Here is a 242746-nt window from a genome sequence, read left to right on the forward strand (position 1 = left end):
AAGACATGATCTTAATTGGTATATGCACAGAACCAAACATACAATGTCTGTCACAGTGAAAGGAAAAAAACCTGGAAGAGGTTTAGACCAAATATACTGGCTCAACAACTTGTGCCTGTCAATGTGGGTGTGATTCTGAAATACCTCAAAAATAAATTAACTTACATATATTCATGTATTTTACATTCACCGGCACAAAATACATATTCATATATATAAAAGGCCACTATGAATACACATTTTTGTTACAAAAAAGTACAGTTTAAAATAAAATATGTACTTTGGACGGTTGTACTGAAAATGTGGTGTGATATGAATACCACAAGGAGATTGGAGTAGGGGAGTGCAGACTTGGCATAGACTGCCTGAGATTAATGCTATGGACACTGCCATATTGGATTGTCATGATGGGAACAAAATAGTGGAGCTCCTGCATTTGCAGCAATAGCTCAAAATTGAATAATTTGGCATCTTTTTGTATAAACATAACCAAACTATATGTACATAATAGCCACAACATATGCAAATGCAGATTGCCAACAAGCACAAAGTATATTGGACATTTGCTAGATGGAGGAGAAACAATTTATAAGTTACACATTTCTCTCTCCATGAGGGACAGGAAAACATGGCCGAGTCTGCATTCTCCTACTCTTAACTCTATGGAATGAAATACTGTAGCAAAAAAACTTTGAATAAAACATGCCACCCTAATCTTAAAGATCTTAGAGATATACAGTCAAATAAATAGATTTCAATTGGACATCTTTAGATTAACACCCAACATTATTCCACACCAACAGTTTCACAAGTTTAATTCAAGAAGATAAGTAAACACTATCCAAAACAAAAATTGCCTGTGTATGATGATGGCCCTATGATGGAATAAAACAGACCCCCTGTGGAAGATTTCTCTGCCAACTCAATTCCAGTTGCACCTTATGTTCAGTTCAACTGGAAATGTTGACTAGTTTTATGTGAAATTCCAGCTGAAAATTGTGGAAATTTGTCAAATCCAGTTGAATTTGGCACAATTTGGCCTGGATTTTAAATCCAGGCCAAAAAAACAATTTTGTTTGGAATTCTAAAATCTTCCATTTTGTATGATAGAAAATATAGTTGGATATGGAATAAATTACAATTGGAATGCCAAAGTGTTCTATAGTGGGGGTGTTGTTTTCAAATGGAACAACAAATTGTGACTCTAAGTCTTATGCTAATTCTATTCCTAATGTACAACCTGACACTAATCTAACAAACTTTTGGGTAGTGGTCCTTATACCCGGGGGGGGGCACTCAGTACAAATGACCATACGGGGACGTGCCACAAACATGGGTAGCATTTTCAGCCTTCTGGTATATCAATGACCCCCTTTTCAAAGCCTATTTTGGTATATGAATGGGTCCTTTTTTCGGAAAACAGCCCAATTTTTCCTTAATCTAGCCAAAATTTTCAAAATTTTCCCAAAAAAAACTTGGGAAAATTTGTAAAAACTAAGACAATTTTGGTTAAATTCGGCCGAAAATTTTGACTTTTGGTATATCAATGGGTCCGAATTTCTTGAAAAATTGGTATATTTATGGGTCCACTTCCAAAATCTCAGCGGCACGTCCCTACCAAAACCAAACTTGAGTACCCCCCCGGGTCCTTATAATTATATTAACTTTATTGTCTTGCTTACAATAATTAGGGAACAAACCAAACGTTTGATGATGTCCTATAAACAAAAGTACTTTCATTACGGAGAGGGAGTCAAAAGTCTGATTACATTTGTTAAAAACAAGACTAGTTAAAATATCTGTCAAAGTTGATCTTTTGGGTTTAAATTGTCAACATTTCACACTTTTATTAGAGAGAGGGAGAGAACAGCCTCCTAACAAGAGGACTTTCATTTATTGGTTGTCAAATTTTTGTTTGTTCCCTAAGATAAGGAATTACTTGGTAACTTTGTACCAATCACCACAAGCTTATATTTCTTCATAATAAATAATGAATATCTTCTCATTATAATTACAACATCACAGGTAGTAGTCATTCCAAATTAAAATTGAAATTTGTTGAAATAAACAATTTTAATTATAGCTTACATTTCGACCTTCATAAAATTGAACAGGCTAAAACTTACTTGCCAATTAATGCAGTGTGAAATCACATGATGTGCAAATATGGTAATTGCACACAGGTGAAATGTTCCAGCGCAAAGGATGCATGCAAATGGAAATCATTGTGCCACACAAACCCTCACTACATCACATGCAGATGTGTGCGTATGTCATCTAACAAGTCATTTGATTGGATGCACGTATGGTGTGATACGCGAAGATTATGAATTAAACCTTAAACATGGGACAATCATTATTGCCTCCAAAGTTGGTTAGTTTATTGCTTGGGTATGTGACACAATGCACACGTACAGTATGGCACCTGGTTTATGTTACATTGAAAAAATAATAATTTGGTCCACATCTTTGGCATATTATACAGTACTTAATCTCTTAACCATTCATAAAGTTTAATCTACAACAGACCCTTACTTAAAGGAGGATTTCGTGATCCTAGCACCCTCTTTTTATGACATTTTCAGTAGATATCCACGAAAAAAGCTTATTTCCAAAATTTCAGTTGATTCCGATTTTGCGTTTGCGAGTTATGCATGATTATGTGTATTACACTGCTCCATAGACAATGTGTTGTAATTTCGTTCTGGTGCACCAGAACGCAATTCAAATTTGGCGATATTTTTGCTAAACGAATTAATCTGCAAGAAATATTTGGTACATAAACATTATGTAGCCAGAGGTATCCAGTGGTGTAAAAATCTCAACTTTTTTGGGAAAAGTGGGGGATGAGGCTGTGGATCACGAAATGCCCCTTTAAGCCTAAAAAAGTTTGTATTACCCTTTTTGATTGATCCAAAATTCTGAAAAAATAGGGCAACATCTTCTATGTCAATTAATTTGGTATAAAATTTACAAAATGTTTTGACTTGTAATTACAACTGCACAACCCTGACATAACGATAAACAAGCCTGACAAACCTTATAAATCATTGTTTATCATCATATTTTATGGTGAACTTGCATTTTTAACACTGTATGTGGCAAAAAAAAATACTGGATTGGACAATTCAAGTTGAAATCATACACCCACTATAGACATGACCTTAATCTCCCACACAAAGAGTATGAGTTCCAAATAGGGTTACCTGAATGAGTGATGACTCCATTTAAAGTCTAATTCCCATGTGTGGGAGATTAAGGTCACATCTTCCGTGGTGTAGGGATTTCAACTGCAATAACCCATTGAGACCCTGTCATGAAAGAAATAAGAACTAAATACCAGGCAAGATAAACTGTCTAAAATGCCTTAAATTGGTCCAGCCATATTAAAGCACAGCACACACAGTAGTCCTCTTTCTCTCACTCTCCAGTTTGTTGTACCTGCTGTTTTCTTCTTACAGTTTTCCACTCAAACCTGCTGTGTCATAAGTTTGTGTTGCTATGTCCATGGATTAGACCCATTTTTCGGCCTGCCGTCTGTGCGAATACAAAAAAACCAATAAAATTAAAGATGATACATGAAGTGTCAAAGAGGAGATTGCATCTTACATCAGTAACACGTTATCTAGCAACCCTGTTATTAAAGGCATTTGAAACACAGCAGGAGACAATTTTTATGAAATGCTTGATTTTTATTGCTTTCTGGCAAATTTTTATGCAAATAAGCTCAAAATAAATATAAAAATAACTTGACCTAAAACTATACAGCACATGAGGTTATCATACTCTTTCATCCTACCAAGTTAGAAGTTAATTGGCTATTATGAATTTTCATTAATCTATAGGGACTCACCTGTGGATAGTGAACCACTCTGACTGGCACCGGATCTCCTTAATGATACTTCTGCCTCACTGTACAAAGACAAAATGAAACAATAAAGAGGGTGAAAGGAAATTACAGCACTCTCAACAAAAATGGTGACTGACTTAACACATTTTTTCCACTTCTTTACATATTGGAACAACAGGCCTTTTATGCAAGTTTGTTTGCAGGGCATGCAGAAATTCCAAAATGTGGACTTTTCCGTGAAAAAATTGCCAACATGCAAAGAGTGGACGTCATCGCTCTGAAAATGACCGTTTCTGGGTTATTTTGAACAGTTTAACATGATAAAGTGGACTATTTTGGAGGGGCTTATTTTCTTGGGGACGGGGTGCATATGGGCCTGTGGAACAGTAAATTAATTACATGACTTACAGGGTGAACCACATTTGTCCTGGTTGGGACCCGGTACCCTGGATCCATCAAGATGGCATACAGGGTGATTTAAAATGAACTGTACCCAACTTCAAAAATTAGAATAAAATACTTACCGACATTTAAATACTTTGTGTTTGAAAGCTGTAACAGGATATTATGTTTCCTATTATTGGTGAAAAAATTGTGTCTTTACCTCTAATCGTTTTTAAGAAAAGTACATTCTTATAAAACACACCAAAAACGATGTTGCACACAGATGAGTATTTTATTCATAATAAATGCGTTTATTTAAAAATGAAAATAAGATGAATTGATAAATAAATACGATTAAAATTAAATACTTACTGGTAAGAGGGTAGTAGGCTATGTGTCCTATTATTGGTGAAAATATCAGGTCTCAATTACAAGTGTATAGATTTGCAACAGCACCATTTCTATTTGAATTCAAATTTCCCTCTACAATTTAAGTCAACAGGTCATTTGTTCTACATGTATTATTTAACATGTAATCTTTGCAAAGCTGACATTGTAATTGAATATGAATATTATTGATTTAATAATGCGAAATAACATTAATTTGTCTTGGTTTTGCTGTACATGTACGTAGTCATGGTACTTGCATTTTGTTACTGCGGTAGAACACAGATAAACTTTACTTCCGTGTGTTGGTCTAAAAATGGGATGATAACTTGAAAATGCGATATCTTCTGACTAAAACCACTTATTGTCAAAATTCAAAATTTCTACTACAGAACACTTATCACTGCTTTCTATGATAGTTTTTTGATATGTACAATCTCCGCAAATGTATATAAAGAAATTGGGTGAAGTTGGGTACAGTTCATTTTAAATCACCCTGTAGGAAGCCTCCTTGATTTTGCTTTCTATAATGGAAGACCGAGATAAAAAGACTAGTTTGCATCTGACATCATCTGTCAATGAAACTCAAGCACAGTTTGTTTACAAGTGCACAGTTTGTTTACAAGTGTCGTGAAGATACGCGGCAGTAAAACCGGGCGCCTTATTGTTAATTTTGCACCTTCAAACATACAAACCATCTCAACAGTTAGGTCTTTATAGTAGGAAACTTTCTTTTGCAAAGGCACCATGTCAACAATGCCTAGAAAAGTTGCTTTTTGCCTTGTAAAAGTATGTAATTTACGCCATTTTGTGCTATTCCTTTTCTCTGATCGGCACCAGATAAATCGACCTTCCTTTTACGTGCTATATACCAATCAAGGATCGTAGGGAATTTGATTGACAGTGAATGTCCGACACATGTTTACAAGTGTCGTGAAGATACGCGGCGGTAAAACCGGGCGCCTTATTGTTAATTTTGCACCTTCAAACATACAAACCATCTCAACAGTTAGGTCTTTATAGTAGGAAACTTTCTTTTGCGAAGGCACCATGTCAACAATGCCTAGAAAAGTTGCTTTTTGCCTTGTAAAAGTATGTAATTTTTCGCCATTTTGTGCTATTCCTTTTCTCTGATCGGCACCATCAGATAAATCGACCTTCCTTTTACGTGCTATTAACCAATCAAGGATCGTAGGGAATTTGATTGACAGTGACGTCCGACACATGCGCATATTTTTTGGGGGCTTTGGGGGCGCGAGCCCCCCGGGGTAAAAGCAGGGGGGCAGCCTGCTTTTTTTTTTGCTCTTCACTTTTTCAAACCACCAGAAAAAATTGGGTCAACCTTTTTGGGCTGTTGAGGAAGGGGCGGCAAAATTGAATTTTCTTCAGCCCCCCGGGGTAGGAGCAGCCACGGTACTCTAAATATAGAGTGCTTTTGATGAAAGCTAAATAAATCCAGGCACCCTCCGCCTAGAAAATTATAACATTATGGAGCTTAAGCAAATAAATTACCGATACAATCATACACAAACATTGAAAGACCAATCTATTGTATTGACATATTTACGACTGCTTCGTATTAAATTGGCTTCGTCAAAAAACACTCTATATGCTTTTAGACAAGGTTTTACGGTATACGATAACTAGTGTACACATATAATGGCCAAAATGTTTAGAGGGTCTTCTGCTCCAAAAATTACTTTACAGGGGAATGACATGCATGGGAAAATGTGCAATTTGACACTATTCTGACCCATAATCAATTGGCTTTAAATGGGCATAAAAGAGTCACATTGCAATTTTGATCGCATCTGTCTGGTAGATCCAGTTAGCCACCTTGGCAGAGCTGTCAGGGAAGCACTCTGACATCCCTAAGAGTAATTAAAGAAGCAAGTAGAATCATAGGCTCACCACGACAGGATTTTCGAGACAGTGTAGACTGATCTTTTGTTGTAGAAGCTCACCGATATGATGGAGGACCTCAAACATCCACTCCACCATCGCTTGTCATATCATCATAACTCAAAAACTGGTCGTATGCAACTGCCGCGTGCAAATACAGACAGGTACCTGAACTCATTTGTCCCTCAAGCTATTTTTTATCATAACTCCCAAGTACCGTCGTTAATTTATGTTTCATACCATTTCTAGGGAGTGCCTACGAATTTAATTTTGCTTTAATACCTGTTTTTTGTATTATGGTTTTTCTCTAATGTAGTTTATTTATGATCTCTTGTGCATGTAATTTCCAGAAATGGATTAATAAGTTTAAATTGACTTGACTAATATCCTACGTTGGCCACATACAAAATGTATGCTCCAGTTGTAAGTGATGAGCATCAATTGATTTTGTAGCAACAAGTGAGAATATTTTTGTGATCACTTTGCTATACTGACAGGTGGCTTGGTCGTTATACTATATGATTAGCTTGTAGCAGACAAGAATTATTTGGCTTTTGTTACTGCACATGTCAATAAAGTCGCAACTTACGCCTGCGTAAATTCACAAAAGCACTCATCTGTCAAGGGGGGGGGGCAGGGGGCACAAGCCACCCAGTTTGACCTATCAGTCGGGGGAAATGGTCACTCAAGGGAACTGTTGTGGTCAGTGTTCATGCCAGTTTGAGTTGGAAAATATTTTGATGGATAGTTGATTAGACTTAAATAGCTTTACTACTCAAACCCTTAAAACGATCATACTTTTTTAGACCGAGGGAGGTTTGGTTTCATTTTGGTCTCTAGCGCTTATATTCCCCTTTTTTTGCTCTTCACTTTTTCAAACCATTGAAAAATTGGGTCAACCTTTTTGTGCGCAGTCATTCGGGGGAACAGGATTGTGTGCCCCACCAGTCAAAAAATCCTGCGCACGCCACTGGGCTATATGCCGTGTCACCAGCAACATGGAGATTCTCAGTTAGGTACCTCATACAAAGTGAAAGTCATCCCGTTGGCAAAAATGAAAGCCTGACACATAAATGATTACCTTAATTCTCTGACTTCTCTTCTAGATTTGCGTACTGGTGTTCCGGTGCGAGCGCCCTCATGTCTACTGTCCCCTGAATGACTGGTAATACTGGTTGTACTAGACTGGACTTCATTTCTCTCTGAAATGTTAATAAGAAATCATCACTTTGTTTGTGCATGTGCAGTAATGCTACCAGATTGCAAATTTTGTACATGTATTTGATTATATACTATGTGGGATTTATATGACACATAACATTTCTAATATTCATCAAAGTGAAAAGCAAATCTAAAACTCTAACATTGAATACCTCATTATTTTTGCTTAAAATGCGCAGAAAACCTTAAGTTATTACTAGTATCATTTCATAATTTCAAATGGGAGCTACTTGAATAGGTGACTCCATGTGAAACCTACACCTCCATGTGGGAGATTAAGGTTGTGTCCTCTATTGGGGGGTGTATTCGATTTCAAATGGAATAGCATATTTCCTGAAAATTGACCTTGGCCCTTGGACAGGTAGCCAAATGCTTGTGTGCAGCATTGAACATTTATGGGGGCTTGTCCGGGTAATAGCTATGGGACATATCACATCCCCTGTTTGCTCTTTTTATGCGGAAATACCTTGTCTGTTAGCAAATTTCATCATCCAATTCTGGATAAGTAAATATATGACTCCATTTCCGGAATTCTGGAAGACTTACATCTCTGAAAGAGGCTTGTATGTCCTGAGATACAAAGATGTAATTATATTTATGAATGGAATCCTAAAATTATATAAAAAATCCTACAAAAAACCCAATTTTTTCAATAAATTTGAAAAGGGAAGAAAAAGCACACACACAAAACACCATGAAATCAGGAAAATTCCTGAGAAATCACAGCGATATCATTTTGGTATCTTGGTATTACAGGCATTGTGGGCACAACTTTGTTGCACAAATATGATAAGCTCCTACCTTTTCCGTTGTGTGTAGTTGATGAGGCGCTAGCGGAAACAAACTCTCGTAATTTCTTCTTGAGTTCTCGGCTAGTTTTCTTGTAATAATACAAGTCTTTTTCCAGCTCTTGGATTTTATTCTCATATGCCCTGTTAAATGATATAAATCCAAAAAATATATAAGCACAAAGATGACAAATAAAATTCACAGACAACTAGAACATGAATTGTAAAACCCCTTTGAAAATGTGTTAATGATCTACTGTTCACACAGTTATTTTTGCGAACAAATTCTTTTTTTATGATAGTATATTTGGAAAAATTGTATTTTTTTGTATTTTTTGAAATTTATGTCAAGAAGAGTAACATCATATGATGTAGGCATGATTCAAGCAGAACAGATAGCTGCACTTGCCAAAGATCGCTGTGTATAGAGAAATCTTGTGGTCGCCTGTTCAGCAGCCTATTAAGGGATGATGATTATGATGATGAGGGCATGTCATATAACATTGAGCATGGTGATCAGACTCATGATCATAAGGTTGTGGGTTCAGGTCCCATCATCGCCAATGTGTTGTGTCCTTGGGCAAGACACTTAATCCTGTTTGCTTCATCCCGGTGTAAAGGGGTACCTGTTTATGCTGGGAACAGACTTGTTGTGTGTGAGGAGTGAACATTAAACACAATTGTCGTCTGGCCCCAAATCACTTTGAAATCGAGATGGGCACCGGCCCGTGTACACAAGCATGAATCTTTACCATTTACCATGTAATCTGCAAAAGATTTTGTTTTAGCAAAGGGAGTCATCCACTTGTGACATATGGGGGAAAAGGTCTTAAATTAACTCCCATGCAGACTTACTTGACATCAACATCTCCCATCCCTGTAATGTCCAAGTTACTGCCATCTTTCATCTGTCGGACAAGAAGTTGAACTCGTTGCTCATGTTCCTTCTCTTGGATTGTTAACCTCCGATCCAACTCCATGCGCGCATTCTCCAAAGCGCCCTCAACTTCTCTTGCGAATCGTGATTGTTCATCAATTTTCATCTGAGAGAGAGAAAAATGATGTTGATAGATGTTATTTAAATATTGTTTTACATGTATATTAAACTCCATAAGTCTCATATAGAGTAATGTTTAGGTCATTTTAAAAGAAGACATAGCAACTTGCTGGTGATAGAAATCATTTAAGGTAATTCAGAGGGGAGCATTGTTTGCACTCAAGTATTGAGACAAATAAAGCTGACACACAAGAGGAAAATTATGATTGGTTCTATAAAGGAGATCTCAAGATTGATAAAAGGGTGTCATTTCCACCTCAGGTGCATGATTTTTCTTGGGAGGGGGAATATGCCCAAAACCTTTCTTTTGATATACTATCGGCCTTAAGGTTAGCAACTATTTTAAACTGTTGAGATTTGGTAGTTCACAGCATCTTGCAAATGATTAGTGAGCTTTAGCAAAAATTGCATTGATCATTTCATAGCTAGTGTATAGACAAATTCAAATATCACAAATATAGTTTGTAGGTCCTGTGGTTCTTGAGTTATGTTGTAAAGAGGGCTGAAACAACAACACTTTTGTAAAACGTACATAACTCATTAACAACAATAAATCAAGCAAGTTTTCAAAGTATATGATTTGTAGAATGAACTATTGCAAAATTGCATTTTTCCATAATATATTGATTAAAGATAATGAAAATCGTTTTTGTTTTTGACTGCTTCGACCAACAATACATTGTGTACCCGTAACTCAAGACCACTGAAATATAAATGTGATTATTGGCTTCCTTGACTCATTTCCAATAAGATCAATGTATTAACATTAATATTAAGTATAATGCAGTTTCTAGTTAAGGGCAGAGTAATGGGAGAGAACATGGACCTTTTCAAGTTTCATTATTTCTGAATTGTATGTCCAAAGTATATAAAACTATACATTTTTGGAAAGGAAGTGAGTCAAGGAATCCCATGGTGACGTCAGATTTGTTCAAAAATCTCAAGTTTTTGAAAAAATCACAAAAATTCACTTTTTTACCCCAATTTTTTTGTGATAACTTAGAAAAAAATCCGTTCGAAGTAAAAAAAATTCAGTGAGCTTTTCATGAAGAAGAGACATGAACTTAGGGAAGGTTTTTTATTTTTTGAAATTTGTCTCTTTTTTGAAATATTGAAAAAACATGTGAAAAAAGCCATTTTGTCACTCTATTAAGCTAAAATTGCACATAATGGTGTATATTTTTGTTTAAAACAAATATTTTGAAAAATGAAAAACCTTCCCTAGACTTTGATGTACTCTTATAAAGGATAGTGCAAAAAGTTTACCCTTTGCTTGCATATTTTTCGAGTTATCTTGTCTCAAAAATCGCGCAATATAGTCAAAAGTGAACTCTGAAAAATCGACGTTTTAGTAAAAAAATGTCAAAATTATGCACAAAACGTCCTTAAATTTTAAAACGGTAAGACTTTCACACTTATAAAAGCTGTATCTGGTGCATGGTCTAAATATGCATCTATCCAAGTGGCATTTTGACTGCAAATTTTTGTTTTGTTTACACCACATTTGCTGGCGTTAACAACATACCGAATGCGCCTTGACTGCGTTGGACATACAGCAGAGAGTCTGTGTGCGCGAATCGCTGCAGTAATCACAATATTTTGCATTCAAGCGCATTTCTGACTCATTATTTCCGCCAATTTACTAAGCTGTCTTGAGCCATGTGACTTTTTTCGAGTTGAAAAGAGTGAAATAAATCAAGCAAAAAATACGAATAAATATTAGCAAGTTGTATTTTATCAGTTTCAAGTGAAAGAATACATCTTAGTGTTGATAAATATCAAAAATCTCAAATTCGGTCGTAGGGACGAATGTGTCTTCCATTACTCTGGCCTTAAATGACTAAAACTGGATATATATGTCTCCTATCATCCCACTTTCCTTAGGAAATCTATTTGAAGGGGTAATGTGTTATACTGACATAAATGCATAAATACAATAAATCAGTCAATATTCATCATGTATGAAAAGTTTCTTGGATTGAACACATAAGTTGATAAATGAATTTTTTCAAATAAATATACCATTTCCTATAATGAAAGACAAAGATAAAGAGAATTTATCGCGTCTGACGTCATCCGTCAATCAAACTCGAGCACGGTTTGTTTACAAGTGTCGTGATGATGACTTGCTGAACGCGGATTTATAACCGGGCGCCTTATTGTTAATTTTGCACCTTTTGACATGCAAAACATCTCAAAAGTTAGGTCTTTATAGTAGGAAACTTTCTTAACCGAAGGCACCATGTCCACCATGCCTAGAAAAGCGGCTTTTTGCCTTGTAAAAGTACGTAATTTTTCGCCATTTGCTGCTATTCCTTTTCTCCGATCAGCACCAGATGATAGATCGGTCTTCCTTTTACGCGCTGATTAACCTGTGTAAACCAATCAAGGATCGTAATTGACAGTGACATCAGACGCGATAAATTCTTTTTATCTCTGTCTTTAATTATAATTCAACATTGTTGGCAATGTGTCGGAATTAATATTGCATGAGCATATATTGCATTTATGTCGATCTATTTAAGTTCAACTATTATTTCACAAGGCACATTCACAGAAAGTTTCTTGAACAAAATTGACGTTTACATAATGTCTAAAGTGTTAAATGAGTACATACATATAACCTATGAATAAACAATCCACAAATCGCAGCAAACGTGTATTCGTACAAAGTATTTCAAAATAATACAGAAATTTAATCATCCTAAATACTTTTTATACAATGATATATTCATGTTAAAAACAACCAAGGCTGTTTAAGGGTAGACGAGGTATTGTTGGTCGAAGCAACCTAAAAATCCATTTTCATTATATAGATTAATATATTATTGAAAATTAACACCTTGATGTTTTGCAAAAGTTCATTCTACAAATTGTATACTTTGCAAACTTGCTTAATTTATCGTTGTTAATGAGTTACGTACGTTTTACAAAAGTGTTATTGTTTCAGCCCTCTTTACAACGTAACTCAAGAACCGCAGCACCTATAAAAGTATATTTGTGATATTTTAATTCTTCTACACGCTCGCTATGAATTGAGCAATGCAGTTTTTTTTTTATCTTACTACCATTCGTAAGATGCTGTGAACTACCAAATCACAACAGTTTAAAATAATTAATAACCTTAAGAAATAAACTATATAAAGAGCTGTAAAATGGGGAAAAGTTGTGCAATTATTGTTTATTGCTCTTTATCTTTAAGAACAGGTTTTAGTAATGGACATGCTACATGTATTATAATCATAATACTTTAGTCAATTTTGAATGAGATGAACTATAACAGACAAGAATTTTGTTTATAAACATTTCCCATCCAGTCAGAGCTAATGAGTTGGCAATCTTGGCTATCTGCCCTGTTCATGATGCTTTGACTACGACCTCAAACATGCTCATCTATCAGGTCACAGTTCATCGACCTTGGATGCATTTACACTTGTATAGTGACCTATGAATACTTTTGGGAACAAGAACTCATACTCCCACAACTTGAGGTCAACTGTTTAGATATGATGGTAAAATGGGGTTATTGAACTATGGCACAGGAGATGAGAGTATTTTGACACATAGTATTTCGATGTTAGATATCACTTGATTCTATCATAATAATTTGATCTGAGAGGAACATCTTTGATGCACCTTAAGTTTTGATTTTGCCAAGGAAAGTTTTCTTCATTAACCAACATCGATACCGGCATTGGTAATCAAAACAGCCTGACATCATAGTTTCTATTGGTGAAATTAGTAAGCATAAACTTCAGATTTTCTCATCCAAATTAATTGTATTCACATTGCTCAAGTTGGCAGTTCATTTCAAGGTAAGTAAGGCACCAGAGTCAAATTTGTTCGATCTTTGGATGGACCGTCGATGCTGCTTCGATGCTTGTTATTAATGAACTATCAACTAATTAATCAGAGTTAATGCTAAATTTATATTAGTCAATATCAATACAGGCATACATTACTATTTTATCACAATTAACAATAGTAAATTAATTGATTTCATAAATAATAAGGATCGACCATGCATCGATGGTGGATTGAAAGATCAAACTAATTTGTTTCTATTGCCTAAGTATTCAACTAATGTATTATTGCATATATTTTAGGGATCTGATTTTTTCTTGATTTTTGTGTTTTTTTTCCTTCAATGACTGTTTCAAACAGAGACACATTATATCTAACTGAGTTAATGCATGTGTATATGCCCCGCAGGATAAGGTTAGCACGCACGATTTGATTCTGCCACTACAAAATCCAACATGGCGTTACTTTCAACTTGAGACAAGACACACTATAAGTTTATTTGAGCACCAAGTCCCTTCTCTTACGGGGGAGGGGGGGGGGGACAATATCTGAACTGGAATATGCTATTCCAGTTGAAATCCATATACCCCCTATGGAAGACACAACCTTAATCTCCCACAACGAGGGTGTATATTTCAAATGGAGTCAGCAATTCAGGTAATCCCATTTGAAATTCACACTCCCTGTGTGAGAGATTAAGGTCATGTCTTCCAGGTATACAGGGTGTATGTATTTCAACTGAATTAGCACTATTCATGATCCACTTGAAAAGCTTACAGGTAGTCCCTTCTTTCATTCAGGAAATCTAGACTAAAACATGTTACTTGAACTTGACTAAAAATTTCACTTTAATTATTATTTGCAATGTTTATACAGGCCCATCAACAAGGGGAAGGGCAACAGGAAAGAGGTCCAAGACAGAGAGCATATTAGTCTCTTTTTCAATATATCTTGTGGTGATGATTTTCTGTAAATGCCTTTTATTCATGTACTTCAGGAAAAATCAGGACCCATCTTTTATGTGCCTCAGTTCTCCAGGCTCTAGGTTGGCCAGTGTTCACATAAGCTCTGCTTGAGTAAAGCAGATCAGCCATTTTCATTTTAATATCTTTTAATACTTTTGGGACTGAATATTTAAAAAAACTTTACAGAAACAAATTAAACATGAGGCTAAAGATTTTCAAATCATTATAATAGGTTCCATTAACATTTAGTCTGTTTTTATTGTATACCTTGACATTCAAGATTTCATTATATTCTTCTTCTTTATTTTTTTTCCTATTACAGATTCCACAATGATCCTCTCCATTATATTCCTGACAATTGCCATCATCTCATCTTTGGGATCCACTCAAAGTCAACAAGGACAGAATCAAAATGAAAATAACTGCAATACTTGCTGTCAAGGCCCAGGTGGTATACCAGGCATCCCAGGGACAGCTGGCCTTCCAGGACGGGACGGACGGGACGGGATGAAAGGAGACAGAGGCGAGTCTGGTATGAATATCAAAGGAGACAAAGGAGATTCTGGAGCAGGACAAATCGGTCTTCCTGGACCACAGGGACTGAGAGGAGAGAAAGGAGACCAGGGTTTACAGGGAATAGGCCTTCCTGGAAAGACTGGACCAAGGGGACCAATTGGTCCTGTAGGTATACAAAATTGTCAATGTGGACAAGGCAGAAAATCTGCTTTCACCGCCATCAAAATGAATGATCAGACTGGCAACATTAATGATGTGGTCACATTTCAGGAGACTTCAGTCAACATTGATGGTCATTTCAGTCTTCAATCGAACAAGTTCACCTGTCTGTTCCCTGGAATCTATGTCTTCATGTTTTCTATGGGTGCATACACACCAACAGATCCAGTCATATGGCTTGTCAAGAATGACAATATTGTTGTTAGTGCGCATACACGCACCACTGCCGCTCATGATTTTGACCAAACCAGCAATTCTGCAATCCTTAACCTGGAGACTGGGGACCATGTATGGCTTAAGTTTGCTATTCACAATGGAAGGAAACTTCACAGTAATTCCAATAGATATTCCAGCTTTTCTGGTTTCCTACTTTATGAATTGTAACTTTACATGGCTTGGAAGAACTTGATTTATACATGAGATTTCAAGTCATTGTTTGAAACTTGACATTACCATATCATAAACATATCAAGACTAGACTGCTATATCTTACACTAGCTTCTGGAGAAGATTGGCACTCTTTTGCTCTGATTGATGCGAGTACCCCATTAGTGAGTGACATACGCAGAGCTTTGTATTTCCTTCATGAGCACCGCTCTGCACTGACCAACGCTATGACGCTTACCCAGCCAACCAGATTATTGTTTGTTGTTATGATTGTCCAATGATTGAATCAGGCAATCAGAGCCCCACTTCCATATTTACACTGTTGTGCACTCTCAAAATGTACAAAAGTTATGTTCTTCTGTGCCAGCAAGTGTAGTTTCAAACCTGGACGTTCAACAGTGACACTTGTGATAATTTCAATCTCATTATGGTCAACAAATAAATCTGGAGCAAATTTCACTCCTATTTCACACATGAACATGGACAAATTGGCTTTAAAAACTATGTCAGGTTCTGGAAGTTTCATTTAACTTTTCCAAACAAACTTTATTTACCACTTACAAGGCACATGTTGCAACACTTAAATGACTAATAACTTTAGAACTGTAAAGTCCAGTTCTGATGGAGTCATCATTGAAATAAAGCTGTGAAAATGGCACAAACAATGAAATTTTAAACCAAATTTTGATTTTGCTTTACAAATGACTCATTAACCCCATGGGCACTACTGCCATTCTTATAGTGCCCCTGATTGGTTAATTGCATAATATAATCATAACCAATAGAGCTTATAGAGCTCTTAGCAATTTTAAACTTAACCTCCTTCAGCCTTAGCGACTCTCCTTACTACATCTATGATTGGCACAATACATGATATAGCTCTCTTTCTAACCAATCAAAATAGTTCTTTGAGGCCAATAAATCGGCTAGTAGTGCCCATGGGGTTAAGGATCACATGACATTATAGTCTACAACCAAATGAGCCCATTCTATCAGATTATAAGTTCTCTATGTTTTATTAAATGCATACATGTACGTATATCACAGCAACAGTAATTTCTCATCTGTGTATTGCTTGACATTCAAGCTTAACATACAGATTGACCTTTCAAAGTACATTCTTAATTCACCAGGAAAGTATAGAAGTGCAACATATAGGTAAGTTACAATATAAAAACATTACATCTGTTTTGTAATGTCATTGGGTACAAGGTGTTCCACAAAATGTGCTGTTTCATTCAACTAATGTTTGTTTTCTGGTATACATAGTTTTTCAAATTTTAACTACTATGATAGTACAGTAGTAGATTTAAAAAACATCAGTCACAAAACTTGCTATTTGCAGAGCTGTGGTAGCTACTATGATGTTACAGTTTAATAAATGTTATTTATTATCATTTGTTTTTCAAACATAAAAGAGTAATGCAAACATAACATTGCATTGAACACTTCTAATAAGAGGACTTGGCACCAATACATTATTTAGTTTTGGATCATACTACAGCAATCAGCATCTTGATTTGTTAATTGGCATCCTGGTTGGTCTGAGATAGTCCTATTTCAAGATGTTAAATCACAACAAACTTTTGTCACATCATCCTCCCTTAAGGACCCATTCAGTGATCCCAGCGCAAGTGTAAAAAAATTAAAATTGTTTATAAATTGCTTAAAAGTGAAGGATAAGTCATTCAAATTGTCATTTGATATTTTTGAAATGAAAAATTTGGCAAAAAACAAAAAAAACAGCAGTACTGACGAAGTTGAAGCCCCATTCAAATACACGTAGCTAATTTAGATACTGTCATCAGCATCTAAATTACAGATTCGTGTAAAATGTCTTATTTTGTCTTAAATACACAGCTTTCAGCTGAACCACTCGCAGGCTATAATAGCACATCTATAACAATGACAAAGGTACCAAAATCTGAATTTTGATGATTTTTACAATCGTCCGGATGAGCAAATTACTGAATGGGCCTTTAATTTACATGCATTAGCATCAGTTTGCTGACTGCTTCTGATAACATACACAAGTACACATTTTGTTGAAAAGAAAGATAACGTTATTTGAGGATATCTGCTTTTCTCTAAGCTTTTGTCATTGTCTGGATGTTATAGATTGTAGAAGACTGAATGTGTCTGTTCTGTTATTACCTACTGTACTGGTGGCATTCATTGCACAATTTCTTTTTCTAACTACGGAGAAATATATTTGAGGTGTATAGCATTTATGTCTACTGTCGGCTGACACCTACTGGGAATCTCATTGGCGCTGATTACATTTTGAGCTCTTAAGATATTATTCAACGGGGATACATATAACTGTTGCATCAAAGGTGAGTGATACGAAATGAAAAAATAATAAATTTTACTTTTCAAATTTTTGTACTACTGGTACTCCCTATTCCAGAAAAATACAGTGCTATTGTTTTGTTTTAAATGAAACAACTAAATCCTAATCATTTAATAAGTTCTAACTGGCAATAAAACAAATTTTTATATTTTTGCAATGGGGGGGGAAATGGGTCAAAAACATGCAATTTTGCATATAGGTATAGTTAGATGTCCCAAAAATGTCCAAAAATGTCTCCAAACAATCTCTCCACAATCAAGGTATCGATAATATAGTATTAGATTCCCCAAAATGTTTCCCCAAAACTGGCTTCTAAAATTTAATCGGTACTGCATTTGGTTTTGATAAATGGGGACATTATTTCTCACTCAGCGTAATTTTTTAGTGGGCACACATTTTAATAAAAAAGACCATGAACATGTTTTTGAACCATTTTTGTTGTACTTAGGTTAGGCTAAATTTAAAATTAATATAAAAGGTGTTTTTTTTTGGATGGATCCCAAAAAAAAATTTCATTGGTAAAAATTACGTCAGTCATTATTAAAATAAAATATGCACCTTTTTGCAAAATCTGTTGGACATGATCAGATTTACAATACCAATTAGACAAAAGCTGAAGTAGACTTATTTTTTTCTTCACTGGTAAAACAATACAATAAATAAAATTTGAAAAAGTTTTTCAATTACATCAAATTAGACTGACAACAAAAATAACTTAGGCTAAATTTAAAATTAATATAAAAGGTTTGTTTTTTGATGGATTTCATTGGTTAAAATTATGTCAGTCATTATTAAAATAAAATATGCACCTTTTTGCAAAATCTGTTGGACATAATCAGATTTACAATACCAATATAATCCGGTGGCAGAGCAAGGTTAGATGGTTTTGCCAGTTAAAGTAGTTTTCTTTGCTGATTATTACTCTTTCAGTGGTACAAAATAAGATTTTGGGGGATGTAAAATGGTAACCCTTGGGCAAATAGAAATATTCAAGATGGCCGCTATTGATAATAAAAAAAGTATTTTGTGTAAATTAGTTGCCTTTTGGATGCTTTAGATATAAATTATGTACAGTTTTAAATGTGACACTCTCACAATTCAAGAAATTTAAAATGGCCGCTGTGTAACGTCATAAGCAAAAACTATTAGGTAAAGTTCTTTTGCCAGATTTTGTTTCTTACAATAATTAATGCACACTCTAGAATCAAGCAGATCCAGTTTGACATTTTACTTCTTCACAATCGCAAACAAAATTCCAAGATGGCCACCACCGATATGAAAGGTAGAAATATAACACATTTTGGAAAACATTTTCCAAGGGAGTGTGTTGAGTGACAGAAGTTTACACTACATTATCTCCACAACACCAATGGATCACCAATGTTATTATACCATTGCCAAAGAAACTTAGAAAGGTGACCTTTCTTTGATGACCAACTATAGACGCATATCACTCATGTCCATAGCTGCTATTCAAAAGTCTACAAAACGGTCCTTTTAAAACAAATCCGGCCTCATGTAGACCCCTTGCTGAGAAGCAACCAGGCTGGTTTCAGACGTCCAGGACACAGCTGCGCACAGCAGATTCATATACAGAGAAGAATTATGGGAAGCTCCCCTTGACAGTTACCTTCGTTGACTTCAAGAAGGCCTTCGATTCCAGTAACAGAACAGTAATGTTCTCAATATTGTGTCACTACGGCATTCCAAGCACTTTGGTCAGTGTCATAAAGGTAATATACAGTAACTCCAGCAGTGCAGTTATGGTTGACGGGGGCATCTCTGAACCCTTCGATGTAACAACATGAGTCCTGCAAGGCAATGTATTGGCTCCCTTTCTCTTTATTATCATTGTTGACTATTTGGGAAAAGCGTCAGGACCAGACTCCGGAGCTGTGACCTGTCCTCGTCGATCAAGAAGATATCCTGCCAAAGTGCTAAATGACCTGGACTTTTCTGATGATATCGCTCTCCTTGAGTCTTCCACCCCATGTGCCAAGCCCAGTCTTAGCTCTCCAGGACCGCAAATGCCGCAGCAGACCTTACGACTTATAATCAGCGCACCCAAAGCAGAGTATATGACCATCAACTGTCAACCCCAGCCTCCTCTCCAAGTGTACGGAAATCCCATTAAGCATGTAACCGACTTCAGATACCTAGGCTCCATGATGGGGTCCAGTGCTAGTGACCTAAAGAGACGGAAATATTTTGTTTGGACAGCCTTCTGGATATTAGAGCAACTGTGGAAAAGTCCTACCATCCCAATTTGCACCAAGGTTAAACTGTTTTCACACAACCTACGTCACAGTTTTATTATACGGCTGTGAGTCGTGGGTTATCTCTAAGGATATGGAAAATAAAATCAACTCATTTGGCACATCCTGCTACCATATTATGCTGAATATCAAGAGAGCAGAGTACCAAATTTTACCATCTACAATCTGACAGAGACAGCGCCACTTGTTGAGAAAGCCAGGACTCATCAACTGAAATTTGCAGGGTATATACTCCGCTTGACGATGAGCCAGTAAAAGGGTATGCATTGTATGTCCCAACTCATGGCAAGAGGAAACCCGGACGGCAACGAACCTTGTTCTGGAAATACATCCAGTGTCTTTTGGGGATATGGACAGCATGCTGAGTCAAGGTCAACTATCAGTAATGGCTCAAGACCGATGTAGCTGAAGGAAACTTGTAGTCGCCTGCTCCGCAGCCAAAGGATGATGAAGATAATGATGTATTCTATTGCTAAAATGCTTTGAAAGACAAGTAAAACTTTATGCACATGGTTAAGAATGTAGTTATTATGTTAAATAACAAGAAACATATGTATGAGTATGATATGCTATGCAAACCATTCAATATGTTAAGAAAAATCAGTTACAGTGAGCATACATTTCACGACTCACAGGACGCTATTATGGCAATTTGGGACCACTGAAGCATGTCAGTTCATAATCCACATGCATATATTACATATTGAGTCAAAACTACCAATGGGCTATTCCAGAAATTAACGGCACCTACCCTATAGAAGACTTGGGATTCCCAAAATAAAATTTTTTTGATTTACGAGGTCAGATGTGTCAAATTTGTCTTCTATAGGGTATGTACCTTTTATTTCTGTAATAGCCCATACAGAGCAGGGTCACGTGACACAAAACTTTGGACGCTCTGACAGGTTGCATATCAATCTTCTGTCACAGTTCAATAACAGAGATTCGAGAGTGATGCTAAAGCAGCAGGCAGAGTTGGGGGTATGAGGCTATTATTGAGTTAGTTTCAACATTCTAATAAAGTTTGGTTATTTCTTCATCATATAGGCCTTAATTTAGACAAAATTAGGATTAGGGTTAGGGTTAGGGTTATTAGAAGGATAATGGTTAGGTTTGGGTTCGGATTAGCGTATACGAAATCATTTACGTGGAGTAAGTTATTAAGCATATATAAAGATTTTAAAAAACGAGTTTGAAGAAAATTTATCTTCGAGTCCCAATTTTTTTTCTTGAGAAAAAGGCAGTTTTGTGATTTTTCTTCCATAGATGACAATGTTAAAACTATTTTTGTTTTTATCCGTTTGTCAAAATGGAGACTCGGATGGCTTTCAAAATAGAGTACCACGTGCCCACGGATATGATGATTGATATAAAAAAGTTTGAAATTGACAACCAAAATCAGAAATATTTTTCATTTTATACCAAGAGAGATTTTCCAATTCAGAACAAAATATTTGATGTGCATTTTACGAAAAATGTCAATTTTAAGCTGTTGAAATCCAAAACGGAAACAAATTTCGTTCCTTCAGGTTGCAAGAGATACGATGTGCATAGAAATGGTCAAAGAGTGTGCTTTTCTAGCACTTTGGAGAAAATCATATTTTCAAATTAATGCAGATATCCCGTTTTTTCGGTTGCGTAGGTCTATACATTTTTAAACATTGGATATTGATAAACTAATGATTGATGATCGATAATTGATTATCGATAATCGATAATTGATTATCGATAATCAATTATCGATAATCGATAATTAATTAGCCATAATTAATTCCACGCACAACCCCCCCCCCATACCCCAGAAGGAAATCATCCTTAGCGATTCCCAGTTTTGTCGGTTGCGTAGGCCTATATATTTTTGTTAAATGATTGATTATCGATTATTGATTATCTATAATCAATAATTGATTATCGATAATCAATACCCCCTCACCCCCCCAGTATCCACAAGGATATCATCCTTAGCCATTTGAACATGAGAGTCTGTTTCATCATTTGCGTGTTAGGGTTTAGAATTTAACTGAACGTTGATAACTGATTGATCATTGATTATCGGTTATCGACTATCTATAATTATATCTCCTCCCCCACCCACACCAACTCAAACACTACTTAACTATGGCATCTACTAGCGTGGTCGGAAATGGTTCTGCATTATGAAATTTTTTTGGGGGGGGGGGAATAATGGGCTATTCCAGAAATTAACGGCACCTACCCTATAGAAGACTTGGGATTCCCAAAATAAAATTTTTTTGATTTACGAGGTCAGATGTGTCAAATTTGTCTTCTATAGGGTATGTACCTTTTATTTCTGTAATAGCCCAATAATACGCACTAAAAACACTATAATTATTTGTTTTGTCACTAAAAAAATCATTTGAATGCTATTTCAGAGTAAGTGTCGCAGCCATTTTGAATACCTCGAATTGTCCAAGGGTGATGATTTTACACCCCCTAGAATCTTATTCTACACCACTCAAAGATCATTATCAGCAACAAAAAAACCACCAAATTTTAACTGCCCAAAACACTATGATACCTTTTGTCACTAAAACATCATTTGAATGCTACATGTATTTCAGAGTTTCGTGTCGACCATCTTGAATATCTCGGATTACCCAAGGATGACGATTTGACACCCCCTAGAATCTTATTCAAAACCACTCAAAGATCATTTATCAGCAAAAAAACAAACTTTAACTGTCTAAAACACTATAGTTATTTAGTACCATACCTTTTGTCACTAAAACACCATTTGAATGTTATTTCTGAGTTATGTGGTGGCCATCTTGAATATCTCGGATTGCCCAATGGTGACGATTTTACATCCCACAGAATCTTTTTCTACACCACTCAAAGATCAATAATCAGCAAAAAAACAAACTGCCAAAACCATCTAACCCCCAAAATATGGTGTTTGCAGCCGGACTAATAAGACAAAAGCTGAAGTATACTCATTTTTTGTTCACTGATAAAACAATAAAATAAATACAAATATTTTGCTTAAATAAAATAAAACAATTTAATAATAATAACTAATAACTAATGAAGTAAATAAATAAATTCAATTACATCAAATTAGACTGACAAGCAGTGTTCGAAATAAGCACTTAAATTCTCTTGCCCTCTTGTCCAAAAATCACTGGGGACAACCATATTGAGCTATGTACTTATCCCTTGGACAACCACTATATTTTACATCTAAAATCATGATTTATACAATATAGGCCTAAAACTTGCAATTAAATGTTGACTTTTGACTTCATGTTTGATTGTAATTTGTATCCTTAAGCGAGATCTATAGACCACACTGCTAGCACATAGTATTATAATATGATGTGATGTCCACTTGTTCAGCATGTCCAGTTCTGAATATTTTTAATTAACCATTTCACTGAGTTACCCAATGCATGGCAGTGCTTTAGATCCGCATGATCAGAATGGCAAATTTTGAAGCTTGCACAGGTTTAGCAATTTGTGGCTACGGATTTTCCAGAACAAAAGACATCAAACAAATTTGATTTTTTTTTGCACTCAAAAATAAAAATATGACTAATTTTGGGAACAACTAAAATGTTTTGAGGACAAGCAGAATTTATGCTTTAGTTATCCTCAAGACAACCTCCATATTTTCCTTATTTTGGACACTGCTGACAACAAAAATAATACAATGAATAGCATCAGGATATCCAACTCTCTTCTATGATCGTCTTATGGAAGTTTAACACATAAAAATCACCAATACAGACTTATAAAGGGACTGATATAATAGCATCTGACTACAATAAAAAGAATACTATAGCAAACAAGTTTAAATTAATACCTGTCCCAGAAGGATGAGAAAGGCCAATTTCTTTTTGGGGATATATTATCCTGTCTTTTTTGGACTTATGCTTTATACCATGGGATCCACTGCCAAAATCCTCATGTCTCAGTGCAAGCAACAGCCAAGTTCAAACTTGTGCTTGGAGATGGGAATATGCAAACCCTGGAAAAGTGCAGGATATGATATAAGAAAAAATGTCTACATTATAACTAAAGACTATTAGACTTGTTAAAAGTGCAGTAGTGCAGAAATTGGACTAGGACTAAGGAAACATTTCACTAACATTTACGACTCATCTTAGGTCCTATATATAAACCAATCCCCAAACCATCATAAATCTTCCATGTGGGACTTCACAGACCACTTTCATACTAATTCATGGTGATGAGAAAATGCGGTACCCAAGAATGGTGTATGATAGGATATGTTAATCTATGAAAAACCTTCACATGGTGACATTTTCAAGTTTTGAATTTTGTAGACAAAAAACATTTTAGAACATCTGCTGAAGACGCTAGTCGGACTAGTGAAAACGTTCCAGGTGAGCGAAAAATAGTGTAGTGTTGAAGTTAAAACTTTAATTCATTTTATCTACCACTACGTATGAATATCCACTCGTATATATTTTAGAACTCTTTTTAGAACTCTTCATTTTGTACCTGTGACATCAAAAGTTATGAGCAAAGAAGGATTGAAACAATCATGCATCTTGTTCCCTGAAAGGGAAGAAGGTGCGCATAGGCACAGGATGCAAGGAGAGTTAAAGGGAGGGGGGGGGGAGCGGAGGGGAGTGGATAGGTTGTGAAAGTCCATTCAGCAAATGGCAAAATGACAGATGAGTTACTGTAGAAAATGTCCAGAGTGAGTGAATTGCATAACACAGTAAATAATAATTATGCCCCATAAAATGGTTTACTTAATGCTCTGCGTGCTATCCATGCGCCTCCATGGAAAAAGTTCAAGTTTTGAAATATTTTCGTAAAATATCAAGAGCTATCTTAAGAACAACTGAATCAATACTAGGCTTGTTTGAACTCATTTTAATGCATTTTTCATGCTGATTCCAAATATGGTCATGAAAATTTACAGTTCTGAATTTTTTTAATTTCTAAAACATTTTTGAAACTTGTCGTCTGCAGTCGACACCCGCGTGAAGAGAGTTAAGCACCAAGGGCAGTAATTAGGTTAATACAGAACTCACCTTTCAGAAATTAGCTACATGTATTTGAATGGGAATTCAACTAAATTGTTAATACAGCTGTTTTCCTTGTTTTTTTGCCAAATTTTTCATTCCAAAAATACTAACTTGAAATAAAACTAAACATAACTTATCCTTCCTTTTTTTTCACTTTTGTTGGGATCACTGAATGGGCCTTTAAATAACATTATGTTAGAATGTCTTGCACCAAATTTCCAAGTTATGAAAACACTTTAACCCCTTCTGTGCATGTAGACCCTTTACATAACCCAACATTTTGTCGGGTGCATTACATAGTGACGGATGTTGGACTCTGCCAGAAAAAAGTTTTGAGTTAGACGCGATCAAAGTGTATGCCAATTTGTGATCAACCATAGCAGAACACTAACAAGTAAAATCGTCCAAAAGTTGCTGTATTGTGAAAAACTAGTATCTAAAGTATCTTGAAACATCTATCACATGAAGAATTATTTGCTATTAAATGAGTAAAATAATTGCAAAGTTATATGTCAGTATGTAAAAACGTGAAAAAGTGCCTCCCGAACATCCGTCACTATGTCGTGCGCCGATGTTGTGCACGTTAATCTCGTTTGACATGTTGATCTATGAGGATCCGTCACACATCCGTCAGTATGTCTTGCACATAAAAATTAGATCAAGGAAAGACTTCAAAGCATCCGTCAGTTCTTTACGTTTATTCTAAAACGCTTTTTCATGATAAAACCGACTCGCCACGAGTGCCCACGACAAGCATTACATATTTTATTTGATTATTTACTCCCGATCTTACTAGTTCTCACTCTCATGATATAGCTAGTCACACAAGCTGTAACTTCTTTTTACAAAGCATCATTGATTGTATTTAGTTTTTACCAATTTACACTGTATTATCTGTCAACTTGGAACCGCTTCTAAACATCTTTTGATCATCTTTCAATAACCTACTCATTAAAAATGATCATATTTTTATTTATTATTACTTTACCATCCCTTTTATATTGGAAAGTTATGAATTTGTGTCTGTAAGCAATTGTCGAAGCTACTTGAACCATTAAAAATTTATTAAAATGATATTTTATTAAAATAATGATCCATTGAAATATCACCTCTTCATAAACGTTTTTGTTTTATACCCAGTTATCAATATCAGCCAAGAAGACATACATACATATAAGAATTTATATTGCGCTTTATCATAAAATACCAAAGCGCATTACAAGAGACTTAAGCTACAATAGACTTACGCTACAAAAACATGCAAATGGAATATAAACAAAAACAAAATCACATAGTTTTCAATGGACATTTTGTATACTTAGATTGAAAAATAATGTTTTTACATAGTGACGGATGCTGGAGATCATCATCATCATCATCAGTCGGCTGCGGAGCAGGCGACTACAAGCTTTCTCCAACTAATGCGATCTTGGGCAAGCGAAACAATTTTGTTTGGCTGCAGCATCCCTTCAGTATCTCCCAGGAGGTGCTGGACATACTGTAAGTACAGTGTCTTGTGGTCGTCCCGGTTTCCTCTTCCCATGTGGTGGAATATAAAGCGCATATTCTTTCACAGGCTCGCCATCTTCAAGACGCAGTATATGGCCGAGAAATTTGAGTTGATGAATCTTGACTCTGGCAACCAGTGGAGTGGTGTTGGTCAGGTTGTAGATGGTTTCGTTTGGAATCCGATCCACACGCTTGATGTTTAACATGACTCTGTAGCAAGATGTTGCAAATGCATTGATCTTGTTTTCCATGTCCTTGGTAATTACCCATGACTCTCGCACCGTACAGAAAGACAGTAACACACGTTGTCTGAAACAGCTTGATTTTGGTTTCGATTGGCAGGGACGGGCTTCTCCAAAGGCGTTCCAGTTTCCAGAAAGCTGCCCAGGCTAGTGCTTTTCTTCTTTTTAGGTCTCCAACACTAGAGCCCATCTTGGAACCCAAATACCTGAAGTCTGTGACATGGTTGATGGTACTACCATAGACTTCAAGTGCTGGTTAGGCGTTACAGTTTGCAGTCATATATTCTGTCTTAGGTGCGCTGATTACAAGGCCTAGATCTGCTGCTGCAGTTGCAGTCCTAGTAAGCTGTGACTGGGCCCGGTCTATGGAAGATTCCAGCAGGGCAATATCATCAGCAAAATCCAGGTCATTCAGCATCTTGGCAGGATACCTGGCTGGAGATACGCCAAATAATTTAGTTGTTTATCCGAGTAAATGGTGCTTTACATAGTGATGGATCTTAGATACGTCACTTTGTAAAACGTTGGGTAATGTCAGATATCAACATACGTCAATTGCATAATTAATTAACTAATTAATTATGCAAACTTGAGCTTCAATTCTTGGTAATATTACACTACTCACTATTTAAAATACATTGGCCAATTTTCATAAAAATGACAAAAATCAACATCCGTCACTATGTAACGCACGGTATGCACCTGACGATTTAAACATTTTACATGTTTTGTTTTTGCTGGGATGACATGGTGCAGGTATTGCAAAATTGGAAATGTTGTACTTTTAGAATTCAAAATGGCCTTTGTTCCAATTTTTCTGTTAAAAGGACCTTACTTTCGAAAATAAAGCTGCTTGCGGCCTTTAGAAGTTCACAAGTACATCATTGAACCTTGTCAATGTACCATGGTGAAGCATATTGATTTTTTTGTTTTGCCTCCTTTCTAACAACGGTACCAGTAGAGGACCAAATGATAAAGACACTGATCTGCTACAGACCACAGTAATTTGTTATGCTTCCGAGTTATGGGTATGTGATGATGGTCATCGAGCACTTAGAAGAGGCCAAAGTCTCCACTCCTTACACGCTTGATAACCAATGGGTCCACCATCTTCTTGTCATGGTTGGTGATCAGACAAACAATCATTGTTTAACAGTTCTGTTTTTACGCTTGTACTCCGACTAAATCATGGCTCACTATTTCATGATATTGGAAATAATTTTTTTTATCTTTGCAGACCTACAGCAAGATGATCCTATCAGTTGTATTCCTGGCAATTGCCATCATCTCATCTTTGGGATACACTCAAAGTCAACAAAATCAACCTGAAAATAACTGCAATACTTGCTGTCAAGGCCCAGGGGGTATACCAGGCATCCCAGGGACAGCTGGACATAATGGACTTGCAGGACACGGACGGGACGGGATGAAAGGAGACAGAGGCGAGTCTGGTATGAATATCAAGGGAGATAAAGGAGAGACAGGATTTGGACAAGTGGGTCTTCCTGGACCACAAGGACTGAGAGGAGAGAAAGGAGACCTCGGAGTAGGCCTTCCTGGAAAGACTGGACCAAGGGGACTTCTGGGTCCAGTTGGAATTCAAGGCATACCTGGAGGGCCTGGGGCAGTTGGGCAAAAAGGACAGAAAGGTGACAATGGACAAAGTAGAAAATCTGCATTCACTGCCGTTAAAACCAGCACCCAAACTGGCAATGCAAATGATGTGCTCGAATTTGACACAACTTCTGTAAACATCAATGAACATTTCAGTCTTGCAACCAACAAGTTTACTTGTGTTTTCCCAGGAACCTATGTGTTCATGTATTCCATTCTTATATATCACCCCACTGAAGTACACATAAATCTAGTCAAAAATGGGAACCTTGTTGTGACCGCCCACACCCGTACTGGTGGATTCAGTAATGATGCTGATGCAGCAAGTAATTCTGCAATATTGAATTTGCAGAGTGGAGACCAGGTTTGGCTTAAGTTTCAATATGGTGGCAGGCAAGTTTTAGGTAATAGATACAGCAGCTTCTCTGGTTTCTTACTTTATGAAATCTAATGATGATTTAATAGACCAGACTTCATTCATATTTATATCTCTTTACACTAACATTTGCCACCAAGTAGATCCAATCAGGTGTTGTACACCTTGTAGATGAAAATGCATCTATCATTTGCCAACCAAAAAAAATGTCAGCCCGAATTGTGAGTCAAATTATCAAGCACAAGCATTTTAATTGATGTATTAATTAATGGCATCTAGATTCACTATTGATGAGTGTTAGTATTATCGGATTTCATAGATTACAGGTATGTGTCAGCCTTTATAGGTTAGTGCATATGAGTGCAGGGGTGTGTCGTGGTGTGGGGGTGGGTATAAAAGGCCTAATGTCACTGCCAAAATAATGCAAATCAAATTTTGTACCATTCTAGTAGAATAAGGCAGAATTCAATGCAGTGCAAATTTGATGTTACTTATTAGCACACTTCAGTGTAATTTAACCCAATCTTATATGATTTATCAGAATTTGACACAATTTTCTCACAACATTTGCTGTGATCTAAACAAATTTAGCACATGTACATTAAAACATCCTAACTCATAAACCACATATTTTTCTAATAAAGATACTTCGTGATGTTTTCATACACTCTTAGATAGCGAGAACCAATCAGAGTAAACGTTAGAAAAATGCAAAACATGCATTGATTGTGTATATATGCACGGGCACGCACTCCGCATACTACGCGCAGTGCTTTTGGACGCGTTCATTTTTCTTGTGGGTTGATGCGTTTATATTTGCTTATAATTTCCAACATTTTTAGTGCCAATTTTATTATAAAAATAGCAAAAATCATGTATTTTTTTCTTGTGTATGAAATAGGTTCCCCCCGGGGCTTGTGCATTATTAGACACATCAACATCTCAGTACGCATGCATTATTTTGTACAATTTCACTCCCAACAAGTGATATGCATTTATTAACCTATAAAAGTTTTCTGGAACATTCCTTTAAGGGCAGGATATGGAGATAATCTTTTAAATATTTCCTTCCATATTTTCTTCATTTACAAATCTCTATTTCACTCTTTCCTACTATAAAATCACATGGCTCAGGAGAGTTAAAGCAAATTAGCGGGAAAATATAAGTCCAGCATGCGTGACCGCAAAATTTGTGAAAACGAGTGGGCTTCACATTGTGTGACACAGCCCACACCTGTGCATAGAGCCAATGCAGTCATCCTCTCCCCTTACTCTGCCCTAAGGTGAGTTACGTGAAAACATTTATGTCATCTAAACTCAACATTTACTTATATTAAGATTCCTCGACTTTTGTGAATAATTAAAAAGTTATGGCACTTTTACTAAATGCATTCTTGAGAGTGCACATCCCCCTTAAGAAAAGAAAAATTCCACCTAAATTCCGAAAATGGGTTCAACCAGGAAGCTTTGCTTTAAAATGGCCTTATTTTATTACATAACATTTCCTAGCATACCACTATGACATCATTTTCATGCTTTTGTTTGCTGTGAGAAAAGAAATAAATCTAGTTACCTGTAATTCACTGATTTCCAGATCCTTTCTTTTATCGCCTTCCCTGAGGTCAATGACCTTCTCAAAGTAGCGTGTTAGTAGCGTTCTTGCATCATCTGTTGATAATGAGTTGAATCTTCCTGCTAGCATCACCTCACTCTGAAAATCGAAACAAATCATGGCAATTTCAAAGATTAATGTTGAATAAGTTTTAAAATGTTGAATGTGAACTTTGGAAGTTCTTTGTATGTACAACCATATGAAGTCCCCTTCTCTTCCCTCTCACTGGTGGCCCCATTTTACTTCTACTGTCATCCAATGATCTTCTCAAACAATGTAATAATTTCAGATAACATCTCAGCGACAGATACTGTTTGACAGGATGTCATTATTTCCCCAAAAATTTTTTCCCAAAAATTTCAAGTGATTTAAATCACATGATTGTTTTTTTCAAAACAATCAATGATTTAAATCAATTTTTTAATTTTTTACCATTTTTGATCAATGTAACTTAATTTCTTTCTTAAATTGATCGTTTTACTTCACTCCTAATGCTTTTATTTTACAACTTTTGGATACAATTTAATTACCTCTATGATGTCATTTTACCAATCTTTATTACCATGATTTTACCAAATTTACTCATAAATTTTACCACATTTTGATTTTGATAGGATTGGACATATGTTTAGGATTGGACATATGTCTAGCATTCCACTGGCCTCTTTTGACTTCATCATAGGTTGTAGCAGTTCTCTTGGAATTAAAAAAAATATCGATTTACATAAAAAAAATCTGATTTAAATAAAAAAGATTTTTTTTAAATCAGCAACCCTGTTAAAAAACTAGTCCAATTACACAGCCGTGACAACGTGACTGTGTCTTTTTTCTTACAGGTTCTTTCTTCTTTCTTTCTTTCTTTCTGTCAACCATTACATTTGCTCTAGCACTCACATGCTTACATCGATTTTGACCTAACTTGGTCACAATGATCACTGACCGTGCCCCTACATGTCACATGAAACTTGTGGGGTCAAAGGTCACGCAGGGGTCATAGGGGTCAAAAACGTGATTTCAACTAAAAATGCATCTTCTCCCACATATAACATAGGACAGTGATGTCACTTGCACACGTGCATTGTCATTACCCAGTGTCTATGGGGTGTACACAGATTTGGGGTCAAAGGTCATTAAGGGGTCACTTCCGGTATAAAACGAAAAACCTTCAAATTTTTTTATTAGCTCAGTAAAACATGGGACAGTAACGGTATGTTCACATATGATCTGCAGTCACCTAATGTATATGTGGTATTATTTTTATTTGGGGTCAAAGCTCATTAACGGGTCACTTCCGGTATAAAAAGAAATACCTTTAAAATGCATCTTCCACAGATTATGTAGGACAGTGACGCCACTTGCACACATGCATTGTTATTACCCAGTGTCTATGGGGTGTACACAGATTTGGGGTCAAAAGGTCATTAGGGGTCACTTCGTATAAAACGAAATACCTTCAAAATTTTCTATTAGCTAAGAAAAACGTAGCACAGTAACGGTATGTTCACACATGCATTATGGTTACCCAGTTTATATGTGGTATTATTTTATTTGGGGTCAAAGATCATTAAGACTAATAAGAGGTCATTTCCGGTATAAAACGAAATACCTTTAAAATGCTTCTTCTTCCACAAATTACGTAGGACAATGACGCCACTTGCACACAGGCATTGTTATAACACAGTGTCTATATGGTGTACACACACTTGGGGTCAAAGGTCAGAAAGGGGTCACTTCCGGTATAAAACGATATACCTTCAAAATGCCCCTTCTGCCACATAAAGCATAGCAAAGTGATGCCACGTGGACACATGCATTGACATTAGCCAATGTGTATGGGGTTTTCATATATTTAGGGGTCAAAGGTGATTAAGGAGTCACAACACGGCTGTGTTCGTGGTCTTAGACCACAGCTAAGTCTAGTTCTTTCTTTCTTTCTTTCTTCTTTCTGTCAACCATTACATTTGCTCTAGCACTCACATGCTTACATCGATTTTGACCTAACTTGGTCACAATGATCATTGACCGTGCCCCTACACGTCACATGAAACTTGTGGGGTCGAGAAGGTCACGCAGGGGTCATAGGGGTCAAAACGTGATTTCAACTAAAATGCATCTTCTCCTACAGATTACGTACGACAGTGACACCACTTGCACACATGCATTGTTATTAACCAGTGTCTATATGATGTACACAGATTTGGGGTCAAAGGTCATTAAGGGGTCACTTCCGGTATAAAACGAAAAACCTTCACAAATTTTTATTAGCTAAGTAAAACATAGCGCAGTAACGGTATGTTCACATATGATCTGCAGTTACCCAATGTATATGTGGTATTTTTTAATTGGGGTCAAAGCTCATTAAGGGGTCACTTCCGGTATAAAAGAAATACCTTTAAAATGCATCTTCTTCCACAAATTATGTGGGACAGAGATGCCACTTGCACACATGCATTGTTATTACCCAGTGTCTATGGGGTGTACACAGATTTGGGGTCAAATGTCATTAAGGGGCCACTTCCGGTATAAATTGAAATATCTTCAAAAAAAATTATTAGCTAAGAAAAACATAGGAGAGTAATGGTATGTTCACACATGAATTGTGTTTAACCAATGTATATATGATATTTTTTTATTTGGGGTCAAAGGTCATGAAGGGGTCATTTCGGTATAAAACGAAATACCTTTAAAATGCATCTTCTCCCACAAATTACTCAGGACAGTGATGCCACTTACACACATGCATTGTTATTACCCAGTGTTTATGGGGGTGTACACAGATTTGGGGTCAAAGGTCATTAAGGGGCCACTTCCGGTCTGAGACGAAAAACTTTCAAAATGCCCCTTCTGCCACAAATAACATGGCAAAATAATGCCACGTGCACGCATACATTGACATTAGCCAATGCCTATGGGGTTTTCATATATTTTGGGGTCAAAGGTCATTAAGAGGTCACAACACGGCTGTGTTCGTGGTCTTAGACCACAGCTAAGTCTAGTTTAATTTGTTACTGAATTTAGTAGCTTAAATAGGTCTAGATAGACCAAGTACCTGAGTCAGTTCAGTTGAGCGTAGTTCCTTTTGTCTGTGAACAATGGCATCATTCTTGAATTCAATGGCTGCTTCCAATGCGTCTATCCCTTCATCAAGCTCTATTAACCTGTAATATAACAATGAGAATGATTAGAAAACTAAAAGAAGAGACAACCATTTAAGTTTCAAATAACAGGGAGAATCTGTTCTTGTAAAGATTTAGGTCAAAAAAACAAAAAAAGGCTTGTGTCAATCAAAGATGATTCCTGTCAATTTTCTTGTTCTACTAGCTATAGATAGATGCTTTAAAGGGGCATTTTGTGATCCACAGCCTCATCCTCCCCCACTTTATTCCACTGGAAACCTCTTGTAGATTTATTTGTTAAGCAAAAATGTTGTCAAATTTGAATTATGTTCTGGCGTACCAGAACAAAATTACAACACAGTGGCTTATGGAGCAATGTAATATACATAATCATGCATAACTCGCAAACGCAAAATCGGAATCAACTAACATTTTGGAAGTTAGCTTCTTTTTTTTGCGGATATCTACTGAAAACTGTCATGAAAAGAGGATGTTAGGATCACAAAATGATTCCTACAACTCTTCATTTGCAGGAATTGAGATTTAACCCTGTGCAAGATATACAAAACAAACATTTATTGATGCATATTGATAATTATTATTCTAAAGAGCAGTAAATTAATTTGCAAAAAATAGAGTAAGCCAGTAATGCAGTTCACAGGACAAACACAACCAGTTCGCAAAAGGATATCGATCGATGAATCAGCTTGATGCTCTGATAATGGAATTACATCAACTCTAAAAACCTCATAAAAATGCCCCGCTCTTTGTGACTGCTTACTGGCATTAACATGACTATTTCTATTGTTCAACAAATGACTACTATTGCTTGATCACATTACCTGTTCTGACATTTCTTTATGCCAAGTCATCATTTAAAGGAGGATTTTGTGATCCTTGCATCCTCTCCTCTTTTTATGACATTTGTCAGTAGATATCCACAAAAAAATCTTATTCCCAAAATTTCAGTTGATTCCGATTTTGCATTATGCGAGTTATGCATGACTATGTGTATTACACTGCTCCATAGGCCACTGTTGTAATTTCGTTCTGGTGTACCAGAACGTAATTCAAGCTTTTCATGAAGAAGAGACATGAACTTAGGGAAGGTTTTTTATTTTTTGAAATTGCGTCTCTTTTTTGAAATATTGAAAAAAACATGTGAAAAAAGCCATTTTGTCACTCTATTAAGCTAAAAATTGCACATAATGGTGTATATTTTTGTCTAAAACAAATATTTTGAAAAATTGAAAAAACCTTCCCTAGACTTTGATGTACTCTAAAGTATAGTGCAAAAAGTTTACCCTTTGCTTGCATATTTTTCGAGTTATCTTGTCACAAAAATCGCATAATATTGTCAAAAGTGAACTCAGAGAAATCGATGTTTTAGTAAAAAAATGTCAAAATTATGCACAAAACGTCCCTAAATTTTAAAACGGTAAGACTTTCACACTTTTAAAAGCTGTATCTGGTGCATGGTCTAAATATGCATCTTTTTGCACCAATGAATCTATAATCTCTGCTTTTAGTGCGCCAAAATTCAAAATAATTAAAAATTCTAAGTGGCATTTTGACAGCAAATTTTTGTTTTGTTTACACCACATTTGCTGGCGTTAACAGCATACCGAATGCGCCTTTGACTGCGTTGGACATACGCAGCAGAGTTGTGTCGCGTCACGCGACGCGAATCGCTGCTAGCGTAATCACAATATTTCGCATTCGCAAGCATTTCTGAATCATTATTTCCCGCCAATTTACTAATCTGTCTTGAGCCATGTGACTTTTTAGAGTTGAAAAGAGTGAAATAAATCAAGCAAAAATACGAATAAATATTAGCAAGTTGTATTTTATCAGTTTCAAGTGAAAGAATACATCTTAGTGTTGATAAATATCAAAAAATCTCAAATTCGGTCGTGGACGAATGTGTCTTCCATTACTCTGGCCTTAAGGGCAGAGTAATGGGAGAGAACATGGACCTTTTCGAGCTTCATTATTTCTGAATTGTATGTCCAAAGTATATAAAACTATACATTTTTGGAAAGGAAATGAGTCAAGGAATCACATGGTGACGTCAGATTTGTTCAAAAATCTCAAGTTTTTGAAAAAATCACAAAAATTCACTTTTTACCCCAATTTTTTGTGACAACTTAGAAAAAATCCGTTCGAGTAAAAAAAAAAATCAGTTAGCTTTTCACAAAGAAGAGACATGAACTTAGGGAAGGTTTTTTTTTTTTTTTGAAATTTGTCTCTTTTTGAAATATTGAAAAAACATGTGAAAAAAGCCATTTTGTCACTCTATTAAGCTAAAAATTGCACATAATGGAGTATATTTTTGTTTAAAACAATTATTTTGAAAAAATGAAAAAACCTTCCCTAGACTTTGATGTACTGTAAAGGATAGTGCAAAAAGTTTACCCTTTGCTTGCATATTTTTGAGTTATCTTGTCACAAAAATCGCGCATAATATTGTCAAAAGTGAACTCTGAGAAATCGATGTTTTAGTAAAAAAATGTCAAAATTATGCACAAAACGTCCTTAAATTTTAAAACGGTAAGACTTTCACACTTGTAAAAGCTGTATCTGGCGCATGGTCTAAATATGCATCTTTTTGCACCAATGAATCTATAATCTCTGCTTTTAGTGCGCCAAAATTCAAAATAATTAAAAAATCTAAGTGGCATTTTGACTGCAAATTTTTGTTTTGTTTACACCACATTTGCTAGCGTTAACAACATACCGAATGCGTCTTGACTGCGTTGGACATACGCACAGAGTTGCGCCGCGTCACGCGACGCGAATCGCGCGCGTAATATATAATATTTCGCATTCGCGCATTTCTGACTCATTATTTCCCGCCAATTTACTAAGCTGTCTTGAGCCATGTGACTTTTTAGAGTTGAAAAGAGTGAAATAAATCAAGTAAGTTGTATTTTATCAGTTTCAAGTGAAAGAATACATCTAAGTGTTGATAAATATCAAAAAATCTCAAATTCGGTCGTGGACGAATGTGTCTTCCATTACTCTGGCCTTAAGATGTCATCACTATTAATATTATCGTCATCATTAGCTTTATTCATTGTCATTACTAAACCAACCACCTCACCTTCTATGTTAATGTTATGATAATCATCATCATCCTCACCATCATAAATTAATATCATTATTGTATTCTGTAATAATAAAACAAAAGCCTCACCTTCTTTCTTCTCTTGGAGACAACATATTTCCCTGTTGCAGTTTATCATCCAATATTGCTCTTTGTCTGTGTAAGTGATCTCTGTATAAGATGAAACATTAATCCAGTTACATTAGACAATAGTTTCTAGAAACTACAAATCATTATATGGACAGTGATGCCAACACCATGCCTTGGGCGCACAATTGGGCTACTTGGTGATCACTTGCTGCTCTTCAAAAAAACTATGCCACTCCTTGCCTAAAATTTGGCTATTTTGCAAGTGTCAGGCTACAGCAATAATTTGATTTTTCTTTCAATTTAGTCAAATTATAAAGGATTTCAGCCTCTTGCTAAAGCTCTAAATTGCAATGACATTGGGTGTTGTGACCATTTATTGATCGGTCAATGAACTTCCCATTAAGTACCGGAAGTTTTAGTCAGTGATTTTCCGCCTAATTGGGTGCATGAGTCATATTCTAAATATAGGTAAAAGTGCCCAAATTTTCCGGTATAGGGCACTTTTTTGGAATCCTAAAGACTGGACTACTTGGGAGTCATTCATAATGACCTGGCAACCCAATTCCACACACCTCAGCACTGAAAAGATTCAGCAACACTGTATATGGGTTCAGATCAATGAATGGGGGAAGGTACACTCATAATCAACCATGTCTTTGCATATTCCTATGTAGGAGAATATAGTGGCTCCCTTGATTATTTTGATAGGTCTTTTGAAAACTGCTATATTTTGTGTGTTGGGATGGGTCAGTGCTTGAGTGCAAACAAGGATACACACAAGACTTCTCACATTTAAAGGCCCATTCAGTGATTTGCTCATCCGGACTATCATAAAAATCATAAAATTTTAGATTTTGGTACCTTTGTCATTGTCATAGATGTGCTAGCATAGCCTGCGAGTGGTTCACCCGAAAGTCGTGTATTTAAAACAAAATAAGACATTTTACACAAATCTGTAATTTAGATACTGACAGTATCTAAATTCGCTTGATGTATTTGAATGGGGCTTCAGCTTCGTCAGTACTGCTGTTTTCTTCGTTTATTTGGCAAATTTGTCATTTCAAAAATACCAAATAACAATTTGAATGACTTATCCTTCACTTTTAAGCAATTTATAAACAATTTTAATTTTTTTTACACTTGCGCTGGGATCACTGAATGGGTCTTTAAGTAGTGGCTGTACCTGCACTGTCCTCAGTCTCGCGGAATTCTGCAGTAGGTTGCAACCAAATGCATTTTACAGATACAACCTCTATTACACACAAAAAATCTGCCATTGTGGGGTTTGGTATGCCAGTTAAACGTTGATTCAGATGTCCTTGTTTTGACAGCAATACACAAGGTGCATGATTACCAGGGCAGACAGGTAGGTGGGTGTGGGTGTGTACATAAGGGGTGTTTGTGGGTGTGTGGGGGTGTGTGTGTGAGTATGTATGTCTGTCTTAATGTGTATTCAGTTACTCACCTTTCTTTCTTCAGACCTTTGATTTCTTCTTTTAGAGGTCCTCTTTGAGATTCCATACTAGCCCTCAATACATTAGTTTTAGCTTCTATCTCTCTTTCCACACTCTCTATACGAGATGATAAGCCTGTTATATCCTGTGGAAATATAAAGCAATGTAAAGGAATATATATCTCAATTTTTCTTCGTTCTTTATTTCAACAAATTAAAGCGGACTTAAAGATGGGTGACCTGATCCATAGCCTCATCCCCCCCCCCCACTTTTTCTATCAAAATGAAGATCAGAATGGCATCAGAAGAAAGTTCATATTTTTCTCATAATCCTAGTGAAATTTTAGTTTAGGCCTAAATTATATTCCGTTTGGATGTTATGAATGAAAAAGAGATAGCACCATCCCCAATTGTGGTATACCACAATGGGCCATCATGAAAAATATTTTTACTTGTAATATCAAAACGGCTAGTGCAATTTACCTCAAAACTTAGGAATTGGATTATTTTGGTACAAGCCTCAATGTGAGGTACAAAACACAATACGAAAAAATCTAGCATGAAAATTACGGCCGAAAAATTTGAAGTATGTCTAATCTTGTGTTGAGATCAAAAGTTTAAAATCATAAATTACGAAAAAATGTGACCACCTACCTTTAAGGGGGTACTATACCCGTGGCAAATTTTGTGCCTATTTTTGCATTTTTCTCAAAAATTATAGCGCATTGGTGACAAGTAAGACATGTATATTATAGGGGCAAGGACTACAACTACTGCACTGAAAATTCAGCAACTCAAAGTAGTTATTGATTTATTGATCAAATATTGGTTTTCCCTCATTTTTGACTGTAACTCCACAGCTGTTTACTGTGTTGTAATAAAATTTCCAGCGCAGTAGTTGTAGTCCTTGCCCCTATAATGTACATATCTTACTAGTCACCAATACACTATAATTTTGAGAAAAATGCAAAAATAGGCAAAAAATTGGGTAGGGGTGTAGTACCCCCTTAAGTAAAACTAAATCATGTGGTGGGGAGGTCAAAAAGGGTTCATTATATTCAAACAGTCATTATATTCTAGATGAAATGAATTTGTTTTTGGAGTATCTGAGGAGCCCAAATCGATTTCACTCACCTTACTTAGTACTTGGCTTGACCTTAGTTTCTTAATTTCAATCTGTCCTTTTTGTCGTTGTAGGGCTTCTTTTTTGGCAAGAATTTCTTCACGTTTAGCTAGTTCTTCCTCTAATTCTGTCATTTTTCTTTTCCTAGTTAGCACCTTTTCTACCTCACTGTCCAGCCACCGTCGTTGCTCTTCCATTTTGGATACTTCGTCCCCTTCTGGACCTGTGGATGAGGCACTGCCCTGACGCAGCTTCCGCTTTGCTGATGCCACCTGAGTGATTAAAAACAAAGTTTCAGATCTTAGAACTTACTGGACGAACTTTATAAATGATATCTGTGGGGATTCTATGTTACAATAAAGTTTCTTCCAAGGACATTTGTAAGGTCTTCTGATATAGGCCCTCAGAAAACTAGCATGCTTTCAAGTTTACATCCTCAGATGTACAGTAAAACAAATACAAACACACAAGCACACACCCCCCACACCCCCTAACACACAGGCACATACATGTACATACAAATGAATGAGAGGACTTATTATATTACAACACAGTTAGAGGCACAGACTAACAGAAATAAATGTTATGTCTCAAAGCCCCTGGCAGTTTCAAAAACAAATGTGGAATGGGTTTTGGGTTGTTTTTTTAAAAGATTTCTTTTAACACTTAATTTTAAATTAAGATATCATTTGCGAGTGTTCAAAGTATGCAGCAGAAAATTGTGGTTCATTAGAAGTACATAAAAAAATTATATCAAAAACGAACTTGCGCATGGAATTTGAGACATAACATTTATTTTTTTAGCCTGATGATGTAGAGACACTGACCTCTTCCGTTTTCCTTTTGAGTATCTTCTGCTGATGCTCATTACGAATCTCCAATTCTTTGATACGTTGATGATCTTTCTGCATTTCACGCTGAAACAAGAACACAAGAATTCAAACTAAGTGAATAAAACCTCCTGCTTGTGACAAGGCAAGTCTCTCACAATTTATTCATGACAATGATCCATAACATAAGAGATACACTGGGTCACTTCAATTTTTTTATGATACATAGCAATGTTTTAGCTTGTTTTTTACATTTTGTATCCTCTTGCAGAGATGAGAAATAAAATAAAAGTAGACATAAAAAGCTATTCTCAAATACCACATTGGCATTTATATGGAATTTCTCGAGTGTAACCAGCCCCTTGGTAAACTAAATTACAAAATATTTTGGTATGATGACAGATATATAGTATGATCAGCTCGTAATTGGCGGGTCTTATAACATGGCAGATTAATATCAATATAATTTATTTTGAGAATTGTCTTGTGACATCTCGCCACAAATCACAAATTATCAATTCAAGCCCTATACTTTGTCTACTTTATTTAACATGCACAATATAGACCATACAAGTCATCTATAATAGCACTCTTAATGTGGGTCTACTTTTCGGTGTTGTGGGAAAAGCCTAACAATTCCCACCTGTTACAAGCTGATCAAACTATAGAGATATGCAGCCATTTTGCCAGCAAAATAGATTTCAGTTTTGACTTCCTTAAATGCAAATCAAACCTTAACCCCAACATTGCCAAATCCAATAAAATCTACTAAGGAAAACCAGTGTGCATGCATGTATCCCATGTGATGCCATGACACAATCACCCTAAGTCATATGCTGGCTGGGCCAACGAAACCTCTATGGCTACAGGTCGGTGATCTTGGGGTGTTAGGGTTAAGAGTTTTTCACACCAACAATTTCACAAGTTCAATTCAAGGAGAAAAGTGAACAATATCAAAAAAAAATTACCTGTGTATGAAGGTAGCCCTATATTATTATTATTATTATTATTAAAGCACATTTCTATAGCGCTCTACAAATAACATAGCGCTTTTGTTCCAAAACAAAACAAAATTTGAAAAAAAAAAAAAAAAAAAAAACAACAACAACAACAACAACAAATTACACATTAGGAAAAAGGTATGTCTTCAGAAGCCGCTTAAAAGCAGCCGCAAATTCCGCGTCTCTGACATAAACAGGGAGCTTTTTCCAGTGCTGGGGCCCGAAAACGGTGAAACAGCAATCCCCGGCTCTTTTGTTGGAGCGCACTGTATAGAGCCTTGTTTTGTCAGATGATGAGCGAAGCCTGTGACTGCTTCTAGATGAATCAGGATGATTATAAAGCGTGACAAGATCTTGTAAATATATACTAAACACACAACAGAATACGGAAGTAATAAATGTACCATTTATTTCAGAGTGCTCTATTATTACTTACAGAATGTATTAGGAAAGTTTGGAATCAAATTTAGTAGCAGGGTCAGGTATTTTAATCACAACTTGCATACCCTATCAAAATATTGATAAGTTGTTCTTGGGTGTCAAAATTAAATGACTGTATGTAAATTAAATGACTAAATGACTTTAAGCTGAAAAAAAAACACCTTGTGATTGTGATGGACTATTACTTATACCTCTAGCTTAGCCTTGCGTTCTGCCTCATCTTTAAGTCTTTGTTGTAAGAGTTCTTGATGTTGTTTCATCCTCCCAACTGCAGCCTCCAATTCAGATATCTTTTTCTCACTCTGTCCTTGGGCTTTCATTGTTTTTCCCATTTCCTAAAACATAAGAGAAGATAAAAAATATAAAAATAAATTAAAACTATATCAGCACTGTTGTCCCTTTTCTTACATATACATCAACAATAACTCCGAAACAAACAGTGCAAATTAGAACAACTACATGTAATCCATACACATATTTTTTTATTTTAATGATGGCTACCAATTACACAAATAACTGAATCCAGTCTTGATAAACACTTGGTAAATGCTCGTCACTTCGATCTGGGCAAGTTGCTCCTCCCGCTGGCTCAAAAATACAAGGATAAAATTGACCAACATTGTGCATCTTCCTTACTGTTGGCTGGTTTTGGTCCATATTATCTTAATATTAGGCCAGTTTAGTATTATAAAAATGCAATTTTAACATACTTTTGTCCCAATAAAGTCATTTTGTCGACAAGTCGGCGGGACTTTTTTCTGGCCTGTTACGCCAACTTCAGCTTACCTGTTGTTTTCTTTCTAAAGACTTGACCTTTGACCTAGCAGCGACCATTTTCTTTTTATAGTCTCCTTCCATCTTGGCCTTATCTTGGGCTGACAGTTCATGCAAGGCTTGCTGAGCATCTTTTAACTCACCCCTAGCTTGCTCTGCTTCCTGCAACAACAAACAAAATGACCAAATTTTGATTGTCATACAAAATACTTTCTCTTATATTAATTTCCAGCTGTTGTTACTAATGTAAGCTAAAATGATCAGATCATAGAAGTTTGATAATTGATGATTTGCCCACACCCCATAATTTTGTATTGAAACTATATCAAAATTTATGTCAAACAAGTGCAGAAGTGGCTTTGCAACTCAGTAGATAATAATGATGACTTAATTTCAAGCCTGGTTTGATGTTTCATGGGAAAATGTGCAAATAATCAAACATTTGATTAATTTATAGTGGTCCTAATCGCTATTTTAAAATTGTTGGTTGACCTTTAAAGGGGCTGGTAATGTGTCCTATTAGCTTTTGGAAGTTTTTTTTTATGTTCTTTTCAAAATCAGTGTGAAAAGTGATACATCAAGATTTTTAGAAATGTAAATATTTAACTCTCAGTTTAACAAGTCCTGTGGTTCTTGAGAAATGGATTAAAATATGGGTAAAGACTTGCACTTTTTGACCTGAACTCAAGAAACTTAAAAATCTACAGAAATGAGAGTGCATTATTTGAATTCATTCATATATTTTTTTCTTAACCCCATGAGAACTACCTGCCGATTGGCCAAAATGAATATTGTGTCCAATTTTGAACCAATCAAGGAGGGTATTAATAAAATCATCTGCAATTGCAAGTTTCACCATAAATAGTTTAAAACCTAGTCATAATTGGCAATTGAAATGATTGTCACATATTTTGAAGACTTTACCTTTTCTAATCTTTTGATCCTCTCAGAATATTTCCTATTCATGGCTTCAGATTCTTTGCCAGTCTTCACAAGTTCACGAATCAGCTCTTCCTTCAATCTGAAATCAAATCAATAAACAAATAAATACCACACCTTGTCGACAACCAATTTAGTTTATATACATAATTATGATCATATAACAAGTATTATTTCACGGGTGACTATCTTTGGAATTAAGAGTGCTCAAAACCATTACAGGTGAGCGTAGAAATAAATGTCAAAGTACAGACCTCTGAAAAGACAATCGTAAGTGAGAGTATGCCGTGAAACTATTTCCAGAGGTCTGTACTTTGAAATTTATTAATTATGATCATAAGTATTTCCTGTTGCATCAAGATAGTACCCACAGCAATAATCAAAACCTTGCACAAATTAATGATGTCCTATAATGCTTGAGTTAGTTTTGCACCTTCAAACATCTCAAAAGTTAGTAAAATATTAGGAAATAGGAAATAGGATTTCTTTTCTCAGATGTACTTCTACTTCTTCTGTACTCGGTAGGATCCACATGCGGATGTATAGCCCCCCAGGGTATAGCCGAGGGACTTCTTTGTCCACAAGCTGTGCAAGGGTGAGTGTGCCAGTGCATATAATACAGTGTGGAAGTAAAAAACCAACAGCTGCAGCCACAGCTCCCCTGAAAGTCTCAACAGACGGTGAGACTAGGATAGTGCCGGGAAGTAAGTTCCACCATGTGACTGTACGAGGAAGGAAGGAGTTGGCGTACAATTGAATTCTGGCTGGAAGAAGCTGGTATTTGCTGGGATGGTAGGCTTTGGTGTTAGTTGGAAGAGCTGGAGACAGATATTGATCCGGATCGACTGCAATGATTTTATTTTGCATCTTGTATGTGAGGATGAGGCTTGAGACTTGACGTCCCTTCTGCAAGGTGACCCACTGGAGAGTGTTATGCATGGCAGACACACTTTCTGTTCGATGTTATGTAGGCACTAAATGAATCAACCGGGCCATGGGGAGTTCGATTGACAGGATTGTCAGACGCGAACTAGTTCCTCTATTCCTGACTTTTACTACACTCTGATCAGCTTGTAATCAGCTGGACTTGAACATCATTGATTGATTTAGAATAGCATGCACACAGCTGGGCCACAGAACCTACGTGAACCGCGCTTGGTACAACGCTGCCTCCTCCTTACTAAGAGAGCTCTCCATGCTTCATAATTACCAAATATTGGGCTATTTCAGTCGAAATCCATAACCCCTCAATGGAAGACATGAACTTAATCTCCCACACAGGGGGTGTAGATTTCAAATAGAGTCACCAATTCAGGTCACTCCATTTGAAATTCACACTCCCTGTGTGGATGATTTAGGTCTGAGACAAGATTTTTGTCTCAGATTTAGGTCATGTCTTCCATATGGGGTATATGGATTTCAACTGGAATAGCCATTGTAACCCATAACACACCCAAGTAGTAGTATCAATAGACCCACCTTATATTAAGAGCCAGATCTCTAGTCTTCTGCTGTGCTTTATGAACTCTCATATGTGATTCCCTGACTTGCTGTTGTTTCTCCTCTGCACCTGATCTCAATTTGTCAATTTCTGGTCCAGCTTTTGGCAATTTCTCCCTGTCTCCTATCTTTGTCATCTTTGTGATGGTGTTTTCTGTGGGTTATAAGTCGAGACTCATAATGATTTCTACATGAAGCCCTACATTATGTGATAAATAAACATCTATAGCTCTCATCATGATTTTTCGTGACTGAAGAGTAGTACAAAAGGCTCAGCCTCTGTCTGAAAATAAATCTCAGTCGAAAGGTCCTTAACATTTGGCTTAAAGTTAGAAAACAATATCCTTCAGACAATGGGATACAACCAGAAGGGTGGTGTAAAAGGGATAGATTCCTGTGGAAAAAATATTTGTTTGCAAATGTTTAACAAAATACACTAGAATTCAAGGCAAATGAGAATAGGATCAAATTTGTCAAGGATATTTGTTTTTCGACACCTCAAGACAAAAATGTTGGCTATGTATATGCACAAACACATGCATGAAGACACATTAGCTCACCCCAACCCCAGCCACCCCCACATATACATTATTGCCTCTGGGGAATATGGGTTTATTCTTAAACACTTGAGAACGTTCCTACAATCTTATTGGTTCTTACCCGTGTGATATGACACAATATCACACGGGTCAGCGAAACTCATACTCACACTGTGGAAGATTTAGCTAAATCTTCCACAGGGGTAGTGTGAATTTTAAATGGAACAGCCTAATTGACTGTTCTTTTCAAAGCACAAACAGAAGACATTTTTCAAACATGATTTTAAATGCAGTTTGGGGTTATTTACATCCCAATGCACCTATGTTTAGACTTGGGACAGTCCCCCGTATAAACTTTATGTTCCCATTCGAAATGTGATGTCTCATGTCTCAAGTCGATACCACACTCTTCTACAAGTGCAGGTCTTGTCAAATCATCCTCAAGTTACATGGTTTAGGAATACAGAGAACATTCCTAAACCTTATAACTTGGAATGATTTGAAGTGATCTCCACTTGAGAAGAATCTGGTATAGCTATTAAGTAAAAAGAGACACATGTAGCAGCTGACAGGTGCATACTATTGATTTGGATGTACACATACACTGCCGCCTAGAAGTGAAATCGCACTACACACAATCCTAACAGAAGCTCAACACTACAATATAATGCTATACAACTTGTATCAAATCTGGTTTATAACAGTTCCTTGAACCTTTCACATCAATAAATTCAACTTTCTACGACCTTTTAGTGCATAACCCTTCCAAAATAAACTTTTTTTCCAAGGAGGTGAAATCTACACACAAAAATCCCATTCAGATTTGCTCATTACTTATTCATGACCTCATTATCGGCAACTTCACTCAATGGGAGTTTGCGACATGGGATTTTAAACTGCCAACTCAGTAGATACTGATTGATAAAACACATGCGCAGTTGATTTCCACATGTTCCAGGGACCTCAAAATACTTAGAAAATGACATCATTCTCTTTCTATAAATACAATTTGGCTGATACAAGGTGGTTTTTGGAGTAGTGAAATTTGCCATGCAAGTTGCTACAGGAACACTGAGAACCAGCCAAATTCTGCAGGCCCAGGGCAGTTGCCTTGAAGGGAGTGCGTGTTTAGCTAGGTTAGGTGAAAGTAGGGCAATCATCATCACATTAGTTCTGATAACCATGGCTAAAACACCACGAAAAGAATTGTCTGAGTTTCAGAAAGGCCAAATTTTGGCATTTTCTCAATCTGATCCACCAATATCTAACCGAGAAATTGCTAGGAGACTTGGTATATCAGAATTTGCTGTTCGCTTCAACAAAAAGAAGCAACAAGAGGAGGGTACCATGGCAAATAAAGCAAGAAGTGGAAGACCAAAAGCCATGTCCCCAGCTCAAGAACGCAATTTGGTAGTTCGATGTAAGCGGTCACCTCATAAACCAGCAACACAACTTCGTCATGACATCCTTCATGCTACTGGTGAATGTGCAAGCATTTCCGTGGTGAAACAAAGATTGAAAATGAATGATCTGAGTGCCTATCGAGTCAGAAAAGTTCCTCTTCTTCAGCAAAGACATGTGGATGCCAGAAAAGAATTTGGGCAACGACACCTTAACTGGGATGATGCAGAATGGTCCCGCATACTTTGGTCTGATGAAAGCCGATTTTGCTTCTTCAGGAATGATGGAAAAGCACTCGTCAGACGCCCCAAGGACTCTGCCTTAAACCCAAGGTACACGAAGCCTACAGTAAAACATGGAGGAGGTTCCATAATGGTTTGGGGATGTTTTTCTCGCAATGGAGTTGGGGATCTGTTTCTAGTGCAGGGCAACATGGACCAACATCAATACTTAAAGGTTCTTCAAGAAGCCATGTTGCCATCCGCCCATCGGTTGATTGGAGAAAGGTTCATTTTCCAGCAGGATAATGCTCCTTGTCACAAGGCAAAGACAGTCAAGGAATGGCTAGAGGATCCAACTCCAGAATCTTTAGCAGAGGAAGGGGTTGATTGGAGCTTTGATGTTTTGGACTGGCCAGCACAGTCTCCAGATCTTAGCCCAATAGAGAACTTGTGGGACAGAGTTGAAGCAGACTTGAAGACAAGGGGGGTCCAGCCAAAGTCCAATGCAGAGTTGTTTGAAGAGGTCAAGTCTTCTTGGGAGAGAATTGGTCTAGAAGTTATTCACAACTTGTCAGACAGCATGACAAAACGCTGCCGTTTGGTGATCGCTGCAAAAGGCTACCACATTGCTTATTGAGCACAACAAAGCTGAAAAAACAAAACAAAAACCCAACAGTCTTTTTCAAGACTACCCAATGAATTACAAAGGTAGAATTGTCCACAAATAATGTCCCATTATGTTCATATATTTAAATAAAATAAAGTAAAATAATATTAATAATAATACTAAATAGAATAAATTCAGTAAATAACAAGTTTAATGCCCTATAAAATACCCAGTGCCTATGAAAGGTTACACACATGCTGCATGCATGCTACAGTGCAGTGCTTAATGGGTACCCGGTGTATTCTCCCAGGGTAGTGGGTCAGTGAGTGCGATACCACTTCTAGGCGGCAGTGTATATACACAAATAGCAAACACACTACTTACGTCTCTTAGGAGCCATTCTCTTCTTAGATTTGTCTTTCTTTCCTTTCTGAGCTGATTTATTGCTACCTTGACTGCCATGAATACTCCAGGTTTTACCTAAAGACCTGTAAACATGAAATAACATAGTTATATGTTAAAAGACAGAGATAAAAAGACTGGTTTGCGTCTGACGTCATCTCTCAAACTCGAGCACGGTTTGTTTACAAGTGTCGTGATGATATGAGTTGCTGAACACGGCAAGCAAACCGGGCGTCTTATTGTTAATTTTGCACCTTCAAACATACAAACCATCTCAAAAGTTAGGTCTTAATAGTTGGAAACTTTCTTTTGTGAAGGCACCAAGTCAACAATGCCTAGAAAAGTTGCTTTTTGCCTTGTAAAAGTATGCAATTTTTCGCCATTTACTGCTATTCCTTTTCTCCGATCGGCACCAGATACATCGACCTTCCTTGTACGCACTATTAACCAATCAAAGATCGTAGAGTATTTGATTGACAGTGACGTCAGACGCAAACTAGCCTTTTCATCTCTGTCTTCAATTATAGTTAGCTGATTTATTGCTACCATGACTGCCATGAATACTCTAGATCTTGAAGACCAGTGAACATGAAATATCATGGTAAAAGTTTTAGCTGATGTCACAAATGTTTTATCTTTAATTTTGTGTGTTTTCAATTGATGGGAGCATGGTCACAGCCTTCAACCCAATTCATGGTTTTAACACTTTCTACCCCTCAGCCCACATGGGAATTTCCCTTTCCTGGATATCCAAGATGCTGCTACAGCATGCATGATAATGGTATTAAATTATTCACAATATAATGTAAGTTGTAGGGGATTTTAAAACTGTTTGAGGAATAATCTGTTGAAATGTTTATAAAGTAACTGTATTTTGGTTCACCTAAGTTATTTTTCATGGTTGTGTCACAAGGGTGCCAACCACTGTATGCATGCGTGGCAACATACGCAAAGCATTTGGATTTTTCACAACACTCTAAAAACAACTGCTGCACATGCATCAACACCTTCAAAGTATTAATACTGTGTGATAACAGAAGTATACCAACCTATTTTTATGCAAAACTTCACTCCCATCCTCATCTCCATGGATACCATCATCATCTTCCTCCTCGTCATCTCCGCTGCTACCACTCATATCTTCCTGCATCACCTCATCCTCCTCTTCTATCCTCTTGATGAGTAGCTGACTGCGAGCACGGAAACCTTGCACAATTCTCTCAAGTGAAAACTGTTGGAAAAAATATTACAAAATTAGAAAGAAAACAATAATGCAGATATAGAATCACCAGGTAGTACACTAATACTACATGGTTAGAGGGGAAATAAGGCAAACTATTTTTCCTGAGGTACTGGCTACGGGCCTATCACCTCGAACCCAGAAGGTGAGGCGTGATAGGCCCGTAGCCAGTACCTTGGGAAAATAGTTGTCCTATTTCTCCAAAATAAACCAGTATTTGTTTTATTACACCAAACTTTGGTTATGGGGATGAGGTTGTCATGAAGATAGGGAAAATTATCACATGATGAAATAGGTCATGTCATTTGCAATTGACCAATAAAATGGCATGATTTGCTCATGAATATGTATGAGGTGTAATAATTATAACCAGCCACACTCAACTGATTTCCTTGTGGCTATTGACCACATGTATGGGCAAAGTGAGTGCTCAAAATACTCCTTTTTTATTACTAAGGCTACATTGAAGAAATACTACCAAAACTAACACATGTGTATACTTTTTACCATGGCAAAATATTTGCTCATAGGGTATATTGAATGGAGGGGAGGGGAGGGGAGTCCTCTTGTATTTTGAGCCCTGGGTGACTTGTCAAGGGGTTGGGTGTAGGAGTGTGTCTCCTTGCACACATATCTTCCATATGAAGTATGAAACATTGAAAATGACTCTCTTTTGTATCATTTTAAGCATGAAAACATATACTATTCACAACAAACATGCAAAGGTTATTTCCCACACATAATTGAAAGCAGTCATGTTAGTTCTACATTATATTGCTTCACAAATGAAATATGCAGCCTATGTAATCAACCATTTTTTTAGCCTTATAAACATGGATGGCAATTGTAGGCACACACTGTTCTGACAAAAATCAAATTCTCACTTTTTCCAATTGAGAACACTGTTTAGCTATTGCACTTTTTGTGTAAAAATATCAGTTTATTCCAAATATATACTTAGAAACACTCACTAAAATACTTGGACTTGAGATATAATAACATGCAGGATATATCATCAGATAAGCAGAATATCAGTTTGCAATTGGAATCTCTGGATGTCTCACATAATCCAATTGGTGAATTCAACCTAAGTTCATTCAACTATCTGATTGATGTATGTGTGTTTGAAAGATATTACAACAGATGAGATGGGTTATGGCCATGTAACCCATTGAATACAAACAGTGATAGACTGAGCAAACCACTATCAGCAAATATTTAGCTTTTTCAATGATGTAGTGGAGTAAAATGGGCTCCCATGTAATATAAGAACATAACTATTATGATGGCTCAGATCTAGAGTGTCCGTTCTCGCATACAGGATCCTGCTGTAGATTAAGTTCAACACTTGCAGGGACAAGTCTGTTTCAAACTGGATGTTATTCACAATGCTGTGAAATCTAATTCTTGTAGCAGTTTGCGTAGATAGGGTGCAAGGCCACATACTCTGGGAATTGCCATCATACGGGGCGCCGCATTGTCATCTTTCAGTTGTGGAATTCTTGTAAGTTTCCTATTGCTACAGTCTAATGCTGTCCTGTTGTGTACTTTACATGGTAATCCTTTTGGATAGAAAAATTCACTGGATAATACCAAAGTGGATACCAGAATAGGAAACAGGTGCATCAGTGAGAACATCATGATGAAAACTTGATCTGCAGCTGATATGTGTTCAAACAGACGATCGGTGGAAACAAATTATGGAGACTTGATTTACCAAATGTACAACAAATAGAGTGTTCAAATTGTAAAGGAGAAAAGCCGATCATCAACACATTGTTTGATAATATTGCATACTGTAATGTTGGCCCAGTCACCTCCACATTGTTGAACAAATCACAACCATGATAAGGATTTGTTTCAGTGACAGGAAACTCATCAATGTACAAACCTTCTTTGTTGTTCATCAAGTCAGGGGCGTTGCTAGACCAAAATGATTCGGGGGTTGTACAGCATGTTTTGCCGATGGAAATTTTTTTGTAATTTGTAGACCCAAATTTTTTTAGCCAGGACGGCGCTCAAGAATCTAAAAAGTGGGGGAGGGAGAAAGGGGGGATAGGAGTCAACAAAATTTTTCGACTCATTTTTTTTTATTAGTAACTACTTTAACATTAACAATAGGTCTATTACGTAACAACAGCACAATTTCGTAACACATTAATCTTTTATATGACTCTTGCAATTTGCTGACAATCACCCATACCTTTTGACTACATTTGCAAACAGTCACATGGTTTTGATGACAACGGTCAATTTTTGCCGACAAAATTGTGTATTGGGGAGTGTCACACCCCCCATACCCCCTCTAGCGGTGGCCCTGCGGCAAACATCCTGCTTAATTTACTGATATATGATTTTCTTGCCACATTTTGCAAACTTGTTACAGACACAATCCCAAACCAATTGTATTTGATTCATTTTAGTGGCATAACAATAATAATAATAATAATAATAATAATAATAATAATAATAATAATAATAATAATAATAATAAATAATAATAATTATAACAATAATAATAATAACATAAAAGATAAATTCAATCATAACAATAATATCGTGCTTTGAGTTAGACTGTCATGCATTTACATATTATTGTATGTATATTAATTGATATAAGTTTCCATATTCAAATCAAAAATATTACTTTGCAATATCATTAGTTGCAACATGCATGATCCAGGCACAAATGCCATGATTTATGGTCATGCTAGTGTTCAATTAACTTAGATACTGAGGAAAGAAGCAGAATCATGGATCTCACAAAAGGACATGCTAGGTTTAGTCTTTGTCAAAAACAACTCATGATCCTTGCCGGAGGGAGTGGCTTCGTTCAGAGTGGCGAAGCCGTGATGGAGCGTCGAAGGAGTGACAGGGCAGCAAGTGTGAGTGCTGGCTCCCAGTTGCGGTGGCACTCTTCAAAATTCTGGGTAATTATACTGATACGACATTTTTCATGGGAAAATAACCAACAGGCCTTTCAGAAAGGCTATGCTAAGTTTGTTTTATACTTGTTGCTGCAGTATAAAATAGGAAAGCATGTCAGATCCTCCTAGGATGTAAAATCATTTCAACAAATTTGCCAGATTTCAACACTACAATTAATAAACCTTAAGACAATAGAACACATTAATACAATGTTTGTGAAAGCAAGCATTCATGATCTTGTGTTTGAATGTTTCTATGATCCAACTATGTATTTATAAGCAAAGAACAACTTTTCCCCACAGGAATCAAAAGTAAAGTGTTCACAAATAGATTAAGGTTATGTCTGCTTTTTAGTGCAGTACTAGTGGTAGGCAGTAATGCCAATGCCATGATTTAGGTACCAAATTGGGCTACTTGAAGATCACAAATCAGACAATCTTACCACAAATTGCCTATGATTGGGCTAATTTTGCAAGTGTCAGACCAAATTGTTTTCGAAAGTAATACTGCATTTTACAATCATTTATTGATTGTTCATTTTAAGTACTAAAAGTTCATTCTACTCAATTGGGTTATTTCAAATAGTTTTCTGCTAAAATGCACACAAACCAGTGATGTAACTGAAGCTGACCCAAACTACAATAATGAGGCCCTTGAAGTGTACCATTGAGAGCTCTTGTCGCATCCTTGCCAATGGCATAAACAAACTATTGCTGAGGCCCAACCTTGTGTGTGATTCCTGTGGATGATTATTGGGAATAAGATTAAGAATACTTTGATATACATGCTCCTATATGCTCACTCTATTGTGCCATAGTATGGTGGTGAAAGCTGCCACAGCAATGAAAGCTTGCAAATGTTTTAGTAGCGGGTATGAAAGAATTAACAGGTCCATGAAACCTATCTTGCCTTATAAATGAACTCATGCATGTCACATGCACATGCTGATGGAATCAAAATGAGTAGCAGTATCTTCATCTACACTACAAGACTCGTATTGCGGCCACCTGCAAAGGTTCGTCTACGCCAAGGTACCTGACTGGTACATAGTACCAATGCTGCTACTACAAAGGACCCACCAGCAGTGGTACTGCACAGTACCAGCAAAGTACCTTGGCAACAGTGTACCTGTGCAGGCTGCTGCAAATGGAATCTAGTAGTGTAGGTTTATCAGCAACGAAAAACCTATCTGAAGATAATTGCTAAAAACACAAATGTTGGCAAAATAAGAAAAGAAGTAATCCCATTACCAGATACTGTGGTATGCACACCAGTTGAGGGTGGGAAGACCAAGCCGATGAGACGCTGACACTCAGAGAAGAGACCAATGAGAATGTACTGCTTCCTGCGGAGGAGTCTACAACCCCTGCCTAGCAACAATGCAATGCTTGAATGGTTAAACACTAGAAAGTCATTGATTCCTGTGAAAGAGTCTATACCATATGCCCCACTCAGAATTTACATTTACCAGCAATAAATACCCTGAAGTGGACTATCAGCCTTAAAATTTGCATTTTTATTTCACACAGTTTAGCAACAAGACAATTGTGAAAAAAATTGACAGTATGCATTGGTATTTGGGCAAAACTTTAATGTTTCTTTCATGATCAGGTTAGAGGTAATACAATAAGGACTGGGTTATGGGAAGGGTGCGGATAAAGATCCCATTGATCAATTTATATTCAGAATGTTCACTCTAGCATTTTAAAAGAGATACAAATGTGATTGTGTGCATATACTGGCAAAAAATATGTTTAACCGTTATTTCACAGGGCAAAGAATTACCATATTTAACCTAATTAGTGCCCAAGCGCTTATATAAATTAAGTTATTTCAAGGGCATGCTTATTACTCCTACTAGTTACTACTACTTAAGGGGTACTACACCCCTGCCCAATTTTGCGCCTATTTTTGCATTTTTCTCAAAAACTAAAGCGCATTGGGGACAAGTAAGATATGTATATTATAGGGGACTACAACTACTGCACTGGAAATTTTATTTCAGCACAGACAACAGTTGTGGAGTTACAGTCAAAAATGAGGGAAACGCAATATTTGATCAATAAATCAATAACTACTTGCTTTGAAAAAGTGGGTAATGGTGAATCCAACGGACGAGGACACAAAACACATCAAGGATCAATAAATGATACAAGAGGATACCTTGAATATGAACAACAGAAAAGAAAAGCGAGCAAGGTACACCAACTTGATGTGGGGAAACATGTAAAATACAGACTAGACAATATGCAGGGGGGGGGGGGCAAAACCAGCAAATGTAGGCATAGGAAGTAGGCAAAGTTCGATAGCCAAAATTACCAGTTCCAAGGCTCACAAAAGTGCTAAACCTGCAAAAACACCAAGGATCAATGATGTAAATCACTATGCACACTCGATAAACCAAACAACCAATGTAGGTACCAAAACAGGCAAAGTTCGATGGCCAAAAATTGCCAATTTCAGAGCCCACAGAAGTGTCAGCAAAACAGTATAACCTGGAGCAGACAAACAAAACCAAACAGACAAAAAACAACCGACGTTTCGAGCAGATAAACTGCTCTTCTTCAGGGACAGACAACAAAATATATATATTTTTTGGTGTTGGTGTAATTTTTGGCTATCGAACTTTGCCTACTTCCTATGCCTACATTTGCTGGTTTTGCCCCCCCCTGCATATTGTCTAGTCTGTATTTTACATGTTTCCCCACATCAAGTTGGTGTACCTTGCTCGTTTTGTTTTCTTTACTTGCTTTGAGTTGCTGAATTTTCAGTACAGTATTTGCAGTCCTTGCCCTATAATATACATATCTTACTTGTCACCAATGTGCTATAATTTTTGAGAAAAATACCAAAAATAGGTACAAAATTGGCCATGGGTGTAGTACCCCCTCAAAGTCAAACTGAATATGACCCATGCAAAGCCATTATGTAATTCAAACTGGTATCTGAACATAATAATCTGTTGGGACTGAGTTCATTAACCCCAATATATTTATACATATATGACTTGAGGCCACAGTTTATTGAATTGCGCACACTTAACAAATCCCATAGAGCATATGACCCTGTGCATGTCTAGAAAAATTGTAAATTTTCTGAAAAGATAAACCACATTTTCCACTAAACTAGTATTTCTCAACAATTTCTTATGTATTTCTTAATTTGGAAAAGCAGAATTTCCCTCCAACTGCCAAAATGTCCCTCAAATGTCAAAAATTTCCCCGGAAGACACTTCACAGATTCCACATTTTTTCCAGGCATGCGCCCTCATACAAGGGCGGTTTGTTGGTACGCATGTGGGGCTACCACCTAAAAGCATCGATGTCACTACCAACCTTGAAGTGAAAACCAAGTGAAACAACTGAATTTTTTAGAATCAAGAAGATTAACTATCAAGGAGTTGATTGGAATACACTAGCTCGAGATACTCTAGCTAAAATACAGGTTTACAGCTAGAGCTCCAAACGACAAGCTTCCAGGTTTTTTTGGAGAACAATACTGTTACGTAAGATGAAGAAGAAACCCGCCTCGGAGCCCGCCCTACTCATTATTTCATTGTACTTATTGCAATTTGCCTCACACATTACGTAATCAACACAAAACTTTTGTGAGGATTAGTGAGTGGATAAGAAATTGACAGTGGAGGATACGAAGGACACGCCGATTGTTAGTTGTCAATCATGAATTGCCGCATCGTATTAATATATTACTGCATGGCATTCCGCAAACACCAAGACAAATTATGCCGTATTTTTCCAAAGATCATCTCATATGAAGTAAGCTGAATGCGATCTGTACTTTTGTAACATTCCGATCGCTTTTGATCACCTATTATCGCATTTAATTTGCTTGAAAACACGTGAGTTCATGTTGTGTAAACATAATTAGCATAGACACAAATGAAATTACGATGCAATACAATGCAATTTGAATGCGCAGCAGATCTATAGAAATAATGTTGCCCGGTTTTATGCAGAATTAGACCCTGTCTGGAATACACAAGCATGTTGTCTTACCAGAGGTGGACTGGTGTGTAGTTTCCTAGACTGAGGTCTTGCACTAAGTAACGGTTCACCAGTAGATGTCACTCGCCTTCTGCCCACCATATGAGCTGGTACTGACATAGCACGTCTTGATGTCACTGGTACTTCAATGGTTAAGCTTTCATTCACATCATCCATTCCCTGGGGAGCAAGGTTATTTTATAAGCAAAATTCAATTCAATTTTATTCAAAATAACATCGTGGCCTACCGGCCAAATTGCAGTAATTTTTTACAATAATAAAATATAAAAACATCAATTGCAACCAAATTATTATACATAAATGATTAAAACAGCATTAATTAAGAAAAGAAATAAATATTGCACAAGATAGAATATCAAAATGGCATAAATCAATGTCCACAGCCTACATCATTCACTTTCCCTGCTCACACATACACAACTTCATTCACAAACTAGCACCTACATGAAACACCACACACAGCCACCCCAAACAAATATTGATTCACAAGCTCATTTGCATTCTCTCAATAACCATGTACACCTTACATGCACAAAAATCAATCAGCCTTTAAAATATATTGCAGGAGATTCATTTGTAGTAGTATAAAAATGCAGATTAATGTTTTTAAACTTATACACTACTTTTAGCAAGACCAGGGACAGAATGGGTTATTCCATTTAAAATCCATACTACCCCTGTGGAAGATTTTAGAAATATCTACCACAGGGGAGTATAATTTCAAATGGAATGAACACATAGGTAGCTCCATTTGAATTTCATACACCCTCTGAGAAAGATTCAACCTGAATCTTCCACTGAGGGAGGGTGAGTTTCAAATGGAGTTGCTAATGTGCACATTCAATTTGAAATTCATAATCCCCCTGTGGAAGATATTTCCAAAATCTTCCACAGGGGTAGTGTGGATTTTAAATGGAATAACCCAATACACCAACCTCAGTGAATCACAGATGCCAATACCATAGAATTCCATTCACAAGCATAATTGCCTCTAAATGAGGTTTTTTGATGAAAAGCAGACACCCCTCCACAAAACATTATTTGGAGTTCGAGAAAATGTATTAGTGATACAGGTGGCTGTACAAACATGTATTATTGTAAGACCAATCTAATGAAATATTTTTGTGGAGGGTATTTGCATCTCTTTCTTCAAAAAAACCCTCATTTAGAGGCATATATGCTTGTAGATGGAAATTCTACAGTATTTCATGTGATTCAATTAGCCATCAGAACCCCACTGCTGTGCTGATGCAGTATATGTTCGCCACAATGTGAACAAGGCACATTATATCTGATGATGATCTACTTCTCATCTTTTAAAAATACATCAAAATTATCTAAAAGCAAATAACATGGTAGATATGGCATTAGGCTATTCCAGTTGAAACCCATACACCCTCTATGGAAGACATGCCCTTAATCTCCCGCACAGGGGGTGTAGATTTCAAATGGAGTGGTAACCCCATTTGAAACTCACATTCCCTGTGTGGAATATTAAGGTCATGTCTTCATTATGGGGTGTATGGATTTCAACTGGAATAGCCCATTTAGGAGCAGACGACACTGAATGGGTGACTCCATTTGAAATTCACACTCCATATGTGGGAGATTAAGGTCATGTCTTCCATTGGGGGTGTATGGAATAGCCCATTTTTACTGTATGGGTTGACATTTGCATGTCCATGTGACAGTTGATTGCAGCAACTTAACAAATTACCTTGTCCTTCATTTGGTGTAGTAAATTTTGCAATTCTTGTATTTGCGTTTGCTGTTCCACAAGCTCAGCTTCCTGTTGTCGAATACGTTCTATAGCGTCCTCATAAGCATGTCCTCCTTTCTCACTTGATGACTCCAAATCCTGTACTTTTGCTTTCAATTCTATGCATTCCCGGTTCTTCTCGGCAAAGATTTCTTCATCACTGGCTAGATCATTCATTGCCTGTATATCAAAAATATAGAACAATGTATTTTAAATGATGCAAAATATCTCAAAACCTTTATGTTGAATACTATGGCTAGTATGCAAATCATTAAACAGGTAGATGTAAATGATGATGAGGTAGAAGTAGGTGATCACTAGGGGTGTGATTTTGGGTAATTTTGTGCCCGGTACCGGCGCATTTTTAGGCGGGTAACGGGTACCCGAAATTGCACACAAAAAAAAATAATAAAATTTAAAAAATTTTTTTTTTTTTTTTTTTTTCCTTCGAAGTTTTTTTTTCGGTTTTGTAGTGTCTCTGGATCTAGACCTAAATGCTAGAATCATGGTTGACCTAAAAAAAAAATTAAAAAAATGAATTTTGCACATTGTTTTGTAATTTTAATATGAAAATTGATACATAGTTTTCATGTCATACTCTATTAATGATATCAAAATGCATTCAAATTCAATGCATTTTGATATCATTAATAGAGTATTACATGAAAACTATGTATCAATTTTCATATTAAAATTACAAAACAATGTGCAAAATTCAATTTTTTTTTTTTTTTTTTTCAGGTCAACCATGATCCTAGCATTTAGGTTTATTTTCATAAAATCAAAAAAAACAAAAAAAAATGTTTAAAAAAATTTATTAAAAAAAAAAAAAAAATTTTTTTTAATTTGAGTACCGGGCAGGAAATTCCTGGGCGGGACTCAATTCGAGACTCACTCACACCCTTAGTGATCACACACACACACACATATCTGGCGTTAACATCAGCCTTGATGCAGGAGCAGGAAGTGATCACACATGGAGATCAAGATCTGTATAATGTAGATTCTGGGCTTCTATAACAGAAGTCAGTCTGACCGAAATTCCTTTCTGCAATACAATATACAGGTTCTAACAGCCTGTCCGTTAGCACCCCACACAGCGTAAAGTAAGTGATCCTGTGCAACATACGCTACGGGTTGTTCCAGGATACAGGGTGAGTCTGTGATTCAAATATGTGACTCCTCGCCACAACTGAGCCCGGATGTCGCCAGTGCCACTATTGAGATATGCTCCATCGAACTTAACAATAAACAATAGGAAAGAAAGGATTTATTGACTGTTTTATTGATTTTTCACTACTTAAATGTCAAGTACTATAGACATGATATACATCATTTTAAAGCTAATTTCAAGCAGAATATTTTGGTTGAATATCTCAAAAATGATGATTGGTGACATCCGGGCTCAGTTGTGGCGAGGAGTCACATATGTGATGCGATCAAGCAAAATGAGTCTGATGTCGATCAAAATCAAAATTCAGTTTTCAATCTCATTACATGAGCTATTCTCAGAGCTTTATTTTGCTGAAAACCTCATCATAATTAGACTTAAGGTTCCAGAGATATGGCCATTTTAGTGTTGCTCAGAACAATAAAATACAAAGGAAGTTGCATACTATTATTGATTATATCTCAAAATCAATATTCCCGACATCCGACTCATTTTGCTTGATCGCATCACATATATTGCATGCAAGTTTCACTCGACTCTTCAATGCATTTCAATTGTTTAGTACAAGTGTGCCAACTATTCTTTTCCAGGATTGTATCCAACAGACTTGGTTTCAATCACTATCCTGTCTACCTACCTTCTTCAATTTAGATTCCAAATCTGTCACTTTCCTCTGTGCTTCATGACCTGCCATTGAAGCACTGTATCCAACAGACTTTCAATCACTATCCTGTCTACCTACAGCTTCTCCAGAACAAGTGCGCCAGACTCATTTTCAGAGAACCAAAATATACGCATACTTCTCCTTTGCTTCATAGTCTGCACTGGCTTCCAGTTGCTAAGCGTGTCCAGTTCCGCACTCTCGTCCATGTTTATAAGGTTCTTGCTTCATCTACACCTGAATACCTGTCCTCCATCCTTCACACCCGTCATTCTGGGTACTCTTTGCGCTCTACTGCTGCCACTTGTCTTTCCATTCCAAGATCCCACAAGTTGGCTGGTGACAGAGCATTTTCCATCATTGCCCCTGTTCTATGGAATGGCTTGCCTTCCCACATTTGTGACTCTCCCAATGTCCAAACTTTCAAAAAGAACCTAAAACTCACCTTTTCACCTAATGTTTCCTCCCTCTTGCATTTTTCCTTTTCCATAGCGCTTTGTTTCTTCATTTAAAAAGCGCTCTCTAAATCTGTGTATTATATTATATTATATTATTATACCTACCTTCTTCAGTTTAGATTCCAAATCTGTCACTTTCCTCTGCGCTTCATGACCTGCCATTGAAGCGCTGTTAAGATTAGCAGCATCATTCATTTCATCCACCATATCCATCCAGTTCCTGATAGCAGATATCTGACTTTTACTCAACGTTTCTGAGTCTTGTAAACTGTCGAATATCTTACTGGCTTCCTCCGTACACACCTTGTAATGCGAACATTCGGTCCTTATGCTGCAATTCAAAAATTAAAAATGTATTTGTTGCTAAAATATGCTTGCATAAGCTTCAACCAAATTTAAATTTACATGTTTATTGTAGGCAACATCATACACTGGCCAATTCAGGGAAAATGAATAAGTGATGAGCCACATATATATGCTACTCTGTGTGAGTGGGGGCAGTCACAGAAAATGGGTGACAGGGCTGACCGGTCACATTGACCCCTTTTTTCAACTCACCAAAATGACCACATTTTTGGTTTTACTATCACATAAAGACCCAATTTTCAAGAATTCTGAACAAATTTCTGACAACCTCTCACTGAATAACCCTGTTTTTTCTCTAAAATAGCTTTTCGACAATTTTGTAACAAACATTTGTCTATTACTTTGGCAATATTATAACCCAAATGTTCCCAGTTCCACTCAATAACCCCCTTTGTAGAGCCTTCTCACCCAGATTTGGTGTAGACCTCTCATCAAAAGACCCGTATATTCAAACTGGTGTCTGCACATCCCCGTCACTTCCAAAGTCAAATGCATACTATTTACTACCCTATTTACCAATGCATCGCATACTGCCATTTGATTGCAGTGGGTCCTCTATATATATTACATGTACATAGTGTGGTTATCAGTGAAACAGTGATTCTTTTAAAGTATTTGCCATTTTGCAAAGTGATCTACAACTATTTCATTAAAGTAAGCATGCAAAATGTTTAATGGGGGGATGGGGGCAAAGTGAGTTTCAGAGGGAGACAAAATCAATAAATTTTACGAAAATTCAAACATTTTGCAGCAATTTTACATAAAATTTGTTTATTTTGGCCCCCCTGAAATTTACTTTTCCCCAATGCCCCCACCCAAAAAAACATTCCTGGCGCCACCACTGGAAGTGTGTCTAACGTCCAAGAAGGCCAGTCATTACCAACACCACACAGGAGACTATTGCCAAGATTCATGACATAATCTGACTACTTACTTGATTAATTTACTCTCCATATCCCTCACTTTCTCTTTGTCATCTCCTCCCTGCAAAACAACAGTGACAAATCATCTCATTAGAACAGGAGTAAATTTGTGAGGTTTCTACAAAATTAACAGAAAATAACTCATTATTGGTCCCTGGTATTGGTCACATGTATAAATATCTTGTAACCTCTTTCAATGTATTGCAAATACCTGTAGTTTAAGGAGAGTTAGCAATAGGGGCAAGGAGTATTATCAGATACAATCCAAGCATTTGCCAATCTCTATATACCTTGAAGTGTTCAAATGCAATGATCATATTATGAAACAAAATGTGACTGTTTTTATATCAAGATATTTACTTGCATGTTTTTAATCACTGTTAATTGCTGTTTTTAATCACTGGTTTATGGTTTTTTATGGAGCACGGTGGCCAAGCGGAACGGGCACTGACTCATGATCGAAAGGTTGCGGGTTCGAGCCCGGCGACGCCATCGTGTTGTGCCCTTGAGTAAGGCACTTTATCTTGATTACTCTTCTCCACCCAGGTGTTTAAATGGGTACCGGCATTCTTAAATGCTGGGAAGGTAACAGACTCGCTGTAGAGGAGGTGTAGCGATCCCCCTATAGCAACATTACGTAGAGGAGTCTGGCCCAATCGCCAATGAAAGAGAGATGGGCACTCCGATCACTGTTTATACAGGATCGTCTCCTTTACCTTTTTACTTTTTTTTAATCACTGTTTTAATTGAATCCAACCTTCGCCCTAACATTAACATTTAATGTATTTTTTCATGATGGCACTTGTTGTCCAAATTTAGGGCAGGGTATTTATGAACTAAAGAACTATAGAATACCGTATCAGGGTTAGCTGTTCCAAGCCTATGTCTCTGTAATTCCTCTCTCAATGCTTGTATTTCTGTCTGCATAGCTGCTATGCGTGTAGACTGCACATCACGATTGATGATGGGCTTGTTTTTGATATTCCTTGCCTGTATTTCAAATAAAAATATTGGCAATTAAAAGAAATGATCATTACCATTAATATAGGTCAAACAGGTGTGAAACAAAAATATAGACACTAATATCAAAATCCCTGTATAAATATTACTAATGAATGTGCATGTTGAATCTTACATCAGGATAACTTATGTAGCATCTCTGATCTATTGGAGAGCGAGTTGGTGCAGCGGTTGTTCCCTCCCCTTGCACCACTGAGGTTCCAGGTTCAAGCCCCGGCCGTGCCCAAGGACTGTATGTGCACTTAGTTTATCCCGGTTCCATGCTTGCTCTCGCAGGTTTTCTCCAGGATCTCTGGTTTCCTCCTGCTTTCAAAAATCGGTGATTAGTTGTTTGGCTTCACCCAATGGAATTTGGGGAGCTGCACAGATAATTGGTGTATGTTACAATGGCATAGGAAGATGCAGTTTCATATCATATTCTCTGAATGCAATTCATTTTGAAATCAGCGAGCAGTGAGCATGTGAAATTTTCATGCCTAGTGAAAATTGGCACAATCAAGGGAACTGAATTCAGAACCCATGCTTACAGGAAACAGAGATGTAACACAGGTGTTACATAAACATTGGTCGTGCTCGCAAGATGCTCACAACCGAATCGACCAAAATGGCTGTCCACTCTCTTGTAACATCGAGAATTGACTATTGTAATAGTTTGCTGGTTGGCATAAGTGCTTCGCTCCTGAAACGGCTTGTTAACATCCAACGTACCTCAGCACGTATTGTAACTAGGAAGCGAAAATATGACTCAATTTCCAAAGACCTCGTCGAGTTGCACTGGTTGCCAATTAAGCAACGCGTTGACTTTAAGATACTTGTCATCGTCTACAAATGCCTTCATCAGACAGCACCAGAGTACCTTTCAGATTTGCTTCATGTTTCAACATCTCATCGTTGTCTTCGTTCAACTTCAACTGCCTCTTTCATACTCACTGAGCACAAGACCAAAAATTCAACCTTTGCAGACAGATCATTTTCTTGTTATGGACCAAAACTATGGAATGCATTACCAGAACATATCAAAACCGCCTCTTCAACTGACATTTTCAAGAAACTGCTTAAACACCATCTGTTCAATATTGCTTTCAATCAGTAACTGTATTCATTATGCTTGATTTTGGACTTTATCTGATGTTATGTATTATATTATTCTTGTTTTCATCCATTGTTTATGTTTTCATGCGCCTTAGTGAAAATTGTTTTGGTTTTCGGCGCGGTATAAATGTCAATTAGTAGTAGTAGTAGTAGTAGGTGTTACTTACAAAGACCAAAGAACAATATATATGGTATATTTCCACCCCTACTTTAAATGTCTGACAGTCAAATTCTGAAAGTAACCACTCACCCTATTAGCATATTTCAATGAATTTAGTGTCTCATCAAAGTTGACAGCCGAAGGACTGATGCAGGTCAGCATACATGTCTTCGCGTTGCCACCGAGGGAGTCCTTCAAGATACGGGTGATCTTTGAATCGCGATATGGTATGTGTGTGGTTTTTCTTTTTGGATCACTGAGTGCACTGATCACATTGCCAAGTGAGAGAAGTCCACTGTTTATAAATACTGATTCTGTGGAGAGAGAAAATATTAACAGCAATGAAAATACACTACCCATAAAACAATTAAATTATCAGAAACTGACACTCCTGATTTGCATCTTTTCTGTTCTCATAGTGTTTTCAGTGTCATAGTACTTCAGTACTTGGTAGTACAAGTGCTCTCTTGCCTGAACAGCTCTGAACATTACTGAATGAAATGACACTCATCTGATTTTAGAAAAAATTTTTGAATATACATTGGTTTGCCTCAAGCTCAGTAGTGACGTAGGCGTGTATTTCAGAAGGTGCCGTATCGAATTGTGCATATTAATTGCGCAGAGCGTACATGCATGCATACAAGGGCTGTTTGTTGTTACAATTGCAGTGCAACAGCAAAAAGGCACTGACATCACTACCAAACTTGAGGTGAACCAAAGATAAATGTGTATGTAAGAAAGCAATTTAGACTGAACTTCTCAATAAAGGAAATAGCAATAACAGGAAAATACTGAATATACTGGAAAATTCTATAAAAAAAACCCAGCAAAAGCATTTTGCCAAAATGATCCAAAACAGGTTAAAAACAAATAAAATTGTGAAAATTTGGGCACAAATAACAGGAATTCCTGTTTAAACAAGAAAATTCTCATGCCCAATTGCCAGGTTGTTACTATTATCATCAACTTTCCTGGTTATCAAGTGTTTCATAATCCTTAATACACCCTAGAATACTTGGTTGCAAAGTTACGAGTTCTTTAAATACAAATTTCCATATTTGTTTCATTGCTTTTTGCTCTCAATTACTCATTGACCTTTGACCTACATCAGGTTGCATCACATATTACAAGGTGATATTTATTACATTACCTTTAAACCTTTCGCCAGCATTGCCAGTCCTATTGGCCCTCTCAGATCCAGCCAAGTCTACAAAATGGAATTTGGATGCCATACAGTTTGTTATCCTCTCCTCCTCCTCCCCATCCTCTCCTACTACTTCATCTCTTTCCCTGGTTGAGTTGGGAGGTGCATCTTCATTACCAGCATCCTCCCATCTTTGCTCTAAAATAAATGAAAGAGAGGGGGTGACTTAAAAAAAATGTGCAGTGATTTATAGTGCGCTACGCAGGCACAATGCGTGAGCGTTGATCCACAAGCCTCAGCACACTTTACAGGTTGTCGCTGACCACTACGGCCCCACATCATTCCATAAACCATTTAACAACAATTCAGGGACTTTGCTGCCACAAGAGCGCACACCCTAGACATTCCACAAATAACCTTCGCAACCAGGATCAGCTCATGGTCGTACAGGTTACAACAAGACAATCAGCAGTAAGTTCCTTGTCCAGGGGAATTTCAAGCTAACTCAATTTTTCCACAAGAGCGTACTAGGCACCACCAGGTTTCGAACCCGCAACCTCTAGCACCATAGTCAAACACCTTATCAATTGACCTAACTTGACCGCTGATAGGTAAGCTGATAGGTAAACTGTATCATAGTTCTAAAATAGCTTTCAGATTTACATTGAGGGCATCAGCCAAAAATTTTATTATAATATTTTGCAGTAAACCTTTGACAAGCGCGTACTACTGTGATGTTGCCAAGGTGGAGCTAACAACGCGTACGGCACAAAGTTCATTCATAAATTTCCACTTGGCAACAGCAAATTGCCTCAGCAGCCAATCAGAGAGTTTCAACACAGTAAATACATGACATAAACTCATCAAAGGTTTACTGCAACATATTATAGGACTATTTTACAATTATAAGTAGTATTTGTAAATTAAAAATAAACCTACATACGTTGAATCTCACTATTGCATGTTACTCAAGAAAGTGAAAATAGTGTACCTCCTCATTCTTTGACACTGCACCAAGCAAATAGGCTAATGCAGTTGAAACCCATATATCCCCTCTGGAATACATGCCTTTAATCTCCTACACAGGGGGTGTATATTTCAAAAGGAGTCACCCATTTAGGTAACCCCATTTGAATCACTTTCCCTGTGTCTTCGACATATGCCTGTTATGGACATACCTTTCATAAGGGGTGTATGGATTTCAAATGGAATACCAAATGTTTGTGATACTTTAATGTGATGTTTACAACTGACAGTATATGTACCACAAGCATCAACATATGTTAACCCTAACAGTATCTAGTACTACAAAATACTACTTTACAATGCGCCTACAACCCGAAATCATATAGGCACACAACCATTGGCCGGGTGACGGTCACACCATAGCTTGCTATCGCAAGTCGGATGCTCCGCACCCAAGGGGTCTGCGGTTCAAACCCGGTGAGGAGAAAACATCCTTTCTCTTTATCTTCTATCTTTCGTCCTTCATTCTTCAGCTTTTGACTAAAACTGCTGGTGGTACATTTTCTTTGTCCTCATGAATGCCAACTTAATATGGTGCAATTCCCAAATGTATGAGTAAGTTTATATGGTGCTATCCTTCTCATAATTATTAATTGTGATTAGTTTATGAACTAAGCCTACCCTACACGGGGACCACATACTACTTACCTACATTAATGGTGAATAAGGAATGAGATCGACTGGAATGTTCATTCATATTTGTAGCACCTGTATGTCTGTGAGCTGAGCCTGCTTCTAGGCAGCTCAGGACCTCATCTACACTGGTACAAATGACCTCCTTACAGCCTAGAATAACTGCAAATAATATAATAATAAGAAAATAAGAAAACCAATATAGCACATAAAAATATTAGAACAAATATATTGAATTAAATTCAGCAAAAAATCATCATTAATAAGCCAACATTGTATTCATACTGAATTCATACTTAACTGGGAGTTATTCATCAGTAGTGTGGTCACAATACTCAACAGGTTTCACATTCAAAAATAAATTGACTATTGAATCTTAAAGGAGGATTTCGTGATCCTAGCATCCTCTTTTTATGACATTTTTCAGTAGATATCCACGAAAAAAGCTTATTTCCAAAATTTCAGTTGATTCCGATTTTGCGTTTGCGAGTTATGCATGATTATGTGTATTACACTGCTCCATAGACAATGTGTTGTAATTTCGTTCTGGTGCACCAGATTTCAAATTTGGCGATATTTTTGCTAAACGAATTAATCTGCAAGAAATATTTGGTACATAAACATTATGTAGCCAGAGGTATCCAGTGGTGTAAAAATCTCAACTTTTTTGGGAAAAGTGGGGGATGAGGCTGTGGATCATGAAATGCCCCTTTAATATATTGAATTCATTTTGATAAAAAACAAATTCCCTATGTAAAGAGCAAAATAAACACTAAGTAAAATCAAATCAAATTTATTCCCCCAAAATAGTATCAAGTCTTAAAAAATACAACTGTTCAAAAATACAACTGTTTATAATGCATAAAGAAATCATAATTGAAGAAACATGATTTTTTCCCGAGGAGAAACTTCTAAGGCAATTGAGGAAGGCCACCACCCAAGGCTACTAGATGCCTCCAGACTCACAACAGGGTGTTGCCTCTTACCCCATCATTGTCCCTAAACCCTAACCCTGCCAAGATGGTGTGGGTGCAAGTGCCCCATGTTTTGTCAACCCATTCAAGGGTTCATACCACCAAATCTGCATGTGAAGTGGTTTCCGGCAAAAGAAATTGCATAGAAATTGTGCAAAATCTGTAAAATATTAGCAATTTTAGTGTTGAAAATTGTGTTTTACTAGAACTTGCGAATGTGATCTCTTCACATTTTGACAAAAAATGACAAAATTTGAGTGATGTTTACAATTATGTGCGCATGAACACACAAGGTCAAAAGGAAGTTTTTTAGTCGGATGTAAACACACAGAATTAAATTTTTTTAAATATAATAATAACTTTCTCAAAGTAGGCTTGAAATGAATTTCTAGATATATTTGACACGATCAAGGGAAATGAGTCGGATGTCGCAAATAATTGATTTTGTGATATTGGCAAAGAAAGTGTTAAAATTCTTTTGTTTTATATTGTTTTCAGCGATTGATAAATTGATGTAGCGTTGCAAAGAAAAGTCGTATCAACATGGGGTTTTCAGTTTCAAAAAAATGTCCTCTTTAGAAACATATGTCGACAGGGTCGACAAGTGACTCATTTCCCTTATGTTATGCAGAATTCTATTTTGATTAGGATAATATAAAATTTGTATTTCAAACTTTAAGGTAGCTCGACTTATGGCAGGAAACATGACCCCTATTTTGCACGTAAAGTCTATGGAAAGCTATTTTATTATGAACCCCCAAGAGGAGATTGACTCACCTGTATTGCCCTGCTCATCTTCCCTGATATGCATATCCTTAGTCTCCATATCAAGCAAATCTCGCAATTCTTCTTTGTACACTTCAATATAGGATACTCGCAAGATGTAGTCTACATTATGGTTAGCCTGTGGAAGAGACCAACATAAAATTTAAATCTGGTAAGTCCCTTCTTTGCTTTGTGTTATTTACTATCCTGCTTGCTGGCCTATATCCAGACAAACACCTGTTTTGAAAGTGTTAAAAATTGTTTATTGTACAAATAAATACCGACCCATACTTATTAGTCATGACATTGTGTACTTTCAATTTGCATTTTAAAAAGACAACATCATGTGGTCTTTGGGTAGTATGCTCTACGCAGATATCTGTTGGATAAGTTGGCTCTCATGGTCGAGAATTAGATATTTTGCCTATAATGTATTGGTGACATGGCACTAAAAATTGGAACTGTACAAAAAGAACAATGTTAACAATATTTTGAAAATGTTCTGTTTTGAAAAATCAATGAATATTGACCAATATTTTACATGACTTTAGCAACATTTTAAAAAAATTCTCCCAAAACACATAATCTGGGTCTGTCCGTCCCTTAAAACGTTTTTTTTGGTCACCTTCATTCAAGCATGTAAAAATTAACATACCTTGATGATATCAAACATTTGCTGCACTGCTCTAGCTATAATACCTATTTCATCTTCAGTTAGGTTGATACTGTTATGACCTCCAATGGTGTAGGTTTTACCAGAACCCTAGATACAAAAAAATACCATAATAATAATAATAATAATAATAAAGCAGCATTCAATATAGCACTTCATCAGCCTGCTAAGATAATTGTAAAAGTCATTTTTTGTAATTTTGCATAACAAACGATAATGAGACAAATTCTTATAATTAGAAATCAACAGGATGATTACGTAACTGTTGCATGCGTAAACCATATTTTGTACCTTGTTCTCAAAATTACAAAAATGACTAAGGCAATTATTGTAGCAGGGTGATGACTTGATACCCAAAGGCCCCTAAGCACTTTACTTTATAAATACAAATACAATGCATCATTAGTATTGATTGTTGAATATAACAGAAACTCCAGGCTTAAGGAGCATTAAACACAAGCACATTGGCAACAAACCAATCTGCATGTTGTTATCCTGATAAGGCTTTTACCAGCTCTCAAGATGTACCCAGCTCTTTGCAGGTAAGCCTTTAAAGACCCATTCAGTGATCCCAGCACAAGTGTAAAAAAAAAAATTAAAATTGTTTATAAATTGCTTAAAAGTGAAGGATAAGTCATTCACATTGTCATCAGGGTTGCCAAACCCGCGATTTGGTAGCCCAATTGGGCGACTTTTGAAGATTTTTCCCACGACTTTTGACAATTTCCTGTCACACAGAAACCAATGGTTTAAAAAAATTGGGCGACTTTTCAACATTGGCTCCCGCCATTTCCGATAGTTTCCTGCCCCATAGAAACCAATGGTAAAGAGAAAAAATGGGCAACTTTTCTATTATTTGACCTGCGATTCGGGCTGAAATCTTTTGGCAACCCTAATTGTCATTTGATATTTTTGAATGAAAATGAAATTCAAATACATGTAGCTACATGTAATTTATATACTGTCAGCATATAAATTACAAATGCTATGTAAAATGTCTTATTTTGTCTTAAATACACAGCTTTCAGCTGAACTACTAGCTAGCAGGCTATGTTAGCACATCTATGACAATGACAAAGGTACCAAAATCTGAATTTTGATCATTTTTACAATCGTCCAGATGAGCAAATCACTGAATGGGTCTTTAATAAGATCATGAATTGAAAAAGAATGGCGTACACTTCACCATGTATAACTGGTGCATAAAATCACTAATTTACTCAAGCATAAGTTGGACTTAATTAACCTATGGGACAAAAAGTCTTTGCTTGTAATTTGGAACATGTGAAAGTTACAAAAGTATTTTGTTGTTAATAACATACCGTTTGTCCATATGCAAATACGGTTGCATTGTAGCCTTCAAACAAGCTGCGTACAAGGCCATCAACACAGGTCTGGTATACATTCTCCTGGATATAGAAAATAAAAGTCACATGCAATCATCAGCAACAAATGCAGCGTATTTGTTCCATTAATCGCCCAGGTCGCTTTTAAGTAAGTAATGCTACTGGGCGCTTATCGTTCCCTGACATACTTTCATGACGTATCAGACAATCATAAGCCTTTGATTGTGTCCATTGTTGACATTTAGAGAGAGAAATTTGCCTTGTTGCTGACAATCTTACTTTAATTTACAACATAATCATGTAGCTGTTATTAAATGCCTACTTAGCGATTTACTGTCAAATTTTTTTGTCTGCACCACCAAACAATCCACAATTATAATACAGGTCGTTTTGATCACAATATTGCATAAGACAGGTAACTAACTCTCTCTGACAGTGTAAATGGCTAATGGCTACTGCTAGTGCTGTACAATGCCCAATTTGATACACAAGTATATATTGTCCAATCTTGCCTTTTGCCGATTGCTTTCATGCTTGCCAATTGTCCGCTTCAGTAGCACATCTATGCTTGTGCACAAATCTGAATTTGGATGAATAGGGTGTTTTGATTCAGCAAATTGCTATAGGCCTTTAACACCATATAGGTAACATGACCAACACTACATCACTCAACTGGCTTTAAAAGGCTGGTACTGCAACCTGCCACAGCTTCACAATTATCAGTTATGTGCACAAAGTTATGTGAACAAAGGTAATAGCACATCTGAGATCAAAAGAAGATTAGCTTATGGCAAGGACAACAACTCAGAGTATGTCAAAGATCTGGAAGAGTTGTGGTTTATCAATCAACCTAAAGGTACGGTTGCTTCGTGCAACAGTCTTCTCAGTTGCTACATATGGATGCGAATCCTGGGCAATGGCAAAGAATGACAGGAAAAAGATAGATGCACAGGGCTGTCAACTCTCACGCATTGAGTCACTTTCTCACGGTCTCACGCCAAGGTAGTATAATCTCACGCCTAGGTAGTAAATCTAACGCAAAAAGTCCATCATTGAGAGGAAATTGCGCTACTTTGGCCACATTGTAAGAAAGGATGGTGGAGTTGAGAAGCAGATTCTTCAGGGAGCCGTGGAAGGCCATCGTGGAAGGGGACGTCCATCAACATCTTGGACAAATGATGTGAAGGACGTTTCATCACACGGAATGTTTGTTTGTTTGTTTGTTTTATTTCTTCTTTAACCTGGGACACTCAATCAGTTGAAAACACAATTAATCATCTGTTCTTCCTTGAGGCCCAGTGTATGGTGCAATATGTGTGGCTTTTGATAGAAGTAGATGGCGTACTCTTGTGAAGACCACAGCAGTGCAATCCTGCGCCATCTGACCCAGAGAGCGAGAGAGAGAGAGCCCAGAGCACAAAGTTTTAGATCCATGCTTCAAACAATTCTTGTCGTTTTCACTTACCTGTGATGTTCTTGATGACAACACATGGTCAAATGTGAAGGCCCTGTCCTTGCCTACGATGATCTGGTTTTTGTTAGGAAGCACTTTGACGCACAGCTGATGGTGATGAAGTCGCTCTTGAGGTAGTAGAGGACGCACCTATATGGTAAGGGAAACGAGAGAAACATATATCAGCAACCACATGTAAGGATGTGACTCTTCTTTCGTCGTCTGTATTCCATAGTGGCGTATAGTGGGCGCCCATGAATAAACAACTTTTCGAGAAAATCGGGTTTGAAGAAATGCCAATTTAAAATCGAGTTGTGTAAATCAGACATTCATTATATTTTGTAAATGATGTGAAATTTCTGTAGTAAACTAAATAGATTTTATTGCTATATATTTTTCAAAAGAAATAAATACATACTATTGCTGGCAAACTGAAAATAAAAAGCACAAAACTATACGTCACTATGGAAAACAAACAAAACGCAATACCCTAACCTAATGTTAACCTTACGCCACCTCGGTCGCCGTGTAATCCCTATGGCGTTACTTTTCGTCGTTTGTATTCCATAGTGGCGTATAGGTCCGATACGTGTACGCCACTATGACATACAATGTTTTTGCCGATATTTCATAATTATAAAATGTGTATAAAAAGTGGCGTACATGTATGGTCGATACGCCACTATGGAAAACACAAAATTTCACTTTGTAGCTATACGACACATTTAATTAATTAATTACTTATTTGACTGATGAGACTTAGAAAAATGAAAAAGAACATCATTAAAAACATATGTGCCAATTTTTAAAAAAAATGACCAAAAATCACTATACGCCACTATGGAATACAGCCGACTAACGGCTACAAAACCATGAAGCTTTTAAAAGAAGCCTCATCAAAGTTTGCTGTTCAAGCATTCTAAAACCAGATTTCTATATGAAAATTATAGAATTTACTAATATGAGGTACCATAACCCAGAATACTCACCCTGACTGCAACTCTCACTGGTACCTCTTGCATGTCTGCTGCTGTACACACAGATGAATGGACGGATGAATGATGATCAGACTCCACTGATGAGGAAGAGGATGACATAGAGATGTCAAGTTTACAATTCTGTTGTTAACAGGTGTTTGCCTTGGCTGTGAGCTAGGGACCATCCATTGTCAGATCAAAAATCATTGAACAGCTGGATCTGAAAAAAAAACCATGTAAATTATAGAGAAGTAATTCATTGGTAGATCACCAGCACAGTACCTTCGGAGCCTCTTTGAAGATGTCTCGGGAAGTATTTTTTGAGCTGCATTCCCAGCCTTGTCTTGGGTTTCTAGAGGTTTCTAGTCTTAGGACCAGACTCTGGTGGGTTAAACCAGTTTATGGGATCCCAACCATCCTGCTTCCCTCAGAGATTAAATCATCATTGATTGGGCACTCCATCCTACTTTCAGGCTAGGAACAGCTGATATGAGTGACGTAAACCAGCATGCCAAGTTAATGCCCTTATATTACCCAGCAGACCCTTGAGCTAGAGTCAGCTGAGCAGAGCTTGCACTGCTGGAACTGGGATGTGCAATGTCTTTAAGGACAATGACTGGTCACAGGAACCTATAGTCTCACTATCAGTTGCAATGTCATTTAGTTTGTTTATGTCTGAGTGTCCTGTGCTGGTACAATGTACGTCTTCTTCTCTACTACTGAGTGAAATGTAAGCCTACTAACGTATACAATATTTGTGACCCAAACGAGCCGTAAATTCCCTAAATTGAATTCTGAGATACGGTGTAAAATGTGTACGAAGGTCGTATTCATCGGTAACTTAAGCTGGAGCGACATCTGTCTTATTTTGATAGTCACAACACCAATCAATAATCCTATTATTGAAGTGGATAATAAGCTTCTACCTTAGATGGCTATAGAACTTTTAATAGCTCTGGTCTTTGTTTGCTTTTGCTAAATCCTTTTCAAGTGGTGGGTTACCAGGCATTGTATTTTGTATAGGTATGCATAACCAACAATTAACAATGAGAGAACCTTCTTAAACCTCGTTGACTTGGGGATGATTTGAAATGACCGCCAATTATGACTGTTTGATATTTATTGCCAGCAATGTGGAAATAGAGACACACGTAGAAACGAAAAAAGCTATAATTTTGTTGAAGGAGCAAAGTTGAACAAACCATAACCCCGCTTCTGGATATCGTTTGAAGTCAAATGATATACCATTTTAAGTTTATGATGTTTATTTTTAAACACGAAATAAAACAAAATTGACCGGGGAGGAATTTACGGCTCATTCGCCGTGGACGGTCACATTTTAGTGTGTGATGAATCTGAATTTATACTGGACAAAGATCTCAGGTGGAAGCAAATGACCAAGTGCATTGTGCAGACTTTATTCGGATGCCTGGTGTATTGAAGAGTTGTGGACTTCTTTAGCATAACTTCCCAATTATGGAGTTAGACATGCATGTAAAATGATGTGCTTAGTGACTTCTGGTTTGAACTGAATTGGGTCTGTATTAAATACTTGTTATATCTGTGTGTTTTAAATTGTTCCAATCGTTTACTGTTCTCATCATAAATTAATATGTTAAGGCATCTGCATGTAAAGGTATCTGCAATCACACGCTAAAAATACATCCAAAGCTACACATTTTGCATGCAGGGCCACCAAGCATGGCATTAGCCAGAGGAGTGTCTTTTGGGTGTCCAAAATGGTCAAAAATACCTTATATTCTACAAAATCAGGGTGCCCACTTCCTATTCACTCCATTATTAAAATCAAAATTTTAGGGTGTCCAAATTGAAAACAGGGTGTCCAAATGACACCAGGACACCCCTCTGGCTAATGCCTTGGCACCAATGGCATGGGCACATAAAGGCAATTGCCCTTGGTGTGTCTGCTTATTTTTTTCCTGATATGCTATGTTTATTAAAGTATTCTATACAGGGTTCAATTTACTAGCAATTTTTAGCGAAAACCTTATTTAGGCAATGTTCTTATAATATTAGCATATGTTTACATTGTAAAAAATTACTATACAAGCTGAAATTTGTGTAGCAGGTTGTCCAAAATGGGGAGCATTTTGCTCCACGACACCAGTTAAATCGAACCTTGATTCCATAGTATAATACTGATTACCCCCAGATGAAATGAGGCACATTTTACTCAAAAGTTTTGCTGGCATATCTGTCAGGAGTATCTCCATTTATTTGTAAACCAGAATTGGATTTAACTTCAGCTTATCCAATAAAATACGGACCCAAAGGGTACCGTTATAATACATCAAACTTGGCTTAACTTTTCAAGAGAAAATTTCTCCAGAGAAGTTTACATACATTTATTGAGTCAATCCTTTAATATAAATTCCTTAGAAAAGTGCATATACATTAATCCTACTTTCCTGAAGCCGGAAACATTCAGGAAAGTAATCTGATATTTGACATATTTCGTTCAACTTCTCATGCACTATTTCTCAAATTTATTAGTTACTTAATTATTACTATTTGTAAACACTTATACAATTACCTATGGTGATCCAATTATTTTCATATAATTGGATTCAAGATTAAATTTGTGGCCCTGTCCCTTTTTACCGCATACAATTTCTGACCTGGATAATCTTTACTTTCCCCTAAATACAGAGTCTGTCCCCATCTACACACAGTGTTTGCTCACCCGTAAGATACGGGGCCCTCCCGGGAATTTCCCGAGCCAATTCCTAAATTACTCGCCCGTAGATACGGGGCCATCCCGGTAATTTCCCGAGCTCATGCCTACACTACTTACCCGTAAGGTACGGAGCCTCTCCGAACAAAGTGTGGCCCAACTTCTCGCAGAGAAGTTAACCCAACTTAATTCCTTGTATAAGATCACGGACCCTCCAGGGAATTTTCCGGGCCCTTTTGCACACACACAAGTGTGGCCCAATCTTATCTTATCATAGATAAGTTAACCAAAATTAATTCCTTGTAAGATGCATAAATGAAATGCAATGAAGAATAAATGAATGAATGAAAATGAAGGAATTTAATACGGGGCCAACTTCTCAGAGAGAAGTTAACCCAAGTTAATTCCTTGTACAATACATTTTAAATGCATGAAAGAAATGAATGGATGAAAATGAATTAATGAATATGGGGCCCTCCAGGGTATTACCCCGAGCCCTTTTTGCGCTGCACGCAAGTGTGGCCCCACTTCTTGTCTCGCAAAGAAGTTAACCCAAATTCCTCGTAAGCTACAGGGCCCTCCAGGGAATTTCCTCGGCCCCTTTGCACACATGCAAGTGTGGCCCCACTTCTCTTTTCGCATAAGTTAATCCAAAATAACCTCAAAGATACGGGGCCCTCCGGGAATTTCCCTGGCCCACACACAAGTGTGGCCCAACTCCTCTCCTTGCAGAGAAGTTAACCCAAATTAATTTCATGTAAGATAGAGACGGGCCCTCCAGGGTATTCTCAAGCCCTTTCCACACTCGCCAAGTGTGGTCCAACTTTTAAAAGAAGTTAACAGCAATGTATTAACCAGCAAGCTACAGAACCCTTTTTAAAGTGATTTCCTGAACACCTAGATCTGTATACCCAAATGTGGCCTAACCTCTCCAAGAGAAGTTAAAATGTGCACTTATTGAATCCTCTCCCTTGGTCAGCTTAACCGCCCTCTTCCTGGTAATTTGCCCATGCCCAGAAGCTACCATTAAAACGCAGACTGCAATACCCTTTAGGTCTATGTACCTCTAAACCCCGTACGATATGGATGCCTTCCCAGCCAACTAATGCTCCCAAGTGACTGTCCATAAAGGTATTGAATACTGGGATATGACCTAAATTTTTGGGTGTGGTGGGTGGGAAAATTGTCTTCACATTGGAGATCCAACCTTCTCCTTCCATGACAGATAAAAATGTGCCTAATTCTTGACCCACTGGCAGTGTCAGAGGGTTATTAACCACTTCCCATTGGCTACTTCAAACAATAGACCTTAAACCTCATTGGTCCTTATACACCTGCTTATATAAAGCCATTACTAGGCAACCAATCAATAAATCAATCATATTGATTTGTCCAAGCACAAGCTATGGACCAGGGTTAGACTCTTTCACAGGAGGTAAATTTGTTTATTGTATAGATACAATAAACTTTATAATGGTGTTACATGTAATGTTAATTTCTATTGTGAAAGGTGTGATATTTCACAATCTTGCTTTCACTACAGCTGCTACAGTTCTCAACATTATTGATGTATATGTAATTAGTTTGTGCATAATATCATGCAATGTTTATTTTCAACTCTGGCAAAGACCAAACTTCCACATATTATACTGGAATACATATCATTTCATCTATCAGGGCACAGTTCTTTAACCCCAATAAATTTGTACCTGTTCATTGAATGATCTTAGAAATTTGGGTACAAAAACTCATACTCATACTCTGCAACTTGAGGTCAAATTTTGCACTATGATTGTTTAATTGAGGTTATTGAACTACGCCGCTGGGATTAGGCCATTGTGGTCCATAGTGTACCAATCAGGCGGATATTAAATTAAAGTGATCTCATCAGATAGGTGAGTATATTATAAGTTTTGGATTTTTAAATTCACATTTGAGTATTGCAGTCTTGATTATTCCTATAAGCTCGTCTTGTCCCAAAGGGATTGTGCTGTGCATATATGGTAGAAACCAGGCGGCGAGTGGCATGATAGAGCCGGCAACTTGTGAAATCGCCCGGCCGTATGGCATTTTCCATATACTCGGTTAGTTTTGTGGGGTTCATTATCGAACCCCATGGTTTTAGCTTGTATTTATATTATTTATTAACATAGGTCTATTTGTTTGTAATATTTCAAGCCTTTTAAAATTTCAAAACAATCCCATTCAATTACACGGTTGACGATGAAAATCTGAATTTAGAGGATGCACGGCGACCACCACCTGGTAGAAACAAAGTAAAATCAAAAACCTGAGAAGTAGGATTGGGCATCTGATATTGTTGTATTATAATAGAGTCATTATGATGTACCTGGAATTTGTTCTTGTTGGAGAAATGTCTTAGTGCATTATGATAGTCTGTCTAAACTGGAAATAGAGCAAACACATACAATTTCTATACTTTTCAGCAGAGAACTGTAGCAGTCTGTAAATTTGGCGCAGTTTATGGCGTATACAAAAGTGGTATTCTGATTGGCTAATTGAATCACATCATCATCACATCGGCACCTCATTCACTGGACAAGCTGTGTAGCAATGCGTGACCTAGTTCTTTTTAAGCGATAATCAGAAAAGGCAGACGGACACGCTGAAGTAATTTGCTGAATAGTGTAGCAGTAATGTCAAGCTTCAAGAGTCATGCACAAGCAAAAAAGTTGTGCAGTACACTCATTTTGCCTACATTTTGAACTGTTTGATCACAGTTTTGGAATACATAGGGTCTTGTCTTGATATCCATGGAATTTCATATTTGTTTACAAAATATTGTGTTGTCGATTTAATCATTTTAAAACAAGTTCAAAATGTGTACTACAAATCACGACCAATGCATAACTGTGTGTCCTACAACCTCTGGCTCTGCCTGAATCCAAAATTTACATGTCCGTCTCATACATTATTTTAATTAAAATCGTTCTTGGTCATTTATGCCATTCACATTCCTAGACAATGAGAATAAACAGTTAGTAAAATATGAGGTGTGCATAAATATTGTATAATAATTACATGGGTACCCACTCCACATAGAATGTGCAGAACTTTCGTAAGCGTTCATTTTTTGCTTTGACAATTTTTTTAATAAAAATAACAAAAATCATGGGATTTTTCTTGTGTAGGTAATAATAAATGCGTATCACTTGTTGCTTGAGAAATTGTACAAAATAATGCACTTGTATTGAGACATACATTGTAGATGCATCACATGCACCCCCGGGGCATGTGCATTAGATGCATCAACATCTCAGTAGGCTTGCATTATTTTGTACAATTTCATTCCTAACAAGTGGCAATTATTCATGATAAAAGCTTAAAGGTCCACCGTCGTTGGACAATGATTTGGAGTTAGGAAGTCTTGATTCGTGAAGCCACTGAACCTATCAGACTTGGATCATCTTTAATAGTATTCTGTTGGTCCGTGACACATCACTTCCAGTTGATGATGCGACTCATGGTTGAGTGAATCCTTGGTTCGATTTTTTTGTTGATGATTTCTGTCATTGGTGTTGAGTATATTTCGATCGCAAATAGTCAGTGGAATCAAACAAGTTTCTAAGTCTACAGAGTGGAAGTCAAGTGTTAGTTTTTCCAAAATTGAATTTGGAGTGATCAACATCGATATTTAGCCTCCTTCACAGCCAGTTTCTGTTGTTCACAACACGAACCGTGAGCCACGTGAAGCTTGGCCCCAAGACTAGAAGTAGCCCAGATGCTGTCCCGACAGAATACCTTATTCCTAGAGCTAGCGTCAAATGACGGATGCACACATATAAATATATTCCACACAGAAAGAAGGCAGGATTCCCTCGCTAAGCGGCGCCTCAGGAAAGCTCTGTCATAAAGCGGATGGATTATATGCATCAGTGATACACCCTGCCCAGGATTTTAACAAAGAAGGCTAGCACAGGAAAGCTGCAGGATGGCGCACACCTTCCTGTGTAAGGGAATTTCAATATGAGCCCTTAAGGGGGTACTACACCCCTGCACAATTTTGTGCCTATTTTTGCATTTTTCTAAAAAATTATAGCGCATTTCATACAAGTAAGATATACATTATAAGGGCAATGACTACAACTACTGCACTGAAAATTCAGCAACTCAAGGCAAGTAATTATTGATTTATTGATCAAATACTGGTTTTCCCTCATTTTTGACTGTAACTCTACAACTGTTGTCTGTACTGAAATAAAATTTACAGTGCAGTAGTTGTAGTCCTTGCCCCTATAATATACATATTTTACTTGTCACCAATGCGCTATAATTTTTGAGAAAAATGCAAAAATAGGCACAACATTTGGCAGGGTGTAGTACCCCCTTAAATCATATCATTAATCATCTTCTCTGGCTAGTTGTAGTAACTACAAATTTCGAACGTTTGAGGACTTGTTCTCAAGTTGTAGGTACTCCCGTAGGGTGCTTCCAGGGTTTTATTTTGGAAAGTTTGCATTAGTATATCTAGTAAAATACTCACTTTAGAAACCTGTGTCACTGATGTACATGTATGTCATCTGTGATTGCTCTTCTACGCATCAGCTTTTGTCCAAAGAAATATTTAAGTGATTTTTATGAGCAGCGAAAAGTCCACTCCACGACTATGTACATGTACATGTGAATATGGTGATGAATGCACGCTAAATCGCAGCGACACATACACATAGCTCCTTGGGAAATTGAAAATTATTGGAACTATACTTCTCTGCCTTGTTTATGGAACTCAATCAGACTTATACTGTAGCAGGCTTCCTGTTAGTGTGCGTCATTACGTCCAGACGCGTATTTTACAAATTTGGAAGCAAGTTCACATGGCTAATCAAGTATTTTGCGTCCATGTCACATGCATGTGGACGCAGACAAAACTTCGAAATCTAATCATTAATTGATGATAAAAATACGAAATTTGTATTCTTTTATATTTTTAAAATAATAAAAGCCCCAACATTTTGACCCACCTGCTTAAGAATTGTAGTAAAATCTGTAATATTTGTAAATGCAACGTCAGGAAATCGTGCACTCTTTGACTTTGCGTGGCTGTGCGTATATACCTGATCTCATGTACCAATACCTTGTGTATTGGTACATGATTCGGCGAGTATACTTCAGCAATAGCGAATAAGTGGTAGTTTTTACTCTTGTTCAAAGCGTCACATGTACACCAAATACAGCCCCGAAATGGTCTACTTTTAGCGTGCCTTAACTCCGAAACAGTTTAGTCAAAGTTAAAAATGCGATCCCCAAACCTTTGCTTACCTTGGACGAATTTGTAGTAATTTCCGCTAGCTCCGTGTTGAAAAATGTCCGGTACTTGCCCGGTACAAACATAGAAATGGCCACATTTGCTTCAGTCCTGGTATGAATATTTCTTCCGTAATCCAATGGTTCCAACGTGGGCATCACGAGGGCATCACGATGATAGTCTCCTACACAACCAGATTGTGTCGGCCTGGCGCTTCGTCGATCCTAATCGCTAAAGTGAGGACAGCGTGAGCTCTTACCTGCGTAAAAGTCTGTTCGACAAAGCGATTGTGAATAAGGATGATTGACAGCGCCGTTCATTGGGCGGAGCCATTATATTACGGCATGACAGCAGACAGGTTGCGCTGTCCTCTGACCTTGACTGTTCGTCACGTAGACATACCGTGACCTGGGTACACGTACAAAGCTAGGGGGATGCGACTGCGGGGCTGCGGCCGCCATTTTGACACACGGTATCTACTCTTCAGAAAAATTACTTTTGTTGACGTTTTATATCAAACAATTTTCGATAACGGATTTCTACTAGGATTTCAATTTTTTATTAATGAAGGTGCATGTAGTTTTGAGGAATAATACGGGATGTTTCGAGTTTTATTTCAACTGGTGGTGTAGGAAGGTGAGTGAATTCGTGAATGAGGCGGGATTGAGGTTTTGTTGTTTCAACGATCCGATAGTAGGATACGAAACGTAGGCTAAAAATGTCTAATGACGCCATGTTTACATGAAAACATTAGCTGCTGCGAGGTCAGTGTCGTTGAATACGTTACCTAAATTCCTTTCAGGATATTCTGATTTCACTTATTTATGATGTGTACGAAAATTCACCATATAAACTCAAAAGTATGAATGCAAGCTGTTATTGCTGACAATAGAAACATTGTTGCAAAGTCATTAAAAACAGGTATGTATTACAGACGTATTTGGCCGAAACGAGATACAGGCTAGTTAGGCAGTCTAGCTGTGCGTATATAGTAGTAAGCAGTTGTACGCAGATAGCCTCGCTAATATGGACGCGTAGTCGTAGAGTAGCGTTGTACGCGCATGTAGTTAGCACATAGCATGATTAGTCGCGGAGTAACAATATTTTTTCTATAGTAAAGTATTATCAGACTCAGACATACATTGTATTAAAACTCATGATGAACTGACAAATATGATGAGATTCAAACATAATATCATATGCATGCTAGACATTCATGCATTTATGTACATTAAAGCAACAAAGAATTCCACACAATAGGGTTTCAATAAAGCCTGCTATTTACTTACTTGAAAATTAATACGTAAAGAATAGAACTGCAACAATCGACCTGGAAAAAGCAGATGTTTTTCTGTATGATTCACCACAAAAACATGAAAATAACTTTACATTGTTTACAAGTCAGTAATTCTAGAAAGCCAAATGGAATATTATTTTTCGTTCCAAATATTTCGCATAATTTTTAATTTATTTATCATCATAAACTTGTCTTTATTGTATTTAAATACTTAAATGAGTGAAAATTAACTAATCATCTTAGAATTGATATTACTTTCATTATATCACTTCTAACATAAAATAAAAATTTCTTCATCAAAAAACATGTATACAAACTCTTTAACAAAACTGAAATAATCGCTATATATGACTTTTAAGAACAAGTGTGTATCGTGTACTTGCTAAAGAGTTTGTAAATGAGGTTTATTAGTTAGTTATTTATATAAAAATATTAGTACATAAAATTTATCATTTTATTTGATATAAGAATTAAAATTATACTAGAAATATTTAAAAAAAAAAAAATATATAAATTTATTCGAAAAATTACAAAATAGTATTTTGATAAAAGCAAAATGGCAAATATTTTTAACAATATATTTTTAGATAGAACAGTATCACTACCAATTATTGCAGAACGGAACGAACGTCCGAAGACTGTGAAGTGGGGTCGATTTTCTGCCTAATTTTGGGCTCTCAGAACGTTCAAAACTTAATTGATTATAAAGTATGTATAAATTACATCTATGTTTAACTAGTGGTTAAGTTTCGTAGATTTTACCCTTCTGGATTATGCTCAAAACATGATAGGAAAAGTAGCGTCGTGTAGATTTGGACTTTTTGGTAGACGAATTCAACAGGCATGCCTGCCGCAAGACCAGGGTTCACAGTTTGCTCTCAAATAACCGGGTCCACTTTTTTATGCTGGACCCATTCAGATCCTATTTAGTTGAAATTTGCGGGTCCCAAATTGAATTTTGTGGGTCCATGTACAGAACTTCAGAAACACCCGGAAATGTTTTTTCAGTACTGGCGCACATGAAAAATGTTGAAGTAATGCGAATTCGGCAACCAAAACTTACCAAAGTCGATCCAAATTACTGGGTAAAAGACGACTTACCGCGATCAGCCGCCTTTCTCGTAAAGAACTACAATCAGACCTTCATTTCTAAAAACTGGTGGAGCTCTATTAATTACTCCACTGACTTTATCATGGAGCTCAACAAGGAGCTCAATTTACAATGTTTAGCATTTAAAACATGATATTTTCAAGAAATGAGGAGCTTGATAAATAGCACTCCTGAAATGTTGTCAGGAGCTCTCCGAGGAGCTCCGGAGCTATAGAGCTCCTTAAAAATGAAGGTCTGTACAATTACTACCTAATAACATGCACTACTTTAATCATCTAATTATTTGTTTATTTTGTTGTATTTGCTCGGTTGAAAATACAATTACCGCGAAAACGTGTTTTCGCGAAAACGTGTTTTCGCGATGTCACCAGGAATTGACCATGTTTTGTTGACATTATTATGGTATTGTAACATAATATTTGAACGATCCGAAAAACATCGCCAGTCAACCTCTTCTGCAGTTCCACTCGTATCGCTGATCAAATATCTGTGCATGAAATAGCGATGGGGTATGCATTATGTTGCAGCGGTTTTAGTACAATGTTAGTAATTGAATGTAATTTATGAATGAAAAGTTGTTAAAAACATATTGCTGTGAACTGATTGAGCTGGGTTATCGCATTTGACGATCTATGATGATATTTTCTATTTCTTGGATGGGATTTTTTTCCGGGTCCAAGCAGTCTGCTGGACCCATTCAGGTTACAAAATCTTACTTTTTCTGGGTCCAATGAGTTTAAAAAGCGTCCTGGACGCGAAAACGCGAAAAACTGTGAACCCTGCGCAAGACCCCTTCTAGGGTCTGTGGGTCTGTGTAGTACAAGGAACTTATACGATGTCCTCATTCACAAACTGATACTATCTGTCCATCGTATAAGACTGTTACCGCACGGTAGCTGGTTGAAGGAATATTACACAGTCAAGAATAGGCTCCATCATTTTTTTGTTCTGTCTCCCAAAAGTTCAAAACGACAAAAGCGTTGCACATTTTCATTTACTTACTTACTTAGTTAAGATAGGTATGTGAGCATTCCTTACCTGAGCATGCGCAATATTCAGCCTCTCTCAGCATAGGGAAATCGCGCACCCGGCGCCATTTTGGAAATTCATTACCGGTAGTAAATTTTACGGCGATGTTTTTGAAAAATATTTTTGGGGGAATTAGAATATCGAGTTAGAAACAGTTCCAAAGCTTACAAGGACAGGTCAAGTCAAAAGGTTAAACTTGATCATATTAAGAGGTCAGATGATTCGCACGTGATCGCGACAAATTTTGGCGACTTTCTAGTGGGTTTGAAAGTGACGATTTCGATCTAATTTTTTTCGGAAATTGCTCTCCAAATATCTAAATAACGGAGTTGAGCGGTAAGTTAAATGGAGCATGCGGTAAATAAAGGTAGTTTTTGTATATAAATGTTTGGTTTGATGAGAATGGATGGATGCCTTGAGCAAAAAGTGAGTGAACTGGGGACTTCGTGTAGTACGAATTCTGCGACTTTTGCCAGTGAGTGAACATGTTTAACCCGGCGTGGTTTGCGTATACTAATTGAATGGGCTCTCAGCACTGTGGATGCTGGGATAGATTCTCATTCTGTGCCGACTATGAGTCGAAGAAGCAAATTTGGATCTTTCCTATTCCTATCCCATCGTGCATAGCGCTTTTTTACTATGACAGATGCTGAATGACTGGGGGTAGGCACCAGCCCTCGAATTAAGGATCTGAAGGGGCACGGCAACTTTTTAGGGCAAGTTGATAATTGCTGTGGATTTTCACTGAAAAGGCAAGGCAGCACGGCAATTTGTAATATTTCAAAAGGGCATCAAGGCAACTGTTGAAAATTTGAGAAGGGCATCAAGGCAATTTTTCAAAAGTGAATAGATGCAAATTACCGTCACTGAATTCGACACCAAAGTAAAGTTCGACTCACAACTTTGCACTAAAACTAACCTGATTGCTTAAAAAACCTGCTTTATAATACAGTTTAATTTACTTAAATTTTGCGATCCCTAGTTCTGAGCTGCAACACTGACTCGAAATGTAGCGATGAAACAGCTGTAACTTTGGTAATAATATTGATCAAATTCGCCGGGATAAAAACTATTTCGTGCAAAACATATCTAGAGATGGGCTCACATGTACAAGATAAGACGATACCGGAAGGGTATCGCCATCGGGAAGACAATGTTTGATAATCGAGAGAACAATTGATTTGCCCAGCGCTCAGATTTTGTTCACGACATCGGCGCGAGGTCGAGGAAGCTTTAGTTACTAACAGCGTTTCTGATTGGTCGATAGTACGTTAAGGTATTTCTCTGACCAATCGAGAAAATGAAGTCAGATTTCTAGTAATCAGATGATGTATAAGCCGATGTGATTGGCTGAATATGTAATACATAGGGGTAATGAATATTAATTCACAACAAACTATTGTGTATACTGTGATTGATAGCTGGGTTACGATGCTCAAAATAGCGATCGTGTTCAAGATTTTCGATTTAATTTTCCACAATTTTGCTGGGATTTAACCAGTACATGTTAATGATTTTATAATGAAGGGGCAGGGCTGGCCGGCTAGGGCACCCACGGCAACTTCATTTAGGGGCACGGCAAGTGACTGCCGTCGGTAAAGGACATATTTTGAGGGCATTGCGGCAATGGGGTGGGCACCACGGCAATATGCCGTCGGTGCCGTGGGTTAATTCGAGGGCTGGTAGGCACATCGGGTATGATGGCGGGGGGACACAGGGCTTTTTTGGCCATTTTCCTATTTGATTTTCTAAATGTTCAAATTGATGGGGGGGATGTACTCATATGACGCTACGTCATGGGGGGGGGGTTAACTTGAGCAGGAGTGACCCCATCATGATCAAGTGAACTGGCCCTCGAGTTTCCGCAATGATCTTCGGAATAGGGAGCATGCGCCAGCCAGTGCTCCAAAGGGTGCCTGCTCAAAGACAAAACTTAAGCTGGGGAAGGGGGTTCATACTTGAGCAGGAGTGACCCCATTCTGATGATCAAGTGAACTGGCCCTCGAAAATCGAGTTTCCGCAATGATCTTCGGAATAGGGAGCATGCGCCAGCCAGTGCTCCAAAGGGTGCCTGCTCAAAGACAAAACTTAAGCTGGGGGAAGGGGGCGGGTTCATACTTGAGCAGGAGTGACCCCATTCTGATGATCAAGTGAACTGGCCTTGAGTTTCCGCAATGATCTTGGAATAGGGAGCATCGCCAGCCAGTGCTCCAAAGGGTGCCTGCTCAAAGACAAAACTTAAGCTGGGGGAAGGGGCGGGTTCATACTTGAGCAGGAGTGACCCCATTCTGATGATCAAGTGAACTGGCCCTCGAGTTTCGCAATGATCTTCGGAATAGGGAACATCGCCAGCCAGTGCTCCAAAGGGTGCCTGCTCAAAGACAAAACTTAAGCTGGGGGAAGGGGCAGGGGGTTCATACTTGAGCAGGAGTGACCCCATTATGATGATCAAGTGAACTGGCCCTAGAGTTTCCGCAATGATCTTCGGAATAGGGAGCATCGCCAGCCAGTGCTCCAAAGGGTGCCTGCTCAAAAACATTTTCGGGGGGTGAATGCACCAGCTAGTGCTTAGATAATTAAACATTTTAAAGGGTGCCCCCTCAAACAAATTACCTCCCCCCCCCCATTGTATCAGTGAAAAGGTGTACTCTGGTGGATAGTATCCAAACCGTGAGTTTTTCAATGAAAAAAAAAAAATAAGACAATTGAACACAAATTTCATCTTTTTGAATTAAGTTTTTCTTTATTTTTGCATTTGATGTTGGCCCTCACTGTGGTTTCCCAGGGACTGCCTTTTGAGGAGAGCGAGAGCAATCGCTCTCTACTGCTCTCTTTAAATCGGATATAGGAGAGTGATTTTTAGCTTTCCTTAGTTGACCATTCTCTCATTACATTTTATTGTAAATGTTCTAAACAGCTCTTGAAGGCTCTAGAAGAGCTATTTAATGCTCGATGCTCTCCTACAACTTTCAAAAGACAGTCCCTGGTTTCCATCCTCTGTCAAAGCTGGAATCTGCATCAGAAAACAGAAATTAAACAAAATGTTACTCATACATGTTCATTTGTATATTAGGGGGCTATCATTTTCTGCGGAAGGGGGCTCCCAAATTTACAAAAAGTCAGCATCAATAAAATTGCGACCCCCTCTATTTCGGCAACACAATTTTATGACCCCCTCCTCCACCACCCACTGATACACCTTACATGTACCTCCTGAAGAGGCTAAAATTGTATTCAGTCTTTTTGAATAAGATAAACACACTATCTGTGGTCATCTTGCGACTCCGTACATTTTGGTCATCAAAATTTATGACCCCCCCTATTTTTCTTTCCAAAAATTATGACCCCCTGTATATTTGGGACCCCCCAAAGAAAATGATAGGCCCTTATGTTCACATCAATACAAATTCAATCATTACATTTACAGTTCAGTACTGGTAAATGGCAAGTGCTTGTTTCTTAATATTGTATGCTCACAATTTACAGTATAGGCCTAGTATACATGTAAGCATTTTAATATGTGCATGCACAAAAAGTTTGTACAGGAAATTGGCTGAAAAATTGAGACATTCATATTAGCATATCTCCGCAACCACATGTCGTATGACATTCATTTATGTCTCATCAGTTTTCTTTCATTTAGCTCTTTAATATGAGATTACTTTGATGAGAATCAAAAAAAGTTCAATTTTTTTTTTGTAATATACCTACATGTACTTAAGACTGTCCTTTTTCATATAACGCAGACAAAGTGGACCAAGCTACCTAGAAATTGTCAAATTTTGGCAAGAAATATCTTTGTGTAATCCTATGTAAGTCCCATATCACATCGTTATCGGCGATCGTGATTTTTTTTTTCTGAAGTTTGGCTGGTACCCAGTAGCGTCATGCATGTGACATGACACAGCTAAAATAATCGACCGGAAATCGGGGATCATTAAAACGTCAACAAATTTCAAAACACAGAAAGCAGTAAACTTAATGGCGAGCGGTCTGAAATTTTGAGCCATACAAGTTTACGTGGTGAGTGAACTAGGGTCTGTGTAGACGTTTGCTTTTCGTATCTCTTTCCTTCTTGGAAAAGTATAACGTTGACGAGATAGGAACATGTACCTAACATCCGGGACCTACTCTGCCGTGTTTGGCTGAGTAACGGTACATGAAGTCATGAACACGACTTTTGTGCCTATACTATGTAAATTAGTCATTGTGTAAAGCTGATACCCATGGCACAACGTCATCATCCCTATATCTTCGTGTTAAAAATTGCCGTGATAGTACGATGAATCCTCACGTTTTTCAACAACTACGCATGGTGATTTTATTCGAGATAGGCCGTGCAACTCAGGCTAAGCATACAATTTGAGATTTTGAGCGCCTGCCACACTGTTTCTATTCTATGTTTTACGATTTTCGCATGATCAATATATGGCTGGCCGTAACCGCCACAGCGATGGAGCTGCTACTGCGTAGCTTACTTTTTCGCCATGGAGCTAAATTGACCAATCATGTTAGATCTTTTCATTACGCTGGAGCCAGTGGATGCATCCTCGCTTCAGAGAGAAAACTCTTGCCAAAATTAATGTTTACTATGGGGATTTTAAATGAATCGATTGTAAATAAACCACGACCAGTTGTACAGGATCAATACCATTGTTTGATTAGTGTATAGTCAATGTTACCTTGCATGCATGTGTCATGTGTGTGGCGTGTTTGTTTGTTTGTTTGTCTACTGTGTCAGGCCAGGATCACTGACACCCACGGTACTGATACTCTCATACTATCACGGTGATCATATTGTTGAATGTTGTTGACTTAAAAATAATCATGATGCAGCCATGTCTACAGTAGAACTCACCACGACCTTTGAAGGACTTAAACCCTATTAAAAGCTATTAAACCAAGATAACACTCAATGAAAACGGCTCAACTATGTTACATCAGATCTTCTCTGGTTAAATACACACTGCACTTGTGTCTGTTTTACCTGTGCAATGAGCAATGAGCTGGTATTATAGTTTCAGTTGGGTGAGCGATTATAAAGCGAACGCAAGGTAACAATACTGTGGGCTTTTGTTTACGAAATGAGACAATAGTCTGCTTATTGTTAACCAGCGTTCTTGAAAATGAGAAGCTTAATGACTTAACACGGTTCAGAAATAATTTCTTCATATTTTTTGGTACAAAAGTACCAATATTTCCAAACACCTAAATTAGCTAAAAATTTAGGACATGTTGCAAAACTATAAATAATTTGGATTTGTTTGATACTACATAGCTTTACAGAGCTGTTTCGTAAGGGCCAATAGGCCCTCACTCATCAGAAACTTAATGCAAAACTATATTTTCTAGAATTTCAGAGAATACTTTAAATATTGGCCGGTTATTTTTTACACAGTAGTGACGTCAACTAGGCAATGGCCTATACTTCTAACATACACTATTTGTAGAGGTCACGCGTCAATGGTGAGCGCACTGAGTATTGTGTATAGGAAAACGGACAGTAACTACAGTATGTATGGCCTACTACTAGTATATAAAGTAAATCCGAACTGGTTTGCAGTTTGCTGAAGGTCGAATTCGCAGGGACACCGCGCAAGTTATACAAATTGGCTCCCGGCGATACACTGCAGATCGCAGAACTGTGTGCATAGTTTACCACCACTCTGCCTAGCTATATAGTTATGTACAATACTGTATGAGTTTCTTATGAGTGCATGTCCATCTTAATAATAAGTCAGTTCGTACTTTTCATAAACTACTTTTTGAATCATAACTTTCGTGACCGAGGATATCTTGCAACCACGTGGCGCTCGTCTGGCAAATTCTTAATGGATAATTCGCTTCACGTAATGAGTAAGTCGTACTTAATTAGTCAGTTTTACCTCCGAGTAATAAAAAACTCTAACATGATCATGATTGGTCAATTTGGCTCCACGGAGCAAAAAGTCAGCTACTGGCGTAGCAGCTCCACGCCATGGCGGTTATGCGCCTACCATATCAGTATCCCATATGATATTTCTATTGCAAGAAAATTTTATTTGTTGTCAGGTTTTATCTTAAATACACTAACTGGAAATTAAATACACTAATTAGTGAGGACCGGTATTTTGCTGTGGATATGTTTAACTGCAATTTGCGGGTAAAAATTTGAAATCCTGAGTAAAAATTTTGATCATATTCAACTCTTTGAGAAAAAATTGATATAAAAGAATGCATGTAAAATCCAGCTGCAATACAATGTACATTATTGACACACTATCACTCTCTTTATTTACGGCAATAATAGAATATCGATTTCAATCGAATTGAATACGATGCTCAGTTTTGAGTTTGTAGTTGACTACTAAGCGACCTAAGCGATCGATTGCTAGCCAATCAGATAGAACTCCTTTTCTTGCGTTCGGTGAAATACCAGTCGCCCGTCGCTCACCAACGGAGTATTAAATTTATATTTATCGAATAGGAAGTCGACACTGTGCATGGGTTACTCATCATCAGACTGAATCATTGTTGTTAACTGCACAAGTTATGTGTGCAATTCTAGAGAACGTTGACCAACAGAGGGTGTCAATATAGGCCTACATGTATGTGACGCTTTTGAAAAACAGCGATTCATTTGATACTATCAAGTAATGAAAGCCACATTTCATGAAACAGCGCATTTTTGTAAAATGGCCCTTCGTGCTCAAAAATGATCATGTTAATAGGAAGCCATTATTATTGCTGGGACACACAATTTGGGACATTCAGGCGAGCATACTTTTTCTCATAACATTGCCAATTATAGGCCTACAATGTACATACATGATTGACCCCTCATTTTTTAAAAGTTAAATGATTCTCTTTTTATAATTCAAGCAATTAGGCCATATTTTCTGATAAGACATGTTTACTAGTTCCAATAATTGGAACTCACGGCTCCGACCGTGAGTTCCAAGGAGCTATGTATGTGCAGCCGCGATTTAGCATGCATTCATCACCATATTCACATGTACACAGTCGTGGAGTGGACTTTTCGCTGCTCATAAAAATCACTGAAAAATCATCTTTTAAAATATTTTTTGGACTAAAGCTGATGCGTAGAATAAGTTGAACAATCACAGATGACATACATCAGTGACCCAGGTTTCTAAAGTGAGTATTTTACTAGATATACGGTACTAATGCAAACTTGCCAAAATAAAACCCTGGAGGCACCTTACGGGAGTATCTACAACTTGAGAACAAGTCCTCAAACGTTCGAAATTTGTAGTTACTTCAACTAAAGACTTACCATAGGAGTGCATGGGACTTGATAATTTTTGTGCCCCCCTGTCAATTTTTTGTTTTCATTGTAATTTAACCTAATTTTTGTTGAATATTATGTATATTATCATTTTCAACACATCTGTGAAATTTTGTGTGAAAATTCAAATTTTTCGGCCATTTTGAGCCCATTTTAGCCCAAAACGATGATTTTTACCAAGCGATTACAAAAAAGTGCATTATCCCAGGAAAAAGTAAACTGGAATTGTTATGTGAAAAGGGTGAAAGTTTTTGTCAAACCATGTTTCCCGTTTGTCAGAAGATGAATTTTGGGTCAAAATTGACTTTTTTCCCAAAAATGCCCCTTTTTGACCCATGTTTTGACCAAAATGATGATTTTTCCCAAGGCATATCTTACGGAAAAAAATACTAAAAAGCGAAGCCAATGTTGCATTCTGGTTCCTAAAGCATTGAATCTGTTGTCAATGCAAACTAGCACATCTGAAGAAGATTAATTTTGGTTTTATTCATCATTTTCTCCAAAAATGGTGTTTTCAGTGGCCTTTTTATTATCAAGTAAATAAATAGCGCCCTCGCTCAGATGTGCCTGTTCCCATCGTCGACGTCGAGAAGTCTTACTTCACCGATAGCTTCACATTCTAGGCTAGAGACCATTGCATTCAAAATCTAGTCAGATTCGCTGGAAAGCATGACACTGATCACGACAGGCGATTTCATCAAAAATGTTGCTAAAATTACACTTCAGCAAAAATTTAGACTGTCCAAAAATATCGGCAAATCTTGCTCAAAAGATACAGTTGACTCATCGAAATAACTTTCATCCAAATTTCAACATTAACAACCTGTGCAACGTCCTGTGCAAAAAATTGCACCGCTGTCCGACCGAAAACCATAGCAAAGCACTCTAGCATCGAATGCGTAACTATCGTGTGCAAATTTCGAAGCTTTTTTGTGCCATATAGACGTTCGCCTTTCGTATCTCTTTCCTTGTTGATAAAATTTAATGTTGTGAAGATAGGACATCCGGGCCCTACTCTCATCTCTGCCATGTTTGGCCGAGTAACGGTACGACACGGCCTTTTGTGCCTATGTAAATTAGTCATTGTGTAGGGGTGTGTTTATACTCATGAGTTACTTATCATTAGAATGAATCATTGTCGTTTACAACTGCACAAGTTATGTGTGTAATTTTAGTGAACGTTGACCGACAGAGGGTGTCAAATATAGGGCTACGTGTCGCTTTTGAAAAACAGCGAATCATGCGCATGCTCAGCATGCAAATAAGATGGCGATTTAGCATACTGATCATGCGTGCGATTCAGTTTTCTGCAAAAGCGATTGAGTATAAATGCATCTTTAGAAATGACTGGCAATTGTGTGTTCTTAAGTGGGCTTTATCATGTTTATTAGCAACCTGACACACATTTGTATTGGTTCGATCAAGCATTGAAATGCTTTCAACTTTTGTACTGGATCGTTCAAGCATGCTCAACAAATTTTTCAATGCAAGTGCCTCTGCCTGGCCCTAGTAGAAGTAAAAACATGTTCTAGGGCTAGTGCCGTACGCATATTCACTCGCTCTGACTCCGCAACATCACGGTAGTACGCGCTCGTCAAAGGTTTACTGCAAAATATTATACAACAAGCATGACAAGTTGAACCATGCAAGTACAAAGAATTAGCACAGACTATAAATATGTTCCAAGGTCATGACGTCCCTTTTATGCGTTAATCATTGCGTATATTATGTGTATAGGACCAAAATAATTATACGCCCTGCCGCTCATGCGCTGGACTGGACAGTCAATGCAGTCAACGCCAACGATTAAAAACTAAGGATGTCCAAATTCGGCGGCCAACATCCGTGTCAATTGTTAGAATGCATAACACATCACATGGCACAGTAATTGTAAAGCGTATTTTTAGCTACGTCACGAGATGCGGTTATTGTACTTTTTCAATAACCTGCATTTGTGTCCACAAATTAAATAGGATGGTGTTGTTATTTTTTCGATACCGTATTCTTTTGAACAAACTTATTAACAATATTATTAATGAGTAAATGATATTTTTGTTTTAACTGTGTTCCAGGTTTCATCACCATGTCTCTTCCAAGAGTGGACTCTTCAGCTGCTTTCAGCTCTCTATTGAGTTACGCTGCATCAGACTCTGACTCTGATAATGAAGACAAACCGATGGAGGAGAAACCAGCTGCTGCTGCCGCTACCACAGATATGAAGCCACCATCAAGATTCCGTAAGTCAAACCTTTGGTTGCTATAATCAAAATATCTCATTCTCGATCATATGAACCCACTCGGTATGCAGATATTTACATCTAGCGTACAACACAATGACCATGCAATATGGAGTAAGTGTGACTGTTTGATAACTAACCAATCACAGTCTTCAAATCCGGCCGTTGCTAGGCAAGGTCATGGGTATGTTGCGATGTTATTGCATGAAAAGTGGGTTTGGTGCGGTGTTCACAAATAGGTATGTTCTCCTATGATAAAAAATTTTATATTTTGATTATGGTATATAGTCCAACCAGGGTTGGTTTTTGCTGGCAAAACCTTGTTTTTGCCAACCAATTGTCAGAAAGTGTTTTTGCCGACATGAGTTTTTGCCATTTTTGGAACAAAAACTCAGGTAGCACAGCATTCTATGAAGAGAAAAATGCTACATATCACCATATGTGACAAAATAAAGAATGTTGAAATAAGGGACAAAACAAATGCCAAAGATATCATTGAAAGGATCAAAGAGGCACAGGGGAGATGGGTGAGTCACATAGCTCGTACAGAGGACACTAGATGGACAAAGAAGCTAACTGAATGGCAGCCAAGAACAGGAAAGAGAAGAAGGGGAAGACAAAAACAAAGATGGCATGATGATCTCACATCCTATTTGGGTACAACCTGGGCAAGAGAAGCACAGAACTGAAGTAAATTGAAGCTGCTTGAGGAGGGCTATATATCCAACATTTTTAATGTTCAAAGCTTTTAAAATAGATCAATTGACTGTATTTGATTTGATATTTGCAGCTAATCGACTAGTCTCCTACCCAGGAGATGAAGGTGAAGATGGCCAGTTAGATGACAGCACAGAAATGGAACCAGATGCAGAGTTGCCAGAGGTTAAGGAAGAATTAGATGGTAATTCAGGAGAAGAAAATAGCAACAGTAACATGTCTACTGTACAAGTGAGTCAATTTTTGCATTCTCTTTGTCGTGGACCTTTTCCCTAAAAGTTGGGGAAGCTGATTCTCCAAATTTGTGTCAGATTTTCTGCAACCAGAGTTTTGTGCATTTTTTTGTGTCTATCACTTTTTGATTGCTGACATGTAGCTGGTAGACTACAAAAAGATATAGTGTAAGTTTCACTGTCATATTTACCTTTACTATGTTATGAAGTGAACATTTTCCTTGCCAAACATTGTACAAAATAAGAGCAGCAGAGGTGTAAGTCTTCGGAAATTCCCGAATTCGAAATGGGCCAAAATAAAAAAAAATCCGGAAATGTAAAAAAAATTTTTTAGGGGGTGATACCCTGCAGCCTATTCCCGGACAAGCCCGTGCACTTCGGGAATTTGTGAAAGTGCTTTTCGCCTTCGCTCGCATGTTTTTCAGGGAGTGGATCGTTACCCCGCTTACACCTCTGGAACAGCAAATTGCATTTACATGGTAAAAATGAGGGTGTGCTGAATTGCAAGGATTAAAGTTTTTTTCCGGATGTGTTTTTTTTTCCTTTCCGGATTCCGGTTTTATTAACCCTAACACCCCAGGCCTATTATGGCAAGGGGGAAGGGAAGGAAGAAACAAAGAAGAACAAGAGAAAACTGTTTTCTCGGGTGCCACACGCCTGTTGCCCGCCCACACCTTGCCATGGGGGTTTACCTTGGCTGGCCAAGCTTTCCGTGACCATATGACAGTTCGCATGATGATGCAATCGCATCACATGGAATACACACGCTTGCACATGCTTTGTGAATTGAGGTTTTTTATGTATGGTTAGGCAAATGAATATTTCATCACAAAAGAGCAACAAAAAAAAAACATTTGTAGGGAGGGGGTGATACCCCATAGCCTATTCCTGGGTCAAGCACTTGGCATGATCGCTTTGCTCACACATTTTCAGGGTTTTTTGACAAGAACTACTTACATCACTGGAATTGGTATAATAAAAGCTCAAAAGAGGTTTGCTAATTTAAGGATGAAGGGGCTAATTAGATTGTATATTATACCTGATTCAGAATCCTTTTGTATTTGTATACATACCGTATTCGTTCCATTAACCGCACATACCCCTATAAGCGCCCACCCAGCGACTTTACTACACATGATCCTCTATCATTATGTGCAAGATCCATGCATGCAACTACTCCTGTATTAAACACAGAGCCATCAACACACAAAGTCCATATTCTGGGCCATTTTTTACATGATGTAATTATGTAAACAATATAAAAAATAAGCGCCCACCCAAAATGACTTTGTTAAGCGCCCTGAGTGGTTAATGGAATGAATACGGTATATGTTTTTGTAGCATAATGTTTAGTTTTCGAAGTATAACATGACATGGTGTTTCTATTTCATTTCTCCATGCAGCTAGTGAATTCAGCATATCTAGACGCATCAGTCAATTCAAATTTAGGTTCATCGTTTGCAGAGAGCATAAAAAATAAACCATCTGATGAGGTGACGTTACCACCGGAACCAAAAGGAAGATGCTCCAAACAATTACAGGTAATAAGCTCTTCCAGTGTCCATTGATAATAGACGGCCGTGCCCCTAATTATCTTTGTGAGCTTCTTTCAGCCTATGCTCCCAGAAGAGAAGGATTGAGATCTTAGCCTAGGGCATGTAGAGCAGCTGGTTTGAATACCTTGTCTGTCTCTGGCCCGAGGGAATGGAATAAACTCCCTAAAGCCATTGGGGAGTCTCCCTCAATTGACCTTTTCGGTAAATCCCATAAGCCTTTGCGGGTACACCTGAGAACTCGTCATCTGACGTCACATTGACTTGCAATGCGCAGTAACGATATTCGCTAAACGATCGGCACAGATCGGCTTGACGTCAAATGATGACCTCTCAGGTTCACTCGCAAAGGGTTATGGGATTTAACGAAAAGGTCAATTCCAGTTTTCAGAAAGAAACTAAAAACTCACCTTTTCTGTTCTCTCCTTTTTCAGCACTTTGATAAATTTTAAAGATGCTTTATATAAAATATCTATATGTATGTATGTATTAATGATGTGGAAAGGCAGTTAAGGGGCCTTACATGGGGCCATTGTGCCTGTCCGAGTAAATTTGAGAGCCCTTGATCAATATTCATAAATAGAGATATTACTTTCAGTATGTAGAAAATGCAGTTTTCTTAAAATGTGTGTGTTTAATATTTGTTTTCTCAATATTTCTATAGGAGAAAATCATCAGATGTTATAGGAAATATGATAACATGAATCCAAAAATACAGAACAACAAGGAATTTAGAAATCCTAGGTAAGTAGAGTCAGGATCACAACTCAAATTAACCCCATGAGAACTACCTGTCGATTGGTCAAAATGAATACTATGTCAATTTTGAACCAATCAAAGGGGGTATTAGTAAGATCATATGAAAATGCAAGTTTCACCATAAATAGTGTAAAGCCTTGTCATAATTGACAATTGAAATGAGTATTTCAAGTTATCAACCAATCAGAAATGCTATTATATGACCAGTAGTATCAAAACTTGCCTGTTGCTTGTTTCTGGCTTGTTATGGAATTATGGAATTTTTAGCACAAAGGTTACAAATCAATTACATTTTTTTAAAGTGTTTTTTGTTTTGATGGGTGGCTAGTGGATAGGTGGTGTAGAAATGTTTATGTTTATATGCAGTCTGATTGCTTAATAAACAAAATGAAAGAAAAATACCAAAAACAATACCTATGTCAATTGAAACAAATTTGGCGCTACCCATTTTGCCATATTGACCCTTTGCACGATCCTCTCAAAATGCGGTTCTACCCGCAAAGTGTGTGTTAGGTGTGCGTACGCCTATCAAACGTGTGCTTTTATTACTGCGTATGCTTTGCAAAAACCTTCAGGCAAGTTGCTAGAATAGCGAGAGAAATAAAAATGCACTTTTTGCGCATGTGTTTGCAGGGAGAACCTCGTTTTGGTAGCAAGATGGCGGATCAGTGCAAAGGGTGAATAAGGTTCACTGGAATGCCCAATAATTAAGTACAATAACATTTCAAATATGTATGCATATAATTGTAACAACAAATAAATGTTGTTTTATTTTGGAATTTGGAGTAGTTGTATGCATTTTGAAAAGAACATTACACATCCATTGATCATTTTGTTATGTTTATCTTTCACAGTATATACGAGAAATTGATCTCTTACTTGAGTATAGATCAACTGGGCACCAACTATCCAAAGGAAATGTATGACCCTCATGTATGGGAGGAAAGTTCTTATTATGAAGCACTGTGTAAGTATAAATAAATAGACATGGGCATGGGTAGTGTGGGTACATGCTTGCATACATGCATCACACAAGTAGGTATGGGTGGGTTTCAGTAGACATGGGGATGGGTACATCACACAAGCAGGTGTGGGTAGGATTGGCAGCAACAAAGTCATTGGAATTCAAACACAAAGTTTCCCATGGAATTTTTGGCCCCCACACATGTGTGGGGCTTATGTTATCATCCAGATGGTTGCCTGGTTCTTTGTTTGTTTGGCTGTCCGGGCGGAAGCAAATTCTTTAATCCACTCTGCAGGTTAAACGTAATAACCGATTAACTTCATTATTATGTCTTCAGAATCTTGCCTCCTATACCTTTGTACATAACCCAGCTGTCCGATAAATTTGTGTATCGGTCCCCTGGAGCTACAGGGTTTTTGTGTATCGGTCTGTAACCTCTTCATAGAGTGCACAGTTCATGTACTTTATATATGCAGAAGTCACCATGTATGTCTATTTAGGGGTAATTTTTTTGCCATGCCATGACCAAAAATCACATTTTTGACCAAAAATCACACTTTTGACCAAAAATCACACTTTTGACCAAAAATCACATTTTTGACCAAAAATCACATTTTTGACCAAAAATCACATTTTTGACCCAAAATCAATATTATGTTTTCAGGGTTATTAGGAGTTAAGAGCCAATCTCCCTTATTATGTACCCATCTGTGATACAAAAAAAAATAGAATTTTCTCTAAAAAATAATTTTGGTACATATTAGCACCAACAACTCACATGTAAAATATGGCGTGCACAGCGCCCTCGTTCAGCTTTAAAAAATTCTTGAAATTTCAGCCTCTCTGAGCCTTACTTGCAAATGGTAAACTTTGGAGGTGCATAACATCGTGCGCCATCATCATCCCAACCTGCATTTTGCATTTTTAAAGTACCAAATGGTTACATTGCAAAAACCAAGAAAAAAAATTGGGATCTTGATGGCGCACAAAATCAGCAAAACCAATGATTTGATGAAAAGCGCCCTCGTGCAAACTTCAAAGCATCATAACGGGCTGCGCCATCAAGATCCCAAGTCCGAACAAGTTTGAAATTAAAGACCTCCATGACAAGTTTCATTTTTCAGCAAAATTTTTTGGGATTTCGTTGGCGCACCGAGTTAACAGAGGTCAAAGGTCAAAATTTCCTATTTTCGCACATATTTGCACGCCTGTATTATTGCGCGCCAACGTCACCTGACTCTCCGAATAGCATTTCATCAAAGAAGAAGTAATTCTCTGCAAGAACTGAAAAAAATTAGCTTGGGATCTCCTGATCTTCATATTTTTCTGATTTTTTGAAAATGGACTTAGCCTCATTTTGGAGGTCTATTTGACCTCTTTTTCCCACTCGCTGCACAATGTGGGCGTTTTACTGCATCACAAAAAGATGCGCCAACAAGATCCCAATTTTATTATAGTCATCGTCTAGCTTCTTTGGCGACCAGTAGATAAAACACAAGCAACAGCTAATTGGGATCATGTGGGCGCACTAATATAAAAGAGGTCAAAGGTCAAGCTTTGTGCCAAAGTGATGCATATTTGCCTATGTGCAGCACGAAAGTGGAACTTTGACCCATAATAAAAATAATGCCAACAAGATCCCATCTCACTTTTTGGATGATTGGATAAAGGAGCTTATGTATAACTGATAACAAGTAAAAAAAAAGTGGGATCATGTGGGCGCACTAATTCAATAGAGGTCAAAGTTCATACTTTGTGCCGAATTGGCATTATTTTGCCTATGAGCAGCACAAAAGTGGAACTTTGACCTGCAATATAAATGTGCGCCAACAAGATCCCATCTTACTTTTTTTATGATTGGATAAAGGGGCTTATGTATAACTAATAACAAGTATTAAAAAAGTGGGATCATGTGGGCGCACTAATTCAATAGAGGTCAAAGTTCATACTTTGTGCGAATTTTTTTTCAATGGGGATCACCAGACATGTCTCATAGAAACTTGTGTGAGTGCATTTCAGATGATGCTGATTCCATCATGGTAGTTGGTGAGAGTAAAAAAAAATTTTGTCAAAATACTTAGTCATATTTTGCCAAATTTGAGTGAAAGGTTGCTGAATTCGGCAACTTTAGGCTAAAAATCGTTTTATTTTGTATGAAGTATGAACTTTGACCTCTAATGAATTAGTGCGCCCACATGATCCCACTTTTTTTTTACTTGTTATCAGTTATACATAAGCCCCTTTATCCAATCATCCAAAAAGTAAGATGGGATCTTGTTCGCGCACATTCTTATTGCGGGTCAAAGTTCTACTTTTGTGCTGCACATGGGCAATGTAATGCCAATTCGGCACAAAGTATGAACTTTGACCTCTATTGAATTAGTGCTACATGATCCCACTTTTTTTTTTTTTTTACTTGTTATCAGTTATACATAAGCCCCTTTATCCAATCATCCAAAAAGTAAGATGGGATCTTGTTGGCGCACATCGAAGACCTTATGAATGTAGTGATCACCTTCTTCTCAGAAGCCTCACTTTTAGTCAGAGTGCAAGGCTCTGGTCATTGCAGTTGGATGGATAATATTCTTCCTGGTATAACTAGGACAGTGCTAGATGAAATAGCAATTCCACAAGCCCCCCACAGTCCCTCAGACAGTAGACCTATGTCAACTCCTGCTTCTGTGAACAGATCTACATGTACTACCACTCCCATGAATAACATCTCAACTTCCCACGGACAGTGTCATCTTCAACATGAACTTGTTGCACAACTCATGATTGCCTCCAAGCTTAATGGAAAGCATGAAGCAGAGATTATCACACTTCAAACAAGACTTTTGGAAATGCAACGCAAGAAGGATGAAATAGAGACAAAATTTGCTGCAGAAAGACAGGCGCTGCTCCAGCAAATTCAGGAACTGTCGTCGAAGTCGCATCAACAAGGAAGTACTAGTACTAGTAGTACAGCAACTCCAATGGCCAAAACCCGTGCAAATGCAGCTCGTTTTAGAGACAGTTTGATGAGTAGTCATGAATGGCCACCCCTAACCCCTACCCCTCAACCCTGTCAGCAGAAACGTCAACCTCAACTTGGGACAACTCGGACACCAAGACTCTCATCATACCAAGTCCAGGCCCAAGCCCAAATCCCATTGTCAAACAGATTTAGCATGCTATCTGATGATGCTGAGACTTTGCCCAATGACATTGAATCCACTCCTTCCCCAATCCCCTTTGATGCTCAGACCCCTACTTCTGTGTCGTCTGCGACTAGTAACAGGACAAGGCAGTCATCGTCACCAAAATCCACAGCATCCATGCCCCGATCATCTTCAACTCAATCTTCGTCAACTGAACCACATGTCGTTATTCTTGGTGATTCTATCTCAAGGCGCATTGATAATAAGCGTCTTCTGAAAAAAAGCGATTGTGACTAACTTGAGTAAAGGAGGGCGACGTATTGAACAAGTGCGTGATGACATAAACAGCAATCTCTCTACAATTTCCAGTGCCACCAGTTTGATATGTCATGTTGGAACTAATAACCTGAAGCGTGACTCTACTGATGAGATCAAAACAAAGTTATTGAAACTCAGAGACACGATCAAGACACGCGCTTCCAATAAATGTGAAATCGCTTTCTCATCTCTCATTCATAGGAAAGATATGCAGGACTCGAAAGTGGATGCAGTAAATAAAATTGTATCTGAAATGTGCGAGCAAAACAGATGGACATTCATTGACAATTGTGCTATTAGGAAAGACAATTTAACAGATGATGTACACCCCAACACGAGAGGGATGAGCTACTTGGCACGAAATTTCCAGGATTTTTTAAGATGTGTGCATCCAAATTTATTTCCAAGAACAATTTACCCAAAGTGGGTAACGTATTTAATGACTTGATTGACTGTAATAATACTCAAAGTGACACTTATGCTATCACTAAGGCTAATGCTAAATATGATGTTAATTATGCTTCTGAATGTGTTAACAAATCTGATTGTTCTGTTTCTGATTACAATGTATGTGACCATGATAATCCTGGTATTACCGATCATCTTTGCTTGAATGGTACAGTTTCCATGAATAGTAGATCAGTTGATCCTGATCCCACCACGATTAATGTAAATGATAATATGTGCAATGATAATTCTGTAAATAGTAGTAATCTTAGTTGTAGTAATTCTTCTGTTCGTGACAGTATTTCGGTTTTATATTTTAATGCTCGCAGTGTTAAAAATAAGATTCCTGAAATCCAAACCCGTATTGTTCACGATGATTATGATGTTGTTGCCATTAGTGAATCCTGGCTTGATGATTCTCATTTAGATGGGGAAATTTTCCCTTCTTGTTATAGAGTGTTTCGTAATGACAGAAATTCTCATGGTGGTGGTGTTCTTTTGGCTATTAAGGAAGGTCTTTATCCAGTTGATAAGTGCGAGTTTGACACAAATGATCATGAGATCATTTGGGCTGAGTTCAAAACACGTAAGGGTAGGGTCTTAATTGGCGTTTTTTATAGGCCTCCTGATTACCCAAAAAATTACATGGATTCTCTTGATGACTATCTCCTTAAGATTCATGCTTCCAAAAATAATTTTTCTCTCATTACACTTGTTGGTGATTTTAATATTCATATGGATTGGGTGGATGGTGAACCATCTAACTTAAAAGAGCCCTTCCTAATCTTCTTATTGATTGTATTAATTCTTGTGGGTTCACTCAAGTGCTTAATGAGGCTTCTTATGTCACCCGTAATGGTAATGAGCACTTCCTTGATCTTGTGTTTGTATCTGATCCATTGTATGTTAAGTCATGTGTAACTTCTTTCAATGTAAATGATAAGTGTGATCATAAAGCTATTGTATTGAATCTTAATTTGCATACATTGAAAAGTAAGGCTGTTGATAAACCTGTTTTCTGTTTGAATAGGGCTAATTTTGGTGAAATCGTGATATTATCTCAAGTAGCCCATGGAATGTTTGTAATATGATTAATGATATAAGTAACAAATGGGATTTCATTGAGCATTATATTAATGCTGCTGTTGATAAAACTGTTCCTAAGAAATTTGTTAAGAAGGGTAAGTCTGTTCCTTGGATGACAAAGGATATTAGGAAATTATGTACAAGAAAGAAGCTTATGTACAGGAGGTTTAAGAAATCTGGTAGTCATGTTGCTGAGCAACAATTTAAAAGTGTAGTAGAAATTTGAAAAAAGCTATTCGGACTAGTCATTGTAATTATTCTCTTAGTATTTCCAAACAAGCTAGGAGCAATCCTAAGAAATTTTGGAATTATGTAAGATCTAGTTCTAAGGACTCTTCCCAGCTTTCATTTACTACTGATAGTGGTGATTTGACTGACCCGATGATATTGCTTGCGCTTTTAATAAGCATTTCTCAAGTAACTTTGGGACATCCTCTACCATTGATGTAAATTGTCTTCCTAACTCTCCCCCCTCTCATGGTGGTGCTTGTCTCTCCTTTGACATGTTTTCTGTTGATGAAGTTGTTGACATTCTTAATGGGCTTGATACCAACAAGTCTCCCGGTCCTGATAGTATTCTTCCTGTTTTCTTAAAATCATGTGCAAGTGAATTAGCTCCTGTTTTGTGTACCTTCTTTAATGAATGTATTTCAAAGGGTGAAATTCCATCTGCCTGGAAGTGTGCAAATGTTGTGCCTATTTACAAAGGTTCTGGTAAGCCTAAGAATGCTATTTCGAGTTATAGGCCAGTTTCCTTAACAGCAATCCTTTGTAAGGTCCTGGAAAGATTGGTTTGTAAGCGTCTTCTTGGTTATCTTGATGAGCATGGCATTCTTTCAGATAATCAATTTGGTTTTCGACATGGTAGGAATTGTGAGCAGATGTTGGCTACGTTTTATCATTTTCTCAGTGGTAACCTTGATAACAGCAAATATTGTAATTTGGTGGATGGGATTTTTCTTGATTTTAGTGCTGCTTTTGATAGGGTAGATCATACAATTTTGTTGCAAAAGCTTCATTACTATGGTATCAGGAATAATGTTCTAAACTGGATTAAAAGTTTTCTTTCAGATAGAAAACAGAGAGTTATCTTTGGCGGAGCTAAATCTGATTGGGCTTCAGTTACATCGGGAGTTCCTCAAGGTTCTGTTTTGGGGCCCATCTTGTTTCTGTTATTTGTAAATGACATTAATGAGAACCTGTCCTCTCCCTTATTTCAATTTGCTGATGACCATACACTTGTGCGTTCTATTCGAACTTTTGAGGATCACCTTGCTCTGCAGAAAGATCTTGACAGAATTCACAGGTGGACCATTGAGAATAATCTCCCCCTTAATGCTTCTAAGTGTGCTGTTGTTCATTTTTCGAGGTCTAGGGCTTGCAGTCTTTTTACATACAAGTTAGGTGGTATTCCAATTAAGGTTGTTGATGAGTATAAACTGCTTGGTGTTGTTTTCAACTCTTCCTTATCGTTCACTTCACATGTTGATAATATCTGTAAAAAGGTTTCTCGCCTAACTGGTTTTGTCATCAGAACTTCTCGCCATATGCACTTCAGTGCTCTTCTGCATCTATTTAAAGCATTGATACTCCCTCATCTTACATACTGTGCTGTAATTTGGAATCCTTGTCAGACTGGCCTGCTTGATAGGTTAGATAAGAGTCAGAGAAAGATTTCTAAAGTCTTGATGTATAGGAAGAGGTGTCCTTCTGATCTTTCATATGAGTCTAGATTAGTTGAATTTGGATTACTTAAAACATGTGACTTATTTGATTTGTTAAGGTTGATCTTCTGCTTTAAATTGATTAATGGAATTGGTCCTTCTTCCTTTTGCCAATTTTTCAAGCCTTCTAAGGTTAAAGAGCTTAGATATCTCCACTGTAGTTCTCATACCAATGCCTTTTTCAACTCTGTTTTGTTTCCTTTCCACGTTTGTGGAATGAACTTCCACTGATGTCCGCTCTCGCCTCCCTTACCTTATTTAAGGCAATGTGTAAAGAACATTTTATGATGTAATTATGTTTTTCATATGCATGTATACTTATCTAAAAATGTTTTGGAAACTTACATAGTTCCAATAGTTGTATAATTTGAGTTAGGCCCACTCTAAGGTAATAACTTTGTTCACATGTGTATTAATTTATTTTGCTGACACGGCCTATCTTGTGCACTGTTGATACATCATCTGTGCATAAGTTATGTCTTAAGAGTGTTTCACTCTTTTTTTCTAAAAATGTTTTTTTTTTAATGTGTACATGTATCTTGTATTTATTATTATTTTATATGTACTTATAATCAGGAAAGAAGAACACGTTGTGTTTGGACTGTTTAGTCTATTTCTTCTTTCCTGGATTGTCATTTAAATTGCTTTTAGTATTCTTTTTTTTCATGTTTGTAATTTATGACAATTGAAATAAATATTATTATTATTTTATTGCGGGTCAAAGTTCCACTTTCGTGCTGCACATAGGCAAATATGCATCACTTTGGCACAAAGCGTGACCTTTGACCTCTTTTATATTAGTGCGCCCACATGATCCCAATTAGCTGTTGCTTGTTTTTGTCTACTGGTCGCCAAAGAAGCTATACGATGAAAAATAAAATTGGGATCTTGTTGGCGCATCTTTGTGTGATGCAGTAAAATGCCCACATTGTGCAGCGAGTGGGAAAAAGAGGTCAAATTGACCTCCAAAATGAGGCTAAGTCCATTTTCAAAAAATCAGAAAAATATGAAGATCAAGAGATCCCAAGCTAATTTTTTCAGTTCTTGCAGAGAATTACCTCTTCTTTGATGAAATCCTATTCGGAGAGTCAGGTGGCGTTGGCGCGCAATAATACAGGCGTGTAAAAATGTGCGAAAATAGGAAATTTTGACCTTTGACCTCTGTTAACTCTGTGCATAAACTTGAAATCCCAAAAAATTTTGCTGAAAAATGAAACTTGCCATGGAGGTCTTTAATTTCAAACTTGTTCGGACTTGGGATCTTGATGGCGCAGCCCGTTATGATGCTTTGAAGTTTGCGAGGCGCTTTTCATCAAATCATTGGATTTGCTGATTTTGTCGCCATCAAGATCCCAATTTTTTTCTTGGTTTTTGTAATGTAACCATTTGGTACTTTAAAAAATGCAAAATGCAGGTTGGGATGATGATGGCGCGCGATGTTATGCACCTCCAAAGTTTACAATTTGCAAGTAAGGCTCAGAGAGGCTGAAATTTCAAGAATTTTTTCAAGCTGAACGAGGCGCTGTGCTGCGCTCATATTTTACATGTGAGTTGTTGGTGCTAATATGTACCAAAATTATTTTTTAGAGAAAATTCTATTTTTTTTTGTATCACAACCCCCCTGATTTGGGTACATAATAAGGGAGACTGGCTCTTAAGAAAACCTAATAATGATAATATTGGATGGTTTATTTCGCATGTTGGCTCGTCCGATATTTTTATGACTCATCCGATATGTTATGGTATCATGCTCAGCCATCCAATATTATATCAAACTTGGTTTGGTGATTGGATATGCTGGCCTGATGTGCTGTATAGTTTTGTGTCATGTTATTTGCATATTTATGAATATTAATGAGCTTATTTGCATATTGCATATTATTTTTATTTACAAACCTTTGTTATTTACACACCTTTGTGTGGGGGCCATCTTAATTACGAACCACTTAATTCTAGTTTTTCAAAGTGAGGATGGGTGAGCAGTTAAGACGTTGCGCTGTCGGCCGGGAGAATACGATCGGCGAGGGTTTGAGCCTTGGGCTTGCCTTAGGTGAGAATTCTCTTCCTCTCCCAAAATGTTCCTATAAGGTTGGAAATCCTACAATTGTGTTCAGTTACTTTACAGAATAAAATTGTAGAATTTCTTCTCACTCCCATACACTGCTTAGCACGTGCAGATATAGGTAGTGTGTGTGCGACGTCTTGTGGTTTGGAAGTCACGTAAAGCTGTTGGTCCCATGTACAGGAAGAGTCAAACCCTGTACATGGTAAGTGTCAAATCTATTTAAAAAAATAAGGGGACCATTCCCAGTTCTGATATCTGCAGTCAATCCTAGGTTCCAGGATTGTGCATAGGTAAAACTGCACGTAAAGCCTGTGCCTTGATACTCAAACAATTGAAGTAAGCACGTATAAGGAAGGAAGGATTCATTTTTGTGAAAACTGTAAAAGAACATAACATAATCTCTATAAGATTCTCTGTTCATTGCAAATATAAAAGCTATTCTGTGGACGATAAAGGTAAAATGATTTGAATCCAAAACTTTCATTTTTGTTTATCCCTAACCGCCTAAGGGCTTTTTGGTGACGGGAAGGGAAAGAAGGAAGGAATAAAGAGAGAAAAGAAAGAAAGTAGTTGTTTGCTCTGGGTGGGATTCAAACCCGAGACCCCTTGCATGCCATGCACTGGGTCGGCGACACTTTGCCACGAGTGTTAGTCTTCGCTGGCCAGCGAAACTGTACCTATTTATCACTTTGGGTGATTGCGTCATCACACCATGTGGGATGCACGCACGAACAGCGCATATATCGAGTAGTATTTTGAAGTACCCTGTTCTGTAAGGGTTAATTAAGCCTATACTGAGTTTCGATAGTGGTAACCTAACCCTAACTGCCTAAGGGCTTTTTGGCGATGGGAAGGGAAAGAAGGAAGGAATAAAGAGAGAAAACAAAGAAAGAAGTTGTTTGCTCTGGGTGGGATTCAAACCCGAGACACCTCGCATGCCAAGCACTGGGTTGGTGACACTTTGCCACGGGTGTTGCTGTTAGACTTCGCTGGCCAGCAAAACCGTACCTATACATCACTTAGGGGGATTGTGTCAATGCGTCATCACACCATGTGGGATGCATGCACAAACAGCACATATATCAAGTAGTATTTTGTAGTACCCCGTCCTGAGGGATAAGAAAATTGGTGGAAAAACTTTATTCAAATTAGCTAAAAGGGAATAAAAACAACTTCATAACAGATATGTCCATGATGTAAAATCTGCATTTTCCACAGCCAAAGCACAAAAAGAGGACATGGCCAAACGAGAAAAAGAGAAGAAAGAAAAGACCAAAGTTGAATTTGTGATGGGGATGGCCAAGAAACCACTGCCTGTTGATCAGCAGCTAAAGCAAGTGGCATCGTCATCATCAGCGGGTGCATCAACAGCACAAATCTTAGGTGAGTTTGAGAAGGAAAGGGATCATGGTGCATAATGTATTACTACCTGAAGAGAATTGATCAAAACTTGCATTCCCTCCTGAAGTTGGTATCTGTGAACGAGTTGATCAGATCACCAGGCTGTCATTGTAGCTAGAGGCAGTATATGACACAAATGGGTCAATGAGTTACATAAAAATGACCTTGTGTGGTATTTAGTTCCCAGAAAGTGAGTTTTGCCTGAGGCAATTTGTGGTTAAATGTTGATCCCTCACTACAAGAGTTATTACCGTCGATTTGGTTGAAAAAGGAGGTGAGACATGATCAATTCTGTTCAGGCAATGAAACCTAATGGGTTTAATAACAATGGGCTATTCCAGTTGAAATCCATATGTCTATGGAAGACATGACCTTAATCTCCCACACAAGGAGAGTGAATTTAAATGGGGTTGTCTGAGCTGAATGGTTTACTTCATCGTGTCACCTACAGGGGGTGTATGGATTTCAACTGGAATAGCCCAATATGAGAAGTTGTTTTCCAAAACTGACTCTGGTCAATTTGACTCAATATGAGAAAATCACTCTTTGGACTGAGCGAGTTTTGCAATGTTGATGTAAACCAATATGAGGATTGAGTGAGTTTAAGGAGTAAAGCAGATCCTCTTAAAGCTTTGCATTTGGAAACCTTCATAAATCCGAACTGTACGTTTAGGGGTTACATAGCATTGGGAGCAACATGGCTTTCATTTGTTTGCCTCAAAATCAACAGGGGGCAATGTGATCAGTGAAAACTAACATTTAAATAGGAATCTATTCTTTATGCAAATCACATATTATTGCTTTTAAGGTGGTACTATACCCCCCTGATCAATTTTTTGACTAATTTTGCATTTTTCCTCAAAAAATAACTACACACTGGTAAGTTATGTACGGTATATTATAGGGGCAAGGAATACAATTACTTCACTGAATTTTCAGTGATTCAAGACAAGTGGTTCATTATGTATGTTAAGAAATGAGGTACATTCTAGCGGTACCTCTTTCTTGTAATAAATAACGTACTGCTTGTCTTGAGTCACTGAAATTCCAGTGTAGTAACTGGATTCCTTGCCCATATAATATACATAACTTTCGTTACCAGTGTGTTATTATTGAGAAAAAATTGCAAAAATAGTCACAAATTTATCAAGGGGTGTAAAGTACCACCTTATGTACAGTGGCAACTCATTAAGGGAACAAACCAAAAGATCGATGACGTCCTTTAAACGTAACTGGTTTCGTTTCTCAGCCGACCCTCCCTCCCTGCCAGAAACGTAATAATAAAATTTTGAAAATTTTGACATAATAATAATAATGACACATTTTTTCAGAACACTGTTTTCAGGCATGAGAATTTTCAGTTTAAAACTGAATTCAGTTTTTTTTATAGTCAAAATTTCCGCAACTTTATTTAATTTCAGCCTGTTTTTGGTACTTTTTGCCCAATTTCACGCGCATTTTCAGTTTTTTCAGTTTTTTTTAGGAAAGTGCAGTCTCATGCCTGTGTTTTTTTACAATCGAGTATTTTTACCCCCTCAACCTTTGTCTTAACAGGAATTCGTGTTATCAGTTTATATTATAATGTAGAATATAAGTTTTGGTCTTTAAAAACACTTCATGTTATCAGAAATTGTGTTAACGAGTTGCCACTGTAGTTGATTTACATTTTTTATGAACCACTACAACTTTTGTTTATTATTCTTTTCAGGTGAAGAACCGGAAAGAAAAAGAAAATCCAAATGGGGGATGCAGACCAACCCACAATTACTGGCTGCAACGGCTGCGGCGGCCGCAGTAGGAGCAGTCCCATTAGTCAATAGACCACAGATAACTATCATTACCACTACAGTAACACATCCCACGGTTATATCAACGACAACATCAGCAGCAGGTAACAAGACAACTGTCATATCATCAGTTGGGACGTTAAAAAAGCCCAAACTTGATAAATAACATGATTGTAAGATATGCTGGATGCTGCAGCTGCAGTAGGAACATTCCCTGTAGTTGAACAAGACGTTCAAGACGACCGTCATATCATCAGTTGGAACTTTAAAAGCCTAAACTTGAGAATAAGCGTATACCCTCGAAAAAGTCTCTCCCGGGGGCGTTGCATTTTCCAAAAGAGGACATTGATTAGAGGTCATTTTTAGAATGATAATTCCTGTTAAACTCATTAGGTAAGCTTAAAACTCACGCTTAGGAACGATGAATTCCCATTCACTTCCGGGTTTACAATCAGACTTTCGCCAACTACCGATACCATTTAGCGATCGTGTGTGCACCTTGGTAAGCTTACTACACAATACAGCATGGAAATATCAGCATTTTTGAAACATCTTGGTTGAAAAAAAAGGTGGGAGGCGTGTGATAGAAGGGTGCGACTATTCGAGGATATACAGTAACATGAATGTCTGTCTATTCAAGACAGTGGTGATCTAAATTATGATCTGACTGCCAAGCCGTTTCAGATATTTCTATATTTTTTTAGAGATGGAAAGCAGAATGTGCGACATGATCAAGCCAGATTAGTCATTTGCTGCCAAAATGTATTTTCTGGAAAGAAGTATTGAACTTCTTTTGTTTTTCACCGTTTTGTGCAACATGGATATATTCATACCTTGGAACTTTAAGTCCCATTTCAATGGATTTTACAGGAGAAATGGACATGAAAACAAATGATACCACCTAAGAAATGTGTCATTTAGCTTGAGTCAAGAATGATTCTTTTTAATGACTCCTTTAGCTTGACTGAGTCAAGAATGATTCTTTTCAACAACTCAGCTTGATTGAGTGATGAATGTTTCCTTCCAATGCCTCATTTAGCTTGATTGAGTCAAGAAGGCATCTATCCAATCATAATGCTCACAGGTGTAGGGTATTCATCTTTTTTGTAATTGACCACTTTGCTGCCTTTGGCTCTGCTATCTCCAATTACAGATATGATTGAACCCTCATTTTACTGTACAATGTACTTTCTATTCCTTACAATTTTGGACAAAATTAACCTTTATGATCGTACCTATCCAAGTGACTCAATTTATGTTCTTTTGAAAAGTGTCCTCCATACTGTCCAAGACTGTAGATCCTACAAATAGTTTATGCTAGAAATTCAGGTTACTTCGTTTTCTTCACTTTCTTTTGAACACAAAAAATATGAAGACAACATTTTTCATGGTTCAGTTCATTGTACTTCTAGAAAGAAATATTTATTAAATGTACATCAATGTCATGAACTTTTGTAAGTATGTAAATAAAATCATTTTCAAGAAAACTGAGAAGCTAACTTTGTAATTGTTTGTAATGTGTGATCTTGCATGGAAACAGTAAACACTGATCTTGCATGGAAACAGTAAACACTGATCTTGCATGGAAACAGTACAGACCTCACTAGACAAATCCACAACTGTTTCATTTGAATTGTTCACATAAATAAATATATTTCATACACTCCTAGATTGTAAGAACCAATCAGAGCCTCCGTTAGTTAATTACTAGCCGTGCATAAATGTTGTACAAATGCACAGGCGCATACTATGCGCAGTGCTTTCGGGCGTGTTCATTTTACTTGCGGGTTGTTGCATTTATATTTGCCTGCATTTTCCAAATTTTTAGTGACAATTTTGTTATAAAAATGCTAAAATCACAGGATTTTTTTCTTGTGTATGAAATAGGTTAATAAATGCGTAGCACTCGAGAAATTGTACAAAATAATGCCCTTGTACTGAGATGTTGATGCGTCTAATGCACTCCCCCTTCTGGGCTCGTGCATTAGACGCATCAACATCTCGGTACGTGTGCATTATTTTGTACAATTTCACTCCCAACAAGTGATGCACATGTATTAACCTATAAATATAATCAAAACCTGAAAATAGTCTCAAATTGTTCATCATAGAAAATCCATGCAGAAAAATAATAGTTTGTATTGTGTCTGATGTTTCCTTACGTGGGCAACCATAGTAACATAGCAAAAAATGGTCAGGTCTATACGATTCAATGGGCATCGACCTTTGTCACCTTGTTACCATGGTAACGAAACATCCTGGCAAACTATTCTTTTTTATTCTTTTGTTTATAGAAGATGAAACATTTGAGACTATTTTCATAAAAATCTGAGCATTTTTTCAGGTTTTTACATAAAAAATGTAAAAATGGATGCTAACTGTTCCTCAAGTGATTCAGGAAAAGAATAGTTGTTCCTATATGTGATGTCAAGTTCAGAAGATAAATGATAAATAACTACATAAATCCTATGGAGTTCTACATATCTTTTGACTCTTTGATGTGCAACATGTTAACTAGACATTGCAGATAGTGCAAACTATTCTTTTTATGAAACCTCTAAGCAAGACGAACAATTTGCCTCAACTTTTATGAAGCAATTGAAACAACTTTGACTTTTGACCTATACACACAGCAAATACACAAGCAAATCGACCTGTGACCTTTTGTGCCCCATAACTCTTAAAGGGGCATTTCGTGATCCACAGCCTCATCCCCCACTTTTCTCAAAAAAAGTTGAGATTTTTATATCACTGGAATACTCTGGCTACATAATGTTTATGTACAAAATATTTCTTGCAGATTAATTCGTTTAGCAAAGATATCGCTGAAATTTGAATTTCGTTCTGGTGCACCAGAACGAAATTACAACGTATTGTCTATGGAGCAGTGTAATACACATAATCATGCATAACTCGCAAACGCAAAATCGGAATCAACTGAAATTTTGGGAATATGCTTTTTTCGTGGATATGTACTGAAAAATGTCATAAAAAAGAGGATGCTAGGATCACGAAATACTCCTTTAACGATGGGTCGTACACACACAAATATTACAGTGGGCTCTGTGGGGCCAGACACATAATTTGACATGTTTGAAAGTGTTTTGGGATAAAATTAATTCCTTCCCCCTATACGGTCCTATGGGGTCTTTTTGAGTTCAGCATACCCACATTAGCAAAAATTAGCTGGTTGTCAACTTTTATGCAAACTTGCTGCTAAGAATTTGATTATTCCAAAATAGAACCAGTCTTATAGACGAATCTAAATTCACGCATTCCTACACCTGACTAGCAGCCTTTAGTTGGGTAGCCGTCGGCTACAATGCACTCAAAATGTGAAATGATTCGCCTTGGCGGAAATTTTAAACTGCATTTCATCACCCGTTTTACACCTTCCACGAAAACACACAGCCTGGTCTATTCGCTGTTGAAGTGACATAATAATCGGATTAACTACACGCGGTATCTATGCATTGATGTACTTGCGAACAAAAGCACTATGTAGGGTCTATGAATAGAATGCGACGGGATTACCTGTGGAATTATCTCCTTTATATATATTATTAGCTATTATTCTATTAACCCTCCTCGTCCTTGCATCTTCTCTAGGTGTTAGGCGGCTTTTATTTGCACAATAGGACGCTCAAAGCACCAGGTTGGTGCTGGCGGCTACCCAAAGATGTCCGACCAAATCCTGACCATGACTTGGCTACTTGGATTCGTCTATATGGTTGATGTCCATGTTAGCAGTTTTAAGATCGAGAAGTATCACACATCCTTTATGCATTCAATAACTTAAGACTCATGGTTTAAATCATTTATTTGAAAACATGATCATGTTTTTAAGATATCATGAAAATAGAGTCTTAACATATCGCTAGACCGAACAGGTTTCCGACACACAAATCTGAATTTGATTACATATGTGACCATCCTCCACAACTGAGCCCGGATGTCGCCAGTGCCACTATTGAGATATGCTCCATTGAACTTAACAATAAACAATAGGAAACAAAGGATTTATTGACTGTTTTATTGATTTTCACTACTTAAAATGTCAAGTACTATAGACATGATATACATCATTTTAAAGCTAATTTCAAGCAGAATATTTTGGTTGAATATCTCAAAAATGATGATTGGCGACTTCAGGGCTCAGTTGTGCTGGATGGTCACATATAGCAAAATACTATTTATTTTTGGCCAATTTTCAAAATAAGCTCCACAAGGTCAGGCACTGATTGATGTAGTTTTAGATACGTCGCTGAACCCCATTTTTTACTGTTTTCAAGTTAAAATAGGGTGAAATAGAATAGAAATTACATTAAGAAAGTTGTTCAAGGTGTTGTAGAAAATGTGAAAATATGTCAGGTACAAGGATTTCAAAACATTTTCTTCCATACTTGTTATAAAAGCTAATCCAGATCCTATGACGTCATTCTGTCAATCATATGATGTCATCAGTGAAGGTTATCCCGATCGTGGACAAGATAACATCACAGCATCACCATCTGCTGAAGATGCTAGTCGAACTAGTGAAAATGTTCCAGGTGAGCGAAAAATAGTGTAGTGTTGAAGTTAAACTCTTTAATCATTTTATCTACCACTACGTATGAATATCCACTCGTATAATTTGAAGAAACTTACTAAATTTTTTTCCTCACAGTTTTGTCAGGGAACCACTGACTTTATCGAAACTTAGAGACTAGTGGGAAGTTATGTTACTTTTGGTAGCGATGTTAGTCTTGCTAGTAGTTTCCAAAAGTGGATCATACATGTGACTTAAAATGTAGATGCCCTCGTCTCTATTCATTACTCCTCGCTCTCTCAGCTGTTGGATCATAACAACAACAAGTCGGTGGTTCACTGAAGAAACTGTCAGCAAGAAAAATTAGTAAGTTTCTTCAAATTGCTTTTGGCAAATGAAAAACTGTTTTAATTTGTTAGTTACCAAACCCTGATGAATTTGTTTCAAAAAGCTAATCAGTTTTCAATATAAGACAATAAAAACCATGTAAGTTCTAAAATGAAACACATTGTGGCAACATAAGTCACATTCCTTGCATGTCATTTCTCCCTGTCCAGAATTCTTCCTCTCGAGTCATATCACATTAGTTTGTTTTTTGTTTCTTTGACCCTTGACCTTTGACCTGCCCTGCTTCCTTCTTTTGCTTCTGGAATTCCTCCCGCTGATGTTTTCTTTCCAAGTAGTGCCCCATATTGTCTATTTGTCTCTTGTGCAGTGTGCTGTAAAAACTTTCTTGGTTGTATGAATCTAGAAAAGATGATATGAAATTATTACATTGTTAGTAAAATCTTGCAAGACTGCAAAGACCCATACATACCATCAGGGGTGGTACAATAATTATATATACCCCGGTCTGGTGAATTATAGGGGGGCAAAGATTTTTGGCAGGCCAAAAGGGGGGGCAAGCATTTTTGGCAGGTCGAAAGGGGGTCAAGCGATTTTTGGCAGGTTGAAAGGGGGGGGCAAGCAAATGGGGGACACCATTTCTATATAACGCCCTAAATAGGTGTAGGAAAACGTTAGGAACACATTCAAATATGCAAAATGATAAGACAATTTAAGGTTTTAAATTCGGGTTCCTAAAAATTTTGCATGTGTAAGGAGGGGGGCAAAAAATATTTGGCACGTCAAAAGGGGGGGCAAAGGTTTTTTGGCACGTCAAAAGGGGAGCATTATCAGGTTGTGCAATGCAGCTCTATTGTGGTTTTTGTTTTTGCCATAAAATGTTTTACCTTTAAAATGACAGTATCACAGACCACATACATGTAATGCTGGTAGAAATAAAGATTTTTGTTATTTGAAACACTTTTGCAAGATATCATGAAAGAAGTCTGAGTCTCTTGATATCATGACACCTATTGATTAATACTGAAGGAATTCAAAATTTGAATGAATATATCAACTTTTAAACAGGTGTGGTACGATTTTTCATTTTCTGTTTTCTATCTTAGATTGAGGCCTACTGTTAAAACAAAATGTTACCAAAATTTAAGTTATATTGCTCCAGAAGTTCTGATATAGAAGCGAAAATGTGTATAACAATGACCATAGGCTAATGCATACACTGGTTAATCTTCCACACACAGAGTATTAATTTCAAATGAAGTTACCTGATGAATGGGCGACTCCATTTGAAATCTACACTCCCTGTGTGGGAGATTAAGGTCATGTCTTGCATAGGGGGTGTCTGGATTTCAACTGGATTAGCCCATTCAGAATTTAGGATAAAATTTAATTGAAATGTCCTTTAATTTATCGATGCTGTAAAAATGGAAGAACATGTTAGATCCTAGCATTCAAAAACACTTTTCTTTCATGGTATTCTTGAACAATCAAGCTTCCAATAAAACAATTGAATATATGAATACAAAACCCACCCAAGTCCATACGTTGGCTAAATTGAGTTAAGCATGGGAAATTGTTGCTATACATAGGCCTGTCATATGTATGACAGAACAACTCAAATTCATCCTCTGTATCTATTGAGCATGTGAAAAATAGCATGTATGAAAGAACCACCCAATTCCATGATTTGAGTCTTGTAACACATTGATTGAAATCCAGTATGTATACAAGTCCACTTGTAACACATTCATTGCTAGAGAGTGACTTTTGAAAAAAAAATGGGTTTAATAAAGGAAAGTGTGTGGTTTATATTACATGGCAGAATGCTTATCAACATTATACATACCTGTGTGCTTTATTTTGTATTATCTTACTAGTGGTAATCTCATTCTAACATTGTTGTCTTTGTATATGATTCAAAAAACCACCCAAGTCCAAAATTTAAAATGAACCCAACGAAGTCCCTGAAACGCTAATCGTCATACCTAATACAGGTTAATCCACTCATTTGCACGTAAAACTTACCATATTGACCAGGTAAATCTAACTGAAGGAATTAAAATGATACACAGGTTTTTCTCTCAAAATCACTTCCCATGGACTTGGGTGGGTTTTGTATTCATGTATTCAATTATACTTCGTCGCAATGCTAATTAATGCATAAACAACATGTATTGTTACAAGTGCACGATATTGAAAATATTAAAACTATTTGGTCATAATACATTAACACTACGAATAATTCTTTTATTAATAGAGCATAGTGTTTAAACAAGTTCATCTTGTAAGTTATTATACTTAATACTCTGGGTTGATAGGATGAACAAATTTCAATCTTTCCCCAGAGTAGCCAGCGCACATAAAACCCAGTGCATCTATTCGGATTCGAACCGGCAACCTTCATAATACTAGCACAATCTAGCCAACTGAGAGGCACGCTGGAGAATCTATAGGTATAGGTTCAAATGATGTTCGTCACATTCCTACCAGAAGGCATCAGAACTGCATATTTATTACAAATACACAAAGTCACATAGTCTAAAACCTATAGATTTATATCTTCTGCTCTTTTCCTGCGTGCCCCTGTGGCTCAGTTGGCTAGAGCATTGTACTAGTATTACAGAGGTTGCCGGTCCGAATCCAGCCAGATGCACTGGTTTTTGTTTCAACGTTTATGTGCGCTGGCTGCTCTGGGGAAAGATGTAAAATTTGTTCAAAAGCTCATCATACTTACCTTTAAAGAATTGAGTATTGTCATTTATCTTTGTAATTAATTTGCTGGTATTTGATGTGCTGGTGGTTGGATCAAGCTTTGTGAGCTGAAAAAAAAGGAAGTCAACAATATTAGTATGCCAACTTTATATTCCACAAGCATGCAAGTACTTGTAAGTATGTGTCCCTACAAGAATTGTATCATCGAAAAATTAATTGTTTGGGTATTTCAGCACCACAACTAATTAAACATAACTAAATAACTGGCTGAGGAATAAATCAGCTATCACATGTTTTATGAATTTTGACAATTGGCCACCCCTTTCTTGAAATATAAGAATTTTACCAAACTCCCTCATTTTCAAACTTTACATTGATTCAAATATCAATCGATGATCTGTGCTAATCACTGTGCATTATCAGCGCATGAAGCGTCTTTTGTCGTTGATAGATATTTGTCTCTGTGGAACGGATTGAAAATGCGGTAGTATGGTAAAATTCTTCTCTTGCAAAAAACGGAGCAGTCAATTGTCAAAATGTTAAAGGTATGTGATAGCTAATATATTCCTCAACCACATCGATTATTTAGTTATGTTTGGTTTAGTGTTAAAATACCCAAAGCTCTAACAATACAGTTCTTTCAGAGACACCCTGTAATGGCAAATCTACACCACCACTGAGGGTGTCCCTGAGCACTGGTACACCTCCCAAAAAGTACCACATCATCCACTTATTTCTTTCTCTAATTTACTGTTGGTTTTACATTTTAGGGTTTAAAATTCATTTGTTGATGATTTCCTTCTGATTTCGCACAGAGTACTGTAAAAGGGGAAATTTTTGCGGGGGGTTAATTTTCGCGAATTTTGTAATTGGAGCTCCAACCACGAAAATAACACCTCGTGAATATATGCAACAATGCATTACAATTATAGGGCAGAACATAGCAATCGCGAAAATAACATTCGCAAAAATGTCTCTCTTACTCTAAATCATGAAAATAACTGCTCGCAAAAATATCCCCTTCTACAGTAATCAAAAGTTTGCAATTTCCAGTATATTTGATACGCACCTTTATATTGCCACTCTCTTCACTCAGTGAATACACTACTAATGGTTGTGTTTCCACCGGTCTTAAGATCCACAGCTGATCAGAGTCATCAAAACAAAGACTCCATGGTGATACCTTGCTGTCCAGTGTACAAAGCTGAACACATTCCAGTTCAGAATTGGATTGAGTCACTTGGTATAACAGTACTGATGGATTGCTGAAAGGAATAATTGCAAATGTTACCTAGGTTGAAGGTGTTTTTTTTTAATATTCACAAAGCAGGGAGCAGTGTGGCACACTGGTTAAGGTCTTTGCCTTTGGTGCAAGAGGTCCCGGGTTCAATTCCCCGCATGACCTATAAAAAATCTAATTAATTCTGCTCTCCCAGTGGCTCATCTTGTAAAGGCGGAGCAGATCACCCATGATAATAAAGACCTTGTTACAGCCGATTCCGAACAGGGTAACGCCCGATTGTCGGCTACACTTGCCTGTCCCGAAAAATTCCCAGACCAGCTATATGGCGACCCCCTTCACCAGGTCACTTGTGCCTGGCCAAAGTTTTGTCAGTGTTATCTCATACGGATGCCTAGATATGCTTGACATAAAAAAAATGTAATGGACAAAGAGAAATGTTTGAATATGGGGCTGAACAAATCTCATTATCAAACTGGTATAGTGTTGTTATCAACAGATTTGTACTGTCGCCAAAATTGATGCCAATAAGATATTTCTGACAGTCGATAAGAGAATATGATTGTTGACAAAATATTAATCAATAATATTTTTCAAAAAAGTGCCAATTTTTCATTGTTTTGGCAATTTTTTTTAATAATTTCGGGTCTGTTTTTCGTCAAATTTGGTTTAAAAGTTGAGTAGTTTTTCGGAGTCCCAGTTGCACATCCCTCCACCCAAACCAAAGTTGAGAACCCCCCGGGACCCTCTTTCAAATACTCACTTTAATAACGATACTGCAACAATATTCTGTGTCCTACAACATGCAATACATGTAACGGTTGGTCTGTCTACTTGGTCCTCCACCTTAGCAACACTACTGCTTGCACTGTCCCCATTTTCACCAGTTTCACTATCAACAACTGCACTGTCATCTTTTGACCTCTCTTGATGGGTTGAGTCTAATGAAATACAGTGCAGTTGATGTCCTTCAATGTAATTCCAAAACCTTACTGTTCCATCCTAAGAGAGCAAACAGATGAGTTCTAAAACTCTAAATGCTGTAAAATGTGAAATTATTTTATGCAATTACTGTTGTTTTTATTATGTCAAATGTCTTGAGGAATGATGCTCATAATTTGATTGATTGATAATGCAGTTGCTCATAGTATTTTGACATACTTTTAATTATTTTACTTCATTCTTTTTGAGAGTTTTGCCAGAAATCAGAAGGTCACGGGTTCAAATTCTGAGATGATCGTTGACTTTTGTAATGTGCAAGGAACCATGACAGACTGAGCTAACCATAAATTAAGGATGAATTCAAAAAAATAATACAAACATTTACTTCGATCATCAAGATCGATCGATCGAACATTTATTTTTAACTGATCGATCAACAAGATCGATCGATCGATCGATCAATCAATCAATCAATCAATCAATCAATCAATCAATCAATCAATCAATCAATCAATCAATCAATCAATCAATCAATCAATCAATCAATCAATCAATCAATCAATCAATCAATCAATCAATCATGTACTTACGGAATAAATACTTGTTCATAAAACAATTGTTGTATTGGCATAACCCACCTGACCCTAAAACTATTCCCTCTTGGAAAATATTGGGGCAAAGTCATTTTAATGTGTTTGAGGATCACTTAATTATCCAGTACCTCTATGGATGCGTATGTTGTTTGAATGAGCTTTAAAACATCTTATACTTTTTTGTTCATCCCGTTACACCAATACAATTATTTTTAGGCCTAACATCAAGCAAGACAACTTGGCTTAAATGACTTCTTACCCCACTTCCTGACACCAAGACATTAGGTAGATTTGGTAGAACTGCTAATCTGCTTACAAATCTGAAATGATCCATAATAGCAAAAAATATATTATCTTATGGCATGAACCTGATAAAGGGTTGTAAAAAATCACGATTTGCTTTTACAGGTTCAAAATAGTGAAATATGATCAGGCAAAAACAACTGTTGTGCTGTCCTCAGGAAAAATTTTCAAGATGGGCCATCAATTGGTAAGTTTTTATTTATTTAGTCCATTGTTAATTAAAAGAAAATTCAGTAAAGGGCTTAATAGCTTGCATGTTGACAGTTTCTTGACCAAATGATCTAAAAGAATCAATTCAATCAATATGACTTACTATGTACAATTTTGTACATGTCGATATCTAACATAAATTTACTGTGTATGTCGCAGACAGAATGTTTGAATATGGTATGAGTTAGGTAGGCAGGCAGCTAACATTGACTTACTGTGTATGTCCCAAACAGAATGTTTGAATATGGTATGAGTTGGGTAGACAGCTAACTCGTATCTTCTCGTCTCTGTCTGCCGTCATAATAAACCTGTCATCTTGTGATACAACCTGTAGCAAATAGTGGTGAAATAGATGGTCATAAACAAAGAATTTGAGTAGACTGTCAAGCTGGGAGACAAAAATATATTAATTTTTGTTACAGGCAAATGGACCTGTGACATGAGATCTATACAGAATTTTTTTTAATCTTTAAAACTTTTATTAAAATTATACACTGACAATGCTGAATATGCTCACCACAGTGGTTCACATTCACACAGCATAATTTCAACAGCATTTAATTTTCGCCTAACACAGAGCTAAAAAATCCTTAACATGACATGACCCTGATCACAGGGTTTACTCAGAGGCGGCACCAGGATTTGGGGGGGAATTGGGGCCAAAGTGAATTTCAGGGGGGCAAAATCAACAAATTTTGCACAAAATTGCCGCAAAAAGTGGAAATTTACGTAATTTGGGGAATTTCGCCTCAAAAGTGGGGGGAAAGAAAATATTGGGGGGAGGGGGCTTGCCCCGCTACTGGGTTTACTACTTACTACATCAAGCAGCATGGATATATGGCCAACAAGTAAGACTCCATCTTCTGTTTGGTTATTTAATGAATAGCTGTATACATCCCCAGACTTGTCTCCCACATATATTGTGTCTTCTTTATGGTTGAATGCCAAGGCTATACATCTTCTTGAAACAGTTCTGTTAAGTAAAAATATTCTGCATATTTGAGCTGTTATAGACGAATCCGACGAGCCACATTCCTACACCTCACTGGCGGCCATAGCTGGGGGCCATCCATCCATTTTATGCAATGCCAGTATCATAAGCGTGCAGCGTTTACGGGAGCGTTTACCGCTCCCATGATGCGGTGCAAGTGCTATGCGCTCCAATGCACTCGCGATAGTGGGCATCCAAATGATCTAAGCTAGTTTGGCGCAGATGGCCCCCTGCTATGGCCGACTTAATTCTGACCATCACTTGGCTTGTCGGATCTACAAATAAATGTAATAAACAAGTGAATGGATGGATGGACGAACAAAAAGACAGACAAGACAAACATTGATCATTACTTTCACTGCAACAAAGTACAACTAGTAGAATTACGCGGTATGTAATTTAGGTGGCCCCACCACACTAAGGTGTGTAAATAACAAGGTTTAATAAGGTAAGGTTTGAAAATATAAATAACATGGAATATGCAAATAAGTTCATTAATATTTTAAAATATGCAAATAACATGACACAAAACTATACAGCACATCAGGCCACCATTACCAATCACTGTACCAAGTTTGAAGTTGATCAGTTATTGCGTTTAAGCTGCAGAGTTGATCAGTTATTGCGTTTAAGCTGCAGAGTGGATTAATGAATTTGCTTCCGCCGGGACATCCAAACACACAACCAGGCATGCGAACTGCATAGCCGGACAGACAGCTACATACACACCCCCACACACCCCCTTTGCTCATTATTTTAGTAGTATAGATGTTCCATTCAGCAAAACAGGATATTTTTTAACTCCCCCAAATAAAGTACTGTATTTTTCTGGAATTGGGAGAAGGGTTTAAGATGTCAGTGTACTTAAGTCAAAAAGTGCATATGGTGCATGAAAACATTTCCTGATCTTGCACAAGTTTATGTTATTTGAGTTGGCAAAGCATCCACTCTAAAGCAATAATACCACCACCATCAAAAGTGCAAACATGCACGAAAACAACTTTAAAAGTACAAATGTAAAGGTTAAACCCATAGGGCTCTTTAGATAAAGTTCTATGTTAATGCTGTACATATCTCACCTCCTACATTGGTGTTAGTACTTAACCAAATAAGGAAAGTGACAGACATACAACTACCAATCGGAGCTTTGCTTGCCTTATGCAGTGATAGCTTTTAAGCTAGCGATTAAAAAAAATCACTATACAACATACTTAAAGGCAAAGCTTAGTTGACTTATTTTTTCAGTACTGCAATTTCCAGTATTCTACAAAAATCTGAATGAACTGGACACTATTTAATGCACTACTTCATAATTGAACTTGGAACTTGCATACATAAACTTTTTTTTGATTTTTGTGAACTTTTAACAACATTCTTCAAACTTGCAGCTTTTTTCTTGAGAAGGCAACACATTTATGAGAGCTTGCACTAATAGAGAATCAACACTTTCAACTTGACATCACAGAGGTAAGTGTAAACTTTACTTTCTGCATATTTAAAAAACATTCGGAAATTTTCTGTACAGAAAAATGGTTTGGCTATTGGCTATAATCACTGAACTGATTTTTGGACTAGTTGTATGAAATTACAAATACCAGTTTAACATGAACAGTCCTGATGAACATCTTCAAGAAAGAACTGAACTGATAGTAAATCAATTGACACATAATTCAGACACATGTAGCCTGTATAAGAAAAAATATTATTCTCTAAGCGTGTATGCCTCTATATAATTGGGTTATAAAAGAGACGAAAGGCAGACAACATTGTTTGGAGTTTGAGCGACTATATCACTGATACAGGCGGCTGTACAAACATGTATTATTGTAAAACCAATCTATTGTATTGTTTTTGTGAAGGGTGTCTGCTTTTCGATCAATATGTTTTTAATTCGACTACATTTTCAAATTCCTAAGGCCATTGCCGACCATTGCCAACCAATTAATTCTTCTGTTAATCACCAGCATTGGTCATTATTTTGACTTCACAGACGAGCAGTAACCAATAAATCATAAAATATGTCCCCCACCAAAAGGCAGGCATGAGACTGCACCTTCCTAAAAATAACTGAAAAAAACTGAAAATGTGCGTGAAATTGGGCAAAAAGTACCAAAAACGGGCTGAAATTAAATAAAGTTGCGGAAATTTTAACTATAAAAAAAACTGAATTCAGTTTTTAAACTGAAAATTCTCATGCCTGCAAAAGGGCTGTTCTTGAATCAAAATGCTGAACCAGCTTTTGGGTCCTTATTTTTTTAATCACACCTTTTAACATCACACATGTCAATGTACCCAAAGGTCATTGTGTCCTAGTCCCACTGAAATTCATCAAACCATGTGGAAGAAACAAAAGAAGCCAATTAGGGTTAACATTTTTTTGCCAAGGGTTAACATTTTCTTGCCAAGGGTTAACATTTTTTGCCAAGGGTTAACATTTTTGCACACATCATACAGCCACACACCTACCAGACAGACATTGGAGTTCATATCACAGCCCCCTTTTTAAAAGTTGTTTGGGAACAAGCGGTGACAATTACTAGTCAACTAAACAGATTTCATTTTTCTAAACCCAGTTGCGTATCGTGGCCGCTCCTACCCGGGGGGAGGGGAGTTAAAGAAAATGTAAATTTTGCCGCCCCTTACAGCAACAGCCCAAAAAAAGGTTGATCCAAGTTTTTTCCAGCCAGGATGGCTCTCAAAAATGTCGGTAGGAGTAAAAATTTTCTTAACCAATTTTGTTTTTATTAAAAGAATTAGAGGTGTTACACTCCCTTCCAATTGCCCACCTAGAACTGTATAATGGCCCTGTTAGCCACCAAAAAAGGTCAATTTACATTAGTTTTCCATTATTTGCCGCCCTTTTTCATTCATAATCCTTCTTGCCGCCCATTCTGAACCACCATTTTTCTTTAATAATTCTTCTTGCTACCCCTTCACCTTCTGCTGCCCCTTCTTTTTTGCCACCCCCTGCTTTTACCCCGAGTGCCTTGCGTCCCTAAAGTCCCCCAAAAATATGCATATGAAATCTCACCAGTCATGACATAAACGTATAAAACAGATTGTAGAACTAACCCCTGCATGCAGCAGTTACGAGTTTAAACATACAATGTATACTAACATGTATACAGTATGTGTACGGAATGATTACTAATTATACTATTGTGCCTCTAATGAGCAAGAAATGCATCATGTACCTGAATTATACACTTCCCCATTCATGTGCCTCAATGCACAGCCCATAACCTTAAAGATAGTCAGCATTTTAGTCCATGTGGCATATATCATTATGCAAATTTTGTATGGATATATGGGTATTTTAGAATTGTAGGTTTTATGTTGTTGTTGTGATGAATTACAAGTAATTATTATATGCCAGGATCAGAAATAAATCATGCAAGTACAAGAAATTATGATTTAAATGATGATTTTGTGGCTCGAGCAAACTGGCATATGAAAATTTTGAGAGAGAAAAAAATCAGGACTCAGCAGGGATTGAACCCCGGTCACTGGATTACCGGTCCAGAGTCTTAACCACTGCACTTCTTGACTTCACTCTATCTGAGTTCAACCTTTAGATTTATTTTAAAAAGGGAGAACTTTAGAACTTGTGAACCCTTTAATTACGATTTGAGACTTTTCTAAAAAGAGGAAAGTTACTTTTTGTGATATGTTTATTTGTATGCGATCCAACTATTCTCCCCCAAGGATCTAAGATCTTGTATTTTTTCCTTTGCATCTCCACAGCAGCAACATGTACACATCTCTACCAGCCATCACATCCCTGATCCTTATTACTGTGTCTAGTCTTCTGTTGGGAGTCACATCACAGACCGACCAATCTGGGACCTGTAATTCCTGCTGCCAAGGCCCTGCAGGCATCCCCGGTATACCCGGTAATGGAATTCCAGGTTCCCCTGGCAACAATGGTTCCCCAGGCAACAACGGCTTACCCGGAAGAGATGGATTGAAAGGAGATCGCGGCGACATAGGAAGTGCCGGACCTGCGGTGAAAGGGCTTTCCTGGCCCCTGGGCCCAAGCGGTGAGATGGGAGAGCCCGGGCCTGCTGGCCCGCGTGGAATACCGGGAAAAGTTGGGCCAAACGGAATGAGAGGAAGTCCGGGGCTTGCCGGTCAACCCGGACCAATCGGTGAGAAGGGAAGTAACGGCACAGCACCAGAAATAAAACAATCAGCTTTTACAGTCATAAAAACATCTTCTCAGACGCTAAGTGGATCCGAAGTGTTAACATTTGACAGAGTAGAAACAAACATTGGCAATCATTATGACACGGCAAGTAATAAGTTCATCTGTCACTTCCCAGGTACTTATGTTTTTACATTTACCATTGCAAGTGATAGTGTGAGTCACAACCCATGGATTGCACTGATGAAAGACGGCAGAAAGATTGCCGCCGCGCACGTTCGAGATTCTGCGAATGACTTTCAGCAATCATCGATAACTGTTGTACTGCAGATGGCCACCGGCAATGAGGTGTGGTTACGCAATGCTGACACACGTACCCGTACAGTATATAGTAATAGTAATGGATATACCACATTTGCTGGATTCCTCCTTTATGGTTAATTGAGCTTGGGTTGGACAGTTTATGGATATAATTTTTACATGTACAATACATGTAAATATAAAATTGCGGCTGTAAGGGGATATCATTTTCTTCGGAAGGGGTGGTCCCAAGTATACTGGGGGTCATACATTTTGGAAAGAAAAATAGGGGGGGTCATAAAATTTGTGATGACCAAAATGTAAGGAGTCACAAGATGACCTCAGATAGTGTGTTTATTTTATTCAAAAAGATTGATTTCAAAACAATTTTAGCCTGTTAAGGGGATAAGGTGTATCGTTGGTAGGGGGGTCATAAAATTTTTGTTGCCAAAATAAGGGGGTCGCAATTTTATTGATGCCAACTTTTTGTAAATTTGGGACCCCCTTCCAAAGAAATGACAGCTCCCTAAACTATAGGCCCCCCTACAGGGCAAGTCCAGGATAAAGTACCATATTCATTCCATTTGCCGCTCATGCTCCTATAAGCGCCCACCCAGCAACTTTACTATGCATGATCCTCCGTCATTATGGATCCAACTACACAATGATCCTCAATCAATATGTACACATGTATTAAAGACGGAACCATCTACACATAATATCCATATTTTGGGCCACTTTTTATGTATGCAATTATTAATGTTGGCCGATACCGATCTGTGAATCGGAGATCGGTGCCGATATGGACTGCATCGGCCTTGAATCTGAATCGGCAGATGAGCTATCAGCTGCCGATCTAGCTACCGATCTCTGAACTTGACAGTAATAAAAGTACACAACAATTCTTTAAGCTTACCATTACTTTCTTATGTAACATTACTACTATTTAATGCCAATATATTTCCAAAAAACGTTGTTACCACCACAAGAATCATGTCGTTTCATACTGTATTTTATGTATGTATCCACCCTTTGATAGACCGAATTAAAATGTAAACAAACAATCACGTGTCTCACTGTCTTGTGCTTGCGCTTTTGTCGTCATGACTTGTTGCTGTTTGACATCTGTAACCTTTTGCACATACCGCAAACCTTGCTGTTGTATTTATCAATTGAACTTGCACGCTCATGGCAAAGACTAATATTTTCAAAAATAAAGCCTGCCATCATTCGGCCGAAGGGATCTGTGAATTGCCCAATATACCTACCCCTCCAGTACATACGGGAATTCCATTAGCTCTTAAGTCATAACTGAGCATGCGCGATCATTTATTTATAGCGGTCGCCACATTGTCAATATTAAAACTAGTGGCATAGAACTACGAAACAAATGCGATGGTACATCATTTAATGGATTAATGATTAAACTTCCGACAATCGGAGGCACTGAGTGAGTAACGCTGGGACTTGGGGTGTAAAATGGTATTTTATTTGGGTTGATATTGACATGAAAAACCTCTAAAACGGTCATCATATTACATAGTTACAGGTTTGGGGAATTAAGCTTTGACTGTTAACATTACTGGGGCCCGACTTGAATGAACTTGTACTGGTTGTAAAATAACATTTAAGGAATCTGAGTCGGGATCGGATCGGCCCGATCTGCTAATTTTCAGATCGGAGATCCGATCTTGGGTTGGATCGGCCAACACTAGCAATTATGTAAACAATATAAAAAATAAATGCCCACTCAAAATGACTTTGTTAAGCACCCTGGGTGGTTAATGCAACAAATACGGCACACAAGTTGCCTCCCATACGATATAAGGAATCTGTAGTTTTTAGCACATGAACTTCAACTGAGAAATAATTTGCTCTTAACAATGCAGTAATGGAGTAACAATGCAGTAATTTTATTAAATAATCAGGATTCACTCTGCCATATTATGTCAGCAATATTTTTACATCATTTTTGTAATTAGCAGCAAATTACTATTCCAGAAGTTAAAGCCATGTGATTTGCTCCACAGTGACACCCTCAATTTTTCTAGAATTTCTACTTTTTCCATGATTGTAATGTCCAATTGTGTACTAAAATAATCATTATTTCGGCTTAAATGACAGTTGTTACTACGTATCATTTTTGGTAAATAACAGCAAAATTTGACTGAAATCATACACTGCATTTTGGCTTTAATTAAAGCATACCATGTTAATCATCTTGGTTCAGTTTGTAGTGCTATCAAAAATACAAATAACCTGTTTCATATGGGGCATTCACAGCAATGGTCCCATACATAACAAAGTACATTAATTATAGTCTATATCTACCTCCAATCAGTTTAGTGTGTGTTGTGTTGGCTTAGCATTGTTTCTTGCGTGTACATATGTGACATGACCTGGTCGATGGGGGCCAAAGGCGGCAAATTTGAAACTGATATAAAGGTACAAATATGGAGTAAAAAAACAATAAAATACATAAGAAAATATATATCAAAAATCTTCATAACTTTAGAACCAAGTATGCTAGACCTTTGGTGTTTTCAGTAAATGATAGCGTATTATATGTATAATGTAATAATTATAGTAACTCAAGTTTCAAAAATGCCTCCTTTGGCCCCCATGGACCAGATCGTGTCACATATGTGCCACTTTGATCGCGCACATAAAAGTATGTACATGCACCAAGTAACGCAAGCTAACATAGAATATGCTGAACTTCAAAGCTAGTGCCAGTGACTGGAGGTAGATATGTGGACTATAGTGTTACTTCAACTTAAGTTGTTATAACAAATTGATCCAAACTGATTTTCACAAATATAAATATTTTAACTTTGACCATTTGTCAGTTTACCCTCACATGACCTTCTTTAACCAATTTTATTTGGACAAGCAACAAAATACAATGTTGCCAAACAGACTCCCACTGAGTCTATACTACCCCAACATCCACCTCATTTTCTTTTCTTACATCCATATTCAATTTTACACTGAACTAACCTTGTGCTGCTAGACTCCCACTCAGTCTTTGCCTTCCATACTGTCAACTGTTTATAATCATCACACATACTGAACTAACCTTGTGCTGCTAGACTCCCACTCAGTCTTTGCCTTCCATACTGTCAACTGTTTATAATCATCACACACACTGAACTAACCTTGTGCTGCTAGACTCCCACTCAGTCTTTGCCTTCCATACTGTCAACTGTTTATAATCATCACACACACTGAACTAACCTTGTGCAGCTAGACTCTCACTCAGTCTTTGCCTTCCATACTGTCAACTGTTTATAATCATCACACACACTGAACTAACCTTGTGCTGCTAGACTCCCACTCAGTCTTTGCCTCCCGTACTGTCAACTGTTTATAATCATCACACACACTGAACTAACCTTGTGCTGCTAGACTCCCACTCAGTCTTTGCCTCCCATACTGTCAACTGTTTATAATCATCACACACAGCAAAATATCTTCCACCTGGAGAAAAGTTGCTGGCTAAAATTTGGCCATTAGATAAATGCTGTGGATCACTGTAAGATTAGACACAAAAATATGTAAACAATATTAGACTATGAGAATTTGGATTTTGTAAAGCACAGGTGTAACTCTATGGCAAATCTGCCATATTTGAGGGGGGTCTTCCTCACATTGATTGGTGGTACTGCGTACATGTAGCAATTAGTATGGCCATAACAGCAGGCCTTGAAATATTATGACTGCTAATGGATGGAAAAATGGCATCACAATAGAGGCCGTCATCCTTTCGCCATCTTGTGGGTACAAATGATACGCGTGTTCATGCGTCGGACACTACGCGCAGGGCGCACTTGCCACACAGCTGTTATCACGTATCATCACGCATGGAGTTCGAAAGACCATCGCAGCGTGTACCCACAAGATGGTGGCATATGACGTCACACTGACGGCCTCTATAGTGAGTCATCCATATCCTTCATCGCAGGTGAATAGGATCATAGCCTGAGACAATCACTGCAGGCCCACTGATACAACCTGTTTAATTCAAAACTTAATTTCTGCCACCAAAGCATTATTCTCCTCATCATGTTATTCGTACAACCAGTTGCGTAGACAGGTTTTCAGAACCGGGAGGGGGGGGCACAACTTCATGTTCCAACAGAAATATTTTTTGTCGACTGATGTTGTGAATTGTTGACCCACAATTTTTTTGCACAGTCTGCTCAAGAATCTTAAAAGTGGAGAGGGGGTGTTGCAAATGTTCCAAAAATGTTCAACACACTTTTACGTTTACATTTATATATCAATATGGCAGAGTCAAAAGGCAAAAAGGGAAGGGGCACATGCAAGATTTGTTTATTTCTTCACCCTGTATAAGCAGTGCACACAAAATTGTTTATTGTTGACCCAATTTTTGTGACCCACGCCTGTTGCATACCAACAACCTGAGATGAAACGACGGTAATTACGAGCGGGGGGTCACTAGCCTACCCGGCCCCCACTAGCTATGCCACTGCTTACAACAAAAATCAACCAGCTTACTTGAAAATTCCAACAATTGGATAGAAAAGTTTTAAAAAAAACCATTTTGCTTACCCTTCATTAGCTGTTGGTTGACCCTGTTCTGAACTTTGACCTTCTGCACCATCTGACCCAGAAGTGGTTGGTTTCTTTCTTGAGTGCTCAAATATCTTGTCTACATTACTGAAGAAAAGAAAGAAATATATACAGCATTTGAGTTTTAACTATGATGCGAAATAATGCAGAATATTACAGGTAAATTTAAAGTATTTCTTGGCCAAACTGGAACATGCGTGTTGCGTCCATGTAGCGTACTAAGCATGTACGCAATGTAAGGCATGTGTATGCTTTCTTCAGTACCGCACTATATGTGTGTGTGTTTATCGCAGAGCCACTATCGTTCATAGTGTTCCAGTTTGGCCAAGAAATACTAGTTGTAGTAACTTCAAATTTCGATTGTTTGAGGGCTTGTTCTCAAGTTGTAGTTACTCCCGTAGGGTGCCTCCCCTCCAGGGTTTTATTTTGGCAAATTTGCATTGGTATATCTAGTAAAATACTCACTTTAGAAACCTGTGTCACTGATGTATGTCATCTGTGATTCCTCAACTTATTCTACGCATCAGCTTTTGTCCAAAGAAATATTTAAAAAGATGATTTTTGAGTGATTTTTATGAGCAGCGAAAAGTCCACTCCACGACTATGTACATATGAATATGGTGATGAATGCACGCTAAATCGCTGCAACACATACACATAGCTCCTTGGAACTCACGGTCAGAGCCGTGAGTTCCAATTATTGGAACTACAAGAAATACTTAATTTACCTGTAGGTAAAGCTAGGTAAAATATATGGACCAAACAGAGCTGCAGTAATCAAAGTTTGGCACGCACTAGTGCATCAACAAGCATGATGAGAGTATCTCTTGAAACATAATATTTATCATATCTTACAATACCACAATGTTTTAACAGGAAGACATTATAATCAATATGATCTCATATGGATGTGAGGGGTTGCTAGCACTGACTGCTAAATCCTTACACCCCTACATGTAAAACATGATCTTAAACTTCCACACAGGGAGTGCGAGTTTCAAATGGGGTAACCTGATGAATGGGTGACTCCATTTCAAATCAACACCCCTTGTGTGGGAGATTAAGGTTGTGTCTTCCATTCACTAAAGTATTATTCAGATTTCCTTTTACAAATTAACCATCGCGTATACGTGCGCTACGTCAAGCGTGTGCATTGGACCATGTGCAAAATAATACTCGCTGGACGGCTAGCAGTACGCTTAATTTGTAAAAGGAAATCTGAATAATACTTTTATGGACCACAATGGCCTCATCCCAATGGCATAGTTCAGTTTTTGTACCCAAATTTTCAAAGGTCATAGGTGATAGATGAACATGTTATGTGTATCTTACCTTGTGGAAATCAATGTAAACTTGTTTCTTGAAATACAAACTACTGCTTGTTTGCTGCATAGTAGAGTTGCCATCACTCTGTGTATTGAAGTAAATATGCTGCTGCTGAATGAAGTTATGTGACCACTAGTTCTGCCAATTACAGATCGAACTGAAAATGGTGTAAGTAAATGTGGTGCAAATTAGAATATTATAGTTTTAATACATATTCAACAACTCTTCCTATACCTTTGTACAGGAGCCAAGTGTTGTTAATCGGTGATGAATCCACACTTCAGTAGCATATACGCGAACACAAGGTTACGCGTACGCGTTACGCAGAAGCGCGTAAAATTCGTCATGCCTGGAACGTATGTCTAAACATGAACTCTCTTATGTTGGCGGTAGCAGCTAAATATTACCGCTTTATTCCCTCAGTTTTATTGCCGATATCAACAGAGAAATACCGCGATCTTCTTGTAAGGTTGAGTGGCAATGACAAACGGACATTCCGAATGAAAGAATCATGTGAATTAGACATCTTAATAGCCTGTTTCGTTGTTGAAAGGGATTCAATCATGTTTGACCATTGTTCATCACCGATTAACAACTCGCGTCGGGCGTCTGCGTGGTTTACTTAAGCTCGGGCAGCTAAAGCTGCCCTCATGAAATAAACCACTCAGACGACGCGTTGACGCATCGTTGTTAATCGGTGATGAACAACGGTGAAACATGATTGAATCCCTAAATGTATGATCATAAAATACAAAATAAACCAACACAACCCTTTGTCAAAGTCATTTAAATAGTCTATAGCTAGAGTCATTCAATAATAGTTATCATGATTATTGAGATTGTGGGCCTTTACGAATTATGGCCAATGATTGCAAAATGGATTAATTCAATGCATTTTGAAATCATTAAGAAGTACTACACCCCTGTGGTAAATTTGTGACTATTTTGCATTTTTCTCAAAACTAATAACACACTGGTAACAAATGTTATGTATATTATTGGGGCAAGGTATCCAATTACTGCACTGAAATTTCAGTGACTCAAAACAGGCGGTTCAGTATATATGATAGAAAATGAGGTACATCCTTGCGGTACCTTATTTCTTATCATAAAAAACGAACCGCTTGTCTTAGGTCACTGAAATTCCAGTGTAGTAATTGGATTCCTTGCCCCAATAATATACATAACTTTTGTTACCAGTGTGTTATTAGTTCTTGAGAAAAATACAAAAATAGACACAAATTTATCGAGGGGTGTAGTACCCCCTTAAAGCCAGGGACACTCCAAAACCGAAAAAAGCTTTAAAAAATTCAGACTAGATTTTGAATGCAATGTTCTCTACTTTAGCCTTACTTGAGAACTCTAGCCCAATTTGCACACAACAGTTATAATCAATGCTAGAGTGCTTTGCTATTGTTTTTGGTCGGTGAACCGGAGGTTATTTATTCTGTTAATGTTGAAATTTGGATGAAAGTTATTTTGATGAGTCAACTGTATCTTTTGAGCAAGATTTGCCTATTTTGGGCAGGCTAAAATTTTGCTGAAGTGTAAATTTTAGCAACATTTTTGATGCAATTGCCTGTCCTGATCGGCTGTGTTTACCTCTAATTCAGAGGCTCTGAACTTCCATTGCTTTACAGGGTGTCATGCTTCAGCGAATCCAACCAGATTTTGAATGCAATGGTCTCTAGCCTAGAATGTAAAGATATCGGTGAGCAAATTCTTGGCTAGACTTCCCGCTCAAGTAACTATAGCCCAATCTATACCTGGTCTCATGTACCCATACCTAGTGTATGGGTACATGGTGTAACCATGCACTCAAACAGCCACGGATAGAGCTGTCAAAGAGTGTATAGCATATTTCAAAACATGATAACTACACCAGTTTTAAAAATTCCCACTTTCAAAATGCACTCAAAGTCCTTATTCCATATCTGAAAAATATGATCCCCAATTTGTACTTACTTTATTGATAAAAGGTCATGCACCATGAATTGGGGGCCAAATGTGTTACACACTAAAAAATTGAGCAATTTACATGTTTTTGTACTTAAACTGATCTAATTCATAAACTGTTCATCAAAATCCTATAAAATTATATATCACTGTAAAGCTTAGAGTACCAGGAATACACACATACAAACAATTGGTCAATATACAGGGTGCCACAAATGTCATATAGGGTGGAAAAGTTGAATTTTGGTTCAAAAAGTATAATATTTTGTTTCTCTCTTATTTACTAACATAAACACCTGTTCTGCTAAAACCTTTTTAGATGTGCTAATAACATTGTAGGCTTTCAAAAAAGCAAACTTGTAATGATGAGTTATGTTGCCTACCTGAGATACAGGGTGTTCAAAAGTCGTACATAATTTTTATGATTTTTATTACATTTTCAATCAAAACTTTCCTCATCAAATTTCCATCCAAAAAATGTTAACATTTACAGCAGTGGGGTAATTCTTTCCAAGATATATGACCTTCAGAACATTTCGGAGCATAAATGAATACCGGTACTTAACACAGTAACGTATAGGAAAAGCCTAGAACCCATGACACAGAATGCAGCACACTTGCAACAAATTAACTTAGCTTAGAGTAAAACTGGTCACATTTCAAACTAGACATAAATACCAAAACAATGGTACATTATCCATCTCAATACCTTGCTGGGTTATGAAGTTACAGCAAAAAATATATTTGTGAGGTGCTAAAAATCAACATTCCCTATACTTTAACACATGCCTCAACCATAGGATCCTCAACCGTAGGATCCTCCACCCCTGACTTCACATCGTTTGAATTGCAATATCTCAAGAAGTAAATAAAGTGTGAAGTTCTTTCTTTCCACAAATTGAGCTAGATAAATAAGCAACAAAATGAGACCAACATTAGTTCAGTACCCCTCTCCATTCTTGAGATCTGGGACAAAACGTCCCAAATAAAATGAAAAAATGTAACGCCTCCACCTTTTCCTATACATGCACAAGGCCTTGATAGCTAGCATACATGTGCATTGTGCAGTCAGTAGCCCAATGCATGCTGAACAAGAGACTGGTTGGGAGTCCACATGTTCATTGACCTGCACATGGCTGACATGCTTCATTCTGATGTGGCGTTTTTAGCAATGTCATGATATGACCTCATACTCACAGTCTCTGTTCTGTGGGGTATTGGTAGAATAACACATGTCTCTATGAAAGGTCAAAGTTAAGGGATTGTTTTGTCAGACATTTTGAGAGCCAGATTTGATCAACACCATTTGAAGCATGGTGTAGCTTACAAGCAGGACACACAATTTCAGGATATTGACTACAAATTTGGACCAATAAATTTCCAGAGACATAATACAACCAAGGAAGCTTACTTCAAAGCCCGGGGGGATCACTCGCTTACCAAAGTGGTATGCATGCTCGTCCCAGCACCTCAAAAATGGACCCTAAATGGCTTATATAATCAGTGTAGAAAAATTTCACCCCTTATTGGCGTAAGGCTCTGAAAATCTTACCCCTAAAATATGGCATAATTCGGTGTAAGACTAAGAAACTAAATTGGACCCCTAAATGGCGTAAACTCTAAAACAAACCCATGGAAATTGAAAAAAGATACCCTAAGCGTGAAACTTTACCTGAAAAGCACCCTGTTTTCTAGAACGGGCGACGTAGACACAAGGTCAAAAATCAACCCTTTTTCGACGTTTTGGGGGACGAGCATGCGTACCACTTTGGTAAGCGAGTGACCCCCTCGGACTTCAAAGATGTTTTGGGCAACAGTGACATGGTAAGTGAAATAGTCAGGGAAGAATACCTTGGTGTACATTTGAAATTTAATTTCTGGTCTTTGTACATGGACTTCATGTCTCCCTATTCCACACGCATATAAAGCCCAATCCATGAGTCTAGAATCATGAGAATGTGAAGCTATCGGTGAGTAAATTCTTGGCTAGACTTCTCGAGCAACAGTAGTAAATTATCATCTAGTCAGTGATAAACCAGATTCCAGAAGGGGGGAAACAATTTTTGACAGAGCAGTTTTTTGAAAATTCACCACCCCAGGGGGTACACATATATTGCACAGCCCATCATGACTAAAGTTAATTTGTTCTTACTTCCGTGGTCCGGGTACGCGCTGGTGAATTGCGATCGCGTAGAAGTGACAAGGTCGCCTACTACGCGCCGCGCCGACGACCAATGGGTAGGTAACCTAGGCAAACCTTAGTTAACACATTTACTAGTCAGCGAATTCGCCGAGATTGGGGCCCCAACACAATGCATATTTACATAGAAATTTGAATTTTTTCGAGAATAGGTGGGTGAAGGAAACCTACATAAATATGTTTTCTATACTTCACTTGACCCAAATATATGATTTTTATGGTGATAATCAAGTCGCACATGGAATTTTAGAGGATTTTGATAGCAGTTCCATTAAAAAAAGCTGCTATCGCCATGAGACTAAGATCTAGAAACACCCCGAAATGCCGTTTTGGGGAATTTTGCTAGCTGAATCTTTTGATGAAAGTCAATCTTTGACAAGATGTAACTTTGCTACGGAAAGTGCTATGAAAAAAAGGTTTTCAGTTTTGGCTTAGTTTACTCAAGGGCTTTAATTTGATATATAAAATGATGCAATTTGATGGCAAATTTGAATTCACCTAGGCTACCTACAATGGGTCAACCGGCTTGTTGTCAAGTCCGTTGATCAGCCAATCAGCGTGATTGTTTATTTCTTCTGTGTGTACGTTCGTCTACGCTTGGCGCACAGCTCGGACCACGGAAGTAATAAAGAATTAACTTTATTGAAATTTGAACTTGAAGTGTTGAAGTAAGCTTAAACTATTTGTGTTTGTTGACTCTAAGTTTTACGACCTTTTTAACCACCAATAGTTTCCAACTATCTCATATGCTGTACATAGAAATCTAACGATATATTATAATACATATGTTTCAGCCAAATTACTGGAAACTCACCGTAAAATTCAGTTATTTACGCATACATCACAAATCATGTTCACAAAATTGGTCACGCTGCTGATTGCTAAAGACAGCCCGACTGCCTAAGTAAAGTAAAGGGCGCACACCACTGAACAAAATTAATTCAATTAATTTAATTTAATTAATTGAATTAATTTTTTTAAAGGAGTATTTTGTGATCATAGCATCCTCTTTTTATGACATTTTTCAGTAGATATCCACAAAAAAAACTTATTCCCAAAATCTCAGATGATTCCGATTTTGTGTTCGTGTGAAATTTGAATTTCGTTTATAGCCAGAGGTTTCCAGTGATGTAAAAATCTGAACTTTTTTTGAGAAAAATGGGGGGGGGGTGATGCCGTGAATCAAGAAATGCCCTTTTAAGGGCTCGGATAGCAACGTTTGCACAGTATTTTTTGTGGACATGAGAGCGCATCGGGCATAATGAATTGCATTCTGAATAAGAATTTTGATTTTTTTTTTTTCATGATAAAGGCCTAATACAAATTTTATGTCAAATTTAATATTAAAAATTGATTGACATTCAACAGTCGCGGTCCTCAAAGTAAAATTTATAATTGAACGTAGCTAGCTGGGAGGAAAAGCCGTGGACGATCATTTGAACATTTTGATTTTTCGTATTAATCTTTTTCCCAAAAGACCCGAAATTTAGGTCTTTTTGGGACTAAATGTGTATCTTCAATACTCAAATTTTTCAAATGATCGTCGGCTTTTCCTCCCAGCTACATACACTTTAAGTGCATAGGCATATCACATTTAGATTTATAAATTTCACGTCAAGGATTGTTATTAAAAAATTTTTAATAATATCAATTTTTAATAATTTGTCAAAATGTTTTGGCCCCTATTGTATCGCCAATTTAAAAGAATCAAAATTATCAGAACTTTTTTTTTTATGTCAGAAGGACATTCCTTGTATTCAGAATGCAATTCGATGATATCCTCTCATGTCCCACAAAAAATACTGTGCAAACTTTGCTATCCGATCCCTTAATTCAATCAATTCAATTAATTTAATTATTAGTAATTCAATTAATTCAGTTACTTAAATTGATTTAATGAATTAAATTGATTAAATTAATTAGATGGATTAGATTGATTAAAGTTTCTACATACAGCTCGGCACACATTTTGAATGTCTTTTCTCATTTGAGTTTCCTGCGATTTCTCTTAGGCCCCGGTATAGCATTCATATCTACATACTAACAAAGTATGATGTTTTGCATAACTTTTATTTTGCATAAAGAAACACCGCGCGATGTGTGTTGTAAGGGTGCATACCACCAAATTAATGTCCCTCATCATTTATTAGACATGAGGATAATCATCCCTGAAAACAGAAACATACAGTCATGCAGCGTACACCCCAATGTGAAACATGTTTGAACCTGAGGTAGGCCCTATGATACTACTCCCAGGTTTGACCAAGAACACTAATTTATGCAGGATACACCCCATGCAGCCTACGCGCCTATACGGTAGGTCTGACCAAACACGGAGAAGCTGAAGGTCACTCTGCCCTGTTATTTATCTTCTACCTGACCAGCATGCAAATCCCTCAGAATTTAGACAACCGCAGGTCAAGGCCGTGTAGGCCCTATGTGTTGTTCGGTATCGGCCGCTTTAGGGGCAGAATGGATCCATACGGTCACTGTTCTAATATTCTCTACTTTCAAAGAATAATTTATATTATATGTAGCCTAATACTTAAGGATTGTGGAGACAGATACAGATATTGCTAATTCATTTGTTACATACACAGTCCGCTATTTTTTGCCTTTTAAAATATAAGCTACCAATCATTGTGACATGCGCCCTTATTCACAAACACGAACTGCACGGGGTTTCCCAGCAAAACTTGTATTTTTTCATAGTGACCGTAAAGTATGATATTTTGCATATGCAAAACTACATATTTTGCCGAAGTATGTAGTTTTGCATATGCAAAACTACATACTTTTGGAAAGTATGTAATTTTGCATATGCAAAACTACATACTTTTGGAAAGTATGTAATTTTGCATATGCAAAATATCATATTTTGCAAAGGTATGTGGTTTTGCACGCAGCACCGGTCCCCTGCCCTAGCCATGCTAGCATGAAATGCAACGGGCAGAATAGCCTGAGAATACCAATCATTTCATATATCGCCCTCTGCGCTCCAAACTATTCCAAATTACAATAATTCTAACCATGCTAACTGAACAGAAGAAATTCAAAGTCAGTGACATTTGTTCAAGCTTGTTCACGCAAGTGAACGTTTATACCACTTGCACCCACATCTCATGTGCACAGTTTATTCCTTACATACCCTGTGTCTCGAATAGCTATTGTAACCCACCATCCCTGTGGTTAAGAGGCTATAGGAAAAAATTCCTAATATCTCACACCCTCGTTTCGAGTCGTTCGTATGCCTTTATCTAATCCTGCTCCCCATGACAAGGGCTATCAAGTTAGCCCATTTAAACTGGCAGTGAGTCTGTTCAGTGTAGGAAATTTTTAGCCTTTTTTATTAAACATGTTTGCAATTGGCGATTTACTTCAGAAAAAGTTCATTATAACTACATCAGTGCACAAAATTTTAATTTTAATTTTGACTTAAAAGTCCATTCTCTATAGTGAATTGAATGTTTATTGACTCTTGTAATAACCAAGCAATGTGTGTATAAACATATCCTGATGTATAACATATTTTCAGTTACAAAATAATTGGTGTTCATAAAAGCTGGGATATGAGACAAATATCCCTGATAAAAGCTGACATATGGCCAACATGCAGTGTTCCTGAAACACATGCGATTTGCTTCCAAATAAAACTTCTTTTAAAAAGGAATGAGGCATCCAACAGAAAATAGCATCTGATGGACCGGGCTGATTCAATGTACATTTTGATGTAATTTTCCTCACAGTAATAGCTAAATTTGTTTCCTAGGTGGCTTAAAAACCTAAATACAAAATGAGGTTTTTTGAAAATTATTTTCCAAGTCAAGATGCAAGTAGGCCTATTGTTTATGCCTCATCAAATCACTTATTTATTGTCAAATCAGTGCAGAGTAGGTTAGTATATGAATAATGAAAATATTTAGACATGCTTATTTTGCTCTGAGCTTATCTTGTTTGCTACTGTGTTCTGTTTGAACTTGCCTTCAGTTTTTGACATTTATCAGAGAAAAGTTATATACATACGTTTATATTTGTACTTTTTTTTACTTTTGCTCAGTTTGGTATTATTATCTATTATTTTGGCGAGTCTATTTGACGTTAGTTTTTACTTTTCTGTGACAAAAAAGATTGCCTTGCAAATGGCTATTTTTATAGCTGTATTATGATAATAATTCCGGGAAAAATCAAGTGAACAAGTTATGAAAGTATGCCTGGATTGTAACTATAATGGGCCCCGACGTGATAATGGGAGCATCACTTGATCTACATTACAGCAGAAGACAATGCGTTCTAATATGACAAAGGGACTGCATGGCAAATGGTTATTTTATAGCTGCAATTATTAATATAAGTGAACATTGTTCCTTAAGAAAGTATGATAATGGGAGCGTCACAGAAGAGAACAAATATCATGTTCTATATAATATGTCAAAATGGACTGCCTAGACAAATGGCTATGTTATTGTTGCAATTATATTCCAGAAATATCAAGTAAACAAGTTATGAAAGTATTATTTACTCCCCTGCTCTAACAGAATGTTTTAACCTTCAATTATAGTGTTTGTATAAATTAATTTACTGTAACTAAACTCGCTACTCTCGATCCCTCATCATGCTTATCAAACATGACGGTCTGTGCTTTACCCTGTGTCTTTCGTTTTCCTCTCTCTCTCTGGAATAATTTCTTTAATATTAAAGACCAGTGATCCCAGCGAAACTAGTGTAACAAAAATGAAATTGATTATAAATTGCTTAAACATGTGAAGGATAAGGCATTCAAAGTGTCATTTGGTATTTTTGAAATGAACAATTTGGCAAAAAACAAAGAAAACAGCAGTATTGATGAAGTTGAAGCCACATTTAAATACATGTAGCTAATTTATATACTGTCAGTATATAAATTACAGATTCATGTAAATTCCTTATTTTGTCGCATACGGTTTTTGGCTGAACCAATAGCAGGCTATGTTACACATCTACAAGGTGTCCCAGAATTATTTATACCGTGTTTGAACAAAATATCAAAAATATATATTCAACAGTGTATCTAATCTTAATAAGTGCAATATATGCCACAAATGTCTCCTACTTATTCTGTGACTTTCATGGAACTAGCTTGATTCGTTTTTGCGTGACATTGCTATCACTGAAAATGGACGAAAACTGTATGTGTGTAATTTACAGTGCAAAGGCATCATAACACATAGATCCTTTATCACCATCGTCCAGCCGCACTGTGCAATATAAGGGAGAAATCCTACATTCTTTTATAGGAAATACACCAAATTTGGCACAGATGTAGAGCTTACAATGCTAAATAATTCTTGATATGGGATTAAGTGAAACATTTCAATATGACATCAGATATTTAGGTTGAAAAACATACTTTTTATGTAATGTTTACCCCAATTTTTACCCAAAAATGTCATTATTAGAGAGGATGTAACTTCCATAAGGATCTTCCGTAGTAAATTTTAATCTTCTTCGTCACGTAGCTGTGGGTTTGCCAATATACTGTGGACATAAATGCATGCTGTGACACTAAGGAGTGTCATTTGGTATTTTTGAAATGAACAATTTGGCAAAAAACAAAGAAAACAGCAGTATTGATGAAGTTGAAGCCCCATTCAAATACATGTGCAATATATTGGAGAAATCCTACATTCTGTGATAGGAAATACACCAAATTTGGCACAGATGTAGAGCTTACAATGCTAAATAATTCTTGATATAGGATTAAGTGAAACATTTCAATATGACATCAGATATTTAGGTTGAAAAACATACTTTTTATGTAATGTTTACCCCAATTTTTACCCAAAAATGTCATTATTAGAGAGGATGTAACTTCCATAAGGATCTTCCGTAGTAAATTTTAATCTTCTTCGTCACGTAGCTGTGGGTTTGCCAATATACTGTGGACATAAATGCATGCTGTGACACTAAGGAGTGTCATTTGGTATTTTTGAAATGAACAATTTGGCAAAAAAACAAAGAAAACAGCAGTATTGATGAAGTTGAAGCCCCATTCAAATACATGTGCAATATATTGGAGAAATCCTACATTCTGTGATAGGAAATACACCAAATTTGGCACAGATGTAGAGCTTACAATGCTAAATAATTCTTGATATAGGATTAAGTGAAACATTTCAATATGACATCAGATATTTAGGTTGAAAAACATACTTTTTATGTAATGTTTACCCCAATTTTTACCCAAAAATGTCATTATTAGAGAGGATGTAACTTCCATAAGGATCTTCCGTAGTAAATTTTAATCTTCTTCGTCACGTAGCTGTGGGTTTGCCAATATACTGTGGACATAAATGCATGCTGTGACACTAAGGAGTGTCATTTGGTATTTTTGAAATGAACAATTTGGCAAAAAAACAAAGAAAACAGCAGTATTGATGAAGTTGAAGCCCCATTCAAATACATGTGCAATATATTGGAGAAATCCTACATTCTGTGATAGGAAATACACCAAATTTGGCACAGATGTAGAGCTTACAATGCTAAATAATTCTTGATATGGGATTAAGTGAAACATTTCAATATGACATCAGATATTTAGGTTGAAAAACATACTTTTTATGTAATGTTTACCCCAATTTTTACCCAAAAATGTCATTATTAGAGAGGATGTAACTTCCACAAGGATCCTCCGTAGTAACTTTTAATCTTCTTCGTCACGTAGCTGTGGGTTTGCCAATATACTGTGGACATAAATGCATGCTGTGACACTAAGGACGAACCTTCTCTATACTTTTATGAAAACTGTATCTCTGCCGACATTTCAAATGATGAAACTCACACACCGCAATAATTGGCTTCAAAACTGCCACCAAAGAAAGAATAGTTTAAGGTCACTCAAGCATAGCAAATCATTATTCCATACAAGAATTGCTTCGTAACATCATAAATAAACGATAGATATCGACTATTTAGTAGAAGAACAGGACACAACAAATATACTGCATAACATTTTCCAAATAACTTTGTGCTGAACGGTTTAGTAATTTTACAGATTTTCTAAATAGGTTGCTTAAACTTGCTTTGTCAAAACTTGGAATTCACCATTTTTACGCAATCCTCTCTAACTTCTACTAGAAACGTCCAATTTTTAAAATCTAAAAAATCTGAGAAAGCTAAATATATGTAGAACTTAAAATGCAAAACAATGTGACCAACAAAAATGCCGTTCATACCTAAAGAATTCCATCTTTCCCGGTTTAAATCATTGTGATTCTGGGACACCCTGTATGACAATGACAAAGGTACCAACATCTGAATTTGGATGATTTTTACGATCGTCCGGATAAATCACTGAATGTCTTAAAATTACCAAACGGCCTGCCAAAAATCGCTTACACCCTCTCGGCCCACCACTGCTGAAAATTCTGCCAAATCCTGTTTTGGAAACAGAGTGTGACGGCGTACTTGGGGTTATGAACGGTGACCTGAACGGTGAGGACACTTTTAGCCGTTTATATCATGGGTCCAAAATTGCACACTCCGATCAATGACCCCCCATTTCTTCGGAGCTTCTTACCGTCAATGGCCCCATTGTGCTCATTTTCGGCTTCTCACCCAATCCCTGTTTTTGCGTCAATGTCCTCACTGCTGAAAGACCCCAACGCTGTCCGCATAAGTGCCGCAAACGCAAACATCCAGATTTTAATTTAGATTTTATAGAACACTTTTAATCCGAAAAATAAGATATTGAGATGGGGGTCCAGAACTTTCTTCATCCAGACAAAGTTTGAGGGGCGGGCACTCGGCCTTGCTCTTGGAAGTGACGGCGATGAGCGAACCGCCCCGGAAACCGCCGGACACCAGTTGAACTAATGACAGATTTGACACAAAAAAGGGGTCATTGGATGAGGTGGCCCCAAAAGGCGGGGTCTCTAATGACAGATTTGACACAAAAAAGGGGTCATTGGATGAGGTGGCCCCAAAAGGCGGGGTCTTTTCCCAGGGTGTGGTGGCGATGGTGGTGGAAGGGGGATATAACGTGCCTATACAGGATCGGAATACAACATGCACACTACTATAGGGGTGTATCGGTGTTGTGTTGTTTTTTTTTTTTTTAAAGGGGTCTGGGTTCCAAGAAAATGATGGTCAAACTGGGTGTCATTGACAGTGAAAATAACTTTCTTGACAAACATCCACGGGGTTTTTTTTGGGGGGGGGGACGAGCAAAATATGATCGTCCCCCGCGCGGTGCAGGAGGCCGAAGCATTCGCCGTCTCGATCGCTACATCGATTTTTGGGGTTTTTTTTACTCAGCTGAGTCTTCTTGAAGGACTACATGAATTGGGTCACTCCCAATGTGGCTTGTACACCATCCGCGATAATCAACTTTTGAAAAGCACCCTAAACAAGGCTTTATCCTTGGCTAAAACGATACCCTAAGCAGGTAACACGCCTGTTTTCACACCCTAATCAGGGATTTGATTCCTTGCAGTAAATTTCATACCCTAAATTTCATTTCCGCGTATTAGCAATTGCAATTTTGCTACCCATTAAGCGGGCCCCTATTTTTGACATGAAAAATTAAAATTTTTTGCATCAGGCCCCCCTAACAAGTGTTTGTGAACCGTCCCTTAATATAATAAAAGTATATGGGTCACCAAATATAGCTTGAATTGTGCCTTCATTTTCAAAACATTTTCAACTTCTGCTGGGGGCATGCAGTGGCGGATTTAAAGTTGTTAGCAAATCAGCAATTGCTGACAGGACCCCTAATTGCTATCTTGTCTAAACAATCAAATCAGGCCAACCACTTAATATAAAATAAAAACAACAACACCAGAACAGATTTCATGAGTTCTAAAGATCCTGAGTTGTCTTAACTATTTGTTCTTTATTTTATATATTTACTATTCCTTTATTTCAAGCTGTCAGGAACACAAGACCGAGGATCTCGTGATCTCGACATCCTGAGTTACAAAGTGAACCACATGGCCCTTAGTTACCTCCGTAGTTCAGCATTACGTAAAGTAAAAATCGATTTTGTGCTCAAGGAGCATTGGATATTGGCGATAAAATGATTTGCCGGGATGATTTTGTTGAATAGAAATAAAGTTTTCTATGTTAATCCAGGGATATGAGAAAATCATAGATGGATAAAAATAGATAAATACACTCTTTACCCTACTTAAGAATTTGTCTTGAAAAAACAAATATCAAAAAGACACAGCCGTGACTAATGTCACGGCTGTGTAAAAACAAATAACACTCATAAGAAACATGCATGAGAATTCGTTTGAACGAATTATTATTTCGTTTGAACGAATTATTATTTCGTTTGAACGAATTATTATTTGGTTTGAACGAAGTATTAATTCGTTTGAACGAATTGTTAAAATGAAAAATTTTTTTGTTCTGTAAAATATTTTTTACAATGTCCCCTAGGGGCTCCGTACATGAGTAAACTGCTATTCTCTTTTTATGACATTTTCAATAGATATCCACAAGCTTCCACAGATGAAAGAGTATCCCCAAAATCTCAGTTGATCCGATTTTGCGTTTGCGAGTTATGTAGGCATATCGCATATAGACTGCTCCACAGGTAGACTATGCCATAGTCGAATTTTATTAAAAATATGTTATTATTAGTCATGATGAACCCATTTCGTTGAACTCAAAATTATACTGATGTTTATTAAAATTAAAGAAATTCAATAGTAAAATGGTCATAAAGAGTTAAAAATATCAGATGATTAGTGACAATAAAACTAGTTGAATGCAACATTATCTTGCATAATTATAATGGCTCACTTTAATACTGAACAATTCTGATTTTGGAATCTACCAGTTTATTGATAGCGAACCCCGAAAATCTTGGGAAGCTAACAAACAGAGGGAGTGCGGTGACTGAAAAGATCAGATACAGATGTGAAAATCTATCAGTTGCACACAAATCAATATAAATCAGAGTTTTATGTAATAGGCAGAGTATGCAAAATGGGCAAGTGGACTACGGAGAAGTCTACTCCACAGGCCACCCCGGGAGGCCAATGTGTTTTAATTTCGTTCTGGGTTGTAAAATTTGATGATATTTTTGCCAAGCGAACGAAGCAAGACTAGCGTAGCCCCCCCCCCCCCCCTCTGCCTCCCTATATGTTTTAGACGTGGTGTAAAAATTCTTTTCCTTAGAAAAGTGGGGGATGAGGCTGCAGAACCACGAAATGCCCCTTTAACATACATAAACATTTACTGATCTATCTTAGATAAAATGCCTCGCAAACCAAATATAGGTAGGAGCTCCGGGGGGGTACTCAGTGGCGTAACTAGCGGGGGGGCAGAGGGGGCAACGTGCCCCGGGCGCTACCATTAGGGGGCGCCAAATTGACCAATTCAGCATCGATTCTGCGCCTCTTTTAGTCGATGAAAGTCAAAATGTTCGCGCGCTTCGCGCCCATTTCAACCCAAAATCAATTGAAAGAACATTTTAAGTCCGATATTCAACTTCTAGTAACCAAACTTAATTAGTGATAGGCCTTATTTGTCCAAAATTTCGCGCGCTCCACGCGAAATTATTGAACAAATGGGGGCACTTATCCTTGGCCCTGGGCGCCCGCACTGCCCGCTTCTAAGATATTCTTGGATGATGGGGAGGTGGGGAGGGGGTAGGGGCGCCAATTTTGTTTCTTGCCCCGGGCGCTACTAACCCTAGTTACACCACTGGGGGTACTCAGTACAAAATGACCATACGGGGGACGTGCCGCAAATATGGGTAGCATTTTCAGCCTTTTGGTATATCAATGACCCCTTTTTCAAAGCCTATTTTGGTATATGAATGGGCCCTTTTGTCAAAATAGCTCAATTTTTCCTTAATCTAGCTAAAATTTTCAAAATTGTCCCAAAATTTTGGAAAAATGTGTAAAAACTAAGACAATTTGGGTTAAATTTGGCCGAAAATTTTGACTTTTGGTATATCAATGGGTCCAAATTTCTTGAAAAATTGGTATATTAATGACTCCACTTTCAAATTCTCAGCGGCACGTCCTTACCAAACCAAACTTGAGTACCCCCCGGGTAGGAGCTACAGGCTACTTTTCAAAACAAATATTGACATTACTGTTTTGTATATTTAATTAACCAAAATGTTAAAACAAATTCATCAAATTACGCTCAAAATTCCAAGTGCCTGGTGAAATTTATTTGACATTTGTGCACTGAACGTGAACGTTGGCGGCGAACTTGGCGCGGAGATAAAAGGATGCATGCAGTTACGTCATGAAGGTCATGCATATACGGAGTGAAACGTGATATACGATGGAGTCGATGCGCTCTGATGATCAGGGAAAAGCCGGCACACAGTCGATGCATGCGAAACGACCGCGACCTTGACTTTGAGTTAATTCGCATTGCCAATAAAAATAGAAAACTCCCGGGTGAAATGAAACTACATTTTGATAGGTTAAGCAGATTAGTAAATTGAGAATACGTGCATGTATACAATAGTCACTTTGAGTCAGCATCAAAATGTTGAATGGAGAATTTTTTGCTGAACCATGAAATGGTACCAGCCTATATAATAGTGTATATGTTACTTACTTACTTAGGCCTACTTACTTCAGAAGACATGTCTTAATTTAGCGTCTTTGTGCAAGTCACATATCATAACCACATATCACATGACTTTTATGCATAATTATGAGTCATGTCTAGTAGAGACATAGGAAATTGCGATAAGACACGACTCGAAGCATAATGACTTGTTTGAAGTCACTAACTCAATAATGTGTCTTTAATTAGGACATGAAGTAAGACATGTCCCATTCTGATCCTATAATTAAGACATGACTTAAAGGGGCACTTCGTGATCCACAGCCTCATCCCCCCACTTTTCTCAAAAAAAGTTGAGATTTTTATATCACTGGACTACTCTGGCTACATAATGTTTATGTACAAAATATTTCTTGCAGATTAATTCGTTTAGCAAAGATATCGCGAAATTTTAATTTCGTTCTGGTGCACCAGAACGAAATTACAACGTATTGTCTATGGAGCCGTGTAATACACAAAATCATTCATAACTCGCAAACGCAAAATCGGAATCAACTGAAATTTTGGGAATATGGTTTTTTCGTGGATATGTACTGGAAAATGTCATAAAAAGAGGATGCTAGGATCACGAAATACTCCTTTAAGGCTAGCTACTTACTTTGTTGATGTCTTGTAGCTAGTCATGTCTTGGATAAAGACATAGCTCAAACTTCTTTCCACAAGCCATGTCTCCATGCAAGACATGACTTGCATAAGGACATGGCTAAAAAGTGGCTTCAAAGTCGCGTCTTAAAATAGTGTCCTCAGGTAAGACACAATTTTGCAGTGCTTTACTTACTTACTTACTTACTTACTTACTTACTTACTTACTTACTTACTTACTTACTTACTTACTTACTTACTTACTTACTTACTTACTTACTTACTTACTTACTTACTTACTTACTTACTTACTTACTTACTTACCTACTTATACTATAAACCTTAATTACTTACTCATATGCACCTGTATTCACTTTACCTAAATCAAAGTACGCCCTCTCCTTTTGTGCCCGCCATATTTAAAAAAGGCTCATGCGCTCAATTGAATTTGGGGAAATCCTTTAAGAAAGCACTAGTAAAAGTGAGTGCTTCTTGTGAAAATTGGTAGAAGTTGTGAAAACAGCAACAAGTATACCTTCCTTTCTCTCTATACTACACTGCAAAAACAAGTGTTTATATTTCAACACCATATTGTGTTTATTAGAGCAACACTTAATAAACACATAATTCATGTTAATGTTCTAACACTAATGTTCATAAATTAACACTTGGTGTTATATTACAAACATTAATGTTTGTAATATAACACCAAGTGTTAATTTATGAACATTAGACCATTAACATGAATTATGTGTTTATTAAGTGTTGCTCTTATAAACACAATATGGTGTTTAAATATAAACACTTGTTTTTGCAGTGTAGTGCAGAAAACACACACAACTTTGTCAGTTTCTGTCATCAGCGTATCTGACAGAGAAACTGGATAGTTATCTCATCGTGTGTCATGATCCAGAGAAATGACAGATAATTGCTTGTGATTGGCAATAGGGAATGTGCAAACTTGCAACAAAAGAGTTCAACATGGTGACAACCATTTCCACAAACTTTGCACAATTTTGCTGTGCTGAAGTTCCTAGCAAAACAATCTCTGAAATTGATTCCAATTTGACACAGAACTTGAGGATCAAATCCTTCCAACTGGACTGAATAGGATCCACAACATGTTCATCTATCAGGGCACAGTTCTTTAACCCCAATACATTTGTACATTCATTGAATGACCTTAGAAAATTTGACTTTCCCCACTATCACTTTAAAAAAAACCCTGCCCACCAACACTTAAAAACCCCGTATTTGATGTATTAGATTTTTTTAAATCCCCACCTAACAGTGTACATTCAGGCCCGTACGCAGGATTTTTTGGGGGGTGCTGATTTTGAAAAAGTGGACTTTTTTCCAAGGGGAGGGGCGATTTTGTGAAAAGTGGACTTTCTTCCCCAAATTTGGACCTTTTTTGACCAAAAAAGCGTAAAAAACCTGATTTTTTTGCTTTTGGGGAGGTGCAGACGAACACCCGCACACCACACAACCCGCCACAACCGATAGGAGTAGCCTATACAATAATGCGTGAAAATAATTAAACGCTTGCGGGAATACCTAATGCAAAATATATATATATGTATCCAGAGATGTAACAAATCACCGTCTTTGGTGACGAAAAAAATTGCACTGATCCCTGATCTCAACTTCAAGCTCCCAAGTCAAATGATGCGTCCCTTTAAAGAGAAAAATGGTTCAAATTTGGGTATTATGTTTACTGGGACACCTTGTATGTTGACATTGACCTGCCAGATTAGTGCTATCATGTATAGCATGTATAGCATGAGCAGGCCCATTAAAGCAAATCGTGGAAAATTACTAGCATTTATTTACTAGCATACACATTTAATATTTTGCATTATTTTATATATAAAACTCATAATTATTTTACCAGGGTAGGCCCTGAGGGGACATTTGAATATAGCACGAGGCCCAGATTATTAAAGGGGGAGGCGAGGCACAAAATGTCATGGAAAAATACTGATTAGTAAAACAGTACAAAAATGCGGTATAAAAATTAAGGTGCACCATTGCCACTTGGGAATTTATTGAAGCACCATATATATACCATGCACACACAGTAGCTGTGGCCACTTGCATATCATAGTTTGAAACTTCTATATCCTGTGGACATTACTGACATTTTATTATTTGCACATTCGGGCAACCATCTGCAAGTACCTGTTTGTTCTGCAATATTTTGTCTTTTGGTGAGTAGGCCTACATTTATTTTATTTTTGTCTATAGCTACCTTAAATGCTTAAATGAAAGGGCGTAACCAGGGGGAGTGGCACGTCTTAGAAAAATAAGGGTCCAGAAAAGTGGGAGTGGCACTCTTGATTCTTACTGGTATAATTTAGGCCTTGGGCTGTTCTGTCAATTTTTGTTTACACTCTATATTTGATTAACTTTAACACCTTTATTATAACACATCGTCCGTTCAAATATTAACGTTTAATCTAAATCCTTTCATTTATATAGGCCTACATTTATTATAAACATTTGACTTCAACACTAATTTTTAACATAATATTTACAATTTTATTACTCGTGTTACACAATACATAGGCCTACTGTTGTTTCATGGTTTAGGCCTACATAATTTTAATATTAGTATAACTATAGGCCTAATTTTAAAACTTCACCGGGAACTTGACTTCACTATCGTTATATATGCATGTGTTCGTTTTGTTAACATATAGGGCGCAAGTGTTTAAAAAGTGTTCATGTTAATATTTTAACACTTGTTTTAGGCAATTTAAGACTATAATGGTTCACGAACATCATCATCGAAGAACTCACAAGGTATCGCCGGGTGTATTGCCGGGAAGGTTAGAACCATTTTGGGATTCTTCCCGGGCACATTTCAAAACTTTCCCCGGCCCTTTCCTCTAAGCTTCTCTTGAGTTTTCCTGATTAGCCATACAGCTACAGGTGTAAAGACAAACCTTTCTAAAAATTATATCCTCCTCGGAAACATATGTCTGGGATTTATTTTCAAGAGATAAACGAATATTGCAAAAACCGTGCTTTTAATTATCTGATTGCCTCCGTTGGATGATCGCGGAGCGTGAGCACGGTGAGCGATGAGACAAGTTTTTTTGCCCGGTGTTTCGTGCCCGCACCTGGAAAACCTGGGCTGAAATAGACATTTGTGAATAATTGTGTGGGTATACATGAATAGTCTGGTTCTATTTTTGGAAATAATATATGTTTAGCTGCTTTCGAAATTGCGTAGGCCTACAGCTGGCAACCAACTTCAGTTAGGGAGCGTTCAGAACTTTAGGCCCGTACCTAGTGTGTAGGCCTACGTTTCCTTTGACTTGGTTTTAAAACCTCAAATTTTTTACTCTGAGCCCATTTCCGGTGGATTTGCCAAGTTATTTTGCTAAATCTTATAGGCTCACTAATATGATATGACTTGCTGCGCGCAAAATAATGAAGATACCTGATGGTCTCCTGTAATAGCCTATATAGTAGCATGAGGTGGGTGCAGAATGGGTTGTTGCCCTCCTGCGCGAAGCGCGAAATTAAAACTCCCAATCGTGCAACGGTATGGGGGGGCTACATGTAGGTCAGTAATGCAGTATCTCATAACATTTTGTCATGTAGCTTCATGTTTTTGTCAATTTCAAAAGTAGGCCTAATTCATATACCATGTAGGGCCTATAGGCTATTTGTCCCACATAGGGGCCATGCAGCTCTGGGGCCATGGGCCTACCGGGTCCCTTTCCAAAAACATGGTAAAAAGTTGTGCCTAAACGCATGAAACTAGCGTAATTATTGTGTGCATATATAGTGCAATAATTACACTTTTGGTCCAATTGCCTTACTTCCGATGTTTGCCGGCTTTTGCCCCCCCCCCCCCTATATCGTTTTCCCCACCGCTCCCCGGGACCGCTCCCCACCAACCCTCCACCAAGGTATTTCTGAACACGGTAATACTTCAGGTACGTACAATGAATTCAACACAATGTATGCTGTCTGCCTGATCTGCCAAGCTGATACTTGAACTCCACGTCACCTTCAAAAGACCTTGAAAATGCCGACACAGTGATCATATTATATGGGTCAAAAATTAAAGGCGCATTTAGTGGTCCTGGCGAAAGTGTAAAAAAATGTGTATTAATATTGTAATTGCAAGTGAAGGATATTAAAAAAATTTCCTATTAACCAGGTGCAAAAACCCAATTTGATTGATTTTCTGCAAATGAGCAAATCGCTGAATAGGCCTTTAAACACGCTCCACACCCCAACCAACCCCACCCACACGTGATCCAAATTCAAGAAATTTCTTTAAAAAGGACATTGCATGTCGCGATGTCGGGTTCAAGATCTTGTAAGGCTAATGGAACTCGATTGTTAGTTTCCTATTGACCTCCCGCATCACTTTTTCAATTTGACCAAAACTTTCATTATTTTCATAAAAAAGGCAATGATCTGAAAATTGAAATGGAAATAATCAAAATTGAAACTCTCAAAATGTCTGACATCCCCTGCTGATCATAATCAGCAGTTTTTCTTAGTTGTAGGGGTAGAGGATGTAGTAAATAATGGAAATTTAAGGATTACCTCATCATGTTTCTAGTGATTACAAAAATGGCAAATTTCTTTTCATTTTAATGAAAATAAATTCAAATCTTTTCTCAATCTGTTGCAAAATGTCTGTAAAGATGATCTAAGCATTAATACCGGTTTTGAGATGGTCTTTCATCAACAATATATACTTTGGTACTGGTGGGGAACCTAAATTTGGATAAAGCTGTTCATAAAATCATTGATTTTGTTGACATAATGGATAATGAAAAGAGACCGAATAATGAATAATGAAATAGCGACCTCGTCTGTTTTTTCAAACATCGGAAACTAATAATCGAGTTCCATTGGCTTAAGGGGCTGTCATTTTCTTCGGAAGGGGGTGGGTCATGATACTGGGGGGGGGGGGGGTCATAGACTCATAGAATTTTTACTTGGACCAAAAAAAGTTTAGCCCGCATATCCATGACCCCCCCCTTTCCGAATAAAATGACATCCCCCTAACTTTGCATATGAATAAAATGATTCATAAATTAGGGAAACACCTCTATATACCATTTTCTTTTCCGAAATAATAACGCAATTATGAGATCGCACCCACCCCCAATTGGATTTGCACATGAATTCCTTTCTATGGGCATTAATAATTAGGCCGTATAAAATTAATGTTTTGGTTCTCGTCCAGAGGATTTTCATGAATTGATGAGGGAGGGAGGTGTTTTTTTTTTTTTTTTTTTTTCAATGTAAAATTAGCATTGTCAGTAGTTTTCGGTCCTCTCCAACAGTGCTCGAGGAAACGATGAGGCTCTTTTTTTTTTTTTTTTTCAAATGTGAGATTCTGAGGATAAACCCCTAGAGTACCACAAAAAGACTTGGAAGTGATGCTTGTTCTCTAATAAACTTATTTATATGTATGAAGATTTCATAAATCATTCCAAAGTCTAAAAAATTGAAAAATCTAAAAAAAAAAAAAAAATCTGACAAATCCCAGAAATTGAGGAGGGAGGGACGAGAACCAAAATATTAATTTTACACGGCCTTAGGTACCTTTGACTCGCTTGACATAGTAATTTCTAACTTCTGGGATAGGGAGGGCATGGGTTAATTACTACATTAGTAAATATCCTAAAATTAAAGTGCAAAAATAATGACATATGTTTGAATCATAGTATAGTGTAGTGTGTGATTGACGCATCACTGAATGCCTCTTAAGGGCTAGGCCTACGGTATATAGTACCGTTTATTATCAATAACAATTTGCATCGTGGAAATAGTATATATGGCATATCTTACTTTGTTAAAATACCAGTTGTCACCGAAACCCCCTAGCTACAGAACTAAATTGCTAATGCTATACATTTTTGCAAATTTGATGATATAAATGATGATATGATAATATGGGCCTACTATAATGATGATGATAATAATAATAATAATAATAATAATAATAATAATAATAAAAATAAATGCATGATTAGCAGATGCTCGAATGGGCAGATGTTTTTGTCTTTAGCATATGAATTAATTAAATGGAAAATTCCAGACTTTTGAAAACTGAGTGATACTGAGTCCTGCTACCATGGCAACAAGTGACCTGGTGAATATGATGATCAATTAAAATAAATTTGTTAAAACCAACGGCACTAATTGTTTTTGATATAGACAAAATATGGTAGGAAAAAATTTATGCATTTTCTTTCATATTTTGCTGTATTCTGCAACTCAAACTGTAGCGTTAGTATAAAAAATCATTATGACATAGGCCTAATCTATTTAATTGGCTTGATTGGCAATGATTTGTGTACAAAATATAGGCAAGAATATGAACAAAATCTATATGATACGCTACTGGGCCCAGCAAACACAGAAATATTCTGAAAACGCATACGTGTTATGAAATAATAATCTCATAACCATCATGATAACGCAATTGGCAATAATAATCTCGTCAACTGGATGGCACTTAAAATGTTCCGTATGTTTTGGGCTTTAAAACATAGACCATTTTTAAATGGTCTATGTTTAAAAGGACACATGGTACCGTAGCTACGATCCAGGGACCTCATTTCCGCTGCTAGTCTGTACCAGGGGCGTAGCCAGCTTTCTTGGTCAGAGATGGCAAAATTAAATTTCGGGGGGCACAGACGAAAAAAATGTATAGTTGCATCATACAATACTGTAATACATATGCCGGTTTTGTGTTTAATAAAGACCTTACATGTCTTCGAGCTTCCTAGGCTTTATTGGGGTAATGTGCGCACGAAGCGAGCAAAAATTTTGTATTTTTTACACTATTTTAGCGAAAGTTGTTTTGTATTTTATCCTATTTTGGCCCAGGATTGGGGTGAACTTTGGTGGAAAAAGGACTCCTTGCCCTTTTTCTTTTCCTTTGCCCTCCGGATTTTCTCATTGATTTTTTTTTGTCAGAGGGGCACTTTTTTCTTTCATTTTTTGTCATGGGGGCACTCTGCCCCTTCCCCCGCTGGCTACGCTGCTGGTCTTCTTCACTGTTTATGTAGTAGCGTAGTCAGCCGGGGAAGGGGGTGAGCCGAAGTGCCCCTATGACAAAAAATGAAAGATAAAATTGGCCCGATGATCATGACCACGATGATTTAGTGTAAAATGGGCTGTGCACCAAAGGCTTCACAGCCAGATTCTGCACGCATGTTGTTCCTAACGAATGGGGTGCAGTCGTGGCCCGAGACTATACAATAATTGCCTGTCTCCGGTTAAGTTCATCGCCCGGGTTCATCGTCAGAATATATTCGCTTAAATAAAGAAATATACAAGGACTAATAATTATTTTTCGAATCACTCTTCCATGGAATGGAAAACTACCGTGTATAGTACCATATTAATATGTGACCGAACACGAATTAATGAGATCGATGATCTAGGCACCTATCTATTACTTTCGCTGGAACGGTAATTGCACGTCTCCGGTCAAGTTCACTGATCAATTATCGTGATAAATTGAAATGTATAAGGAATAACAATAAAATTCTCTGGAATCATTCGACCATGTATGGAAAACTACTATGTGAGTAGTGTCTGTATTAGTAGATATATAGGCCTATAGGCACGGGTGTCACTGGGGAAAACGCGGGAAATCGCACAAACTGTGACGCAACGCAAGTAAATGAGACTGATCCAGGGACCTTAATTTTCGCTGCTATTTAAAAACTTTTGTCTGCCTCACCATTTATGCCCCCTCCAAAAAAGTAGCCTACACACGTATAGCCTATAACCTATACGGCAATATAAAACATATAGTCTAGGCCTATAGGCCAAAGCGGCCTAAACATATAAGCCTAGGCCTATGGCCTATATGCAGAGATATTTTTGTGCAAGTCAAGGAGTAATGTAAGGTTGTATAGAACAAGCACTGGAAAGCGTACGTTATGTCAACATGAACATGGTCAATGTGTGGTGAAATTGCACCACCGTGCTACGTACAAATTTATTTGATAAGGAAATTAAAAGAAATAAGTATTAAAATAATGCGTTTTATATACACTTTTAAGTTTATGACGTATAGCAACCTGGGATAGGTAGCGAGTGAGAATAAAATCAAGTTATGTGAATCTAAGAAAGGCCAGCTATCTAGGAACAGGAATGCAAAGAAACGATGCAAAGTACAGTTTATTTGTGATATAGTGGCTAGAGTAGTATTCATTTAAAGAAATTACGGAAGGGTGGAAAATAGTATTAAAAATGCAACCAGCATAATAAAACAACTGAAGCTTCATTATTCTCTTTTTAGAAGTATGGGTGGCTCTGAAAAGAGCCGTTGAAAAAGATGAGTTCACATGTTCAGTTGGTTGCCATCTCCCCAGGATTGCCGGGGACGTTGCAGGAGTTAAAGGATGCTCAGTCTTATATTGACAAAACTGAGTTCTGATCTGCTAGGAACTGTCAAGTGTGACACTGTTCCCTCCCGGATTGTTCTTTCTTTCATGTTTTGAAGTCTCATTTCACGCTCAATATTGATCTTTTCTTCCATAACTTTCTTGTAGAATTTCTTTATTCAGGGATGTAAGTAAGCCTGAAGAAAAAAACCTGAACATTGGGGAAAAGGCGTGTAAATTCAGGCTAAAAAGCCCCAAAATGGGCTGAAAATAAAAGAAATTGCGTAAATCTGGACTACAAAAAAACCTGAATTCTGTAAAAATCCTGAAAACTTACATCCCTGTTTATTTCCAATCCTCATGCAGAACATGAGAGAATGATGTTGGACGTGATAAAAGTGGAAGACTGCATGCAGCTACTCTTTAAATGTAGAAGAGTGAAAAAAATCACTCCCAGTCGCTTACATGATAAAACCACTCAAAAAGAGTGAAATTTGTTTTTAACTTTAAAACCACTCAAAGAAAAAGTGTGAAAAGTTGAAAACTGAAAACCACTCTAAAAGAGTGAATTTCAACTCATTCAAGGAGTTAAATGAAGGAGAACACATTTTAGAGTTGTCCTTCATTTACCTCTTTGAAAGAGTTAAAATTCACTCTTTTAGAGTGGTTTTCACTCTTTAGAGTGGTTCTAAAGTTAAAAAACACATTTCATATCACTCTTTTGGGGAGTGAGTTTTTCACTCTTTTACATTTTAGAGAGTAGCGTCCATTTTGGACGGATCTGCTGTTGATGAAGATAGAGATTGTAATTTGTATCAAAAAAAGACGTTGAAAAGTGAAATCACATATATCCAACACGAGTAAACCCCCTTTTTGACTCAGGCTGCCTGTGAATTTTCAAGATAATGCTATATAGAATAAAAATATCTTATTTCTAATTTCCTGTTATGTTTGAAAATACATCGGTTCGAGGACAATTTTTTCTGGAAAAGTGATTTACATGATTTGCGCAAATCAAACGATTTTTTTCGACCTTATTACATGTCTCCGGTATCAAGTTCACAGATTAGTTATGGTGATAAAGAAATAAAAATGGAATAACAATCGTCATTCTCCAGAATCATTCATCCATGGAGTGGAAAAGGCGGGGAAAAATGACTACCAGTTTGCTTGCTCATGCCTTAGGGGCTGTGCAATAATTATGAGCCCTGGGGGGAGGGTAAAATTGGGGGGCAACAAGCAATTTTGGCAAGCCGAGAGGGGTGCGATTTTTGGCACACATTCATGGGGCGCCTTTTTAATAAAACGCTCTAAAAAGACTTAGGAAACCAGTACGGAAACGCTTAAATATGCAAATTTTCCTGCTCGCTGCGCTCGCAACATACATCTAGACCATTTAAGGTTTGCAATTTGGGATCCCAAAATTTGGCATGTTCAAGGGGGGGGCAAAGAATTTTTGGCGAGCCGAGAGGGGGGGGCAAGCGATTTTTGGCGGGCCGAGAGGGGGGCAAGCGATTTTTGGCGAGCCGTTTGGAAATTTTACCCCCGGGGCTCATAGTATTGCACAGCCCTTAGAGCCTTAGCTTAAACAATCGAGTCATCATTTTCATATCATAGGCCGGGCCCCTATCTATGCAGGGTTAATTCCTTATCTTCTAATTCAATACCGGTACGGTAGGCCTACGGTACTTGCTGTCCAAAAACGAAATGCATGATCTGATAGATAGGCAATCTATATTCGGGGAGGGGGTGGGGGGAGTGGATTTTGAAAAAGTCGGACCTTTTTCCCGAGGATGATTTTCACTTTTTGGACCTTTGACCAATAGGCTAAAGCAAACAATTTGGGATTTGTTTGGCTTTAAATGCATGATCTGATAGATAGGCAATCTATATTCGGGGGGGTGGATTTTGAAAAGTGGACCTTTTTCCCAAGGGGTGATTTTCACTTTTTGGACCTTTGACCAAAGCAAACAATTTGGGATTTGTTTGGCTTTAAAGGCCCAAGTTCAGTGATCCCAGCGAAAGTGTAAGAAAATTAAAATGTATTTGATATCCTCGGTTGAAAACTTCAAACCCTCAATTTAAATCTAAAAGTAGGCTATTTTAAAAGTGTTCAGCCCAGTCTTGCCCGAGTCTTGCATGGCATGTTGGGAGTGGGAATTTCGCGAAGAGCTATTTTGTAGTCGGTACTTTCATAGTAGATCGCTTTTGCAGAAAGTGAATAACACGTATGTTCATTCACTAATGCAAAAACGATTTCATTTTGCACATTGAGCATGCGCGCGATTTTAAAGCGATCGACTATAAACTGAACTTACGCTGATCTCCGCGCTGCGCGATACCCAGTGTTGAATTTGGCTTATACACGTGTCACATTATACAGTAAATCGCGATGTTGGGTGTGTGTCGGCATTTTTAATATGACTGCAGTTCAAGTTACATCATTATTGCAGATAGGTAGCTGTGTGAACGCCTTAATGCGAGGCTTGAAGTAGGGGGGCAGGTATGGAAGAGTAATTCGTGTTAAAATATGTGAGACTCGACTGTCTTTGTGTGCGTTTGTACGGTTGAAAGTGATGCTACGCTATCCTAATTTCTATAAGCTTACTACACATGACTTGCTACTTAGCATAATTGATTCAAACATCGTACGATTTTGGAAGGTCATAGACTACAGGCTGTGCGTTGTAGAATGGTATGGTGAATGATTGACCAATCACGTTCGTGAAAAAACCCACGTGTATATCATGTGCAAATTATATTGATTAATCAGAAACCAGCTGTAAACATGCAGTAAATGTGTATGTGGAGGGAATGCATGATTTATTATGATGATGATCGTGGCTTCTAGAATCTGTGAATGGGAGTACTATATAATTAATACCAATAACAAGCTTTTTCCGATGGGAACAATTTGGAAATCTGAGTATTTTTGTCTCAGTTGGAAATGAATCATTATTTTCCATTTAGTCTGTGTACTATTTTTCGCCAAAAAAAATTATATTATTAATTTAATACAAATAATTATTTATGATGGCCTGGCTGTGCAATAATTTATTACCGGGGGGGGGGGGTCACTCTCACACAAAAGTGCTACCCACCCGCGTCCGACCACCTCAGAAAAGCACCCTTAGTTAATGGCAAATTTTCACATAACCAAATTGCACCCCTGGCGAAGCACATGCAAAATCCTACCCTAAATGGCGTAGCACAGGTCTGCAAAAACCATACCCTATGGCATCAACTGAGAAATATCTAAGTAGTGAGTGACCCCCAGGTTATTACCCCCCCCACTCTCTGATCCCGGGCCTGGGAACTGGAACGGTCCATGGATTTCTCATGGATTAGCATGTGTCCTTCAAGTCACAGACCAACCTGGGTAAACAAACAAACAAACTTATACGTTGTCCTCATTCACAAACTGATACTATCTGGTCCGAATTTTTAGCCATACAAGTTTACGTGGTGAACTACATGGGAACGGAGGGGGGGGACGGGGCAAAAAGGAATAGGTGATGCAGTGTTTTGCTCCCGGGGGGCACTCAACTTGAATTTTGGTAGGGGTGTGCGACGCGGAGCGCCAAACTTTGGGAACTAAGAACTGATTTTCGGGCAAAATAGGGGCTTGAAGAACTGAAATTAGGGCCAAATTATAGGCTGTTGAGCTAAAAATTTCTAAATTATTTCCAAATTTGAGCTTAAAGAGCTACAATTGTCAGAGATTGAGGCTCAAAGAACTGGAGCAGATCCAAATGTGGGGCTTAAGGAACTCCCAGAGAGCCTGAAAAAGGGACCCTTGAGCGCCGCACATACCCGTACCACCTTAACATGTGATGTGCCCCCCCCCCCGGGTTTTGCTCCCTGTGGCTGTGCTTTGCTCCATTCAGAAAAGCATAAAAATTCTTTTTTTTTTTGCTCCTCTGTGTTTATGTGCCCCCAAAAGATTCCAATATTGGTTAAAAGTTTGTCATCAGACATTGTTTTCAATTTGTTTTGATATTAATCACTATTTGTTTGTGCATGACATGGAATATTCTAGAAATGGAAAAATTCTAATGAGTATTAAAGTGAACAAGAAATTTATTCTACATGTACCGTATTATGCAGAAATTTCTGGAAAATGAAGTGGTGGCGCTATTACAGTAACCATGTAAACAGATTTAATGGTTCTGATTGGCCTGTGTTGAGGTAAAATGAGCTATTAGAAATGATGCAATTCAGCATCGAAGTGGTTACGTAATTCTCTTGGTTACCGGATCACGCTATTTTGGTATGCCTTCGAGTGCCATATACTTTGTGTGGTGATTGTTTTGATCGTGGTTCATTACTCGAGTGCGTGATCCCGTTGACATAGTAACATTACGTAACTTCGATGCTGAATATGCAGTAATGTGTATAATAATTACTATTTAAGTTGGTGATGATTCTAGAATGGCACTTCCCTGCTAAAGTGCTAGAATGTTGGTAAATTCTGTGGGTAAATTTATTTTATTGGTGATTATTCTAGAATGGCACTTCCCTGCTAGAATGATGGTAAATTCCGTGAGTAAATTTATATATAAGGTACTCAGTTTAAAGAGTAACAACAGCGAGGGCTGTGAAACTTTATAGCCAGTATAGAATTGTGTGAAGTCTTCAAACTTTGGTTTGCGGTTCTTGTGTGTTGGGGAGAAGAACATCGAACATACACCAAAGGAGGTACCGTTAAAGCCAACATAGTGCTTCATTGTCTTGGTGACTCATAAAGTGACAGACTGAAATATCTCCATTAACAAACTGTGGTATTCTACTGGACTAACAAAGTGTGTTATCTGACTGCCAAATAGAGTAGGTAGCTTGCTCCGAACTGTGGTATTTTGCTGGACTAACAGTAATATTATATAGTCTGTTCGGGAGTGTGTTATCTGACTGCCAACTTGGACTGAGGATAGACCTATAAATACAACAATTTTGCAGAGAATGTAAAGGTATAAGCGCAAAATAGCAATTGTCTCTTGCACTCGGGAGATTCTAGCTAGTTTCTTACCCTACCCGGTTTTTTAAATCCTAAACCTAAATCATAACTCTAAATCCCTATTCAAAGGTGTAAAAATGAAATATGGGTAGCAGGTGATTTATTTGGCCTGGGTCATATATAATTATGTGCCAACTTAAGCCTGCAAACTTGTGTGTATTTAAGGTTAGCAACTATTTTAAACTGTTGCGATTTGGTAGTTCACAGCATCTTGCGAATGCTAGGGAGCTTTGGCGAAAATTGCATCAATTGCTCAATTCATAGCGAGCGTGTTGGAAGAATTCAAATATCACAGATATACTTTTGTAGGTCCTGTGGTTCTTGAGTTATGTTGTAAAGAGGGCTGAAACAACAACACTAAACAACAATAATACTCAATTTTAATTTTTTTTTACTCTTTTGCTGGGATCACTGACTGGCCCTTTAACAATGGCTTGAGCCTTGGTCATGATCATCTCAGTGGTTGCTGGGAGTGGTTGACCTTGACATTGACCAGTCATGTATATTGTGCATGGCTGTTCAGTGCAACCTTTTAAATATGCATGTTTTATATTCAAATGACCTGTTGGCTGATGGCTTGTAAATTGTTGACACGTCATGCAACTTGGAGGCTGTATGATAAAACGCCACATAATTTACACCAAATGGTCTGCACTCTGCAGTGACCGGTTGGATTATCTGGATGCAGACGTGTTTACACTTGGCTTAAGGTGGTACTACACTCCCTGATAAATTTTGTGACTAATTTTTCATTTTTCTCAAAAAATAACTACACACTGGTAACAAAAAATATGTATATTATAGGGGCAAGGAATCCAGTTACTTCACTGAAATTTAAGTGATTCAAGACAAGTGGTTCATTATGTTAAGAAATGAGGTACATTCTAGCGGTACCTCTTTTCTTATAACGTACCGCTTGTATTGAGTCGCTGAAATTCCAGTGTAGTAACTGGATTCCTTGCCCCTATAATATCATAACTTTTGTTACCAGTGTGTTATTATTTTTTGAGAAAAATGCAAAAATAGTCACAAATTTATCAAGGGGTGTAGTACCACCTTAATCTATAAAAATAATGGTATAATACGAAATGGTGATTATATTATGTAAAACACAATGCTTCGCTTCTGAACTGCAAACACTTGTAAGGATCAATCTGTTAATTTGATGTTTCTTCTTTTTTCCAGACGTACTATTAAAACACCTTGACAGCTAGCGATTTTAACTGCAGTTTTTCATCATGGCAGATTTTACAGTTGATAGCCCTAATGTTCAGTACACACGCGAACACATTCAATCCAACTACACCTACCAAACGAGTCGCGTAGAAGAACCTAAACCAGGCAAATACAAGGTGAGTAACCATACACCCAGAATATGTCTTGACTCAAAGATCTGCAGTGGTGTTAATGTTTCAATGTTATTGCATCAATTAACACCTGCCAAATTCAGAGATAACCTTGTCACTGATTAATTTGATAACCAGGCAGGTTTGGTTCACCCCAGAAGAACTGCTCTGACTGGGCTTCCTCTTTAAATGGGCTATCCTTAGTATATCTATAAAGTATCCGCCTTTTATGCTTTTTGCATTTATTTTGATTGAATCTATTTTATTTTTATATACATGTATGTAATATTTATATGTGCGCAGTGTTCGAAATAAGCACTTATCCTCTTGTCCAAAAATCACTGGGGACAACCATATTGAGCTGTGTACTTATCCCCTGGACAACCATTATTTGGATTCTTTGCCCTCAAAAACATGACATTTATATTTTGGGGGCAACCAAAATGTTTTGAGGACAAGCAGAAAATTCATGCTTTAGTTATCCTCGGGACAACCTCCATATTTTCCTTATTTCGGACACTGTTAATAATGTGCGTATATTGCAGGGGTAGAATTTTGTTTCACCTTATAAGCATCCACTTGAAATCTGGCAGCAGCAGTTTATAATTGAATCTTTAGATACTCCCCCATTTAGTATGCATGCTTTAAAAATCTATGCATGTAACACAGTATAGGAGAATCTCTGCAAAAAATGGATTCTGGGATTTGATTCTGTATTGCTATGTTTAATCTGTTGATATACTGTAAATAAACCTATCCATTTATATTCCATGTTGCAGGTAACACCTGTCGATGTCAAAGTCAACTTCAGGACACAAAGAAGAAAGCCCCGTTTAGGCTGTATGCTTGTAGGATGGGGTGGTAATAACGGTACCACCGTTACAGCAGCTGTGCTAGCAAATAAACTCAAAATGTCGTGGAATACCAAAGAAGGCGTCCAGGTAAGCGCATTTAAGGGTAAACCTCCTGCTTTGGGTATCTAATCTATAGGGGTGTAGCCAGGGTTTCCTTGGAAGTGTGTATGTATGGGGGAGGGTCTGAGTGTAAAATGGTTGTCATTATAAAACTCAACTGATTTAAATAGGAACGTTTCAACTGCACAAAAAGTGGTCTTTCTCAACATTAAGGCCAAGTAACAAAAATAACATGTATATCGTCCGGACTTTTTAAAAAATCGGTGAGGGAGGTCCTTATTAGGCCAAAAAAAAAAAAAAGGTTCGTCTCAAAGCTGACGCAGCGTTTGTAAAATCCTAGATTTGACAAAAAACAAATGCGGAATTTTTTTTTATTTCAAAAAAAAAATTTTTATAGTTTTTTCCAGAAAAAAATCGGCGAAAATCAGACTTTTTTCTCAAAATTTTCTCGCCGTGATTCTAAACCATCTATCTCGCTTTTTAAGAAAGTTTCCAAGCAGTGCACTTACTATAAAAATGTTGCTTTATGCCATAAAAGTTCGCCGAATTCAATAAAATGCAGTTCCAACATCGCCAAAGACTGCAAAGTGCAGAATTCAACAGCATTGCAAGCACATGGATGAGTGTAAAAACTCAATAAAACTGACATTTCATTTCAAATGAGTTCAAGTTTAGGCCAAATATCATTATATGTGACTCGGCAGCACAAACGAGCCGTAAATTCCCTAAATTGTATTCTGAGTTATGGTGTAAAATGTGTACGAAGGTCGTATTCATCGGTCACGTAAGCTGGCGCGACATCTGTCTTATTTGGATAGTCACAACACCAATCAATAATCCTATTATTGAAGTGGATAATAAGCTTCTACCTTAGATGGCTATAGAACTTTTAATAGCTCTGGTCTTTGTTTGCTTTTGCTAAATCCTTTTCAAGTGGTGGGTTATTTGTATAGGTATGCATAACCAACAATTAACAATGAGATAACCTTCTTAAACCTCGTTGACTTGGGGATTATTTGAAATGACCGCCAATTATGACTGTTTGATATTTATTGCCAGCAATGTGGAAAAAGAGACACACATAGAAACTAAAAAAGCTATAATTTTCTTGAAGGAGCAAAGTTTAACTAACCATAACTACGCTTCTGGATATCGTTTGAAGTCAAATGATATACCATTTTTAAGTTTATGATGTTTATTATTTAAACACGAAATAAAACAAAATTGACCGGGGGAGGAATTTACGGCTCATTCGCCGTGGACGGTCACATATTAATCGAATTAGTGGAATATTTTGACTATAAAACATAATTCATGGTCAAATTTTTGTCACTTTTTCTTCGACTCACGCCGGGCCGGCAGTTCAGTGAGTTGTTCACAAATTACATGACAATCTAAACTGACCTAATCTGATCAACAGAGGGCCAGGTAGGCAATATATATATTTTTTTTTATTTTTTATTATTTTCAGTATTTTGGGGCCTACAAAATACCATGAAAAAAGTCGGGAAAAAAAAAAAAAAAAAAAATCGCATTCGCATTTGTTTTAAATTTCTCGTCAGCTTTGAGACAAACCTTTTTTTTTTTTTTGGCCTTATTTGTTATTGTGTTATTTTTTTACCATTCATTTCTGTGTAAAATTGCAATTGCAAAGTGTTTGTCAACACATCATCAAATCGGGGAGGCCCCCAGATATTTTTGTTATTTCCCCAAAGCCCTACCCCTAGCTTGAAGAAAGTGTTTGCAATGTGTTAAGGGATTCAAAATGAGCGTTTATTGCGTTTCGACAGTATTTTTGTGGGACATGAGAGCACCTCAGACCTATCGAATTGCATTCTGAATCTGAAGCATGTCTTTCTGATATCAAATAATTTTCTTTTTTTTTAAATCACAATATAATACAAATTTTATGACAAATTATAAAAATTTGATATTTTTCAAATTTTTGATATATAACAGTCCTTGAAGTAAATTATATAAATCTAATGATATATTCTTAAAGTGTATGTAGCAGGAGGAAAAGCCGACGGTCAATTGAAAATTTTGACCTTTCATATTGAAGATATGGATTTTTTCCCAAAAAGACCTAATTTTGTTTGGTGTTTTGGGAAAAAAATCCATATCTTCAATACGAAAGGTCAAAATTTTCAATTGATCGTCGGCGTTTCATCCCACCTACATACACTTTAAATATAAATCATCAGATTTATAAAGTTTACTTCAAGTACTGTTAAATATCAAAAATATCGATTTTAATGATTTGCCATAAAATGTGTATTAAATTGCTAATTTCAAAAATCAAAATTATTTGATATCAGAATGACATTCTTCGCATTCAGAATGCAATTCGATATGTCTGATGTGATCTAATATCCCAAAATAAATACTGTCCATACGTTCATACCCCAGCCCTTAAATGATAACTTATAAACTAAGAACTTCTGAACATGTCTTTTCATCACAACAATTTTAGAAATAAAGTAAGGGAGCAAATAGGAAAAATAACAAAAAATGTTATTTTTGTTACTTGGCCTAATAGTACCAAATACTGGGTTGGTTACAGGTCTGTAATATAGCTTAGATTTAGTTTATTTTATAGGTCTGTGAGCTAGAAGATAAAAAATATTTTTCCTGGGGGCCACTCAACAGATAACAGATACACACATGAACGTACACATGACTGTTTTCAAAATACCCCAAAACAAGGATTTTTACACCAAATTCACCCCTTAACAAGTTGGAACCAAAACATGACCCATAAAAATATTACCTGTTCATCAACTAGCTTGAAAACACCACTTTCTCATGAAAATCAATGTTTGGAAACACTTAAACATAGGAATGTGCGAGCCGTTTTCTTTCACACACAAAAACTCACTTTTTTACATGTTTTTACTATAATTTCTGTCCATCTCTGCAGCATGCCAATTATTACGGGTCAGTCACTCAGGCATCAACGTTGTGTATCGGCAAGAGTGAAACAGGAGATGTGTACATTCCATTTAAAGATATTCTACCTATGGTACATCCTAATGACATTATTTTTGATGGTAAGTTTTTGTATTGCTTTAAGGTGGTACTACACCTAAACTTGTGACAATTTTTGCATTTTTCTTACAAAATAGTAACACACTGGTAACAAAAGTTATGTATATTATAGGGGCAAGAAATCCAGTTACTACACTGGAATTTCAGTGACTCAAGACAAGCGGTACATTATTTATGATAAGAAAAGAGGTACCGCTAGAATGTACCTCATTACTTAATATACATAATGAACTACTTTTCTTGAATCACTGAAATTTCAGTGAAATAATTGGATTCATTGCACCGATAATATACATAACTTTGGTTACCAGTGTGTGGAGTTATTTTTTGAGAAAAATGCAAAGTTAGTCACAAAATTTATCAGGGGGTATAGTACCACCTTAATAATTCCTTCAGCCTATTCAATGAATCAGTGATTTGCTATCATTCAAGTGTTATATGACATAAGATGCTCTCAAGGCCTATATGAAGGAAAATAGAGATATTTAATCAAATATTTTTTTGGCAAATGAAAAGAAGGAAGGAATCATAAGATAAGATGACCAAAGAAATTGTCTGTTTTGGTCAGGATTCGAACCCAAGACCTCTTGCATGCCAAAAAATGGTTGTCGACTTTTAGCTATTGAGTGTTTCACTGGCCTTGAGGTATTTGAAAGCCATATGCTTGATTTGACTTTCAAAAAACAAAAGTACTATTTTATGCACACAAATGAAGTATTTATTTTAAGAAATGCCCTTTACTTTCAAATTCCTTGACAAAAAGGGTGGTTCCATAAATGTTGTAATTTAGAGGTCAATTTTCAATTCAGTGCATTTATATCTTTATCTGTATCTCAATCTATGGAATGTATTCAAACAGAAAGTGCTGACCCTGAATGTCAAGAACAATGGAAATAATACAACTAAACCATTTATGATTGATTTGGTCCATTTTGGGACATCAACTATGAATAACTAAAACTTAGCAAGTTTGAGCTAGTGGTGGTTTTGCATAAATATTGAGAAAAATAAAGCCCACGCTCACAAAGCCCATGTGTATGATTTTTCCAGGGGAAGGGAGGGGGAGGTATAGCAAAAACCTTTGCTTTAGCATATTATTTGTCGTAACTCAATAACTGCAGTACGTATGGAAATACAAATGTGTCCAGCGGCTTCCTTGACTGATTTCCTACAAGATCAATGTATTACTCCATGCAGAAATAAACTGTATTATTTTAAAGCAAAATAACCTAAACTGGGAAATGACCTCACGGCTCCGACTGGCCTGAAAGAAGACTTTTAAGAAGACTTTTAAAAGTATACACGATATTTAACACATGACCAAATCAGAAGGCAATTAATCCTTTTCTCTCATTTCACAGGTTGGGATATATCAAGTATGAATTTGGCAGATTCCATGAGGCGTGCCAAAGTTCTAGAGTGCGAACTGCAACAAAAACTTCGCCCATATATGGAAAAGATGAAACCACGCCCTTCAATCTATCTGCCTGATTTCATCGCAGCAAATCAAGCAGAGAGAGCAGACAATGTAATGACAGGTAAACAATAGAAAATTTTATTCATATTCATTACGGTCAAACTCAAATTGATCATAATGTAAAACCATTGTTTGCTTGATAAATGTATAATTAAAGCTCAAAACAAACTTACATAAATTTAAGTTCAGGGCTTCAAGCAGTCCTATTTGTCATATATTTTTTGTATAATTCCTATATTTTTCCAAATTTAGGAAATTAATATTTTTTTCACTTGCATCAGTGAATTTTATGTAAACTATACAATTCCCGTGTGCTGTGTGCACAGTTGTCGCAAATTTTCAGTAGGTCAGTGGGTAGACTTTCCTAGTCTTTATTTTTTGCCCAGTATATTATTTATAAATATCATACCAGTCAAAAATGATGCCCACATCATGTCAGAATGAAAATGTCTCAGGGACCTTTCCCCTTAACAATAGTATAGTTACTGGTCTCTGATGCCCACTGTATTTGACTTATGCTGTCCTATATTTTCATTCAAAATGTGCCTATATTCTATATTTTTGCAAGGCTTCAAAGTGCTGTAAGTTGTTTTTAAGTATGTCCTTGGCCAAGGTTCTTGGTAACAATATTATGGTATTGTAAACATAGAATTGATTAAGTCTCCCTAAGACAAAATATATTACGGTATTTTTGTCTCAGATTGAATATAAAAGAATTTAATATAATATAAGTTAAATATAAAAGATTTAATACAGAGTCTGTCATTGAGCTGTCACTGTTGTAGAACAACTAAAACTTTGGAAAGAAAAAGTGTGAAGATCAGAAGAAGTCCTTCATACAAGACTGATTTTGCATAATAACATCCAGCGGTCATTTAACAATGTGTCCAAACTCTAAATTAAAACTTTGGTAAGAGAATTAAAAAAAAACTGAATAGGGAGAAAGAAGTCCTTCATCCAAGAGTGATTTTCCATAAAACATCCAATGGTCAAGAGGTGTGTCCAGATCAATAGCCTCATCCTGCCACTTGACCCTCTCAAAATTGACAAAATAGAGATTTTGGCAATCAGAGGAAAGCTTATTTTTCCCCAAAATCCCAGTGAAATTTTTGGCCCGAAATGTGCTTCATTTGGATGCTTTAACTCTCTTCGCGCGGGTGTCGACTGCAGACGACAAGTTTTAAAAAAAATTTAAAACGTCAAAAATTGCAGAAATATGAATTTTCATGACCATATTTGGAATCAGCATGAAAAATGCATTAAAATGAGTACAAACAAGCCTAGTATTGGTTCAGTGGTTCTTGAGATAGCTCTTGATATTTTGAGAAAATATCTCAAGACTTCTTATGTTGAAGCCTATGGCTAGCATGCAGAGCATTAAACTCAAGAGTGATAGCCTCAGTCATTCCCCATTGTGGTTACCACACTTACTGTTATTTTTTAAAAGTCATTGTTGGTTTTTTTTTACAGTACAATTTATAGCGGTCTTTTTTTAGCGGCTTGTCTCATTCCTTTGTTACCATGGTTACAGCATTAATTTCAATTAATGTTTTCTTACAGGAACCAAATGGGAAATGGTGCAAAAGATCCGCGATGATATTAGAGATTTCAAAACTTCCAAGAAACTAGACAAGGTGAGCCAAGTAGTGCAAGTTAAAATTTGATGAATGCTACAATTTGTAGCCAATTTTCCTCAGAAACTAGCTTTATACATTTATGCTGCATTAAATATACTGGTGAGCTGTAATGCTTAAGCCAAAACTGTCCTACTTAAGACGGGTGTGATTTGTCTGGATTTTTCCGGATTTTTTGTGGCCTAAATTTACGCAATTTTATTGATTTTCAGCCCATTTTAGTGTATATTTGCTCAATTTCATGCTGTTTTTTCTGGATTTTTTACTATTTTCAGGCTATTTCACAAGCTTTGAATCACACCCCTGTTCAGAAGTTGGGCTAAAATTCAGATGCAGACTATTATTAAAATGAAAGGTTCCAAACAGCTTCCAGCTTTTATTGGAAATACTGTCACTGATAAAATCAAATTTGATAAGCAATATTGTTATGTGTGATTTTGGAAAAGGTGATGAAATACATGTATAAAATCTTGGAGCCACATCTGCTTATCCATTCAAGGAGATCAAAAGTTGCATTTTGTAGGGGCATATTCTGTAACAGATCAATTGGCCCAATCAGCAACATTGTCAGAATAATTTCACCATGCAAAAAAATTGGGGTGAATTATTTGCAAAGCTCCATTCTGATTGTTGATTAAAGTGAAGATATCATGTAATTGACCAATCAGAGGCAATGTTAGATCGGCAGGTAGTGCTCAGGGGGTAAATGGCAACTGATTTTATTTATAGTCTGGATAGTCGTACATCATTTTCTGAATTCATTTGATATCTACTTATAATGCAGGTAATCGTCTTATGGACAGCTAACACAGAAAGATTTAGTCTTGAAGAAGTCGGTCTGAATTCCACAGCTGAAGAACTCATGCACAGTATACGAAAAAATGCAGCTGAAGTATCGCCATCAACACTATTTGCCGTAGCTTGTATTCTAGAGGGGGTAAGTTTCATATTTTGGTTATTCTTATAGAGGCATTATAAGTTAACTATAGTTTTCAGCACAGTACTTCAGCGGTCTGCCAATTTGGCCCAGTTTATGGAAGTGGGGTTCTGATTGGCTAATCGAATCATGTCATCATCACATTGGCACCTCATTCGCTGGTCAAGCTGCGTAGCATCGCATGGCCTAGTTCTTTTTACATGGTAATCAGAGACACAGGGTAGAGCAGACGGACACCGCTGAAGAAATTTGTTGAATAATATAGCAGAAATGTTATAGAAAACAGATTGGTTCAAAAAATCAGGAATACCAGTTATGATATGCACCAGGGGTAGCATTAAGGCCCGAAAGTCGGGGGTTATTTTCCCGTGTTTTTCACTCCCGAGCTTGCAGAAAATCCAAATACATGGGGTGAAAATTAAATCTCAGGGATGAAAAATATTTAGCAGTGTAGTCAGGAGTAGGAGTAAGGACCAAAAGTAGAGGGTCAGAGTTCACCCCCGAGCTTGCGCTTATTCCCAATATAGAGGGTGAAAAATTAATATTTTTTTAATTTAGGCGGTCATTCACCCCCGATCGGGGGTTAACGCTACCCCTGATATGCACAGCATTTGACGTAAAGAAGTGCATGTAACATTTTTGTTTTCTTGAATTTACCAAAGTGTCCATGCATGATATTAATATAAAATTTTACTTTATAGATTAAATGGGCCATTCCAGTTGAAATCCATACACCTCCATGGCACACACGACCTTAATCTCCCACACAGGGAGTGTAAATTTTAAATGGAGTCACCCATTCAGGTAACTCCATTTGAAAAACTTCCAAAGTGAAAGTGGCAAAATATTGAAACAGTTACATATAATATTTCATTGCACTATATATATATAAATATATATATTAATATTCTACTCTTATTTTTTTCAGTGTGCTTACATTAATGGCTCGCCGCAGAACACATTTGTACCAGGCGTCGTCGAATTAGCCACACAACATAACGTACCAATTGCAGGAGATGACTTCAAATCAGGACAAACTAAAATCAAATCGGTGCTTGTTGATTTCCTTGTTAACGCCGGATTAAGGTATGTTATCGACTTATGTATATTACAGGCAGTGTCAAAAAGAGTAGGGAGCTCACATAGGCTATATTGTTGACCCATTGATTATCCATTTCTGGTGCATTATGGGATATAAAATTTGCCCCATTTTCTATCCCACAATGCACCAGAAAAGGATAATCAATGGATCAGTAATATAGCCTAAGGAATGCAATATTTCGGCGCTGATTAAAAATAAAAAAGATAATATTTGTTTACGTTATCAATAGAAATTCCAGCTGGTATAAAACATCTACATTTTTCATTGTGCTTCATAATGTAAGTGCACATGAGTAATTTGTAAGCTACAAATATTGTGTTATTAACCCCATGAGAACCATCTGCCGATTGGCCAAAATGAGTATCGTGACCAATATTGAACCAATCATGGGGGGTATTAATAAGATCATCTACAAATGCAAGTTTGACAATAAATAGTTTAAAGCCTAGTCATAATTGGCAATTGAAATGAGCATTTTAAGTTATCAACCAATCAGAAATGCTGTTAGATGACCAGTAGTGTTCAGGGGGTTAAAATTTGAAATTATACTACAATTCAATAATGCACAGTTCATTATTTTGAGTTAACAATTGTTTTCTTTATCACTTTCTCTTAATCCAGCCTGTTTCAATCGTGAGTTATAACCATCTGGGTAACAATGACGGCAAGAATCTCTCAGCACCAAAGCAATTCAGATCAAAAGAGGTATGCATCGTCATTTGTTGTATTATCACTTTGTTTGTGGTAGTCTTGGTTGGTTTGTGTTTGTGTTTGAGGGGGGTGCATGTAGGGGGGTGTATGCCTACTGTAAAAGACATCGCATACAGGCCACTAATGACAACTTAATGAATTACTTAACATATTTTTTTCTTATCACATGTTAATTACATGCACTAGACTAAGTGAGCAATGAAAACCCATGTCTTTTTAATTTCTTACTTATAATTTAAAGTTCTTGCCTTTTTGCCTAAAGGAAATTATTTTTATTACTTAATAATTTGTTTTCAGATGAAAAAAATTGAAACATTTTTCACTTTTATTAAAAATTTTATTTCACTTCACTTTAATTTTAGCAATTTTTGCTGGCAATTTTTTTGTCAAATGAAAAAAAAACGTGGTTATTGGTTAAAATCATGTTGTTGTTTTTTCTTGAAAAGGCCATGGTTTTTTCCATCTGCTGCAAAAAACAGCAAGCCTTCATTGATTTTTTGGAATGTTTTAAACTGCCTTGAAATTTTAATGGGTCTGCATGAACACTAATTTAACTGTGTTTTGATCTTATAACTAAGTGCCTTGAAATTTTAATTTAACAGGAACACTCATTTAACTGTCTTGACCTTAAAAGGTTTTGACTGATCTGATTTTTACACTGCCTTGAAATTTTAATTGGTCTGCAGGAACTTTTAATTTTATTTAAACTGTCGTGACCTTAACTGCCTTGAAATTTGAATTGGTCAGCTAGACTCTAATGCAAAGAGGAACAAACAGATAATATTAATGGATTTATTCATGAAGTATTAAAAGACGGTTTGGATGAAATTAGACATTTCATGGCAAAACATAATTATGATAATTGAAATATCCAAACACCCAAGGTCCAGAACTGTTTAGAAACATTGTGATTATGTAAGGACAAGGTCGGCTGCACAATTCCTAATCTGTTACAGCATATAGATACATGTATACAAAAGCAGCTGTTACAAAAACAGTTGCCCTGTTCTACCTTTCTTATCCTTTATTTTACTGACCTGTAGTGAGCTTAAAATCTATGTGACCTGTCCTTTAACACTTGTCATGTATCTGATAGACACTAGGGCTACCATGGTAATTTCAAGTAGCCAAAACAGGATGCTTTAAGTTTAGCAACTATTTCAAACTGTTGCAATTTGGTAGTTCACAGCATCTTGCGAATGGTAGTGAGCTTGAAAATTGCATCGATCATTTCATAACGAGTGTGTAGAAGAATTCAAATATCACAGATATACTTTTGTAGGTCCTGTGGTCCTTGAGTTATGTTGTAAAGAGGACTGAAACAACACTTTCGTAAAACATACATAACTCATTCCCAACAAGAAATCAAGCAAGTTTTCAAAGTATATGATTTGTAGAATGAACTTATGCAAAACATCAAAGTGTTATTTTTCAATAATATATTGATTTAGACAATGAAAATCAATTTTTTTGGCTGCTTCGACCAACAATACCTGCTCTTAATGTGTTTATGGATGAGCTCCTTGCCATTTCGACACGTATCCTTTCTGCTTAATTAATACTGACCTGTCCTGCTCTTGACCTTACAATCTAACTGACCTGTGACTGACGAGACATGTTAACCATGATAATTTTATTTTAACACTTCCTTGGGTGCACCATGAGAAAATTTCCACTCCTTGCTCACACGGTGCATAATGGCAGCCATCTTGGATATGTGAGTGAGGGAAAACACATACTACAATTACTTACAAGCATTTGAAATTATTATTTCTCATTCCTCATAAACAGTTTTTAAATTCACCCGTACCTCACATCCAAGATGGCTGCTCATGTCATGTGGCTATCTTGTAAATGCGCCATTGAAATCCATACAACCTGTATGGAAGACATGACCTTAATCTTTCACACAGGGAGTGTAAATTTCGAATGGGTTATTTGAATCATGTGCCCGGGGGTACTCAAGTTTGGTTTTGGTAGGGACGTGCCGCTGAGATTTGGGAAGTAGACCCATAAATATACCAATTTTCAAGAAATTTGGACCCATTGATATACCAAAAGTCAAAATTTTCAGCCGAATTTACCCAAAATTGTCTTAGTTTTTACAAATTTTGGGAAAATTTTGAAAATTTTAAGGAAAATTTGGGCTAGATTAAGGAAAAATTGGGCTGTTTTCCGAAAAAATTGAGAAAATTTTGAAAAAAGGACCCATTCATATACCAAAAAGGCTTTGAAAAAGGGGTCATTGATATACCAGAAGGCTGAAAATGCTACCCATGTTTATGCACGCCCCCGTATGGTCATTTGTACTGAGTACCCCCGGGATCATGTGTGACTCCATTTGAAATCTACATCCCCTGTGTAGGAGATTGGGGTCATGTCTACCTTATTGACCTCTTGTAATCAGGAGTTTGTAGATAGGGACCAAGTTATCAACTCATTGGTGGCATTGAACTTTTCAGACAAATTTTTCACACAAACTAAGCTTATAAATACATTAGATAATGACCTTTGGGTAAGCAGACTTGGGTACCTTGGGGACGGGCAGATCGCAGAATATCCTAGCTTTAGTGAGAATGTTTTGCAACTTTTAGAAATGTTTCTCAAATGTTATTAACCCTAACGCTGTAAAATCTTACAAAGAAAACCACTGCGCATGCATGCAAGTCATACCCATGGAATCCCTGTAGCTACAAGTGCGTGATCTTGTGCATGGCACCCGAGGGGTCTGTAGTTCGAATCCTGGGGGTGCCAAGTAAAAAATTTGTTCACCTTCTCTCCTTTTTTCGTTCCTCCTTTCCTTTCCGATAGCCAAAAACCATGTTAAGCGTTAGGATTAAAATGTTTTATACTACTCATATAACCCAACATGTTTGCTGTAATGATATTTCTTCCTTGAAAGTTAGAACTATTGTCAAGCTGTTGTATGTTTTTTTTTTTTTCAGATTTCCAAAAGTAATGTTGTGGATGATATGGTGGCATCGAATCCTATCTTGTATGAACCAAACGAAAAACCAGACCACTGTGTAAGTTTTATTTTATTAATTAGAGAATAAACGATAGGAATTTTTGTTTTGACTATCCTCTACCGTGTGATAGACGACAGGCAGGTCCAATATTTTGAGTAGTGGATGCCGCGCAGCACTAACTTAGCAACTTAAAAGAAAGAAGACTGACATCATAAATATATGCTTTTTTCAACATTAAACTCTGTTTAATTAAAAACTTAGTGTTTTTTTTATCCTTATCAATATACTGGCCAATGAAGCCATACATGTAAAAAGTTTGCATGCTCCATACAATGTCTTGCCATGTAAACCTCCATATTTACTTCAAATAGAACAGAAATAAGAAAACTCGCTGTCGAGTAACACCCTATAATAAGTTGGGAAGCTAATACATGTTATGCATTCCAAAGCAGACAGTAATCAACATTATTAGCCATATCAGGATAGACACCAACAGCTAATCAAGTTGTTAAATGTCAAAATCAACTAAAGCAGATTTTGCCAACTCTGACATCGGTTTTGATGTCATCTGTTCCTGTAGTTTTCTCAAGATTTCTGCTGATTTTGGTGCCTTTTTTGACAGCCCTTCATCAGCTTTATCCTCTGCAGTACCTGATGGTTTGTTCTTTTCATAACGCCAAACTGCTTCAGGAAATTTCCGTCCATTTCTTGTAAGCGTTCTTTCTAGCTCTACAAACCTGGCATCATTCAAACCTTTTGATTCTTGTGCACGTTGCCTGCTCTTGACTATTTCACGTTTGCGTTGCTCTTTCTTTGCGTCTTGTTCAGGACCGTACAAAGGCAAATCAAAGCCATGAAGACGAGTGAACGTATCGGTTCGTTCTCGTCTGTAAACCCTATGTTTCAGTCCCATTTCGTCTCTTCTTTCTGCAAGCGCAATTTCAGGAAGAGTCACGCTTCTGTCGGCCGCAGTGATTTCTCTTATTTGATCAGCGTAACGCCGAGAAACTCGTCCAAATGGACGACGAGCACGAACATCGGGCTCAGATACCTTCATCGTCATCTCGGGTAAAAATGAAGTGTGACTAACGCCCATTTCTCGTAGTTCTGTTTCCTTCATCGCCTGTCTCACAACAAAACTCTGCTGTTGCCATTCAAAAAGTTTTTCAGCGTGGTGCCGATCATTCTGAATTCTTCGTAGTTGTTTGGTTAGCATCATATCGGCATAGCGATTATCTTGGGTCAACACCTTCTCTATGGCACTAACGGGAACCGGGCCCCGCCATTTTGACTTTTTCCGTCTGTATGTGTTGCCAGATGCATTTTGCATGGCGATTGCAGGCATCCCTGGGATACGGTTGCCTTGAACCTGCAGGCCTGAACCTGTAAATAATGAAGAAAATGATAACGCATTTGATCAAGAAAATATTTATTACATTCCTAGACTAAAATTCATGACAGCTCATTGGTTGACTACCATTCAATATTTATTTACCAACGACCAAACCATTGACACAACAGTAAAATCTGAAAAGTTTCTTAAATTCAGGCATTTTTGGCCAAAAAAAGTGAGATTTTTGATGATATGTTGTCTAGACTGGGGAAAAAAGGTGGGGGCCCAAGTTTGGAAGGCAACATCCCCATGTACATGCTTAAAAACTCATTTTCATTCAATTTTCTCAAAAATGTTATAAAACAGGCAATGTTGGTGGAAACAAATACCACAAGCTTCCTAACAAAAAATGAAACCTTATTACAAACTTTTTTATGTATGAAAACTAATAATAATTAAATTGGAAGAAAACATGTTTAAATAATCTTGATAAACTAAAAGAAAAGATATTTAACTTATCCTGCTGAAATTACAACAAATCAAATACTTACCTTCAGCAAACGCAGGGCTGAATACCGTCTGTGGTCCTCTGCCTTTAGTAGCACACATTTTGATTGGTGTTGAAGTTATCACAACGTTGTATTTTACTGAATTGTGCAGTAGAAGCAAGTACTTTTGAAAGGAAAGTCATTAAATTTGCTTCTTTCTCAAATGCATTGTCACATTGCCAATTAACAATGCGGTTTAAAAGCAAAATATTAATGTATTCAGATGAATTCATCCATTTTAGAATAAGAAGTTTGGTGTTTTTTGCTAGCAATATGCTTTAGAGACCTGGGTGTGTTTAGGCTTATCTTCGATATCGCCTTGTTATACATGTTATACACTAAGATTTAAGATTAAGTCATTCTTCAGTTTGCAAGTACATTAATACACAGTTCACCTCGACACTCATGTTAGTTCACAAAATGTCTACTCTAGGTACAAAAACCTCATACCCAAAAAAATGAGGTCATAATGTCAAAGTACACTGTAGAAATCTAGATGATTAACTTTGCCAAAAGGATGGAGGCTAATATTGACAATGGTTTAATATTTAGTGTCCATGGCAGCATGTTTGCTTACTTGTCTAGAGATAGAACACAGTCAACAGTGTTCGTTTGACTTTCTGCTTTGGCTATTTCAACCATTGTTGCTAAACAGCGCTAAATGATTTTGGGTTATTGTTGTTATTAAAACATTTAGAGACACTTGTTGGTTTTGTAAATAGAATTTCCAGTGTTTAGTACAAAGAAGGCCCTGTATGCAATAGCTGCCAGGTGTCATACATGTTCAATATTTAATGCGGAAACTGTCAAATGTCTATACGGCAGCTATTGCAGGTACGGCCATCTTGTTCTACACCCATGAATTGTTTGATGTGGGATATTTTGGTTGGCATTTGGTAATTATTTGACTTGGGGATATTATTCTTAAGAGAACTTGAAGGCAAGAAGAATTGTTTAGCCAGATTTAATAAGGCCAAGTAAAATAAAATACAAGTTTCTCGTCCCCGCCTCGCCTCCTTTTTGCCGCCGCCTCCTTTTGTTTACTATTTACTATTAAAAAAAAAAAAAAAAATCGATTTTTTTTTATTTTTTTTATTTTTATTTTTTTTAAAGTTATTAACTGTTTTTCCTACCCTTGCACAAACTCTGATCCACCCCCAAACCTTACTACATGTATACAAACCCACCCAAGCCCAACTAGCCAAACACCCTTGACCCAACCCCCCAAAGGGAATTAGGGGTGAAATTGATTTCACCCCAAAATCGGACCTATATTTAGATTTTAAACTTAGTAAATACATGAATATATTAAGAGTTTCAATTACTTTATTTAGTCTCATCTCATCTCATGGCAATTTTTTTATGGCTAATTATAGGAAGGAGAAACCTTTCACATAATTTTGGAAATTAAAAAAAATTCTAAAATTCTAAAAATACTCGAAAAATACATTTAAGTGCAAAAGCTTTTTTCTTCTGGTAAGAATTTTTTTTTTCGTGCAACAGCTTTTTCTTGCAGGTTAGAAATTTGATAAATAGGCCCATGCATGCATTTTGTATATGATGACCTATTTATCAAATTTCTAACCTGCAAGAAAAAAGCTGTTGCATGTAAGAAAAAAGTTCTTACTCAGAAGAAAAAAGCTTTTGCGCTCGAATATATTTTTGGGTATTTTTAGAATTTTAGAAAAAAATTAAATTTCCAAAATAATATGAAAGGTTTCTCTTTTATTTTGTTAGCGATAAAAATAACAATTTCGATGAATTGAGGCAAAATAAAGTAATTAAAAGTTTAACACATTCAAGCATTTTAAAACATTAAATTTTAAATATAGGCCTGATTTTCAGGTGAAATCAATTTCTCCCCTAATTCCCTTTTGGGGGTAAGGGCAAGGGTTTTGGAATAGGTTAAAGGTTAGATTGGCTTGGGTGGGTGTATATTTGGGGATGGGTTAGAGTTTGTGTAAGGGTAGGAAAACATTTTAAAAAATATTAAAAAATTAAAAAAAATGTTCGGTATCGGTTTAAGTTTGGTATTGATTTCAAACCGATATAAACCGGGAAATTGGGTATATCAAATATGCCCATTTTTAAAGCTGAACAAATGTACATTTTCACTGTTTCTGAATTTTGAAACATGCTTAGCAAGTGGACTAAAAATGATACAAATCATTTGTTTTGTCATACATTGCATCAGTATACTCAAATAGCACAATATTGGTGATTAAATATACATTGAACAGTCATATTTAGCATGGCGGCCATCTTGGAAAAAATAGCAAAAAATTGAAAAATAGTAAATAGTAAAGCCCTGCCTCCTCCTTTTTTGAAAAAGTCCGGACGAGAAACTTGTTTCTTTTTTTACATGGCCTAAGTTAAGAAAATATTAATATGATTGAACCAATATGGAGAAATATTTAATGAAAGTGACCGATTGCTACTTAAAATAGGATAGAGATGTTTGTGAAATTACGGTCATAAACATGCTTGATGAGGGTAGGGGAAAAGGAAAGGAAGAAAATAAGGGAACAAAGAAGAAAGTAGACGGAAGGATATTAATAGAACAAAAAGAAATAAAAGGAGGAAAAGTAATTAAAATAAAGTGAAAAATTACAAAATATTTAAGAAAAATAACCATTTCCTCTTCTTTATCAAAACGCAGTGTAAATAATGTTGGTTTTTTCGGGGTTTTTTTCATTTGCTCATGCAATCTTTAATCCTGTTGTTTAAATTCTTGTGTCATTTAAAGACATGTGACTCCCCACTAACAGAATACAAGGAACTTCTGATTACTGTAGGCACAGGCAATGTTCGAAATAAAGCACTTTTTCGCTTGTCAAAAATCATGTCAGACGATTATGGGGAGTCACAGAAGTCCAAAATTTGCCTTTGGCAGACTACTTTGGTGTAAAATTGATCATTTCATCCATGTTTACATTTAACTTTGGGCTGCAGCCAGCTTTCGGTGTGGACTGCTCCACATATCATAACCTGCTTGCTGGTGTCCTCTCAGGAGTCACCAAATTTAACATGGAAAAACATAGCTGCATTGTAAATAATAGTTACAAAAAAGAACAAGAACTGTCTTTAAAAAAGACACATCGATAAAACACATGGCTATATATTCAAAATTAAATATTTTAACCTATGACCTCAACATAAAATTATGACATAGCTTCAAAAATGCCATCACAATTTGGACCTTTATGAGGAGACTGGTCACCCAGGCTTGGTATCAGTGAGTTTTTGGACACTTTGCCCCAAAGTTGATCATACACTCGAGGTCATAGATTAAAATAATTAATTATGAAATCTACATATCATTTTTCACCCTGATGTGGCAGGGATGCCAGTGTGCATTTTATTGGGTGAAGCTTCAAATCGCTAGCGTACGCTCAAAGCGCTGGCATACACACATACGTGATTGAAGATGTTGCATAGCGAAACAACTGCATCAGTGCGTTGACATCACTGCCACACCAGGGTGAAAAATGGTATACCAACAGTTATGAACTTTCATTCTAGAAATAAATATATTCACATGTTACTAAATTTGTACATATTTATTATCTTCTCATTGCAGGTCGTTATCAAGTACATCCCATATGTCGCTGACAGCAAACGCGCCCTGGATGAGTACACCTCAGAGATCATGATGGGAGGCAAGAACACTATCTCAATGCACAACACATGTGAGGACTCCCTACTAGCCTCACCAATCATCCTAGATCTCGTCATCTTAGCTGATATGTGCCAGAGGATTGAATTCAAGACAGGTTAGTGGCAAATAAAATGTTACTTCAACCTTCACATCTTCAGAACTATTCTTGTTCCAGATTTTAGAATGGCAGAACTATTATGTAATAAGCCCAACAGTTTAGCAGCAACAAAATGTGCACTTAAATGTTTTAGTATGACCTATCTGGGAACGTTTAGCCCAATGGAAAGGGAATCATATTATGGCATAATGTTTTTGATTGCTGGACACTTGACTTGAATTCTATGGTTCCATGTTTTTCCATGGTTCGTATTATCCAAATCATCAGAGCGTTATACAACTTCACCCACCACACCTCAACAAATTAATGCTTAGCACACCTGACCCTTGAAAAGCTCAGTGAGATTACAGAACTATACTGTAAGGCGACAGAAAAAAACCAACCTGCCCAAACAACCCAGAATTTAAAACATTGGGCAATTTTTTTCCTGTTTAAATGAATACCGACCTGACGATTTTTAGGGTCATTTTCACACCCCTCCCCCCAAAAAAAACCTGGCCAATCAACACTACTTGAAAGATCTGTTCACTCGTAGAACATGATTGTTGTTTTTCATCGCTTAAAAGCATAACATCAAGACAAATTAATAAGACATGTAATGAATCAAATATGGCAAAAACTAAGCATTCAAATATGTCAAAACCTAATCATTCAAATGTCTAATTCTTCTTACTTTTGTTGTATCACTTCAGAATCGTGCGCAGACTACCAGAGTTTCAACTGTGTATATTCCATCCTGAGTTACCTGTGCAAGGCACCATTGGTACCAAGAGGTGCTCCTGTGGTCAACGCACTCTTCAAACAAAGAGCATGCATTGAAAATATCTTCCGGTAAGTTGACTGTACAGGATACAAGGAACTTTACTGTAGGCACAGGCAATGTTCGAAATAAAGCGCTTTTTCCCTTGTCAAAAATCATGTCGGACGATTATGCACTTGTCCGATGTGCAACTACTGTATTTTACTTCCAAAATCATGATTTACATAATGTATACTAAATAATTGTCATCATGTTTCATTGTCACTACCTCATCACAATCTCCCATAAGGTATATTGCTGATAGCGATCGATAGGCAAAAGTAATGCATGCTGGGAAGGAAAAGGGCTTAAATTTGTGATTTCTGGTGACACACTTTATAGCTTTTGAGCCCTTATCATTCCCAGCATACATCACATTTACCCATCAATCTCGATCAGCAATATGCCTAATTTATTTTGTTTACAATTTCTAAATATTCATTTCAGTTCTGAATGTGTTCAGTTTTGCCCCAGGGTTTAATATGTGAAAACTGTATTCTGATATTGAGTATTAATGTGTTATCAATTTATTTTTCATTCTTACAGAGCATGTATCGGACTGCCACCACAAAACTTCATGACCCTTGAAGACAAGCTGAGCAAGCCCCTCTCAATGCCAACAGTGACCCAAGAAGTCGGTTCAGTAATACCTGCCGTCAAAAAAGCCAAGCTGGAAAGCAATGGCGTACACAAGAACCCCAGTGGCATTCCCATTGGCATCGCAAACGAAAATGGCACTGTAAATGGTACCCACTAGCCATTGTGTCCGTTTTTGTAGCTATTAGTTAACAGGATTAGTTCTTCATATGTGGACACACTACGTGTGATGCATAGGGGTAGTCAAATTTGGTTTGACTTTTTTGCAGAAATTTGAACCCATCGATAAAATTTCAACCAGATTTAACACAAATTGTCTTAGTTTATACAACTTTTTCTCCAAATTTTGAGGACATTTCTATTTCCCTAAAAAAGTTGGGGTCATTGATATACCAAAAGCCTGAAAATGCTACACCCCTGTATGGTCATTTGTACCAAGTACCCCTCGTGTGATGTCACAGTAACCAATCAGCACTATACCATGTTCACAAACCATGTCCATGTATGAAAAACTAATCCTGCCAAGTATGTCTTTTCAGAGGAGCAAGAGAAACTAGTTTCGGCATGTTACCATGGTTATCACCTGTTACGGTAACATTTCTCATTCTTGAGGGCCAATTTGCTGGTAGAGCTGTTTCTAACTACTATCCTTGTCGTAAAAGACAGTGGATTTCTTCTGACTTTCTCAGAGGCTAGCTGAGAGTCAAATCATGTTGTGCCTATAGATATATCAAATCAAATTATATGACTTTATTTATACTTGTTTCGCGTTGTTCACTAAGTTTGTACAAATTTTGCTAATTTTATGAGGTATTAGGACGAGCTAAAAATGTGTGATTGCTGCTAATAATTGCATAAATTAGTACGATGATAGTTAGTATCAAAAACTCTTATTAGGTAAGTCTACTGCTAGCATCACGGTCATACCATGCCAAATTTGACAGCCTTGTCATGTATTATTATTCCATCATCATTTTGATGTCCGATTTTGTCTTTTTGCCGTATGTCCGCTACAGTAGCATAATTATGCTTTGTTCTTACAAAAATGCAAAGATCTGAATTATAGGGGGTCCTAGTTCAGAAAATCGCTGATTAAGCCTTCAATAGGCCTTAAATTTTATATTGCGACTTGAAATCAAGTTGGTTTTATATACATGAATATTTGATTATGCACTTACAATGAATTTTTGCCATAATTGTGGTAAATGGTATCTGCCATGTTCTATTGACGATAGACACATGGCTGGGTCTCAAAACTATACTTTTATTATCTAAATCCAAATGCAAACTCGGGTTTTCTATTTACAAATCAATTGTATAAATTGTCATTTGTCAAAATGTAGTAAGCAAGGACGTTTTAAATAGTGAAACTTGGTGTGATAATAAAGGTTTGGGTTGTTTATATTAAGTTCAGGCAGTTTTTAAAGCTTATGTATATATAATAGAATTAAGCAATGTTAGAATGGAGACGGTCGCAGCAGAATAGAAAAGTAGTGAATAGAAAATTATTTTGTTGGCTTGTTTTAATATTATTTAGAGGTTAATGATTTATCTTTTGTTATTTATGATATGATTTTGAAATCAAGTTGATTTGATTTACATTGTTGTTACTAGGAAATGTTGTTACTCTCAAAGAGCCATACTGGCTATTTTAGTTGAAATCCATACTCCCCCTGTGGAAGATATGACTTTCACCTTCCACACAGGGAGTGAGATTAGCCCATTCACTCAGGATATGTAGTAAGGTCATAGTTGAACAGGGTCTTAGATCTACCTCCTGTGATTTGTTCAACACACATTTCCATATGAGTGTTCATTTTCTTTTGTTTTATTTATGTATTAAGCTGTCTATCTTGGCAGCAGTGTGTATTGCGCTTTGATTCCTTGGGAAAAAAAGCTCGTTTGAAGCAGTGTTGGATTTATCTGGATTGGCATAGCAAAATGCTACACAATTTTCAATACTTGCTTATCAATTTTTCTATTGAAAAGCATAAAAATAATATGCAAAAAATAGCCACAAAACCATGATTACATAGGTTTTGTTGAGATATGCCAAATTCAACATTAATCATGCATGCTTATGTCGCATGTCTACAGATCTGCAATATTTTCCCCACGATTAAGTTAGTACCAAAAAAAACATGCTATGCAAAACATAGGAATTGCAAAAACAAAACATTTGTTTAGCAATTTTTTGCTACTCAAAATAAATACAAATCCAACGCTGTTTAGAACTATTATTATGTATGTATTTATGTAAACAAGATTTGTGGAAGTTAGATGCATTGGTGAATGTTATAATATTTTTATTTTTATTTGCTATAATATAGTCACTGCCTGTACAGAATACAATGATACATGTTGAAGTACAATAGTATTGTCTTTTCGTTTCTTTGTTTTTTGAAAACAATTCTCATAATCAAAAGTTGAAAAAAATTCAGCATGTGGTTGACTCTCTTCAGTTGCGGCACCATTGGGGACATGTGGGGGAAATTTGACCCCTTAAAAACTTGGGCGCCCCCTGTCGGAACAATAAAGTTGCTGATAATTCCAGTCCCAGTTATAGGCATGGTGGTGCAGCTGTCCATGATATTGACTCATAATCTGGAGGTAATTGAGGTTGTGAGTTCGAATCCCATGTTGCCAGTGTGTTGAGCACTTAGGTAAGGCTCTTTACCCCTAATGCCTCTCCCAACACAAAAATGGGTACCGGCTTTATTCAATGCCAGAAAGGTAACAGACTAACTGTAGGTGTAGTGATCTCCCCGAATCAACATTAAATGGCGGATTCGGGGCCCATAACTCGCCAAACTTACAGGTATTTTCCCCAGGTCCCCCCCCCCCAAAAAAAATCACATTGTCCCTTCCCCACTGCAAAAACATAATGGTGCCGCTACTACACTGACTGTCTTTGTATTTTATGTTAATAATTGTACTTGAATAAGACTTTGTAGCGTAAGTTCTATGGTATAACTTTATATTCGCATTGTTTCGGGATACGTACTTGAAATACAACTTATTATTCTATAGTGCAGTCAGTCACATCAATGTGCATTCCTCTGGGTGCAGTGTCAAATGTGATGGTTCACTCAAAACACTGTTGACAGCTGCGCACGTTTTAAGACGAAATACTAACCTCGATGCGTTGATGTCACCGACTGCACTTAAAAAAAAAACAGTGTACTGTTACATTAAGGGGTACTACACCCCTTGATAAATTTGTGTCTATTTTTGCATTTTTCTCAAAAACTAATAACACAGTGGTAACAAAAGTTATGTATATTATAGGGGCAAGGAATCCAATTACTACACTGGTATTTCAGTGACCCAAGACAAGCGGTTCGTTATTTATGATAAGAAAAGAGGTACCACTAGAATGTACCTCATTTTCTATCATATAAACTGAACCGCTTGTCTTTAGTCACTGAAATTTCAGTTTAGTAATTGGATTCCTTGCCCCAATAATATACATAACTTTTGTTACCAGTGTGTTATTATTTTTGAGAAAAATGCAAAATAGTCACGAATTTACCACAGGGGTACCCCCTTAACATTCTTTTGTTTCAATTTAGACAATAAAAACAATAAAAATGATAATTATGTAAATTATTTCATTGTTACCACGGAATAATGTTACAGAAAAATAAAGACAACTTTGGTTGTTTACTTGATTTAAAACAGACATTGGTTATTATTGTAGTTTATTCACTTTTGTTTCTCAATATTTAATATTTGAGGGCAACCACAGATTAGGCCAAAAAAAAATATTGTTGTGTTGCCCTCAACCGTGGGAAAATCCTGAAAAATCAGGGTCGGCATTTTTTTTTTTTTTTTTGAATGATGATTTTTACAGATTTGTTCAAAAAATCAATGTTTTTCACTTAAAATTAATATTTTTTTGAAAGACTAGTCTTTAATTGATATCTAACAGGTATCCAGAAGTCAAAATTGACAAATGTCCCTAATTGAAGAAGCATTATTTAATATTTAAGGTTTTTTTAAAACTGAAGGTTTAAAAAAAAGAAGAAACCGACCGTCCGACCCAAATTTCCCACTTGAGGGCAACACAACAATATTTTTTTCTTGGCCTTAGGGAACCATAGAATTAAAGGAAGTGCCCGGCAATCATAACATTATGCCTTATATGTTAGAAAAATAATTATCAAGCATGAATCACATGGTTTTATTAAAACAAACACATATTTATTTAAAACAATCATATTGACCTTAAAAACAAATAAAAACAGCCGTCTCTCACCACACGATTTTCAAATTTCCTGGGCACCGAAATTGCCTGCGACAATGACATCCCAGTAACACAATGAAGGCTGACGACAATTGAGCACAAATAGCCATGACGTCATTGCCCTAGACAATTCCGGCGCGGGAATTTTGAATATCGATTGTTGAGAGCCAACTGTTTTTAATCGTTTTTATGGTCAATATGAGGTTGTTTTAAATAAAACCATGTGATTCGTGCTTGTTGTAAATTATTGTTTTTCTAACATGATAGGCATAATGTTGTGATTGCCGGACACTTCCTTTAAAGAAACTTGACAAGGGTCTTATCTTTTCAGTTTTCATAAGTCTATTGTTCAGAAACGAAAACACAAGGGAATAAATGAGTTGATCTGTAACTTGAATTCATTGCTAAGTACCAGTCAGCTTATTTCAATAGAGGTGGATGCCTGGCCTGTGTCAATAAGGGGTGGTGCAATAATTATGTGTACCCCCAGGGTGGTGAATTCTCAAAGTGGTGTGCCAAAATCGCTCCCCCCCTTCTGAAGTGCCAAAAATCTTTGGCCCCCTTTTGAAGTGCCAAAAATCTTTGCCCTGCCTTTTGATGTGCCAAAAACTCTTTGTCCCCCCCCCTTACACATGCAAGATTTTGGGGAACTTAAATTTAAAGCCTGAAATTGTCTTATAATGTCGAGCACAGCGAGCAGGAAATTGTGCATATTTGAACGTGTTCCAAACGTTTTCCTACACCTTTTTAGGGCGTAATATAGAAACGGTGCCCAAAATATCTGTGCCAAAAATCGCTTGCCCCCCCTTTTGACCTGCCAAAAATTGCTTGACCCCCCTATAATTCACCATCCCAGGGGTACACATAATTATTGCACCACCCTTAAAGGCTGGATAAGACAAGATTATGGAACACCTGTGTTTTTAGTGGTCTCTTCTTCGATGTTGTTAAATTGGTTCACATTAATGTGACAAAATGCCAATCCGAATAAAAATGTTCACTTTTTTCTGTAAAAACATTGAAAATAAGCCCCTAGGAGGCTAACACTTCAGAATAACATGTATACGAAAACGTCAAGTCTTTGAATTTTGTGACTGTTGCAAAAATTAAAATTTATTTTTTGGTGCCAGTTAAAACTAAGTAAAGGAATAAGATTTAGCTATGTTTCATTTGGAAAAATAGGATTATTTTTTAAAACCAAAAAATTAGTTTCATATTTTTATGGAATTGGGATAAGTGCCCTCAATAGCCACTCTCACCATAGACTTTGCATACAAAAAATATGCCTCCCCAACCCAGTCATAAGAGACAAAATCACTGAAAATCACACTGTTTTAGCTAAAAATCCCAAATTTTTGTCAGAAATAGATGGGAGATACTCTCCCAAACATCCCCTCTGTGATATATGCAATGCATTAAGGTTAGATTAACCAAAACCTAGTCCTGATATCAAATGAGGTGATGTTTTCGATGAGCATTAAATTATCCATTTCCCAAGAGCCCGGGGGCCACTCATGTATTAAGTTGTAAGCAGGGCTGTCAACTTTTTGGAAATGCTAGGTGTGATTATTTTTTGTCGACTACAATGTTCATTTTGACCCATGGCCCTTGAGAATCTAAAAAGTGGGGGTAGGGGAAACTAATTATTTTTACGATGCGTGAGATTTTACTCATTTGACAGCTCTTTGCGTGATATATACTACCTAGGTGTGAGATTATACTACCTTGGTGTGAGACCGTGAGAAAATGAACAAATGCACGAGACTCACGGCCAATGCGTGAGAGTTGACAGCCCTGGTTGTAAGCATCTGTGTGAATTGACTTTCAAAAATGACCTTAAGCATGCTAAGCAAGAATGTCAAAAATTTGTCAAACTAACCCTAAACGAGGAGTTTACTCAAATAAAAACACCCTATAAAGCAAAGAATTGGTTTGAAATTTGCTCCTAAACAGGGAAAGACATTACATGTGTCGGTATGAGTGTCATTCAGAATTTTTTTTAATCGCTCGGAAATCACTCTTTTGTGCCAAATAACTTGATAAATTTGTCACAACTGATGGCCGTAATTGGGACATTTAAAATAACTACCCAAAGCGAGGATCATCCTTAAAAAAAACACCCCTTCTTCCAGTAAAATGAGTGTTTTTACACCCTAATCGCAGATCCGTGTGGATCCTTGTTTTAAAGCCATTTGCGTACAACTTTTATACATGAGTGGCCCAAGAATGCCAGAAACAAAAGGTAAACAAATCTTCAACACCACTCAACACTTGCCTTTTAATTCACATTTTATTTGTCAGATATTCACATTCCATAAGACTCCGGGCATAAGACAAAAAGAGAAACCCTGTTATTTCTGTATTTGGGCCCCCGACCCAGGTCCCAGGTTCTATTTTTAAAATAATTTGCTGTAGGCCTATGCATGAAAAATTGAGGGTAAAAATGTAACAAAATTGCAATTTATTTACAGATTTTGGTGATTTTTACCAAGAAAATGCCTGTCCTCCTAGAATGGATTTTTTTGTTGCCTTGTGATCAAATATTCCTCACTAGCTGGAAGCAAAATGGCTTGCCACTGGCACAGAAACAGCTGTTAATTTCTATTAAAATTCTGTTAAAATTCGGATTTTGGCACCTTTAGGTTTTGTTAGTGTCGTAGATGTGCTAACATGGCCAACTAGTAGTTGTTAAGCTGAAACCTGTGTTTTTAAAACAAAATAAAACATTTGACATGAATCTGTAAATTAGCTGCATGTATTTGAATGGGGTTCAACTTTGTCAATACTGCGGTTTTCTTTGTTTTTTGCCAAATTGTTCATTTCAAAAAAATAATGACAATTGTAATGACTTATCCTTCACTTTAAGTCATAATGTACGATCTTATTCTTATAATATGAAATTGGTTCATTTTTTTTCAAACCCAATTTTCTGCATATTTGTAATGTCCCGACTTGCCTAAATGGAATCAGCCAAATTTGTTGTTGTGGGTCAACAGAGCAAAGTTCGACATAAAGTCATAATTTGAAATTATGATTTTATGTCCTCCCATAGAACTGTATTCTAAATGGCCAAAATAACCAGTGGGGTCTTTTTCACTTTACCTTGTTATTTCAACTTAAAATGGACAGCAACCCTTCCTGGCAGTTATTAATATTATTTCAATATTTTGAATAAAAAAATTAATAACAAAATTAAAATTTGACGGAAATCGTACATTAAGGCGCAATTTAATTTTTTTCCTACCCTTTCGCAAGGATCACTGATGAGAGTGACAATGCCTTCATATCAGCACATAACTGCATTCTTCTTCTGTATATATTATATTATTTACTATTTCATATTTGAAATATTTTATACAGTTACCTTCACCGTACTTGAATCAACATTCATTTTTTGAGATGATTAACTCCCCCCTGAAAAAAACACTAAATTAGCAGGGTAAATTTTGGACAGGAGTTTTGGTGAAAATATTAAACAGGCACTTGTCAAATCCTAGCTAAGACCCTGGCTCCAACATTATTCAAACCCAAGGGTGTGTCCACCCAGGCCAACCGATTAAACAAACAAACAAACAAGTCATTGTTTTGTGTGTTTTTTTCACCCAAACAACATTCAATCCAATGCAGTTTTATATAACTAGGGATAACTAGGTTATTCCATTTACAATTAGAAACCCTCTGTGGAAAGTGTTGAATTCCAACCGTTCGAGAATGATCCAAAAATATCCTCTGCATCATGCACTGAACAATATTGGTAAAAGCCAAATAGACTGTGGAATTTTCCACAGGATTCTGCAATTTCACCTGTAATTATAGTGCGTTCAATCAAACCTTGGATCATTCGCTTGAATGGATAGTGTGTTTTAATATTGTGTGACAGTAGCTGAGTAATGTGTATTGCCCAGGCCAGGCTGTGTTGAGACCTACAGCTTATTACTTTTCCATTCCATGGTTACTGCAATTATTGCTAATAATAGGTTTTCCCAGAGTATTTAGCACTTGTGTCATTCATATTCATGAAAAAGAAAGTTTAAATTTGTCCTAAAAAATCGAAGTCCCACAAACTCAAAACCAATTTGATCATTGAATTTCATATTTGTATCAGTATATTTCAAATTTGTATGTTTCATTGATATTTGTCAAATCTGTGGTCAATTTCGTCTCGTGTGACGATGATTACCGAATCGTAAAGCCAATTTCGTCTTTTATCATTCATTTTCAGACATAAGTCATTTATATTCGTCAGGTGTTGATAAAATGGATACATTATAGGCCTATAAAAGGACAGTGTTCATTATAGATTATGTTGATGATCTTTTAACAAAATTATATAAGAAAATGAATGAAAGAAAACACATTCGGATATTTATCAAAAAAGCAAAAGAAAAAAATGTATAGGCCTATAGGCATACATAAAATAATCTGAAGGAATATAAAGTATATATTGCATCAATATAAGGTTTATCGCAAACTTATCAGAGAAGAAAATCAAAGAAATGAAGAAATACAGAACAGAATTACATGCAATAAAAGCAATCCAGTAATCAGCCAACAAAATAAAGTTGCTTAAGAATGATGCGGACTAATACAAATATGTATAAAGAATAATCTTAACATGTTTAATCTTTCTAACAATTATTGGACTGAAAAAGTAAAACGAAATTAAAACCTCTGAGCTCATAAGCATAAATAAAAGATAAAAATCCCGGATAAAAATAGGCCTATATAAAACACCCAAGATTGAACGCACGTTTGATGTATATTGCATATAGGCATATAATATACGAGACAAAATTAAATGAAACGATAATGAATTTCAATGAAAAATGACGAATTTTCAGATGAATTTGAACCGCAATTTTACGAAAATCAATGACACAAACACAAAATATAATGCTGTAATGTTAAAATCTAATGGCACAATAGTGAAATTGTACTAGAGTTTCTAGCTCGAAATTTTTTCGGGACGAAATTGAAATGTCTTTTGTACAGAAATCAATGACACAAGTGCGAAATACTCTGGGAAAACCTATAATAGTGCATGTACAGCTTATTACTTTTCCATTCTATGTTTATTGCAATTATATTGCTAATAATAGTGCATGTCACATGGTCTGATATGGACATATCTCGAAATGCCACAAAGGTATGACCCCCATATAGCTCCATATGGTGTCAAATGAAAGAGACAAAAGTAAAGAATATAATAAAAATATTTCCCCACCCAGGGGTGACACTCATCATAAGACCAGGTTCAAAATTCATATGGGTCCTTTTCATATCTCAACATGCAAAGAAGGTGGTGTCAAATAAAAGTAAAGAATATAATAAAAATAATTTCCCCACTATGGAGGTGTCACTCGTCATAAGATCTTCATACTTTGGGTCCTCCTCATATCTCAAAATGCCAAGAACAGTGGCGGTGCCAGGAATTTTTTTCAGGGGCATTGAGGGGGCAAAGTGAATTTCAGGGAGGGGGCAAAATTAACAAATTTTGCGCAAAATTGCTGCAAAAAGTGTAATTTTTGGTCATTTTGGGTTTTTACTGGGGGAAACAGGGGGCAAGAGTTTTGATTGGGGCATTTTCCCCTTAATGCCCCCCCCTGTGGCGCCGCCACTGGCCAAGAAGGTATTATCCCCTCCATGGTGTCAATTAAATGAAAGAGAACATTACGTTGAAGATTTTAAAAAAATTCTCCACCGGGGGTAACACTCCTGGGTCAATATTCATATTTTGGGTCCTTTTCATAATTAAAATACCAAGAAGGTATGACCCCCGAGTGGTGTCAAATGAAAGAGAAAGAAGTAAAGAATGATAAGACCTAGGTCAGTAAGTACAGAATGTATCAAAAATTTATTCCCCACCCAGGGGTGACAATCATCATAAGACTTTTTATTCTGACACGTAAAAGTATGTACATGCACCAAATATCACTAAGCTAACATAGAACATGCTGAACTTCAAAGTGCTGCTGACTGGAGGTAGATACATAGACCATAGCGCAGGCTGGCTTCACACAAACTGGCCCATCAAATACCAAAATTGACCTTCATTTTGGGCAAAAATAGCCTGAAATTGACATTTTTTGCAAGCAAATGTCCCAGTACTGGCACAAAATATGCTTGCCCCCTTAACAATGACATACTGTAAAAGTGAAAAATTTCGCATTACATTAATTTTCACGCTTTTCAAGTCCAACACACAATATGTTCTTTTAATGTATAGGTCTATGTAAGAAAACTCAAAATAGCGAAATTAAAAACAAGAAATATAGTTCAAAATCAGCAAAGCGCGAAAAATTACATGCGTAAAAATCATCACCTTTACAGTAGCCCATCGAGGCCCAATATGTCATTAGATAACAGGTGCAGGGGTGGAGAGTGCTGGTCAGCCTCATTTACCATCCATGGACCGATACATGCGCAGACAATATGTGACACGATCAAGGGAAATAAGTCGGATGTCGCTAATATTGATTTTGAGATATTGGCAAAGAAAGTGTTAAAATTCTTTTGTTTTATATTGTTTTCACCGATTGATAAATTGAAGTAACTTCACAAAGAAAAGTTGTATCAACATAGGGTTTTCAATTTCTGAAAACTCTAAATGTCCTCTTTAGAAACATATATAAAACTCATTTTCGACCAGGGCCGACATGTGACTCATTCCCCTTGATCATGTCACATATACATGTAGGTAGAATGAAATAGTGGTTTTCTCTGTTTTACCTCATTTGTTCAGTCAAAATTAAAAATAGACAATGAAAACTAACATTTTTTTGTGAAAAATAAAAATAAAAATCTATTCTTTTATGGAAATGTTACACTATTGCTTTCATGTTAGTTGATGCTCCTATGAGTGCAAATGCAGCCCAATACTGAGGTCCATGATGCAGCCTGTCTCCCAGCATCCTCAGCATGGCAGTACGCAAAGCTTGGGCAGGATCTCGATGGACCTGTAAAAGAGCACAGAATGTAGCAATTATTATTTTCAGTAGCAGCTAGACCAAAGGGTGCAAGGGGACATCAGCCATGTCAGCCCTCAGCAAATCTGCGGAAGGTATACCTAACCGGGATACCTAATTAGTGGCCAATCCAAGGAGGGGGGGGGCACTCAAGTTTCAAGTTTACACATGAATGTGTGACCAGAGTGACAGGAGCTGAAGGGAGTATCCCATCATGCACCTGCTTGCTCCAGCAAATAAACATCTCAAAAAAAGTAACTAACCCCCCTTAAATAATTACCATTTTTCAAAAACGAGTGATTTTATTACAAATCTGTAAAATGTGTTGGAAGCAGAATTTTGACGTCATAGTGTACATTTAAATCAATGTAACCCAAGATTTCAAAGTTGCAGTTAATTGTATTGCTTTTGTATTCAGTGTAATGGAAGGAAATCTGTGTAATGATATCTGAGTGTTTTTGTATTGTAAAAATTTGTATGTAAGTGCAACTTTCAAATCTGGACCTCACTACATTAAATTGACCAGTGTTTTATTGTTTTCTGGGCTATCGTATCAAATGAGGTGCCAAAATATAAATACGCATAAATATATTCTGCTTCCAATGCATTTTACAGATTTGTAATACAATAGCCCCTTTTTGAATAATGGCCATTATTTAAGGGGGGTTAGTTATTTTTTTGAGATGTTTATATACAAAACATAAGTAAAAGCCGCTTAAATATGAGCCTATATGGATAGTTTCACAGTACTTTAGAGATCATTTATTCAAACAAAAGTCTAAGCTCCCCTGAAATAAGTGAGTACTATATACGCCAATATTTTCGCGTACAGATGTTTGTGCAGTTTCGCGGTTGTTGGCAACTTATATAATAAGATACATAAGAAAATTCTTCATCTTAACATATTCGCGGGTTATTATTTTCACGGCCACATATTGATCTGCAAAATTCACGAAAATAAAACCACTGCGAAAATTTCAGCGTATACAGTAATTGAAAGTTAAAGTGAGGGAGTTTGTGAAAACTTTGTATGGCATGTGTAGTTCTACTATAGTACCACAGACCATGATAGGATACACCTATCAGCTGCTGTGGACCTCATGAGCTTTTCAAACATACCCCAAACAGGATTTGCCTTTCTGAGCAAAATACACCCATATAAATAGGAATTTAGTGAGGTTTCGCAACAAATTTTACCCCCTAAACAGGCTTGTACCTGAAAGATATACACTAAAGCAGGATTTTAACTGAATATGGTACCACCCTTTCCACGAATGGAACGTTATTGAAATAGGTTGTTCATTTACAAATTGATGAATTGCTGATTGATGCTGGACAATGCATATCAAACACACTAATAGTGATCATACAGGTGCGAGCAGGCCCGTAGCCAGGATTAATTTGAGGGGGGTGCAGGACCTCAAAAAGTGAACCTTTTTTGGACCTAACCCTCCTACAAAAACCCCATTATTGGCCCACTTTTTGACAAAAAGTGGACCTTTTTAGCACTTTTGGCAAATTTGGGTGAGTGCGTCACACCCCAGCACCCCCCTTGGCTACGGGCCTGGCTGCGAGCGACAAATATACAGTCTCAGCTTTATGTACTTCTGTACAGTAATTGGTTATGGTAATTGATTATAAGGACTAGGCGATTAGTTGTGAACTTACTTTTTAAAACATGTGGTTTTTCTGTGAAAATATGGCCCGGAAATATGGTTTTGAGACGTGGAAATAAAATTTTGTATTTTTCAAAGTTGGCAGAGCCATAAAATCTGTTGAATGGGAGTGTTATATTGTTTGAATCATTGGATTTTTATAGTAAGGTTTATACCCGGGGTACTCAAGTTTGGTTTTGGTAGGGACGTGCCGCTGAGAATTTGAAAGTGGACCCATAAATATACCAATTTTTCAAGAAATTTGGACCCATTGATATACCAAAAGTCAAAATTTTCGGCCGAATTTAACCCAAATTGTCCTAGTTTTTACAAATTTTCCCAAAATTTTGGGAAAATTTTGAAAATTTTTGCTAAATTTAATGAAAAATTGGGCTATTTTCCGAAAAAATTGAGAAAATTTTGAAAAAAGGACCCATTCATATACCAAAATAGGCTTTGAAAAAGGGGTCATTGATATACCAAGAGGCTGAAAATGCTACCCATATTTGGCGGCACGTCCCCGTATGGTCATTTGTACTGAGAACCCCCCCGGGGGTTTATATTGCTTCCTATATTGTCAATTGTGGTTAAAGGGGCATGGTCCAATATTTTCATGTGCTGTTTTCTATATACTTAGGCTTACCATTTCAATGTTTCCTTGAGTTGAATTGCTTCAGCAGTTTTGATATGAGAAGCAAAAACATGTATAACAATGGCCATGATTGTAGGCCTACCACAAATCACAATCCACCATAATTTTGTTCACGCCATATCTGAACAAAACATCTTGGGCGATAAATTTTACTGGGGTAATGACTAATGAGAAAAATATGAGCTTTCTTCTGATTCCAAAATCTCAGTTTTGATGAGGAAAAATGGGGAATGAGGCTGTCAATCAGGTAAAGGAGCTTTAAAAGTTGTAAATGTATTTAAAAACACTGCTTTGCATCTTTGGGATGCACTATTTGGGGGGCTGGAAGTTGATGTTGGGGAAAATTTAATTTTTTGCCACCAAAGGTGTGAAAGTCTTTTTTTTTTTTCTTTTTTGACACAGCAGTATTTAATGTCCAGGTGTTTTTTTATATTTTTTTATTTGCAGGCATTATTGCAATCACAGTTAGGTGGGGAAAGTTATTTTTAGTGAAAGGTGTTTTTTTTTTGGGGGGCAGGCTCATGTGGTGAGAGCAGTGGCGGCGCCAGGAATTTTTTTTGGGGGGGGGGGGGTGAATTACAGGGGGGGGGTAAAAGCCAAAATTTTGCACAAAATTGCTGCAAAAAGTGGAAATTTATGTGATTTTTGGGGTTTGCCTCAAAAGTAGGGGCAAGCAAAAAAAAAAAATTTGGGGGGGGCAAATGCCACTGGGTGAGGGAAGTTTTTTTGTTTTGTTTTTTCCAAAAAGTCAGTCAACTGATGTATCCCTTATCATTACAATACCAAGAAGGTCTGTCAGCCAAGTGCAATATTTCATTAATCTATTTAAAAAAATTACTTCTATTTTTGTATTTTAATTGAGTGTGTCTATAAAAAAAATATACAAGGACCCTAAACCTAAAAATTCAGTTTACGGGGTCATAATTATGGCCCTTGATCATTTTGGCTAATTTCAAGCCATGCACGAAGCCAAGTACCAACCTTATAATCCTGATAGAAGTGTCTCATAAACTTAGCCGTAGCTTTGTCAAATATCTTCCAATGTGTGACCACAACACTAGCCGCACCAGCAGCCAAGAAAGACCTGTACAAACCCAACACTCCATCGCCGAGAATGTCAAATTAAAAGGTTAAAGTCATATTATAACATCATTTTCATCAAAATAGATTAGCATTTCTTTGCCATATATAAAATGTTAGCTTTTACTGTCAGATATATCCCCTTTGATTTTTGAGTCGAACAACTAATTAAGGCAAAGCAAAAAAAAAAAGAAGGAATTTACTTCCAGTTCCAGATCCAATGTCGCCAATATGTATCACTCCTTCTGTCGCATTATGGTACGATCACTATGCACTGTGTTATGAACATCGTATAGTGCGTTCGACTAATAATTCCATCATAATAATAAAACAACAGTTCCTGCGTTTTATTCAAAATATCAGATTTTGACAAAACTATAGCACCTTGAATGAGTGGCAAGTTTTCTGTGATTTAAAACACTGAATTCCGCGATTTTGCGTGCGTGGTTTTAAATACTGAATTCTGTGATTTTCCGTAATATAATTTCAATTTATACGTGTTCACATTGCATGATTAAAAATCACAATTCACAAATCAAAATTAAATATAAGCTTATGTCTACTCTATATCTAGTTGTTTTAAGGTTGATATCTTTATTTGTACTTCACATTCTTATTATTTTTTCTTCATTTTAATTTTTTCTCAAGGAAAAACACATGTTTTCGCAAATTTCTGTGCTTTCTGGTTTTTTTCCGTGACACAGAAACTTGCCACTTTAACCAGCCTAGTCTTGATTTTTGCAGGGTATGGTTCAATAAAGTACAATATAATTGTGTAAAACAATATTGAGGGCGTCCTCATCAGGAATGTTATAATATGGCTTTAATATGTAACTCCATGACTATTTTTGTTAAAAGGCAAACCATATAACTAAAACCAGAGAACCCGGACTCCATATACCGCCACATACATTGGCGCCATCAGCTATGGGGAGAAAATTGGGAAGTGAAAACAGTAATCTAGACATCTGAAACGTTCAGGTATGGCGCATGCTGGTCGCATCGACTGCAACTCCCAATTGCATCTCATGTGATATCACATTCACATGACAACGATTGCCTCAAGCGCATTTCGATCTAAACCAAATACTCCCCAATTTTTGCCCTATGCATGCATGTATCAAGATGGAGGTCGAGTCCTGGTTCTCTGGTTTTAATTCTGTGAGGCAAACTGCAGTGCCATAGCCAGCCTAGTTTTAGTGTGAGTGGGAAAACAAAATTGTTGTCCCCATTTTTTGCCTGATTATTCAAATTTCCATCCCCATTTGACACATGATCATCTGATTAAAAAAAAAAAAAAAATAAAATAAAAAAAAAAATAAAAAAAAAAAAAAAAAAAAAAAAAAAAAAAAAAAAAAAAAAAATAAAAATAAAAAAAAAAGACACGGTCGGGACCAGGGTACACGGTCGGTCGGACGTGGACAAACAAACAATTTTTTTTTGGGCCTAATTTCATGACCAGTCCCTTACCTGTGACTTGTCCAATGCCAGTTTGACAACAACTGAGTACAGCAACCTCAGCTTTCAGCTGCTGATCCTTAATCTCTTCAGCAGTAAGCAATCCACTACATGAGTCATTGGTACGAGCCAGCACCAAGAATCCCCGCATACTGAAGTCTCCGGCAGGAGAAGGCTTCTTTGGGATGTGATCTAAGCCTTTTGGATCATCTGGAAAAAATATTTAACAAATATTGCCATAATCTGGAATGCTAGTCAGTGTTGTCAAAAAATCATGAAATTATTGAAAAATTCCTGAAAGATGTACTGTATCTCTAAACATAGGGTATATTGCTGATCCATTAATTATCCTTTTCTGGTGCATTGTGGGATTGAAAAGGGGGCAAATCGATCGCTAATTTGCTCCCTTTTCTATCCCACAATGCACCAGAAAAGGATAATTAATGGATCAGCAATATACCCTATGGGTCACGATTTGAAAAAAAAAATGGTCAAAACTGTCAAATCAACCGTTTGTAGGTAAAAAAAATCCCTAAGCATGGGTCTAGATTTGAATTTTTTCAAAAACTGTCAAATCAGCCGTTTTAATAATCCCTAAACATGGGTAAGGGTTTCAAAGTTCCAGCAGCACACCCCTGTCAAAATGTATTCGAGTACACCCCCGGCGTATATACTTTTGTACTAGGATCGTCCGAGCAATTTTCATGAAACGTTCTGATCCCAGGCATGTCTGCATAATATATTCAAAATTGTGAAACAAAATATCTAAACTGAACAATTCGAAGTTAATTTTACAAATTATGGTGATTTAAAAATCAAAAGAATCTGTCATGAAAAGTGGACCAATTTGACATCACGATTCTATGTCTAATTGAATGTGCTATGGATATTTGCAGCCCCCCCCCTCCTCATTGCCAAAGGCTCAAAAAGGTCAAAATTTTGAAGAAAAAAGGTCCACTTTTTCAAAATCAGCCCCCCAATAAATCCTGGTTACAGACCAGGATATTGTGCAACACTATTGCCTATTCAGCATGTTCTTGGCAATGATGTTCAGGAGGGGGTCAAGTGTCAAAGATGAAAGGTTAGAGCAAAGCTCGACAGCGAGGGTGGAGCGGAGCTCAATTTAAACCATGCCTCTACACATGTTGATGACTCACGGGCAGTTTCCCAGGCTGTAATAGACTACAGTGCACAAAGAATTAAGGTACCAGTTATGTTCACCCCTGAATATCTTTAAAAAAGACCAATCAAAATTAAAACAAGCAAATATTTGTACTCTTTAGGTCTGATTCAAGACCTCATTGGTTGAAATTGGTTGATAATTAAACAGTGATTTAAAACTAAAGGAAGGAACATTATGCACTTTATGTTCTAAATCAATGAACGCATGGTGCTAGCCTCATGTGCTAATCAATGGAAAGCATGGCAAATCAAAAGGGCATGCAATGGAGCAAACGGCAACTTTTGAATTTGCATCTTGGATCATCATGATCATAGGTGTCTTTATTTCTTGAACAATTGAATAAATGAGGTCAAAAAGATGCACTGAGCTATTGGCTGCCGATTCCCACGGTTGTTTGATGTGATCATTAATTCAGTTTTCTAATGAAACATTACATAATGTTCATACCAACAACCATCATACTAATATGTACATAAAATTCCAGCTCTTTTTAACATATATTTTCATTTCTTTTTCAACTTATTCATCCTTTTCTGCTTTTATGTGGTATTTTTATTCTATGTGCAAGTTGAGGGTGCTATTTACATTTATTTTTAATAGCCAAATAATATAAGTTATTCCTAACTTATCATGATAAAAAGTTTGTTGACAATTTTGCTGCTATTTGTTACTCTTTTTCTGATGCTTTAATGTCATTGTATCTGTATCTAACCCTTGTAAAGATGAAAATCAGATTTAAGATACTAGTAACAGTTTTCACCTTTTTAAAATGATGTAGTTTTAGATGCTATCAAACAAGCATGTTCCAATTATGACATATCTGCCTCTGTTTAGGATACAGGGGTGAACATTAACTTTTGCGCAGGAAACAAACCTTCATAATAAGAAAAAATGAGAAAATTTTGAAAAAGGACCCATTCATATACCAAAATAGGCTTTGAAAAAGGGGTCATTGGTATACCAAGAGGCTGAAAATGCTACCCATATATTCCATATTTGCGGCACGTCCCCGTATGGTCATTTGTATTGAGTATACCCCCCTGGGAGAGTGTGTTACAATTACTGTTTAACTGTTGTGTTGAAAACTAAAAGTGAGTAGTAATTTCTTTGGGAATCGTTAAGTATCAAAGAAGGCGGCCTTCTTTGATACTTAACGATTCCCAAAGAAATTACTACTCACTTTTAGTTTTCAACACAACAATAAGCCCAATCGCCATTCTAACTTCCGGTTTTTGAGAGCAGTTTTGGGACACTTTGACCTCTGACATATCGGGAAAATTTACGTAATTATTATTAATTTTCTTATTATTGTCACAATTTTGATCATTAAAAATACCAAATAATTAATTTTAAAACATTTATATTTTTTATATTGGTTTTAAATGTTGTAAAACATTTTAGATTATATTTTGAACGTACAAAAACCCAATATTTCTGAAAGGTCAAAGGACAAAGTGTCCTAAAACTGCAAAAACTGTCCTACAATGCATTGCAAACTTCCAATGCCGATTTGGCTTATTAAACAGTAATTGTAACACACTCTATATAGGAGGACCAGAAAAAGGCCCCTACTCTGGAACCGAACCCAGGACCCCAGGCACAAATAGCAACCACCCTCGCCACAAGACCCCCATGATCAGGCAGACTGAACATTTGATGGACAACCTTATGAAATATGTTTACTCCTGCCATTTAAAGCATCCATTTTTAATACATTTGTCGCTTGTATAGGTCTTAACTACTCCTATGGGGAATTTCCGGAAGAGTTGCATGATTAACTGCTTTGTACATATTGAATGTTAGTCTGTGTAGTTATGGAACTCCCATGCCTAGGTGGGTAGGATATGAGTCTTGCAGGCCAGGTTGGGGTCTTTGGTGGTAGGGTCACTTTAACTGTTTCCTCCTGTTAAAACCTTACAAAATCTATTATGACAGCAACCATTTTGTGATGGAATTTAGTGGCGTATCATGGCCGCCCCTACCCGGGGGCTACAGAGAATGTAAATTTTGCTGCCCCCTGCAGGAACAGCCTGAAAAGGTTGACCCATTTTTTTCAGCAAGGATGGCGCTCAAGAATCTAAAAAGTAGGAGGGGGTAGGATCAAAAACTTTTTTCAACAATTTTATTTAAAATTTCAAAATTAGATTTGTTACACCCCAATTAACCCCACTGCGGTGGTCCTGCTGGCTGGCGACCAAAAAGGTGTAGGTGACTTTTTCATTAATAATTCTTCCTTCTGCCCCACCTTTTTTTTTCTTTAAAAATTCATCTTGCCAACCCTTCATCTTATCCCGCCCTTTTTTTTTGCCACCCCCTTGCTTTTACCCTGGGTGCTCATGCCCCCAAAGCTCCCCAAAATCCGTGCATGGAATTACTCACATCAGCAATGCCTTCATCTTGTTCTGCATGAGTTGCAATATGTAAGACATCATGATTCGCCATATGATACCTCACAAAACCAACTGTTGCATTGCTGCCTGTGACTACCACTGATTCAACTCCTCCATCACTCATCTCCTCCAGTCGCTGATCAAAATGATTCTTCACCATCTGCACTTCACGGTTAGCTGCTGGTAACGGCACTACCTTTGGATGAGGCATTTTGGGATTGCCAACTGCAAGGACACTAAGGGGCGTTTTGGTGGTTTGTTGTCGAAGCATGTCGAGACGATGATGAGTGAGTTGGAGGACTTGAATTGATGGAGCAAATGAAATGATGTATTTTTGCATCAGATGTTTGTTGTTGTGATCAAGGAGTGCACAGAAGGGAAGATTGAACAGGAAACCTGGATTCAATAAACAAACAATAAATACCATTAATATAGTAAACAAACGTCTTGGGAAAAGACGGACCTTTCTTAAGGCCATAACATGTGATTTGCTCCACAGTGACGACCTCAATTTTCCTTAAAATTTCTCTTTTTGCATGATTGTAATGCCCAATGGTGTACTAAAATACCATGCGAAAGACTAAGCCTGAAACACTTTAATTTTCAGTACAGTAAAATGTACAGTTTTTACAATAAAACTGGGTTTATTTGCAAATCCCCCTCCTTTAGAGCTCCATAGTTAAATGGTTTTCTTTCAGTTTTAATACCTCATTATTTTGGCTTAAGTTGTTAGTAATATTATGTAATATTTTTCGCCAAAGAATAACAAAATTAACATTTTCAGAGGGGCACTTTTCTCTTTCATTTATTGTTAGGGGGCACTCTGCCCCACCTTCCCCTGCTGGCTTGCTACTGATGTTTGAAATATTGAATCTTTGTGAAAACAGACTCTATATGTACGGTATATATTTAGAATAAGTTATAATCAATGTTTGATTTTATGGAATACTGAGGATTTAGAAAAGTTGAAAAAATTCCAAAAATAAGAAATCTTCCAAAAATCCAGAGTTTTTCGGAACTAGAGATAGATGCCGTTGGTGGCGTCTGGCCAGATGACGGGGGCTATACCCGGCTACCTGTACATGTATAGACATGTGACGTCACGCAGACGTCACGGGTCTATTAGATCTGTTGATTAAATGCACTATTTTGGCCCAGATCTATGCTGTTTCGTATATTTATCAGCGTTTCCAACCCTTTTGAAACCATTCTAAGGCATTCCATGCGCTACAATGTCAAAATTGTGGCTACATCATAGATATCTCGGGCATCTCAGAGCATTACCTGGTTTTTCCATATGAAAGTAATTAAGGTGTTCCATCAAAGCTTTCGTCGTTTGCTGCCACCTAGCGGTGGTTTCGGGAATGTTGCGTCAAGACAATCAAACTCAACCTACCTTGAGGTATTATTGCAATTCTTGGGACATTATCTCCCTCCTCATCTTCTCTGGATGCTGGTAGATATTTCTCAATAGGAGCAATAAACAGCTCATAATCTGCCCTTAGCTTATCAAGCTCCTTTTGCTGGGCTGGACTAAGGGGACGAGTCTTCAGAATCTCTTCTTGATGTGGCAATTTCTTTTCTTTGCTTTGTCCCTTATCTTGGCTCTCTGATGTCACAGGTATTGCATCTGAATTGATACCACCAATGTTTGGAGTCTGTATGGTTTGGGGTAGTAAGGAATCTGGAATGTCTAGATGTGGATCTTGGTGTCTACGATAGGAGTGTCCTGCATCTCTCCTCCAATCGTCTTGGCAGTCAGTTTCATCATCATCTTCACAGGTACTTGCATCTTCTGTGATAATTGATTAAGTTACATACAATGAATAATTGTTTTAGTTATATAAAATGGTAATTATGGCCTGGATGGGGAAGGTGTGGGTACAAATCACCATAAGCTACCATATATTAGGGACGTGATTGCATTAACTGGTATTAATTTGCGTATTTTTCACATACTGAATGGATCCTCTTTGTTAAAATTTTACTGCTAAATTAATGTACACATTAAATGAACAGTAAATAATATTAAGTATTGGGATTGATATGGATTCTCAGTGATGTACCAGGCAGCATTTCCAAGGGGGTAAAATTTTACAATCATTCCTCTGACCCGGTACCAAAATGACTACTGGTACTGTAAGGCGGACATTTGACATTTTAATGCTCAAAAGGCCAAAATAAAGACAATTATGGCCTAAAACAGGCCAAAATGAAGATGGACATCACAAATTTGATCAATTAAGTTTTAACTTTTAACCCCCTGAGCACTACCTGCCAATCTAACATTGCCACTGATTAGTCAATTACATGATATCTTCACTTTAATCACCAATTAGAATGGAGCTTTGCAAATAATTCACTCCAATTCTTTTGTGTGGTGAAATTATTCTAACAATGTTGCTGATTGGTCCAATTGATAATGAAAACTTCTTTTTGGCCAATCGGCCGGTAGTTCTCATGGGGTTAACAAATGAAATGGCACTTCAAGATTCCTACCTGGTTGTTCCTGTGTGTCATCATCCATATTAAGGTTACCAAGGGAACGGCACAACGAATTCACATACTGATCATCTATTGTACTCTTACTATGATCACGCTCAATCCTTGTCAACTGTCGTTTGGCAAAATGCACATGAGGACCTTCATCTGTATCGTCAGTTGCCATGGTAACCACCCAAATATACACCCATTTGCTACTCGAAGATTGCTCACTGAATTCAGTTACGATAGAGTACACAAGAAGCGTAACATTCAGTTTCTTGGTAAGCTTTATGATGTTTTCTGCATTTTCAGACCCTGCATGTACTTCATCCATTTCACTCATTCCAACCAAATGTTTGGTCATTCCTTTGTCATGCTGCTCAAACTCTGTAAGCTTTGAATGAATAATGTCAGCAAGAGCTCTGGCTCTGCCTCTCTCAGACAGCACCAAAGCTTCTATAGTTTTGCCTCTTTGCACAAGGATTGTCTGTAGAAGGTTGAAGGCTTCAGCTTGGTTCTTCTCGTAATTTGCGATCCGGGACGTGTCCTCTGCTCCGAGTTTGCTGCGAATTTCTTCTAAAGTGATGAGTGTATCTTTGATAGATTTTTCAGCCATTTCATATTTCTATAAGTGAAAAATAAAGAGAGGCATATTGCAATATTGATGTACAGTTTATAGGGTACTCTAGCACTGCAGGCAAAAAGCATAGAATAATCCTGAGATAAAAAGAAGTAATAAAGTGGTTCAAATCAGTTTATATTCTAAAGTTGTAAACCAATATTGAATGCTGAAAATTGTCACTGTGTACTCCTAATAGTTTGACAGTTGGGAAACCCCATACATGTGTTTTTTGGTGACACACCCTAAAGATGTAAGGGGGTTATCATTCTTTGGAAGGGGGGATCCCAAATATACAGGGAGGTCATAAACTTTTTGAAAGAAAAATAGGGGGAGTCATAAAATCTTTGATGACCAAAATGTAGGGAGTGACAAGATGACCACAGATAGTGTGTTTATTTTATTCAAAAAGACTGATTTCAATACTGTTTTTAGGGGGTAATGTATACCATTGGTGGGGGGTCATCAAATTTTTGTTGCTGAAATAGGTGGGATGCAATTTTATTAACGCTAACTTTTTGTAAATTTGGGACCCCCCTTCTGAAGAAAATGATAGCCCTCTAAAGAAAAGACAAGGAGTCTTTTAGTGCAGATAAGCCCCTAGATACAGAAAGGTGTGGTCATTTAGTAAAATCTGTTCTTCACAAAAAAAGGTCATTGGATGGAGAGTTGTCATAAAAAAAGGGGTATCTGGATTAAATTTGTGAAAGTAATGGTGATTTTTGGTGGACAATGGTAAAAACAAGTCAGTGGATGCAAAATAAGGGTCTTCTGGTGCGTTACATAGGCGATTTTGGTTTTCACAGCATAAATTTTGCTCACTCCTCAGTGTATACCATACTACATGGATGTTCCCCTGTCCCATTTCGTGTATTACAAGTGTAACATTATATTTCAAGAAAGTCACTGCCATAAGATGCAAAGTATTCCACACTTTACTGGTCCATGACTGTATTCAATATTTACCTCTTGAAACATATAATCCAGTGCGATTTCCTTCTGCATGATGGCCACTCCTCCGATGTCATCTCTCTCCTTTGCATTGTCTTTATACTTTTCATGGTACATCACTGCATCATCATATTGTGCTGTGAAATGTACAAACAAACTTTGGGTTAAAATGTACAAAATTATATTACCATACTATTACTATGTGCCCTTAAGTAATAAACACAACTTTGGTTATAACGCGGAATAAAATCTTGTCATTCAGAATAATTATTATTTTTAAAGAGTTTGTTTCTTGTATATGGCAAGATTTTATGGAGCCAATGCACCACATACAGTTTTTAGTTTCATATAACCAACTTTGCAACTGATATTTGTGATTTGAAGCAATATTTTATCTCAACATGACACAATTTTGATTGCTTTGTGGCAAAATTCCAAATGGTATGTAACTTAGCTTCTTTTTGAATATATATTATTTATAACTCCAGAGCATTAGTACATTTTGGATCTCTTTAAGTTTTTAAGTTTATGATTATTTTTCAGGATACCACCCAGAACTCCCAGTCATCCAAAATCCAAATCACGACCCTTGCCGTAGATGGAGTACCATTTGAATGGTACCCTCCACATCTACGTTGGATACCCGGGTTGGATACATTTAGGTCATTCTGTGTGGAAACATACATAATAGTATCTACAAATAAAGTTAGAGAAGACTTACCAAGTGCTCTATATGCTGTACCAAGGTTCCCATATGCCATACCCAACCCAGCAACATTGCCAGTTTGACTGTGTAGTTCCACACACTCATTGAAAAGTTGTATGGCACCATCAAAATTATTCAAACCTGGATGAAAAGTATAAGAAAAATGATAATAATCTCTGAATGCAGTTCTTGCACTAAAACTTAAAAAGTCATCAAACTTGTTAATCAGTATGATATTCGATCCACTCAGACAAAATAGAAAATTGTGAAAATTGAGTTATCAATATACATAACTTGCTTGGCACAGTAGCTTACTGATGTTGAAATCCAGTGGGGGGGTGCTTAAAAGGGCATTTTGTGATCCACAGCCTCATGCCCCCACTATTCTCATAAAAAAGTTGAGATTCTTATATCACTGGAATACTCTGGCTACATAATGTTTATGTACAAAATATTTCTTGCAGATTAATTCGTTTAGCAAAGATATCATGAAATTTGAATTTCGTTCTGGTGCACCAGAACGAAATTACAACGTATTGTCTATGGAGCAGTGTAATACACATAATCATGCATAAAGTTCTCGCAAACGCAATATCGGAATCAACTGAAATTTTGAGAATAAGCTTTTTTTCGTGGATATGTACTGAAAAATGACATAAAAAAGAGGATGCTAGGATCACGAAATCCTCCTTTAAATATGAAATGGATATAGGTATAGGGCTGGCACTTTCGCAGTAAGGGGCAATCGGTGAGAGCAAAATGTAACAAATATGGGGTCAATGGGTGAGAGCATGATTTTTGGCATTTGGTGAGAGCAAAATGTAAAAAATATGGGGTCATTGGGTGAGAACATGACCTTTTTTTGGAATGGAACCTTCGGGTGAGAGCCGAAACAGCGCCACAGAAAGCTCGAACATCAAATTTCTAGTTCTAAATGGCCTCAAATTTCTTTGTTTTTTCAAAATAAGTAAAAAAATCAGAGATACATGAAATTTGTTGTTCAAATTGAAAAATAAGGGTCTTTGGGTGACAGATCAAATGGAAAAATAAGGGGTCTTCGGGTGACAAGAGCATGTGTTCGTAAAAAAAATATTGGGTCTTTAGGTGACAGTGATGCTGAAAAAGGGGTCTTAACAGCCCTACATACGCGTCACCTCCAAAGTGGGATTGCCCCCCCGGGTGAAATCTGTAAGTCTCTGGCATACTTTGGATTTGCAGAGCTTTGCAGTGTGTTGTGTTGAGTTGTGGCAGAAAATGATTGATATATCGGTAACGCAATGCAGATGCAGTAAAGCCCGGGAGTGAAGCATGAACGGACCTCAACCCTCCATCCCTAAAGGTCCATTCATACTACGCCGCAATTGCTTTGCGATGCATTGCCGATATATCAATTACTTTTTGCCGTAACTCACCACAACATAATGTTTATGTACAAAATATTTCTTGCAGATTAATTCGTTTAGCAAAGATATCGCGAAATTTGAATTTTGTTCTGGTGCACCAGAACGAAATTACAACGTATTGTCTATGGAGCAGTGTAATACACATAATCATGCATAAAGTTCTCGCAAACGCAATATCGGAATCAACTGAAATTTTGGGAATAAGCTTTTTTCGTGGATATGTACTGAAAAATGACATAAAAAAGAGGATGCTAGGATCACGAAATCCTCCTTTAAATATGAAATGGATATAGGTATAGGGCTGGCACTTTCGCAGTAAGGGGCAATCGGTGAGAGCAAAATGTAAAAAATATGGGGTCAATGGGTGAGAGCATGATTTTTGGCATTTGGTGAGAGCAAAATGTAAAAAATAATGGGTGAGAACATGACCTTTTTGTAAATGGTCTCTTTCGGTGAGAGCCGAAACAGCGCCACAGAAAGCTCGAACATCAAATTTCTAGTTCTAAATGGCCTCAAATTTCTTTGTTTTTTCAAAATAAGTAAAAAAATCAGAGATACATGAAATTTGTTGTTCAAATTGAAAAATAAGGGTCTTTGGGTGACAGATCAAATGGAAAAATAAGGGGTCTTCGGGTGACAAGAGCATGTGTTCGTAAAAAAAATATTGGGTCTTTAGGTGACAGTGATGCTGAAAAAGGGGGTCTTAACAGCCCTACATACGCGTCACCTCCAAAGTGGGATTGCCCCCCCGGGTGAAATCTGTAAGTCTCTGGCATACTTTGGATTTGCAGTGTGTTGTGTTGAGTTGTGGCAGAAAATGATTGATATATCGGTAACGCAATGCAGATGCAGTAAAGCCCGGGAGTGAAGCATGAACGGACCTCAACCCTCCATCCCTAAAGGTCCATTCATACTACGCCGCAATTACTTTGCGATGCGGTGCATTGCCGATATATCAATTACTTTTTGCCGTAACTCACCACAACTCATCGCATTTCCAAGTAAAATGTATTTAACTTTATTGCGATATCGCAATGCAATTGCAGCGTAGTATTAACGGACCTTATGGGTGGCTAACTGTAACCCTATAGGGTGTCTTACCCTTACAAGATTAATGTACAAACTTACTTGTGAAGACTTTACCCAGACAGTTGAGAGCTCTAGACTTCATCCCAGGCAAGCCAATAGAATGAGCCAATTCTAGTTGTACAGTATGATAGATGGGTGCGGTGGAGTTTACATCAGTTGGCTTACTGGTGTAATAGGTGAAACCAAGATTAAAACAAGCCACACACAAACCAGCACGATCACCTGGAAGACAAAAAAAAATTAAATTACTGTGTGCTTTATGTTTCTCCCTTTTCTTTTATTCTTTCTTTCAACCCGGGGGGATCACTCGCTTACCAAAGTGGTATGCATGCTCGTCCCAGCACCTCAAAAATGGACCCTAAATGGCGTAATCAGTGTAGAATTTCACCCCTTATTGGCGTAAGGCTCTGAAAATCTTACCCCTAAAATATGGCGTAATTCGGTGTGAGAAACTAAAATGGACCCCTAAATGGCGTAAACTCTAAAACAAACCCATGGAAATTGAAAAAAGATACCCTAAACGTTGAAACTTTACCTGAAAAGCACCCTTTTTTCAGAAACGTCGACGCCGCCACAAGGCCAAAAATCGACCCTTTTTCGACGTTTTTGGGGACGTGCATGCGTACCATTTTGGTAAGCGAGTGACCCCCCCGGGCTTTCAACATACCAGGCAAAATGTGCATGGGATGGGGGGGGGGGGGGGCTCAAAATGGCAAAGTTGTCCTGCTGTCGGACATACTAGAATGACTTTGAGGGAACAAAGAGGGAGTGCATGACATGGGGCTCATTTTGGTCTAAAAAAACCCAAAGAGAAAGCACACCACAAACTTTTTTTTGGGGGGGGGGTGGCAGTATGTATGCCACTTTAGTTTCTTCTCCGTAACACTTTACTTATTGCATAAATCTGTAATAAAGTCCCTGCACATGATCCTTAATTGATCTGGAATGAGCATTTTGACAGTATTTTTGCAGGACATGAGAGCACATCAGACATATCGAATTGCATTCTAAATACGAAGAATGTCCTTCTGATATCAAATAATTTTCATTTTTTGAAATTCACATAATACAAATTTTATGACAAATTATTAAAATTTGATATTTTTCACATTTTTGATATATAACAGTCCTCAAATTAAATTTGATAAATCTAATGATATATTCTTAAAGTGTATGTAGCTGGGAGGAAAAGCTGATGATCAATTGAAAATTTTGACTTTTCATATTGAAGATATGGATTGTTTCCCCAAAAAGACCTAATTGTTTTTGATGCTTTGGGAAAAAAATCTATATCTTCAATACGAAAGGTCAACATTTTCAATTGATCGTCGGCTTTTCATCCCACCTACATATACTTTAAGTGTAAATCATCAGATTTATAAGGTTTACTTCGAGTACTGTTAAATATTAAAAATATCAATTTTTAATCATTTGCCATAAAATGTGTATTGCATTGAGAATAAAAAAAAAAAAATCAAAATTATTTGATATCAGAAGGACATTCTTTGTATTCAGAATGCAATTCGATATGTCTGATGTGCTCTAATGTCCCACAATAAATACTGTCCAAATGTTCATACCCCTTCCCTTAAGGTCAATGGGGTAAAATGGGAAATTGTACTATTCCACTAACATGGGTGTTATTTGCACAGATTTGAGCATTTCAGTGAATATATGTGGCAATATTGCAATAGTTTACTACTTTAAATGGTTCCTATCAGTGGCCGCACCAGGAATTTTTTCGGGCATTGGGGGGAAAAGTGATTTTTTTTTTTTTTTTTTTGGGGGGAAATAAACCAAATTTGCACAAAATTGCCACGCAAAGTGGAAATTTTGTGTGATTTTGCATCAAAAATGGGGGGTGGCAAAAAAATATTTGGGGATGTCCATCCCCTTTGTCCCCGTAAGCGCCACTGGTTCCTATACATATCTTTGCACAAGATTGCAGGACTTTTCACATTTAATTAATAACAATTTCCCACAATACAACAAATTAAGCATATTTCTGCATTTTTTTCTGCAAACATTGGAAAATTTGCCTAAAATGGTACCTTTTGTATTTCTGATAATTTAATTTTAACTTGCTTTGGCGGGGGTGGGGTTGAAGGGGGCCCAGGATTTTCTTGGAAAATGCCCCTATGCCATGTGATGCCACTGATAATAACTTGGCTTTACATATATACCACTAACCTCTTTCCTTAGCAAATTGGTAATGTTTTTGTTGGTACATCAATGCATCAGCTGTCCTTCCTTCAGACCTATAGGTAGTGCCTAGATCCCCTTGCCTAGCAGCCACTGATACGGTGTCATTTAAGGCTTCTGCTATTGCTATGGATTCCCTCAGGTGATCCTTGGCTGGACCCCAGTCTGCTGCAGATCTGAACAGTCAAAACATGAACAAACATCGGTATGTATCTATTTTTAGGCTAGTTTCAGACCACAATTCATCTCGATCATTGGTGAAAATAGTGCAAAATTTGCAGGGTTTGCAGGTATTAAATAATGTTAATTCAATGCATTGAAATCGAATTGAATTGAAATGAATTTTGGGCGATTTTCATTTCAATGCATTGCAATTGAATTGGAATCGAAATGAGTGGGCTTGGGCATGAATTGAATTGGATTGGAATTGAAATCATCGTGAGCAATGAAGAATTGAATTGGATTGGAATTGAAATCATGTTGAGTGATGACGAATGAAGTGGAATTGAAATGAAAATCAGCTTCGATTTCAATTCAGCATTTCAATTCTCAAGCAGATGTCTGTGATTCCAGATCACTTTTTAAAACATGATAAATAAAAAGAAACAGTAGTCACCATAAACTGGTACAAAACATAAACATAAAGTGTTACAAAACATATTGCAACTAAGTATTCTGGAAAGCTTTCATTTAAAAATGATAGCATAAAATACACATATATTGAAGAAAATTAAAAGTATGATACACTGGTATACTTAAACTTTTTGAGCTTTTTTTGGAGTTCTTCTTTAGAAGAATATCTCGTTATGTGGAAAAATTATAGGTTCTATGTTCATAAAGACACTAATATCTTCTAATACCGTATGATGCAAATTGATTCTTAGCATTTCCAATGTTTTAAATTGCTTGATATGATTGATAATGTGAGTATGAGATCCCCTCAACTTGCCAATAATATAAAGCCCCTATTTTTCTCAAGCTCCTAATTTTTATGCTCAAAAGTCATTGTACATTTGAACAAATTATGAGAAAACCATTAAGGGATGGGGTATGTACGTTTGGACAGTATTTATTGTGGGACATTAGAGCACATCAGACATATCAAATTGCATTCTGAATACGAAGATTGTCCTTCTGATATCAAATAATTTTGATTTTTTGAAATTCGTAATGTAATACATTTTATGGCAAATTAAATTATTACAAATTTATATTTTTGATATTTAAAACAGTACTCAAAGTAAACTTTATAAATCTGATGATTTATACTTAAATGTATGTATAGGTGGGATGAAAAACAGACGATCAATTGAAAATTTTGACCTTTCGTATTGAAGAATGCCTTGTGTTTAAATATTAAACACTTGATGTTTTGGAGTTTGACATTTGTGTTTAGATTTTACATGTGTTTACAAATCGAGGACAAAAAAGTTCAATCTCTCGACGCAGTTTTTGCAGTGTGCCTTAATTTTGATCAATTAACACAAACTGCAACTGTATTGGAATTGGAATTGAATTAGAATTGAAATGAATGCTCAGAATTGAATTGAAATCGATTAGCTGTTAATTTCACTGCACTGAATTGGAATTGAATTGAAATAATTTTGAAAATGAAAAATTGAATTGGAATCGAATTGAATTAATTCTAAAGCAAGGTGGATTGAATTGGAATTAAATAGCAAGACTCCAGGTGTAAAAAGAATTGAATTTGAATAGAATTGAAATCAATTTTCTGGAGTGAAATAACAATAGTATTAAATGAGTTATTTAGAGTTTGTTGTCAAGATCAAAAGAAAAAAAGGTGTTTTTTTGGTTTTGATACAAAACTTTCAATCAATAGACCTGATGAACCTCTTCAGTCTTTGCAGGTATGGTATTGAATTATGAGATTGGGGTCTTTGGGTGAAAATGTACAAAAATGAGCAAAATTGGCGAAACAGCCCTGGACTTATTTGTGCCTGTGACAACTTTCTCTTAAATCAGGTCCTTCCATAATATCCTGGCTAGCTTTATATAGGCCTACTATGGATCTCCATAGTTTTTTGGCGGACACCCTGCAGCACCCAGCAATATTATGGTGCAATTCATACCATGCATCCGGCATATGTGACACGATCAAGGGAAATGAGTCGGATGTCGCTAATATTGATTTTGAGATATTGGCAAAGAAAGGGTTAAAATTCTTTTGTTTTATATTGTTTTCAGCGATTGATAAATTGACGTAACTTTGCAAAGAAAAGCTGTATCAACTTGGGGTTTTCAGTTTCTGAATAGCCTAAATGTCCTCTTTAGAAACAAATGTAAAACTCATTTTCGACCAGGGTCGACATGTGACTCATTCCCCTTGATCATGTCACATATGATTTTGCTGGCAATAGGTTATCAGCAATATACTTGTTGACTTTCAAATTAATTTCAAAGTGCTTTAACAAAAATCACCAAGTAACGACTTCAATATGGATGAGTATGTCCTTTTAAAGGGATTTTTACTAAGTCTAATACCCCTATTATTCCTGGACATGCCAGTCGGGGTGTTCGGGGGGTCTGTGGGCAGACACACTTCAAAAGCTTTCAAAATAGGGGTTTTTTATGCCTTTTTGGTCAAAAAAAGGTCACAATTTTGAGAAAAAAGTCCCCTATTTCAAAATCCGTTAGTTTTAGTTCAAAAAGGTCCATATTTTGGGAAAAAGGTCCACTTTTTCAAAATCAACCCCCCAACTAAATTCTGGTTATGGTTCTCTGGCACAGACTAACCTGCATGCATTGCCATATCCCTGTAGCATTAATCCCTGGTTGTATTCACACAATGACACCCCCATCAATGGCCTGAAAACTTCACCCATTGCTATCTTCAGCTGACCACTTGCCAACAACCAATTACCATGGTGAATGGTTGCCAAGGCAATCTTATCTGGATCAGCCATTTTGGATGCAATCTCTTTCGCTTCATCCAGGAAGATTTTTGCTTTGTCTAGGTTACCAAGGAAACAGTGGGCATTACCAACATCACATGCTGCTTGGAATTGGAGTTGTTGGTTTTCAGATTCGGTTAAGGACTCGGGAGCTGGTGTCATCTTGGAGAGGTGGTACTGTTCCTCAGCATATTTCAATCCTTCACTTAGAGGACCAAGTGCCATGTAGGCAACATACAGGTTATGAAGACATTGTAATTTCTGAAATGATAAGAGGAATATAAATATGAGTTGCATGCCCATATGCAGATATTTAGCAGGAGGGGGTAATGGAAGCGGAAGCATTAAAATTTAGGGGGAGGTGCATAATTTCCAGTTTTACTTGGACATTTGCTCGCGAAGTACCGTATATGCAAAATTTTCAATTTAAGTTGAAGGGGAATTTTGTTATTTGAAGCATGCAAAGTTATTCAATTTTACCCTATTTTGGCCCAAAACACTATGTTTTTGGACTAAAGAGGAGAATGCTAATTTTTTTCTAGTAGGATTTCAGGGGAAAAATTAGAGGGGCGTGTCCCCTGCCCTCCTGCTTCCCTGCCTATGGGGGAGGGGGAAGTGAGTAAACAAATTGCTTGCATGCAAAAAGTGGACTTTGGGGGCTATTTTCTGAGACTTTGTTTTGGTGGTGCCATCACATCCCCCTGTGTAGGGCCTGATGAGTTGTATGTTGATCAAAGTAGCAAGTAAAGACATGAAATAACTCTTTTGCCCTTATTCGGGGGAGAAGGGTGGGGATGTTCATGAGGTGTACAGGGATGTGCCACTCCAGCAGGTAGTTGTTTTGCAAGAAATTTTTCAACATGGGTCCTATTTTGTGCTGAAAATACTTAGGCTATTATACATGCGGCTGTATTTCCCTGTATTTTGTAATAGAAATACCAAATATTGCAGGCTGATTTGCAGTAAAATTCTGCATGGGACTATAATCAGTAGCGTAGCCAGTGGGTGGGGGCAGGGGGGAAGAGTTCCCCCCTGACAAAAAATGGAAGAGAAAAGTGCCCCTCAGATAAAAATGAAAGAAAATTAATGGCAAATGAAAAGAAAAGGACAAGGAACCAGTTTTCCACCTAAATTCATCCAGTTTATGGGCCAAACAAGTGTAAAATACAAACATTTTCCACTCTATTCATGAACATTGTCCCAATGAGGCCCTTTTCACCCAAATCCTGGGATAAAATAGTGTTATACAAAGGTTTTGTGTGCTACTTGCGCACATTGTCCAAATAAGGCCTTTTTTGGAAGCTTAAGGGATCTAAAATGAGCGTTTATTGTGTTTCGACAGTATTTTTGTGGGACATGAGAGCACCTCAGACCTATCGAATTGCATTCTGAATACTGAAGCATGTCTTTCTGATATCAAATAATTTTCATTTTTGAAAATCACAATATAATACAAATTTTATGACAAATTATAAAAATTTGATATTTTTCAAATTTTGATATATAACAGTTCTCAAAGTAAATTATATAAATCTAATGATATATTCTTAAAGTGTATGTAGCAGGAGGAAAAGCTGACGGTCAATTGAAAATTTTGACCTTTCATATTGAAGATATGGATTTTTTCCCAAAAGACCTAATTTTTTTGGTGTTTTGGGAAAAAAATCCATATCTTCAATACGAAAAGGTCAAAATTTTCAATTGATCGTCGGCTTTTCATCCCAGCTACATTCACTTTAAGTATAAATCATCAGATTTATAAAGTTTACTTCAAGTACTGTTAAATATCAAAAATATCAATTTTTAATGATTTGCCATAAAATGTGTATTAAATTGCGAATTTCAAAACATCAAAATTATTTGATATCAGAATGACATTCTTCGTATTCAGAATGCAATTTGATATGTCTGATGTGCTCTAATGTTCCAAAATAAATACTGTCCAAACGTTCATACCCCACCCCTTAAAGACTTTACATGTTCATTTTCTCTAAATATAAACCAGGTATATGTATAATACTCTCCGATAATGATGCAATCGGGATTTTGTTTTTGTTTTTGCCCCTGATTTTTTATTTTGCCCCCCCCCCCGACCAAGAAAGTTGGCTACGCCCCTGTCTATAATCATAATAGTGGAGCAAAATCCTTTTTTTTTCAGGGAGCATCAGGGGAACAACCTGATCCTAACCCAATAAGTACACCATAACCACCCATACCATCCCCTGGCACTTATGTCTTTCATATTCATCATGATTTGATGCATTTTATGCCAATTACTGTAAACGTTCGCCTAATGGCGCTATGGGCTCCCTTCAAATAACTGGATTTTTAGACACAAACTAAATTAATGTGCCCTCCCATAAAAATCCCACCAGCAAATTAGGGCACATACCCTTAATTCTTGTTGGGATTTTTAGAGGAGGGAGCTCTATTTTGTACATAAAATTTACCCCAAGGCAAAGGAGCCTAATGTCTCACCTGTTTTATAGACATTTGTTCTTCCAGTAGATCCTTAAGAAGCAAAGCAGAAGCAGGAACGTTGGTTCTCAACAAAGTCTCAGCAATCAAGAGTCTCTCATCTGAAGAGTAGAGAAGAAACAACATCATTTCATACATTCATTAGGAACCGGGGGTTTAGCTCCCTCAATAATTTTGATGCAGGGGCTGGAATACCTTTCAGCCCCCAATAATCTTAGGTGAAGTAAACAAATTATGATAAACTAGAGGGAATATGGGTCTTTGTGATCTATATTTTGCAAAATTTTCTGACTCCTCGGGAGCACTCCCTCAGGCACCCCCAGATGGAACCCCAACAAATTGTCCCTTTCAGCCCCCCCCAATGTTTAAAATCTTCCTAAGCCAATGCTGTCAATGAGTGTGATAGTTGAGATTGTTCCATTTTACAAGCCGGTAAGGGAGTGAAATGGGACAGATCATTCTTTGTCCTATATCCCTCTAATAATACATTATTATTTTTCAATTAACAAAGCATCATTCAGATTTTGATAATTTACCCATAATTAAATCTGTGCATAGCCATAGGGTTATTGTAAGCACCAGAGGAAAATGCGATCGCGGTATTTGTGGGTGCAATTGAGTTTTTCCCATTTTTTTTTTACAAAAATTGAAGAAAAAAAAAGGTTGAACATTCTGAAGTTTTTTTAAAGCTGGAAAAAGTTGTTCATTTTAATTATTGTTGCTTCTATTGAACAGTCAGGGACACATTGAATTAACATGCATTGATAGCTGTTCAATTGAAGCAAAAGTAGTTAAAATGTACAACTTTATCCAGCTTTGAAAAAAAACACCTCAGAATTTACAACTTTTTTTTTTAGTAGCAGTATTTCTCTGGCTCCAACCTTCAACTAATTTAAGGTCCCCCATAACTTCTTTTTAAAAAAATGTGTTTTTTTTGGGGGAAATCACAATTTTTTAATTATTTTTTTAAAATCGTGGTGCATTTTTTTGGCTTCTAAAATTGCGCTTTCCTCCGGTGCTTGGGTTATTGCATGACAAAAGCATTACTGAGTTGAGCTCCTGGTTGAGCTGCACAGATGTTTTGATTTGTCATTTCACAAAAGTTTTTTTTTCAACTTTACCAGTCTATAATATCGAATTGATTAATTCGAATTAAACAATTTATTGATGTTAGCACTGGGTAGTAGCCATTACTGCCAGTAGACAGGAAGTCTAGAAAGTTGACCTCAACGCTGTAGGTGGTCTTCCTGTACTTTTGAATGGGACAGCAGTAACTTTGGGCATGTTTTAGACCAAAATTTTGGATTTTTCAGATTTTTTTCTAAGTTTGTGAGAGCATAACAAGACTATCCGTCGATGGATTTTTATTTTCGTCGGGAGATATTTTTAAACTTAAGTTTTTCATAATATATTAAAAAGGCAGAGACCCCTGATGTATAATAAATTAGCTAGGTAAGTTTTGAGTAACCTTGATGAAAATTATCAAAAAGTGCCTATTCAATTGTGTGGAGTACGGTCCATCACCTGTCACTTGGTAGTCTTGTAACATGTCTAATGGCGCTGCCCATGGCCACTCGATCAATTGTTTAATTCGAATTAATCAATTCGATATTATAGACTGTTTACCTGTAGTTTTCTCAGCATATTCTTCTTTCCTGTATTGTGATTTCAGCCTTTCCTGATGTCTCTGAATTGCTTGAATAAATTTGGTGACCTGCACCCTTTGAGGGTGTGATAATTTCAGCTTATGAATATATGCCATGTTGAAGTCTTGTGCTGCTGAGTTTGTGTCATCAATAGAATTATACTTGTAAAACTTGGTGTAGGTCAGGAATCCAGTAAATGATAATAAAAATATGAGGACAACATCTGAAACAGAATAATTAAAAATGATAATAATAGCAATTATAATATCCCAGCAAACACAAACTTTTTTCAGGATTTTTTGTACATGTTCACAAAAGGTTGCTAGAAAACATTTAAATGTTGGTTTATATAAAAGGGTATGAAATGTTATTTTAATAACATTGTAAAACATTCAAGTTGGTGCAAAACATTAGGCCCTTAAGTGTTGACAAAATGTTTGTTTTTTAATGTTTGCCAAAATTTATTTTACATTCATAACTTCATGAATACACGCAATGTGTTAATTGTGTTTAATCCAATCACAAACAATAACTTTCAAATATGCGGGACGCAAATGCAAGTTATTGAAAAAGAATAACGACTGTGTCTCGTGGTTGCAGTAGACACCAGATTTATTATTCACCAGACATGATCTTATGTGCTGCAATAACAATGGCATCTTGCGTGTGTTCATTAATTTCACATTTCAAGCATAAATTCCTGCTGTATATAAAACCACTAGCCACTTTACTTGCATTCAGTACTTGTTAGTAAACAGTAATAAAATCAATTACATTATTTATTCCAAGCACATACTTTTAAACAAAACAAATGCAAAGTAAATCTTGCAAAACCAAAAATTGAAGTAAAATCCAATTCCAAGCCAAATTACTTCAGGGGCCCCTCTCGTAAGGTGTCCAAAAATTGAGGTACTCGCACCTCCTTCCCTTTCAATTTCCAGTCCTATAGTGAGGCGGGAACAAGTAGGGCCTGATGTTTCGGGCTGCATCAAAGACATGCAGTTGAAGCACATAAATCTACTGTGTGATGTATGATAGGCATTTCACTTGAACATTTCAATTGTATGTTAGAAAATCAATTGCAACAACCATCATGCACAGCTTGCATCAACCACTCACCTTTTTTTAACCAACTTAGATATCATCAACTTGCGACTTGTCCAGTGTTTTGTTTCCACTAGACCTTAAAGCATCAAAACTGAAAGACTCAATACAGCACAAACTGAACGAGATTTCGATTTGGAAATCCCCAAACCAAAGCAATGACTCTGCTCCGGATTCAACTCGTGACCGCAACCATGCAAAGTTTCACTTTCAGTAACATGTGCTACATAAAAAATACAGAAATTGCCCGCACTGCGCTGTTTTTACACAATATATTGATATCAATTATATAAACAAACACATATTTACTCAGTCACTCAACAAAAATGCATTGATTTTGAATGGTGACTCAGGATGCGACCTGACCTCCCCGAATCATCCAGATTTACAAACGCAGACAGCTGTTTGTTGTTGGCTAGTATCGTCTATAAATAACCACTGACGTCATGTCGGGGAATTCCCGTCTTCCGCGAATAATGTTTACCTAAATAAAAAGTTCCTAAAGTGTTTTGTGATATCAAATATCTAATCGCTTATCCTGATATTTAAAATATACTGTGAGATGTTTTCAATAAAAACACAATAAATTGGATAAATTTTAGGGTAATTTGTCACAAACAATCATAATTTTACATTAATTTGGTAAACAGCAGCATCAGTATAGAAACAATGTGGGTGTGTGGCAATCAGGGGAATTTATCAGCGGAAGCACAAAAGCTAATGGTTTACCTTGTCCTTGACTTGACACGTTATTGCGTTTGTAAATAAAGAAAACCACTACGTTCATATACATCGTGTCTTTGTGTCGTCGCAAAAAATTGTTTTGTATTGGAAATTGTTAAAAAACGGACAAATCTGAGGATTTAAAGGTAAGAAAATAATGCCAAAATATTTAGTTGTTCACGTCGAAATCAAAGTTCAGTTTAGACATGTCATGGTACTGGTAGAGTATTGCATCAGTGAACGTGCTATGGATTTCCCACTGACATTGCTGATAGACATGCGCGCATAGTGCATGTATTGTTTCACTATTGCTGCAAACAGGACTATAATTTGGTTCACTTCAAGTTTGGTACTGACGTATGTGCATGTTTTGCTCGCTGCAGTATCGTATCGCGCGCGTTAAGTTTAACGCGCTGAGTGTGCATGCACGCCGAGGCGGTTTGTTGGCATGCTTGTGGCGCAACCGCGAAAAACCATTGACGTCACTACCGAACTTGAGGTGAACCAAATTATACCGTATTAAACATTTTACGCATTCCTTTACTTTCTTTGGTAAGTTTTCAGCAAAATGGAATCATACTACTTTTGCTCGAGAAGTCTAGCCAAGAATTTATAATAGCTTTTTTAAAGAATTTGCTCACCGATAGCTTCACATTCTAGGCTAGAACATTGCATTCAAAATCTAGTCGGATTCACTGAAGCATGACAATGTGTAAAGCAATGGAAGTTCAGAAGTAAACACAGCCAATCACGACAGGCGATTGCATCAAAAATGTTGCTAAAATTACACTTCAGCAAAATTTTAGACTGGCCAAAATAGGCAAATCTTGCTCAAAAGATACAGTTGACTCATCGAAATAACTTTCATCCAAATTTCAATACAGAATAAATAACCACCGGTGCAAAAAAATGCACCGCTGTCTGACCGAAAAATGATAACAACGCACTCTAGCATCGAATGCGTGAGGCTGTGCAATAATTATGAGCCTTGGGGAGGGTAAAATTGGGGGGGGGGGGAGAAATTTTTGGCAAGCCGAGAGGGGGGGGGGGCAAGCGATTTTTGGTACAAATTCATGGGGCGCCTTTTTAATAAAACACTCTTAAAAAGGCTTAGGAAAACAGTACCGTAGATTGGGGTGAATAGGAACGCAGGGGTGAATAGGGACAAACATGAGAAAAGTTTTTGAAATCTCATTTTTTCACATTTGGTTTTACACTTATTTTTTTTTATTTCCACATATTGAAAGTGCAATCAAACAGTGTTTAGAAAATGGTTCAGCAGATGTTTTAGAATAAATTTAGGATACAGGGTGTCCAAAATAAAATTATCTAAAAAGAGGGTTCTAAAAAATGGGGTGGTCAAAACTTTCCTGCTCCCACGGCCACTATTTTAGAAAATGAGCTGGAAATTCACCAGGACCTAGCCTGTTAGGTCTTACAACTTCCTCTAAAAGATTATTTATTAATTCTGACAGGAATTTTTATGACAATTTTTTTAAATATTTTTCAGGTAAAAGTCACCTAATACGGGGTGAATAGGGACACCCTTGCCACAACCACCCTTACCCCACCACACCCTACACTACCACCCTACACTGCTCCACCCTTTAATACCCCACTACCCTGATGAACCTACCCCACCACCTTAACCCTACCACCACCACTCTTAAATCACTATACCACACCCTGACCCCACTAGCCTCATTAAACCTACCATCCCCACCGCCCTACCCCACTACCACATCACCCTACCCAGGCTACCACCCTCATCCACCCCTAATACTATCATGCCAAAATTTTATTAACAAAATATATACCCCCCACATATATTCAATTTTTTATAATGGTGGATTAAAGGCATCATGGGTGGACATAATATGCCCTCAAAAGTTTGACTCATGGAGCTACAGGAAAAAAACTGCAATCTAGAGAGTGCCAAAACTGTCCCTATTCTACGGTACGGAAACGCTTAAATATGCAACTTTTCCTGCTCGTTACACTCGCAACATACATCTAGACCATTTAAGGTTTGCAAATTGGGATCCCAAAAATTTGGCATGTTCAAGGGGGGGGGGCAAAGATTTTTTGGCAGGCCGAGAGGGGAGGGAGCAAGCGATTTTTGGTGAGAGGGGGGAAAAATTGTAATCCCCTGGGGGCTCATAATTATTGCACAGCTAAATAAACTATTGTGTGCAAATTCAAAGCTAGAGTTCTCGAGTAATACTAGTAGACGTTGTAATGTGGGGTTGTGCAATAATATTAATAATATGATCATGAATATAATGGGAAGGGTAAACTTTGGCCAGCTGAAAAGGGGGGCAAGCAATTAATTTTTTGGCAAGCCAAGAGGGGGGGGGGGAGCAAGCAATTTTTGGCACACATTCATGGGGTGCCTTAAAACGCTCTAAAAAGGTTTATGAATATTAAAATTTGTTCATCCTATCCACCCAAAGAACTAAGTATAATAATTTTCATACCTATGTGATAGTGTATTTGTCATCAATATATGCAGTTCTGATCATGATGCGACGAACATCATTTGAACCTTATACCTAGAGCGTAACACTAGTATTTTTGAAGGTCACTGGTTCAAATCCGGCCAGAAGCACTGTTTTTTTCAATGCTTAATATATTTCTCTGCTTGGAGGGGCACAGAATCGATTAAATGCTGAATTGGTTGATTCGATGGTTGATTTTGAGAGATTCGCAAAAAGTGATATTTAGTGGCTATGGCGAGTGGAAAAATGTAAAACGCTCACTAGAAATCGAGTTTGGGCAAGCGAGAGCAATCACTCACCTCAAACGGCAAGGCCTGCATAATGAAATATTTTCACCATCTTCAAAAAGTGTTTTAAACAAGTTTTTTCCATCAAATGCTTTTAACATACTTTTTTATAAAATGGGGGAATTGGCCAATTTCTGCAAGACAATTTCTGCAAACATACATGGCAGCTATTTTTGTTTTTTCCATCAAATGCTTTTAAAACATACTTTTTTATAAAATGGGGGAATTGGCCAATTTCTGCGAGACAATTTCTGCAAACATACATGGCAGCTATTTTTGTTGTTGGCCTTCACTGATCATATCACATTTCTTTTCAGTAACAGGTATTCACAGATGGCGGGGTCTTACCGAGCAGTACTAAAGCAGGTGGCTGATGGACTTGGTCCAGAAGACATTGAAAATATGACATACACTCTAGGATTCAAACCAGCTAAGAGAGCTTCCATTAAAAATGGAGTCCATCTCCTCCAAGAGATGGAGAACCAAGATCTCATTGCAGAAGATGATCTGAATCAACTGAAACAGTTGTTGGATAATCATGACTTGAAGAAGTTGGGTAAAATAGTGGGTCGGCATATAGAGAAGGAAACAAAGTCAGGAAAGGCAGAAGAGAAAGTTTCTGCAAGTCAGGCAATAAATGCAGGTGAGTGGGATGGTTTTATTGGGGTTTGCTCATAAAACTTCAACCGGTGCGGGGGGGGGGGGCTAAGAGCCCACACCAGTGGTGTAAACAGGATCAGGGACGGGGCACTCAAGTTTGGTTTGGGATGGGACATGCCTCCAACAATCGGATAGTGGACCCATATATATACACATTTTTTAAGAAAATTGCATTTTTGTTCCCAAGTCCAAGATTTTTGGCAAAATTTAGCATAATTTCATGAAATTTTTACATTTCAAAAACATTTTAAAATTTGGGCTCCAGCCAAGTTGGGGTATTTTACAGAACTAGGCTAAAATTGCTTAAAGTGTAGAGAAGGGGGAGAGTAGGAAAAGTATAAACATGGCTGCCAATTTTTTTTTTTATTTGATGGGGGAGATTCCCCAAATTTATGTCTTTTGGATGATTATCAAAGTGGACATTTACCAAGCAAGATAATGCTGCAATTCAGTTTGAGAAATATGAACCGTAGAATAAATGCTGCAACCAATGAAAGGACAAGTCAATTTTTGTATAATTAATATATTTGTGTCATGTCATTTTTCACCAGGTTCATACACCACTGCACAACAGCCTATCCCTAGTCCTGGACCAAATATGGCACCACAGTCAGTCTATGGAGGACCAGGAATGGGTCAACAGGGATATCCCATCATTACCAATCAACAGCAGTATCCTTCAGCAAATTATGGAGCACATTTTGCACCGGGCCCTAATCCTCAAAATCAGTCAATGGGTAATATGACGCAAATGCCGCAAGTTCAGACTCAGTATTTCTTTCCTCAAAATCAACCTGGTATGAATCCAAATATGGTTGCAAACAGTAGTTACCATGGTAATCAACAAGCTAGCCAGATGCATATGATACCAAACCAGTACCAACCTTCCGCCATATCACCGCATAATCACACGCTTCCTCCACAGCAACACATGGGACATCATCAAAGCAACCAATCGCAAATGAGCAATCCTGGCATTGCCTCTCATAGTACTAATAGAACCCAACCTAACATTCCAACACATGCATCTCACTCAAATCGTTTAGAAATCCAAAGTTCTGAAGAAAATGTGAGTGATGAAGGAGAGGTTGTCGTTGACACACCCATTGGAATGCTGGAAAAGTTAAATCTGGGCGAGTCATGTGGATCGTTGAAATCGGTTGAACCTGTTGCTAAGGTACAGATGAATACAAAACAGGACCAGTGCCTTGTGGGTAATTTGCAATCCCATAATGCCATTCAAGGAGAAGTGTCGTTTGCAAAGACAGGTTAGGTTATATAATATTTGTCACTTATAATAAGTCAAAAGGGAAAATGTAAAAAAAATCAATGACCAACATCCTATGAATAAAACTAGTTTTATTAGCAGGCTGACTTCCTCCCTCCCTGCCTAGACGGAATTTTGAAAGGTTGAAAATGTAGCTTTTCCAGTATTGATATTTGTGACACGATCAAGGGAAATGAGTCGGATGTCGCTAATATTGATTTTGAGATATTGGCAAAGAAAGGGTTAAAATTCTTTTGTTTTATATTGTTTTCAGTGATTGATAAATTGATATAACTTTGCAAAGAAAAGTCGTTTCAACATGGGGTTTTCAGTTTCAGAAAGTTCTAAATGTCCTCTTTAGAAACACATGTAATGTGACTCATTCCCCTTGATCACGTCACATTTTACCTTTCAATGTAATCACACTTTTTGACTCCCCTCCCACTAGTGAAACTAGATTTGTTTATAGGACATCATCAAGAAACCTTTCAGGAGGACTTTTACAAAAAGCATTGATCAAACACAACCATCAAAACATATGCAACCAATCAATTTCTGGCGATTTGTACTCATATTCGACCATGACACTGCCTGTAGTATGCTGCATCAAGTAAGAGTAACAGGGCACATAATTGGTGTCAACTATCATACCATGCCACACACTTTTTTACAGCACTTGACATCCTTCTCTACTATTTTTTTCACTAAATGTGATAAACTAGTTCTCTCAAAACCTGGTTTATCGATTTCAAAAGCCAAGTTTTTAAAAATATGCAATAATTTGCCATACACTGATGTGTCCATACCATCACTCTACTCATACAATATACTGCTTATTCATTATGATTTTTGACATCAATAATTTTAAATACTTAAAGGCCCATTCAGTGATTTGCTCATCCGGACGATCGTAAAAATCATCAAAATTCAGATTTTGGTACCTTTGTAATTGGCATAGATGTGCTAACATAGCCTGCTAGTGGTTCGGTCGAAAGCCGTGTATTTTAAACAAAATAAAGCATTTACATGAATCTGGACTTTTGATACTGACAGTACAAAAGTCCGACTCGAGATCGAAAGAAGCTCACTCTCCACCATACCAACACGTGTCGCGTATTGTTTCTACTACTTATTACATCAGTAGCTACTATTTTAAACAAAATACACAATTTTAACTGTTTTTTCATATTTGAATTGACCGTTAGTTTGCCTCGGTGACGTTTAATTGCTTATTTTGTTTTCTACTACAAAAATTAAGCCGCGTCTGTTACTCTGTTTTAAATCAATTTAGACTCTACTTCCCCGTGTTAGAAACACTGGACTAGGAAGTTTTTCCAGTCGATTGGTGGCGCACTGTACGAAAATCTCGATTTTCTCGAGTCGATCTGAGTTGAAGTAGAAAACCTTTCTAAAACTTCTGTTTTTGACTAATTTGTCGATGTATTCAGGGAAAAGTGGTTTAATGAAATTCTGTAGACTTATTCTTTATTGCTAAGCAACTCTGACAAATTTCCATTTTTTCTAATGTTCCTGTGAAATCACTGAAAGGGCCTTTAAGTAGGATCACATTAACAATGGCTGACAGGCAAAGTAGGCTGATTACGGCAGATTCTACAAGGGACCTGATCTCCCTGCTTTAATAGTGATACTTACAATCTTGGTAAAAAGTACTTGGTAAACTTTTGGTGAAATTCTGTGAAGAATTTGTAATGATCAATAATGATGTTTATGAAGTTATGAACAAACATGACATTTACAACAATGAGTTAACCATTCTCCTTTCCCCATCAATCAATGTTGGAACACTAAAAACATTGGCATTTCTCAAAATTGCACAGGGGAGAGGGGGTGACAGTTTTCAATTCTTGACATGAAAGTTTCAAAGGTTTTCTTCCACTGAAGATTGAAATCTTCAACTCTCAATGGAAACCATTATTTACGTTGTTTTTCTTATTTTCATTTTGAATTTCAGACCCACATAGGAATGATGCTCCTCTCCAAGTTGATGGAAGTAAGTATTTCTCAAACATAATCAATAAACATTCAGATATTCATGGTCAAAATGTTAATTATACTCTTTTGATAACTTGCTCTAAAAAAAAACAAAAATCTAAGCATGTATACTTATTCTAAACCAGACAGAAAATATGCTTCATCTGTTAGACATCCATGGCATATGCATGTGAGCCTCTGAATCAATAGTATTTCTTGATGCCTTGTATTTAAAATAGTATACAAATATTTACTGCTCATGAGGGATCTGGTGGAATCTATTGGTCCCCCAAGGTGTACTGGAGACCGTGAGCCTACCATTTTTCCAGAGATCGCCAGATCCCTCATGAGGAGTAAATATTTGTATACTTTGGTCACATGATACATGTTAACCAATAAATGAGAATAGATTAATGAAGGATATCATAAGAGATATTTTGGTGAGGAGTTGTGAGAGGATGCAAAAATGAACCAAAATTAGGGGATCAAGGTGAAAAGCTAGTATAGTCAAATCTTCCTTGGTTTCATTAGAATGTTTGTTTATTTTTTATTTCTTAACAGAAGCTGTGAATCGTCTCCCTAATAATATTCCAACTCTTGGTAATCCAGTGCAACCATCATCTACAGTGTCTGGATTCACACCCAAGCAGCCGACATCTGCCATCCATGGTGTACAATGTGTCAGGCCATCAACAGAATATACCAGATGGAAACAAGGTAATAGTAGGTATATCACCTCAAAATAATCGCAGCAGAAACGCGTTATTTAATGTTCCTACATTATTAAGCGTTATTAAAGCATCAAAAATCAAAAAAACAGAATTGAAATCGGTCAATGCATTGTGATGTAATGTCAATTTAAAGATGCTCGTAGATGGAATGAAATCCTGCCACAAATGGCTGTAATGACAAAATTGGCACATTTCGAGATTTTGAAGGTTTATTTGGACGCTTGCTTGGAAAAACAGCGTTAATTTAAATAGCACATGTTAAATGCCTATCTTTCATGACTTCAAGTTACAGAAAACAAAATTAAAAAAATCCATCATTGAATAATTATAATAAATTAATCAAATATACTATTTTAGCCATTTCGCCAATCTGCAGACAAATTAAATCTCAAAAATGACTAAGTTCAGCTTATTAATATGCAAAATTGATGCCAATAGAAAACCGTACATGATATAAAGGTGCGGTTTTTTTTGCACATCATATGTATACAAAGTTCTTTCAATTGATGACAAAAAATACACAAAAAGTAATTAATTATGCAAATTAGGTAATTACAGCTAATTATGTATTTATGATATTATTATGCAAATTAGGCATGAGTAATTTTGGTTTTTTTATTCAATATTTAATGAACGTCTGTTCATTCATCATAAATCTTTTAAGTATGATCCTGTTATGAGGTTGAATAAATGAACTGCAGTTAATTATTTTAAAACAATACAAAACAATTAAAAGTTTGACATTTTGACGGTGTCTGGAATATAATTTTCATTTTTACTGTAAACATGGTATGTGTCACCATTACTCAAAGCCAAGTCCGAAAAGTAAAAATTAAAATTCAGTTGCAATGAGACTTTAAATTAACATTTTGTCATCTGGATTAACATGGGAGGATAATCGTTAAAATGAACAGCAATTTTACCTGACCGCGTATACAAAAATAGTATGGCCTTGGACACACACAATGGCTTAGAGCTATTGTGGTTTGGAAAATTACTCCCTACAAAAAACATTGATTAATGTTTTGCTTCAACTGGTTTTAGGGAAGTGTTTCATTTGTTGTCGACGGAATTAATTTACATGCTAAGAAAGATTAGTATTTCAGCTAAATGGTGGTAGTTCCTTTACTTCAGTAGGCCTATATTTACTGATTTATGAGCGATCTTCAAAAATCCATAAAAACAGGCAGTAGTTCTTAAACAAAATAATTTTTAATTTGGGGGGACCCGATGGTAGCCTCGGGAAGGCTTCACACACCATATATTAAAAATTCAAACAATTTGGATAAATGAAGCATATAAAGAAATTCATTTATCGACATGGATGTTTTCTAAAATTGGCCAAATTTGAAGCGCGCCCTTTTCAATTCACTGTTATGCTTGCATGCACAGTGTAGCAGAATTATTGTGCAGCCACTGTGACATACCTAGTAATAGGGTTGTTTGCTTGTACGTAGTCAGAGAGGGGTTGATAAGTAGGTCTCATAGACTAAAGAGATGCAGACCAGGCAAAGTCCATATGTGCTTGAGAATTCATGTAAATTAAAAAAAATAAACAAAACCAGGTTTCTCTCTTTATGCATATAACTTGCCATACCCATCATTGTAATTGGTGCATTAACATTTACTCACTCACTTGGTCAGCTTTTGTCAGACTCACACAGAAGATCTACAGGTCTTGCTCGGCCGCCCCACACTTCTTTTGCTGTGACTGGGTTTCCACAACACTAGGTCTGACCAGGATTTTAGCTGGAAATTGAGGTTTGCCCATCATTTGAATAAAGATGCCTGTCCTAATTTGACCTTTAAATCATTCACCAACCTCTACAGCCCATTGGGGGTTCAAAGAGTTCAAATATGTCTTACTATGGCCTTGTTTTGCAAAGCTGGTCGACTAAAAAGGTCAATAGCCTTTGTCAATACCTACAATTATAATGCAGCATCTGTCAAAGGCATTAATTTTGCCAGTCCCAGGAGCAAACTCCCCCTCTAAAATGATGGCCAGACAGGGGGCTAGCTAAGACACTGGGTCTGACACAACCTGCCCTGTACTTCTTAAACAGTGACCAGCAAATTGTAGTCTTTTTTTCCTGATTTCATCAGTTCTTTATTTGTGGTATATGTATATTTATTAACAGATGGGAGGAAAGTATCCATTTTCCAAGACGGTGGTTTCGAGATGAAAATCATGACGCAACCAACACACGCAGAACATTATGAAACCGGTGAAGGGCGTTATGTCTTATTACCATGGGAATCATCATACAAAATCTACATAGGCAACAACACACCGCAGCGATGCGCAACGGAAGTTACCTACGACGGGAAGTGGGCCGGCGAGTTTGAATTGAGATCAGGCGAACATATGGTGATAGAAAGGCCTACAATTGAGGAGAAGAAGTTCTGTTTTGTGAAACCGGAATCAGCGCCCCCTGGGTCTGGAGTAAGCGTAGATAACCCCGATAATGGCGTCATAATTGCAAATTTCCTTCCAGAGAAAGGACCAGCATTAAATGATCTCAAGAGGTAAGATGGGTTCTAGATCAAGTTGTTAAATCCATGAAAAGTGCATTTTGCATTTTGGTCAGAGAAAGTAACCCCGATTACGATAAAAAAAATTTGTGTTTGGATAAATAGATATATCTAACTCAAAATGTACTTGGAGTCTAAGTTCAGCTTAAGAGGGGTACTACACCCATTGTATTTTTTTTAATTTTGTGAAGAAATGAGAAAAAATTGGACAAAGTGGTATGCAAAATGAAGGGCCAAATCTTCTCATTCTATTGGGGGCATCGGTATCAATGTAGCTTTATAAGCCAAAAAGTGGTCACATTTCTCAAAACAAATATTTTCAACAAAATTGGAGCAATTTTTCATTTTCGCCCCTGTGGAGCTAAATTCAACCTATGGTGTCAAAAGGGGCCCCATTTTCTTCGGAAGGGGGGGGGGGGGGTCATGGATATAGGGGGGTCATAGAATTTTTAGACCAAAAATAGGGTGGTCATAGAAATATTAAGGGCTGATGACTTAAAATTTTTTAATCCATATTTTTGCCTTTATCTCAATTTCATTTTTCCATGGACCAGATCGTGTCACATGTCAACAGGTGGTAGCAGTGGCCATCTTCAGGTTGATGATCTTTATGACAACTTATATGATGATGACTCTGAAATAGTAGCTGATGCAATGTCATTCAGTACATGCAGCGCATCGGTCCAACAGAGTGACGTACAAAGAAGTATTACAGGTGGATCCGCTCCAAGCACAGAGTGGCGCGCAGGGGCAACGGCTCTAGTAGGACATAGTAATCAACAATTCCAACCAGCTGATTATTTTGAAGTGGACGATAAAAGGAAAGTTGAAATCAAACTGAAACTTGTGGGATTGAAAAAGTGAGATGGATTTATGTTGCAGAGGCTTGCTGAAGTATGTGTTAAAGTAGTTCTCCGAGTTCAGGAGTACAGCCAACTAGGCTCAGGCGGCGGATGACATGATCGAGCCGGCAACTCGTGAAACCGCCCGGTCGTATGGCATTTTCCATGTACTCGGTTAGTTTTGTGGGGTTCATTATCGAACCCCAACGGTTTTAGCTTGTAATTATATTATTTATCAACATAGGCCTATTTGTTTGTGATAATTCAAGCGTTTTAAAATTTCAAAATAATCCCATTCAATTACACGGTTGACGATGAAAATTTACTGAATTTAGGGACTGCACGTCATACACCACCTGACTAGGCTGTTTGATTGCAAGGGGCAAGCCCAGACAGGAAAGCATCAAGTCTTATACTTATGAGAAAGGTTTTTAACTTAAGTCTCCACATACATTAATGACAGCCAGTGAAAAAAATTTCACTGACCATCCAGGATTTGAACCTGGGACCTTATACTGTTTGTCACCTTGAAATTGGTAGTGACATCACTGCCCCAGGTCACTGCGAGTTACATAGTCTTGAAATGCACATGCTGTTTCAGAATCGCAGCACAACGCTTGCGTACATGCATGTTGCTACTAATCTTGATGTGACAAGCAGTTGTGTAATTAGGCAAAGAATATGTTCAGTCTAAAATAGGACATACATAGCCTTCCATAGGGTCTTTATGTTCATACACCTCCCCCATGCATTGGACCATCAGATGACTCATGCGACCATACTGCCGCACCAATTAAGCTTCCCAATTACGCAGGCTCGTCCGAAAACTAGTGTGTCGATCTCGTCTCAAGTTGAGAGTAATGCCATGTTGGATTTCAGATTGGTATGTCCCAAAACTCCTATTAGATTAAAGCGAAACAGAAAATTACATGTACCGTATTCGTTCCATTTACCGCCCATGCTTCTACATTGGTGTATAAGCCCCCACCCAGTAACCTTACTACACATGATCTTCTATGGATTCAACTACATAATGATCCTCCATCATTATGTACAAGATCCAACCACGCATGTATTAAAGACGTAATATCAACACGTAAAATCCATATTTTGGGACCATTTTTACGCATGCAATTATGTAAACAATATAAAATAAGCGCCCACCCAAAATGACTTTATAAGTGCCCTGGAGGGTTAATGAAATGAATATGGTAATTACTGTCAATACTTGTAGAGCAATTTCAGAATATGAAATGCTACCAGGGTTGTAGCTACAGTGGGCGGTGGTGGGCTGCAGAGCCCACCACGCAGTTTTGGAGTCCACCACTCAACTGCAATTTTAGCACTGGAGCCCACCACTCAAAGGCCAACATTGCACCATTTTAATAATTCAAACTTTTTAGCTTGACAAATCCATTAAATGAGTACTCATGACTTTAGCTTTCGCCATCAAAACAAAAACATCTTCACTTCCGGGAAATGTCAACAAGCCGTTTCGCGGGAAAAGCAGTGGACCAATTCACTTGTGATCAAGCCATCAGCCCTGATGGCGAAAGCTAAAGTCGTGAGTACTCATTTAATGGATTTGTCAAGCTAAAAAGTTTGAATTATTTATCTACAATCCTACAAATGCATCTATTTATTGCACTATTTTATTGAATTAGTCAAGAATTTGGTCCATTTTGGCAAAAAATTGCCAAATATGCAAGATTTTCATCAAATGTCACCCACCACTAAAAATATCCTAGCTACAACCCTGAATGCTACCCCAAATTGTAATCTGAAGCTCTACTCTAATATGCTGACCTCAACAAACATTTCCTATAATTTTACCTGTTATCTGCAAATGTTTTTTCAGTGATTGTATTGTTGCTTATACATATTAAATATCTTTTAGCATGTTACAAATGTATTTTGTATATATGTACACAAATTAATTTAATGGTACGGTATAGCTGAATACTAACATGTATAGCAATTAATTATATAGGCCAAATATAAAGGCTGATAAAGTACATGTGTACATCCATATCAAAACGATTCACAAATAATCCCCAAGTTACATTGTTTAGAAATACAGGGAACATTCCTAAACCATGTGACCTGGGGATGATTTGAGTCTGGTATTTATTCCTAACTATTGATGTAAAAAGAGACACATGTAGCAGCCTACAAGTGCATCATTTTGATATGAATTTACACATAAAGCTGAAGGATATGTCTTTTAAATGATTGCTGTGTATGCTATTTCATTTTAAAGGTATTTTGTGAAGTGCAGGAAAGCATGCAAGAGAACAAGCTATTGCAGTGGCGTGCCGTGGCCGCCCCAACCCGGGGCTGAAGAAGAAATAATTTTGCCGCCCTTCCTTAACAGCCGAAAAGGTTGACCCAATTTTTTTTCACGGTCGTTTGAAAAAGTGAAGAGCAAAAAAAAAAAAAAAAAAAAAAAAAAAAAAAAAAAAATTTTAGGCGCTAGCGCCCTAAAAGCAACCTTTTTTCAAAATTTTTAATGCTTTTTCAATTTTTTGCGCCCTTTTTTCTTTGTTAATTCGTTTTGACGCCCCCTTCGTTTGTGCCGCCCTGTTTTTGCCGCCCCTTCTTCTTCCGCCGCCCCTTCGTTTTGGCCGCCCCTACTTTTACCCCCCCCCCCCAAAATACGCGCATGTATTGCATTCATTCACAATATTCATATTGAAAACACCAGACTTGTAACAGCTCAACTTGAATTGTAAGATTCGAGTCTCAATTAAGGGATCTGGAATTAGCGTTTTAAGCATTTCTACAGTATTTTTTGTGGGACATGAGAGCACATCAGACATATTGAATTGCATTCTGAATACGAGGAATGTCCTTCTGATATCAAATAATTTTGATTTTTTGAAATTCGCGATATAATACAAATTTTATGACAAATTATTAAAATTTGATATTTTTTAAATTTGTGATATTCAACAGTTCCTGAAGTAAACTTTATAAATCTAATGATATGTACTGAAAGTGTATGTAGCTGGGATGAAAAGCCGACGATCAATTGAAAATTTTGACCTTTTATATTATTGATTGACGCTATGGGGATACATTTTTTCCATCTACCATCCCTATATGGAACAACTTGTCTGCAGCAACTGTAAATGCCGCTACCATTGAAGCCTTCAAGAACCAAGTCAACAAAGAATTACGCAACTAAAAAATTTTCAATTTAACCTGCACGTCCATCCAAGTCATGCTCTTTAGTCAAGGTTGGCGATGTTGCCTCTACAAGAGGAGATTCTGCTGACGACGACAGATACAGATACAGATATACATTTTTTTCCCAAAAAGACCTATTTTTTTTTGGTGTTTTGGGGAAAAAATTCCGTATCTTCAATACAAGAGGTCAAAATTTTCAATTGATCGTCGGCTTTTCTCCCCAGCTACATACACTGTAAGTACATACCATTAGATTTATAAATTTTACTTCGAGGACTGTTAAATATCAAAAATATCATTTTTTAATCATTTGCCATAAAATGCGTATTATATCACAAATTTCAAAAAATCAAAATTATTTGATATCAGAAGGACTTTCTTCGTATTCAGAATGCAATTCGATATGCATGATGTGCTCTTATGTCCCATCCCTTAAGCCCCCATTGACTTAATGAACTTGAAGCATAAATGGCTCATTACCTCAACTTGACATTTGACTTCATTAATGGGGTACTACACCCCTGGCCAATTTTGTGCCTATTTTTGCATTTTTCTCACAAATTATAGCACATTGGTGACAAGTAAGATATGTATATTATAGGGGCAAGGACTACAACTACTACACTGGAAATTCAGCAACTCAAGGCAAGTAGTTATTGATTTATGATCAAATATTGGTTTTCCCTCATTTTTGACTGTAACTACACAACTGTTGTCTGTGTTGAAATAATATTTCCATTGCAGTAGTTGTAGTCCTTGCCCCTATAATATACATATCTTACTTGTCACCAATGCGCTATAATATTTGAGAAAAATGCAAAAATAGGCACAAAATTGGCCAGGGGTGTAGTACCACCTTAACTCACCATGAGAACTAAGTCTGGAACAGGCGGCGGATGACATGATCGAGCCGGCAACTCGTGAAACCGCCCGGCCGTATGGCATTTTCCATATACTCGGATAGTTTTGTGGGGTTCATTATCGAACCCCAACGGTTTTAGCTTGTATTTATATTATTTATCAACATAGGCCTATTTGTTTGTGATATTTCAAGCGTTTTAAAATTTCAAAATAATCCCATTCAATAACACGGTTGACGATGAAAATTTACTGAATTTAGGGAATGCACGTCATACACCACCTGGTCTGGAATAGAATGGAAGGCTAGATATTATTATATAAATAATGAATTCATTGTATGTTACTAACTCATCGATCAGATATATTCAATTGTACTATTTACAGGGTTTTAATTCAGCACAAATAAAGCTAGACAAGTAGCAAGATGAGTATATTTCTAAAATATGAACTACCACAATCCTTCAGAGATTGACAGTCTGAAGGATTGTGGTAGTTCATATTTTAGAAATATACTCATCTTGCTACTTGTCTAGCTTTAATTACACATAATTATTGCACCACCCCTCAGAGATTGACAGTCTGGTCATCATGACTGTATAACATGGATGCTTTATATTCGCCGTAGAAGTGACGTAATAATCAGATAACTACCATAGCAATAGAGGAATACAGTTTTTTAATATATCGCCCTGCACTACAAGCAGGTTGCACTCACCACCTGTGTATTATGTCTGTAATCATAGATTGAATACAATACCGCTCTTTTCAAAGATACTAATCTTACAGGTGCGAGTGATCAGCATGAAATGAATATTCTGTAGAATTACGATCCAGGTCTTTATCCCGTTCTTTGACATCTGTAGAACAGGGCGATCTACTCAAAAATTGTATTCCTCTATTGCTATTAATCCGATTAATTATGTCACTTCTACGGCGAATAGTGATTTTAACATGTAAATGGTTAATAACTATTCATGCAGTACAAATATGAATGATTGTAATACTGAAGGAACTGATTTTACCACCATTTTATTTTTGTGAGTTATGCTGCAAAATTTGTTTACTGGACTCTTTGTAGCAAATTAAGCCCAAGTTTTGGAACAATTTTACGCCTAAATTTGGGGACATTTCTTGCCATAGAAGTTAAATTTTCACATGCTAAAGGAAGTTATCATGAAGTTATTAAAGTATCAAAGTACAGTATTATTAAAGAAGATAGAAGAGTAAAACATGTACATATCTTGCTGCTTCAATAGAAGCTTATGCTTCACTTGTATTCCAATTAGTCTTGTAGTTCTTAAAATAGGGGTCACAAAATCAATATGAAATTCTGCAAAGAATCACGTGGGTGTGCCCATCTGATCTATTCATATGGTAAAATGAAGTTATTTGAAAGTGGTTTTCCAGACATACAATTTTGTACAAAGTACCTGTCGGAGAAGCTAACTGAGATGGCTATATAAATATTGTTTGGACCATTTGCTGTGCAGTAAAACATTTATAATGCTATCATTCAAGCACAAGTTGGGTGTCATGAATATCAATTTAAACATACAATCAAAACAAGTACTGTAAAATTTCATCTACAAGCATATATGCCTATAAACGAGGGGTTTTTTTTTAACGAAAGAGGCAAAAGTATAATACCCTCCCCCAAAACATAATAGATTGGTCTTACAATAACATGCGTTACACACCGACATCGCCCGGTTAATAATAACATTATACAGCAGAGACATTGAAATGAATACGCGGGATTGATACACGTGAATGTGCTATGCACGATTTGATATTAGACAATAAATCTTTGGATACCGGGGATAGAAAATGATGAATATCTCCCGTAATTGATTTAGTCTTAAGAAGCCAGATTTGGTTCCTTATATGTGCCGAACTATATTGCAGCGTAGGCTAGCTGCACTCACTCGTGCAAGCAGTCCAAAAGCATATGACCATTGACCTCATAATGGCGTATACATGCTCACTCACACACAGAGAGGTCAATTACCAGGCTATTGTCAATAGCCTTAGTCGGAGTCCCTCGGCTCATTATGCATCTCAAAGGTCGGAACAAAATGGCCATGCGTGGCTGTGGATTCAACCTACCATGGTGATTTCTGCCATGAAGATATCGGGGCACTGTGCGTTAGTACAGGTGTCCGTATCAGTAATATAGTTGTTTAAAACTCCAAAAAATCCCTTCGTTTAGAGGCACGCTTGTAGACGGAATTTTACAGTATGCCGTTTGTAAATTGTACAACAAGAAATTCAAACTTACTTCAATTTTCATCTGACATTCAATGGAATTTTCATAAGTGGTTGACTGGAGTAGGATTTCGGTATCATCATGTGACTTTGATAAGACGTTAGATGTACAGAATCACATGATATGATGACAGGTTGGTAGCCAGGTGATAAGTGGTGGTGGTGTCCCTTGTCTTTGAATTCTGGATTATTTACTGAAATGTAGATGGATTCTTTTGGCTACTGCTGGAACCACTGTGAGTCTGTGTTGAGGATACTGAAAAATAACAAAAATGGGCAAGTTCCATTTCCCATTTGTCTTGTTGTTTCTATGTTATAATGAATAGAGTTTTGTGCTTTTAAAGGAGAATATTCCTGATGAAAACATATGCTTTAATCTGTTATAAATGTAATTATTGAACACTGGTTTGACCGATAGCGGGATGATATTTACCACAACATCGAATAAAGTTGCTGTTTCCTACCATGTGGTATTTAAGTCTTGTGCCAGTGTCGAACGTGCCGATAGGATAGCTTCACGTTTTAATGTGCGGGTACAGTCATGTCATAGCTATTCAGAACCTTGTGTGTATGACGTCTCTGTACCCACACTGAAATGTACAAAATAAAATCTAAATATCACTGGGCTGGAACAGACACATTTGATTGAATTTACAGTAAATGCCGTTTTATTTTCAGTAAAACCAGTGGATATGTGTTCAATAATTATGTTTATAACATTTAAAAGAACATGTTATCATCGCTTGCATTCTCCTTTAATAAACCTGAATACTTGCAAAATAAATATAAAACGAACAAACAAGATTTTATACACAATGCAGTCATTTATTTTATAGTTACAATGAAACAATAATTCATGTTCATCATTGATTTACATAGCACTTTACATCATTATATATCTTTGACACAGACAGGCATTGTATTATACAGTACAGTGATGTTTATAACAGCAAGCCAATTTTTCACTATAGATGTTAAGCAGGAGTACAGGAGATATATCTGCAGATCTAGAACATCACACACATAGTTGACTTAGTGGGGATTATGCACTTTCAGTTTCCCACACGTTTGAATGGGAATTGGATTGCGCACTTTCCCAACGTTTGGTGAGCATATTTTTCCAATATTTTGACAAGTAGACGTCGAATGTTCTATTCTATATTGTTTGGCAATAATGTCTTTTGCCAATAGTATGTTTAAAATTGTAATTTTGTGTTTTTGATCGCAAAGATCGGATATTTTGATTCCCGACGAAATCTGCGCAAGGGTGCAGAATTCGGCAGAACTTTGACGATAATTTGGCCTTTTTGGACACTAAAATGCATTCGATCCTTAATTTTGTTTCAACCGAGCCTTTAATTAGCAAGCACAAGAAGGTGGATACCAATTTTATATACATTGATGAAATGTATGAATTTTTTTCAAATTTCTGACCTGCGCAAATCGTTAAGTGTGTATTTCCCATTGACATCCAAAATGGCGTAAGCCCGTCCTTAATATACATAGGCACGGCGTATATAGGACTGGCAAGCGAGTCATAGTTGACTGTCATACTTATTGTTATATCAAGTATAGAGATAGGTTATGATTACCTTGTGGCAATTCATTTCACATAATAATGATCAATATCATACACAATATATGCAGGGTTCCCGCATCTTGAAGCCTTTAAAATTCAAGGACTTTTCAAGGTCCAAAAGCATGATTTTCATGGACTTGCCACAACACAAAAATCATGATGTGGCTCTCCATGCGGCCCGTATTAGCTCCTCTCCACTCCCCAAATTTTGTCAAAATTATACTTGTCAAAATTCCAATTTTCAAGGACTTTCAAGGGCCGCAGGAACCCTGTATATGGTATTCTCAGGGATGCAAGTAGGTAATTGCCCGTAGTCAAACTGGCTCTTGGCCAGCCGGACAAGTGCTTATGCTTGGCATTGAACCTTAATGGAAACTTGTTTTTTAAATTTTTTTTTTTTACATTTCCAGATTTTTTTATATGGCCAAATTTCCAGAAATCACAAAATTTTGGGAAGTCTTGCATCCCTGTATTCAACATCCATAATCTTATGGAAAGCATGCAATTTTCAATTGCATTTTCCATAATATTATGGCATTCCAACAACCAATAACTTATTTTGTAATTCCAACTGTAGCTTCCCTGGGCAAATACAAATTTTATTGGACATAGCTCACACATCAGCCAATTTATGGAAAAGCATTTGTTTTTAAATTTATTTATTACATCATATTTACCCAGGGTAATCCGATCAGCAAAAATGCCGTTTTTACACGGGGCCCCTGCATGAGTAATTATGACCTACAATTAATCTATTCATGGAGAAGTTACGCAGGTATTTTGTTCATTTTGTAAACATCTCTGCATGTCCCAATAATCCATACCATTCCTGAATCTATCCGTCTTATTAAAAAAACAGGATGTCAAAGTTTGCACACATTTTCTATTTATTCACAAGTGAGCAGATTGCACAGAAAGAATTTTGGTTTCATTTTATGATACAAGTTGGTCATTGCATTTGTGCCTTGACTGACATGTACATACTATGCATGAACAAATTTACAGGCATCTTTGGAATAAAATATATTATAGCACATTATACACAGCACACACAACACAACTAGTTATCCTAAATACAAAATACTGACTATAATACGTTCCAGCTACGGTGACAACCTGTGACGTCACGCTGGTTAGATTTTATTCACTTTTACAGCTTTGATTTGCTATGAATTTGCTTTCATAGTGCTCGTTAGTAACCATTGGTTACTGCTCCAAACCTGGGATCATACACCTGTTCCGAATTTTGATATGCCATAGGCTTTGTGTTGTGATCATTTCGATCAGTGGTTCGTAACAAAGAAAGCGTGATCCAGTTGACCTAGCAACGGTCATATTCTAATGTGCACTACGGCAGCGAATTGAACAGGGTACTCCCCTTTTCAAACCACTCTAATACCCCTTTGAAAGTGACAGAGGTGTCATCGAAGCTGGAACAGATAATAATTAGCCTTTTTGAAATATGGCGGACACAAAAGGATGGCGCTGCACGAAATGGGTAAAGTCTTTTGAATTTGCTGGGTTTTACCCATATTGAAGACTGCCCTCCTATGTGTTCGCCATATTTTTGAAAAGGCTAATTGTACATTGTATCAGAAATGGCCTAAGCCATGTAACAGAAAATAATAGTCTACCTTGTAGACCCTTTTTACCGCTATCTATTCAAACTCAAACACAAATTCAAACATGTCCTGGTGACTGTGACCAATAATCACCCAGAGAAAAAAGGGTCTACTGGCTTTTGATTTGACCTTACGGCACCCCCATAACAGTACGACAGCAACTTAGCTCACTTCCGGTAATTTTTACCGGCGTGACCTCTGCTGTTACGTAACGTAATGTTGAAAATCAGGTGGCAAATACAGTTTTTCAGAAAACATCAAAAAATGGAATACACAGTCGTTTCTCCTTCATTTCCACATTGAGCCCATAGATAAGATATGAAACATGAGTATAAGGCAAACAGTAACGTGTAAAAGTCCAATTATTGTGGAGAAAATGAATGTTTATTGTAGCGAAGTAGCCTAAAAATGAGAAAAAAATGCATGTCACGATCACCAAAATGGTTATATCTGCAACTATGAACCAACGCCGGTTATATGCTTTTCTGTAATGATAGATATTAACTAACTTGAGCTTGTATTAAATTTTCAGCGAAAATGATTGGTGGAATAATCTAGTCGTAGGTTGGAAAGTTGCTTTCAAAGGGCTTCTCCTACATAATAAATGCGTGACCATTAGTGACCAGTGTCACCAGGAAAATTAACAACCGGCCTTGTCCATATAATCGATTAATAATTGTCAGGATCGTCCAGTTGACTACAGTGATATTTATTTATTCATACAAAATACTGCCCTGTCTTACAAAATATCGAAGTCAAGATAAAACGTAATTTCAATCAATTTGACTGAACTTACAAACAGTTTATAAAAGATCTGTGTTGAACGAGACACTGAATTAGAAATAACATTGCAAAAGGTGCGTGAATAAGTTAGCAGGTTGTGATGGTCTAGTGGCTAAGGCCGTGCCTGGAGTGCGAGAGGTTGGAAGTTCGAACCCTACCATTGCTTGGGTTTTTTGGTTTTTAAAAATATTTATGATATTTCACCTTTCAGGAATGGTTTCTGATCATTTGAAGCAGAAATAATGAGGTAAAATGAAAGAAAGCATTTTTTTTTTATCTTGACCGCCGTGTGGTGTTCTATAATTAAAGTTACTCTAGACAACTAAACGCTGATTCCAATTTTGTGTATGTCTGGGTAGGGGGTAAGAACGGTGTAAAAATTACAAATAATATATTATGCCAAAATATTAATCAGGTTTGAAATTAAGTAAATTATGGTTGGCGCTATCTCATTTTTTAATATGTAGGCCTACACATAAAGAAAAACATTGCAAACGTGTTGCATAGAAATATTTTCAAATGATCATATAAATACTGACAGGCCTACACACATACACCATAGGCCTAACAGAACAAGAGAGAAAAAAATTGAAATGCTGAAGGATTCGAACCTTCAAA

General features: G+C 37.0%; 10 protein-coding genes across 13 annotated transcripts; 6 read left to right on the plus strand and 4 right to left on the minus strand.

Annotated features, from left to right (window-relative positions):
• Positions 1-3422: 3422 nt before the first annotated feature.
• Positions 3423-82163, minus strand: LOC140165633 (kinesin-like protein KIF27). Of its 2 annotated transcripts, XM_072188921.1 has the most exons (32): positions 82071-82163; positions 72833-73040; positions 71856-71993; positions 70367-70453; positions 69027-69134; positions 68384-68510; positions 66648-66794; positions 64980-65171; positions 63920-64143; positions 62413-62547; positions 61569-61618; positions 60374-60599; positions 57937-58158; positions 56211-56378; positions 53445-53564; positions 49076-49257; positions 48009-48112; positions 44836-45010; positions 43342-43438; positions 42430-42579; positions 41835-41978; positions 40199-40288; positions 39383-39643; positions 38261-38394; positions 36796-36876; positions 33533-33641; positions 30445-30582; positions 9388-9575; positions 8546-8676; positions 7605-7725; positions 3854-3912; positions 3423-3537 (listed from the first exon to the last, which is right to left on the minus strand). In XM_072188921.1, exons 2-32 carry the CDS (start codon positions 72938-72940, stop codon positions 3500-3502), a joined length of 4254 nt encoding a protein of 1417 aa, XP_072045022.1. In that variant the 5' UTR covers positions 72941-73040; positions 82071-82163; the 3' UTR covers positions 3423-3499. The 2 variants fall into 2 exon arrangements, with proteins under 2 accessions (XP_072045022.1, XP_072045024.1); XM_072188923.1 differs by lacking the exon at positions 53445-53564.
• Positions 14685-15862, plus strand: LOC140165641 (complement C1q tumor necrosis factor-related protein 4-like). The gene has a single exon (XM_072188934.1). The coding sequence runs from the start codon at positions 14689-14691 to the stop codon at positions 15475-15477; it is 789 nt and encodes a 262-aa protein (XP_072045035.1). The 5' UTR covers positions 14685-14688; the 3' UTR covers positions 15478-15862.
• LOC140165640 (uncharacterized) lies at positions 17533-29257 on the plus strand. Its single transcript, XM_072188933.1, has 2 exons — positions 17533-17816; positions 28119-29257. Exon 2 carries the CDS (start codon positions 28131-28133, stop codon positions 28944-28946), a length of 816 nt encoding a protein of 271 aa, XP_072045034.1. The 5' UTR covers positions 17533-17816; positions 28119-28130; the 3' UTR covers positions 28947-29257.
• Positions 82164-82689: 526 nt separating the features above from the next.
• On the plus strand, positions 82690-111424 carry LOC140165637 (SAP30-binding protein-like). Its single transcript, XM_072188930.1, has 8 exons — positions 82690-82786; positions 93579-93743; positions 94534-94691; positions 96097-96234; positions 96911-96990; positions 97860-97972; positions 107968-108132; positions 109859-111424. The coding sequence occupies exons 2-8, from the start codon at positions 93590-93592 to the stop codon at positions 110101-110103; spliced, it is 1053 nt and encodes a 350-aa protein (XP_072045031.1). The 5' UTR covers positions 82690-82786; positions 93579-93589; the 3' UTR covers positions 110104-111424.
• A 2243-nt stretch (positions 111425-113667) lies between these two features.
• Positions 113668-137212, minus strand: LOC140165635 (tRNA (guanine-N(7)-)-methyltransferase non-catalytic subunit wdr4-like). Of its 2 annotated transcripts, XM_072188926.1 has the most exons (11): positions 137138-137212; positions 132174-132324; positions 130821-130928; positions 129641-129778; positions 121627-121783; positions 121026-121138; positions 120557-120617; positions 119526-119764; positions 118592-118787; positions 117545-117629; positions 113668-115212 (listed from the first exon to the last, which is right to left on the minus strand). In XM_072188926.1, exons 2-11 carry the CDS (start codon positions 132245-132247, stop codon positions 115049-115051), a joined length of 1335 nt encoding a protein of 444 aa, XP_072045027.1. In that variant the 5' UTR covers positions 132248-132324; positions 137138-137212; the 3' UTR covers positions 113668-115048. The 2 variants fall into 2 exon arrangements, with proteins under 2 accessions (XP_072045027.1, XP_072045029.1); XM_072188928.1 differs by lacking the exons at positions 130821-130928; positions 132174-132324; positions 137138-137212 and having other exon boundaries at positions 129246-129758.
• LOC140165638 (uncharacterized) lies at positions 122929-127397 on the plus strand. Of its 2 annotated transcripts, none has more exons than XM_072188931.1 (2): positions 122929-123268; positions 125546-127397. In XM_072188931.1, exon 2 carries the CDS (start codon positions 125553-125555, stop codon positions 126384-126386), a length of 834 nt encoding a protein of 277 aa, XP_072045032.1. In that variant the 5' UTR covers positions 122929-123268; positions 125546-125552; the 3' UTR covers positions 126387-127397. The 2 variants fall into 2 exon arrangements, with proteins under 2 accessions (XP_072045032.1, XP_072045033.1); XM_072188932.1 differs by having other exon boundaries at positions 125549-127397.
• Positions 137213-150514: 13302 nt separating the features above from the next.
• LOC140165642 (inositol-3-phosphate synthase 1-A-like) lies at positions 150515-183359 on the plus strand. Its single transcript, XM_072188936.1, has 13 exons — positions 150515-150695; positions 163069-163235; positions 164009-164170; positions 167064-167193; positions 168553-168729; positions 170229-170302; positions 171087-171239; positions 172168-172329; positions 172963-173046; positions 175998-176078; positions 181483-181675; positions 182371-182509; positions 183024-183359. Exons 2-13 carry the CDS (start codon positions 163122-163124, stop codon positions 183232-183234), a joined length of 1680 nt encoding a protein of 559 aa, XP_072045037.1. The 5' UTR covers positions 150515-150695; positions 163069-163121; the 3' UTR covers positions 183235-183359.
• On the minus strand, positions 176419-178145 carry LOC140165297 (uncharacterized). The gene is made up of 2 exons (XM_072188638.1): positions 177906-178145; positions 176419-177404 (listed from the first exon to the last, which is right to left on the minus strand). Exons 1-2 carry the CDS (start codon positions 177961-177963, stop codon positions 176530-176532), a joined length of 933 nt encoding a protein of 310 aa, XP_072044739.1. The 5' UTR covers positions 177964-178145; the 3' UTR covers positions 176419-176529.
• Positions 183360-193257: 9898 nt separating the features above from the next.
• On the minus strand, positions 193258-219412 carry LOC140165643 (uncharacterized). The gene is made up of 14 exons (XM_072188937.1): positions 219174-219412; positions 217548-217648; positions 214912-215330; positions 212146-212333; positions 209995-210177; positions 207479-207604; positions 206773-206894; positions 205203-205812; positions 204100-204498; positions 202689-203099; positions 201537-201574; positions 199145-199305; positions 197574-197703; positions 193258-194276 (listed from the first exon to the last, which is right to left on the minus strand). The coding sequence occupies exons 1-14, from the start codon at positions 219307-219309 to the stop codon at positions 194142-194144; spliced, it is 3159 nt and encodes a 1052-aa protein (XP_072045038.1). The 5' UTR covers positions 219310-219412; the 3' UTR covers positions 193258-194141.
• Positions 219413-221031: 1619 nt separating this feature from the next.
• Positions 221032-234130, plus strand: LOC140165561 (uncharacterized). The gene is made up of 8 exons (XM_072188848.1): positions 221032-221166; positions 224123-224448; positions 225017-225733; positions 227705-227743; positions 228286-228441; positions 230594-230981; positions 231542-231927; positions 232194-234130. The coding sequence occupies exons 2-7, from the start codon at positions 224139-224141 to the stop codon at positions 231849-231851; spliced, it is 1920 nt and encodes a 639-aa protein (XP_072044949.1). The 5' UTR covers positions 221032-221166; positions 224123-224138; the 3' UTR covers positions 231852-231927; positions 232194-234130.
• The last annotated feature ends 8616 nt before the right edge of the window (positions 234131-242746 follow it).

The sequence above is a fragment of the Amphiura filiformis genome, chromosome 12 (assembly GCF_039555335.1).
Source record: "Amphiura filiformis chromosome 12, Afil_fr2py, whole genome shotgun sequence".
Lineage (NCBI taxonomy): Eukaryota > Metazoa > Echinodermata > Ophiuroidea > Amphilepidida > Amphiuridae > Amphiura > Amphiura filiformis.

Excerpts from the sequence above, each read along its gene's own strand:
- LOC140165561 (XM_072188848.1), top strand. The coding sequence starts at position 224,139 with ATGGCGGGGTCTTACCGAGCAGTACTAAAGCAGGTGGCTGATGGACTT. Across the intron at positions 224,449-225,016 it reads AAGTCAGGCAATAAATGCAG|GTTCATACACCACTGCACAA; the intron begins GTGAGTGGGATG and ends ATTTTTCACCAG. Across the intron at positions 225,734-227,704 it reads AGTGTCGTTTGCAAAGACAG|ACCCACATAGGAATGATGCT; the intron begins GTTAGGTTATAT and ends TTTGAATTTCAG.
- LOC140165637 (XM_072188930.1), top strand. The coding sequence starts at position 93,590 with ATGTCTCTTCCAAGAGTGGACTCTTCAGCTGCTTTCAGCTCTCTATTG. Across the intron at positions 97,973-107,967 it reads TTCTTATTATGAAGCACTGT|CCAAAGCACAAAAAGAGGAC; the intron begins GTAAGTATAAAT and ends CATTTTCCACAG. Across the intron at positions 108,133-109,858 it reads ATCAACAGCACAAATCTTAG|GTGAAGAACCGGAAAGAAAA; the intron begins GTGAGTTTGAGA and ends TATTCTTTTCAG.
- LOC140165642 (XM_072188936.1), top strand. The coding sequence starts at position 163,122 with ATGGCAGATTTTACAGTTGATAGCCCTAATGTTCAGTACACACGCGAA. Across the intron at positions 164,171-167,063 it reads ATACCAAAGAAGGCGTCCAG|CATGCCAATTATTACGGGTC; the intron begins GTAAGCGCATTT and ends CCATCTCTGCAG. Across the intron at positions 170,303-171,086 it reads CTTCCAAGAAACTAGACAAG|GTAATCGTCTTATGGACAGC; the intron begins GTGAGCCAAGTA and ends CTTATAATGCAG.
- LOC140165638 (XM_072188931.1), top strand. The coding sequence starts at position 125,553 with ATGTACACATCTCTACCAGCCATCACATCCCTGATCCTTATTACTGTG.
- LOC140165643 (XM_072188937.1), bottom strand. The coding sequence starts at position 219,309 with ATGGCATATATTCATAAGCTGAAATTATCACACCCTCAAAGGGTGCAG. Across the intron at positions 204,499-205,202 it reads TGACACACAGGAACAACCAG|AAGATGCAAGTACCTGTGAA; the intron begins GTAGGAATCTTG and ends CAATTATCACAG. Across the intron at positions 194,277-197,573 it reads ACTTCTATCAGGATTATAAG|GTCCATCGAGATCCTGCCCA; the intron begins GTTGGTACTTGG and ends GCTCTTTTACAG.
- LOC140165641 (XM_072188934.1), top strand. The coding sequence starts at position 14,689 with ATGATCCTCTCCATTATATTCCTGACAATTGCCATCATCTCATCTTTG.
- LOC140165633 (XM_072188921.1), bottom strand. The coding sequence starts at position 72,940 with ATGTCATCCTCTTCCTCATCAGTGGAGTCTGATCATCATTCATCCGTC. Across the intron at positions 68,511-69,026 it reads AAATGTTTGATATCATCAAG|GCTAACCATAATGTAGACTA; the intron begins GTATGTTAATTT and ends TCTCTTCCACAG. Across the intron at positions 33,642-36,795 it reads TCTCCAAGAGAAGAAAGAAG|GTTAATAGAGCTTGATGAAG; the intron begins GTGAGGCTTTTG and ends GTTATATTACAG.
- LOC140165640 (XM_072188933.1), top strand. The coding sequence starts at position 28,131 with ATGATCCTATCAGTTGTATTCCTGGCAATTGCCATCATCTCATCTTTG.
- LOC140165635 (XM_072188926.1), bottom strand. The coding sequence starts at position 132,247 with ATGGCAACTCTACTATGCAGCAAACAAGCAGTAGTTTGTATTTCAAGA. Across the intron at positions 129,779-130,820 it reads CAACCAACAGCTAATGAAGG|TGATCCACAGCATTTATCTA; the intron begins GTAAGCAAAATG and ends CTAATCTTACAG. Across the intron at positions 115,213-117,544 it reads CAATACTCAATTCTTTAAAG|ATTCATACAACCAAGAAAGT; the intron begins GTAAGTATGATG and ends CATCTTTTCTAG.
- LOC140165297 (XM_072188638.1), bottom strand. The coding sequence starts at position 177,963 with ATGTGTGCTACTAAAGGCAGAGGACCACAGACGGTATTCAGCCCTGCG. Across the intron at positions 177,405-177,905 it reads CAGCCCTGCGTTTGCTGAAG|GTTCAGGCCTGCAGGTTCAA; the intron begins GTAAGTATTTGA and ends CATTATTTACAG.